This window comes from Vitis riparia, chromosome 4 (genome assembly GCF_004353265.1).
Source record: "Vitis riparia cultivar Riparia Gloire de Montpellier isolate 1030 chromosome 4, EGFV_Vit.rip_1.0, whole genome shotgun sequence".
Taxonomy (NCBI): domain Eukaryota; kingdom Viridiplantae; phylum Streptophyta; class Magnoliopsida; order Vitales; family Vitaceae; genus Vitis; species Vitis riparia.
Window position 1 is genome coordinate 21,299,840 of NC_048434.1, and position 286,063 is coordinate 21,585,902.

At 34.9% G+C, this 286,063-nt stretch overlaps 32 protein-coding genes, 2 long non-coding RNA genes, 2 other non-coding genes and 2 pseudogenes across 40 annotated transcripts; 11 read left to right on the plus strand and 27 right to left on the minus strand.

The window, feature by feature from the left end:
* Window positions 1-7,117: 7,117 nt before the first annotated feature.
* LOC117912425 (serine/threonine-protein kinase STY8-like) lies at window positions 7,118-38,827 on the plus strand. Of its 3 annotated transcripts, XM_034826999.1 has the most exons (16): window positions 7,122-7,600; window positions 7,975-8,089; window positions 8,722-8,822; window positions 8,988-9,107; window positions 9,745-9,799; window positions 11,018-11,128; window positions 12,302-12,352; window positions 14,302-14,483; window positions 14,853-14,960; window positions 32,856-32,929; window positions 33,261-33,436; window positions 34,880-34,975; window positions 37,861-37,941; window positions 38,055-38,108; window positions 38,198-38,332; window positions 38,415-38,827. In XM_034826999.1, the coding sequence occupies exons 1-16, from the start codon at window positions 7,407-7,409 to the stop codon at window positions 38,493-38,495; spliced, it is 1,734 nt and encodes a 577-aa protein (XP_034682890.1). In that variant the 5' UTR covers window positions 7,122-7,406; the 3' UTR covers window positions 38,496-38,827. The 3 variants fall into 3 exon arrangements, with proteins under 3 accessions (XP_034682892.1, XP_034682891.1, XP_034682890.1); XM_034827000.1 differs by lacking the exon at window positions 37,861-37,941 and having other exon boundaries at window positions 7,121-7,600; XM_034827001.1 differs by lacking the exons at window positions 37,861-37,941; window positions 38,055-38,108; window positions 38,198-38,332; window positions 38,415-38,827 and adding an exon at window positions 35,103-37,854 and having other exon boundaries at window positions 7,118-7,600.
* Window positions 38,828-39,494: 667 nt separating this feature from the next.
* On the minus strand, window positions 39,495-40,648 carry LOC117912428 (protein IQ-DOMAIN 14). The gene is made up of 3 exons (XM_034827003.1): window positions 40,278-40,648; window positions 39,917-40,190; window positions 39,495-39,821 (listed from the first exon to the last, which is right to left on the minus strand). Exons 1-3 carry the CDS (start codon window positions 40,307-40,309, stop codon window positions 39,657-39,659), a joined length of 471 nt encoding a protein of 156 aa, XP_034682894.1. The 5' UTR covers window positions 40,310-40,648; the 3' UTR covers window positions 39,495-39,656.
* A 115-nt stretch (window positions 40,649-40,763) lies between these two features.
* LOC117912427 (thiosulfate sulfurtransferase 16, chloroplastic) lies at window positions 40,764-43,466 on the minus strand. The gene is made up of 7 exons (XM_034827002.1): window positions 43,249-43,466; window positions 43,114-43,176; window positions 42,789-42,899; window positions 42,593-42,666; window positions 41,496-41,566; window positions 41,335-41,388; window positions 40,764-41,039 (listed from the first exon to the last, which is right to left on the minus strand). Exons 1-7 carry the CDS (start codon window positions 43,344-43,346, stop codon window positions 40,965-40,967), a joined length of 546 nt encoding a protein of 181 aa, XP_034682893.1. The 5' UTR covers window positions 43,347-43,466; the 3' UTR covers window positions 40,764-40,964.
* A 6,826-nt stretch (window positions 43,467-50,292) lies between these two features.
* Window positions 50,293-55,747, plus strand: LOC117913019 (thiol-disulfide oxidoreductase LTO1). The gene is made up of 6 exons (XM_034827866.1): window positions 50,293-50,742; window positions 51,869-52,125; window positions 52,213-52,322; window positions 52,449-52,596; window positions 54,639-54,776; window positions 55,309-55,747. The coding sequence occupies exons 1-6, from the start codon at window positions 50,388-50,390 to the stop codon at window positions 55,384-55,386; spliced, it is 1,086 nt and encodes a 361-aa protein (XP_034683757.1). The 5' UTR covers window positions 50,293-50,387; the 3' UTR covers window positions 55,387-55,747.
* Window positions 55,748-57,775: 2,028 nt separating this feature from the next.
* On the minus strand, window positions 57,776-57,926 carry LOC117913722. The gene has a single exon (XR_004651157.1). It is a non-coding gene; the product is annotated as a U4 spliceosomal RNA (small nuclear RNA).
* Window positions 57,927-58,420: 494 nt separating this feature from the next.
* LOC117913721 lies at window positions 58,421-58,571 on the minus strand. The gene has a single exon (XR_004651156.1). It is a non-coding gene; the product is annotated as a U4 spliceosomal RNA (small nuclear RNA).
* Window positions 58,572-62,585: 4,014 nt separating this feature from the next.
* On the plus strand, window positions 62,586-64,500 carry LOC117913317 (annotated as a pseudogene).
* Window positions 64,501-65,447: 947 nt separating this feature from the next.
* Window positions 65,448-66,307, plus strand: LOC117913318 (60S acidic ribosomal protein P0-like). Its single transcript, XM_034828258.1, has 2 exons — window positions 65,448-65,595; window positions 66,012-66,307. The coding sequence occupies exons 1-2, from the start codon at window positions 65,448-65,450 to the stop codon at window positions 66,305-66,307; spliced, it is 444 nt and encodes a 147-aa protein (XP_034684149.1).
* Window positions 66,308-67,910: 1,603 nt separating this feature from the next.
* LOC117913100 (ganglioside-induced differentiation-associated protein 2) lies at window positions 67,911-69,041 on the plus strand. The gene is made up of 3 exons (XM_034828019.1): window positions 67,911-68,201; window positions 68,311-68,575; window positions 68,664-69,041. Exons 1-3 carry the CDS (start codon window positions 68,078-68,080, stop codon window positions 68,881-68,883), a joined length of 609 nt encoding a protein of 202 aa, XP_034683910.1. The 5' UTR covers window positions 67,911-68,077; the 3' UTR covers window positions 68,884-69,041.
* Window positions 69,042-71,147: 2,106 nt separating this feature from the next.
* LOC117913099 (UPF0548 protein At2g17695) lies at window positions 71,148-74,123 on the minus strand. Of its 2 annotated transcripts, none has more exons than XM_034828017.1 (5): window positions 74,020-74,123; window positions 73,843-73,908; window positions 73,560-73,736; window positions 73,277-73,475; window positions 71,148-71,435 (listed from the first exon to the last, which is right to left on the minus strand). In XM_034828017.1, the coding sequence occupies exons 2-5, from the start codon at window positions 73,899-73,901 to the stop codon at window positions 71,256-71,258; spliced, it is 615 nt and encodes a 204-aa protein (XP_034683908.1). In that variant the 5' UTR covers window positions 73,902-73,908; window positions 74,020-74,123; the 3' UTR covers window positions 71,148-71,255. The 2 variants fall into 2 exon arrangements, with proteins under 2 accessions (XP_034683908.1, XP_034683909.1); XM_034828018.1 differs by having other exon boundaries at window positions 74,042-74,064.
* A 1,927-nt stretch (window positions 74,124-76,050) lies between these two features.
* Window positions 76,051-77,270, minus strand: LOC117912292 (F-box protein SKIP23-like). Its single transcript, XM_034826827.1, has one exon. The coding sequence runs from the start codon at window positions 77,256-77,258 to the stop codon at window positions 76,236-76,238; it is 1,023 nt and encodes a 340-aa protein (XP_034682718.1). The 5' UTR covers window positions 77,259-77,270; the 3' UTR covers window positions 76,051-76,235.
* A 1,858-nt stretch (window positions 77,271-79,128) lies between these two features.
* LOC117912291 (F-box protein SKIP23-like) lies at window positions 79,129-81,230 on the minus strand. Its single transcript, XM_034826826.1, has 3 exons — window positions 79,914-81,230; window positions 79,463-79,498; window positions 79,129-79,383 (listed from the first exon to the last, which is right to left on the minus strand). The coding sequence occupies exon 1, from the start codon at window positions 81,147-81,149 to the stop codon at window positions 79,920-79,922; it is 1,230 nt and encodes a 409-aa protein (XP_034682717.1). The 5' UTR covers window positions 81,150-81,230; the 3' UTR covers window positions 79,129-79,383; window positions 79,463-79,498; window positions 79,914-79,919.
* A 6,034-nt stretch (window positions 81,231-87,264) lies between these two features.
* LOC117912764 (porphobilinogen deaminase, chloroplastic) lies at window positions 87,265-96,661 on the plus strand. The gene is made up of 5 exons (XM_034827463.1): window positions 87,265-87,549; window positions 90,516-90,921; window positions 94,687-94,893; window positions 96,046-96,223; window positions 96,335-96,661. The coding sequence occupies exons 1-5, from the start codon at window positions 87,344-87,346 to the stop codon at window positions 96,445-96,447; spliced, it is 1,110 nt and encodes a 369-aa protein (XP_034683354.1). The 5' UTR covers window positions 87,265-87,343; the 3' UTR covers window positions 96,448-96,661.
* A 93-nt stretch (window positions 96,662-96,754) lies between these two features.
* Window positions 96,755-100,132, plus strand: LOC117912765. Its single transcript, XM_034827465.1, has 3 exons — window positions 96,755-96,983; window positions 97,080-97,133; window positions 97,411-100,132. The coding sequence occupies exon 3, from the start codon at window positions 98,854-98,856 to the stop codon at window positions 99,832-99,834; it is 981 nt and encodes a 326-aa protein (XP_034683356.1). The 5' UTR covers window positions 96,755-96,983; window positions 97,080-97,133; window positions 97,411-98,853; the 3' UTR covers window positions 99,835-100,132.
* Window positions 100,133-104,759: 4,627 nt separating this feature from the next.
* On the plus strand, window positions 104,760-120,914 carry LOC117912575 (protein S-acyltransferase 10). Of its 2 annotated transcripts, none has more exons than XM_034827216.1 (11): window positions 104,760-105,125; window positions 105,401-105,515; window positions 108,126-108,200; window positions 108,322-108,393; window positions 108,553-108,690; window positions 109,694-109,720; window positions 116,895-117,011; window positions 118,627-118,713; window positions 118,964-119,047; window positions 119,384-119,449; window positions 120,303-120,914. In XM_034827216.1, exons 1-11 carry the CDS (start codon window positions 105,032-105,034, stop codon window positions 120,475-120,477), a joined length of 1,050 nt encoding a protein of 349 aa, XP_034683107.1. In that variant the 5' UTR covers window positions 104,760-105,031; the 3' UTR covers window positions 120,478-120,914. The 2 variants fall into 2 exon arrangements, with proteins under 2 accessions (XP_034683107.1, XP_034683106.1); XM_034827215.1 differs by having other exon boundaries at window positions 104,761-105,125; window positions 109,694-109,727; window positions 116,902-117,011.
* On the minus strand, window positions 120,899-123,357 carry LOC117912576 (annotated as a pseudogene).
* A 762-nt stretch (window positions 123,358-124,119) lies between these two features.
* LOC117912394 (lysine histidine transporter-like 8) lies at window positions 124,120-127,793 on the minus strand. The gene is made up of 5 exons (XM_034826962.1): window positions 126,322-127,793; window positions 126,117-126,253; window positions 125,592-126,019; window positions 124,979-125,110; window positions 124,120-124,881 (listed from the first exon to the last, which is right to left on the minus strand). The coding sequence occupies exons 1-5, from the start codon at window positions 126,714-126,716 to the stop codon at window positions 124,393-124,395; spliced, it is 1,581 nt and encodes a 526-aa protein (XP_034682853.1). The 5' UTR covers window positions 126,717-127,793; the 3' UTR covers window positions 124,120-124,392.
* Window positions 127,794-128,598: 805 nt separating this feature from the next.
* On the minus strand, window positions 128,599-132,206 carry LOC117912125 (IST1-like protein). Its single transcript, XM_034826602.1, has 7 exons — window positions 131,968-132,206; window positions 131,476-131,608; window positions 130,316-130,419; window positions 130,069-130,240; window positions 129,656-129,796; window positions 129,488-129,576; window positions 128,599-129,385 (listed from the first exon to the last, which is right to left on the minus strand). Exons 1-7 carry the CDS (start codon window positions 132,057-132,059, stop codon window positions 128,806-128,808), a joined length of 1,311 nt encoding a protein of 436 aa, XP_034682493.1. The 5' UTR covers window positions 132,060-132,206; the 3' UTR covers window positions 128,599-128,805.
* Window positions 132,207-132,658: 452 nt separating this feature from the next.
* On the minus strand, window positions 132,659-133,827 carry LOC117913406. Its single transcript, XM_034828380.1, has one exon. It carries the CDS (start codon window positions 133,797-133,799, stop codon window positions 132,825-132,827), a length of 975 nt encoding a protein of 324 aa, XP_034684271.1. The 5' UTR covers window positions 133,800-133,827; the 3' UTR covers window positions 132,659-132,824.
* A 2,146-nt stretch (window positions 133,828-135,973) lies between these two features.
* Window positions 135,974-136,846, minus strand: LOC117913319. The gene has a single exon (XM_034828259.1). The coding sequence runs from the start codon at window positions 136,844-136,846 to the stop codon at window positions 135,974-135,976; it is 873 nt and encodes a 290-aa protein (XP_034684150.1).
* Window positions 136,847-140,209: 3,363 nt separating this feature from the next.
* Window positions 140,210-141,166, minus strand: LOC117913320. The gene has a single exon (XM_034828260.1). The coding sequence runs from the start codon at window positions 141,164-141,166 to the stop codon at window positions 140,294-140,296; it is 873 nt and encodes a 290-aa protein (XP_034684151.1). The 3' UTR covers window positions 140,210-140,293.
* Window positions 141,167-144,165: 2,999 nt separating this feature from the next.
* Window positions 144,166-145,038, minus strand: LOC117913321. The gene has a single exon (XM_034828262.1). The coding sequence runs from the start codon at window positions 145,036-145,038 to the stop codon at window positions 144,166-144,168; it is 873 nt and encodes a 290-aa protein (XP_034684153.1).
* Window positions 145,039-148,286: 3,248 nt separating this feature from the next.
* On the minus strand, window positions 148,287-149,159 carry LOC117913322. Its single transcript, XM_034828263.1, has one exon. The coding sequence runs from the start codon at window positions 149,157-149,159 to the stop codon at window positions 148,287-148,289; it is 873 nt and encodes a 290-aa protein (XP_034684154.1).
* A 2,565-nt stretch (window positions 149,160-151,724) lies between these two features.
* LOC117913323 lies at window positions 151,725-152,594 on the minus strand. Its single transcript, XM_034828264.1, has one exon. It carries the CDS (start codon window positions 152,592-152,594, stop codon window positions 151,725-151,727), a length of 870 nt encoding a protein of 289 aa, XP_034684155.1.
* Window positions 152,595-154,831: 2,237 nt separating this feature from the next.
* On the minus strand, window positions 154,832-155,852 carry LOC117913583. The gene has a single exon (XM_034828586.1). The coding sequence runs from the start codon at window positions 155,821-155,823 to the stop codon at window positions 154,963-154,965; it is 861 nt and encodes a 286-aa protein (XP_034684477.1). The 5' UTR covers window positions 155,824-155,852; the 3' UTR covers window positions 154,832-154,962.
* A 2,022-nt stretch (window positions 155,853-157,874) lies between these two features.
* On the plus strand, window positions 157,875-161,478 carry LOC117913588. Its single transcript, XR_004651115.1, has 4 exons — window positions 157,875-157,945; window positions 158,487-158,614; window positions 160,838-160,990; window positions 161,135-161,478. It is a non-coding gene; the product is annotated as an uncharacterized LOC117913588 (long non-coding RNA).
* A 1,919-nt stretch (window positions 161,479-163,397) lies between these two features.
* Window positions 163,398-164,255, minus strand: LOC117913324. Its single transcript, XM_034828265.1, has one exon. The coding sequence runs from the start codon at window positions 164,253-164,255 to the stop codon at window positions 163,398-163,400; it is 858 nt and encodes a 285-aa protein (XP_034684156.1).
* An 8,329-nt stretch (window positions 164,256-172,584) lies between these two features.
* Window positions 172,585-173,929, minus strand: LOC117913325. Its single transcript, XM_034828266.1, has 2 exons — window positions 173,903-173,929; window positions 172,585-173,491 (listed from the first exon to the last, which is right to left on the minus strand). Exons 1-2 carry the CDS (start codon window positions 173,927-173,929, stop codon window positions 172,784-172,786), a joined length of 735 nt encoding a protein of 244 aa, XP_034684157.1. The 3' UTR covers window positions 172,585-172,783.
* Window positions 173,930-174,403: 474 nt separating this feature from the next.
* LOC117913549 lies at window positions 174,404-175,483 on the minus strand. The gene has a single exon (XM_034828548.1). It carries the CDS (start codon window positions 175,472-175,474, stop codon window positions 174,566-174,568), a length of 909 nt encoding a protein of 302 aa, XP_034684439.1. The 5' UTR covers window positions 175,475-175,483; the 3' UTR covers window positions 174,404-174,565.
* Window positions 175,484-177,543: 2,060 nt separating this feature from the next.
* On the minus strand, window positions 177,544-179,461 carry LOC117913671. The gene has a single exon (XM_034828714.1). The coding sequence runs from the start codon at window positions 178,571-178,573 to the stop codon at window positions 177,644-177,646; it is 930 nt and encodes a 309-aa protein (XP_034684605.1). The 5' UTR covers window positions 178,574-179,461; the 3' UTR covers window positions 177,544-177,643.
* A 476-nt stretch (window positions 179,462-179,937) lies between these two features.
* LOC117913670 (pentatricopeptide repeat-containing protein At2g17670) lies at window positions 179,938-185,518 on the minus strand. The gene is made up of 2 exons (XM_034828712.1): window positions 184,068-185,518; window positions 179,938-180,706 (listed from the first exon to the last, which is right to left on the minus strand). The coding sequence occupies exon 1, from the start codon at window positions 185,487-185,489 to the stop codon at window positions 184,071-184,073; it is 1,419 nt and encodes a 472-aa protein (XP_034684603.1). The 5' UTR covers window positions 185,490-185,518; the 3' UTR covers window positions 179,938-180,706; window positions 184,068-184,070.
* A 16,746-nt stretch (window positions 185,519-202,264) lies between these two features.
* LOC117913106 (NAC domain-containing protein 22-like) lies at window positions 202,265-203,613 on the plus strand. The gene is made up of 3 exons (XM_034828029.1): window positions 202,265-202,515; window positions 202,613-202,881; window positions 202,992-203,613. The coding sequence occupies exons 1-3, from the start codon at window positions 202,350-202,352 to the stop codon at window positions 203,394-203,396; spliced, it is 840 nt and encodes a 279-aa protein (XP_034683920.1). The 5' UTR covers window positions 202,265-202,349; the 3' UTR covers window positions 203,397-203,613.
* Window positions 203,614-209,749: 6,136 nt separating this feature from the next.
* Window positions 209,750-211,296, minus strand: LOC117913146 (basic endochitinase-like). The gene is made up of 3 exons (XM_034828086.1): window positions 210,803-211,296; window positions 210,561-210,714; window positions 209,750-210,272 (listed from the first exon to the last, which is right to left on the minus strand). The coding sequence occupies exons 1-3, from the start codon at window positions 211,251-211,253 to the stop codon at window positions 209,903-209,905; spliced, it is 975 nt and encodes a 324-aa protein (XP_034683977.1). The 5' UTR covers window positions 211,254-211,296; the 3' UTR covers window positions 209,750-209,902.
* A 2,273-nt stretch (window positions 211,297-213,569) lies between these two features.
* LOC117912165 (basic endochitinase-like) lies at window positions 213,570-215,214 on the minus strand. Its single transcript, XM_034826656.1, has 3 exons — window positions 214,723-215,214; window positions 214,453-214,606; window positions 213,570-214,092 (listed from the first exon to the last, which is right to left on the minus strand). The coding sequence occupies exons 1-3, from the start codon at window positions 215,174-215,176 to the stop codon at window positions 213,723-213,725; spliced, it is 978 nt and encodes a 325-aa protein (XP_034682547.1). The 5' UTR covers window positions 215,177-215,214; the 3' UTR covers window positions 213,570-213,722.
* An 18,312-nt stretch (window positions 215,215-233,526) lies between these two features.
* On the minus strand, window positions 233,527-234,449 carry LOC117912166 (protein TIFY 5A-like). Its single transcript, XM_034826657.1, has 2 exons — window positions 234,332-234,449; window positions 233,527-233,897 (listed from the first exon to the last, which is right to left on the minus strand). The coding sequence occupies exons 1-2, from the start codon at window positions 234,431-234,433 to the stop codon at window positions 233,703-233,705; spliced, it is 297 nt and encodes a 98-aa protein (XP_034682548.1). The 5' UTR covers window positions 234,434-234,449; the 3' UTR covers window positions 233,527-233,702.
* Window positions 234,450-235,238: 789 nt separating this feature from the next.
* On the minus strand, window positions 235,239-236,012 carry LOC117913326 (endochitinase-like). Its single transcript, XM_034828267.1, has 3 exons — window positions 235,619-236,012; window positions 235,486-235,522; window positions 235,239-235,404 (listed from the first exon to the last, which is right to left on the minus strand). The coding sequence occupies exons 1-3, from the start codon at window positions 236,010-236,012 to the stop codon at window positions 235,239-235,241; spliced, it is 597 nt and encodes a 198-aa protein (XP_034684158.1).
* A 6,335-nt stretch (window positions 236,013-242,347) lies between these two features.
* Window positions 242,348-246,150, plus strand: LOC117912412 (probable acyl-activating enzyme 1, peroxisomal). Its single transcript, XM_034826980.1, has 2 exons — window positions 242,348-242,560; window positions 244,502-246,150. Exons 1-2 carry the CDS (start codon window positions 242,363-242,365, stop codon window positions 245,948-245,950), a joined length of 1,647 nt encoding a protein of 548 aa, XP_034682871.1. The 5' UTR covers window positions 242,348-242,362; the 3' UTR covers window positions 245,951-246,150.
* An 8,981-nt stretch (window positions 246,151-255,131) lies between these two features.
* LOC117911968 lies at window positions 255,132-258,939 on the minus strand. The gene is made up of 3 exons (XR_004650957.1): window positions 258,744-258,939; window positions 256,652-256,795; window positions 255,132-255,302 (listed from the first exon to the last, which is right to left on the minus strand). It is a non-coding gene; the product is annotated as an uncharacterized LOC117911968 (long non-coding RNA).
* Window positions 258,940-286,063: the final 27,124 nt, after the last annotated feature.

Consider the following 286,063-nt stretch of genomic DNA (forward strand, 5'->3'; position numbering starts at 1 on the left):
TAGCTCAATGATAGCTCAAATACAAATCAAAGATAGAATGAAACACAAAGGTGCACTAAAGGATATGCAAGTGTAGATTTAATGCATCAAGAAAGAAATGAGAGCTTTTAAGGCTAGAACAAGTGGGTAGACAATTGAATGCAAGTGTTCCCTGTATCATAAATGAAGTGGAGCTATCAATTTGTAGGTTTCTAACATCGGGAGCCAAGAAAAACAAAAAGCAGCCTCAATCGGTCGAGTTGGGAGTCGATCGGTTCACTAGTCGTTAGAGCATTTAATGCTTTGGTAGGTTACCGTTGCCTCAACCGAACCTCGACCGGCAATGGAAGGCTACTAGATGAGAGAGAGTGTTTTTGACACTCCTCGATCGGATCTCGATCGGACAAGGGCAACCGGTCGACCGGTTCCCTGGTCGGTTGAGCCGGTTGGCCTGTGCCTCGAATGATTAAGCTTTTTGGCCCCGAAAACCTATCTTTTTAATTCTTTTCTTTTCTAACACTTAGGCATGGTCTTTAGGTAAATTAATATGTCAATTTTAAAAAGTTTTGCCTAAGGTACATTTGATAAAACTCGGGTTTTAATGAAATTATAACTTTAAAGAATAAACCGAGTTTTCCAAAGATGCATGAAAAGATATGTAAAACCTAAGTGCACCCATGCATTCATCTTACATTTGTTTTCTATGATTAAAAGTCTTCCAAATGTCTCGATCTTATATCCATTTGGTCCTTTGATGAATTTCAAAATGTATACCTAAGATTCTTTACAATTCAAAGCAATTAGTCACTTAACCATGATTTGTTATCATCAAAACTTGATTAGGAGAACCCTTGGGCTAACAGTGTTGTCAGTGTAATCCTTTTGGGTTATTGAGTTTGGTCATCGAGTTATCTAAGTAGTGGATTGAAGGTGTAGGAATACATACATGAGTTCATGATAAAAAGGTTCAAGACTTCTTGTTGTGGATATCACCACTCTTTCTTCCAGATTGGAAATAGTTTATGGAATCAATTAATATGGTGTTACTTTGATTGGGATCCTCTCATCCCTGAAAAGCTCATATATGAGGGCTTCAGAACTATATTTATGAGAACTTCCATCAAATGCAACCTGGAGAGTCCATACAAATCCATTTAGTGGACATACTGCTAGTGTAGAAGGTCTACAATGGAGCCCTATGGAAGTTTGTGTGTTTGTCTCTTATTCTATGGATAGGAGTATTGAAAATTTGGGTATAATGACATGTTTGTCTGTCAGTGAGTAGAAGAGAATCTGAACCATGTTCAATTTCCTTTGGAAGACTTGGAGAGTAAAGTTGTTGAATTTGATTGGTTTGGTTACACGATATGCACTGCTCCCACCATTGGTCTTGGTTGAAAGTAGTTGATCCTTATGACGCTTGACAATCTGTCGAGAAAATTCCAGCATGCAGGTTGGTTAGAGGGTGGTACATCTAGATTCTACCATAGGGCTATGGCCGAAAGACGACGAACAAAAACCCCAGCTTCTACTGAATCTGCTATTGGCTCCTCCAGCATAATCTCAACGATCTTCATCACCTTCTCAACCTTCTGGAAAACGTGAAGTCTCAGATCTAAAGTTGTAGCTTCGGTAGCATGTTGGAAGTCGGACACCAGGTGCTGAAGATGCAAAAGCGGAAGTTGTTCAAGAAGGTGATCTCATACATGATAATTGGCATCGATGTGTCATCGTTCTTTGGCGAGATGGTGATGTGTTCAATGACATTTGACATCGTTTTGGAGAAGATGTGTTGTTTCTATGTCGGGAACTACGCTAAGGGAAATCCTAATCTTGCACTTCTAATGATCAATTCCCTTAAAAAGTATTGTAAATATAAGGATCCAATGATTTGTGGGCTTGCTCTAAGAAGTCTTTGTTTTTTGCGAGTGGCAAATTTGGTGGAATACTTGGTGGGTCTCTTAGGATCAGGGCTGATAGATAGTGATAGTTATGTAAGGATGGTGGCAACTAGTGGGGTTCTAAAATTATATCACATATCAGCTTCAACACGTGTTGATGCAGATTTTCCAGTAATGCTTAAGCATTTAATTCTTAACGATCCAAATACTCAAGTAGTTACAAATTGTTTATCATCTCTACAAGAGATCTGGAGCAAGCGAGTACCTTTGAGGAAACATCTAGGGAGAGAGAGGCAACACACATTCATCATAAAAAAAATGGAAGGAAGCAACCACCATTCTGACATGAATTCCCAATGGGTGTACCCTATTCATGGTTACCTTCCTACAAAATACATAAGATTTTGGTGGTATGGATGATACTTTGTCATCTCAGATGCAACTATAATATCAATTTACTTGTTGAGACCCCTTCTTACTAAGATTTCTTGGTTTAAAATTGGTTTGTTAGAAAAGAACTACCCATATTAGGTATTAAATGACTTGATCCTTGTTGCTAGTTTTCACTCAACCATTGACCCTTTAATTTTAAAATTTGTTTCAACAACTTCAAAATGCTTTTAAAAAAATTCCAAACCTTGTATGGTTTTCCTCATTTCTTGAACTCAAATTTAAAATTTCGTTTGAGTTAGAAAGCCATTCTGGAATAGAAGATATAAAGGGGCTCCGTTTTCACCTAGTTCTGGACATTCGAGAACCTTTTGCAAAAAATAAAATACCAGATGACCTTTTAAATTTAATTTAATATTTTTTTTCTCAATTTTAGGCTTCTTGAAATTGATATTAGACACATGGAATATTAAAAATATTCATTTTTGAGGGAGATATGATTTTTCAAAATCGTACCTACTGTGCATGATGGAATCTGGACATCTGATTAGTTGGACCATTTTAAAAATATTTTTGAGTACTACCTGACCCTGAATTTATTTTTCTTGTGATATAAACACCTTTAACGATATATGTGATTTTTTTGTATGAATTTATGTGATGTTTTTTTATTTTTTTAAAATTCGTTTATGCATGTCACTATTGTTTTACCTAATTTGGACCTTTTGGAATTTTTGGGTGTCTTTGCTGCAATTTGTCATTCGAATGAGTGTTGGGATTTTGGTATCTTGTTCTAGATGTGTAGGAGTTGCTTCCTAGAATTTTTTGTGGTTAAATTCCACTCCAAGGTATTTTTTTAGAAATTGTTTTATAATGCTCTTTTTACTATATGCATGCTGATGACTCAGTGCTTGCTTGAATTTGTTATCTGCTTTTGAAGTCATTTGACTTACCTTGGCTCACTTTTGGTTTTGGTATTGTATATTAGACATAATAGAGATGGTATATAATTTATACTTGTCCTAACCATTCTAACATTTTTGAAGGAATCTTATAAATTATGCATGCTATCCAGGTACACTCTTTATCACTCACTTTTTGGAATTCTATGAACATGTATACTATTGAAGACTATATTTATGTTTGATATAATCTTTTGATGCTTAGATGTATGTTTGATTCGCTATGATTAAATATATGTTGTGTGATATATTTCTATACTAACTCTGATGTTTTATGATAGCGCTTGAGAAACACTTTAGGTACATACTTTGACTTTCTTTTATGATCATGATTTGACTTTCTGGCTTGGCATGTTAATTCTGAAATCACCTTAGTTTACCTAGGTACATTCAATTAATTAATTAATTGTGATATTTCCTTCAACTTAGCCAGTAGAGATCTTCTTAGGGCTTAGAGGGGTGCTATCTCTTTGAGATACCTTCCCAATAAGTAACCTGATCCCCGGACCTAGACTCGATTTTTCAAAGACATGTTTTTCCAAAAACTATGGAGTCACTTCTTTAGGGTTTTCTTTCTTGTTTTATTTTCCCTTTTAAATAAAATAAAATGAGTGACGACTCCGACTTTTCCAAAACTAATATTTCACCAATAAAAATGAGTCTCATCGATTGAGTGGGAATGCACGTGAAAAATGTTGTTCCACAAATGGATAGCAGGTCACAGACTAGTGCACTTGGTGTCTCGTTATTATTTACATAGGATATTAGAGTTCAGTTAATTCTATGTAGTGGGATGTTGAATCAATTCTATAAATGGATTATGAGGGAACCAATATCTTTATGTGTCCCTATGGTCCCCGTTCGGAGCTCATATGATATACTCATTGGTTTATTTAGTGAAATGTTTTTTTTCTTATGAGATTGTGTTCCTTTTCTAACAAGGTATATGAGCTCCGAACGGGGACCATAGGGACACATAAAGATATTGGTTCCCTCATAATATAATATAAAAGAGTACTTAAGTAAGAAGATTGATCATTGTTATAGTTGACAAGGAACTCTAATTGTAATAGGTGACAATCTTTTGGAGTCTTCTAATGGTTAACCTTCTTGGATCAATCTTCTTATTTGTTTCTTGAAGTTAGGTTTTGAGCCTTTGCATTTAAATACACAACTTTTTGTTGAATTCTCTGCTAAAATAAATTCAGTTTACTTAAGTACTCTTTTATATTATATTTAAAAAAAAGTTATTTCTCAATCATTTTTTCGATTGAGCCTTTTATCAGATTTTTTTATAAGTCAATTTTCATATTGAAATTTAGATTTTCCTTCTAAATCAATAATGATGTAAATGTATTTAATATATATATATATATATATATATAGATGATCTTCCTTTCAAACTCTAAAGTCAACAATAAAATTTAAATATGACAAATAATAATGAGAGCAAAGATAGCATTTATGCCTTTAAATAAAAATTAAACACTATATTAGAAAATAAATGTAAATAAAAAAAAGTTAAAAAAGATAAATCCTTCCCCCTCACAATTGAGGTGGAGGTAGATTTTTTATTACTCTTTTGACTTTTCTTTCAAAAAATCTCAATTGTCATCCATCCACATCCACAAGTTGTTGAATAGAGAGTGGTTTCAATGATTTCATGAAAGTAGCATAGCTAATGGAATGGAAACTTTATCTTAGCACTCTTTCACTATTCTTGCAACTCGTACTTGCTACTTTCTACTATATTTGAACCTTGAGCTTGTTACGTGTTCTAACCTTACCCACATATGAAAGATTAAATAATAATTGTAATTAATAAAATTATAAATAAATGAAGACTAAAGTGGTATTTATTTTTTTTTTGACTTTTTACTTAAAATAATTTATTTTTAAAATTTAAGTTATTTGTTTTTCTATTTTTTCATGACTTATTATAAACTTTTACTAATGTGGTGTTTTTTTTTTCTTAATTCTAATTAGAACCTTAATGCTTAATAGTGTTAAATATTAGGTTTGTTGTTTTTACAGTATTTTATTTCTATTAATTATTAAAAAAAACTAATATATTATTTTTTTCTATTTAGAAAAAGCTACTTATTTTAGCTTTTTCTATTTAGTAAAAAGTTTATAATAAGTCATAAAAAAGTAGAAAAATAAACCACCTAAATTTTGAAAATAAATTATTGTCAACAAAAAGCCAAAAAAACAAACATCACCTAAATAAATAAAAAAAATCAAAATATAGAATTTTTTCTAAATAAAAAAAATAACATATTGATTTTTTTTTTTTACTTTTTAATACTTAATATAAATAAAATACTACAAAAACAAACGACCTAATATTTAATACTATTAAGTATTAAGGTTATAGAATTAAGTAAAAAAAAAACAAATACCAAAAAAAATTCTTCCTATATCATTGTCCAATAAAAGTTTTGAGTTCCACCCGTAGGTGATATTACTTGTCCAATCATTAGTACTTCTTAGCCAAGTTGGTAGCCATTATCACAATGGCCATCCACCTTATGCATAAACTAATGATATGTCCGATTTAAATTATTTTTTAAATATGCTTTTTTTCTTTTAAAATTTTCACATATAAAAAGTTGAAGTGTAAAGATTTGCTAATGGGCGGCCAAGCCAAGGGCTTTCCGCCTCAAACTTAGGCTTGAATGGGGTCCATATTTGTCTTCATGTAATATAATGAACATGGAGAAGCCCAAAACCATCACCATCAACTTTATTGTTCCTCCTATGAGCATATTAAACCTTAACAGCATCAATTTTAGTAATAATTCCGTTTATAATTAAGCCAAACTTCTCAAAGGAACAAAGCACGCCGTTTTGTTCTCTCTTTTGGAGACATTATAGCGATTTGTGGCCCATAAAATCTCTTTAGCCTTCACGCCCAAATATTTGCTTCACATTTGGGCCTGGCCCTCAAAGATCCTCCCACCTTCTCCCCCAAGGTCAAGCCAAGGCTCCGCTGCTGCTGTGCAAATATATATATACATATGGGTAAACCGACATGATTTTTAATTTTCCTTTTTATAATACTGTACTGTGGATAAGATTTTTTAAAGTCAAAATATTCAAGAGACGGCTACTTTGGAGCTGTACCCACTTGCCCTTGATGTAAAAATAATGGTTTTGAAAACCCATCTTTTCGCCACGTCAGACTATTCCACGTTGTTTTGATGTGGATTCCACCTCAGCTATTTGGATAATGTGGAAGTGCCCCAGTGGGGGAGGCCGCATAATCCAAGACACAAGATTCCATCCACTAAATGCAGATTGCATAATTTAAATATGAGTAATTAGATCCTTATGATGTCTTTTTCATTTATGGTTTGTTGGTTTGAATTTTGATTGTTTATTTCTTTTTGGCGCATCCTCTGAGCCATGGGTCCATGGCTGTGTCATTGGCTTGGTGCCCAAGTCATTCCGGGCCCACTTAAACGGTTTCGAGTACAATTACAAAAAAAACTAATTTTTTAATTAATAAATTTTATTAATCATGTAAAAACAACTAAAAAAAATAAAATATATATTTTAGAATGCCTTTAGAAAGAATAATTTTCATATTTATGTTCGTCTTTGAATTTTTATTTTAAAAAATTATATTTAAGGATTATTCTAATTTTCGAAAACCTTATGTGACGTCATCAGTAAAACTATGGAGATGGTTTTGGACACATGTTCGGTAATAAATTATAAATAAACAAAGCGAGAAAACCCTCCATTTCGGATATGTCACGTGAAAAGGACCCACTATAAACGGGGGGCCATTTAAAGAAATAAACCAAAAGTAGAACTCCTCCTCGCATATGAAGTGGACCCACTCTCCATGGGCCGGCTTGATAACTTGGGGGTCTTGGGCATCCTTCGTACTACACGTTCCGTACTGCACCGAGCCACGCAGACACAACCCTCCTCCACACTCACGCTCGCGCGCGCGCTCTCTCTCTCACAGTCAGCACTCGTCAGTCATCCGATGCCTTTTCTTCGCCTCCTTCACCCTCTCTCTTCAAAGCCACCGATTGTCATGACCTGTTATCGTCTCTTCGCCGCTTCGTCTCCGACTATACTTGCTGTTTCTGCAGCGGCGGTTTTTCTCAGTAATTCATATTAGTTTTTTTTCCATTTCGGTGGCAGTTTGTTTGTCTCAATGGCGATGGATGACACCGAGAGTTGCAGTAGTAGAGCCGTTGATTCGTCGCATGCGCAGCCTCGACATCATAGGCAAAAACTCGAGGTCTTCAACGAAGTGCTTCGCCGAATCCAGGAATCCGATTACGAAGAAGCCAAACTCCCTGATTTCGATGATCAGCTTTGGCTTCATTTCAATCGACTCCCTGCCAGGTGACCTAACCCTAGTTTTTTTACTTTTGATTAGGGAATTTTAAGTTTATTGATCTAGAAATGGTAGGACAAGGAAAACATTTTTTCAAAACTCGATCCCGAACCTGGTTTTTTTTTTTTTGTCCCCTCGAACTCTCTTTCATTTTCCTTCGAATTCGCGGCAACCAATTGGAGCGTTTCTTTATGTTTTTATGATTTGTTCAATTCTCAAGTTCTATTAGCAATAATAATTCTCTTCTTCTCCAGTGATCAAAGTTATGCACATATGCAAACATATATAATGGCATTTACAATTTTCGGTTTTAGTTTCAAGTTTCATGCTAGAATTGGATTATCTCCAATGTTGATAGGGTTAGTGCATTGCTTCTATGCAGATATGTATTGGATGTGAATGTGGAAAGGGCAGAAGATGTACTCACACATCAGAGACTACTTCATTTGGCAGAGGATCCTGCTAATAGACCAGTATTTGAAGTTCGCCTTGTGCAGGTACTTGATGATCTTATTTACATTTATCTTCTAATTGTATTTAACTGCTAATCCATACTGTGAAAAAGATCATATGATCGGTTTGGTTTATAATTAGGTATTCTTGCACCCACACTTGAATTGAAGTTGTAACAATCCCTGTCTAGCAGAGTAGAAGCACTGGGAGTATATTAGATTATGCCTTGGAACCTTGCACTAAGGCTCTTCAACCTATAGATCCATGCATATTGATATGAGGTTCCAAACTGGTTTTAAGGAGTTTGGTCACATTAAGTTAGTTAAGGGAACAAGGAATGTAAAAAGGGGAGGGAAAATTGTTTATTACTTTGTGAAATTTATATAAAATGTTTAAAGAACCTGAAAGAAGATCCCTATCTTTGCTTCAGGAAAATTGTGTGAATATTTATTCTTTATCCTTCTCATTATGATATTCTCTATTTATACTGGATTCTGTTGGATGCTTTTTTTTTTTTTTTCATTTTATAAAATATTTGTACTCTTGGTTTTTTTAAAAGGCTAGGCAGCTTTTGTGGAAGTTAAATATTTGTTTGCCGATTTTATCACAAACTGAATATTAATGGTTCAGAGCTTTAGTGCATGCATAATTGTTTATTTGTGACTTTTTTATTCAGGTTCATTCTGCCTCTTATGAAGATTCAGTTGATTCTGCTTATTCAAAGAGTCCAATGAAAGAAGATCCCCAAAGTTATTCTAATTACTCTAGCAGACAAGGGTATACTCTGTGTGTGTGTGTATGTATTGTATATATTCAATCTTGTTCAGTATTCACCCATGTTGTATGCTTTGATTTTGAATTTTTTTTTCCTTTTTTCTTGTCAACTTTTTTATACTTCATTTTCATTGATTTAACCATTCTCTCCCTCTCTCACTCTCCCAGAATCCATCCACCACCCACATTTGGTTCATCTCCGAATCTTGAAGTGCTTGCACTCCAAGCTAATAGAATTCGTGTTGAAGATGGTGATAGCACTGTGAATTCTACTTCAGCTTTGGTGAGGTAAAAACTTTTTAAAAGTTGAGCATTATCATGAGATTAATCACTATGTTAAGAAGCCTGAACACCTTTGTAGAATCCCAAGCAAAAATGCTCAAATACACCAATAGGGTGCAACCCAAGCGCATACAGAATATACAAGGATGTAACAGAGTAAAAGGAACTAAATGTGCTACCTAGGCAGCCTATCGTACACATGTCATCAAGTGAATCCAAGGAAAAATTCTGCCTGAATCTTTGGGACAAGGAACTGCCTTTCCAATGCATAGCCTCCTTGTTATTTAAGCATGTCTTTTCAATTTTTTTTACTCAATAGTTGTCATGTTTTCGTACTAATTTATACGTTTTCAAAGTTGCTCATGGTATATCCTCATTTTCAGAATCCTCAGTGTTTGTGAGCCTTGTGGGTATTTTTTTCTTGCCCATCAGTGTCCTTTTTGTACTACTTGTGTACATGGGCTGCACCCTTTTTTTTTTTATGTTAGGTGCTTTTCTGATAAATCTTTCTTTGCCTATTAAAAAAAAGAAGCAAAAAGACAGAAATCTCCTCATGTTCAGAAACTATTGATATTTTTATTATTGACTGCTGAAATTACTTTTGTTTCTACTTGGTGTTTTTTTGTAAACAAAAATCATGCAGGACTATGCACGAGATCACCTTTGCAACAGTTGATAAGCCAAAACTCCTTAGTCAGGTAGTTGACTAATTCATTTACCCAAGAACACAACATCTATATTCATATGTGCTTGTTGTATTCCATGAGGGGTTTTGAAGGATTTATGTTCTCCTATGGATAAGGCTGTATTGAAAGTGCTTTTTGTGGGTTTTTTGTTTTTGAGAAGTTAGGTTTCTTGAAGCAGCAATCCTGAGAATGTCCCATGAAGAATGGAATTCCAAAATGAATTTTAGAATGGGGGATAGGAGTGCTAGATGATTGGGCCTTTTGGTTTTGGGAAATCAGGGTTCTTGAAGCATCAGTCATGAGAGTCTTCTTTGAAGGATGGAACTCCAAAATAGATTTGAAAATGGAGGGTTGGGAGTGCTCTAGAACCATCAGTCGTGAGAATGTTCCTTGAAGGACATAATTCCAATACAGATTTGAGAGTCAGTGTTGAGATGTTTAGTATACATTTGGATACACTTCTGGTTTTTTGTTTTTAGAATTGGAAACTTCTATATAAAAGTATAACCTTTTTTATAAAAAGTATAGATTTATCTTGTATCTTTAAAAATCACTTCTAGAAATTTTAAAATTTGATATATTAAAATTTTTTTAATACCTCAATTTTTGTAAATAGTCTTTAAAATCATTACTTGTTCAATATAAGCCTGTTAGAGTTCTTGTATCTTATACAAAACTTGCAAATATTTTTTTATTTTAAAAATAGAAAATAGAAAGTGTATCCAAACAGGCACTTATTTATTTAATTTTTGTTTCAATTTTAGGTTTTTGATTTTGAGACATTAGGTTTCTTTAGCAGCCATGAGAGTATTCTCTGAAGGATGCAATTCCAAAATGGATGTGGAAGTGAGGGATCAAGACTGACTGGTGATGGGGTGTTGGTTTGGGTTTTTGGGCTTTTTGTTTCTTTTTCTAAGGGTGTTTGTTCTCATATAAGGTCAAGGAGCAAAATTGGAATATGGAATTTTGATGTGAAGGGCAACTTTTAAATACAACATTTGATACAGTGATTTTGTTACATTTATAAATTCCTAACTTTTAGTTCATTTCTTTGAGACATATATCTTTTTTAACTCTTCTACTTAAAAACTATTGTCATTCATATTTCTATGAAGATCCCTTGAAATTCTCTGGTGTTTCTGTTATACAAGAAACTATCCATTTATATCTGTTAATGCTTCTCACTTAATATTGTTGCTAAAATACAACTACTTTTATGTTATTTTCCAGTTGACTTCCATACTTGCTGAGGTTGGACTAAATATTCAAGAAGCTCATGCCTTTTCCACTGTTGATGGCTTCTCCTTAGATGTCTTTGTTGTTGATGGTTGGCCTTATGAGGTATGGTCTTGTCATTTGAAGCACATGGTTGTTTACTTTTATGTTTATTAGTCACCCAGAAAATTTACAGCATTCTTAATCCGTGGCAGAGCAAATGCTACCTTGATTAAAGTTTCAAAAATAGATTCCTTTTGACATGCATAACTTTTCCTATTTGTATAATTTGATGGATTCTGCATAATATGTTTGATTCACTATCTTGAGTGATATAACTATTTTTTTGTTTTTGATATTTTCTGTCTATCCTGCTTTTATTTGGTGTAGTTGTTGTGGGACTGTAGTTCATTCTCAATTTCCTTTATAGTCTTTGTGAACCAATAAAAGCACCTTCAATTAAGGTTCTCATATTCTTTTCATTATAAATAGGTCTTTTTCCCTTTCTCTCAGGATCTTGAGCACTGCACCCGGAAATAAATACTAATGACTACATATATAAGCATCCAGATATTCAAAGTATTCTTCAAAATAATCTGCAAAGTTTATGCGCTTTAAGGTAGCTTTGGAAGCAACAATTGGATAATTACTTGACTGCTTCATACTTATAACTATAGATTCCAGCATATCTATTTAAACAATGAGAGATTGGCAGTTACCTTTCAAATGAAGTATGCATCTGAATGGTTGTTCCTTAAGGAATATGCTTTCTAGATTGTCTTGCACATCATCTAAGTTCATTGAGAAGCAATATCAAATATGCATTGTCTTGTGAAACTGATTGTTAAATGCTTATGTTCATGGAAAGCAAATGATGATATGCATTATCTTGTGAAATAGATCATTAAATGTTCTTTGTTTGTGCTTTAGATGTGAACTGGTTGTATGACGTTCTTGGTCTTTTTACCTTTTCTGAGTGCAAAATCTTATTTTATTATGGGAAGTATTTGCTTTGAATTCAATTTAAAATCATATCAGTGACTCACAAACGGATCAGTTTTATGTTTATCTAATTCTTTTGCCTTCAGAGGTATGGTGGCTAGGCTTTAGAATCTTTTTATCGCTCTTTCACATCACTGTACACTTCTTGACATATCAGTAACTCACAAACAGATCAGTTTTATGCTTTATCTAATCCTTTTGCCTTTTGAGGCATGATGGCTAGGCTTTAGAATCTTTTTATCTCTCTTTCACATCACTGTACACTTCTTGACATAATGGTGTTTTGGAAACTTTTAGGAAACTGAGCAGCTTAGAATTGCTATGGAAAAGGAAATACTAAAGATCAAGGTAGTTCTTCTCCATCCTATTATAAAATGATGATGTTGATACTAAATAAAACTGGTGAATTGTTTGGTTGTTTCTTTTCATTGGTACTACCAGTACTGTAATTACCCATTTTATAATTGAATTCTGTATTGATGGCTGTGAAGGCCATAGGAACTGTCAATACTTATGTTGATAAAGTCGTTTCTTTACCATGCATTGCTTCAAGTACTGTCTATTAACACCTTTCATGTATCTGCATGTATCTGAACCACTACTTTGTTTTATTCGTGATGTGCTGTGTGATCATATAAATTAGCTTAGAAGGATAATGGAATTTTAGTATTATTTAACCACCATCACTCCTTACTTTCTAGGTCGCTGAACTCCAAAATGGCATGTTGGGTTTAATGATTTATTCTACTTAAAATTCTGTGAAAAAATATCAAACCTTAATGGAGGTTAGTGTTTGAGTCATATTAGAACTAAGACTTCTGCATCTCACTTAATAATTACCTTCAAATATTTGCTTGCTTTTGTAGTTTTTGCAGAGAAGATTTCACATCTTTCTATTGCCATCTATATTTGGTGGCCAAGTCATTGTTTTTAAAGGACACCATAAAATGTTTTCATGGACACTGAACTTAGGGGATTCTATTCTGTCACAACTTGGGTTGTGGGAAGAGGGGCAAGAGTCTTGTTCAGAAATATTGATGAATGATTTTTTAAATGGAAAATCATTGACCATTTGAGGATGGTTGCCAAGCACCCATTCTTAGGATTTCTGCTTGAAATAACTTAAATTTTATTGCCAGCTTTAGAAAACTCATGAGTTTAAAAAACAAAGTTTAGAGTGTCATGATAGAGTACATTGGGCACCCATCAATTTATATTTTTTTGCCATTATTATTTGGTAGAAGATATATTTGGAATTGCAAGACAGCTCAATATGTTTGGCCAATTTCATGATGGAACATGTTTTGCATGCTTTCACATTAGCGATCTCTTAAGAAATACCTCTAGAATGAACCTGAGCCTTTTGACGAGAGACAAACAAAGATGAATATTACCTTAAGGAAAACTTGGGCTTTCATGGTTGGATGCTCCATTTCTATTTCACCATTTGGCTCGCAAATCTATAAAGGCATATCACACATGAAAATTGTCCAAGCATGTTGTGCATGGTTTAATTACTGATTGAGTTTTGATATAATCAGCCATGGCCCAACTATTTTAGGTTGGCTGTGTAAACTTTCTGTTACTTTATGTCACTTAAAATTTGGTTTTTGCTCAATGCAGAATATTATGTTTGGAGAAAATTGTATCTAACTAAAAATCATATCACCATTTTGCACTGAAAAGATATGGATTTCAAGTCTATTAATTTTATGTTGCACACAAAAAAGTATTGTGCATGCTTTGCACTTTGAATTTTGATGGCTTGTTCTCTTCAATTATCAGGCTGATACATTTCCTGTGATGCTTATATAAGAAAGGTGGGAATTAGTCCAAATTGAGCTCAGCAAAACTTGCATTTCAAATATTGGAATTTTACTTTCAATGAAAAAAGCATTATGTCCCACAAAATTTTAGTTGATCACATTCTTGTTATCACAACCTGCATTTTTTAGCCTGTACATTGTCTTTCTAGTGTCTTCCAATTTGAACCAATCTCACCTTACTGGTGTATTTGTTGTTTATAGAAAATGATTGAATTGTAGCTTACTTTCTTGTCTTGTTATGAATTGATGCTATCCCCAACCTTGCAAAGCATGCATCCATTTCAGTTTATATTCTTTTTTATTCAATGTAGTTGTTGAATTTTCAAATAGGTACCAGTTGTGGTGTTTCCTCTTCTACAGATTCAGTTCACTTAACAGTACATACTTGTGTTGTTGGCCTGTCTTTTATATCTATACCTCTATTTTAACTTGTGCTTTGCATATGTTTGTATAAGATAATTTTCAACTCAGATGCAGGAGCAATCTTGGTTGAAACAACATTCACCATCTGCTGCTGCCAAGCCTAGCCACACAAGGATTGAATCCTTCAATGATTATGTAAAAATACCTACTGATGAAACTGATGTCTGGGAAATTGATGCCAATCTGCTGACTCTTGAAAACAAAGTTGCATCAGGGTCATATGGTGATCTGTAAGTTAGTAATTTTGGAAACCTATTGTGATATGTGATCTGTAAGCAATGGCAGAGCCAGGAAATGACTTGGGCAGGGGGCAAGATTTAGATATTTATTTTAGGGGGTGAAAATGAGAAAAAAAAAAACAAAAAAACAAAAATTGCTTACATAGCCTAGTGGTAACTATGAAGTTCATGTTTTGTCCTTGAGAAAGGGATAAAATCCCTGTGTGCAAAAAAATTTTTAAATTTCAAGGGTTGAAATGCCCACAAACCTCCCACCCCCCAGGCATGCCTTGGCTCTACCATTGTCTGTAAGTCGCAATTTTGGAAATCTCTCCTGATATTTGCTAATTCTCAGTTGATTTATCATTCTAACTTCTTCAGGTTCAAAGGCACTTATCGCAGTCAGGAAGTGGCTATTAAAATCCTAAAGCCGGAGTCTGTCAATACAGATATGCTGCGAGAATTTTCTCAGGAAGTCTATATTATGAGGTTTGCATATATTTGTTTTCAATAATGACACTGGTTTGCCATTACAGAATTCATTTTTTATTCTTTCTGATATTTTTTTCCTTCCCCAACTACAATCAATTCATTCTTTAGCACTTTCTCATCTTGAGCAGAGCATCATCTGCTTATGGAAATTGTGCCTCAATTTTGTCATGGCATTTTGATCTGGAGCTTTTCAGTTGTCTTTGTTTCTTTTGTTTTATTTTTAAATAAAAAAATATTTTAGAATATTAGGTTGGCACCAACCAAAGTTGCTGCTAGCCTGTCATGTAAAGAATTTACACAGACTAGTAATTTGATAAAAAAATCTGAGACAGATTTGACATTTCCTTAGATCTAGGTTATGCACAGAGACCAGGATCATTGTTGGGTTGCCTAAATTATTCTCTTGGAAAGAAAACATTCAAACTCAAACTCTTCAAAAGATTTTGGTGGGAAGCAAATATTTAGGTGAATAAAAAAGTCTTGATAATCATTCATCAACCTTAACCAAAGTTGTTTTCTATTTTACTACCAAAAGCTTGTGGTAATGGCAGACTTTATTTTGCTTCCGGGAGGGTTATTTTTCTTCTGAGTTACTCTCAGAAAATCAATCTTTAGAAGGACAGTTTTTAAATCTTAGCAAGCTTTAGGGTCCTTTGTCCTTTTAAAGTGGAGTAATTAGTAGCATTCATTTATAACTATGATTCAATGTTTGTGTGTATTGAGTTAGGGCAAGGGGCTTGCTATAGTAGCAATGACAAGGCATCTATCTTGATGTTTGGACCTGTCACTCTTGGGGAACTGCATTTTGTTTGGGGCTTGTTCTAAAGAATGCATGTCCTAAGGGAAAAGAATAGAGAAAATTGTGGGACTAATTTGCATATAATAGTGGAGATAACAGATCATTTCTTAGATTATTGGGAGCAATCAAAGTGTGCAAAAGCTGTCGATAGATAAGGTAGATAGTCTGTAATGAACAGTGTTTAATTTACACTTGTTTTAGGGTTAATACCTACAAATAGTTTTAGTAAGTTATTATCAGCAGCTTTCTGGCTTTTTTTTCCAGGAAAAATACTGCTCTTGGAGGCACTTTTCAAGCATAGAGTGGTGGCCTAGAGCTTTTGTAACATTAGTTTCTTCCATCTCCTTGCTTTTCTTTTTGTTTGGTCTCCTTTTTCTTTTTCCATTTATATTGTTTGGATTGATGTGATTTTCTGTCCATTTGAATATATATATTTTTTTGATAGATAAACACACAGATAGAAATAAATTAGAAAAAGGGCACCTTGAGGCTGACCCAAAAGCATACAAGGCACAAACAAAAGAAGAGGGGATACAAAAATATCAGCCCTCAACTAGCTCCTAGCCAATCAAAAAAACTGAATAAAGGAAGAGGACCTTCATTTACAACCGACTTAGTCCACATCCAAAGATTACATACAAAAGAATTTCTCAACCTATGAATCGAAAGCTCCTCATTATCAAATGCAATCCTATTTCTTTCCTTCCAAACAACCCAAAAAAGACACAAAAGGGCTGCCTTCCACACATTACTACGTTTCTTGCCCATATTAAAGCCGCGCCATCCAAGAAGGGTATCTCTAACCGAAAGAGAGAGGACCCAAGTAATGCCAAAAATAGCAAACAATAACTCCTATAAAACTCTTGCCCTGGTGCAATGAATAAGAATATGATCAATAGACTCTTCTTCCTCACAACAAAGGAAGCATCTATTAGCTAGAATCTGTCCCCTCTTTTTAAGTTGATCCAAAGTTAGCACCTTACCCCAAGAGGCTTCCCAGCAAAAAAAACCCACTTTGGTAGGAACACATGGACTCCAAATAACGCTATTAGGGAATTGAACAACTTTTCTTGAAACTAGAGCACTATAAAGAGATTTGACTGAGAAAATCCCATCTTTAGTCTCTTTCCACAACATTCTATCTTCCAAAAGAGGATTGAGCCTCCTTCCTCGGATTGTCAATAGTAATCTCTCCACCTCCCAGTCATTGAAGGGCCTAGAGAACTTAGGGCTCCAAACCCCTTCCTCTCCCAAAGGATCCCACAACTCCACTAACCAAGCCTCTTTATAAGATGCAAATGCATACAATGAAGGAAAAGAGTTACAAGGAACGAAGTTCTCACACCAATTATCTTTCCAAAACTTGACATTTCTACCATTCCCCACAGAAAAAACAACTTTGTTTTCAAAAGAGAGTCTTCCTTCCTTATTTCCTTCCATAAGCCTACTCCGAATCCCTCCCTAACTTCTCTAGTATACCAACCCCCTTCTTCCTCCCCAAACTTCCTACTAATGACATGCCTCCAAAGAGTCTCCCTTTCATTCGCAAAGCGCCAGTTCCACTTACATAAGAGGGCCCTATTGAGAGTAGAAAGACGTCTAACTCCTAAACCACCATTCCTTTTGTCCAAACAAACGGTATCCCACTTTACTAGATGAGGCTTCCTCTCCAAAGCTCCCCATCCCCACAAAAAATCCCTTTGAATTTTTTCCAATCTTAAACTAATCACTCTTGACATTCGCAATAAAGACATCAAATATATGGGCATACTTGACAATGTGCTACGAATTAGAGTGATTCTCCCTCCTTTGGAGATAAATTGTCTTTTCCACATGGCAAGCTTTTTCCGAAATTTCTCTTCCACCCCATTCCAAATGGCCACGGACTTATGATTCGCACCCAAAGGGAGCCCCAAGTAAGAAGTTGGCAGCCTTCCCACTTTACAACCAACCTCAAGAGCCAAAACCTCCAAATTCTTTACCCTCCCAACCGAAAATTTTTCACTCTTATCCAAATTGATTCTCAAACTTGATATGACTTCAAACCACATCAACAACCAACTTAAGTACGCCATCTGATCTTGGGAAGCTTCACAAAAAACTAGAGTATCATCAGCGAACAGCAAATGAGAGACCAAAACCTCATCTCCACTACTTCCTTTTATCCTATAGCCTGAAAGAAACACCCCCCCCCCCCCCCCCCCCCCCTCTCTGCTCTAAGGATGAGCCTATTAAGAGCCTCCATCCCGATCACAAAAAGGTAGGGAAAAAGTGGATCTCCCTGACGCCGCCCCCTTGAACTGTTGAAGAAACCTGTCGGGGTGCCATTGATCAATACCGAAAACGTTGCTGTGGAAATGCACCAGGAAATCCAACCAGTCCACTTCTCCCCAAAACCCATACTTTGCATCACGAACAACAAAAAATTCCAGTTTAAGTAATCATATCCCTTCTCTATATCCAGCTTGCACAACATCCCACTTTCATTCCGCTTTAACAAAGAGTCTATTGCCTCATTGGCAATTAGGGCAGCATCAAGAATTTGTCTTCCTTCAACAAATGCATTTTGAGTTGAAGACACCACCTTTCCCACTACCTTCTTAAGCCTATTAACTAACACTTTTGCCAACAATTTATACAATCCTCCCACCAAACTAATCGGTCTAAAATCTCTAAGATCCTCTGCGCCTGCTTTTTTTGGGATTAGGACCAGGAAAGTGGAATTCAGACTCTTAACAAATCTGTCATGCTCGTGGAACTCTTTCAAAAAACCCATAACCTCTTCTTTCACAAATTCCCAGCAAGACTGCCAGAAGCTTAGAGGGAATACATTTGGACCAGGCGCCTTGTCCCCGTTCAGATCTGAGAGAGCGAAGAGAACCTCTTCCTCTGTAAATACCTCCTCCAATCTAGCTACTTCATGAACATCAATTCTATTAAAGTCTAGACTTTCCATAGTTGGGTGCCAATCACTAGGATCTGCCAGAAGGTTCTTGAAAGTTCTAACCACACCCTCCTTAATTTCCTGCTCTTCTGTTAACCAGGTTCCATTTATTTTAATCTTAGACAAACAATTTCTCCTTCTATGGGAATTGGCCATCCTATGAAACAAGCTTGTATTTCTGTCACCCTCCCTCAACCACACTTCTCTTGATTTTTGTCTCCAAGAAATCTCCTCCATAAGAACCCATTTCTCAAAATCCCCCTTTGCTTCCTTTCTAGCTTCCAACTCCTCCAATGATAAAGAACACAACTTCTCTTGAGAATCCCAGAAATCCACTTTGTCCAAGGCCAATCTCTTATTCACTCCCACCTTCCTAAAAACATCCTTGTTCCAAGTTTTTAAGATAGCCTTCAAAGCCTTTAATTTCTCTACAAGGACAAAGCTAAAGGATCCACTGAAGCTTAAACCTTGCCACCATCCCTTCGGAGGATACTTAAAACTCTCCTCCTTTAGCCACATGTTTTCAAACCGAAAAGGGTCAGGCCCCCTCTTCACCCCTCCCCCATCCCCCATCCCCTATTCAACATGATGGGAAAGTGATCAGACGCTGGCCTAGGAAGAGTACACTGCACTTCCCCATTAAAATGACCCTCCTAGTCCTCCGACACCAAAAACCGATCTAGTCTTGACATGGCTTGGCTATTCAACCCTCCACTCCAGGTAAACGGGCCCCCCTGAATAGGAAGATCCCTCAAGTCCAGATCATCGATCACCTCCAAGAATCTTCTCATTGAAGAAGACACCCTCTCTCCTCTTCTACGCTTATTAGGAAATCTGATCATATTGAAATCTCCTCCAATACACCAAGGGTCATTCCAAAGCCCGCAGATGGCCCCTAACTCTTCCCAAAAAAATTATACGTATCTTTTCATAGTAGAACCATACACTCCTGAAAAAATCCATCCAAAACCATCTTCACAATTCCTGAACCAACAGGAAATGGAGAAAAGACCCACCTCCATCCCTACCAGCTCCAACACTCTGTTATCCCAGAAAATACCACCCCTCCAGCTACTCCCCTAGCATTCAAGGCTTCCCATTCTAAAAATCTCCCCACTCCTAGGCTTCACACCACCCCTAAAGACATCTCTGTCATTTTAGTCTCATGCAGACAAACCAAATCCACTTTGTGGGAACTTATTAAGGCTTTAATTATTTTCCTCTTATTTCTGTCATTTACCCCTCGAATATTCCAAGATAAAATCTTAACCTTCATTTAAAACACAAAGCTCTATCCCCTCTTCTTCTGTCCGAATCTTTCTTTCTGCTCATTCCATCATAATTAATCAAACATTCTAACTTTTTTACTTCCCCATCAAACCTAGTCAAACCTAAAGTTCCCCTCTTCTTGCCTTGATTTGTTTTTCAACCTTAGAAGCAATTTTAGGATTTCCCCTTCAACCCTTTCTGTCGTGAACCCCAAAGATTTACTAAACTTTACCAGGCTACTTTCATCCCAACTACTGCCAGAAACCTCCCTATCTTGCAGTGCCTTAACAACCTCAGGCTTATCACCCAACAACTTTTCCCTCTCTGTGTCCATCACCCACGGACTACCATCAGTCAACATTGCGCACAACGGAGTCTGAAACCCGACTCCTTCAACAATGTCCACTCCTTCCGATCTCGACACACCCCCCACCACTAAAGCCCGAGCACACCCAGATGAAGGAGTAGAAGAGAAGATGTCCTGATCCTCCCCAAAGATAGCGGGAAAGGAATCGTACCTAGATGCCTCAGCTGCCAACGCATCATCAGTCATCATCGCTCTATCATTCCTCGAGAAAGCCTCTAAATCCCTCAAATCCCCTCCGTGAAAGCAGACGACCTCCTCATCCTCACTAACTTTAGTGCGCGATGCCTCATTTATAGCCCTAACTTCCATCTCCGCGACCTCAGAATGGAAATGAGCCCTATCTCCTTTTATCCCCCCTAACCCAAGCCCAAAGCCCAAAGCCCATTCCAGACAAACCCTCGCAGCCTACTAACGAACCCTTAAGGTAAAAAGGCCTCTCATCACAGCCGCCCATTAGCCATCCTTTTAACTGAATGGGCCTTTACTCACTAACCAACCCTTGCAGCGGGATCTCCACTAAGGCAGTCTCGTGGCTATCCTCCCCAAGCCCGCATTTAATCTGGGCCTCCCAAAGAATAGGCCCAACGTTAGGACCTTCAGGCCCAAAACCATGGCCACCCACTTTAGCTACTTCCCCTACCCCTTGACCCCTATTCCTTAGGCTATTTTCTCCATTAGTCACCTCAGGACCATGCCCCCTTTTAGCGGAGTCAGAGGAGGAGCCTGTAACACTTTTTGAAGAGCTTCCACAGGACAGCACCACTTGTACTCTAGTCTGCTCCTTGTATTGAACCTCCTTTTCCAACACTCTTCCTTTGCACACGGCACATGATCCTCCCCCTACTTCTTCTTCGTCCATTGAAGCCCCTTTTCCGAAAAGACTTCCCGCCAGCACCACCTGAGAAAACCAAGGCGGGGTTTCCCACCATAGCTGGACTAAGAAACACCTCAATCGAACCACAATTTGGATAGAGGTAGGTAAGTCCTTACTGACCACCTTCACCAACATTCTAGCCCATTGCAAATCTACCATAGTATCCGTATTTTCGTCCACTGCAATGAAACCACCGTAACCATCTCCTATCAATTTAAACACCTCGCAGCTCCATAGGTGAAGAGGAAGACCCACCATTCTCACCCAAGCCTCGTTAACATTGGCTCCATTACAAAAACACCCCACCTCCGGGTGCCATTTTTCCAAAAATAAGACATTGTCTTTAACACTTCTCTTCCCTCTTGCAAGAACACACTCGGCCTCACTTAACAACTCAAACTCAAAGAGCAAAAGGCCTCTTCCCAACACAACTATATTCAACCATCCTTTGAGGAACCAAGCATGAAGAGCCCAATTTTTCAGAAAATCCAACTTAGGGAAAGGAGTTGAAACATTTTCCCATCTACCCACTATACAGTGATCCAACTATTCTAGTCTACCAAGCATCACCCTCCTTTCCAACTCCAACCAGACCTTATCTCCTAACCTACCCGTTTTCGATTTTGCTACATCTACATAGGTCCTTGGTTCAAGCTCCTTTTCCATTTTAAGCACCTCAATGTAAAGAGGGTCCTTCAATCCTCCAATGGGAACTACCCCAACCTCTCTCAACTTCTCTGCCAAAATATTCCAACCACCAGACAACCCCTTCCCTTCCGGAAAGATTAAGCAAAAGTTTTTTGCCTCTAGATCATGAACAGAGCAAAGGAGAAATCTTCCTGCCTCATTTCAACGACGCTCCAACCTGTACTTTCTTCCCTCCTCCTCCCAGACGAGGGACCGACTTCTATCATCTCTACCTCTACAGCAAGTCTCAACTCCAGTCAACAAACTTCTAAGGCTTGCATCCCCAAATCTGATCCAAGAGGTTATTCCTCTGCATCTCTCCCACATGCACCCTCTCAACTTACCTCCTACAACATCAATCAAAAGTTCAAAAGATTTGGACTCCACAGCAAATCATCTTCTTCCATCCCTTGGAACTTCCTTCATACTTGTTCCACTCCTTCAACTAAATCAGAGATCAAGTTGCTCAATGCACGAGTGGGAGAGGTTTCAATTCTTTCCATTTGACATATCAAGGATTTTAGACCAATCAATCTAGTAAGCAAGCTATATAAACTTCTAGCAAAAATTCGGGTAAGTAAATTGGAAAAGGTGGTGTCTGAGTATCATAATGCTTTTGTGAGGGGAGACATATCCTTGATGAGGGTTTCATTATGGGACCATTGACTCAAGGAAAAAAAAGCTCTAGAGTAGATTTAGTTTGCAAGTTGGTCATGGTGATCCTCTTCAAAGGGATTGTAAAGAAAGCTTTGGAATAGGTTAGTTGTAACATTTTTTATGTACAAAGTAGAAGAGGGAAGGTTTTTTTGTTTTGTTTGTTTTGTTTGTTTTTTTTGCTTGGAGCCCTTTGTATGGTTGCACTTTCACTGTAACACTGTTACAATGGCTAACACACTCCAAAAAATTACACAAAAAAAGATTTGAGCACTTGCTTCTATTACTTCACAATTTTGAGTTCCCTCTGACTTTTGTCCTTCAAAATGATCCAAAATAAACACTAAGGGAAAATCATCTAGGCTCTTTTTCACTTTTTCCCAACAAAGGACCCATTGTAGCTTAAAAACATCGGTCTTGTTAAAGAATGAATCAACCAAGCTATCCTAAACATGGAAAAGAGAAGCCACCACAATATTCTTGTTGTCGCACAGTATAAGAGAATGTGTTTATAAGGTCAAAATTTAACCTTTATAATCTATCATATACTTAAATTAAGTTAATTATGGACCAACAACAAAATCACATGTTGAAAGTTGTCACATGTCATAAATTTTCTACTAATGAAATAATGTCATCTATAGCATGAGCTATATAAAAAGAAAGGACAAGTTCTTTTCCATTTAAATAAGAAAAATATATATTCTAAAAATTAAAATATGATTGTTAGAATAAACAAAATGGTAAATTCGATAATTGAAAAAGTAATTATTGAGTTTTACTAAGAAATAAATTAAATACTACCAAATATGTTGTTTTAGATCTCCTTAAATATTATTTTAAATTAAAGAATAATATATTAAACGGTTAAGACTTCTAATTATGGTCTTTAAAATCTTAAATATGATTGTTAGAATAAACAAAATGGTAAATTCGATAATTGAAAAAGTAATTATCAAGTCTTACTAAGAAATAAATTATAGACTACCAAATATGTTGTTTTAGATCTCCTTAAATATTATTTTAAATTAAAGAATAATATATTAAACGGTTAAGACTTCTAATTATGGTCTTTAAAATCTTTCTAAATATTAATTTTAGTCCATCAATAAATTTGTAAGGAATTAGAAAACTAAATAAATTTGGTACTTCCAGTCTCTATAAATGAGACTCTTTCTAAAGCTCTCAAGGCAAGTCAGAAGATAAGACTTGAGACAAACTCTTCAAGGGAGATCCAAATCTTCAAAGGAGACACCTTGATGAATCTTCAATTTTTTCAAAGTTTCTTCAAATTGTCAAGATCTTCGAACACTCGAGTTACAAGTTTCAAGATTAAAATGTATAAAAGAAAACTCCTTCGATCTAGGATTGAGTTGCTCAAGCCCTCAATTGGCATTGTTCAAGTTATGTCAAGGCAATCAAGCCAAAGCTCAAGTCACACCAATACCTAATTCACGCCAAAGTCCAAGTCAAGCCAAAATCCAAATCACACCAAGGTCCAAGTCAAGACAAGGTGCAAATCATGCCAAGACTCAAGTCAAGTCAACTCTCAAAATTAAATCAAGTTAAGGCCCAAATTAAGTTGAAGCTATTTGATAACCAGGTTCCTCAAGCCCTTGATTAACAACTAGGAAAAATGAAGAATTAGAGTATAGAGATTATAACCACATCATTCTTCAAATCAATAAAAATATAATTTGACCACAAATAAGTTTTTCTTGAAAAGAAATTTGTGTGTATAATGCGATAAATGGATTTTTTTTCCTTTTTACACATGCAACATTTGTTCCTTAAAGACATGTCTCTCTTTTTCAACTGATCCAAGGTCAATGTTCTTTTGCACATTGCTTCCTAATGTAAAAGAAAAAAAAAAACCCACTCTTGTCGAAGTCCATAGACTCCAAACGACATCAACTAAAAATGGGGTTGATCCTAGTTGCACCAAAAAGGAGTAGAAAGTCTTAACTGAGAACTTTTCCACTCTTTAGATCCATTTGGGTCATCCTATCCTATGCATCTTGCCTCACTTTTGCTTTTGAAGTCTTCGTAGAAAAGCTCCACCATCTCTAACTCCCAATCATGGAACCATACCACCTATCCAACCAAAATTTACTCTTCTCTCATCCCCAATAACAAAGTGAATTCTACTTTTAAAACCTTCCCATTTGTTCCTAATTGTCTTTCACAATCGTACTGCATAACCTTCCCTTAGTACACTAAAGCAAACCCCCACCTCTAAAAAGAAAAACTCTCCTATAATTACCCTCTTCCATGAAGACTTTTTTATAGGCAAATCTACTTGCCTAGAAGAACAGTATTGAGAACATGAAGATTTTTTATCCAAGCTCCCTTTTTTAAAATGTAACATGCAAAGCATTAATAAAAAAAAAACCCTTATATAATGAATAATTCTTTGTACTCAACATGGACTTGATTAAAATGTGATTGTGGATTAAGAAATTTTTAGCTAAGTGAATTTTCTTATATTGTTATTTGTGCTTATGAGGTAGCTCATAAAATATTATATGACTGCAATCAACATTCTTTTACCCTGTATAACTTGATCATACGTCTCCTCTTTGAAACTGCCATTTGAGCTTTTTTTTTTTCTTTTTTTTTTTAATAAGAATTTTACTTATGAAGTAACCCATTCCCATTTTGTTCTAGTTAGTCAAAGCATATTAACTAGGTTTTAATCTTCGTCTATGTCATCCTTGCTATATAAGTTACAAGCCACTTCGCCTATTTACATGGTGTGGTGGCTTGAACTCTCGGTCAGCCTTGAGGCTTGACTACTTCTTAGTTTCTGATGAGTAGAAGGACTACTTTTTGGGTCTTTCTCTGTTTGTTCTTCCCAAGACTATTTCAGACCATTGTCCTATCATTCTTGAAGGAGGAAGGATAAAAAAAGGCAAAACCCCTTTCAAATTTGAGAATATGTGGTTTAAGGTTGATGGTTTCAAAGATCTCTTGAGAAATTGGTGGACGAGGTATAATGTTAGCGGAACTAGCAATCACTGCCTTGCATTGAAGTAAAAGGCCCTAAAAAAAGACCTTAAGGTGTGGAATAAAGTAGCTTTTGGTAATGTTTCCTTTAACAAGGCAAAAACTCTTTCCCTTATTAACTTTTGGGACTCTAAAGAGAGAGTTTCTCCTCTCTCCCTTGAGGAGACAAAGGCTAGAAGGATGGCCTTGGAGGAGTTTAAAAAGTGGGCTTTAATGGAAGAAACTTCATGGAGAGAAAGGTCTAGAGAAATCTAGTTAAGGGAGAGAGATAAGAACATTAGGGTTTTCCACAAAATGGCCAAGGCTTGTAGTAAAAAGAACTTGTTGACCAAAGTGAGTTAATGGTGCTCTTTTAATCGAGGTTGATGAAATTAAGGATGGGGTGTGTAGAGCTTTTCATGCTCTTCTTTCGGAGATGGGGGATTGGAGACCAATCATAAGGAGATTATGCTTTGAAGTTTTGGGGAGAGATCGTTCCAAGAGCTTAGAGGAGCCTTCCTTGGAGGAGGAAGTTTTTGAAGCTCTCAATAGCCTTTGCGGGGATAAAGCTCCAAGCACAAACAATTTCACTATGGCTTCTAGCAATTTTGTTGGGATTTCATTTAGTGTAAGATCATGGGTTTTTTTAGGGAGTTTTTCACTCAAGGCACTTTTCAAAGAAGCTTAAACACCACTTTCTTATTGTTGATCCCAACAAAGGGGGAACTGGAAATTTGAAAGACTTTAGACCCATTAGCGTTGTTGGGGGTTTGTTCAAGTTGCTAGCTCAAGTTTTGGCAAACAAACTCAAGTAGTGGGAGAGGTGGTTTCGGACTTTCAATGTGCTTTTATAAAAGGTAGATAGATTTTTGATGCAGTGCCCATTGCTAGTGAAGTCATTGACTCTAAGTTAAAGAGCAACACTCTTGGACTTATCTTAAAGATGGATATTGAGATGACTTATGATCATTTCAATTGAGGTTTCTTATTAACGGTCTTGTCTAAAATGGGGTTTGTGCAAAAGTGGATAAGATGGATAAAACGATGTATCTCCATGGCAAGCTTTTTTGTTCTCATTTACGAAACTCCTTCAGGATTTTTTCATAGTTTTGGGTTTGAGGCAAGGCAATCCTTTATCCCCCTAACCTTTCATTTTGGCCATGGAAGCTCTTAGTCAATTGTTAAGCAAAGCTAAGAGTGGAGACTTCATTTTAGGTTTTAATGTGGGAAGAAGAAGTGAAAAGGGGATGGATGTGTCTTGTCTCTTGTTTGTTGACGATACCTTGATTTTTTGCAAGGCCAACAATGATTAGTTGAGACATTTGAGTAGGGTGTTTATGTGGTTTAAGACAACCTCTCAACTAAAAATTAATTTGGATAAGAGTGAGGTTATTCTTGTTTGTGTGTGTGTGGGTGTTGGGGAGGGGGTGTAACTAATGTGGAGATTTTAGCATCGGTGTTGGGATGTAGAATAGGTAAGCTAGCCACATCTTATTTTGGTCTACCTTTGGGAGTCTCTTTTAAATCTTCCAGGATATGGAATGTAGTGGAAGAGAGATTTGGAAATAGATTAGCAATGTGGAAAAGATAATACCTTTCCAAGGGTGGGAGACTTACTTTGATAAAAAACACTTTATCAAGTCTCCTGATTTACTTCATGTCTTTATTTGTTATCCCAAGAAGGTTAGTTCAAGACTCAAAAATATCCAAAGAGATTTTTTATGGAGAGATGGTGCACTAGAGAAAAAACCTCATTTAGTGAATTGGAATCTATTTGGGTTAGGTAAAAAGGAGGGGGGCCTCGGAATTCTTAACCTTGTTTTCCTAAACAAAGCTTGGCTTGAGAGAAGTGGAGTTGGAGATTTGCTACATAAAGGGAGTCTTTATGGAAACTGACACGAAATATGGGATGAAAAATAATAAATTTTGTCTATTAGATTGATAATACACACCGTTTATATAGGAGATTACAAGAGACATAATACGAAACTAACTTATTCCTAAACTAACTTATTCCTAAATCATAAAACTATCTATTTACAAAAATAGGAAACTAACATAATAGGAAAATAATTCTCCTATTTTATTTATAGCTCAACACTTCCCCTCAAGCTGAGGAATAGATGTCTTCCATTCCCAGCTTGAATACAAGATCGTGAAACATTGAACTGTTCAGCCCGTTTGTTAGGATATCAGTTAATTGATGTTCTGATGGAACATAGGACATACACACTATTCCTTCCTCCAATTTCTTTGATGAAATGCCTATCAATCTCAATATGTTTGTCCTATCGTGTTGTATAGGGTTATGAGCAATATTGATAGCTGACTTGTTGTCACAATAGAGCTTCATAGGACCATCCCACTTGATTCTCAAATCATCTAGAATAATCTTCAGTCAAAGTAGTTCCCACAACCCTTGAGCAATGACCCTAAACTCTGATTCTACAGACGACCTTACTACCACATTTTGCTTTTTACTTCTCCATGTTACCAGATTACCTCAAAGAAAAGTACAATACCCTGTAATTGATCTTTGATCCACTAGGGAACCTGCATAGTCAACGTCGGTGTATGCTTCTAGAGCAAGAGTATTGTTCTTTTTTAACAAAATTCTTTTCCCGGGGTTGCCTTTCAAGTAATGTAGCACCCTGTAAGCAGCTTGAAGATGAGGTTCTCTTGGATCATGCATGAATTGACTGATCACGCTCACTGAGTAGGCGATGTCTAGCCGAGTGTGAGCAAGGTATATGAGCCTACCAACCAGCCTTTGGTACATTCTTTTATCCACCACTGGTTCTTCTTTAGCTTCTCCCAACTTGTGGTTTGGATCCATTGGGGTAGAGACTGGTTTACACCCAATCTTCCCTATTTCTGCCAATAAATCAGTCACATACTTTTGTTGAGAGATGAAGATCCCTTGTGTGGAATATGCCACCTCAATACCGAGGAAGTACTTCAGTTTCCCTAGTTCCTTTATCTCAAACTCTGTTGTTAATCTCTGTTTCAATTCATGTTTTTCTCTCTCATCATTTCCAATCATTATGATGTTGTCAACATAGACTAGAAGAGCAGTTACTCCTCCTGAAGCCGAGTGCTTAATGAAGAGAGTGTGGTCACCTTGGCTTTGTTTGTACCTAAACTCTTTCATGACTTTTGCAAATCTCCCAAACCAAGCCCTAGGAGATTGTTTTAGCCCATAAAGGGCCTTTTTCAACTTGCACACCTTGTTACCTGTGTTTCTCTCAAATCCCGGTGGGATGTTCATGTAAATCTCTTCATCTAAATCACCATGAAGAAATGCATTCTTAACATCATACTGTAGGAGTTGTCAATTGTAGTGGGCAACCAGTGACAGCAGGATTCTTACAGTATTCATTTTTGCAACTGGAGCAAAAGTCTTCTGATCATCAACTCCATAAGTTTGAGTGTACCCTTTGGCTACCAATCTTGCTTTATGTCTCTCAAGAGATCCATCAACTTTATATTTCAGTGTGAAAATCCACTTGCAATCAACAATGTTTTTCCCTTTCAGTCTTTCAACAATCTCTCATGTTTTATTTTTTTCTAATGCACTCATCTCCTCTCTCATAGCATCCTTCCATTCCCTTTTTGTCAATGCCTCAGAAACAGTGTTAGGGATGATAGTGGTGTTTAGACTCACAATAAAATTCTTATGGGCTAGTGATAGGTGTTTAAGATACACACTGTGATAGTAGATAGAGTGGTCGGTTAGTGCATTCTCTGGTGCCTTTTCTAACAGCAATAGGAAGGTCTAGGTCTAGGTTGTCTGTTGAGTCAGTGAAAGTTTCACCAATTTGTGTATGTAAAGGTGGGTCTGATCTTACCATGATTTCATTCCCAGGGTCTGAGTTGGATTCTTGGACCTGCTTTTGTTCTGGAATGGCCTTTTCCCTTGAATACACCTTAGGAACCTGTGGAAAATTGCGAGTGACACTGGCAGGAACAGGGGATGACACGGGTTCAGTGGTAAACTTGGGTGTCTCATGTGTGATTGACTCGAATAACTCAGGTTCGGATGACCCAGGTTTTTCATCACCATGGGTTGAGACATGAGGAAGGTCAAGAGGTTCAAAGGACTCATAAGGACTATCTTCCATCATTGAAATATCCCCCTGAAGAGAGGACTTGGGGAAAAAGGTTTATTTTCTGTGAAGGTGACATTTGCAGAGATGTAGAATTTTCTGGTTGAGGGATTGTAACACTTGTATCCTTTTTGAGTGGATGTGAGTAACCAAGGAAGACACATTTTATGGCTTGAGGGTCTAGCTTTTCTCTATGTTGGCTGTGGACATGAACAAATGCAGTGCACCCAAATACCCTAGGAGTGAGCCCATTTGAGGTTCTGAAGTGTGGATAGAAACTCTTAAGTATCTCTACGGGGCTTTTGTTGTCTAACACTCGTGAGGGAATTCTATTATTCATGTATGTAACAGTAAGAACAGCTTCCCCCCAATAGGACTTAGGAACATTCCCTTGCAAGAGTAAGACTCGGGTTGTGTTGAGTAAATGCCCATTTTTCCTCTCGGCTACCCCATTTTGTTGGGGTGTGTTAACACATGATGAGTCATGGAGAATGCTCTGTGATTGAAAATAGGGTGATAAAGTCTGGTTGAAGTAATCTCTAGCATTGTTTGTCCTAAAGCTTTTTATTTTAACCCCAAATTGGTTTTGAACCATTGAGTGGAAATTAGGTATAATAATGCTAACATCAGATTTTTATTTAAGAAGAAAGATTCATGTAACCCGAGTGTAGTCATCAATTAAGGATACAAACCAACGAGCCCCAGAAACATTAGGTATAGTCGAAGGACCCTATATGTCACTATGAATCAAATGAAAAGGATGAGAACTTCTTTTATTGCTAATAGGAAAAGATACACAAGTATGTTTTGCCAATTCACAAGTTTCACAATGAAACTCAGAAATATCTAATCCTTGGAACAAATGAAGAAACATGATCTTTAAAACCCTAAAAGATGGATGACCTAGACGTAGGTGATACAACCAAATGGTATCTTTATTTGAGGAACTGAGAAAAGACAATGACAAATTATTACTAGTTTTCTGAGATGATTCAACGTGGTGAAGACCGCTCCTTTCCTTAGCAAGTCTAATCCTCCTCCTCAAGCCTTGTTCTTGAAGAACACAATAAGAAGGGAAAAAAATAGCATAACATTTAAGATCATGGGTAAGCTTTTGAATGGAAACAGGGTTGGCTGACAATTTTGGTACATGGAGGACATTTTTAAGAATAAGGGTAGGTGTGATGTATATGTCTCCGAAACCTGCAATAGTAACTAAAGAGCCATTGACCACTACAATTTTCTTGTTACTTGGGCTTGGGGTATAGGTATTGAAAAGTCGAGATTTGGAGGTCATATGGTCTGTGGCACCGGAGTCTATTATCCAAGAGTCATCATAAACTCTATGTGAGGCATTTATGCAAAAAGAGAGTGAAGGTGTACCTGAATTTTCCAACATCTTCCATGAAAAAACCTGATCTCTTAGAATTAAGGCAGACCGCAAAACAAAAAAATCAGTAGCAATGGAGGCTAGTAAAAGAACACGTGAATAAAAAAAATCCAGCTATGAAGGCTAGAAAAATGGCGATGAAGGCTAGAATGATGCCCAAGTCTTAAAAACCTACAGCTCTGTTACCATGACACAAAATATGGGATGAAAAATAATAAATTTTGTCTATTAGATTGATTATACACAGTTTATATAGGAGATTACAAGAGAAGAAATAGGAAACAAGAGACATAATAGGAAACTAACTTATTTCTAAATCATAAAACTATCTATTTACAAAAATAGGAAACTAATAAAACTATCTATTTACAGAAATAGGAAACTAACAAAACTATCTATTTACAGAAATAGAAAACTAACATAATAGGAAAATAATTCTCCTATTTTATTTATAGCTCAACACAACTCATAATAAGGAAGTACAAAGAAGAGGAAGGGGAGTGGTGTTTGAGAGAAGTGAGAGAAGGTTATGGAGTTGGGGTGTGAAAGGCCATAAAAAATGAATGGGAGGGTAGAAGAAGTAGATCTCGCTTTTTTAGTTGTGAATGGGAGAAGGGCTAAATTTTGGAAAGACTTATGGTGTGAGAATCAAACTTTGGAAGAAGCATTCCCAAACTTATTTTCTTGTGTGGCCAACAAAAATGGATGGATGGCAGAAGCTTGGGAGGAGGATGGGGAAGGGGGCAGTTGGAGCCCTTGTTTTTCAAGACATTTTTAATGATTGGGAGCTAGGTGAAGTGAAAACTTTGTTTTAGAAACTACAACCTTTGGAAGTTAAAAGGGATGTGGAGGACAATCTAAGATGGAATGAAACCAAGAACGACAAGTTTTCTATTAGATCTCTTTATTGTTCCTCTTCTAAGGGACCTAGAGATCTTTTTTTGTTTAGTATAGTGTAGAGGACCTGGGCTCCAATGAAGGTCAGTTTTTTTTGCCTGGGAAGCGTCTTAGGGAAGAATTTTAACTCTTAACCGACTCAAAAAGAGGGGTTGGAATCTCTCGAATAGGTGCTATTTGTGCAAAAGAGAGGAGGAAACTACGAGTCACTTGCTTCTTTTTTGCTCCACAACAAGAATGTTGTGGAATTTGATTTACTCCTTTTTTGGAATGGAGTGGGTTTTACATTCCAGAGGGAATCTGTTGGGTTGGCATAACTCTTTCGTGGGTAAAAGATGGAAGAAAGCATGGAGGGTTGCTCCCTTGTGCTTGTGGTCGACTATTTGGAAGGAAAGGAACAAAAGGACTTTTAATGATGTTGAGCAATCAAACCAAGCGATTAAATCTACTTTTTATATACTTTTGTGAATTGGGTTATGGTGTATACAAAGGACCACATGCTATCTATGTTAGATTTTCTAGATTGGTTGAGTTCTTAGCAAGGAAAAAGTTCTTTTTGCTCCTTACCTTTTCGCCTATACTGGGCTTTGATTGTACCACTTAGTGTGTGCTTGCTTCATCTTCTCTAAGGTGCTTCGAATACATGCCCTCTTTTTGCCTATCAAAAAAAAAAAAAAAAAGTTTCAAGTCACTCATTAAAATTATAGTGCATTTTTCATTCACTGTATCTTTAGAAAGCTGTGGTGCAGTGTAGCAATATGTTTTGTTTTGTGCATGTAATAATTTGTATTGGAGTTTTTTCTGATGTCAACTAATGTTATTCCACTTGCCCATCCCTTTGGTAAGAAGGATAGATATCTCTTTCTGCATCTTTCTTAACATTCCCATCTTTTCTCATATGATTTTTATTGGCATTGTAGAAAAATTCGGCACAGGAATGTTGTACAATTCATAGGTGCATGTACCCGACCTCCAAATTTGTGCATTATAACCGGTAAATTCCAATGAATTTTCTATACCTATTTTAGTGTATGCTTGAGATACATTTGTTACTTCTATATTCAAGATTGGGCTGCTGCTTGGGTGCTGTTTTTCAACATGGTAACATATAATTCATTAGGTTAATAGAAGGGAACTACTGCCTATATAGCAGCTATATGTGGGATTTACAGAAAGTATAGGAACTTAGTTTTTATGGTAACTATCCTCTTATACAAATTTATCATTCTGTAAGATTACATGGCCCTTTGGGACGTTGTAATATCAATTTGCTCTCTTGTTAAGGAAGATAATTAATTCTGATGGTTATGTTTCTATTTTACCAGAGTTCATGTCTAGAGGAAGTGTCTACGACTTTCTGCATAAACAACGGGGTGCATTTAAGCTACCATCTCTACTCAAAGTAGCGATTGATGTTGCCAAAGGAATGAACTATTTGCACGAGAATAATATAATCCACAGGGATCTGAAAACTGCCAATCTTTTGATGGATGAAAATGATGTACGTGGTATTTCTTTTTAAAACCGTATGTGTCTGATCTTTTATCCTTTGTTAATTATATTTTCATTCAATATCCATGTGACTTTAAACCTTTTAACTTTTCTGGTTTAGTTTCTTAATTTTTTTGTCTCTGGAAAATTTCCCATAATATGCAAAACCACAATTCTATCCCTTTTGCGGATATGATGCTTTCTCATCTTGATAATTTCATTTTTAATATCTAACTGCCTATTGATGCTGTTTTATGTTTTTAATGTATTCTTTTCTAGTTTGTGGTACTTGCATGCTGTTTTGGTTTTTTTTCCCTTCCCTCTTTCCAATGTATTGGTGTTTGTTGAATTTCCATCTTTATATAACCACAATTCTTTGATTTGATAGTCTCTCATATTTCCACTTTGACTGCTTTTGATTTTCAAGCAATCTATTCAATGTTGTTTTCTTCCTAGTTAATTGATAATTTCATTTCTACTGTATTTGTCCAACATCCGTAATTATATCACAATCTGAATCCATGTTGGCATTTTCTTTTTGTTCAAATGCACAATAAAATAAATAACATTAAGATTATAAACCAGTCACTAATGGTGTGTATCTAATATAACTGAGTGTCAGATATAAGCTGTGGTAGGATACTCACATTTGTACAGATTTTTATAGCACTTGGAGGAAAAAAAACCAGGCTGCTTATTTGATTGTGATGACTGACTATCCCTACTAGTGTATTGGGCATAGTTTCATAAATAAGGCTGGGGCTAGTTGAGTCTGGCTTGGTCAGACATAGCTTGTTTCCCTTCCTAAAGTTCAGTTGCATTTTCCATTTTCAATGCCATTCATATCTATTTTCTTGCTTATTTGTTTTCTTAATCAAAATCCCGTCTTCTGTTGCTTGGGGTATGTTTGGTTGATTTTTATTTTTCAATTTCTGGTTTTAAAATGAAAAATTGGAAAGCAATTTTTAAAATCATGTTTGGTAATCTGTTTTTACCTTTTGTTTTCACATTTTGATAACAACAATTTTTAAAAACTAGATAAATAAATAGGGATATAAAAATTCTTTTAATTTGCAAAATTTTTTAATAAATTTTATAATGAAAAATTTAAAGCTACGACTTAAATCATCTAAAAAGATTTTTTTTTTTTTTTTTTTGACTTGTTATATGATTACCAAACACTTTTCCATTTATAAAATACATAAAATCAAAATTAGAATTATCACGAGTTTAATATTTATAAAAATCGAATCCATAACTGAAAAAATACTTATATTTTATGTCTAGAAATAGTAAATACAAAACTGTATCTAAATTGAGCCTTAGCTTTTGATGAAATCCTTTTTTTGAATTTATGCTGCCTAATTATAGATTCAACCCTCTTAGGAGTTAGGAGGATGCTGCTTGTAACAATATATAGTTTGTCTAAAAATTCTAAAACTTTCCTGGACAGGTTGTTAAGGTTGCTGATTTTGGAGTAGCAAGAGTGCAAACTCAATCTGGAGTAATGACTGCGGAAACTGGAACATACCGTTGGATGGCTCCTGAGGTGTGCATTTTTATGTATTTTCTAATTTCTTGGTTGTTCTCTTTACATAACAGTAATTTTCAATATAAACGTGGTACTAAATCTTCCTTTATAGAAATTTAATGCCAAGTTATTCCATGATATGTAGTTATGCCTCTCAGCAATCGTGCACCTTTAATTTTTATACGTGACATTTTCCTTTTGGTGATGATAGTATGTGTACTATTTTTGCACAAGTTCAGATCATAATTTTGAGGTATGCACCAATAGATGTATATATTATTGGCTTGCAGTCCTAGTTGACTCCAATTGTAACTTCTTTGGTTTGATCAGGTGTCATGTATGTTGCTATGCCTTTACCAAACTTTTTTTTTTTTTTTTTTTGCTGTATGTATCACACCTTACAGCCCCAGTTGTCAGCAATTATAACTTCTCTGATCTGATTGGGTGTCAGTTACTTTATTATTCCGCTTACCACTTTTTTTTTCTTTGGTTATGTCATGAATGCTGTCAAAACTCTTTAACATATTTAGCCTAAGATTTGGTATTCAGATCCAATCTGGTATTTTTTTCCAATCTGTTTTCATGTGCAGAAAGCTAATGTCTATTTGCATTCTACTCTCTCTGAACGCTGTTGTAGTGATATAGGGGAGAAAGAAACAAACAATCTTCCTTCACCTTATCTAGATCCCAACTGGTTAACTAAATCCAGAAGAGGCATGTCATTCAGATTGATGGACCTTTTAGTGCGCACAATAGGGGAGTACAAAAACAACATTTTGGGGCCTGGTTGGACTGTTCCCAATTTTCGAAGGACTAACTTCTCTTTCCATATGATCCAAATAAGCACAATGGGGCAGCCCTTCACAGCTCCCTCTGCATTGTCTCCACAAACCTCCCTTGCCAACTTAGTAGAGTTTCTTTCATTGAAGATGACAATATGCGTTCTGCTCCAAAAAGTAAAAATAGTTAGTGTCACAAAATCCTCTTTTAATGTAATGAAGGAGGATTTGATTAGTTGTTTCTTCTTCCATTTTGTAGAGACAGCAATGATTTGCCAAAGTCCATCACTCCTTTTTCAATGATTCAAGGTCAAAATCCTATCCCATACTGCCTCCCATGCAAAGAATTTCATTTTCGTAGGAATCCAAGAATTCCAAATCACTTTCATAGAGAAATCCCTTTCTCCCTCCAGCTTAAGAAAAGTATAGAAAGATTTAACTGAAAAGTTTCCTTCCTTTGAGTCCTTCCAAACCAGACTATCCTCTCTATTTTGCCTCATTGGATGCTTTTGGATCCTTGTAAGAAAATCCCCAACCACTTCCAATTCCCAATCATGGAACTATATGAAGAAGAGGTCCCCAATGACCGCCCCCTTCTAAGTCCTCCCATTCCTCCACCACCCAAGCATCCTTTGAACTGGCTAAGGCATCCAAAGCTGGGAATGCATCACTCAAGGCAAAATGCCCACACCAACAATCCTTTCAAAACTCTATTTTTTTTCCATAACCCACCGCTAAACTGGTCCAACTTTTTATAAATCCCAACCTCTAATAGCCTTCCACAACCTAGCCCGTAACCTTCCCTCACAATGCTGGAGCACATAACCTGCCTACTCCCTTTCAACAGGAAACCTTCCTTCCCATTTGCTAAGCAATGCCTTATTTAATGTAGATAAGTCTCTGATACCCATCCATCCTTCATTCTTTTTCATGCACACAATTGACTAATTCACCAAGTGAGACTTTTTGGCTCCACCTGGTTAGAGGAAGTCTTTTTGAATCTTCTCAAGTTTCCAACTCACCTTTTTTGGAATGACAAACATATACATGAGTAATTGGCAAACTTGACTAAGTGATTTTTTATCAATAGAAGCTGCTTGATGCTCCAACATTGTGAGCCTTTGTAGAAACATTTCTTCTATCACATCCCAAGCCACCACTGACTTCACAGAGGGCCCCAATGGTAGTCCAAGGTAGGTAGTAGGAGTGTCCATGCCCACTTCTCAAGAAAGTCGCCACCCCCTCCACATTAGGCACCCCCCTTACAGGAATTAACACACTCTTCAAATTAATCTTTAACCTAAATATTGCCTTAAACTACATGAGTGACCAGCTCAAGTACTTCAACTGCTCCTCACAAGTATCACAGAAAATGAGTGTCAGCTGCCAACAACAGGTTGGATTCTTCTATCCTCTCTCCCACCTTAAAGCCTGAACTGAAACCACCTTCCTCTGCCCTTTTTAAAATACGACTGAGTGCCTTCAATTGCTGGGACAAATAAGTAAGGAGACAGAAGCTCTCTCCTTGCCTCATGCCCCTGGCATTCTAAAAGAAGTCTTTAGGAGTGCCATTCACTAGCATCTAGAACCTAGCTGTAGAGATGCACCATTTAATATAACCTCCCACCTTAGGTTGAATCTCATTTTCTGACACTGCTAAAAGGGAATCCCAATTAATATGGTTGTAGGCCTTCTTGATATCTAGTTCATAGACTACTCCGCCTGGAGCTATTCAACCTTGAGTGTATTACCTTGTTTTCAAGAAGCACCACTTCCAGTATTTGCCTACCCTCTACAAAGGCATTTTGAGAATTAGAAACCACGCTACCCACCATCTCTCTCTCTCTCTCTCTCTCTCTCTCTCTCTCTCTCTCTCTGTGAACAATGTTGCAATGATAATAATTGCCATCTAAATTTTCACAGCCATAATATGATGCTTAATAATCAACTCTAAGGTTCATGCATTATTTAGTTTATTCATTAGCTTTACACTTCTCTCATTTTGTTATGAGAAACAATCATTCATCTCATTTCATAACATAGTTTGCATTTAACATGCCGTCTACAGTCTACTAGACTGTTATTCCCTAGCATTTTCTTACAGTAGTTTTTAATGCTCTGAAGGTCATTGAGCATAGACCATATAATCACAAGGCTGATGTTTTCAGTTTTGGAATAGTTCTATGGGAGCTTCTGACTGGAGAAGTAAGCTTGTTTTCTGTTAAGAATTTTTCTTTTTCTTTCTTCTGTCTCTTCTGTTTGGCCATAATGCATAAATGTAACTGCTCCAATCATCATGTTCATGGTTGATGTGCCAGCTTCCATACTCATTCTTAACCCCCTTACAAGCTGCAGTTGGTGTGGTCCAAAAGGTATTCCTTCTTTCCATTTTAACACAGGTTTTACCATGAAATTTTCTTCTCACAGTGAATGACTTAACTTCAACTCACATGACAAGCAGGGTCTACGTCCTACTGTTCCCAAGCATACTCATCCAAAGATTGCAGGACTTCTTGAGAGATGCTGGTGGCAAGACCCAACTCTGAGACCTGATTTCTCTACAATTCTAGAAATCCTGCATCAATTAGCCAATGAGGTATGACACTGCTTCAAACCAGAGTTTGTTCTCATTAAACAATTCTACAAGTTGGGTTTTAACTTTTGTGAATTTGAAACAGGTTGGGGGTGAGGGAGACAGTAGGCGCAAGGATAAATCATCTGGTAGATTCTTATCAGCACTTAGACTAGGTCATCACTGAGGTTGGGGAGGAGAGGATGCTGTTCATAATGTATGTAGATCTCAACGCGTGGGCCATTTCTCATCATACATATTGCCATGTACATTACTTTGTCCATGATTAGCGGAGTTCTAGTTTTTTTATTTTAACCCCATAGAAGATTTCTGGTTCAGGTGCACTGGGAACTTTCTTCTTCCTGTTTATTTTTCTTGGCCTTTTTTTTTCTTTTCTAATAATTGCCTCTGATGATTGCAATATGTGTGTTGGGCTAGGTTGGAGAACTGCTTCAACTTGGTACAAAATTCTTGTGGCCTTGCGTTTTGGTTAAATTACTGTTCTTTCTTTTTTTCTTTCTTTCTTTCTTTTTTTTTTGGGTGGGTGGGGGGTGGATGATTTTTTTAGTCTCAAACATCATGGCTATGAACAATTATCCCAGGCACCTGCTCTTTTAGCCCACAATTCCAAATAACACTGACACGGTGACAAGGGTGGATCACTGGGGGTACTTTTGTATCTCTGGTGAAAGTATAATTAGGAAATTGTGGATAAAGCGCGGAAGCAAGGCCAAGGAATATGCCCATTCTCTGCCTGGTGTTTTAAAATCTAAAATCCATACGGAGGGCTAGTTATCACTGATTCGATAGATCAGTATAAAGGAGATAGCTTTTACTCAAAACCTTGAAAGGAAAATTTTGTTACCAGATATTGGGCTTTCAGCTGCCACTGCAACTGGCAACCAGCAACTAGTTGTTTCAATATAGGGATACGGTTGCTGAAATCCATAAATGTGGTTGTGTGATAATAATTCCAGAAGGTGGAGACATAAGACAGAGCAACCTCTCCTTATTTGAAATGGTTTCTACCAACATTGGCTCCCATATACTCTGTATGAGTATGACTCGTCAAAGTCAGCTACAGGATGCATCATCGTTTTGGTGGAACTAAAGCTACCAATGGATTAGGTTCATTTCTCGTTATCTTTAAGACTTTAAGCCGCCAAATATCTCTAAATGGACGCAATTAAAGTGAATGTCATACCAGGTGAATATTTAAATTAGATTAGGCTGTTACTGGAAAGCCCAAATGTGTAACACAAACAGGAATTTGATGTTATACGTGAAGTAAAATATGGAAAATGAGAGCGAGCGTGGTTTAGTGAAGAGGTTAATGGCAATTGATGAATCATGAGTCCAGCTGGAGCAGCTGCCGTGTGCGAACCCTGACCTGTAACCGGACAAGTGCGTGCATGCAATGCAAGGCTATACGTGTCTGTCTCCTCACGCACACCCCACGAACCAACGCTTGTAGCTTCACAAGGCTCCTGAGCGCTCGATATGCCCGTCGTGCCTGTTAAAGTTGCAATTAAACCACTGCTAAAAGACATTGGCCATGCAGAGAATTGTTGAAAAAAGAGATTATGGGGAATGGGTTGGGATTATTACAAGATGACCCCTGAAAATTGCTTGGATTTTGATGGCCGCGATGTCCTCCTTGGTGAGATCTTTCTTTCGGGGTGATGGCAAGCATGGGGCTCCATCATTGGGTTCTTCAGAGTATATTGCTCCTCCTTCTGTAACGTCTGGTTCTTCGTTGTAGCTGGGGCTGGTGGCGATGTGGCGAACAGTGATGGTTTTGGATGATGTGAAGAACTTTGTTCGAACAATGCCGAACCAATTCCGAGACGTTCCCATGAATATTGCCGATCTCGCTTGTCTCCTGCTTCTTGTTTCAGATTTTAATGTGTTGCTTCACTCAAATAAAAAGGTCTGGAGAAGGTGGCGTAAAGGGAAGGTATGTGCGCACCATGTTTGCTTGGAGGTAGAGATTTTGTTCATCTCGTGTCTGTCAGGACTGCTATTGCTAACGTGGCAGCATGAATTCCTTTGCTATTTTGAAGCATTCCAACCCTTTCTCCAAATCAGACTCGGAAATAGATCTTTTTTTTCCTTAACAATAATATAATAATAAATCAAAGTGGTCCATCAACTTCTTGATTTTCTGCTCACTTTACCCTAGCCCTCACCAGATGGATGGAAGGGTGTACCCGTCTCACCCATTAACTCACCTCTAACCCTGAACAGATCTTTCCTCGATCGAAAGTTAAATAATTTACCTTCAAGAAAATGACAATTTATCTTAATTACTTACATTAAGGTTGATTGGCTACACAAATCACATTTTTCCTCTGCAAACAAATCACATATTTTCCACGTGGATGAAATAAAATAAATAAATAAAAATTGGTAAGAGATAATGACCAGGTAAAAAAATGGGAAATGAGAGGCAGCGTTGGCAAGGTAACCATCGATCTTTTATTGCGTGCTAGATACAGATACAGAGCTTACCCGCTTCTGCAACATTTTTATTCACAGATCCCTGTATACCTTGTCCTTGCTATTACTACATTTGTAATTCTGTTCTGCACATAACCTTACTATCTAGAACAGTTACGGTATCAGCAAGTATGGCGCCCATGTGCATACTTCAAGTTCAAGAGTCTGTCGGAAGTCCATTCTGTGACCAAGCATCATACCCACCAGCTATGTCAGTAATGGCTGTAAAACCCTGCAGAGAGAAATTGAACTACTATTATTATTAATGAATTACTACTATTTTTATTTTTAATCAAAAAAATATGGAGTGTATCCAAACAAGCACTAAGTTTGTTTATTTTGAAACCCTTTCAACAACCTTTAAACAAACTGACAGATTCAAGTTGAGGTGACGCACTACTACAATACTACCAAGCAAGCAGAAGAAAATAAATAATAAAATGGAAAAATTATCAGAGGCAGCCCTGAATGAGATTATACGAATAGGGGCTGTAAAACCAATTTGAAGGTTTAAAGAATGTGCTTACAGCAGCCAAAAGATCATTCACAGCCATGAGTGACCTTTTCCCTTTCTGGCATCCCTGTAAAAGGCAGGAAGTGGAATATGAGGAAGAGAACTCAAATGCCAAATCTCAAAGTTGATTTCAAGTCAATAAGAGCGCTAAGACTTTGGATAGTGAAGACATACAACAATGATTTCATCATCTTTCCGGAAATGTGATGAAACTTCCACCAGAAATTTAGGGTTCTTTGCCATCCCTAAGATCAAGAAACAAGAGATGAACAAGTGAAATAATAATGATAATTCGCTAAAAGCAATGCAAAACGCTGACACAATACCAACGCACATATCATATCATATTAACATATTAAGCAACAACTTAAGAATGAAATAAACTTCTTATCCACTGCAATACTATACCTAATCTTAGTTTCTGATTGGACTCGGATAAATTCTACATCCAGTTTCATTAGCAGTTAATTGCAGTTGAAATTGCTGATTTTACCTTCTACTCCTACTCAACCACTATTATTGAATCCATCCCAAAGAAGAAAGATTGAGGATACCATGTTTACACTAGCTGCTGCTATCAACATTTGGTTTACTAATGCAGTAGTTAACTCCATTGGGTAGCAAAGTTGAACTAAGGTCCAAGTTAAAAGATAATTTTTAGTAGAGGCTATTCATCCTGAAAAGAATGGTAAATTTGTTTTCCCAAATGGACAGATAATATAAATGCCAAAAGATTTTGGATATATTTGATTGACGGGATAACTTTTTTTTATTCTATTATTAACCAAGCATGAGATAGAATATGATGTTTCATCGCCGGATAGAATAGCTTGTTTCTCATGTTATCATTGCTCGAAATTTAATAATCCCATGGAAATTCCATAGATCATAAATTCTTCTTCTTATCAACTTTATCCCATTTGTACAAAAATTAATAAAAGATGGGAAACAACAAATTTTAATTAAAGAAAAATTGGTTCTCAAAAAGAGAAATTAATTGAAACAAGATTATAAAGAATCACATAGCAAAGCCTACTAAGGTATTGGAATACATCTTCCTCAAGTCTCTATACATCAATGGCGAGTAGCAATCATTGCTAAAGATCATTGAAATACTACCAATCAGAATTTGTCTCAAAAGGCACCCCTTCTATAATGATTCTTATCCAAACAAAACCATAAGCAGATTGAATAGCTGAATTTTTGCATATCTGAAAAGGCAATTGAGATCTCAATGAACTTTGTGAAACTCTGTAACTAATAAACCATACCAGATCCAAATCTGAGCATGTAAGGAACGTTAATAGCCCCAGAGGCATGTCCAGCACTGAACTCTTCAGGAGTCCTACAACAGCATACCAAAATCGAAATTATCAAATCGCTGAAACTAACTGCACTACCATCCACTTCTCTATGTGTAAAAATTAAATCTTAACAATAAAAAAAGCAATAGGAATCGATATATACCTGACGTCCAGATACCGATGTCCAGCTTGAAGAAGCTCGAGCGCCACGCGCACCGGCACCGACGTCGGCACACCCGTCGACTCCAAATTTCCTCTAGCAGCAACCACGCGACTTCGGAAACCAAACAACAACCAAAAAAAGTTCATCAGCGTACACAAAACACCAATTCAGACACTCCGTTTGGTTCCCGAGAAATCCGCAAAAAGAAAACACTAGAAACCTCACAACATCTGACTTTTACAAGGATTCCGTGTTTTCATCGTTCTTTTCCCCTGTTTCCTCGGTAACCAAACAGACATTAATTGTTCATCTGATATAGAAGTACCAAAGCCGCTTGGTGCTGCCGACGACACATCGCTGTGGATTCGCCTTCAACGGTGATAAACACCTGTAAAAAATAAATCTTACTTTACTTCTTCAAAAACTTCCAAAAAAAAAAAAAACAGACAAAAAAACCGACCTGAAATTGAGATTACGAGAGAGAGACAGCAGAGGAAGCAAGGAAGGAGCGTAGGCAGCGGAGGAGATGAGGGACTTCGCGATCATTTCCTTCTCCATCTTTACCAGTGGGTAGTGGATGAGTTGATGTTGCTGCTGCAATGGATTGGAGGAAGTTTGTAGGATGGAGGAGTCTAGAGAGATGGGAGAGAGTAGAGAGTAGTGAAGGAGTAGTATGCCAGATGTGTGGTGAGGTCCGCCTTAATAGAGTGTGGCAGTGACCATGGCTGCCACGTCATCAAAGGCTCACCACTCTAGATGCTGATGAGGATGCTCTGCTTCAGAATTGGGATAATGGGAATCATAAGCTGACACCGCCACACACGCCTTTCAAGGATAAGTTTGTAACCGCCTCTGTTTTCATTACATGGAAAGCGACTCCCCTTCAGTTTCTCTTCCATTGACTACAGTTACTCTTATTTATGTATTTGAATTTTGAACCCTGCCCTTTTCGATTTTACCTTTATACCCCTAGATTTTTAGACTCTGAGTATATGGTTGAACTATTAATCAACTGTTGTAACTTATAAGGCTATGCTATCTTAGAAAATCAAGTATTACAGGGAGATTTGATTCTCGATCAATACAAAGAAAACACAAATGTTAATGAAAATAATTTTATCGTATTCATTGTACTTAAAAATATATTAAAAAATCAAACATTATTGAAAATAGTTATAAATTTATAAAAATAATTTATTGATTTTAAATTCATTTTTTATTTTTACATTTTCTCTCTATTATTATTTTTTTTTTTTTACTATTTCTCTTTAAATTTTCTAGAACTAAACCTAACATAAAGAAACATATTCTCGAAAAAATTACAAAAAAATAAATTAATAACTACCAAACCTTTTTTTTTTCTTTCTATTTTAATTTGTATATCATTATTGTTAAAATAAAGTTCTTAAAAACAAGACATGATATAACAAAATTAGACTTGCTTTTCTACTATTCTATTCATTAATGGCATTAAATTTTATTTAAGCATTCAGGTCTATAATGGCTAATATTATACATGACTTGAGTGTATTAGGAACTAAATAAAATATTCAAGTTTTCCTTATAAGTTGATAAATTGTTTGCAATCAGTTCATAGACTTATGTATTTGAGGTAGTAGTACACTATCTCCAAATTGGATGGATGACTTGTCTTAGTCATCAAAATGGATTTCCCATGGTGAGTACAATATGTATAGTTAGACATTAGAAAGGATTACAATAAATCATGACATTAGCTATCAGATAGTTATGATTTTCCAAGTTATTATGTTGCATATACTCTCAACCTTTTGAGAATATTAAGTTAATGTTAAGGTTTTTAGTAGCTTTGAACTATGATGATACCACCTTAAGGTGGTCATGTGTTCCTTATGAATTGGGTCACTATTGATTAAGGTCGATGATAGTAGGTATTTCTAAGATAAGCACAATGATATTTCATTGATTTAAGACAGTGTGTCCCCTTGAGTGATCATAAGGACTTACAATCATTTTCTTCAATGGAATGATATATGTTTTTAATAAGTTAAAATATGTCAGATGATTACATAATAGGAATATCAGAGACTCAAGGATTATAAAGATAGTATTGAAATGTTAATAGCATTTACCTTATTAGATTATGAACACCAGATTATGAAAGTTTGCATGTAATAGATGTAGGTCACAAATAAAAAGAATTGATTAAATTCAATTTAATCAATTCTTATCTCGATACAATGATATAAGATAGTAGAATGCAATTGATTCTTTTTAATGGAATGTTGAGTTAATTTCAAAATTGGATTATGAGAAAGTTAGTATTTCCCTACAAGTCCTAATGGTTCCCGTTCAACTTCATATTCTTTGTTTGTACAAAGGTTTAAGGATTTATGGAAAATTAAGCATTTATGTGCATAAAAGTGTTTTAGTAAAAGTACAAGTTCTGCGTGACTTTATGATTTATTATTTTTGTTTATATAGGCTAAGGTGGTGTTTGTTTTTTTGGCTTTTTGCTGAAAGCAATTTAGTTTTAGAATTTAGGTTGTTTGTTTTTCTATTTTTTCATGACTTATTATAAACTTTTTACTAAATAGAAAAAGTCAAATGTGGTGTTTGTTTTTTTTCTTAATTCTAAATAGAACCTTAATGCTTAATAGTGTTAAATATTAAGTTGTTTGTTTTTGTAGTATTTTATTTCTATTAAGTATTAAAAAGTAAAAAAAAAAACAATATGTTATTTTTTCTATTTAGAAAAAACTACATATTTTGGTTTTTTCTATTTAGTAAAAAGTTTATAATAAGTCATGAAAAAATAGAAAAACAAACAACCTAAATTCTAAAACTAAATTGCTTTCAGCAAAAGCCAAAAAAAAACAAACACTACCAAAATATGTAGCTTTTTCTAAATAGAAAAAATAACATATTGATTTTTTTTTACTTTTTAATACTTAATAGAAATAAAATACTACAAAAACAAACAACATAATATTTAACACTATTAAGCATTAAGGTTCTATTTAGAATTAAGTAAAAAAACAAACACCACCTAAGTTAATTAATTAATTGAAGTTCATTAGAAGTAATTAACTAATTAATTAGTACCTAGTGGGTTACATTAAGTGACTCGGCCCAAGTTGGATAAAAGTCACTTAAGCCCAAAAGAGAGTTCATATAAACCCTATGGGTTTTAGGTTTAAGCTCTAACTTGATAGACCATTAGTCTTTCAAATATCTAGCCTCCTCCTCTTTCTCATCTCAAGATATGTAATCACTCTACACAAGTGTCATGAATCAAAGGAGTGATTAGGTAGAAGATCACTAGGTTTCAAGATCTCTTCTATAAAAGGATTCGGGTTTTAGAGCATTCAAACCTCAAGTATGGTTTCTAACATACCCTACCGGATCAAAGTTTAAATTTTTATTATTTTCATTATGCTTAGGATCTTAGATGCATGCGCCTTAAAGCCCCAAAACAGATATTAAATCGGCCAACCACTAGTACGAAAGCAAGATCTGATATCCATAGCATGTTATATCTAATATTACGTTGTACTAACTTTATTTTGTAGGGTTAAGATTTCATCCCATGACTCTATGAATGAATGGATGAAATTTATTCTTCTTCTTTTTTTTTCATATGAATGGACTGGTTGTTTTTCTTTTCTATATCGGGTTATAATCTGCATAAGAAGTATAAATTAAAAAATTTCATGGTAAAAATCTCTTCTTTTTACATAGATGGATTGTAAGCTCCGTTTTTTTAGGAGCATAGCATTTTTGTATTCCATTTAAAAATTTGTTCTTTATCCATATGCAGTGTCCTAAGAGGATAAAGCAAGACCTCATAAATTCTGCGACATTCATGCAGAAAACTAACTTGAAAAAAGTCAATTTTGGATTCAAATTCTAGTAAAACTTGTGGTGGCATGCAGAGATGTAGGCGACAACTATCGAGCACTAAGATTTGTGAGCGGCCTGCAACGCCAAGTAATCTTTTAAGCACCTTGGGCGCTCAAGTACTATTAGTGGCAATGTAGTGGCAACTTAGGAAATTTTGTAGTTGTAGTGTTTATATATATATATATATATATATATATATATATATATATATATATATATATATATAATTAAAATAAAGAACTCTCTTTAAAATTTTCAAGTTTACATTATCTTATTACACTAAGTTTTAGATTAGGAAATAAATGTTTTTGAAAATTCTCATGATAATTTATTCATCAAAATAATTACTACAACTTTTAAAAATATCTTAATTAACTCAAAAGATTAAGTGGAGGAGGGTCATAGGCAAGCCCATAACCTTCAAAATCAAACCCATCTTGATCTAGGTCATCACCACCCTAACGGTGGATTGGTCCAAAGAATCAAGGGAAATAGATTTTCATTATTATCTTTAGACCCATCTTGATTTTGAGTCATCACCACTTCAACATAGGGTTGGGTTAAGATATTAAGAAATATGAATTTTCTTAAGAATGAGATTAGATATTTTAGTTGTGGGAGAAACCATCCTAATGGAGAGGTTCTTTACTGGGTAACATTGATGTCAAAGATCTTAGTTATACATTTAGGTCATGTTTGGTTGGTCGTATATTAGAACGGATATGATAAGAGAATGAATATTATATCATATCTCATGTTTGATTGGTGATGGGATAAGAGAAATTATCTTATCACTTATCCAATATTCAACCAAACATAAAATAAGATAAGTGGTGATATATTATCTACATTCCTTTTTTTTTTATCTGTTTTATATGGAATATATTAATCATACGTTAAGATATGAGATATGCATATCCTATCTATCATAATTTTTTTTATCATTTTTTTATTTTTTTTATATACTCATTTTGTAAAATAAAATTTTTAATTATAAATTAAATTTATTGTTAAAATGAAAAACTAAAAAAAATAATAAAATAATATCAATGTATGATATATATAATTATTTTTATATATTGAATAACATAATATAAAAAAATATTTATAAAGTTTAAATTTTTAATCATAAATATTATTAAATATAAGAGAAATTTTATTTTTTTAATAAAAAAATATAAGAATGTGATATCATTCTTATTTTAAACATTGAAAATAATATATTTCATATTATTTTTTTATTCATTTCATAAATAATATAAACATAATATAACATAACATATCTCATTAAATATGTCATCTTAGAATATTATGCTTATAAGATATGTATATCTAAGGATATCATATCTCATTGGACATCATATCTTAGGATATGTATTTCATATCCAATGTGATATGATATATTAGGATACACATATTTTATCATAGCTTATCTCGTAAACTAAATGTAGCCTTAATTTGAATATGAAAGTGGCATGCCCAACATAGGAGCTTTCATAGACTAAGGGTTAAACTAAAAGGAATGTTGATCTTGCCTCCACAACATTTCGAGTGTTAACCCAAAGGTTCTCCTAATCAAGTTTTGATGATTACAAAACAAGGTTAAGCCCACTAACGTTTTTAAATCAAGTGAATTTAGCAGATTTCAATGAATAATTCTTAAGAAAGCTCAAGAAACCATGGAAGAAAATTAAATGACATGAAGATGTAGATCCCTTAAACACTTAAAGTGTCTAGGAAATTGGTGAGATGGTATTTTATAGTGCACTTAGGTCCAAAACTTTTTTTCATGCATTTCGAAGTTAACTCTTTCATACTATACTTAAGCTTAAAAAACTATTTTTTTAATCATAAAATTAGATGAATATTTGTTTTAATTCAAAACCTTGAGCCTAATCCTTTCTAAACCGACTTAAAATGATTTTTAAAGGGGTTACATAAGTTGCTAGAAGGTTGAAATCTAAAACCAAAACTTTTTATGAACTTTTGGGTGCAATCGGTTAAGGGTAACCTGAATTGGTCAAATCAATTCGTAAACCAGCTCAATCGGTTGGGCTCACACAATCAAGGACCAGTTGAGGATGCTAAAAAATCTTCTCTCTTCTAGTAACTAGTGTGTTGTCAATTGAGGTTTTTGGGTCGTCCGATTGAGTTCCAATCAAGAGTTAATCAAACCTTAAAAGCACGAACAATCACCTATAGAGCATTAAATGCACCAATGACTAATCAATTGGTCAAACCGAAGCTCAATCAATCTAAGCTATTTTTTGTTGTTTTATGAGTTTGAAGTTGTTTTCTATAAATTAAAGGGGCCTACTATATTGATTGAGAAAAGAACACTTGCATTGAATGAAAAAAAACTCATACTTTCTCACTTTCAAAACTCTTCATTTAAGTGTATTGATTTCAAACTTTCTTATTCCTTTAGTGCACCATAAAATCCGTCATAGTTTTTCTTGTATTGTGAACTAAGTTCTTTCTAGGATTGGTAGTATTGAATTCATATATCATCTATTCTTTTTGAGGAAAAATACTTCAAGTGTATGCAAACTTGAAGAGAGAGTAAAGGTCCATTAGAACATTGTAATCTAAGCGTAAGAAGGTTGAAAAATTTAACCTTAAAGTCTTTGAGATAGTGGAACTCCTGCTCAATTAAGAACTTGAGGAGAGTGGATGTAAGTGGATTATCAAACCACTATAAAAAAAGTTGACAATTTATTTCTCTCTTCTCTTAACTCTTTAAATTATCTGGGTTAATTTTACTTGTTTGTTTGTATTTGTTTAATATTTTTGAAAAAAATTTAACACTCAATTCACACCCCCTCCTACTGATTTACTTAACTTAATCAACCATCTTCATAATTGGTATCAAAGTTAGACATCTTATTATTTTTATTTTTTTAATAATCTAAAAGGATATGACTAATTTTTACAACTCATCTCACATGGAAGGGTTTTCAATTAATTAGCCTCCATTCTTTTGGGGAACCAATTATTTTTATTAGAAAACTAAAATGAACGGTTTTAAAATTCATTGACTATGATCTTTAGGATGTCATCAAAATGGTCCCTATGTTCTAACCAAAATAGAGAATGGGGTACTTATTTTAAAACCAAGTCAGAAATGCGATGATCTTGTTTAAAGGAAAGTTCAATTAAATGCAAAAGTTATTTATTATCTACATTATACAATAGATAGACATGAGTATAATCGTGTATGCCAATGTGAATCCACCAATGATATTTGGAGACTTCTTAAAATAACTCATACAAGAATTGATTAAATCAAAGAATCTATGATTGTACAAAAAAAAAATCCTCAAAAAATTGCTACCAAATTTAAGAGTATGAGTTTGAGTTGGGCCACTAGGACTCAGAAAAATATTGACTTCTTCAAATTAATGGGGACCACTAAGCAAGCTATAAGTTTTAATAACTAAGAATATAGCAATAATGAGAACATATTAAAAAAAAAATAAGTACACAAGTATTAAAAAAAAATTGAAGTAAAATCACGATAATATACTAAAATCGTGTATTACCACTTTTAAGACAAGATATTTAACCCTTTGAAACCAGCATTTTTCACGAAATAATTTTTAAGTACGCCGTAAATTTGTTAAAAATCCAAAGTAGGCAGCCAAACGGACGCTGAAACCGCCAAGCTTGGCGAAGAAGGCGAAGACCTGTGGGCTTGTGAGGCGAAATTGGGAGTTGATGGCTAGCTTCGTCGTATCGTATCATCCGTTCTTTTCACCCACTCCTCGTTTGTATTCTCCATCTCCTTCTCCATCGATTCCTTCTGTAACCCAATGCAAGGGTTGGGGTCGCGGGGTTCTGATGCTTCCCCTTAAGTGCTTGCCCAAGCAAACTCCGGATTCCGATACTGCGTCCTCGTCTTCTTCTTCTCCGAGCATTTCAGCATATAGTTGGTGTGCAGGACTTGGAGGTTTAGGGTTTCTGGAAACCACGTACTTGACTTACCTCAAGCTCACCAATTCCGATGCCTTTTGCCCCATTGGCGGTGGCACCTGCAGCGATGTCCTCAACAGTGACTATGCCGCCGTTTTTGGTGATTTTTGTTGTCACTATTGATACTATGTTGTTTCCTTAGGCTTTTTTTTTGGATTTACTAAAAAATTTCATTGATTTGAGGGTTTTTGCACCAGATTGCCGAGGATTGGTTTTATTTTTTTGGTTCGGAGTGTAAATTGAAAATGAAATGCTTTTCTAGGGCGGGGAATTGATTGTGACGGTGAGGAAAGCATGTAGATTTCTAGGTCACTTCAGTGGCATGTTTTATAATGTATTTTGAATTGGGGCAAATAAAGTAAACTTACAGTTTGGGATTGACCATTACATGAATGAAAGCACTGTTTTTACCTGTTACTCATCTGATATCTTGTAATGAATTGGGAGTTCTTATGAACATTTCTTCCTTCTGAAGTGTGCAATTGAGCTAAGTGGGTTTTGGTGATGGGAAAATGTTCAATTGTCTATGCTGTGATGATTTGTTTATGTATTGTTTTTCTTTTCAGGTTAGTACATATGGAAACCAACAGACATCCATGAAAAGAGTTAGCTCTTTTTTCTGATAATGGATTGCTGTTGTGATACATGTTTCTTGTGTGGAGATTAAACCTGCTATGGCCAGAATGATCATAACCTGTTGTTCCATCAAATGTTTTCAATATGCGATACCTTGTTATATGTTCTCTGACATTGTTCTTGGTGGCTTGCCTTAATTCCATGTAATCTGTCCTGTAGAGAAGTTGTTAGTCGGGTATGGATGTAAAAGTTTAATAACATACAACCTGCTTGTGGCAAATAAAGATGTAAGAGATGAGATGCTTTAATGGGAAAAAGCAAGTATGAACAATTTTTTGGTAAAGGGGGAATATTAATTGTATATGAATTCATTCATATATTCACTAGGTCTATGCCTGTTATCAAACCAAAGGTTGATTTTTTTCGTGCCCATCTATGATGATGCTGTTTGTCTTTGGGAAGACAGTAGTTCAGCTTGTTGAATCTCTTGATTTATTTTCTTAAATATCTTTCCTCATCTTATTCATTTTAGTGCCACATTATTGTTTACATCAGGAATTTTTAATTTGACTTGAAAATTATATACCGATTATATTGCAGGTAATATGTTTGAAAGAGGATTTCAATGATGATCCTTTTGCATTTGCCAGGTGTTCCTCTTCCATTAATTGGAATGGCTGCTTATGGGCTAGTTACAATACTTGGTTTACAGTTGGCTGGAAAGAATGTGCCTTTTGGAATTGGTGAAACCAATGGTCGTTTGCTTTTACTTGGGACCACTACCTCCATGTCTGCTGCAAGTGCATACTTCTTGTACATTCTAAGCACACAATTTCCAGGAGCATCATGCTCATATTGTTTAGTTTCAGCTCTATTGTCGTTCAGCTTATTTTTCACCTCTCTAAAGGTGAATTTTGTTTTTTGGCCAATTTGTGACTAATTGTTGTAGTGATTGGTACAAAACCATTAACCAGAAAAGATTTTTTTTCTGTAGGATTTTCAGTTGAAAGACATACAGAAAACGGTGGTGCTACAGCTATGTATTGCTAGCTTGGTGGTTGCTACTTTAAGCACTTCATATAATACTTTGCCTGTCTCAACAAGGTAATATTGTACCCGAAATGCTTCACAGCATCTAATTTTGTTGCACTCCATAAGCTAGTCTGTTGGCCTGCTATTATGTTAAGGGAAAACTTGTGTTAATTTTTTTCCCCAATTCTACTTGCACAGCTTGGCTGAAATTGACCTGCAGCCATTTACAGTTGAAATTACAACACAGTCAAGTCCTTTGGCTCTTTCTCTTGCAAAGCATTTGCGATCCATTGGAGCTAAAATGTATGGCGCTTTCTGGTGTTCACACTGTGTGGAACAAAAACAGGTACATCTTTCTTTATAACTCCTATATAAAACTTGTTTTGAAATTACAGTGCTTAACATAAAAAATTCTTAACTAGTCAGAAGACTGTAACACAGTTGATCATTTTCTGTTCATGTCTTTTGGGCAGTCTCAGACAGAGTGCTGAAGTGAATATCCAAGACATGAGACATAAATCAATATTACTGATTTTCAGAGTAAAATAAGGATTATTAATGATTTTTATAAATTCTACTGAACCTGCATAGATAGCTGCTTACGTGCTGAAATATTGGGCTCCTCAATTAAGGACAAATGTTATAAACATGGTTATTATTGTTTATTCTTTATTGCTGTCTTGTAGGCTGAAAGAAAATCCGTGGCTTGATTGCTGTCTTGAACAGAGTCCTCCCTTTGTCTATTTGAAATCATTGTTTGATTAATTAACGATCTCTTGACAATCGTCACACTGATATACCTCTGGCCTATGCTCATCCATTGAGCCCAAACAAATTACATCCATGAATAATGTGGATTCACATTCAATGAGAACTAATGTCTCCACAGCTTCATCAGTGGTATGGTCTGTTTTCTTCATGATATTCATCCCTCTCCTGCAACTGCCTCCATCATCTGTGGTAACTCATTAACTCTAATGTTGACATGTCCATTAACCCCACCCTTCTATACTGCTGCAGACCACATAGGTTTGATTTATCACTTAAGTGGAAGTAGCTGAATGGAGCTCATTTAGGTCAACCTGCAACATTTGATCCAATTGACGAACATTTTCAGAATGCTTAATACTTGAGATGCATTAATCAGTAGCAACTTACAAATGGAAGTTCTTGTTCCTCTTCCTGGTTTGGGGCTGGTTGTGTTTGCAACCTTTTCTTGTATTTTTGGTTGGGTTTAGGCTATCTGAAGAAAAATGAGGGAGAGAACAAAGGAATTCCTCTCAAATTAGATGCCCATATGTGGCAAAGCTAGGCTGGATTCAGAGGAACCCAAGGGGCATATTATTCACTCAGCAAACTTGTGTTTTTGATCCATTGTTCTTTTCCCTAGTCTTTTATAGGCAAATAAGAATTCAATAACAGATGATAGGAAAAGAAAAAAGGGGCAACCAAAATACACATGATGTATACAGAGAGCATGTTAGAGGTTGAAAAGAAAAACAAGCAAAATAAACCCTTACTCCCTAAATAGTTGATATCATCTATCACAGATCCAGTATCAAAGTCTAAGCAGTACTAGACCAAGATAACAAAGGTTTTGGGGAAGTATTTCACACAAGTTCTGAACTTCCTTTGCCTTAAAAATATCTTTTGTTCCAATCTCTCCAAATGCTCCAAATCAAGCAAAGAGGAGAGAGTCTCCAAAACCTCATATGACTCTGAATGATGCTTTTAGCCAACCTAACAATAACTCCTTGAAAGACTGGGGGAGTGCCCAAGAAATGCCAATTAAGAGAACACAAAACCTCACACCAAACCCACAATAAATAAGGATATGCTTATATGCAATTCATACTGACTAACAAAAAGAGCAGCCTCTTTTCATAAGCTGATTTATTGTAAGAATTTTCTCCTTAACAACCTCCAGAGTAATGAAACTGACTTTGGAAGGCTCCAATGGAAGCAAGCCTCCCTAGCTAGGAAAAGAACCAGATACCCTCTGGGTTGGAAAACTGCAAAAGTATTTGACACAGAAATTACTGTTCTTTGTAAACTACAAAACCAACTTATCAAGCATCCTTCACCAACTGAATACTTTTCCCAAGTTATTAATTCCTGTGGTTGAGATATAAATTAAAATTTTATAATCAGAAGATTATTTGTTTTCTTTCTTTTCAACCCACCTTCAATTAGTGTTTTACTTTCTTAAAGAACGGTTCGGAGTAAGGAATGTTTATAGAAAACATACTCTATCAGGCTTTTCTGCTTGCAGCTAAATAGCTAACAATCATTCTTGTATTTTCATTTTGAAAACAAGTTTTCCTTATTCCCTCTAATGAAATTTATTATTTCCATTACCTATATTTCTTTTTTCTTCTATTGATACAGATGTTCGGACGTGAGGCAGCAAAGCTATTGGACTATGTGGAATGCTTCCCTAATGGATATAGGAAGGGAATTAAAATGGACAAGGCTTGTTCAGCTGCTAGAATTGAGGGGTTCCCAACATGGGTAATAAATGGAGAGGTGAAGGAGCTCTTCTTCTGAAACTTATCTCTTTGTTTATTGTAGTTAAACCCTGCCCTCCAGCAAACATTTTTCTGAACTTTACACCAAAAAAGCTCTTTTCAAGTTGCCAGGGTGGTTCTAGTACTGGCTGATGATGGTTTTGCTCAATGCTCATCCTTAAATGGTTCCCTGTAGTTGTAGTTTCGAAAAATAATTTATTCGGATTGTCTCATCCTTGAGTTATCACCTCATGCCAGATTTTCAGAGTGCCTCCTTGGAAAAGGTTTATCAATGGCCTGTCAAGAAAACCCATATTTTGATTAGATTACTGTTGGATCATCCACGTCTCTTCTTTGCCATCCTTCACTAAATGGATGGCACTTGATCTTGGTTTCCAAGCTCCACCAACACCAACCCTATTTCTTCACTTTTGTCCAACCCCCAACACACAAACCAAATACAGCATTCGGTCTGAGGCCTGATGATGATCATATGATGTCCTCTTTTTGAAAGATTGATTCATTGTTAACAATGGACATTCTTCTTTCAGGTTTTGAGTGGAGAACAAGAATTTTCAGAGCTTGCTCGAGCATCTGGATTTGATTTTGACAGTTCTAGTCAAACCTAATTAAAATGAGCCATTGTGGTGGTAGCATTGCAGACATCTACAACTCTTGGATGACTTAGTTGTGGCCATTGCACATACCTGTTTCCCATGTTCTCTTGAACCTTCGAGAGCTCAGGTTGGGGCCCATGCCAGTGTTTTCCAGAAACTGTTATTTCTAACGAGTGTGGTGATGAGAAACAGGGAGAGGGATTGTACCGAGGGTAAATAAAAAATTCACGTCTATACCTTTTCTTATTGTAATCCGTGTTTTAAAAAAGTAGTGTTGAACTGGGCCATCAAACTGATAATTGACTGTATTGTTTAGTGTCATGAGTGGCATCTTGCAATGATCATCCTTAAAGAACAAGATATTTGAGTGGCATCTCTTTCTTTCTCATCGGCCATTGTTCACCAACTAGAAATATCAAGTGTAGGCAGTTTCTGAACACTTGGTAGAGAATGGGTCATTCCATGGTAGAGAATGTGTCTTTTGGTTAACTAAAACTTAGAAATAAGTTGAATGGTGTAGCATTGCTATATTAGAATGACGCAGCTTGGCCTTGCCAGTTGACAAAGTTGTGGGTTGCACATCTGATTGTTGTTGTTGGTCGTAGGCCAGAAGACAAATACTTATAAATAGTATTTCCCGATGCTGATCCTAGTGGCTAATTACCTAGTGAAAATGATGTTAGAAGTAGGCCGAATTTTCCGTACAAGTTGCTAGGAAAAACTGCCTTGATTCAGAAATAACACCACTAAAAAGAGAAACCTCCTCCATCTAAGAAGCCCCCCATTGCAAACTCAACCAATCAGCTAGAACCAGGGGAGAATCAGAGAAATGAAGGAAAAAAAAATTTTCTGGGTTTTTGAAGTGGAAATTTTTTATATAACAATAATTAATAAAACGACTGGAGGTTCTACCTTCGCATTTGGGTTCCCAAAAACTACATCATCTGGGAACCTTTCACCTAAATTTTTTGCCTGATAAGTAGCTTCACAGCTGATCTTATTTGAATGGCATCAGCAGAGAAGCGGGGCACGTTGTTCCCCATGGCGTCGGCCTCCGCCCCTTTGGCGGCCATACTGTATCAGACATTGGCATGATTTCTTTATGTATCTCCTTCTGCCAATGTTCTTTGCCTCTTTGATGCTAATTTGACATCTAATACTCTCAAAAAAGTTGGATCAGTTGGACAATTTTGTGATAATCACCAAAGCTATGCAATCTTTATTCTGAATTACTGTGTGCTGTCAATGATCAGCACAACCATGGCATTTTGCTAAGGTATTGGTCTAAAAATTTTTTACTCGTGTTTTCTTGGAGCAAACCGATTATGTGATCTAGTTGAGTAGTGTTTCCCCTTATTGATTTGTACTGTAAGGTATTGAATTTGTGGTTTTGGGGTTTATACATAGACAACATCTTAATGAATTAAGTGGCACCATAGAGACCGGACATGTATGGGATAAAGGTTTTGTTGAGCTGAATGATGGATAAAGTGAAAATCTAGCTTTGGATTGTTAACCAATTTAATTTCATGGCTTGATCTTATGATGTAGTACGAGTGGTTGCTGAATGATGTCACTTTGCCCTTTTTCCCTCACACCATAGACCGATATGTAACACATCCACAAGCATGAAAGCACATGGGTGATGGCGAATGCAAACTTTTCTCTACCCTTATACCATACTTCTGTTTTATCCATCATCATTCTACCTTGTTCATGGTTTATGTACAGTTCCATGTGCATATGTTTAAAACTAAAGCAATGGTGATGGGACAGCGATACCCCATGAATTGTTTGATGCAAACATTATGAAACTGATGTCATATTTCACATTCTGGATTTACATGTGGGCTTATTCATCCATACAATTTTGAATCTAGGTAAGGTGCCTGGGAACCTTGTGGACTTGTGCTCTAATGCAGGGTCTCGTAACTACTTAGAGTTTTCCTATGGGTCATTAGTCAATTTCATTTATAGGTCATCACGGACTTTGTATGGTTCTTCTGCTTGTGCCTCTGATACTACCATGGAGGAATGTGAAGCTTAAATGGAAAGGCTTGGCTTGTATTTTCTTCTGGGTGGGAGCTTGAACCCATTGGTTCAAGCAAGGTCTATTTGAATATACACATCATTTTCATTTTGCAAGTAAGGTCTATTTGAACTAAGCAATGTATTTGAAACATTTATCTCAAAAATCTCTTCTACTATTAAACACTTATCCTAAAGGTCACAAACATAACTTTATTAACTCATATCCCAAGTTGAAAATTCTAAAATGGTAATTTTTCTTCTTAGACTATAAATTGGTGGTACGTTTAAAGTGCTCCCATTTTCTAAGTGAGAACGAAATAAACTTAAAAGACTGGTACTAAATAAGGAAAATTGTAAACTTGTATTGTAGGGCTTTACCCCTTAGGGAGCCCTTCCAGAAATTCTCAATGGCCTGAGCCAAACCCAGGCCAAAGAGGGGGTTTGGAAATAGTTTTCAACCAGCAATTGACGCGCCTCGGTTAGAACCTCACTAGCTGCGTCATTGCCCCAAGCGCAAAGATAATTTTAATTGATCCTTTGCCTTCCATTTTATAGCCTATAGCTCCTCGATTAATTCCTATCTGGTTCCGATGTGGGACAACCCGCCTTCAAAGGTGCTCTCCCTGGTTTCTTATTGGTATAATAAGATCCTACGAAATCGGATCTATTTCAACTATGCAATGTATTTAATTAGATCATTTTCATCTCGGAACTTCCGGTCTGAAACCCTCATATAAGAGTCTCAAGGTCTCACATTTCTCTAATGAAGCAAGAAGATTCCAAACAGAAAATATTCTTATTTAATTAAAATAATAATAATCATAATTATTCTTATTTTTAATAAAAATACTTCTAAAATATAAATTTTAAGTATGAAACGTTTATCACAAACCATTAAACCCTTATCCCAAAGGTCATAAACTGAACATAGAAGTGAAAAGCAGTTGAACTTATAAACTGCTACTCATAGAAGCATATACAATAAAGGAAAATCTTAAAAACTTGTGTATTGTAGGGCTTTACCCCTTAGGGAGCCCTTCCAGAAATTCTCGATGGCCTGGGCGTAACCCAGGCCAAGGAGGGGGTTTGGAAATAGTTTTCAACCAGCAATTGACGCGCCTCGGTTAGAACCTCACTAGCTGCGTCATTGCCCCAAGCGCAAAGATAAATCTAAATGATTCTATGCCTTCCCTTTTATAGCCCATAGCTCCACGATTAATTCCTGTCTTGGTCCGATGTGGGACAACTCATCTTCAAACAGGTGCTCTCCCTCGGTCCCAATCCGAATTTGCGAACGCATCTAAACCATCAGTCCCTTCTCATCATTCCAGTCTTTCCAGATCCCGCAACTTGAGCGGCGTGCATTAATCCTCGCTCTAGCCATGTACCAGCAAATAAGACAAAAGAAATTTATAAATAGATTAATTATTTTGGCTTATTTTTAATAAAATTTAATAGTTATTATTTAATAACTTAAATTTTTTTAAATTATTTTTAAGTTATTCATTCAAAATTTATTACTTGATTTTCACTTTAAGGTATTAAGATTGTTTCTAAAATTTGGTTAAAAGTTATTTAAATAATCAAATTAACCTATTTACCCATGTGTAATTTTAAAAAATATTTATCATTATTAATCTTTAACAATGAATTTGATGTTAACATTTATAGTAAAGGTATTTGAGATTCAAAATAACTTATTTATTTTGATTTAATATTTAAATTTATTTTAAATTTTAAATTATGGTATTGTAGACTCCTCTATGGACCGGGGGACTTTGGTTTTTTATTATTCATTTTATTTTGGCTATTTCCTCTCATTCACTTGTTGGCCACCCGAGAGTGAGCTGGGCATTTCATTTAGGAGTGGGGGACGGCCTCTGCTTGGGACGTGTGGCAAAAGATACTACCACCTTGTCATGGTGGTGGTTATGGATGAAGACTTTTTTGCTGAACGGGGAACATTAGAGTAGCTGGGAGAGAGGGTGAAAACAGGGAGGAAAAATAGAGTAAAGAGATGTAGAGTGGGATTAGAGAAAAAACTGGAGCTAGGGTCACCCGAATTAGGGTAGAAGATACTTAGGTTGTTGGAACTCATGGATTGAAGCGGGATTTCGGATGAAGTGAGTTGTTTGGGAAGGCAAGGAGAATTTGAATGTATTAGTATTTTGAACTCAAAAGTTTTTATGAAAATAAGTATATGTTATATCTCTTATTGGCAAACATGATTGAAAATGTTTTATCCATGAAATTGTATTAATGTTCCCTATTGAGCTTTAAGCTTATGCTCATTCATTGATAATTTTTCAGGTGCTCTCAGTTCGGGCGAGGAGTGATGGTTAGGTTGGGGAATTTTTCTTTGTTAGGATTTTGGTTCAAACTTTATTTTGGACATTGTTTAGTTGTTAAAATTTAATTCTCGTTTAAATTATTTGAATTTGGAGTTATTTGAACAATAACACTCTAGTTGATATGTTAGTTTTTTTTAAAGTTGATACTTGGAGATTTTAGAATTTTGTCTTACTATTTTAAACATGAATTTGATAATTAGTAAATTTTCAGTTATAATATGAATGGTTGTATCGTTTCCACTTTGAGTCTTTGGGCTTGAGGTGTGAAATGATCGTCATGCCCTTGAAGTGGGTTTTGGGGCGTGATAGATTCAACATTCGAGATAAAAAAAAAAAAAAAAAAAAATCGCTTTATTTTATTTTATTTTTCAACAAATTTCCCAATATTTCAAGCAAGTAACACAACTTTGGTCATTTTAAATCTTTTTGTTACAGTGTAGGATTCGAACTAGGCCAAAAGGCTTGAAGGTTAGCCATCAAGGCAAGTCTCCCCTTTCTATATTAATATGTTAAAGTTGATTATTAAAAGAATATTTTAATATTGTTATATCATTTAAATGATAATTAAATATAAAAAATCTAAATATTTAAGAAAAATCATGCATGTATCATTATTTATTTGAATTAAATAAATTATAATTTTAATATTAAATGTATCATTATTTATCTCATTATTTCTATTTTAAGAAATACTATCATTTCACATTTAAATTTTTTTAGATTTATTATTTTAATTTCATTTAATTGTGAATATTTTTATTTTAAAATATTAAAAATATAAATTTATTCAAAATTTGATAAAATATAATAATAATAATAATAATAATAATAATAATGAGGTTCTAATATTTTATAAATTAATAATTGGATAAGATAAATTATTAATATAATTTTAATTATTTAAATAAATTAATATCAATAAAAAAAAGTTGTCACCATATGTAGTAAAATTTTAGAAATTAAAAATAAAATATTTTATATAAATCTTAAAAAGGATTTAATTTTTTTATTTAAAATGTAATAAAACATGTTTTAATAAAAATAGTTTTAAAATTTTAAAATAAATGAATATTAACATATTAAAGGAATTTAAGATAATTTTAATATATATATATATATATATATATATATATATATATATATATATATATATATATATATATATATATATTATCTTTGACCATAACTATATCAATTACACTTATAAAATAACTTTAATATGTATATTATAATTTATTTTATCATTTTTTGAAAATTTTCTAAGTATTTTCATGAATTTTGAATAATTTCCACAATATTTTTGTTAAAATATTTACCGATATATCTTATATATCCGTAAAATCAAGTATTGATATATCCATATTTATTAATATTTTCATCATTCCTTAACACTAATATTATACCCATTATTATAATTATTGCTTACTATAGACCCCCATTTTGGGGCATGTTTTGTGCGGTTCATTTTGCCAAGTGGAAGGCTCCTGGAAGACCACATGTCACCTTGTGGTTGGCTGCCAGGGAATCATATAGTGGGAGAAAGAAACGAATGAGGAATGGACACATGCATGGAAATATGCTGGGAGTGGTTTGAAAGAAATTAAAAAAGATGGCAGGTCGTTATGAGGGAGAACGTATTTTGTTGCCTGCAAGGAGAAGATATTTTTAGTTGCTTGGGGAGCAAGCAAGGGGAAGCAGGAGTAGAGATATTTTTCTGAGGTGAGATGGTTAAGGATGGAGGGGGGGGGGGAACTTTTTTTTTTGGGTTACAGAGAGGTTTTGGGGGGTAGCTTGGAATAAACCAAAAAAAGAAACTTGAGAAGATAACTGGGAATGGAAGAAGAGAAAGAGTTTTTTTGCAGAGAAGAGCCATAGAAGGAGAAGAGAGGAAAGGTATGACTGCCATGGATTCTTTGATTTTCTTTATCGACATATAATCTCTTTCTCTTTTCTCAATATTTTTGTGGATTGCTTGATTAGGTGTTTTAGTTTTACAATTCTCGTTTGGTTTATGGGTTTATTGTTGCTATCTCCATCATTTTTTTGGGGTGTGATTTGAGAGCAATACAATTCTGCTTTAACTTCACTATGCATCATGTGGGAGCCTTGTTTTTGTTCTTATTTCCATGGGATACATTCTAGTTCACTCACCTATAGCCAAGCCTATTGATCTAAACATGAAACATGGCTTTGGTTGTTTTATTTGCTTCGTTAGTTTGTGCTTTGTTTTGTTTTACCATTCCCCTATTCTTGGTATCTTGCCTTATTATACATTAGATTGTACATCTCTACCTGAGAAAGCTAGGTAATGCAGCCATAGAACATAGTTCGTGAGTGTTGAGGGTGAATGAAGTTTCTCCAGTTGATTTGGGTTTGTGCGAAGATCTTGGATAGGAAATGAGCAGGATACTGCTCAAGCTATATCTTGTGGAAATACTGTTATTATGGTTCATCTGGATCAGTTCGTTACTAAGAATGTTACACTAATCAATGAGAAAGAAGCTGATGCTCATCCAGTCATGGCAATAAAGCTCTCTGCCTCACCTATAGTTCACGCTGCAATGCAATGCAAGGTTAAATCCTACCCTCTTACACTTGTTGAAGATTTGGAGCATTATGTTAAGCATATTCTAGGCGGTTTATGCTATTGATGGATCTACTATTGCTCTAGTTGTTGTCCAAATATCTAAGGAAGCAGGTCGTTTGATTGATGAGGTGGTCACCTACCTTTTCAGCTTTGAAGGATGGAAAATATCACTACAAGCATTGGAGGCTACAAAAAAGCCGCAAAAAAAAAAAAAAAAAAAAAAAAAAAGGACCCTTGAACTTATGCCCTTGAGCTATGCTCTTGCTACCAAGCTTGGCACCCGCCCCACTGAGGTTAGGAAGAATGAAACTTGCTCATGGCTGAAGCCTGATGGTAAGACTCAAGTCATTATTGAGTATCACAATGAGTTGGTGTCAGGTGAACCAAACATGTCATATATTTGCTCAAGGTATTATAGGGCTCTAGAACTTATCTTTGGGGTTACAGAATATATAACTGCCATTGATACGTGGTCTGTAGGCTGAGTTGTGGTTGAGCTTCTTCTTGGCCAACCACTGTGAGAAAACAAAGGTTATGCTTAGTTAAGAAAAACACCCAAAAGGGGGGGGGGGGGGGGGGGGGGGGGTGAATTGGGTTTTTCAATTCTTTTCAATCACAACAAATTTAAACAAAATATAAGCAAAGTAAAGAGATAGAGTTTAGAAAATTCAAAGTCAGGTTTATAGTGGTTTGGCACTTCCTTACCTACGTCCACTCTCCTCAACCTCCTAACCGAGTGAGGGTTCCACTAACTTGAAGCTTCAACTAAGCTTCTAATCTTCTTACACTTGGATTCCGGCTCCAATGAGCTCTTACACAACCTCTTCAAGATTCAACCCTCTTAAAGGTTTTAACACTCAGATTGTTACAAGATATAATCACTCAACCTAGCTTAAGGATGGCTCAAATACAAGACAAAGGTAGGATGACAAACAAGAATGCACTAAAGGATATGCAAGTGGTGATTTAATGCACTATGAAATAAATGAGAGTTTTTTGACCAAGAACAGGTAGGTAGGCTTTGAATGCAAGTGTTCTCTCATCAATAAATGAAGTGGAACTTTCAATTTATAGGTTTCTAAGCTCGGGAGTCAAAAACAGCAAAAGCTAATCTCGTCCGGTCGAGTTAGGGGTCGATCGATTCACTAGCCGTTGGAGCAGTTAATGCATGACATGTTACCGTTGTCTCAATCGGTCCTCGACCAGACCTCGACCGGTAAGAGAAACACCTCGATCGGGAAAAGAAGACTACTGGGAGAAAGAGAGAAGGTTCTTGACCTCCCTCGACCGGTTGAGCCTTTTTTGCCCAAAAAACCTATTTTTTTTTATTGCTTTCTTTTCTAACACTTAGGCAAGGTCTTTAGGAAAATTATTAAGTCAATTATAAAACATTTTGCCTAAGGTACATTAGTTAAAAACTCAAGTTTTAATGAAATCGGCGTTTTAAAGAATAAACCGAGTTTTCAAAGATGCATAAAACGTGTGAAAATCCTAAGTACACTCATGCATTCATCTTACATTAGTTTCCTATGATCACAAGTCTTCCAAGCGTTTCGATCTTTTATCCATTTGGTCTTTTGATGAATTTTCGAGTTTATACCTGAGATTCTTAAACATTTAAACCAATTAGTCACTTAACCATGGTTTGTTATCATCAAAACCCGATTAGGAGAACCCTTAGACTAACACACTGTTTCCTGAGGAAAGTGGTGTTGATCAATTGGTGGAAATCATTAGGATTCTGGGTATACCCACTAGAGAAGAATTAAGTGCATGAATCCAAATTACAATGAGTTCAAGTTTTCACAAATCAAAGCTCACCCATGGCACAAGCTTTTCCATAAGCAAATGCTGCCAGAAGTTGTGTATCTTGTATTAAGGCTGCTCCAGTATTCGCCAAATTTGAGATGCACCACCCTAGAATCATGCACACATTACTTCTTTGATGATTTAAGAGAGCCAAATACCTGCTTGTCAAATGGTCAGCCTCTTCCTCATTTATTCAATTTCATACCTCAAGAGCTGGTACACTCAACTCCTGAACTGCGTCAACGTCTCATTCCTGAGCATGCAAGGAAATAAGTTCATGAGAATGCACTGGTTTCATCTGTAGGCAATACAAATGGGTTTTTGGATATGCTTAGTTGTCCCACAAGCCATGCTATCTTCGTCCAGTAATCTAGGCCCACCATCCTTTGGCCTTCACAGAATAGTCACAGGCAATATGAGGCCTAAGAGAGTTCAGAAATACTATGGCCAAGCTTATGGGAAAAGTGAGAGGAACAATGAAGTTCAGTTTGTTGTGAATACTCCTTGTTGTTTCCATTCCTACCATGTATGCAAGGAATCTCCATGAACACCACCCAAAACCTTCACACTTGTCAATCTCACTATCTCCTATCATCCTTCAACACCTCCTACCCTTCATACCCATCTTCCTTACACCACGCACCCTTCATACCCATTTCCCATACACCACGTATCCTTCATGCCCATCTTCAAACCCACTCCTCTCTTTAAATCTTCACACATACCCATTAAACTCATTTCCCCGATATCCTTCTCGCTCATTTTCCATACATTCCCTTGCATATTCCCTTTCTCATTTCTTTCCCAGACGCATGCATGGCCATGCATGGTCCCACGTAACTGTGCTACCCATAAATTCAGTAATAATGAGCTCTTCCAACGTCGCAGCGACCTTCCTACGATGGGTTCTTCCCTCCATAGGACACACGACACCGATGGGAGTCTTTCCATTGCCTTTGTGTCATCGTCGGCGGAGTTTGAGAGCTGGATTTCATGGGCTATAATCCCCACTAGAAGTGACAAGGTCGGAGTGCAGTCACTCATCTCATTCAAGCAGACCGACGGCTCCATGACTGTGAGATCCTACAGGTTAAGCCACTACCAATCAGTGGAGCAAAAGAACCTCACCTCGGGGGTTCTTGACATGAGCACTGAGAGATTCAACAAATAAATGGTGATCTTCGCCATATTCTAGCTGCCAGCAAGTTGGACAACGATGAATTAGGTGCAGCAAGTCAGGAGTACGGTCACCGATAGTAGACCCGTAATTTATGATGCTTAGTCGCCGAATCCGAATGCCAAAGGAACTCAAAGAGGTTTTCAAGGTCTTTGACAATGATCAAAATGGCTTTATTGCTGCTACAGAGCTTCAGTATGTAATGATAAACCTCGGTGAGAAGTTGATTGATGAAAATGTGGATGAGATTGATTCGAGAAGTGGATGTAGAAGGTGATAGGCAAGTGAGTTATGAGGAGTTTGTGAGGAAGACCCTTCATCAACTAGCATCTCGCCTTCAAGAGAATTCATCACAATCCCAGTGCATGCTATTGTCGTATTTCCCTTACATGAATCAATCCGGTGGCACGTTCATGACTTTAAATATCGATGCCCCACTTATAGGTGTTGCTCCATTGATGTGGGGTGATGTCTTTGGAGCACTGTTTCCTTGTCCAAGAATGCTAATGATGCCCGGTGGGATTAAAAAAACAATTTTGATGGTTCTGAAGATAGCGATTCGATAGCTTCTCAAATTTCAAGTAGTCTTAATCATACCAGAATGGTGGTAATGGTTCATTAAAGTGTCAATTCTCCTTGAAAGTCAACCTTGAAGTTCTTACTTTATGGAAAAACCAAGCAGTGGGGTCCAAAGGTGCAAAAGATCTTTCTAGTGCCAAAAGCAAAGCAAGTGACCAGTATCTTGCCAAGCTTGGAATAGGACCTCTCTCTTATGGTCTTACAATGCTATCAGTTTATGATAAGGGTCCGGTTTTCAGCTCTGAGGCATTTGATCCTACAGATGTGGACCTCATTGAGAAGTTTGTAGTTGATCTCTCTCTGGTTACCTCGCTTGCATTGGTTATCCCATACCCAACCTCAGTGCTCTCATTCCGAGTCCACTTGCATGATTTTGGTTTGCATGACCACTTTCTCTAGGCCCGTTTTCATTGCCCATACCTGCATGCATGACTTCAAAATTGATTTTTGGAAAATCTAGTTTTCAAATGATTTAATTCTCAACTCTTCATCCCTCTTTAATGTTTAGGTTCCTCAAAATTCTATTTTTAATAAAATTTTGTTGCCATTTTTCCTTCTGGCAAGCAATTTTCACATTTCCTCTGTTTTTTAAAATGTTTTAAAATTTAAATTTCATAATTTCAAGTGATGGAATTTATGAAATTGATTCATGCAAAAATAAATTGGGCTTTGGTGAGGGCCCAACATTGGTGATGTTTTCTTTAAAATAAAAATAAGTTTGAGTGAAGTATCATGTGTGTCATTAGTGGTTTCATATTCTGTTTAGTGATGCATATAACATATTTTATGCTCATTCTTGTGCACTGACCTCATTTTCTGATAATGCATTGTCGTTTGTTGCCAAGGTACGCACCCACTCTCACTCTGACCATTCTCCATGCATGCTCTAACTTTCAGTGTGTGATCATTTTGGCTTCCATCGATTTCCTTACCAATTATCATGATTGCTTCATCTTATTAGTAAAGACCCGTTTTTAGGGACTTAGAGGAGTGTTATTGTCTTTACCGTACCTTCCCGATAAGTAACCTGACTCTCGAGCTCATATTTGGTTTTTTACAGACCACATTTTCTAAATAAGGAGTCATACTTAGGGTTTTCTTTCTTATTTTGTTCACCCTTTAAAAATAAAAAAAAAATAAGTAACAACTCCAAATCATTTTCTTAATAAATAAATCATTTTTCAAATAAAAAAGTGAGTTTGCAATCAAGTAGAAGCGCATTGAACAAAAATGCGGGGTCCACATTTACATTATTATTCATATTTTGTTACAGTGATGTCATCTATTACTATAAAAGTATAACACATTAGGAAATAACCTAACATATTTAAGAATTATCTTCTTTTTCTTTTTTCTTTTTTCTCTCTTTTTTTGTTAATAATTATTTTTTATAAAAGAATAATTTTATGAAAATAAAGTGATATATATATATATATATATATATATATATATATATATATATATATATATATAATATTTTTAGTGGTTTTGATAATAAATCATAAATAATGTAGTTAAAAAAAAGTTATAAAGTATTAAATTAAATATAACCATGAAAAATCATATGTCATTCCGAAACTTTAATGGCATTCCCAACATGATTAATTAACATATCTATACCTCATTCCTAGGATTCAAGACAATTCATAGATGAAAAATAACTATGTGCCTTTTTATTTTTATAATAATAAATCCAAACATTACTCCTTAACCTTCACATTTTAAGTTGTAGCAAAACTTAATTTTAAAAGTCTAATCTCCCTCGTACATTCTCGCAACGCACACACAAGTTTTGGAAATTACCCTAATTACCCCAACTCCTTCCTCTCATTAATACCGACCCAAGATTGGAGGGTCCAGATGGTCTCTCCACCCTAGATGAATTCTCGAGGGGTCCCACTTCATACACGCGTCATTTGTCAAGAGCCTCCCGAGTCATTCGCCCTGGTCCAAAAAGGAACATGCTTTAGAATATTCTCCGAACCATGCTGCGATTTCTCCGATTTCTAAAATTTCTTCTCCCCGAAGGGATAAATGCGATCGTCATCATTCCATATTAACCCCAAACCAGTTCCTCTTCTCTTCTTTTTATTGCTGTTCCCATCCACGCCGCTTTGTTTATTTCATCCCCTTTCTTCTTCGGTGCGATCTTTTTGAAAGTCTGAAATCATGTGTGCTCAAGCTTCGCCATCCGAACAGGAGCAACTCATTGAGAAACTCGAAATTTTCAAGATCCGGGGGAGAGATAAACGTGGCCGGAAGATCCTTCGCATTATCGGAAAGTACTTCCCTGGTGAGATCTCTCTCCCTTTCTCTGTACATGTCTATGTGTTGTCTGTTTAAAAGGATTCTTGTTTTTTTTTTTTTCCTTATTTATTGTGTTTTGTGATTTTGGTGATCAGCGCGGACTCTGAGCGTTGATGTCGTGAAGAAATATTTGGAGGACAAGATTTTCCCTAAATTAGGGAAAAAACAGTTCTCTGTGCTGTACGTGCACACCGATGTGGAGAGGAGCGAGAATTTCCCCGGAATCTCAGCTCTCCGATCCATCTACGAGGCGATTCCAGTGAACGTGAAGGAGAATCTGGAGGCTGTTTACTTTGTTCACCCAGGCCTGCAGTCTAGGCTTTTCTTGGCAACCTTTGGCCGCCTTCTCCTCGGCGGAGGGTAAAGATTCTCTCCCTACCTTTCACTCGTATTTTTCCATTTGCTTATACAAATGAAATCGAAATCTGACCACCTACAGTGTTTGCAGGCTGTATGGGAAGCTGAGGTACGTCAACAGACTGGACCTCCTGTGGGAACACGTGAGGAGGAACGAGATTGAGATCCCCGATTTCGTGTACGATCATGATGAAGAGCTGGAGTACCGTCCGATGATGGACTATGGGTTGGAGAGCGATCATCCAAGGGTGTATGGTGCACCAGCGGTGGATTCTCCTGTGTCAATGTACTCTATGAGATGCATCTCGTAGAAATAATGGCGGGTGACTAGAGTACGCCGGGGTTGCAATGCTCCTAATCTCCAAACTGTAATCATTGTAAAGTGAGCCCCACAACCTCAGTAATCAGTGGATTGTGTATAGGCAGTTTTTTTTCTTTTGCCAGTAAAGAGGAACAAATTTTGGTTTCATGGCCTACATTTTCTTTCATTTATCATGTACCATACTACCATCTTGTTTTTTTCAATAATGTAGATGTGGATATAATATAAGAATAAAAGGGACAGATGTAGACGTGGCAAGATAGTATTATGGATACTATTTGCAAATAAAAAATGATTCTAATCTAGAAAGAAAGTTAAGATTAGGAATGGGATTGACGTGGACAGCAGATGGACAATGGTACACACAACTTGAGAGGCCTGTTTTGTAAGTTGAAACTTGAAAAGAGATCCATGGAAACAAACCTTGTTGATATGGGATCAACTTACATTGACTTAACCCTTGACGTGCCCAGGGGCCATGTTGGACATCATGAGATGAGATGAAAGGAGGTCTTCATGGAAGACCTAGAGAGAAATTAAAGGGGAAGGAAATTAAATAGAGTTTAAATAGTAAATTTTTTTCAATCAAATAGAGTTTAAAGGAAAAAGAGAGAGAGAACAAAAAAAGAACTGACAAGGAAAAATATAAACTAGCATAAAAAAAGGACTTACAAATTACATAAAAAAAAAAAAGAACCTAAATATATAATATTTATAATTCAATTCAAACTAGTTTCGGAACAAAACAAGGATAATAAATTTTAAAATAGTTTCTAAAAATTATTCTTTTATAGAACAGAAACCGATTTGAAAACTTGAAATGTTTTTTAAATATTTTTTTTAAAATAAATCTTTTCCTTAATTCTTTAATTTTAATTGATCTTCTGTTATTTTTTAAAATATTTCTCCGAAAATAAGTAAATGCAATTAAAAAATATTACCAGAAAACATAACTGTTTTGTTTTTGTTTTTTGTTTTTTTATTGTTAAACATGTTTTTTTTTTTTTTGTTTCTCTTAGAAATAGTTTCTTTTTTTTTTTTCTCTCAAAAACATAAAAAAAAAAAAAAAAAAAACTTTAGCAGAAAAGTTCATATTACTATCTATGTAATTGGTTCCTTTTATTTGTGCTTCCTTTTATTTGTGCACATGCATTTTAAAGCTATGACGATCTATTGGCTTTGGAGTTAAGAAATCTATAATGGAGGGAACAAGTCATCAGTCACACACAAAAACTTTAGCAATTTCATTTTAATTTCAAGAGCCACTCTCCATTTGCTTTCGACACTCTTTCCTTGCCTCTTTTGTTAAGCTACAGAATCAAGTAGTGTACCTTGTAAAATGCCCATTTAATGGATGCATAAAGGAGAGCCAAATTCCATTGTCATTATTTATGAATGCACAAAAGAGAGCTGATTCATTGTCATATCTCAATGTAGTAAAGCCAATTACCATGGATTTCCTCAGAAGCATGAGTGTAATTCGCATCCAAAATCATCGTCATCTCCTGGCTATGGGCGATTATTGCGTCCATTGTCCAAACAGGTCTCATCATCACCAAGCTTACCAAATAGGTAAATAACCATCCTGAGGCACCAAGACAAGAACTGGCTTGTACACGATTCTCTGCAGCTCATTCTTATACAGGGATTCTGAATTGTTCAAGCAGCTGCCAAACAAAGTCCTTTCATGATACTCATGGTAGAACAAGCTTTATACATTAACCTAAGGGTTTGAGACCGGTTCATGTAGTTATTCTTGCACAATGAAGGTTTCCCTCATTCCTTGGGGAAATACCAATTTACCAGGCACTCAGCTAGTTTTAAGCTAGTTTCAATAAGCTAGAAGCTTTTGGCTCTAACACATTTTGTGAGACCATAGTTTGAACATACAATTTTGTCTAAACAACGAAATCCTCGTAGTTAAATGCTGATGTTAATTAGACTAAAGGGGCCCTTAAGGCCCCTTTTTGCAGGGATCATTTCATCAATTTGTACAACCTTTGGCAGATGACCAATTTCAAGCAAAAATATTTCCTAAAACTAAGGTGCTTGCATTTGAAAATAGTAAAAAGAGAGCAGAGCCATTTTCTTGTAGATAAAAACAATTATAATAATAACCCCCTAGAAGGGGTGTTCAATCCAGGTATAATATAAGGAGACATTCCCCGATCTCCCAACAAAACAAAACATAAAATGAAGCGAAGGATATAGTACATCTTAAGGATAGGCTAGTCATGAATGAAACTTGCACCAAAAAAAAAAAAAATCCATTTTTTATTAGATCTTTCAGACCATCCAAATAAAGTGTTCATAAAAACAGGAAAAGAAACATGTGTAATATTTATAAATACCATGGAGTTCTTAGGCTGACAAATGTTTCAGAACTGCATTGGTAGAGAGAAGTGTAAACCGCTTTTGCATAGATTGTACATATGGGTACCCGAGAACTGATAGGATGTTGCCAGGCTTGGAGAAGGAAAGTACTTCATACCAGACCTGGTCGTTCTCATCCAGCTCAATTGAAAAACGCTCTTCCCCAGCCTGTTTTCAACAAAATCCCATGTAATATTAGCACACATCATGATTTAACCGTTTCAGGGAAGAAAAAACCATGCGCCAAAGTTGAAAAGACTAAACAAGCAGATAAAATGAATCCATGTGAAAGGAGAAGTTTGATTTTATCCTAAAAAGAGAAAGCATAGGAAACTCACTATTAAACTTCCTGCTGAAAGTTTGTGATTGACATGTCAGAATTATGCAGATATAAGGAAAAACTGTAACTGTATTATTGTGTTTAAGGTTATAATTAATTGATATTATATAAAAATTTTGGCAGATTTACGATTGCTCAACTATAGCAATGCCAGAAAAAGAAAAAAAAAAGGCTTTTAGCACCTAAGTCTTTCATGCCCTACTTGAATTGACAGAAGGGTGCAACCAAGTGAACCAATGCAACAGAATAAATCCATCCATCTAAGCTAAAAAGTTAAGTGCCATCAGGAGCCTCTGCATTTAGTACGCCATGAATGACTTTTATTCTCTTGCCAGAATCTAGCAACCAGCGCATATGAGAAATTGCATCCAACAGGGAACAATTACATAACCATATGTAAATGCATTGCATATGTAACATGACTGAACAGGCCTACTCCAGAAAGCAGGATTCAAATTTATCCTGCATAGTCAATAAGGATCAGGTTAGAAGATTCTAATCATTTTCTTTAATTTCATTGTTTTGGTTGAGGAAGCAAGAAGGTCATTGGTTTGGCTTCCTTTTCTAAGTTCAACTAGGGTTTCTACCCATTTTATATGGGCTAAGCAGATCAAACAATACAATCATGAAAGAGGTTATCTGGGCTCATCTTCCTCATGGATAATCTCTAATATCAAACAAATACACTCATCAGTGCCAGATTACAGAGTTTTGAATTTATAGACGTATGAGCTCAGAGCTGCATCAAACAATAAATAGAGATTTCTACTAACCAAGTTCCAAATTACGACAAGTCATTCAATAATAAGCAAGCTAACTTTGATTTGTTAAGGTCCAACAGAAAAAGGAAGTAAAGAGAAGGAATGAAATTGGAAAGAAACAGCTATGCCACAGAAAGCAGACTGCAAAAAATAATTAGCAAGTGGTTGACTATAATCTTACCGTCATGCCCAAGGAAATTAAAAAGCGGAAATCTATATGAGTTGATTTTATGGATCAAACTGAGATTTAATAAGTTCTGTGATTATTCTATGGCTAGCTCTTAATTGATGCCAACCGTTTATGAATAAGCACCGGCTTCTTAGAAGGTCGGTTGGTGCAAGGAAGGGGGCCTGCTAATTCTTAGCACAACACTGCTTGATGGAACCAAATCGAAAAACGGGTCAGAGATATGCATCCAGACATTTTCCACCAGTCTAACTAGAATTACCATAGGAACATAAACATAAAATGATACAAATAGCCACACATGTTCATAACAAAACATCCACAACACCAATCAATTACATAACAAAACCATTCATGTCGCATGAAAATATAACTACAGCATGAGATAGTCAACATTTAAGATGATGCCATTTTAACTCCTTGCTTTGCCAAAAAGATAAGAGAAAAAATAAGAAATGAGTATACTCATTTTGGTAAATAAACCCCTTGTTTTCGGGAATCAAACTTTGCCGTGTTTTGTTCTATTTCTGGTTTCTATTCCTTATAATAGAACAAAATACAGCAAAATTTGATTCCCAAAAAAAAAAAGGGGTTTATTCACCAAACAATAATATCAGAAGACATTTTGTTCTGGCAAATCAAGGGGGTCTAACCACGTCTGTGATTTCTATTTCAAAACAATGAAAACGGATAATATTTCAATCAGCAAGGAGGCACTAACCAGGAGGTGACCATGAAGGGTGCCACTGCCGAACCCAAATGAGGCAATGGCCTTGTTAGCATTTTTCTTTTCATCCACATACACTACCTCAAGAGGCATCATCGTCCATGGAAGGAACGTTTTGGTACAAACGCAAAACTTCACCCCTTTTCGAATCGGAGTTGTTGGGTCGACAAACGCCCAGTCAAATGCAAAATGCCTGCAAGTCAAAATCAACCTTACAATCAGAGTCTTCCTCTGAAAAAGAGCTTCTGGGTAACTAAGAAGATGTAAGGGTAGAAACCTCCAGTTCTCAAGAGCAACCTTGCCCTTCTCATAGGTATCAAGACCCGAACCCACTAAAATGCGAGCATGGTTGACAAAAAATCCAGCTTCTGAGAGCTCCTTGTCTTCTTTGAGCTGAGACGCTGGCTTGGTAGTAAATCCTTTGTACTTGGAATCATAGTTGATGCCACCAGACCTAATGATGTATATGCGTATCAGACATAAATATAATGATAACGGGTATTCATTCATTCAACCAACTGTGGAAGAAGAATCAAAGTTACAGAGAGAGTATGTTCTACTTTTCAAGGCAAGCCTTCTGTTTCTGAGGAGAAGGGCGAGACCAGAGCAAGAATACCATCTTCAAACTATCAATGATAATAATAACAAATTAAATTAAAGGTTGGGAGATTGGAAGAAGATGGGTTGCAGATAGAAAGGGAAAATCTAATTGAATGAAAATCAGCAGTCAACTTTACCTTTTGCACAGAAATACCTCACCCTTCACACTCGAATTCGACCTTGAAGATGAATTCAGTTCAGTTCATATCTTCGCTCTCCAGACCCAGACTTGGCTCTTTATATGCTGACTGGATCCTTATCATTTCATGAATAATGTTTTTTAAGGGTTGTTTTAAAAATAATTATACAAACATATGCTTAAACATAAAAATCATTTTTAAAATATATTTAAAAATAATAAAATTATTTTAATTTTTTAAATAAAATTTTATTTTATAAATTATTAAATAACAATTTTAAAAAAATATTCTAAAAAATAATTACCAAATAAAGCTAAATAATTAGAAAACAATTTTTAATCTCAAAAACATAAAATAAGGCATTTTTTTAATAAAATATATTGGCTAATTTTAGTTGACTTCACTTATAGTAAAAAATAATTATACATATATAAAAAATGATTGAAAATAAAATGCAAGGTTTATTTTTTTAAAATAAGAAATTGTAAAAAATCTTGTTTTACAAATATTATAATATAATTTTTAAAAACAATTATTAAAAACAATTTTCTAAAACACTTCCCAAACAAAATCTTTACTTCAATTTTCAATACCTTTTCTAACATGAAAATTATTTTAAAATTTTCAAAGATGAAAATTATTTTATTCTAAAATATATTCTTTTATCTTGATTAAATTTCACAATAGTGTTTCATAATGATTTTAAAAAATATTTTTAATTTTTATTAATAACAGTTCAAAATTTTAATATTTCAAATAATAAAAAAACTAAAAATACTTTCTAAAATTATTAACAAATATACTTTAAATATACTATCATTTTTTTAAAATAAACAAGTTAAATTATATTTATAATTTTCAAAATTAAAAACTATTTTAAAAAAATTATATTATCCCACAAATGTTCTTCTTACACTCAATTAGATTTTGTTTACATTTTTAGATTTACAAAAACCATTTAAATATATTATTATATTTTAAAATAAATAAAATTCTCATTTAAATTTAAAAAAAAAAAAAAAAATCTTCTCCATTTGAAACTAGTCATCCTAGCAATCCAACTTTTCTTATAAAAAGCTTGTTTCTTAAGACTTAAGATGCATTTAGAGGATATAACTTAATAAGCAAAAGCGTAACTTTTTCAAAAGGTGGCTATCAAAAAAGCTTTTGAAATTTTACTTTTACCTTTTCAGTTACGATGACAGGGAAACAAATTCATGTCATCTACTTCTCCATGTTCATTCTTTAGACCTTGTGTCTGCAACTCTTTGAGAGTTAAAAATCATAGGAAATTACAGTCTAATACTAAGAAACCAAGCATAATATCCCATGCCTTAAAGATTCAGAAGCACAATCCTTTCACCCAATATATATATGCTTAAAAGTTGAACCAAAGAAACCATTATAATATCCAAAAAAACTCCAGATCAGAAGCACCATCTAAGAACTAAAGCTTAATGCTACACACTGCATTCCATAACATCTGCGAAATACCCTTTTGACAACTTACCTGCAAAGATCATATCCAGACAAGAATGCTTAGTTATAGAATAAAAAAACAGTTCTTTCTTCAATATGAAGCTGCTTACCTTTTGATATAAACAGAAAATCTTTCAAAACCTCACCTGCAAGGATCAAAAAAAGAAAAAAGAAAAAGAGGAGATATTAGATCCTCTAAACCATGGCAACAAATGCATTCATGTCACAAGTGCTAGATCTTGATAATGTTCTGCATATCCATATTTAAATTTCATGCAAGCCTTGGTTCGATTACTTAGTGTCCAATTCAGGAAGACAAGTCAGGGGACATTTTGTATAAATATGCACAAAGAAACTGAAAAGCATACATGATTTCAATGAGATATTATGCTCTATATAGCAGATATATATAGATATATGACAAAATAAAAGGTCTACAAGCCACCCTGTTTAGGCTATTCTCAGTGCCAATGGAAAATCAACAACAGGAATCCTGTTAGAAATGGAGAAAACCAGTGAGATTTTAAAACTAGAATAGTCCATACTTGCATTGAGCTTCTTTGTGCCCTGAGCCAAGCTGGGGGTGGCCAAAAGATCTTAGAATACCCTGGGAAAGCCGATAGTGGCCTAGCAATGCGCTGCTCTAAATCGAATATGCCAGCATCGAACCCGGGACGATCATCATCTTCTTCACAGAAACAGTATTCGGTGAAATAAACGCAGTTCCCCTTGAATCAAGGGAAGTCAGTAGACGAGAGAGAAAAGGTGCGGTCATCATCCACAAACAACACTCGGTCGCCAATGTCGCTTACCCAATCCCACTTCTGCTCCTCCTCAATGAACTTAAAGACCTCAAAATGAACAGGATAATCCGGGACAACAGAAACTATGTCGCTATAATTATTACAAAAGGTTTCTACGTACTTATCAACCAAAAACAGTTCCCCAAATGACTCCACAAAATGCCTGTGATTACCCCTGCTCCCATGCACCGGAGACGCAAGCTCTGTGGCTTTCAGAGAGTCAGCATCAATCACCACGATTCTTCCTATATAATCAATAGCATAGAATCTCCCCTTATAGTATATAACATCGTCAAAATGAGATTTCTCTGCTCCATCATCTATCAAACTCCATTTCTTCTCCCCCAATCTCCATAGAGCCAGCCCCCCTCTAATATGAATCATCATCAAACCATACTCATCACCCTTCGAGAACATAATTACTTTCGTGATCAAAATAGATTTGAACTCAAACCTAGTAATAGGCTTACCCCGAACATCAAACAAACGAAGACCATAAGTTTTACCAACTTCACGGACTCGAAAGTCAAGCGTGTTGAGAACCTTGGGGAAATTTTTGGGCAGATGCTGGATGGGGCGTCTGGAGAGGGTGTCCATAAGACGGACTTTCCCTGGTTTAGGCTCCTTCAACTTAATCAACAGGGCCTCTTTGGAATCTGGGGTTTGGCGGAGTGGTTGAAGATAATAGAGAGTGGACTCGATGAGGGAAAAGGAGACGCGAGGGTTGCGGGTGTCGGGGTCACTGATGTTGAGGTTTGCAATGGAGTCAATGGGGTACGGGAGTTTCAGAGACAAGAGAGGGTTTTTGCTGGGAAAGGTAGGGGAAACGGACGACATCCATGAAGAGCAGACGCTGCGGAAACGGAGAAAATCGATGCGGGTGTCGAGGCGTCCGGCGATCTTCGCTAGCAGATCCTTCGGGAGATGGGACCACTGCCCTGCATCGCTCTCCATTTTCTGCCTTCTTTGCAAACCTTAGAACGGAGAGGTGACCGGCGAACAGAAGAAAAAGGCCGCCTGCATGGTGGCGTGGGGTGGATGGACACGTTTCGGCAGATTTAGGGGGACAGTGAGGCAGGCAAACAGTTGGATCATATATAAATACATTTTTATTTAATTTTTTTCATTAAAATACCAATTTGATGTTTCCACGTTTCCATTTTTGAATTCATTTTTCTAAAAATGAAAATGAAAAATATCATTCAAATATTAAATAAAAATACAAAACAATCTTAAAAAGCTTTTATAAAAATCTTTTTCAAATAAATTTGGTCACAGATAATTATATTAATAAATCTATTTTAAGAAAAAAAATAACTCTTAAATATAAATCTTTTATTTGAAAATTTTTAACGAACTTTAATCATATGTTTTTTTAGGAGGAATCAAGATGATTTATTTTTTTTAATCTTTTCTTTCTATTTGTGTTTTTAACGAAAACTTTTTTATATATATATTTTTTTCAAATTAATGTTATTTCAAATTAACAAGTCATAAGTCATAACATATATGTCAACTCGGAACTCACTATTTTCGAAGATATATATATAAATCGAAAAAACTTTCAAGTACAAACCCTTATGTCTTTTTTTTTCATGGAATCTAAATATTGGGGATGTTGATTGTGCTAATTAAAAATAAAATATTAAACATAAAATTTATTTTAAATTTTGAAATATTTTAAGTTTTTAAATAAATTTTTATTTTATAAAACATTGATTATCGGTTTTTAAAAACTGTTTTTTGAAATTATTTTTAAAAATAATTACAAAATAAATTTTTTATCTTAAAAATATAAAATAAGACATTTTTAATAAAATATATTAGTTAGTTTTTGTAGACTTCACTTATTTATTGTAAAAAATAATTATATAAATATAAAAAAATAATTAAAAAAGTACAACGATAATATTTATTTTAAAAAAATACTTAAAAATAAAATAAAAAATCAGTAAAAATACTTGTTTTACAAATATTATAAAATAGTTTTTAAAAACCATTATAGAAAACCATTTTCTAAAACACTTCCCCAACAATATCTTTGTTTTGATTTTTAATATGTTTTCTCATATGTAAAAAATTTCAAAGATGAAAATTATTTTATTCAAAAATATATTTCTTTACCATGATTAGATTTCAAAATCTCCATAAATGTCATATTAAATATACTGCCATTTTATAAAATAGACAAGTTAAATTATATTTGTAATTTTCAAAATTTAAATTTATTTTAAAAAAATTATATTATCCCACAAATGTTCTTACAATCTATTAGATTTTGTTTACATTTTACCTTATCCATTATTACCTATCATATTTCATTTTGTTATTTTTCTCCCTCACAATTTTTTTTGTTATAAAACTTTTTTTAATTTAAGAATGCATGCAATAGTGATTTTAAGAAGTGTTTCCGACTTTTCTAAAACAACCGCTATCAAATGCACTCTAAATTTTTTTTCACTCACTTATCTCTCCATATTTATGGTTTTGAAACTATTAACTCACACATTGATTAAAAGGGGTGAAATAACTCCCGATTTATAACATTTATTTCAAAAATGAGTTCCAATATCGAAAAAAATAGATTTACAAATTTGAAATCATTTCATCCCTTTTAATCAACTAATTTTTTTAGATGTCTCTTTGTTTTCAATTACTGGCACCCATAACGACAAAGCAACTCTTCTCCATGGAGAATAGATTAAAATCTGTTCCTTCACGACAATGGGACAGGAGAACTAGATGCCTGACAAAGTCATGTCATCTACTCCTCCATGTTCATTCTTTAGACCTTGTGTCTGCCACTCTTGAGAGTTCAAAATCATAGGAAATTTCAGTCTAATACTAAGAAACCAAGCATAACATCCCAGGCCTTAAAAGATTCAGAAGCACAATCCAGTCACCCAAGAAATAGATCCTTAAAAGTTGAACTAAAGAAATCATTATAGTATCCAAAAACTCCAGAAATTCAGAAGCACCATCTACTTAGCTGAAACCAAAGCCCAAAAAAGAACTAAAGCTTAATGCTACCCACTGCATTCCATATCTACAACTGCAAAATACCCTTTTGACAGCTTACCTGCAAAGATCATATCCAGACAAGAATGCTTAGTTATAGAATAAAAAAACAGTTGTTTCTTCAATATGGAGCTGCTTACCATTTCATATAAACAGAAAATCTTTCAAAACCTCACCTGCAAGGATCAAAAAAGAGAGAGGAGATATTATATCCTCTAAACCATGGCAACAAATGCATTCATATCACAAGTGCAAAATCTTGATAATGTTCTGCATATCCTTATTTAAATTTCATGCAAGCCTTGGTTCGATTACTTAGTGTCCAATTCAGGAAGACAAGTCAGGGGACATTTTGTATAAATATACACAAAGAAACTGAAAAGTATACATGATTTCAATGAGATATTATGCTCTATAGAGCAGATGTATAGATATATGACAAAATAAAAGGTCTACAAGTCACCCTTTACCAAATTGAATACAACTACAAACAGGTTTAGGCTATTCTCAGTGCCAGTGGAAAATCAACAACAAGAATCCTGTTAGAAATGGAGAAAACCAGTGAGATTTTAAAACTAGAATAGTCCATACTTGCATTTAGCTTCTTTGTGCAGGCGGGCGTGGCCTGAGCCAAGCTGGGGGTGGCCAAAAGATCTTAGAATACCCTGGGAAAGCTGATAGTGGCCCAGCAATGCGCTCCTCTAAATCGAATATGCCAGCATCAAACCCGGGACGATCATCATCTTCTTCACAGAAACAGTCTTCGGTGAAATAAACGCAGTTCCCCTTGAATCCAGGGAAGTCGGTAGACGAGAGAGAAAAGGTGCGGTCATCGCCCACAAACAACACTCTGTCGCCAATGTCGCTTACCCAATCCCACTTCTGCTCCTCCTCAATGAACTTAAAGACCTCGAAATGAACAGGATAATCCGGGACATCAGCAACTATGTCGCTATAATCATTACAAAAGATTTGAAGTTCATCATCTAGGTACTTATCAACCAAAAACAGTTCCCCAAATGACTCCACAAAATGCTTGTGAGTACCCCTGCTACCATGCACCGGAGACGCAAGCTCTGTGGCTTTCAGAGAGTCAGCATCAATCACCACGATTCTTCCTTTATAATCAATAGCATAGAATCTCCCCTTATAGTATATAACATCGTCAAAATGAGATTTCTCTGCCCCATCATCTATCAAACTCCATTTCTCCTCCCCCAATCTCCATAGAGCCAGCCTCCCTCTAATATGAATCATCATCAAACCATACTCATCACCCTTCGAGAACATAATTACTTTCTTGATCAAAATAGATTTGAACTCAAAGCTAGTAATAGGCTTACCCCGAACATCAAAGAAACGAAGACCATAAGCTTTACCAACTTCACGGACTCGAAAGTTGAGGGTATTGAGAACCTTGGGGAAATTTTTGGGCAGATGCTGGATGGCGCATCTGGAGAGGGTGTCCAGAAGACGGACTTTCCCTGGTTTAGGCTCCTCCAACTTAACCAACAGGGCCTCTTTGGAATCTGGGGTTTGGCGGAGTGGTTGAAGATAAAAGAGAGTGGACTCGATGAGGGAAAAGGAGCCGCGAGGGTTGCAGGTGTCGGGGTCACTGATGTTGAGGTTGGCATTGGAGGCAATGGGGTACGGGAGTTTCAGAGACAAAAGAGGGTTTTTGCTAGGAAAGGTAGGGGAAACGGACGACATCCATGGAGAGCAGACGCCGCGGAAATGGAGAAAATCGATGCGGGTGTCGAGGCGTTCGGCGATCTTCGCTAGCAGATCCTTCGGGAGATGGGACCACTGCCCTGCATCGCTCTCCATTTTCTGCCTTGCTTTGCAAACCCTAGAACGGAGAGGTGACCAGCAATCAGAAGAAAAAGGCCGCCTGCATGGCGGAGTGGGGTGGATGGACACGTTTCGCAGATTTAGCGGGACAGTTGGAGGCAAACAAACCGTGGGATCATATATAAATAATTTTTTTTTAAATGACAAAAAAAAAAAAAGTGAGATTATTTTCTTAAATTTCAAATGAATATTCTTTTGGAAATGGATCGCAAAAATATCAAATTTCGATCGTTAAGTGTTTATATCGCTTAATATTTGATTTCAAATAATATGAAATTGTTGTAAAATTATAAAGTGGAAGGAGAAGAAAATAAGAAAGAGAAATTAGAATGTAAGAAGATAATAGAATGCACGGGAAAACTCTATTAAAATTCATTAGAGGTATTTCCCTTTTATAGAAAGTTACACAATATATTTATGAATGATCATGCATAAGTTACCATAGTGGTATAGAATCTCATATTTTATAACACTCCTCGTTGGATGATTATAAGAATATGTCTCATTAAAACCTTATTAGGAAAAGCCCTAGTGAAGGAAAAAGAGTACAATATTCTTTTAAATTACTATAATTGCCTCGTTAAAAACCTTCCCAATGGAATAAAACTTGGACGAAGGGAAAAAGAGTGCAGTATATCCATATTATCATCCTCTCCCTCATGTAAACATGATTATGATTTCTTCAACATTTCAAATGGTAGATCTCTCAATCTTCACATTCCAAAGTCATACCTTAACTTTTTCAATGCGGTCGAAGGTAACGCCTTTGTGAATAGATCTGCTAGATTATTGCATGACCGAATCTGTTAAACGTCGGTCTCACCTTTCTTTTGGAGCTCATGAGTAGAAAAGAATTTATGAGAAATATGCTTAGTTTTGTCACCTTTTATGAATCCTCCTTTAATTTGTGCAATACAAGCAACATTATCTTCATGTAACTTGGTTACATTGCCTCTGATGGAAGGTAGTCCACATGTTTCTTGAATATGTTGGATCATTGACCTTAGTCATACATGACTTGCTTCATGAATTGCAAGAATTTATGAATGATTTGATGATGTGACTACCATTGTTTGTTTGATAGATCTCCATGAGATAGCAGTATCACTGTAATTAACACACATACCATGTTTGTGACTTACCTTTATATGGATCTGAAAAATATTATGCATCTGCATATCGAAGCAATTGTTATTTTGATTCTCTTGAGTAAAATAAACTCATACTAGTAGTTCTGCAAAGATAATACAATATATGTTTGATACCATTCCAATGTCTTCGAGTTGAAGCGGAACTATATCTTGCTAATAAATTGACAAAAAAAAAAGAATGTTTGGACGTATACAATTGGCAAGATATATAAGTGCACCAATAGCACTAAGATATGATACTTCAAGGCCAAGTAATTCTTCATCCTTTTTCGCAAGGACGAAATGGGTCCTTTTTCACATCAAGTGATTGGACAACCATTAGAGAACTTAAAGGATGCGCTTTATCCATATAAAAATACTTCAAAACTTTCTTAATGTATGTTGATTGATGTATTAAAACTCCATTTTGAAAATACTCGATCTACAAGTCGAGATGAAATTTTGTTTTTCCAAGATCTTTCATCTCAAATTGTTTTTTCAAGTAATTTGTTGTTCTTATGAGCTCTTCGGGAGTTCCAACAAGATTTAAGTCATCAACATACACTACAATAATTACAAATTCGATTTCTGATTTCTTAATGAAGATGCATTGATATATAAAGTTATTCACATACCCTTTTTTTAGCAAGTATTCGCTAAGTCGATTGTACCACATGCATCCAGATTGCTTTAATCCATGCAAAGATCGTTGTAACTTGATTGAGTACATGTTACAAGGCTTTGTACAATTTGCTTCAGGCAATTTAAATCTTTCAGGGATTTTCATGTATATATCATTATTCATGGATTCATATAAATATGTTGTAATAACATTCATGAGACGCATATCTAGTCCTTTTGGGACTACCAAATTAATTAAGAAACGAAATGTGATTACATCCATGATGGGAGAAAATGTTTCCTCATAATCAATACTAGGTTTCTGCGAGAAATCTTGTGCTACTAATCGCACTTTATATCTTATGATCTCATTATTCTCATTGCGTTTTCGTACAAATACCCATTTGTACCCAACAGGCTTTACATCTTCAGGTGTTTGGACTATAGGTCCAAAAACTTCTCATTTTGTTAATGAGTTTAACTTTGTCTATGTAACTTCTTTCCATTTTGGCCAATCATTTCTATGTCGGCATTCTTCCACATTTCGTGGTTTAAGATCTTCATCATTTCTTATGGAGACCACTTGGAAAGAGAAAATAATATTATTTTGATCCCATTTTTCTCCCATGTATGCATAACTTACTGAGATCTCACAATTTTCAGGTACCTATGCCTCTTTAAGGGCTTCTCATTCAATATGTGCCTCTTCAAGGGCTTCTTGTTCAATATATGTGTCTCTTCAAGGGCTTCTTGTATTATTTGTGTCTCTTCTAGGGCTATAGATTTATCAATTTTAAATTGATCAGTCATTTTGATGGTCTCTTATAGAGTGACAAGTTTTTCTTGGGTTCTCTTCTTCCGGGAAGTTACATCCTTTGAGCCGACAAGTCTACCACGCTTCAGGCGTATCTTAGATTAGTTTGTTAACTGTCCTATAGGGACATCAATCCGTGCTGGAGTATTTGCAGCCGAGATATATGACTTTGTCACTTTCTTTGTATCAATGAATGCATCTTGTAATTTATTTGCAAGATTTTGTAAATGAATGATCCTTTGAACTTCTAGTTCACATTGATTTGTATGAGGATCAAGATGAGTCAAAGTCAATGCATTCTAAATAATTTCACGTCGTTCTTCTGAAACTAACTCTTCTCCCCTTAACGGTGGGAAAATTGTCTTATTAAAATGATAATCTACACAACATGTCATTCTACCTTTTAAGTATATAGGTAGACTAGTCACTCAATAAAAACTTCTGGTTTTATAATGTACATTCATATGACCTTTTACCCTAGGGGACCAAGTTGGTCTTACAAGATTCTTCTAGATCTATCGTCGTATAAAGTGTCATTCACATGGAATCAAATACTACTAGTGACATAGTATAAGCTCTTCTGGAGCCTTTAATTAGGTTTCTATCACCTTATATAGTATTAACATGATTTGTCATCGATATTGTGCAATTAATAAGACAAGAGTTTCATCAAAGTAGCAAGTCATAAGACATTGTCATAAAGACTTCATCTTTATAGAGTTGAATAAATATTATCATAGAGAAAAAGTTAAGATCAATGGAAAAGTATTAGTCATCGATGATAACTTAACTTAATAAGTTGTGTAAAAGTAATGAGAGCATATATAACAGAATAAAACAAATATGAAAAGAAAATTTAAAGTTATATATTTCGTAAGTATCTCATACATTTGATTTTGTAAGTGTGGAGCAATTTATACATGAAATAACTAGGAAGTATTTCAATAATTAGACTAATTGTAGTAATGGATCAAGGTATGAGAGAGATCCATGTATCTTCAAGTATAAATAAAGAAAAGAATTTAAATCTTGTTTTTGGGACAATATTGCATTCACTTCAGGGAATGATTAAAATCTAGTTGGACGAGACTTGTGATTTCTCATCAAAAGCTCATTTTTGTTAAACCTTCATGGAGATGACGAAGGAAAATAAGTGTTTTTGCGCGATCCTGCAAAGATGCTTGATTTCCTTCTTTGATCATAGCTCCAAGATTCATTGACAATTTTGTTTTGAATAACTTCTGGTTATACAAGAGAATTAGAAATTGTATGCATAACTTCTAGTTATGAAACAATTGTTAATAAAAATTGTTTTCTATAATTTCTGTTGTGAAAAATAAATGAGTACGAAATAAAAATTAAATCTAATATTTTTCATAACTTTGAGTTATGATTATTTTGTCAATATAAGAAAATATTCAAATTTGTACATAGTTTTAGGCTATGAACTATTTATGTATAACTTCTAGTTACACAATATAATGAAAATAAATTAAAGAAATTAAAAGTTAATATCTTTCATAGCTTCAAGCCATGATTATTTTCTCAGAACAAGAAAATATTTAAATTTGTACATAGCTTCAGGCTATGAACTATTTTTTTATATAAATTTGTATATAGTTTCAGGCTATGAACTATTCATTAGCTAGATTTGTGCATAGCTTCGGGTTATGAACTTTCATTATGTAGATTTGTACATAATTTCAGGCTATGAACATTTATTTATTTATTTATTTATTTATTTATTTATTTTATAGTTTCTAGCTATAATATTGTTTGGTATAACTTCTAGTTATACCGTATAATTAAAAATAAATAATTAAAGATCATATACATAACTCCTGGTCATGTATTTGTAATTTTATAATTTTCCATATAACTTTTGGTTATAGGGATTGCACATATTTTTCATAACTTCTGATTATGAATTTACCTTATAATTTATAATTTATGATTATAGGGATTGTACATATTTTTCATAACTTCTGGTTATGAATTTACCCTATAATTTATAATTTATGATTATAGGGATTGTACATATTTTTCATAACTTCTGGTTATGAATATACACTATAATTTATAATTTACCCCATAACTTCTAGTTATAGGGATTATACATATTTATGTATTCAAATAAAATATATGAAAATAGAGATCAAAAGGTAATAAAATAGAAAATCATGATATAAGTTTATCACATACCTTTTTATGAGAAAGAAGAGAGAAAATTTTTCTATTTCTCTAAAGGGAAAAACGTCTTTCTATTTCTCTAAAGAGAAGAACGTTTTTCTTATTTCTTTTGTAGAGACTATTCATGCTTTCTTATTTCTTTTGTAGAGACTATTTGTGCTGATAACGTGTTATAAAATTATAAAGTAGAAGGATAAGAAAATAAGAAAGAGAAATTAGAATGCAAGAAGAAAATAGAATGTACAGGAAAACTCTATTAAATTCATTAGGGGTCTCTCCCTTTTATAGAGAGTTATACAAGATATTTATGGATGATCATCCATAAGTTATTATGGTGGTACAAAATCTCATATTTATAACATAAATAATGTTTTACTTTTATTAATATTTTTTTTTAATATTTGTGTTCTTTTGGTTTTATTTTCATTTTTATTTAATTCGTTTCATTAAAATACCAAGATGTTTTTACGTTTCCATTTTTGGATTCATTTTTCTAAAAATGAAAATGAAAAATATCATTCAAATATTAAATGAAAATACAAAACAATCTTAAAAAGCTTTTATAAAAATCATTTTCAAATAAATTTTGGTCACAGATAACAATATTAATAAATCTATTTTAAGAAAAAAAATCACTCTTAAATATAAATCTTTTATTTGAAATTTTTTAATGAACTTTAATTATATATTTGTAGGAGGAATCAAGATGACTTTTTTTTTTTTTAATATTTTCTTTTTATGTGTGTTTTTAATGAAAGTGATTTTTATATTTTTTTTCAAATTAATGTTATTTAAAATTACCTAGTCATAAATTACTGAGTCATAAATCATAACATACATGTTAATCCAAAACCAACTATTTTCAATTATATAATGAAAAATCTTTTATACACAAATCCTTATGATTTTGCATAGAATCCAAATATCGGGGTGTTGATTGCGCGAACAACAATGGGTAAATCAAGATATTTAACCAACGACAAAATTTACAACAACTAACAAATAATAAATATTTAATGAGTAGAATATCAATTAAAAAAGTTAAAATTATAAATTTACAAATATTAAACTTGAAATAGATTTTTAAAATGATTTATTTTAAAATTACATTTTGTGTCCAAAACAATTTAAGTTTTGAAATATGTATTTCAAAGATTTATTTTCTGCCAAATAAGAAAAATTCAAAGAAAGTAGGGGCAAGTGGAACCCAAAGTAAATATTTTAGGTTTTCATTTATTTATTTATAATTGGTACATGACAGAAGGTAATGGGTTCCCCCCTGGATGCTTTGTGATTGGTCAAAAATATAAAATGTTATCCATCAACCCCAACAGCTGAGTAATAATACTGTTCCCTTCCCTTCAAGCCAAAACCCTTGTGCTCTGCTTCTTCTTCCCTCCTCCTTCGTTTCAACAATGGAGGCCCTGCCTCTCTCCAGGTGCCCATCTTCTTCTACTGTAAATTTCTGTAGTGGGTCAGTCTCAGCTCTGGGTTTCTCTGTGCCTGCCTTCAGGACAACCCACCTCACAAGGAAGAAGATGGTCATAAGGGCCTCAATTGCGGTTGAACAAGAAACCCAGAAAACAAAAGTCGCTCTCGTACGGATAGGCACGAGAGGAAGGTGAATGTTATTGCTCTGTTTCCCGCTTTGCTCAATTCCTCTTTCTGGGTTTGCTTTTACATCTCAAAATGTCGCTTTAGTTTTGCTCAACTCCATCAATTATTCATGTTGTTTGTGTTTTAATTTTTATGATTTTTTTTTTTCTGCAAAAGATGGTTCCTCTTTCTGAGGTTATTAACCAACTGGGTTGGTGCAATTTGTTGTGATTTGGGCTTTATTTTCCATATCCAATCATGATTGGGCCAATTTCTAGTAGATTTTTTTCATTTGCATTGCCATTCTAGTTAGCAGATGAAAGGGAAACTATTATCTCATTCTTATTATGAAATATTGGATCTTATGGATCGAAGTCTAGGTGATTTGGTTCTTAATGTTTGACTCATAGTTTCTGTAAAATGATAGCTGCAATTTGGAAAGTAAAATGGAAGGTTGGAAATGACAAATGTGTATAATTTGAAGAAAATACATCCTTGTAAACTTCATATGACAAAGGAAAAAAGGAAGGTTGGTTGGGATGTTAAAACACTTGATAGTGGAAGTTTAGTTGCTATTGCTTTGTCTTATAAAATCTATGGTGCTGGTGATAATGAAAAATGTATAACTTGAATTATTAGGGTTTGGTAGAACTATAGTTTGGTTGTAAAAGCATATTTGAGAGTCTTATTATTAATTCATAATCCTTAGATGATAGAATTGGAACTTGGAAACTTATTCTTGCTACATTTTTATGTAAACTTCACGATAATAAGTAAAAGACTAGATACCAGATCGTTAAGTGTGAAGCCTCACAAAATATCAATACAGCATTTTTCTTAACATTTGAGCAAGTATGAGTCGATTAGTTACCACATCCATTATGTGTAGTGTCATTTCCTCTCTGTTGTCAGAGTTGTGTAGGATTGTAAGAGGGAATGAGGGTAGCATCCTAATAGGGGGAATTCCTACATCTGATTAAGATCTACTTGAACTTTAAAAGATTTACTGTATTCTAATACTTTTTGTCAATTTGGTGTAGACCTTTAGTACACAAGTGTACCATGTACCCTACACATTATGGTGCATGGCCATTTATTAGCTGTGACCTTGATATACAATCTTCCCAACATAGCTTCAGCCTAAATAGTTCTTAAACGTCTAAAATAACTTTCCAGGATGAATCTATGAAGATTTTTCATGTTATAGAACATGAAACATTTTAGATTAAGCAATTCATACATTTTTTAATGCTTCCTTTCTTTTTGAGATGGTCTCTAACTATTTTGTTGAATCATTTTTAGAATCTATCTCCATATTTTCTTTCATGTATTACCTATCAAAATAAAAAATAAAAAAATTCATGTATTATTTTCATATTGTTCTTCTCCCTTTAGGTTCCCTCCAATAGTTGCTTCTCAAATTGGTGACATAGGCTCATCTCTTAAATTATCCACTCATTGAAAGCACTGATTCATGCTTGTTCTGATCATGTGAAAGTGAAACCAAGAGGTCGATAATGCCACCTTGATTGTCACATAAACAGGACACCTAAATTGGGGCATGCATTGGAAGACAGAGCCTATCAAGAAGTTAATAAAAAGAGAACATAAAACAAGAAAATTTATGCTGCATCTTGTCTTATTTATGCTATTATATTGAAGGTTTCCTGTCATGGTCATTGTCAGAGTCTAAGAGACCCTCACGATCTTATCAAATATGTGGTTTTTTTTAAAAAAAATAGTTATATATGTAAGTAAATAGAGAAATGCTTGAGGTTACTTACAAAACTACTTCATTGGCATTTTTGTTTCCTTCCGTCTCAATAGAAAATATAGAACATAAATTGAATGCACTTGGTTACATAATTTATTCCTTAAGATATGAATCTCTCTAAAGAAATAATAATTTCAAACATGTAATGTGTTTCAAACCCTGTTAGTCTTATAGATGAAATGAACCAGTGGAATCTTTACCTTCTAACCTAGATGTAAGCTGAGATGGGAGTCCATCATTATGTATTTAAGTTGGGAGCTGGTGTATGTGATGAGTACGACATTTTAATACAGTTCTTACGAATTTGTAATACACTTTAGCTTAATAATGAGGAGAGATGCACACATATATCTTTATGTCATGTAAGGCTCAATACTGGTTACTGAGATAGCAACCTTAAAGAAAAATGAATTTGAAACAGGGTTATTGGTGCCTGATAAGGTATTTGCAAAAAATAATGCTAAACTAAATGTTTGTTTGGATATACTTCCTGTTTTTTGTTTTTAGAATTGGAAACTTATGTATAAAAGTAGAACATTTTGTACAAAGGATATACATATACCTTATGTTTTTAAAAATCACTTTTAGAAGTTTTAAAATTTGAGGTAGTAAAAATTTTTTATACCTTAATTTCTTTTAAACAGTTTTTAAAATAATTACTTTTTCAATCTAAGTGTCTAAGAGTTCTTGTATCTTATGTAAGCATTACTACTATTTTTTTATTTCAAAAACAGAAAATAAGAAGTGGATCCAAAAGAACACTAAGGGTTCCATTTCTGATATCTGGTCATGTACGTGGCATAGCTAGATTGCAATCTATCCATTGCCCTTTCTTTCCGTATTCATTTATTTTCCCTTTTTTTTTTTTTGGTATTTAAAAGAACTTGATGTGAAATAATGACGCCTGTGTATTTTTCACATGTATTATTATGTTTGATGTGACATTTATCAAGAGTTGCAAAATGAAAAGGCAGAAGACATAAAATTTTATATATATATATATATATATATATATATATATATATATATATATAAGCAGTAAAAGATTGTAGTTATACTTGAACTAGTCTGGAGGAATATTATGATAAGCCATGCCCTAGAAACTTCCTGTGTCCAAAATATTGGTAATCTTATATGAATTTTCTAATCTTGTGCCTGATGTTTTGGATCCCTCTACTTTCTTTTGGTTATTTATATCCTTTCTGTATGTAAGACAGCCCACTAGCACTTGCTCAAGCTTATGAGACTCGAGATAAACTCATGGCAGCACATTCAGAGTTAGCTGAAGAAGGGGCCATTCAGATCGTAGTGATAAAAACAACGGGTGATAAAATACTAACTCAACCACTTGCAGACATAGGTGGGAAGGGCTTGTTTACCAAAGAAATAGACGAGGCACTCTTAAATGGTGATATTGACATTGCTGTCCACTCAATGAAAGATGTTCCTACCTATTTACCAGATAAGACAATTTTACCTTGCAATCTTCCCCGGGAGGATGTCAGAGATGCATTTATTTCCTTAACTGCAGCTTCTCTATCAGAGCTCCCAGCTGGAAGCATTGTTGGCACTGCTTCACTCAGGAGAAAGTCACAACTACTCCATAGATATAAATCACTCAATGTAAGTATTTTGTGTTACGCATTAGGATACATTTTATGGCAGGATTGTGATCAAAGAATTTCTGTAGATATCTTTATGCAGATGTTTAACTAGAGTATGCATAATAATTGAGTGCAGGTTTTTTTCTATATTTTTTCTTGAATTTGTTTGAGAAGGATAGAATTATACACATGGTATCATCTTTGACACGCCTTTCCTGTCCATGATTTAAATAGATCTTGTTCATTAGCATACTAACTCTTCTATGGTGGGTTGCTTAGAATGTATGTGTATTGGTTTATCCACTGCTGTAAACACCAGCCACCACTGCTGCTACCAATGAGCAAGATGCTGGTCTTCCACCATCACCATCACCATCACTGTCATCCCTATTGTGTTTCTGCCACCTCTTCCAATAGCACCAGCAACACTGAATACGACTGCTTCCACCATCTACCACTGTCCCCTGTTACCACCAGAGCCACCACCACCACCATTGTTGTACACCACTATTGTTACCGTCACCACTGTTATGCTGCCTTCCTCACTATCATTGTTGCAATTGCAGCCTCTACATTGCACCACCACTACTTCTGTTTTCATGCCAATGCAACTTAGATGGTACCCTAGAGGTCCAAATCTCTCTGGCTGGAAAAAGAACAAGGCACTGCTTGGACACAAAGACTTACAGTAGGGTTAAGATGCCCTTTTTGGATGCCTTCTACGCCAGCTTATCTCCAAAATTAACACATTGGAACAGCTAACAGAAGCAGCAAAAACTCCACTCCCTTCAACTCCCAATCAAAAGGCTTCCACCTAAAGCCAAGGTTCCAAGAATTCGTCCCAGTCTCTACCTTCCACTAGTCTGTCACCATAGCATCTTTTTGTACCTCTAGATTAAATGAGAGTAGAAAATCCTTTAAATGACTCACTCCACACCATCCATCAGTCCAAAATCTTGGCCACAAAACATTACCTATGGAAAAGGGAGTTCTAGCACGAGAGTTGATCCACTCTCTACCTATGGCTTTGACAAGTATCTAAAGAAATGGTGGTGACAGAACTGAGAATAGGAGTCCTGATAGTAGTGATAGTGGCAACACTGCAACAGTGGTGATGATGGTATTAGTGGTATAGTGATGGATACAGTATAGGAAGTGGTGGTGGTTGCAATAAATATTGTCTTTGCAAATAAAAGATAGAACTGGCTGACCATATTTTTCTTAATTGTAAATGGTTATCCGATTTATGGTCTCTGGTGTTTTCCTTGTTTGGATTGACTGGGGTTCTTCCTTGGATGGGCTAATTGAGTGGCATGATAGTTTTGTGGGTCAAATTAGAAAGGCAGTTGGAAAATGACCCTCTCTATTTATTCTGGACCATTTGGACAGAGAAGAAAAGAAGAATTTTTGACAGAAATGATCGGACTTTGTCAGCCATGAATGATCTTTTCTTAAAGTTATTTCTCTTTTGGATTTTAATTGTTATATCTTGTTGATAATTTAAGCATCGGTTAGTCTATGGTAAATTAGTGGCAGTTTCCTCGTTCTTCTTTGAGCTAGATATGCCTTGTATGCTTCCTGTGCCTGTGCCTTATTAGGGGCCTTTTTAATAAGTTTATTTTTTATTGCCCATAAACCAAGGTCTTTAATCTGATAAATAAAATATAATTTTACTTACCAAGCATCGTTTTTGCAACTTGATTCATTGGATAGTGAGAGAGAAATTATCATGTGTTTGCCCAATGCCCAATAAAGTCCTTATTACTCATTTCGCGACAAGATAGTTCATTTTAAGTTGCATATATATATATATCAAACACTAACTTAGCTTTTTTCCTTGAATCTAACCTCTATACTTCGGCTAAGGGCTTGTCTGGCAGTATTTCTGTTTTTTTATTTATTTATTTATTTATTATTTATTTATCTCCTATTTGGGGCTTGCTTTTTTGGTTATTAATTATTTGATTTTAAAACAGGAAGCTGATCTGGAGTTTTCTGGAAACAGTAAAATGTTTGATAAATAACATTCAACCTATTTTTGTAAGGCCCAAAAAAAAAAAATAACCAAAGCAGATCCTATGATGGTAAGACAAAATCAAGAATTTTTCTTTTCTGTTTTTCCTATTCATCAAATTGCAATAATTTTTTTTTGTTTTAATTAATTCAAGACTAAATCTATGTTTGCTTTAAAGGCCCATTCATTTATCTGATGTTTTTTGTTGCTTTTCTTGCTTCTCCTAATGTAATTTAGTTTTTTGTTTGCATGAGATCATTTTTTTTTTTTTTATTGGCCTTGTTTTCATTTGTTTTGTGTAACATTGAGCATAAAAAACTTGTTTCATCAATATTTATGTTTCTTTACTCGAAAAAGAAAATACAAGAAAAGATGTGCCTTTAATAATTACTGTTTGTTTAGTTTATCTGGCACTCAGTGGTTTCTGCAAGTAATGCTATAGCCTGTAAAAATATGTGGCTAATCATGATCTTGGGAGGCTTTAACTGGTAATCAATAAAGGAAACATTTAAGAGAAAATATTTGATTCTTTTATTTTATGCATGGGTAACCTTTGCAATATGGTACTTCTTCTGGATGAAGAAGAATATGAAGTTGCACAATGCCTGTGTTAGTTCTACTGAGTCTGGTATTGTCTCTATTATTCATCCCAATTGACTTAGCTAAGAGGAAGTTTTTCTTTTTTTTTTTAATAGAGGCATCATGTGTAATGAGATTATTTCATTTCCTTCTGTATCAGAGAGGGCCCCTTAGGGAGTGGGGCTTAATGAAAAAGGCTGAGAGCAGCGAAGAAAGCCTCAGGTTTAGGGCTTCAGCAAAGCATATGGAGACAGCATAGACATGCATGCTTGCATTTAAAATCATCATTCTAAGAACTGTTACTGGAGATACTACCTCCAACGCTTGGTTTCTGTTTTCTGCTCTGCTGTTGCTGCCATGCTTAATTGCATTTTCAGCCATATATCTCCTTATTTTCAGCCATATATCTCCTTAATTGACAATTTATACTGAAGCTATACATTATGGATATTAGTATAGATTTTGATCAATACTTGGTCAACAGAGTCAAACTGAGTGGGTGTCAATGGATCTTTTAGGTACGTTATTCCCATTGGATGGAGTAAAAGTTGATGAACTACAAACTACTAGGTGTTTTCATACAAGTGCTGTTTAACCATTTTTAAGTCATGGTGGAATTGAGGAATTTTCTGTGTATGTACACATCTACCAACAGAGCATTGTATTTGGGGATTTTATTCACAGAAGAAAAAAAAATCCTCTAAATATAAAATTGTACAACACCAAATTTATGATGTATTTCTAATCTGTGTAACTGATGCATTAGTAATTCGGCAAGTCTGCAATCAATGTACAATGTACACCTTCTACTTGTTTGGATATTGTTGTTTTTTGAAGCCTTAGTGATGGCAAAGATCCGTTGCTTCAAGATGCAAAGAATCTGCTTTGTTTAGATTTCTGATAGAGGAATAGCAGGCTTAAAACAATTTTCCAGTACTTCTATATTTAGATTTTTGTTTGCAGGCAGTTAGGTTCATATAAAGAAACAAAGCTTAATTCTTGATATTCTTATAGTTTAGCAGGCGGCCGGCCATGCATGTAGATGACTTTGATTCTCCAAGCAGTCCTTATTGTTGGTTATTTTTATTTATCTTGTAGGCTATTTTTCCTTTGTCTTAGGTGGTTTGATGTTGGGATCAGTGACATCTTTCTGTTGCTTATTGTTCTTTCTTTTGGCATTTTGTTTGCCAGGTGCTGGAAAACTTCCGGGGCAATGTCCAGACACGGTTGAGGAAACTCAATGAAGGAGTGGTCCAAGCAACATTATTGGCATTAGCTGGCCTCAAGCGGCTAAATATGACAGAAAATGTGACTTCTATTCTTTCAATTGATGAGATGCTTCCAGCTGTTGCTCAGGGGGCAATAGGAATCGCCTGCCGAAGTAATGATGATAAGATGGTGAGTCTCACTTTGTCAGATGTGTGAGTTACATTCACCAACCTGCATGTCTAATCTCAAGATTGATCATGAGGTGTTGTCGGAATCCCATGACATTATGGCAGCTCTTGTTAGCTGCAACATAGATATCTGGTTTGTCTTTATTACTTTATTAACAGGGGTTTTGCTCTGGTAGCTTATTTGCAGTGTGTTTGCATATATGTTTTATATCCGTACATGATGTACATTATGGTGAGCTTTGATCCCAAATTGATTGGTTAGATTAAGTTATTGATCTTCTACATTAGGTTTTCTGTGTTAGTGAAAGGAATCCCTAATGGATTTGTGATGAGCTTAAGGGGTTTGAGGTTGGATGATCCTCTCTCCCTGTTTGTTTATTTTTGTAATAGAAGCCTCTAAGGGGTTTCATTTTTAACACTGTAGGTGAGTTTATTAGTGGTTGCAAGAGAGGGGGAGAGAGTGGAGGTTGGTCTCACTTTTTTTTTTTGCTGATGATCCCCTCCTATTTTATGAGATAGATTGTGATTTCTTGTTGTTCTTGGAGTGGGTTCTTCACTGTTTCGAGTTAGTGTCTGGTCCTTACAGTTAATTTGGAGAAAAGTGAGCCCATTTCAATAGGGGTAGTGGCAGATGCGGATTCTTTTGCTTCAATTCTTGCCAGTAGGTGGGGAGTTTGTCCGCCATTGGGTTTATTGTTGGGAACTCCATTTGTTTGAGTTAATTTTTTCTTTGTCCCTTGGTGCTTTTTGCATACTTCCTCTCTATACTTGAGTTGCACTCCCTTTTTGCTAGGTGCCTATTAACTATATAACTACTACTACTACTATTCTGCTTATCTTTATTTAGCACTCAATTTTTTCTCTTCTCGCAATTTAAAATGTGCACATGCATGGTGTTTTCCATTTAGTCCAGAAGAAACTTTTCACAAGATCCCAAGTACATTTTACAAATACTAGCATCAAAGGGAATCGAACTTGCTAACGCAAACATGCTTTTCACACTTCCATACCTTGCATTTTTTGAAAGTTGACCATCTAGAAAATCATATATCTTTATTATATGCTGGCAGCAATTGTTCTGCTGCTTCTGCAAGATCTTCTGAACTTTTAAGGCTTATGCTATTGTTATTTTTCTGGATTTTTTTGTTTACAGGCTAATTATTTGGCATCATTGAATCATGAGGTTACCAGATTAGCTGTTGCATGCGAGAGGGCCTTTCTTGAGACCTTGGATGGTTCTTGCCGGACTCCTATTGCAGGATATGCTTCTCACGATGAGGATGGGAATTGCATTTTTAAAGGGCTGGTGGCTTCCCCTGATGGAACCAAAGGTGAAAATATCCTCACTTAGAAAATATAACTTTCTTTGTTTATCTCTTATGCTCCATAATCGCAATAATTTGTCTTTAACATTGCTTTTGTTCCCTGTCTCCTTATTTCAGTACTTGAAACATCTAGGAAGGGCCCATATGCACTTGAAGATATGATTAAGATGGGAAAGGATGCTGGCGAGGAACTTCTTTCACGGGCGGGTCCTGGTTTTTTTGATTGTTGAGTAACATATTAATAGAGTTAGAGTCAAGAAAAAATGAGGCTTCATGCTCAAATCTTGGGGTTTGCATCCAATTAGTTCTGTCATCCTTGTGCTGTTGTTTGTGGTAGCTATAATGGGAATAATTGTGTCTTTCATTGTAAACTAAAACATTGATTATTTACATGAGGATTAGATTGTTGTCTTTCTGAGCAAATGAAAAAGCCAATTTTTGGTCTCTCTCTCTCTCTCTCTCTCCCCAATACTGCTTGTGGAAAAATGAAATCACACTCTAGATTGCATGTAGGAGGTTCAGGATGGAACACAGTTATAATGCAGATAAATTAACCATAGCAAATTTTGGAAAGAATTGGATGCATTTAATTGGAATGTAGTTGTTTCACATTGCTGGGTTTCATATCCTATGATCAGTAGCAAGTATCAATCTTTTGCCCTCCTGAACACAGCATGGATTGCACAGGTCAGATTCATCTTCTCCTATCCTGCATAAGATGGTTGGTCCTCTTCCTGTTCCTCACTATTTACAATGGAAACAGAAGGTATGCTACTTTCATTCTGATCATATTCTTGTTGTTTGAATTCTTCTGTCTGGATCGTGAATTGAGGTTGACTGTTCAGTGGTAAACCTATTTCAGATGGAACTGAGCAGCACTTTGATTCCTCTCTTGTGGTCGGCGTTCAGTGTTTGGGTATGTATTTTTTGCCCTCTGATTGCGCTACTGGCTGTATTGAAAGCATTATAAGCAATTGTTCATATTTATGAAGCCAAACCGTCATCTATTCATCTATTACTTTGAATTTCTAATAGCCGAGTTGCTTTGGAAAAGGAATGAAAAAAAGTTGAGTCATCATCATTGATAAAGCTGAATGCCTTGCTAAAGACACTGTTCTGATGTGACATCTAATTTCTTTCCTAATCATGTCAATTATTTCTTTATAGCTCACTCATTTTTTTCTTTGGATTAGGGGATGAAGAAGTTAGTTTGCTCGTAGAGAGAGAGAGGATGAAGATGTTAGTTTGCTGATTGAGAGAGTGAGAGAGAGGGGAGCGTGGGGGAGGAGAGGCTGTTGTGGTTTTCAAAATAAAACATTGCTGAAAAGTTCCAACTTGGTGGCGAAATCATGGAAACCTAGCAACAATTTGATACGATGAGAGATGAGAGGTGGCAGGTGCTGTTTTGCAGTGGGGTCCAAGTCGTTTGAAATCTTAGTAGAGGTGTTTGGAGGGAAACTGAAAGGGAAAATCTTGGAGAGATGCAGAGGTGTGTTATGGTGGATCAGGTTTGGGGAAAGGAGTTTGTGTTGTTTGTTGGAAGGTGTGGAAGCTTGTTGTAGGGGTGAGGATGAAAAGTTGTGCAACAAAGGTTGGGTGGAAGATGGGAGGGAGTTCAGGCTGGAACTACGCTCAAATGGGGCAGGGAGACTCATTCTTTGCTCGGTTTGCTCTGTGGGGACTAAAAGGTTCACTTTGAGTTTCCCTGAAGGAAGAAGTCTCCCTGGGGGATGGTCTATCCTGGCCGAGAAGCTTCGCTTTCTCGGAGCAGTTTCCTCAAAGGAAATGAAGCTTCCATCCCCAACTGCCTCAAGGTCTTTGGAGATAGGTAGTAGTTCTGTGAATCCACTGAAGGGGTCTATTGTAGACTTGGTTAAGAAAGAGCATGGTTTGGTGAATGAAGCAGTCTGGATTCAGATTGGGGAGGAGGAGGTTCAGCCCAGGATGGAGCATTTGAGTAGCTGTCTAGTAGGGAGATGGGGAGATTTTCTAGACCCAACTCCAGATTTGCTTGCGTTGAGGAGTTGGGTAGGTCCATAATTGGTCTCTGAGAGGGGGAGTAAGGATTTTCTTGCTAGGGGGTGCCCTACTCTTGTTCGAGTTTGAGGATGGCTCTGATGCAGAAATGGTGTTGTCAAGGGGTGTAAGAAGGTTTAAGGGAACGGTTTTGCATTTGGATAGGTGGACCCCGGAGGTAGGGTGTTGTCGGAAAGGTGAGCACGCCAAGGAAGTGTGGGTGAGAGTGGTGGGGCTTCCTCTGCACTTGTGGGGTCCGGAGGTGTTAAAAAAGATTGGGGATAGTTGCGGGGGTTTTGTTGCAGTGGATGAAGACACAGCTCATCTCCGACACTTGCCATGGGCAAGAGTTTTAGTGAGGTTGGATGGGAGAAGGATGCCTGGGATGTTGAAGGTGGTGGTGGGAAGTACCACCATGGTTTTCTACTGAGGTTTCGAGTTGTGGGTTTTCTGGTCTAGAGGTTAGGGGTGAAGTTACGGGAGAGACACGCGCTGTTGAGAGCGTGAGGGTGCAGGTTCCGCTGCAGCAGTTGAAGGCAGATGCCGTGTCGCCTTGTGATGGGGCCCATGGGGGGTCAGAGGGAAAAGGTTTGGTAGTAGTTGATGGTTCTGAAAAGGCTATGGTAGGCAGTGGGCTGCAGAAAGCTGTAGAGGGTAATGGTGATGGGAAGCAAGCTAATTGCAAAGGGCGCCGCGTGGGTGGGGTGTCTTGTAAGGGAACCCTAAGTGGGGCTGCTGGTGGGCTGAAAAAAGTGGGCTTTCAGGGTTTGAAAGAGGCCCAAGTGCAAGGATTCTCAGGTAAAGCGGCCCATCTTTGTAGTGGCCCATTGGAAGGGTCAAAAGTTTTAAAGTCTAAGGAGGCCTGTCGTGTGGGTCATCTTGCCATGAAGGCCCATAAACTTCCTGTTCTTTGTGTGGCCCAAGGTGGAGGTGAGGGCTCTGTTAACGTGCACTACAGTTCTGATTCTAAGAATAGCCCATCGGAGGAGCCGACTCTTTTGGGGGCTTCTTTCTCCTCTAGAGGGCACTATTTCCAGAATCGTAAGCTCTCCCCGCCGGTGGAACTTCACACAAGCACCGACATGGCCCTTATGGAAGAAGCGGCGAGACATCCTGGTTCTTTTTCTTTCTCTGTTTCTTCCTTGGGGACACGAGCAGCTTCTTCTCCTTCTTTTTGTGGGACTGGTCTTGGTTCGGAGGGATGTGGGGTGGTTTTTGCTGTTGATTCTCTGGGAGAGGATAACAGTCCCCTAAGGATGGTTTCGGAAAACGACTCTTCGTTGGAGTTTGAAGAGGCTGGGGTGATCCCGATTGAAGTTGCAGTGGGTGAGAAGGATAAGGAAGAGGGGTCATGTCTTGGCTTGGTTTCAAGGGAAAAGGTGCCTATGGAGAATTGGTCCTCAAGCAACCTGGAAGCTTTCAGCGACTGGTTGGGCATGCCGACAGTGGACTTCGAGGCTGAGATCTTGGCGCTCCTCAGGAAAATGGAGGCTAGGAAAGAGGTAAGGGAGCGAGAGGATGGGAAGAGAAAGAATTCTTCTTCAAAATCTGAAAGGGAATTAAAGAAACTGGGGTGTTTTATGCCAGGGATCAGAAGGTAAACGATGAGGGTTTGGATAGGGAGAGTGGGAAATCACAGCAGTGGGTGGGTAGAAGATGCATTTTTTTTCATCTTTTTGGATTTTTAGATGGGCTTCTGCTATGTTTGGGTCACAGCAACCAGTTTGATCGGCAGGCCTACAAGAAGGTCGCGTCTGGGGTATTTTTGTTTTTGGCTGACCGGAAGGCGCTCTTTGTATAATTTGATGCCCCTCTTTCAAGCGCTTTTAATTTAATCACTCTTTTTACCTATTAAAAAAAATGTAATTTTACTGTGCCTTCCCTTTTGGTGAGTTATTTAATTTGTCTAGTTTGTACGGATGGGCACATGTAGAAATAGGCATTGGCAGGAATTAATGTATGCAAAACTTTATTGTGCCTTTCGATTGCTTGACCTAAAAGGAAGAAAGAATGATCCGTGTGGGAAAGAACTTCCATAATTAGACTTACGAGATGGTTGAAAAATCATAACTTAATGACAACACGTGGATGAAAAGTGTGTTAATGTATAATAAGTTCACATCTAATTTAGTTGTATGAGGTTGAAAGTTGGCTAAAAAACAAATGTTTACCAAGTGTAGACTTACCTTATTTAGATTTTGTGACTGGTAGAGATGGGGATGACTTTAAGGTAGCAGCCAATAGTTTGTAAAGATGGTTGTCTGGATAGCAAGAAACCGTAAGGCTGGCAATTCATGTTGATGGGATGAACAGCGGGTTAAAGTTTTAAGCATTCTATTACATAACTCAATCTAAACCTAACACAAATAATGATGGTATCAAAAATATAAATTCAAGTACTATCTAATTATTAAAAGGGTAACATGTTATAGAACTCATTTAACACATTTAATAATTAGATCATCATATTTAACTATAAGATTGAGTTGGATCTTGCGAACATCGATATGATTATCGTCTCAATCAAACTTGTTTATAATAAATGAGTTAATTCGGGTTAAATTCATGTTATGTAGGTTGATAAAAAAAATTATTTATTTATTAAACGCATATTGATACGAAGTTGATTCAAATCTATTTATATTTAACTCAAACTCACGAACAATATGTTAGGTTTGTGTCATCTTGACGAATCATATTAAACTTTATCAGTTCTACTGCGAAAATCGTGTATATGTTGATTGAAATGTTTTTACGATAACTTGGGAAGGAAGGGATGTCCAGATTCATTTAGGTTTGACATGAAAGTGAGGCAGTGGATAAGCAAAACCTTGAAGATGAAAGATTGCTAAATAAGTGATGACTTGTGCAGTAGGACTATTGCAGACATAGTTGAGGAACAGAGGAAGATTTCATGAACCACTGTGAAAGTGAAACCCACATGCTTCTGAACCTTCGAATCATCGTCGCTGTTGTTGTTACTGCCGTGTCGCGACTGTCCCCGACTCGGCCCTCTCTGTTTTCATATTGGACTTAAAGAAGTAAGTCTTGTTGCCTTGTCTTAAGTTATAATTTCCTAGTTACAATACGAAGTATGATTTGATTACACCTAGCTTCGTGTTCAAAACTATACCTAAACATTACGAAAAGTTAAAAACTCATACGAGCACGTATAGTAACAACACATTTGATCCAAAACACCTACCCTTATGTTGTTCCCCCTCAACCCCACCCCCCATATACACTTACTAAAGGAATTGATACAAACCATGATTGGTTATCCTACGAAAAATTCCAAAGAAAAATAAATATAATTAAAATAATTTAAAAACTTGTATATTTTTAAATTATTTAATTTTTATATTGACGAATTAAAATAAATAAAATGAATTTGAAATTATAAATAAAAATAATTTATCAATTTTAACTTTATTTTTTATTTTTCTTCATTTTTTCTTTCCTTCTATCTTTCATCTTTATTTTCTTTCTTTTGCATTTTTCCTTAAATTTTTCGAAAACAAATTATAGCCTTAATGATATTATTAATTAAAATGTTAAAAAATACAATCTTTTATTTTAAATGATTCATTATTTATTTAAATAATTTTCTTTTACCATTTCTTTACACTTTTTTTTTTGTCATTTTTTTATACCATTAAGACTTAAATTTTACATTCCTCTTTGTAAAATATAAAAGAAAAAAAAAATTATGAATACATTTATTTGAATTAAATTAAAATAGAAAAATTAAAAATTTTAAAAACAAAAAATTAAATTAAAATAGTAATAGTTAAATTTTAAGTAATACAATTATTTATTTAATTAAATATTAAATTTCATTTCCCAATAAAAGAAAATAATTAAATTTTATGACTTTAAGTAACTTTTGAGAAGTTAAAAGCTTTTTTTTAAGTTTAATAACATCTTAAAGTTATGTCTTAAAAAAGAACTAATATGAAAGTTAAGAAAATATTACTTCTTGTAAAAGCTTTATTTTGACTTATGTAAGGAGTTATTTTATATTTAATAAATACTTTTATATGACATCAATATTATCTTTCAAAAATTGTTACCGTGACTTTAACTTCAACTTTTCATTAAAATGGTATTCAAATAGAGTTTTGAATTTTGTAAATCTAAATACTTAAAATTATTTTAACTTAAATTATTGAGTAATATTAAATCAATAAGTTGGTTTATCACAATTAATTTTAATTTTAAGTTATAATATGTAATTTATCAAATATATTTAATATGCTTAAAAACTTAATTTAAATAATTTTAATTTATAAAACATCCTCTAAATAATGCATCAATAATAAATACAAAATATGCTTACTCTACGAGATGGTGTAATAATGGTAAAAAACAACAAATTCTATAATTTAGAGATTGAACATTAGCTTAAAAATTAATCATAAGTTGTTAAAATAAGGACAATATTCCTAGGTTATCAAGGTTTATTTTGATTATGTTTGGTAGTTGAGAAATGCTACAAAAATAATTATTAATTTTAAATTTATTTTTTTATTTAATTTTCATTTTTTTTCTTGTATTTTTTTTTCCAAACCTTTTAGAAACTAGACAAAGCCTTTTGGATTTTTTTTTTCACAAATATAATAATTTATTTTCCCACAACCATTATTTTATAGAGTATTATTAAAAAAGGAAAAAAAACCCCACGATCCCGTAGGAATGAGTTTAAAGTTTTTAGGTGTAGTAGTCTAGCGTCGACCGCAAGGGTTAGGTTGGGCTGTTAGGTGGAAGGCAGTTGACCGCCGCATTAACTAAAAAATTGGTTGTAGCTGTTGGTATTCTGGGTCAGTTAACCAATCAGGACCCCCAATTACCCACAAGTTTTAAATTACATATCTCGCGAAACACCTGGTTGTAGCACTGGACACGTGGGCTTCTCTGTCTGTCCACGCCATTTGAGATCACTTATTTATTAATTCTCGAATTACCCAAAAATCCACATATTTTTTGGTGACGAGTTTGACCAAACTCGTAATGAATTAAACGTGCCCAAAATTTGGAGGGAGGAGTCGTAGTCTTATCAACACCCAATTAACATGGGTTGTTTTATTAGCCAATTGATCGGAGGTTGTTTGTTTGGTAATGGAATAATATTACTAACCCCTTAATAATTTAGTCTAATCAACCAATTATGTTGAAGAAGATTGTTATGAAATTGCTATTTGTTTTACAAAATTAAAGTTTTGTTTCAATTGTCTTTTAACTGTCAATTATCGAGCTTATAATTTTACTTGTTAGAAGTATATAGTGAATTTTAGATATTTGGATGATAGTATAAATATATGACATTTATTTGATGATGATTTTAAAAAATATTTTTAATTTTTTTAATATTTAAATTTTTATCAATAAGTAATAAAAAAAATTAAAATCGATTTTTAGAATCACGGATATCAATAAATGAGATAAAAATGCATAAAGAAATTAAAATATTAATGACTTAAATTGATTTAAGTGTTAAAAGTAGTTATTAAAAATAAAGATAATGTTATATATATATATATATATATATATATATATATATATATATATATATATATATATTTTTTTTTTTTTAAAAAAAAAAAAATTATTAAATAAAATTTATTTGGTAATAAAAATATTAAATCTTTGTATAAATTATGTTGAGAGGATTGGGAAGAGTCATACCATAAAATGAGAAATCTCTAGTCAACTTTTTGAACATCTAGCGTTAATGTATGAATAAGATGGATGTTTGTTATCCAGAAGTACCAATGACATGGATGTTTATTATCCCCAAGTATAAACAAGATGGATATTTGTTGTTTTGATAATTATATTTGATTTTAATCACAATTATTATCACATATTTTTGAGGATTTTTTTTTGGATTCTATGTATTATTCTCATTATGCACGTAATGGAGGAGTTGCATGAGATGAAAATCTCACGTCCAATTTTAAAACAGAGATTTTTTTAATCAAATACTAACAGTAACATATGTCGACTTATTTAAAAGGAAATTATACAAAAATTTTATAAAATTATTAAGAAGCTATGCGAATGGAAATTGATCCCTATAATCGAAGTTTTATATTTTATACGGTAGGACTTAGGAGTTATCCACACAAGTAATGGAGAACTCACAAAAGCTAAAGCTTAAAAAATTGGAAATTATACAAAAGCTATAGTTTAAAAAGATGTATACGAGTTTCATTTTTTTTTGTTTGAATCTAATTATTAAACCCTAGCTTGACTCACTCAAAAATACAAAACTGTTAATCAAATCTTAATCAAACTTAATCTGACGTGGAAAATAATGAATCAAATTGAAATGATGTAATAACTATAATCCATACATAGTTATTATTATGGTGATAAGATATAAATATATAGATAATATTATAATTATTTTACAACTCATTTATTTTGACATTAATTTCACTGTATGATGGAAAAAAAAAAATCAGAAATATAATATACTGGAAATTAAAACTGTAAAATGAAAAATACGCCGACATCTATTCACCTGCTGGCCAAACGAGGCATACAGCCGCGTGTTAAACTCTCTCTGTTTCTTTCTCCCCATTTCTCTCTGGCTTTTTCGTAGCTCTTTCATCCTGTTTTCTTCGTCCCAATTCAGCGGAGAGTGGTGTCTTTTCCTCAATTTCTGGGGGAGTTCACCGATTTTTTTTTTTTCATTTTTTTTTTCTGTCAATTTCTCGGGAAAGTTTGTTAGGATCTGTTGGACGGTTATCGGGCAAGAGTGGTGATTGGGATCCTAATGTTTTTGATGAATTGATGACCATCTTGGGTATGTGCCGGCCGTTCCGAGACCCATGGGATCGAGTGTCGGAGAGATGCTTTCGCTGCTTTCCCTGCCTCTCCGATCCCGGTACATTTTCTCGTTGTGATTCGAATTTTTTGTTTGTGTTTTAGCCCTATGTTTGGTGTCTGGGAAAGCGAGAGGAAATGAGGGAAAATGTTTTTGAAAGTCAGATGAGGGGAAAAGTGGTGCTTGGGTCAGTTGAAAATATGGGATTCCAGAGAATCTGATTTCTTTTAGTTTCCCATCTTTTTTCTCAGCTACCGAATGGAGCATTCACTATTTTTTTTTTGCCTCTGTGTTTCTTTCGTGTTGTTTTTTGTTTTTGGGTTTGTGAGTTTCAGCTCGGAGATCTTCGTTGGGGTTGAAGGTGGCTCTGGTGATTCTGCATCTCATTTACGTGGGCGTTCTCTTTCTGTTTGATAGCGACTTGATAGAAAAAACAAAGAAGGAACCATGGTATTGAAACAACTCCGGGGTTGTATAATATTCTTCTTTTCTATTGAGCTCAAATCTTGTTTTTCTTTCCTGCCAATTTTAAACATGGACTTTGTGCTGAAGGTGGTGTTAAGTTTTACGTCTGTGCCTCCAAATACTGTGTTGCCAGTTGATGACTGTCGTATTTAATTAGTGAAGGTTAGATTTTATACTGGATGAGTAGAGACCTAAGTATTTGAATTTTGATAATTATGGAGTTTAATTAGTGAAGGTTAGGTTTTATATTGGCGACTTAGAACCCTAAGCATTTGAATAGAATGGTTTTGGGTTGCATTGAGCCAGTAACTTTCTTGGTTGTGTTTTTTGAAGATTGGTCGATAATATGTCATGCTGCATCATGGAAGGGAAAGTGACATGCGAAATTATGAAATTTTGGTATTTAAAATGACTGCCGAGTCATTATTGAATATGCATTGCCTGGATTTGATTGCAGGGAAAATGTAATTGAATGTGAATTACCCAAGTTTGTTTGAAGGGAAAATTGTCGATCATTACTAGTAACATTTTGAAGATAATGAATTTCTAGTTATAAGTGAAAAGGAACTGCCCCTTGGTTGATTAAAGAGGGCAAATACTGAATTTTGGTTGACAATAAACAGTTTACCCAGTTCTTAAGTTTTTCCATACTCTTGCTAAGCACATTGGCAAAATCTCTGACATGTTTTTTATTAATTTTAATGGTTTCGGATCTTCTAAGAGAGGGGTTGTTGGCAAGACGCGTGCATCGCGTTAATGTGGGTGGTGTGGCGGGAAAGAAATGTAAGGATTTTTGAGGATAAAGCAAGGAATTCAGGGTATCTTTGGGATTCTATTCGTTTTTTGGCTTCTCTATGGGCTTTTTGTTCTAAGGTTTTTAAGGGGATACCTTAACGTGTTACAACTTGATTGGTTAGCGGTGTGTAAATAGACCGTTTGCTTATTCTCTCGTTGTATTTCTTATATTTGATTACTTGTAGTCTTGTTTTTCTTTGGTGGGAGGATTTCTCATCCTTCTAATTGTACCTTCTTTTTATCAATATATTCCGTTGTCGTTTCCTATCAAAAAAAAAAAAAAACATTGTCAGATCCACTAGAAGAACTTTCCTCTGGTTTGATAACTGGTGCCTTGTGGCCCTTTTGTTGATCAGGTTAGTCTATCTGTTACTCTGGACTCAGTTTTTAGAAGCTTAGTGAACAGTAAAATAGTAGATAACCAAAGAATTCATCCTTGAGAGAACTCAGTGGAGCTATAAAAGGTGAGTAGGCATCCATAGAGTTATTCCTTATTCACTGGCTAGGATTAGGGTGGTATGATCAACTACTAAATATGGGAGGCATGGAATTGCTTCTCCATGTAACACTTTTGAGGAGTTCTATATTGGAGGTCCCATGTCACTTCTTAATTTGGTTCCTTAAAGCCATTTTTTGTCATTCTGATATGGTTCATTTTTTTAAGGGAGGAAATATCTCCACCAAGGACAGATTGATTGAGTGGGAGTGTCATTTGAAATGGTAGTTGTGCATTCTGCAGAAGAACCATTGCAAGCCCTTTGCTTATCCTTCCATATTCTGGGCATGCATTGAGAATAAATATATGCTTGCTTGACCAATTGAAGTCTGGAAGGGAGAAACTGAATGGGCTTGCAATATGCTTAGAATGAAGTCTTTCACAGCCTTGATTAGAGTAGGTTGTAATTCTAATGTTATAAACATCTAGTGGGAGAGCTGGAGAAGAATAACTGGTTATTTATGAATGCTTATTTGCACACACACAAACACAAGATATATATTTTTTCTTTGATAAGCAAGCAAAAACATATATTAACAACCGCCTATCAAAAAACACACCAAAGTACATAGGACGTATACAAGGGCACCAAGGCAAGAACAAAAAGAATACAAGAGATAGGCAAGAGCAATAGCCTCTTCCCTTACATGACACCAAGCCAATCGACTAGTTCTACCATAGATATAGTCACATCATTTAAGCCCACCCTCACCCACTCCAAAAGTGAGCAAAAGGAGGAGGATTTTAACACTTGATCTGGTTTTTCCGCGTTGTCGAAGCACCTCCTGTTTCTTTCACTCCAAATAGTCCAACAAATGCATAAAGGGGCAGACTTTCAAGCTTTTTTCTTCTCTTCCCCACAAAGTTCCCTTGCCAACTTAAGAGGGGCCCCTTTAACTGAATCTGCCATCACCCATTCTACCCCAAACAAAGAGAAGAGAAGAGAAGCTGCCACAAGATTCCTTTCTTGGTGCAATGAGAAATATTATCTCTCCTTCAACTGATAGAGTTTGATATCAGATTTATTGCTTCCAAGAGTATATAAGAAAGACATCTAAATAGAGAATATGAACTATTCAAGTATCCTTTAAGTACTACTTAGTCAAATGTACCCATGGCTTAGTGTATTTTCATACTTTGCCGAGTTATCTAGCTTGCTCTTCAAAACGGTTATTTGTAAAGAAATTTGGGTTATTCGTATTCAGAAATTCTTTTTGCTAATCAGATAATTTTTTTTATATTATTTTTAGCACTTGGTGTTATTTCCTTGACTTTTCTCTCTTTCTTTTTTCCCCATTGTCAAGGTACACTGCAATATATTTGTTGCTGTTTGTTGCTACAGTGGCTCAATATTTCTTTACCTCAGGTTCTTCTCCAGGGTAAATGACAGTGCATTTTGTTAGTTCCTCAAGATTGAATTTAGAAAATGTGCACTCTATGGTAATTGTACTCCATTTTCAGTCTAACATGATGGTTTTATTCCCATTCTGAAATTTTTAGATATGTCCTTGATGCAATGAGGGCTGCTAATGAGACAGATGCTATCTTTAGGAAGACATCAACAACTTCAAAGTGAGCACTTATTCCATTTACTTGCACATTTGTAGTTTGATACCTGCGTCAACTGGTTAATCATGTGGAGATAATTTAATGAGATTGCTATGTGAGTTAAGTTAAATATTAGTTGCAATGTCTTACCGTTTACCTTATTTTTGCCATGATCAAGCAAAGACAACCTGCTTCAAGCAAAAATGGAAGCTATGTCATTACTGTGGAGGGAAGTCAGTCAGGAAAAAATCCTCTGGGAAGTAATGCAACTTCTTGGACAAAGCTGGTGATGGACATGTATCCTCCTGGTTCATCTGTTAGGTAAGCAATCCTTTCAGAGGTTGTCTAGATGTATTTCTCTTGGCAATGCTTTGCAGGAGCTGCTATTGACCATGTACACATAAAAACATGCATATAATCTTCCTCAATTCACATCCCTCATCTATCTCTTGAAAATTGACATTCACTTTGGAATGCTATTTGTTAGGTTATTTTGTATGTGTTTTGTTCCAGGCATAGAAATCACAAACCTTTATCATTTATCTGATGCTATGATTATCAATGAGCTGAGAAAAACTGTCATTAGATCTTCTGGTAATTGCCTGGACTAAAGTTCGCTGTAGCCACAGAGATTAAAAAAAAATAGAGATTGGTAGAGAAGGGCATAAGGATGTACTTCCTGAAGCCAATTCAAGATGTAAGATCTGCTTACTTGTGGATATATTTTGGAGAACGAAGGCTTTTGCGCTCCCAAATCCTGAGAGAAATTAGTTTAATTGAAGCTGAAAATGAAGACCTTGGTAAAATTAAATGTTTTCTCACTCAGTACACCTAATCTAGTTTTGAATCCAATAACATGTGTAAACTCTTTAACAATGGCAAATAAAGAGATACTTAGTAAATTATCTTGTTGTAGCCCTCAAAGCTTATCAGTTTGTCATAAGTTGTCAATGACCATAAATGTCAGGTTTCAATGTATTGGTAGTCCTACATCATAAGGGAGAGTTCAAGCCATCATCATAGGGCTCAGTAGGATACTTGATTGTTCTAAACATAGTTCTAGCAGTATAATCATTGATGGAAAATATTCTAAATATATTTATAGCAGTGTACTCATTGATGAAGATCAGTCTAAATATACCTCTTGCAAAGGGATTTCCCTTCCCTAATATCTGATATGATTAATGTTCCTCTCCACTATTTGCCTAAGTTATACTTTTAAATAAATGATTCATCAACGAGTGTAGAAGGGCGGTGGGAGACCGAGTCTGTGTACTTGAGAATTCCCAAAGATCATACTGATTACTTCCTCCTGGTTTTGCAGATCTTGGACTTGCACAAATTGTAATGTTTTGCAGGTAGTACTATTTCTTATGTATTCATCTTTTGTATGATACACCTGAATGCATGAATCAATATCTGCAATGATCTTTGGAATGCATAATTGTGTGATATTACTGCAATCATATCATTCTGTCTCTTGCCCACTAATGAAGATTTTCATAATTGCTGTTGGGGTCACCTTATGTTCTTTGATTTATGATTCAACCAAAAGAGTACCAGAATTCTGATGATGTTTGTGAAAATCTGTATTATATTAAACTGGTAAGGAGCTGTTATGGGCCTCTGTTGCCAATTTAGTTGGTTTGTCATGAAAGTTAGAAAGGCACTAGGAAGAACGAGTAGTCCATTAGCTTCTTTGACCAATCCTTGGATTGAATGAGGTCCCACTTCATTCTTTTAATAAAAAGACATGAAGAAGGGGATGGCTGGGATGCAAACCAGAAAGGGAACAAAATCATTGAATGATTAGGTGGAGAAAATATGCCTTTTTGGGCAAGATAGTAACCCAATTAGAAGGCCACTCCTTGATCTTCTCCAGGACCTCTACTCAATTTGCACATCCAAGTTCACACATGAAATTCTGTAGAAGAGAGCCAAGAAAAGATCTTTTGTGTATTATCTTGCATAATCTTGAATTTTATCAGTTCTGGTATGCAGATCAAATGATACAACAGTCCCTACAAGAGTGTATGATATGAAATTAGTTGAATAACAATAAGCAAGAAATTGTGGATATCATACACAATATTTTAAAAACTGGATTGGACTAGCCAGTTTGACTGGTCTGACCGTTGACTGGTTTTATAAGAGATTCGGTTCGATTATCAAACCATTTTTGGCATTGAACTATTGTTGAATCGGTGGAACCATTGGTCCAACCGGTGAACCGGCCGGTCTTTTACCTCCTATGGCCACCTAAACGCCTACTATTTTTGACTTTTCCCTCCCTTAGGTAACCAACACAGATTTCCACCTTACTTTCTAAAAGTTTTTAATTATTTTTTCATCCTCTATGTGAGGAGGCTCAGCACACTCCCCTATGTCACTGCACCCTACTTTTTAATTTTTTTTAATGTTTTTTAGTCTTCTCATCTCACCTTATCTTTTTTTTTTTTTCCCTTTCTTTTTTCAAAAAGGGAAGACACCTGACCTTTTAAATTTTTTTTTTTAATCTTCCCATCTTCACTTTTTTTTTTTTTTTTCTGAGAGCCTAAAAGAGATGAGGGAAATTATACTACATTATTAGAGTTTCACACATGTTTAATTTTTTTTTCTTAATACCAAAATCAAATAAGAATATAACATCATAAAATTATAAAATTATTGAAATACAAATAAAAATGATAAAATATAAAATTAAATAAATAATAAAACTGTATTTCACTTATGATACAAGGCATGGGGCTATTGATAGTGAGCAAGTGTTTGAACATCATGCTTAATTGACATTTTCAGGATAAGTTACTTCATTTAGAGAGATGGGGACCGGAAGCAGGTTGCTTTCGTTCTGGAGTTCATACAAACCAATGCTGGGTGAGGGTGGTGGGACTTCCCCTTAATTTCTGGAACCAGGAAGTGTTTAGAAAATTGGGGGATAGCTGTGGAGGTTTGGTTGCAGTGGATGACGACACAACCAACTTCTCTCAGCTTCAGTGGGCTAGGTTTTTAGTGAAGACGGATGGTAATTTACCGGGGACGTTAAATCTGGTGGTGGGCTCGATGTGCTTCGCAATTCAACTTTGGTGGGAGGTGCCGCCTTGGGTGTCGGTGACAGTGCCGGTGCAAGGAAGGGAAAGGCCACAGGGTAGAGACGAAGGGTCCTTGGCTTCACACGTGGGAAGTAGTGTGGGGCCATCGTGGGTACAAGGAACTATGGAAGCAGGTGAGAAGGGCAGTGATGAGCAGGTGGGAGCTGATACTGTGGGGCATGGCCCGGGATATGGCGAGGGGTACCGAAGCAAGTGAGGAATTTGATGGGAAGGGAAAGGGAGTAGTTGAGAACACGAGTGTTGTCTCAAAAGGAGTGGTTTGAAGGGGAAAAGGTAGTGGGCCTAGTGTGTGTTGGGCTGAGTCAAGTAAGGGGAGAAGCTTTAAGAAGATGGGAGCCCAGGGGGGTTGCATGCAACCTGTGGGCTTGGGGAAGCCCGAGGCCCATGAAGGATTTGGAGTGGGCCTTAGTCAAGAGGGTCGTTACTCGTCTTTGGGAATGTTAAAGGAAGGCGGGCTCAGGGGTTTGGGCCAGCCCATTCAAGAGGATGTGGCCCAGATGGGTTACGATGGAGGTTTAAAGAAAGCTAGGGCTCCTGTGGCTCAGTCTTCGTGCGTGGAGTCAAGGCTCGTCGAGGCCATCTTCGGCACTGTGCTGTGGATTGAAGGAGGGACGACTGGAGCAGATGAGGCTCTTTTGGAGGAAGGTTCCAGGTACCCCCATCCCGTAACCTGTTCTTTTATTAGCTTGGGGGATCGGGGACTTCCTTCTTCTTCTTCTTCTTTCTGTGGGGGGAAAAAAAAGGGATTTTGTGGCTGATCGGGACTTGGTGGCGTTCGAGGGGCCACCTTTGGTGAACGGAGAAGGGAGGGTTAACCCGTTGAGGATTATTGGGGCTGATGGGAGGAGGAGAGAAATTTCGTATGACATGGAGAAGGATTTTAAGGAGAGTGAGAGGGGAGAAATGCCAACAGAAGTTGTGGGAAGAGCCTCGGAGGAAGAGAACAGAAGTGGGCTGGGATTGTGGATGAACGGAGATTTTGTGAATCTTTGCCGGTGTCTGGGAATGCCTACGGAGGGTTTTGAGGGGGAAATTCTACTGTTATTAAGAAGAATGGAAGAGTGAAAAAATTGTAAGGGCGGTGTGGCAGGAAAAAGAAGGAAGGTTCAAAAGGTATCCAAATCAGAGAGAGAATTGAAAAAGCTTGAGTGCTCAGTGAATTATTGTGGTAATGGAAAGAGTGCGGGGTTACTTCAGATTGCTAACTGAAGTTGGAGTTTTGTCGGTTTTGTGAGGGGTGAGGGGATTTTCAAGGTTGGTGTCATGAAATTAAGAGTTTTGTCGTGGAATGTTAGAGGGGCTAATGATAGAGAGAAAAGAAAGGTGATTAAGGCGTTGATCAAGGGTCAAAAGGTGGATTTGGTGTGTTTACAGGAGACCAAGATGCAGGAAATGTTAGGGATGATAATTAGAAGCCTCGGAGTGGGAAGATGTCTGGACTGGAAGGTGTTAAATTCAAGGGGAGCTTTTGGTGGTGTGCTGGTGTTCTGGGAAAGAGGGTGCTTCAATTATTGGAAGCGGAAGTGGGGAACTTTTTAGTATCCTGCAAATTCAAAAGCTGTGAGGACGATTTCTGCTGGATTTTCTCTGGGGTTTATGGGCCTTCGTTGAAGAAAGAAAGGGAGGATTTTTGGGCTGAATTAGGGGCGGTGAGGGGTCTTTGGAGTGATCCTTGGCGTGTGGCAGGGGATTTCAATGTTGTGAGGTTTCCTGTGGAAAGCAGTAGGGGAGGCAGATTATCTTTTTCAATGAGGAGATTTTCGGAGATTATTGAGGATTTAGAGTTGAGGGACCTGCCTTTGCAAGGAGGTTCCTTCACTTGGAAGGGAGGTTTGAACAATCAATCCCATTCAAGGCTCGATCGGTTTTTGGTCTCGAATGAGTGGGAGGATCATTTCTCTGGGACTGTGTAGTGTGTCCTTCCTAAGCCGGTATCAGATCATTTTCCAATTCTTTTAGATGGGGGAGGAGTTAGGAGTGGTCCGATGCCTTTCAGGTTTGAGAATATGTGGTTGAAGGAAGAAGAGTTCAAAGAAAAAGTGTAGGAGTGGTGGGTGGGCCTCAATTTTAGTGGGTTTGCGGGCTTTGTGCTGGCTTCTAAATTGAAAGCTTTGAAGCCTTTGTTGAGAAATTGGAATAAACTGGAGTTTGGTAAAGTGGAGGTCAATAAGGTTTTGGCTTTGAATAAGGTGGATTTCTGGGACAAAGTGGAATTAACTCGACCTCTCTCTGTTCAAGAGGTGGACGCAAGGAGAGAAGCAAAGGAGGATTTTAAAAAGTGGGCGTTGTTGGAAGAGATTTCGTGGAGATAGAAATCAAGGGAAGTTTGGCTGAGAGAGGGGGACAAGAACACTAGTTTCTTCCATAGGATGGCCAATGCTCACAAAAGGAGGAACATGTTATACCGGGTCAAAATAAATGGAGTTTGGTTAACAGAGGAGAATGAAGTTAGAGATGGGGTGGTGAATGAGTTTAAATTTATGCTGTCTGCTGTGGGAGGTTGGAGACCTAGCATAAGAGGGATGTCCTTTGAGAGGTTGGAGGCTTTGGATGCAGCTAATCTGGAGGAGCCGTTCTCGGAGCAAGAGGTGCTGGCGGCTCTTAAAGGTTTTTGTGGGGATAAAGCGCCTGGGCCTGATGGATTTACCATGGCTTTTTTACAATCTTCTTGGGAGTTTGTGAAAGAGGAGGTCATAGGGTTTTTTAGGGATTTCCATAACCATGGCCGTTTTGTTAAAAGTCTTAACGCTACTTTTATTGTTTTGATCCCAAAGAAAGGAGGGGCAGAAGACTTAAGGGATTTTAGGCCTATCAACTTGGTGGGAGGTCTGTATAAGTGGTTGGCTAAAGTTCTAGCTAATAGGTTAAAGACGGTGGTGGGGAAGGTGGTCTCCAAGGCTCAAAATGCTTTCGTGGAAGGAAGGCAAATTCTGGATGCTGTTCTTGTGGCTAATGAAGTTTTAGACTCGGTTTTAAAAAGTAAGGAAGGGGCAGTGATGTGCAAGTTGGACATTGAGAAGGCGTATGACCATGTGGAATGGCCTTTTTTTGTTTTTAGTCATGAGTAAGATGGGGTTTTGGGAAAAATGGATTAGGTGGATGAAGTGGTGTATCTCCACTATCAGCTTTTCCGTTTTGTGTCAACTTGTAAGGTGAGGAGTAGGGGTGGCAAGAGAGTTAAAGTGTCACACCTTTTGTTTGCTGATGACACTTTGGTTTTTTCTGGAGCTTCCAAGGATCAAATGCTGTATTTAAGTTGGATTTTAATGTGGTTTGAGGCCATGTCGGGTTTGAGGATTAATCTTGATAAAAATGAGCTTATTCCGGTGGGTTGTGTGGATGATACAGAGGAGTTGGCTGCAACTATTGGTTGTAAGGTTGGAAGTCTTTCAACCACTTATTTGGGGTTGCCTTTAGGTGCGTCGCACAGATCGCTGGCTGTTTGGGACAGTGTGGAGGAGAGAATGAGGAAAAAATTGGATAGATGGAAGAGCCAATACATATCCAAAGGAGGTAGGATCACTTTGATTCGGAGTACTCTAGCTAGTATGCCCATTTACTTTATGTCCATGCTCTCTATGCCAAGAAAAGTCAGACTGAGGTTAGAGCGAATTCAGAGGGATTTCTTATGGGGAGGTGGAGCTCTTGAGAGGAAGCTTCATCTGGTTAGGTGGGATCTGGTTTGCCTTGAGAAGTGTAATGGGGGGTTGGGGGTTAAGAGCCTTTCTATCCTCAATAAGGCTCTTTTGTGTAAATGGAGTTGGAGATTTGCTATTGAGAGAGAGGCTTTTTGGAACCAAGTGATTAGGGGAAAGTATGGGGAGGAGCAAGGGGGATGGAGTTCAAAGGAAGCAAAGGGGGAGTATGGTGTGGGGTTGTGGAAAACTCTTAGGAAGGATTGGGAAGTTGTAAAAAGTAGGCTATTTTTTGTTATGGGGAATGGGCAAAGGGTAAAGTTTTGGAAAGATATTTGGTGTGGGGATGAACCTCTTTGTGTTTCTTTTCCTTCATTATTTGCTTTGGCGGTTTTTAAGGATGCTTGGGTTAAGGATGTTTGGAGGTGCAATGAGAGTGGGGGAAGTTGGAGCCCGTTGTTTTCTAGACCGTTGAATGATTGGGAGTTGGACGAGGTGTACAGTTTTTTTGTGGCCTTAAATGGGAAAAGAATTCAGCAAGGTGTGGATGATAGGGTGATTTGGAGAGAGACTAAATGTGGGAAGTTTTCAGTTAAGTCTCTTTACAAATCATTAGTATCAGGCTATCTAGCCTCCTTCCCTTTGTCGGCTATTTGGAAAGTCTCGGTGCAGCCTAGAGTGAGTTTTTTTGGGTGGGAAGCAACGTGGGGGAAGGCGCTCACCCTAGATCAGCTTCAAAGGAGAGGTTGGGCACTAGCGAACAGATGTTACCTTTGCCAAAGGAACGAAGAATCAATTGATCACATTCTACTCCATTGTGAAAAGGCAAGGACTCTTTGGGTGTTTCTTTTCTCTTTGTTTGGGATGCAGTGGGTGCTGCCAGCCACGGTGAAGGAGATGTTTTTGGGGTGGAATGAGACCTTTGTGGGTAAGAAGAGGAAGGGTGTTTGGAAAGCAAGTCCGTTGTGCCTATTTTGGACAGTTTGGAAGACAAGGAGCAAAGTGGCTTTTGAGGAAATAGAGCTGTCAATTCAAAGGCTTAAGTCTTCTTTTGTTTATCGTCTTTGGTTGGAGACAAAAATGTCTATAAAAGATGGTCCCTCGACCTTAGTTGATTTTGTTGATTGGGTGGTCTCCTGTTAAGGGTGGTTTTTGGGTTGCTCCTAGGGCCTTGGCGTTCAGCTAGGGTGTGAGGGGCGTTTTTTTTCTTTCTTGTAATTCTAGCCACTGCTTTGGTGGCTTTTTAATACAATCTCTTTATTTATCAAAAAAAAAAAAAATTATTGGTGACATGTGAATTTATTTTGGGGCTACCTCAACTTTGGATGAATTCACACAACTTGGGTTTGAATGGACTATATCAATCTTATTGTTGGTGACATGAATTTATTAAAAGATTGTATAAATACAATAATAGTACTCTTGAAAAAATAAAATAAGTCTGATTGATTTCCTTGGGTAATCCTTTTTAACATATGAATTTTCTTCCTCGGCCATAGGATATTCTTTTAATAATATATGAATTATATATTTATTATGTTACTGGTTCAATCGTGGTTCAATCATTGGTCTGACTATTGAACCTAGAAAAGGTGACTTTTTCTGTTCAATGATTGGTCTGGTTATGAAAACATTGATTATACATTCATATATATATATATATATATTTTTTTTTTTTTGTGATCAGAAATCATACATTCATTTGAGATTGTAAATTTAATGATCTCTTGTGTTTCTTTAATATTAATTAACTATTTTTTATTCTTCACTCACCATATTTGCAGCCTCCACGAGCAAAGCATTGCCATGATTGTGACAAATGCGTTCTTCAGTTTGATCATCATTGTGTTTGGCTTGGAACATGCATAGGCCAGGGCAACCATTGTCGATTTTGGTGAGTTTATGTCTTTCTGATGTGTTATTCACCAATTGCTCCAAAATTTTCCTATATGTAAATATCTCTTGATGTGGATTTTGAAAGTTTTCTAAGCAACATTGAAACTGGTAAACTATTTGTTAAAAACTTAATTTGAATGTGAATGGCTGAATTTTTTTGTTCATCTGTATTGTACCCTGTATTTTATATTGTTGAACCAATTGAGTTTATCTCTTGTTCATCATCAATGGAGTGTTATCCTCGGTTATTTACTAAGTGCTTAGTCCATTTTATCATGTCTCTTATGTACCTCTTTTAAGTTGTGTGCAAGTTGTCAACTTATTTCCATAGTCATTGAGTTCTGATTTGATTTGGATCTTCTCGAATTTGTTATATAATTCGATTCCAATAAACTAACCATGATTAGGAAATGCATACTTATGCTACTGGCTATAGAAATGTGCACACTAGAGGCAGCTATGTAGCTGTTAGCACAAAATAAAAATTTCTTTCCATTTAGTTGTGGACCACGTAAGGGGCTGGTGGGGCACAAGGCACACCCACCCCCCCCCCCCCCCCCCCCTCTCTCCTGCTTTTTTTTTTTTTTTTCTTTTTTCACTTTTTGAACTTTGTATGATTATTTTGAACAAAATAAAATGGAAAATGGCAGCTTTGTCTTGCCTAAAAAAATATAAATTTTATTTTGAAATTTCAGAAGGCAAATTGGCAAAAAAAGAAAAAGAAAAAAGGCTAGCCGTCGCCCCTGCCACCCCCCTTCTCTCTCTCTCTCTCTCTTTTTGGATAGGTAAATAAGCAGACCTCTCTCTGTTTTTAATCCCATCTTCATCATTTTTTTCTCTTGCAACTATTATCCTAATTTATTTTTCTTTCTTTCATATGCTAACTATTTTATTTTATTAAATAATTTTTTTAGTGTCGTGTTCTCTTTAGTTTCAATTTGAAAATTTTATTTTATTTAAAACTTTTTGAGATTTAATTAAATGACGGCTAATTTACAACTGAACTATATGATTATATTGGATTATATGCTAGTTAATTATTCAACTTAAGAGAGTTTATGTTTATTTTTAACCATACGCTATAATATGGCTGAATAGGATACTTTAAATCATAGACAATAAGAATTGTTTATGTTTTAGTGATAGTGCTACTCTCATGTTACCATATGCTAGGTAATTCTTAAATAAAAGACCGGATTACTTTCAATTGATTTGTATTTAGTTTATTGGAAAAGCTCTTAAAATTTATTAGAGAGATTATTGAATTCTTTGAAATTTTTTTAAATATGTGCTTTTTTTGTTACAAAAAATTAATAGAATTGTTGAAAATTTTGTAGTCATCTTTCTCTAATAAATTACTTAGTTTGTTGAATGATAATGAGGGTACTGTCATCTACTTTTCAAATTTATTGATGGTTATTATAATGCATATTATCACCATTGCCCCCTTTACTGAAAGTTTCTGGCTCCACCACTTTTCTCATTGAATGGTTATGAAGGGTTAGCTGTTTAAAATACTATAGGCACTTGTCAAAACACCTCTTCCTTTCTTTTCTTTTTTTTTTTCATACGTTGCTATATTTTCCTAACTAAGGCCTATTTTGTTATACCAGGTGGTACATTTGTGAAGAGACAGCATTATGCCTCTGGACTGGCATCTTGTATATCTCATACTTGAAAGCTAACATATCAAGGGCTTGGTAATGTTTCAACTTCTCATGTTATGTTTGAAATTTAACACAGCTGATACATGCAATGTCTAATGGTCTTGGTGCTCTTTCACAATTACACTGCCAAGCATTTTTTATTTAAAAAACAAGGGTGGTGTCTTGTAATTATTTGGTTGTTGTGGTTTGTTATGGTATTTTAGTTAGCCATCTATGGAGGGTTTTTAATCCTCTTGCTTTAATTGAAATTTATAATTGGATTCTGCTCTGGGATTGTTGGCAGGTGGATGGATGCAATTATGATAGTGCTGTTGGTTACCTTGTCAATTTCCTTGATTTTTCTGCTTCTCCTGTTACTTTTCCATAGGTAAGTTTTTCTCAGTTATGAACTAATTTAATTTTTTTTCTTAGTATCATAATGTTTATGATATGATTTATTATCTGTAGCTTTATATGCTGTGTAATATAGAAGTCAAACTGTACTACTACTAATTGCTTTCTTCTTGTTTGCTATCCTTGAATCTTTCTATGATCTGCTTCTATTGTTCCTATTTTAGTCAAATGTTTTAATGTTATGCTTCACTAGTTTACTTCCATAAGTTGTTTGGTGAATATATATATTGATTTATTATAGCTTTAGCCAGTATGTTGCTATAAAGGGCATGACTCTTAAGTGTTCTAGTCCTGATTGTCTTTTCTACAGCTATCTTGTTGCAACAAACCAAACTACTTATGAGCTTGTAAGGCGTAGACGCATTCCATATCTAAGGTTTGCTAATTCTTTCATGCTCTTGTGATTATGCTTAGAACACATTTAACATTTTAGTTCTTATGAATTGATGACTTCAAGCCACTAAGGCTATTTTGGTTCTTAGAAAGTACCAAAGAAAGAAAAAAAATGTCCAGACAAATGATTTTTTCACGTTTGATTGTAATATACAAAATATAAAAGAAAATCAAATATAATTAAAAATTGTTAAAAACTTATACATTTTCAAATTATTTAATTCTTATATAGAAAAGTTAAAATAAATGAAATGAGTTTGAGCCTTTGAGGTAGTGTATAAAAATAATTTATTGACTTAAAATTTTTTTTTATTTCCCTTCATTTTTTCTTTCCCTCTACTATTCCTCTCTATTTTCTTTCCATTGCATTTTTCCTCCAAATTTCCGAGAACCAAACGTAGCCTAATTCATCACTTGGTGCATTATGAAAATATGATGTCATGCTGTGTGTTGATTTATTGAATGGTAACTTCTATAAAAGGAGTAATTTTCTGAAATATATTTCTTTATTCAACAAAATTGGTGATGATTTACTGTCATTGAGCAATTGTTCATGGTTTACTGTAACATATTTATGTATCGAACAATTGGTGATGATATTTAAAGCAAAGATAATTTGCTAGATTAAAAAGGAATGGAACTCTCTTTGCCTTGTTCTGGTCAAAGATGGGGAACCTCACCTTAGATGGAAGGACAACTAGTTTTGCAATAATGCATTGATACAAACACCTTGGGGGTGGTGTAATAAAATGACCCAATGGAACAGTTAACAATTATGCATGTGTTGATTGTATTAGTTCAATTGTAATTCACTAAATTCTTTATGTCAATTGCAGAGGGATTCCTGAAAGAGTGTATCCTTTCAGTAAAGGAGTTTGCACAAATCTGTACGAGTTTTGTTTTGCCCGCAGCAGCATATACAGGATGGAACCACTTCCATCTGCACAGGAACTTGAAATTAAGTCAAGACCCTACACATGCTTGGATGTTTTAACCTGTCGATGCTGCTGACATTGTTAGCATTGTTCCTTTTACATGATTTTTCATTTTTTTGTTTTTTGCTTGCAATTCTTCCCCACAAATTGTTTCAGGTTTTTTTGTAGAAGTAGAAGTAGAAGATCTCCTTGCGGTGTGGGCTTACAGGGTTTGCCTTGCGATGGTCTGTGGTCCTATGGATTTTTTGCCACATGAAAAAGGAGGATTGTTTTGTGAGTTCTTGTTCTTATGACTGAACCTTGAAAATTTGTTACGATCCTATTGTTATATGTGGGTATGCACAGCCTGTTTCATTGTTTTTGTGAAACAAGTGCACCAACCAATCAAAGATTGACATGTGATGGGGAAAAAAAAATCTCTGAATCAGTACATTTCTGCAATACTTCTTGATCCGATTGGGCTAGGCTACGCTTTCCAATTGAATGGATGCCGTCTCTACTCTCTACTTGCTATAGAAATCTTTATGAAATTTGTGATGCTTCTCTTGGTATGCCAATTTGAGTTGGTGATGTCTGAATGAAAGCAATCGGAATATCAGATAGAGGAGAGAGACTTTTAGGTGATACTATGAACTGAATGACAGATATCGTATACAAACAATACACACAAATCAGAAATCAGAAAAGACCAACAACAAATGTGGGTTTATCAAGGGTGGAAGAACTTGGCTTCAATGCCAGTGTCAATTATAACATAAATTCCGGCTACAATCGATGCACCACTCAGAAGCATGCCCACCACGCCTAACACCCAGTTCAGCAACCAGGCTACGCTCATCATTTTGGGCTTCTTGATCTTAAGCCACAGGAAGCATGGATACGCCATTGTCGCAGGCAGTGCTAATCCCCCTATCAACCCAGCCAGACTTCCCAAGAACGGAATCGCCACTGCCACAAAGAACCACACATATCCGAACGTAGCCCTGAACAATGAGCGCAGCCACCATGGACACGCCCTCTTCATTCTGCTCGTATATTTGGAAGGTCGAACATTGGCATACCATAAATTTGGAATGAGCTTACTGCATTGACTATCACAAACAAACTTGTGAGTCCTCGCAATGCGACACATCCCGCCCATGGAATGCATGCATACAGGGCTGTTAGCATTCCCCCATTTGCTGGTATCTGTCAAATTGTAACACCATACATTCTCCTTTAGTGTCCATTACAAGGCAATAACCTCAAATTCAATGAATACACATCGTATGGAATAATTTTTGGTTTTGGCTTTAAGCAGAAAAATAAAAAGTTTATTCAAGAAGCATAAGCAGAGAAAAAAAAGCTTATTCAAGAAGCAATATTTTCCTAATTTTCTTAATACTAAATATTTAAGATCCTGAGTTCACACTTCATTATTTGACTGTTTCTTTTAATAATTGCCTATTAAAGTAAGAAATTAATTGTAACACCCAAATGCTCTGCTAACGTAACACTATCAATGTAGACTTCTAAAAGAAAATGGCCTAGTTAACAGAGCAATCCCCATGGAACCTTACTTCAAGTGGGGCAATAACACATCCAGTTCATCTTAGAAAGTAAAATTTGCAGTAGCAAGCAAAGACAATGGATTTTCAAGGAATAATAGAGTACCTGAATCTCGAGTATAAGGTCGTGGCCTCTAAAAGCAAAAGAAATAATCTCAAGGGCATTAAGCACATCAAAAACATATTTAATGTCGGAATCGCCTCTTACTGGATCATAAGACACTCCTGGAAGCCTACCCTTTGAGATTGACACCACCCATATTGAGGTGCAATACCCTATGGCTGTAATGTCTCCGATCAAGGACACTCCTGCTATGGAGTTCAAGTTTGGTAGCTGTGGTAGTAACACAGCGGCACACGTAAATAACAAGTACCATTCCACAGGCGTCAGTGGCTGCTTGGTGCATATGGTTCCACATACTAATTGGTAGAAGACTTTTGATGTTGACCCACCAATGATGATCAATGTGATACAAGTCCCAGCAGATAGATACAGTATTGGAAATACTGCCAGTAAGTTCCCAAGCCTTACACCTGAGATATGCAATTACACCAAAGTTATTTGGATGGTTTTCTATAAATTTTGTGTAGCAATGATTAGTGGGTGAATGATACCAAAAGTAGCATTGAAGAGTTGAAGATATCTGCTGTAGCGCATCCCAGTTTCTTTGGATTCATGGAGCTTGACGAGTAGCCATAGAGTGTACAACTGCCATATGCTAGAGCCAAACAGATTATCCCCCACGTCCTGCAATCAATCACAAAAGAGAAGCCAAAAAGAATAAAATCTTTGAGTAGTTGACCACTGGATTTTTATATTTTAATGTTAAGATTTGACATGAATATTCTTGAAATATACGTGGTTAACAAATGTTTGTTTTTGGAAATGGTAGTTAGATGAGCATGGAGGTGAAAGTGAAATGAGGCTCAGGTGGGGTTACCAGCCAAGAATGGTGAAGGCGACAGGGAGGACCAGAGCTTGAATTCCGATGCCGGAGCAGAGAGTATGGAAAGAAGCGTAGTAGGCGTTGCCGTTTCTTGACTCAGTGATGGGAAGCCAAGCGTCCTGAGGATCAAGCTTGGTGAGGTGAAGAGCCTTCCTCACTGGACTCCCCAAAGGAGTTGTGAAGCGAGGTGTCAAAAACAGTCCGGGAGTTTTTGGAGTCTAGGGAGTTTTGGGAGTCTTGGGAGTTTTGGGGGTCTTGGTTTGAGGAGCTTCCACCATACGGCCTGTGGGAACAATTGGTGGCGGTCTAGAGTCTCTATTCATAGACCGAGACCGATACTGGGTGGGTGGACAGGAGACAGGCGGCCCAGTTGGCACGTCCGTGGCCAATGGCTCAGCTGATGCAGGTTTTGGATTTACGGGTGAAGAACTTATTTCTGTCATCTCGCTCATTTTTATGATATTCAATGGAGCTTCACTAGTTGAAGCTCTCTCTCTTACCTCCTTAATTTGGTGCAGTTGCCTAGTTACTACATATTTCTCACACCTTATATATAGACTGGATGTGAATTAACTAAAGTCAATTAAGAAGTGACAATGATAATGCAAGTTGCTTTGGTAATAAACAGACCCATTGATTTATGTTAATTTGTTAGAATAACGGAGGCCGTTGCTTGACCGAAGACTTCAGCACCAAGCTTCTCTTTATCTGATTCACTATGTCATATATATCTATATATATTTATAAACTGAAGAAATTTGACTGTGACCTTAATTAAAAAGGTTTATTCTATAGCACATATACTTGATTAAGATTCGGTCAATTGGACACTCCTTGATTAAAAATGTGGAATCTGCTGACTTGAGATGGTGGGATCATAGCTTGTTCAATAATTGACTTCAATTAATTTATAGGTTTGAAGCCTTGGCCATTGTCATGAAATAATCATCCATGTAAATCGGTGGGTGGTTGTTTTAGAAAAATATGAACATATGTCATTGGGCTCTCATTAGACAGCCAGTAGATGTGGTTATTTGAGTTGAGTTTGGATGAGGAACTGTTGGTATGTGAGGGTAATATCTGGATGGGGCCTGTAGTGGACCTTTCAGCAATCCATGCTCCCACATAGCCGCCTAATGCGAATATTTTTACCCATCCGGCTCTAACCGCTACACTAGGATGCTCTTGTCATTAGTAGCTTGAATCACAAGCCAAATCAATGTATTTCGTCCATAAACATTCATTCTTAGCTATATATGTCACTGTAAATGATAGAGAAAGTGAGATTTTTAGGTGAAATGGTGAGTTCAGTTGATATCACATACAAGTAATACATCATGGATTCTATAATCTCCACCTTGCAACTCCCCACCCTAAAAAAAAAAAACCTTTAAGATGTTGTGATGCTTTAGCAGGGCAAACCCAACAACAAAGACATCTATAGCAGAAAAAGGAAAAAGAAAGAAACCCTTCCTTCCCTCTGGATTTTCAGTTGGCTTATTCAGGGTGGAAGAATTTGGCTTCAATGCCAGTGTCAATCACAACATAAATCCCGGCTGCAATTAGTACGCTACTCAGACCCATGCCCAACACCCCTAGTCCCCAGTTGAGCCACCATGTTGGGCTGTACGTTTTGGGCTTCTTGATCTTAAGCCACATGAAGCATGGATAAGCCAACGTCACAGGCAGTGCTATTCCTCCTATCAACCCTGCCAAGCTTCCCAAGAATGGAATGGCCACCGCTACAAAGAAGCACCCGTATCCGAACATGGCCCTGAACAAGGAACGTAGCCACCAGGGGCATGGCTTCTTCATTCTAGTAGTGTATTTGGACTCCATGAAGTCGAACATTGGCATACCATATATTTGGAAAGAGCTCACTGCATTAACTATGATGAATAAACTTGTGAGTCCCAACACAAACTGTGACACGTCTTGCGAATGGAACGCGTACAAGGCTGTCAGAATTCCTCCATTTGAAGGTATCTGTCAATTATACAAGACAGATTAATAATCAACTTCTCATGAATTTTTATCCTGAATTATGAGGTCTTGGTAATGGTGACTTAATTAGAGTTGTTACCATTTGGCCATAAGCCCAGTAGCCTCCAATTGCAAGGGGAAATAAGCCCAAAGCAATGATGGTGTATGAAAACTTTACTCCTTTCCACATGGGCACGCGAGATGGGTGCTTCTCGCTGGAAGGCATCGTGGCCTGCAACATATTATTAACAAGAAAAGATCCTGAGCAAACGTAAACTGTGGGGGGAAGAGGTCTGCAGAATTGCTTTAAAAATTGGAACGTGTTGAAGGGGTTTTGAGGTGATCTGAAAGGTCAAAAGTCAATTTTCTGTTTTCCTTTTTTAATACATGCAATGAATAAGAACGAGTAAAAAAAGTCTTTAACTTTTAAATTTCCACTTCATTTATATACGGGACTTTCATTTTCATCTACTAAGTTAAGAAAGGAATCCAACCAAGCAGTCCACAATGACTAAACATTTTCCACATACCCATTTGCTTTGTCACACACAATTACTTGCTGAAAACCCCCGAAATATTACAGCATTTCATACAGACCATGATATTGTTTTCTTCCCAAACTATCCAAGGAATAATTATCTAAGAGGGTATCATGAATCTTATTTAGAAAACTAGATTAAAATCTGATGCATTTGGAAGGAGAGAACAGGTACCTGAATCTCGAGGATAAGATTGTGGCCTCTGAAAGCAAAAGCAATGATCCCAAGTGCGTTAAGTACACTAAAAATATGTTCAATATCGGTGCCTTCCTTAACTGGATTGTAAGACACTCCTGGGAGCCTACCCTCTGCCACTGACACCACCCATATTGAGGTGCAGTACCCTATTGCTGTAACGGCTCCGATCAGTGACACCCCTGCTATGGAATTCAAGTTTGGTAGCTGTGAAAGTAACACTGCGGCACATGTAAACACCAGGTACCATTCCACTGTGGTTAACGGCACTTTTGTGCATGTGGCTCCACACACAATTTGGTAGAAGGTTTTTGATGTGGAACCACCGATGATGATCAAGGCAACGCAGGTACCACCCGAGAGGTACATGATGGGGAAGAGAGCCAGCAAATTCCCTAACCTTTCACCTGTAAAAGAACATTTGAACCCAGAATAAGCCTTTTTTTTTCTTTGAAAGGAAAACCATAATATCAAGATAGAGTAGAGGCGTGTGGTTGATGATACCAAAGGTTGCGTTGAAGAGTTGGAGGTATCTGCTGTAGCGCATCCCAGTTTCTGTTGATTCGTGGAGCTGGACGAGTAACCATAGGGTGTATAGCTGCCATATGAATGCTAAAGTCAAATTGATTATTCCCCATGTCCTGCAACCAGTCACATAATTGATTAGAGGTTATGGAATGAGTTGAATTCTGGGTTTTGGGGGGCTTACCATCCAAGGATAGTGAAGGCCACAGGAAGTACAAGAGCTTGAGCTCCAATGCCAGAGCAGAGTGTATGGAAAGCCGCATAATAGGCGTTTCCATTTCTTGACTCAGTGATAGGAAGCCAAGCGTCCTGAGGATCAAGCTTTGTGAGGCGAAGAACCCTCCTCATAGGACTTCCCAGTGGAGTAATGAAGCGTGGAGTGAGTGAGAGTCTTGGGGTTCTTGAAGTCTTTGGGGTCTTGCTTTGAGGAGCTTCTTCATTGTCTGTGTGAAGAAGTGGTGATCTACTCAAAGATGGGGAATGAAACTGAGATGGTGGGCAAGACACTGGCGGTGTTGGCTCAGTTGTGGCTGGCCTGGGTGTAATAGGAGCTGAACTTATTTCTTGAGCCTCCCTCATTTTTATCTCCGATGGTGTTTGAATCCAATCTCTTTCTCTCTCTCTCTGTGTCTCCTTGGGTGCTTGCTTTCCTTCTCTTACACAAGACCCCTTTAATTATATATACACTTGGTTACATGGAAATGTTGTGTTGGACATGGGATATTTCAAGGCAAATACAAGTGGGATCAGTGGGTTTAACGCAGGGAGGTGTGTATGGAGACTAGGTTCGTCATTGAACAGCTTTTGATGACCTGGGAGGAATTAATACTTTGGAAAAATAAGGCAGTGATTTTGAAGACAATTTTGGCGGCTATCCCTTCGTCATATTCACACTCTTACTGTTGAAGTGGAAGAGATTTGACTATTGATTTAAAAGCTTTGTAGTTATGTTGCCTGGGTTTTCTACGCTTACAAACTATATTCATGGTTGACTAGCACAAAGTCAGCATAACGATCAGCTGAACAGAGTGGGGATAGGAGTCTATACGGCTTGAAATTCTTAGTAGTATTCATCTACTGCAATGGTTTAGCAAACATACAATAAAAATTAGGAAAACCAACAAAAGACGCTCCCAGTTTTTTCTTTAAAAAAAATGGAAAAAGGGTCCTTGGTCAACACCGGAGTTGCTGACAACAAGGGAGAGTGTGGAAACCGGCCGGCAGCTGTTATGTTGCAATAGTTAGTGTTTCTAATCCTTTGCATGGGCAAAAGGCATTTTACCTGCAAATATGCGACACAGCAGAAGTGGAAGAATAGCATCATTAATGTAGGACCATTAATACTGTTCAGCAGGTTATGTGGAACTCAGAAATGGACATAACTTCCCTCTGGCCTCGGCTTTATTATGAAGGGGGAAAAGGGGCTGAAGTTGGAGAGGAAAAACAAATTCACCAGGGACTTTTAACTGTTTTCTCTCCAAACAAACAGACCAAAAGCCCATGAACTGCATGATAAAAGATCATTGCTGTATAGAATTAGGTCTATTATTAATTGGGAGGATTTTAAGAAACATCAGAAGGGCATCTTTGAAAAGCAAGCACCCTAACAAGTAGGAATCAAGCAGCGGGCTTTCAAGGGAGATGATTTGTCAATTTGTCTACGGATAGAATAAGCAAAAAAAAAAAAAAAAAAAAAAAAAAAAATCATCTAGACGTCCCTATTTCCAAAAGTCAATTACCCAGTTTCCATGGCGCATTAAATGTTCTAAACTGAAGGTTACTTGAGCTTAAATAAAAGTGAGAGTGAGAGAGGGTGCCAAGATGGGATGCCCAAAGAAAATACAGCCCAAGATAAAGTTGATTGCCTCTGCCCAGAAGTGAATGGATATGTGTCACAGGCATGAACTCACGCCATCTCTTTGAAAGAGATGATTGTTTCTTTCAATGACCTAATTTTGTTGTAGAGTCAATGGGAGAAAACTCATGTTTTGTATCTTAATCAAATTCCTATCCCTGTCACTCCTAATCCTAATTCAATCTGAACCCTAGCACAAGTCTGTCTTTTGAGTGATCTGTTTCCGACATCTCTTTTAAAAAGGATTTAAAAGTAAATCTAAAGAAGTCATTTATAATGATAAAGACATACTTCTTGCCATCTTCACACCTAGTGAGCTATAAGGTTCATGTGTAAAAGATCTATTGGTCTAGAGGCATTAGTGTCCTTAATTCTTTTGTGTGACCTCATGATCGACTTACTTCCGTTTCATACGGTCATAACATTTAGTGTTAATAAATGCATTGACCTTAGACAATGCTCAATTCTAGACATACATGTTACATGAGTCTTATAAGATAGTGTAAATAATAGGAAAATATGCAAGTCCTTCGAAGTTAGAATAAATGAAATAAATTTGCCAACTTAATCTAAATAGTCTAATGTGCGAGCACGGCGAATGAGCAATACCACGTATAAAAATAATTTATTCATTCAACCCTGTTTTATGATAAGAACAATACCAAAAATGAATAAATTAAAAACCGAAAGAAAGAAAAGAAAAGAATATGGAAAACTTAGTTCAAGAAACCAATTATCTTGTGTCCATGCAGAATTTACGAATTGAAAATTATCTAAAACGAGCAATACACATTAGCAATATGATTTTAAGGTTTAAGATTTGCGATACTTGAGAGCTTCAAAGCGAGCAGTCAGTGCATCATAATCTGGCAATTTGGGATGCACACTGGGGACTGGACTCTGTTGAAAATGAGATGGTGGTATCGGAGGTGGATCCCGTCCTGGTGGTGGCTGGATACCAGCATAAGTATCTTGAGTCTCAATTTCTTCATCACTGTCCGATTCATCAAATTTTATGTTTGGATGTGCAGAAGGAGCATTGTAGCTGTGTCTTCTGTAAGCCTGTCTATCATCCCCATTGTTTGGTCTTCTCTCTTCGGTGTTTAGATGGTGAGATCTGTCAAAGCTCTGTGATTCGTGCATCCTCCCTGGGATTTTAGCTTCATAGCCCATATTGTTCTGAGAGTAGGATCGTAAACCATGATCGGTGCTTGAGACATTCAAATTATTATTAAAACCGGGTGATTGAGTAACCAGATTGGGGCCTTTGTTGGCCAGATAGGCAGCAGCTTGTGCAGCTGCGATTGCTTTGTTTGCAGACTCTGCAGCAGCTTCAGCGGCTGATTCCATGTCTTTGAAATGCATGGGGGGCCTCTCTTCAGTACCTGTTGATCTGGGTAAAAAGCCAGAAGTTAGCAAAGAATGATGGGTGGATTCATTATCCCCCCATATCTTTTTGGCGGGCGATTGAGTTTGAATATAATAGCTAAATTACCTAGCAGTTGGCTTATTTAGGTCACTAGGTTGTGATGGTTTGGGCTTCACGGGCATGCTACTTGCACTGACAAATGTGCATGGTCCATTCTGATCAAAAGAAAGATCGCAGGTCAGTAATAGAATAGTAAGTTGATTTCACATGAGACATAGAGAAAGCAGAACAAACTATAAGCTCTTCTGGAGGCTTGAGAAGCTCATTCTCTGATTCAGTTGTATCCCATTCGATCTGGTATTCCTTTGCTATTTCCTTCATGACTTTCAACTTTACTTCACCCATGGGGGTTCTAACAGACAGCTTGTCTATCAGCTATAAAAATAAATAAGGCCTTATTATTGGATTGCGGTATACAAAAGTATCATGTAAATAAAGACCAAGGTGTTTGTTCAGTGATGTATCAAGTGTTATACAAGTTAAAACAATAATAGTCCTACAAGTAAAAAAATAATATCTGCAAAACTACTGGAAGCCTCCAATTAAGCAGGTGAAAACTACTAAGAGCTTGAAATAAGAAGGCCACTTGTGAAAGAATCAATTTATCGTACAAGCAATGTTTGCAATGGTAGGCTGAGGAGTCTTACCATGCGATTTACACCACAGCTAGGTCGTAAATCAGTAGCTGCAGACACAAAATCTTTCCCATATTTCTTCTCAAAATTATCCCGAATCGCCAATAGCTCTGGAATATCTGAGCACCTTGGGGCTGCAAATATTAAGCTAGATATCCCTTCTTTCAGATCTGCTGGGCAATCCCTGGAAGAGTATGGGGTCTATATCAGTAACTAATGCTTGCGAGTTCATAAATAGAGATTCAGCATTTATAAGCACCTTTGCTTTGAAATGATTGTAAGTCTTGCTATGATTAATTCACAGAAGAGCTCGAGGAACTCATTTGCAGCCAAAATATTCTGTTCTCTGATCACATGTTCAACCTACAAAACCCGCAAAACCTTCATCCATGAATCATATCAATCTGAGTTTCATCCAGGATTTGTTATGGAAATTAGTACAAATCCTTGAATGTTTTAGTGGCGTGGAAATCTTTGGATTACTAACCTAGCTTTGAAGTTCTTTAGATATTAGAAAATCTTATTGAATTAAAATTGTAACAGCTTCGGGACACGCACCAAAAGTTGCATATATTGAATAAATCAAGCAAAACATTCAGGAGCAGGAGATTATGAACTCCACCCCATAATTAGGATTATTATCATTAGTAACTGTGCTTGTATAGTGTAATGGAGATCAAACATATCATAAAAATGGAAATTAAGTTGTTGATATAATCCTAGAATCAAAATATAGATGCACAATTTTTGTAGGAACTCCAAAAGGGGCACAAATGATTTTGTAGTTCAATACTAAACAAGGGGCTTGAAGAAGAAGCCTCAAGTCTCTCATCAACAAGGACTTACTGAGAGAGCACCCAGGCGTGCAACTTGGGTGGGGGTTGGCTCAACTCAATTTGAATCCAACTCGAAGTTTGGGTGAGATTGGATAATTATTTTAACCTGAACTCAATTTGGGTTGGGGTTAAGCTAATAAGTTTTTAGACAACCCAAACCTAATTTAATTTTTTTTATAATATTTATAATTTATATCATCCTATATAATAATATTTATTTTACTTCTAATTTTTAAGAAAAAATATCAAATTATATTATATATATTTTTTAAATGTATAAATTTATTTTTCTTTTTTGTATCACTATCTTGAAATTTTATTCTATTTATTATTTAAATTTTCACACAAACATATAGAAAATGCTTTTAAAAAACATTATAGATAAATTTGGAATTATTCAAAGCAAGTTGCAGGCCTAAGAGCTCCACAAGCAACTAGAAAGATCAAAGCTTGTAGAAATTCAATTCACAATGGCAACCAACCCAATTCTGTTCCATATAATCGATTTCTGAAATAAATTGGGAGGTTAGAGATGGAAACGGGGTGTGGGGCTAGGGTGGAATGATAAAAATAGAAAATTTACCCGGATTCGAGCAGTGGCATCCTGTCCAGACTGGAGAAGCAGAGCAATGTCTCTTCGCATCTGCCTCACTACCGCCTCCCTCTTATTCCTCAACAGCTTTATCCTCGCCATTGCCATTTTTGCCATTGTTTTGCTGTTCAATCGATTTAACCCAAAAGAAAAAGAAAAACGAAACGAAGAAGAATTAGAACAGAGAGAAACAAAGAAAGGCACAATTAATTTAACCCTGTTCCCGTTTGGCTTATCAGAAAACTCAAGGAAAATGGAAGAGAATAGGACATTGAGACTCAGAACCCTGTATGTTGTTTTGCCATCCAAGAACACGAAAAAAACAAAACAAAAACAAAAACAAAAACAAAAACAAAATCAAAAACAAAAACAAAAACTATAATAAAAGAAAGAGCTGGTATTAGGTAGTCTCAGTTAAGTGGAGGGAGTCCAAGATTTTCTCAGCAACCAAACAGAGGATTAGCCACCAAGAGGAGAGATTACCATTTGGAGGAGCTGAAGCCTCTGCGGAAGATGGAGAGTCCCAACTTCATGAGTTTCTTACAGCTAGACGTGGCCTCACCGGAAATGGTCATGAAGATTTAGACAGCCAACGAGGGTTTTAAGTCCTCCGCAACGGCCTCCTTAGTTGGAAATATGTAATTTAATAAATGATGAAAGGGATTTTTTTCTTTCTTGATTCTTCGATCCTACAGCCAGCGCTCCACCCAGCTTTTCCAAATCTCATCTAGGAGGATCCAATAAAAATAGCCGTTATGTGATTTGACACGCGGAGAAAGAGTGTTAAGTGGTAAACGTATCCGATGTGACCATGGCTATTGTGGAAACTGCACCTACTGCCACGTTGTAACAGTCATTTAAATCATTTCTCACAGCTCTACTTGTATTGGGCCCAAGGCCCATTAGAGAGTTTCCAGCTCGACCCATCTCTACGCTCAGCTTGAATCCTAAAATCAATCTGGGCCTGACCCATTAGTCAGAATTCGAGCTCGACCCAAATATTGAAGCCCAGACCAAGCTTGATTTAGGAAATGTGTAAGATGCTGTCATCTCTGAGACCAAATCAATTCGGGTATGTACAAGGAATTAGGAGCCTATTTGAGAATGTTTTTGGAAAACAATTTTTAAAAATCTGTTTTTATTTTCAAAAACAAAATTTTGTTTTGGAACCTAATATGAAAAGATTGAAGTCGAATTCATGGTTATTGTAATACGCCACTCTACATTTCATTTCATGTACACACTTTACATAGAAAAAAAGGGCGAAAACGCCAAAGAGGATCCTCTAAAATGCGGATGCCGAGAATGGACTAATCACAAAAATGTTTGTTCAAATCTCCCTAGTGAGAAAGTATATTGAGGAGGGAGACTCTTGTTTGGATCAACCGCCTAAACAAGCACCCCAATCCATTTTCAAGGCCTTCAATGCTCATATCCAAAGCCTCCAAACTTTTGTGTGCAGACTGAATCTTCTCTGCCTCAGGATCCTTGCTTGGATTCTGCACTAGTAGGTTGCTAACTGCAATATCCACACTTTCCAATTCATTGATCTTCTTCCCTTGGTCTTCACATACTATTACTCCTTTGTGCACCAGTCTTGAGACCAATGACCATTTGGTAGGCTTTGGTTTCAACACAGGCGCAGAGAGGAATAGCAACAACTGTTGAAAGATGGAAGTGGTGATCAGACTTGCTTCCCTGAGAACTCTAACCACTGCAGAGAGGTGCTGATCGAGATCCAAGATAGGCGATGTCCCGGATTTGTTTTCCATTTGATTCAATGATGAAAGGGACTTTGCAACCTCCTTCTTCATCTTCTTTCTGCAGCAAGTGTAACCAGCAACATTGCCTTCAATGCTGAACTCCCCTCCCTTCCTTCGCCTAAGGGCAGATTGGAGTTCCCTGACACTTTCTTTCATCAATAACACAGTGTCGCTTGCTTTGCTGCATATATCCAAGTATTTTACTGATCCATCTAGCAGCTCGTTCACCCATTTCTCATGTTGGTACTGGGCTAGAGCTTGTTGGGTCAGTGGCAAATTTAGGAGTTCCTCTACGCATCTATACAACTCCACAAGGCCAAATAGACCCCTGCAAATTTTTTCTGCCTGTGATGAAGACGAAGCCTCACAAGCTTTAAGCTTGTTCAGCTGTTCTTCAACCTTGACCGTACTGGGATGTGATCTAGTAGGCAGGCTAATGGATCGAACATGGTAGCGGCTATCAGTCTTTGGCAAAAATGCAGCCATGGTTGCTCTTTTCATCAGAGAAAAGTTCAAATTTGAGGTGGGTTCAATGGTTTTTTGATCCACCATAGCTTGCTTATTATACCAAAACAATCAGAGAAATTGGGAGGAGACCAGAAGAATATTTTGGTTTGAATATCAATGTGATCACATGTGAAGGTAGTGTGGGTCTTCCTCTCAAATGGGCTATCTTGTCACATTCTCCACCAACAAAACTATATATAAAAAAAAACCCCTTATTATATCGTCCTCGTGGCTCTCCTCCAGGTTCTCTCTCGTTGTCTCTCCCCCATGCATCACCTCCACCGCCCACCGCCATCTGTGGTTCAATCAATAGAAGTGGATGACATAGACAAATGGTGTTCGGATAAGAAGAACCTTGAGTTGCAAACAAAGGTAAAATAATAAAAAGCCGGCAATCTTTCAGAGATTGAGATCTTGGGAGATCAAGTAAGCATATTGTTAAATGATTTCAAATGCATATGGAGAAGTAATTAAAGGAAATATGAGATGAAGAGATAGTATTTATATATGTATGCCCGAGTGGCATGTTGTCACCATGTTTCCTCCACCTGCCAAGGCAAGAGACATTGGTTAAGTGCTGGGACTATATTCTAATGATGCACAGATCATATGTTTGTACTTGAGACTTGGATCCTACTGCAACAATGGCACTTTGTTCTACCACACAGCCACGTGGCGATCTATGGATAATAACAGATGAGGATGCGTGCGCATATGATGATAGATTCTGTTTTTGTTACTCTCTCTAATTATTTTATTGTGCTCCAATTTTGCTTTTGTTGTTGCTGCTGTTGTTGTTGTTGTTACTAAGCTATTACATTTTTCCAGAAAGAATTTTTAATTTAATTTATATTTTGGCCTTGAGAAATGAATATGTGATGACCTTGAGGTAGAAGTTGATTGAAGGAGTTGGTTGTTGTTCAAACCTGCATTTGCATCCGGGTGTTCTAAACTTACCATTTCTTTTAGTTATAGGGTGAAAATGGGCTTAAAATGGTTTAAATCCCTGGTTTTAGGCCTTCAATTTAATTGAGGTCAAGCTTCTGAGAATCTGAACTATTAAACTGTAAATTGAAAACCTTAAGGCTATGTTTGGTTCCCAGAAAATTTGAGGGAAAATGTAAGGGAAAGAAAATACAAAGGAAAAGTAGAAGGAAAGAAAATGTGAAGGAAAATAAAAAATAGATTAAAAATCGATAAACTATTTTTTTTGTTACTTCAAACTCATTTTATTTATTTTAACTCATCAATATAAAGATTAAATAATTTAAAAATATATAAGTTTTTAATTAGTTTTAATTATATTTTATTTTCTTTTATATTTTTCATAGGATAACCAAACATGAAAAAATCATTTTCCTTTGCATTTTTTTTCTTTCCTTAGTATTTTCCGGGAACCAAACACAATCTAAGGGAATCAATTGAAATGAATGAAAGATTCTCATGCCCGGTGATAAATGAGAAACGGGTTCGAGTTGGGGCACAAGTCACCTTTGGTGACCTCTGTCAATCTTAAAAGAGTGTCTGTGTTGGAAGCAGGTGGAGAACCTATTTGAGTTGCAATTCAAAATCCTCCAAATAAGACTTTTGGCATCTTCAACCCCTTACATATTAAAGGCCAGAGTCCAGAGGAGACATCTGGATATTCATTCAAGGTCCAATTTCTAATGCCTCCATGTTATTTAGAAAGTTTTCTCCCTGTAGTCTTCCCGGCCAACTGTCAAGGGTCCTTGAAAACAAACAAGATTGAACCAAAACAGCTCTGAAATCAAAGATTTGTATAGAGGAGGAACAGTCTTTGTGAAAAGTAACCTATTCATTTATGAAGCTCATTGAAATAATTTTGAGGGGATTTTTTTTTTTCCCAATTTTTATTTGCCAAAAACTGAAATTTGTTTCTTCAGCTTCTTATATGTATATATGTAGACACACACATACGATTTGTTTATGCATCAAGGATTAAGGCTTCTTGGTACTTAGACCTGATTTTTTGCACGAGTAATATCACATTTGTAGTATTATTTTGGATATGGAAAAGAAAAAAGGGAAAACCAAATGAAGTCAAAATGTTCAAATTCTAATAGCATTTCATTGTATAAATATGTTTCTATACATTCGTATACATTGACTTTGGATTGAAAAACTAAACCCTTTTGCAGATCCTCTAAAATTCGAATCCTGTGCAGGATTTGGAGGTAGAGAAGGCTGTTGACATTACTCTAGTGAGAGATGATGTTGAGGATAGAGGCTCTTGTTTTGATCAAGTGCCTAAACATGCACTCCAAACCATTGTCAAAGCCTTTAATGCTGACCTCCAAAGCCCCCAGTCCTTTTTGAGCAATTTGCATCTTCTCCAAGTCTGCTCTTTCGCCTGAAATGGTGCTTAGTGCAAAATCTATAGTCTCCAACTCTTTAACATTCTCATGCTTTTCTTCGCAAGATACCACTCCCTTTTGCATAAGTTTTGAAACCAGTGACCATCTACTTGGTTTTGACTTCAACACTGGTGTGGACAAGAACACCACAAGTGACTGGAAGATAGAAATACTCATTGCATTAACATCTCTGAGCACTTTGATCACTGTGGAGAGCTGGTGATCTTGATCTAAGAGTGGAGAGGCCCCAGCTTTGTTATCCATCTTCTTCATTGCTGCTAGCAACTTTTTGGCATCCTTGTTCATCTTCTTTCTTGAACAAATGTAATTGTTGATGCTGCTTTCAATGCACACATCTCCTTTTCTCCTCCTGAGAGCGGATTGAAGATCTCCAACATTTTCCGTAAATTCTGATATAACATCCCTTGTTGCGCCACAAATATCTAAAAGGCTTACAGATCCATCCAACAATTCTTCAACCCATTTCTCATGTTGATGGTGGGAGATGGCTTGTTGGGTGGACTGCAAACTAAGTAGCTCATCCAAGCATTTGTACAATTCTTCCATTCCAGAGAGGCCATTGCAGATTGTCCCCAATGTTGATGTGGATGATGCCTCCCATTTTCTGAGCTTGTTAAGCTCCTCTTGGATTTTGAGAGTGGTAGAATGGGATCTGGAAGGCAAGCTAATTGATCTAACGTGGCACCTGTTAGCCATTGTTCCTGTTCTTTCACAGAAAGCTCAAATTTGAGATGGTTGCTACAATGTCTACAATTCTCTATATATAATAACCACACACACAGATTAAAACAAGACAGGACGAATAATGTAATGTGAGTGGCATGTGGTGCCAGCTTGGGTTTCCCTTTTATTTTTTTTTTGTCATAGTTTTGGCCTGCAAAGATCTCACAAGTTGCCAATTTTTAATCTGAAAAAGGTTTTAGGTGTCCTACCATTTTGGTGAGTCATGCAGAAAGCTAAGATGGTCATTTCCCTTTTGCCTCCCTAACTGCCACATTAGCTGCATCCAATAATGTAGCCTATCAATATTGTATCCGCAGAGGAAGAACCTCGAGTCATTAGAAAACCCATAAAAATATATATGGACAGATCTCCAACTCTCGATCCCCATCCCAATCTTGAACCTAACATATTAAATTTTAAATGGTAATGAGAAATGAAAATGATGATCAAAGGTCAATGAACAAAGGCAAAATTATTATATGTGTGCACGAGTGGCTTTCTGCTTTCGTGTCTCCACTGTACTCCCTAAAAGTTTCATTTGGTTTGCTTGTCAGAAACAGGACTAAAATTTTTATTTCTTAATCTTTCCTCAATCAAACCACCAAAATGGTAATAACCATTTGAATATTCACTACTAGTCTCAAATGTTCAATCATATCCTTTTGGTTTTTATGGAGTCCACCCACCCAATCTCAGCGAGAGAAAGAAAGGAAGACTGAAACAACCAGACAAGAATTTATTCTTCAATAGGAACCCAGAACATAGAAAAAAGAGAATGAACAACAACCAACAAGAATTTCAGGGCCATGCTAGTCTAAATTCAAAGAAACAGGAGGCAACCAACCACAGTGAGGTTGTTGAGAGGAATCCAAATGCATGAAAGAGAATGGGTGGTGATGCATTTAGCAAGAGGCTGACTGTTGCTCTGTCTCTTTGTGTACCAATGGACCTTAGGTAGTCCACCAATTCCCTTCGACTGAGAGAACAGTAACTTTCAGCGCATTATGAGATGTCTGTACAACCTGAGGTACTCCCAATTAATCGATGAGTTGAATATGGATCAATCATTCACCACTAATCATAATCATTATAAATTCATTACATGTTTTATCATCTTTGTAGATTATATACATACTTTATAACATTGTTTGTTTGTGTGTCTACAAAGTCTTACTGTTGAGATCCGTGCAACGATTTATGGTGAAAAATAATGGAAAAACGAAAAAGAAGAACACGCAGATTTAACGTGGTTCGGCTAATTGCCTACGTCCACGGGAACAGGGAAGATGATTTTCACTATGTATCAAATTAGTATACTTAATTGATTTCAAAATGAACGTGGGGATAACATTAAAGCAAAATGAGATAAGTGTATCATTTATATAGGCATGCACAGGCGGCATGCGGTCACCATAATTCCTCAAAAGGGCTTAATATGCCAATATAAGAGGCATTTGTTCACTGCTTGATTATACTTCTATGATAGACTGATAATATGTTTTCACACATGAATCCCTGAGTCATACTGCAATTTCTCTATTTTAACACAGTCAAGGAGGAGTGATGAACACATATGATGAAAGATTCTGTTACTTTCACTGTTTTTTACTGTTTTAAAATTCTTCAAATTTGTTTTTGTTGTTGTTATGTTTTATCTTTTTCCAGGTAAATTCCTTTTTCTTCTGGTTTTCAGCAAGGAAACCAGGATGATCTCTAGCATGTAGGTAGCAAATTCCCTCAAGAGGCTTGTTGACAGTAAAAGGTGTACTTTCTGATTAATTACAGGATCAAAGTGTCTGGGCTCTGAATAGTTTAAATCATAATTAGCCTTAGACCTTGGGAAGAATCAAGAGAATTGAATAGTGTCGATAGAAATAAATGTGTCCTTGTTTATGACAGTAAGGTGTATGTAATAGATTAAATAAAGGGCAAGTATGGTGTGCTCTCCCAAGCATCACCTCCACAATAGGTGTCTGGGGTTCAATTGTTAGAGGTAGGTTACCATAGAAAAATGATGGCTTCCCCAAGTTGTCGGGGTGGGAAGAACCTCGACTCAGCAAACGAAAATAAAATAATATAAAGCCGGCAAATTTGGAGATTGAGATCTTAAGAGATGAAGTAAGCATATTATTAATCGTCTCAAATGCATTTGGAGATGCGATAATAAGAAAATAGGAGATGAAGATATTACTCATATATGTATGCACGAGTGGCATGCAGCCACCATGTTTCCTCCAAGGTTTGTTACATGCCAATATAAGAGACTTAGTACTTGGTTATATTATAATGATGTACAGATCCTATATTGTATTTCATCCTTGAATCCCACGGCAATGGGGACCTTCTCTTGGTGTCTTTTGGATGATCACAGATGAGCAATACACTGCTTATATAATGATTGATTATGTTATGCTTTTACACTTTTCCAGGAAAATTCTATTATTGTTATTATTTTGGTCATTAGCAAGGTACCCAGGATGACCTTTAGGTAGAGTTCATTGGAGCAAATGGTTGTTCACCCCTGCATTTTCATCTTGGCCTCTTAAGCACACCTTTTTTAGTAACTGGGAGGAAATGGGCTTGAAATGGTTTAAATCATCATTAGCCTCAGGGTTTGTGACTATCAACAGAATTGAAGATGGAACTAAATGTGTGGTTGTTTCTGAAAGACAGAATTGAAGAAATTTAGAAAGGTAGAATAAATCAAAATAAAGGGCAAGTATGATGGTTCTCTTTGAAGTTGAAAGGAGTTTTCTGCCTTCCATTGATAACATAAAAAAACTTTGTATGAAATTTAATCGAGATCAAGCTTCTGAGAATCTGAAATGCTAAACTGTAAATTGAAAAACTTTGAGAATCCATTGACATGAAACTTTCTAAAATCCTCTGTTCTGAAAGAAATGGTTGTAATTTGGAATACAGATTGTAATGTCTGTTGATCAATGAGAAACATGCTCTTGAAAGGGGGCAAAGAAATGCTCTTGAAAAAAAAAAAGATTGAACCAAAAACAGCTCTGAGATTAAATATCTGTATAGAGGAGGGAACAATCTTTATGCAATCAAAACTATAGATACTCAGAATCCAATTCATTTATTAAGTTCAACGAAATAACCTGAGTTGTTTCTCATTTTTAAGTGTCAAAAGACTGAATTTTGTTTCTTCAGATTCTTATAGATACACACTCCTTGTTTATGCATCAAGCATTAAGGCTTCTCAGTACTGAGACCTGACATTTTTGCATGCAATATCATATTATGGTGTTGAGTTGAAATGTTCAAATTCTAATCGTATTTTATTGTGTAACTGTGTTTTTACACTCATATACATTGCTTTTGGATTGAAAACTGAAACCCTTTTGCAGATCCTCTAAAACTCTAGATCACTGTGCAGGGTTTTCAGATTGAGAAAAGCTGTTGACATTAGTGAGAGATGATGTTGAGGAGAGAGGCTCTTGTTTTGATCAAGTGCCTAAATATGCATTCCAAACCATTGTCAAGGCCTTCAATGCTGAACTCCAAAGCCTTCAGTCCTTTATGAGCGATTTGCATTGTCTCCAAGTCTGCTCTTTCACTTGAAACAGCCCTTAGTGCAAAATCCATATTCTCCAGCTCCTTCACATTGTCATGCTTCTCTTCACAAGAATCTATCCCCTTGTGCATATATTTTGAAACCAGTGACCACTTACTTGGTTTTGACTTCAACACTGGTGTGGACAAGAACAACACAAGCGACTGGAAGATATAAATGCTCATTGCATTAACTTCTGTGAGCACTCTGATCACTGTGGAGAGCTGCTGATCTTGATCCAAGAGTGGAGAGGCCCCAGCTCTTGTATCCATCTTCTTCATTGCTGCTAGCAACTTTTTGGCATCCTTGTTCATCTTCTTTTTTGAATAAATGTAATTGCTGATGCTGCTTTCACGACACAAATCTCCTTTTTTCCTCCTGAGAGCAGATTGAAGATCTCGAACATTTTCCTCAAATTTTGATACTACATCCCTTACAGTGCCACAAATATCCAAAAGCCTTACAGGTCCATCCAACAATTCATTGAGCCATTTATCATTTCTATAGTGGGAGAGGGCTTGTTGGGTGGATGGTAAACTAAGAAGTTCATCCAAGCATTTGTACAACTCTTCCAGTCCGGATAGACCATTGCAGATTGCCCCCAAGGTTGATGTCGAGGATGCCTCCAATGTTTTGAGCTTGTTAAGCACTTCTTGGATTTTGAGAGTGGTAGGATGGGATCTGGAAGGCAAGCTAATTGATCTAACATGGCATGGGTTAGCCATTGTTCCTGTTCTTTCACAGAAAGCTCAACTTTGAGATGGTTGCTACAATGTCTACAATTCTCTATATATAAGCACTCATAGAAATCAAAACAAAGACAAGACGAATAATGTAATGTGAGTGGCATGTCGTGCCAGCATAGGCCCCCCTTCAAATTTGGTTATATTGTCACATATTTGGCCGGCAATGCTCTCATAATTTGCTTATTTTTAAAATGCAAAGGTACCATTTTGCTGTGTCATACAGAAAGCCTAAACAGTCAATTATCTCCCTTTTGCCTCCCTAACTGTCACATTAGGCTGAATTTTCAAGTATAAAAATCCAGTTGCATCCAAAAATGAGCCCTGCCAATATTGTATCTGATGTGGAAGAACCTTGAGTCATTAGAAAAACCCAGACAAATATATTTAAGAATTTTATAGACACATCTTGAGTCCTTGATCCAGACTCAAATCTCGAACCTAACATATTAAATGTTAGAAGCTAATGAGAAATGAAAAATGGTGATCAAAGGTCAATGAACAAAGGCAATATCAATATATGTGTGCATGAGTGGCCTCTTGTTTTCATATCACCACTTTACTCCCTAAAAGTTTCATTTGATTTACTTGCCAGAAACAGGACTAAAATTTTCATTTCTTAATCTTTCCTCAGTCAAATGAGTAAATAACTATTTGTATATTCACAACAAGTCTCCAACCTTCAGTCATATCCTTTTGGTTTTGAGAGAAAGAAGGAAAGAAAAACTGAAACAACCAGACAATAATTTATTCTTCAATAGGCAGCCAGAACATAGAAAAACGAAAATGAACAAGAAGATGTTTAAGGGCCATGCTAGTCTAAATTCAAAGAAACAGGAGGCAACCAACCGAAGTGAAGTTGTTGAGAGGAATCTAAATGCATGGAAGAGAATGAGTACTGATACATTTTGCAAGAGGCAGACTGTTGTCCTGTCTCTTTGTGCACTATGTGACCTCCTCTACCATTTACCTTGGACTGTGAGAATATGAGGATGGTATTAAAGAAAAATGCGATAAACAAGTTATTCATTTATGTATGCATGGTCACCATAATTCCTCGAAAGGTCTTAATATTCCAATATAAGAGACACTGGTTCACTGCTTGATTATATTATTATGATTGATTGATAATATGTTTTGCACATGATCCATGAGTCCTAATGCAAAATATGGCTGCATTGGAGACATTAGTTGTGCCTATTTATACATTAGAAACATTCCCAACCATGAACTATGTGAGAATCACCTTTGATGAATTCTAACTTTAGTGTCAGTGGTGGAGGTTGCTGGAAAACTTAGTTGAGGTTACACAATAAAAGTTTTTCCACATTAAAGAGCCTAGAGGGGGATCCTCTCCACATATGTTTGAGACCCAGTATCTGGTGCCTTGAAAATATTGAAAATTTTCCTCTCACAGCATCCCCAGCTGCTCAAATGGGTAAAGAATGCCCTTGAAAACAAACAAAATGAAAACCAATAACAGTCCTCAAACCAAGGATTTGTCCTCATGGCTTTCCTCTAGGTGAGGTTCATTTTACAATATGTATTTGCTTTATACTGCCACTAGATTCGTTAGGTCTCTCTCTCCCCCATGCACCACCCATAGTTGTCTGTAGTTCAATTGATAGAGGTAGGTACCATAGAGAAATGGTGGCATCCCCAAGTTGTTTGGGTGGGAAGAACCTTGAGTCAGCAAACGAAAGTAAAATAATATAAAACCAAGAAATTCGGAGATTGAGATCTTGAGAGATGAAGTAAGCATATTGTTAATTGATCTCAAATGCATTTGGAGAAGCTATTAAAGGAAATATGAGCTGAAGATAATATTTATGTGTGTATGCACGAGTGACATGCTCTCACCATGCTTCCTCCAAGATTCTTAACCTGACACTAAAAGAGACATTGGTTTACTACTGGATCATATCATGATGATGTACAGATAATATAGTGTACTTCACCTTTGAATCCTAATGCAACAGGGACTTCGCTTGACGTCTTATGGATGATCACAGACACCTTTGTTTACTCTTTCTCATTATTTTGTTGTTCTCCAAATTTTCTTTGGTCCTTGTTATGCTTTTACCCTTTTTCAGGTAAATTCTATTATTATTATTCTGGCCTTGGCCAAGGTATCCAGGATGACCTTTAGATAGAAAGGATCATTGGGGCAAATGGTTGTTCAACCCTGCACTTGCATCTTGGCATTTTAAGCACACTTTAATATTTTAGTTACTTGAAGAAAATGGGCTTTAAATGGTTTAAATCAACATTAGCCTTAGGGCTTGGGACTGTGAACAGAATTGAAGATGGAAAGAAATGTGTAGTTGTTTCTGAAAGATAAAAATAGAAGAAATTTAGAAAGGTAAAATAAATCAAAATAAAGGGCAACTATGATGATTTTCTTTGAAGTCAAAAGGAGTTCTCTGCATTCAATTGATAACATCAAAAAGGCCTTCTATGAAATTTAATTGAGATCAAGCTTATTGAAAAACTTAAGAGAATCAATTGAATGGAACTCCTAAAATCCTCTGTTCTGAAAGAAATGGTTGTAGATTTGAATATAGATTGTTATGCCTGATGATCAATGAGAAATAGGCTGAAGTGTGCCCAAAGTCACCTTTGATGACCTATAAAGGGTGTCCATGGTGGAATCTGGTGACCTATTTTGGTTTCCGTTTAAAATCCCTGAATAAGAGTTTTTGCATCTAATACCTTCCCATATTAGAAGAGTTCAGAGGAGAGCTCTATGGATCGATTCAATCCCCACTTTGTAATGCTTCCTAATATTTCCAAAATTGAAAAGGAAAAAATGTAAAACAATATGAACTCTGAATGTTCAAATTCTAATAGCATTTCATTGTGTAACTATGTTCCTTTACACTCATATACATTGACTTTGGATTGAAAACTTCAACCCTTTTGCAGATCCTCTAAAATTCGGATGCCTGTGCAGGATTTGCAGATAGAGAAGGCTGTTGACATTAGTGAGAGATGATGTTGAGGAGAGAGGCTCTTGTTTTGATCAAGTCCCTAAACATGCACTCCAAACCATTGTCAAGGCCTTCAATGCTGACCTCCAATGCCCCCAGTCCTTTATGAGCAATTTGCATTGTCTCCAAGTCTGCTCTTTCGCTTGATATTTTGCTTAGTGCAAAATCTATATTCTCAAACTCTTTCACATTCTCATGCTCTTCTTCACAAAAAACCACTCCCTTTTGCACAAATTTTGAAACCAGTGACCATCTACTTGGTTTTGACTTTAACACTGGTGTGGACAAGAACAACACAAGTGACTGGAAGATAGAAATGCTCATTGCATTAAAATCTCTGAGCACTCTGATCACTGTGGAGAGCTGGTGATCTTGATCTAAGAGTGGAGAGGCCCCAGCTTTGTTATCCATCTTCTTCATTGCTGCTAGCAACTTTTTGGCATCCTTGTTCATCTTCTTTCTTGAACAAATGTAATTGTTGATGCTGCTTTCAATGCACAAATCTCCTTTTCTCCTCCTGAGAGCAGATTGAAGATCTCCAACATTTTCCTTAAATTGTGATATTACATCCCTTGTATTGCAACAAACATCTAAAAGGCTTACAGATTCATCCAACAATTCTTCGACCCATTTCTCATGTTGATGGTGGGAGATGGCTTGTTGGGTGGACTGCAAACTAAGAAGCTCATCCAGGCATTTGTACAACTCTTCCATTCCAGAGAGGCCATTGCATATTGTCCCCAGTGTTGATGTGGATGATGCCTCCCATTTTCTGAGCTTGTAAAGCTCCTCTTGGATTTTGAGAGTGGTAGGATGGGATCTGGAAGGTAAGCTAATTGATCTGACATGGCATGGGTTAGCCATTGTTCCTGTTCTTTCACAGAAAGCTCAACTTTGAGATGGTTGCTACAATGTCTACAATTCTCTATATATAATCACTCATAGAAATTAAAACAAAGACAAGACGAATACTGTAATGTGAGTGGCATGTGGTGCCAGCATGGGGTCCCCTTCGAATTTGGTTATATTGTCACATATTTGGCCGGCAAAACTCTCATAATTTGCCAATTTTTAAAATGAAGAGGTATAAGGTGTCCTACCATTTTGGTGCGTCATACAGAAAGCGTAAATAGTTATCTCCCTTTTGCCTCCCTAACTGCCACATTAGCCAGCATTTTGAATTATAAAAATCAAGTTGCATCCAAAATGAGGCCTGTCAATATTGTATCTGCTATGGAAGAACCTTGAGTCATTAGAAAAACCCAGAAAAATAAACTCAAGATTGTTATGGACACATCTCGAATCCTCTTTCCAGATCCAAATCTTGAACCTAACATACTAAACGTTAGATGCTAATGGGAAGTGAAAATAATGATCAAAGGCAAAATTAATAAATGCATGCATGAGCGGCTTCTTGTTTCCATGTCTCCACTGTACTCCCCAAAAGTTTCATTTGGTTTACCTGTCAGAAACAGGACTAAAATTTTTATTTCTTAATCTTTCCTCAATCAAATGAGTGAATTGGTAATATCTATTTGAATATTCAGTACTAGTCTCAGAACCTTCAGTCATATCCTTTTGGTTTTTATGGAGCCCACCACCCAAATCCCATCCAGAGAAAGAAAGAAGGAAAAACTCAAACAACCAGACAAGAATTTATTCTGCAGTAGGAACCCAGAACATAGAAACAAAAAAAAGAAGAAAAGAATGAACAACAAGATGTTTCAGGGCCATGCTAGTCTAAATTCAAAGAACAGGAGATAACCAACCACAGTGAGGTTGTTGAGAGGAATCAAAATGAATAAAAGAGAGTGAGTAGTGATCAGCATTTTGCAAGAGGCAGACTGTTGCCCTGTCTCTCTCTGTACTATGTGACCTTAGGTAGCCTACCACCAATTCCCTTCAACAGCGAGAACAACAGTAATTCACCGTGTTTTATGGGGTCCCCTTCGAGCCAAGGTACTTCCAATTGATCCATGAGTTGAATATGGATCAACCGTTTACCACTAATCATAATAGTTATAAATTCATTACATGTTTTATCATCTTTGCAGATTGTACAAATACTTTATAAAATTGTTTGTTTTTATGTATACAAAATCTGACTTTATGAGACAAGAATATGATATTGTATAAACAATTTATATGAGGTGAAGATGATCTGCAACACTGAAATGTTATTTTTACTTCATGTTCATAGAAGGTTGAACATATGGGTCAATTATTTTTATGGGGTTGATGCAGACAGATCTACATCAGGTGTCAAGTCACCCTGCAAATGGTGATATATTAATCCAATGTTCCAACTCTTTTTTACAGATTAGATCTTAAGAGATCAAGCAATAGTATTATTCATTGATTTCAAAATGTATATGGGGAAGGTATTGAAGCAAAATGAGATAAACATATTATTTATATATGAATGCACGAGTGGCAGGCTGTCATCATGTTTCCTCCAAGGTTCTTAACCTGCCATCAGAAGAGACATTGGTTAAACAGTTGATTATATTATAATGACGTACAGATCATAAGTTGTACTTGATCCTTGAATCCTACTGCTACAGACGCTTGGCATCTTATTGGTGACCTTTAGGTGGAGGTTGAGGTTCATTGGAGCAAATGGTTGTTCTACCCTGCATTTGCATCCTGGCATTTTGAGAACCCTTTTTTTTTTTTCAAGTCACTGCAGGAAATGGGCTAAAAATGGTTTAAACCATTTTTAGCCTTAGACCTTGGGACTATCAACAGAATTGAAGATGGAAATAAATATGTAGATCTTTCTGAAAGATAAAAAATGAAGAAGTTTAGAAAGGTAAAATAAATCAAAATAAAGGGGAAGTGTGATGGTTTTCTTTGAAGTCAAAAAAAGGAGTTCCCTGCATTCCACTGATAACATCAAAAAGCCTTCTGTGAAATTTAAATGAGATCAACCTTTTGAGAATATATTATAAATCGTAAATTGAAAAACTTAACATTATGTTTGGGTCCCGACAAAACGATGTTAAGGAAAATGACTTTCTCATATTTGGTTTCATTATGAAAAATACCAAAGAAAAAAAATATCATTAAAATTAGTTAAAATTTTATATATTTTAAAATCGCTTAATCTTTATATAATGGAGGAAAGTAAGTGAAATGAGTTTGAAAAAGAATATAAAAATTATTTATTGACTTTGAATTTATTTTTTATTTTCCTTCTCTTTTTCTTTCTTCACACTTTTCCTCCCTATTTTCTTTCCCTCAAATTTTCCAGAACCAAACACGATTTAAGAGAATCATTTGCATGGAACTTCGAAATTCCTCTGTTCTGAAAAAAATTGCTGTAATTTAGACTATAGATTGTTATGCCTGGTGATCAATGAGAAACAGACTCAAGTGTGCCCTAAGTCACATGTGATAACCCATCAAGGGTGTCCATGGTGGGAGCAGCTGGAAAACTTATTTCAGTTGCAGTTTAAAATCCTTGAATAAGAGTGTTTCATCTACCTCCTTTCCAAAATGAAGGAGTCCAGAGGAGAACTCCAGAGATTCATTCAAGGTCTACTTTCTAATGCCCCCCCAAATATTCAGAAGTTTTCATCTGCATAGCCTTCCCAACTGCCAAGGGGGCAAAGAAGTGGAAGTGCTCTTGAAAACAAACAAGATTGGACTAAAAATAGCTCTGAGATCAAATATTTGTATAGAGGAGGGAACAATCTTTATGAAATTAAAACTGTAGATATGCAGAATCCTATTCATTTATCAAGTTCAATGAAATAACTTGAGTTTATTTTTTCCCATTTCTATGTGTCAAAAGACTGAATCTACAACTCTTCAGTTTCTTATATATATGCATTCCTTGTTTATGCATCAAGCATTAAGGCTTCTCAGTACTGATACCTGATATTTTTGAATGTGATATCACATTATGGTATTATTTTCAAATTTGAAAAGGAATAAGAGAAAACAAAATTGAGTACAAATGCTCAAATCTAAATGCATTTCATTGTGTAACTATGTTTTTACACTCATATACATTGCTTTTGGATTGAAAAACTGAAACCCTTTTGCAGATCCTCTAAAGTTCGGATGCCTCTGCAGGATTTGGAGGTAGAGAAGGCTGTTACATAACTCTAGTGAGAGATGATGTTGAGGAGAGAGGCTCTTGTTTTGATCAAGTGTCTAAACATGCACTCCAAACCATTGTCAAGGCTTTCGATGCTGACCTCCAAAGCCCCCAGTCCTTTATGAGTGATTTGCATCTTCTCCAAGTCTGCTCTTCCATTTGAAAGGGCGCTTACTGCAAAGTCTATATTCTCCAACTCTTTCACATTGTCATGTTTGTCTTCACAAGAAACTACCCCCTTGTGCATATATTTTGAAGCCAGTGACCACTTACTTGGTTTTGACTTCAACACTGGTGTGGACAAGAACAACACAAGTGACTGGAAGATAGAAATGCTCATTGCATTAACTTCTGTGAGCACTCTGATCACTGTGGAGAGCTGGTGATCTTGATTGAAGAGTGGAGAGGCCTCAGTTTTGCTATTCATCTTCTTCATTGCTGCCAGCAACTTTTTGGAATCCTTGTTCATCTTCTTTCTTGAACAAATGTAATTGCTGATGCTGCTTTCAACACACAAATCTCCTTTTCTCCTCCTGAGAGCAGATTGAAGATCTCGGATTTTTTCCTTAAATTGTGCCATAACATCCCTTACAGAGCCACAAACATCTAAAATTCTCACTGGTCCATCCAACAAGTCATTGACCCATTTCTCATGTTGATGGTGGGAGAGGGCTTGTTGGGTGGATGGCAAACCAAGAAGCTCATCCAAGCATTTGTACAACTCTTGCAGTCCAGATAGGCCATTGCAGATTGTCTCCAATGTTGATGTAGATGATGCCTCCAATGTTCTGAGCTTGTTAAGCTCTTCTTGGATTTTGAGAGTGGTAGGATGTGATCTGGAAGGCAAGCTAATTGATCTAACATGGCATCGGTTAGCCATTGTTCCTCTTCTTTCACAGAAAGCTCAAATTTGAGATGGTTGCTACAATGTGCACAATTCTCTATATATACACAATCACAGAGATTAGAACAAGACAAGATGAATAACGTAATAGGAGTGGCATGTGGTGCCAGCATGGGCTCCCCTTGGAGTTTGGTTACATTGTCACAGTTTTGGCCTGCAAAGCTCTCAAAATTTGCCAATTTAAATCTGAAAAGGTGTTAGGTGTCCTACCATTTTCATATGTCATACAAAAGGCCAAAATAGTTATCTGCCTTTTGCCTCCCCAACTGCCACAGACCCTGCATTTTCACGTATAAAAATGCAGCTGCAGCCCACCTCACATCCAAAAATGTGGCACGTCAATATTGTATCCACAGTGGAAGAATCTTGAGTCATTGAAAACCCAGAAAAATATATTTAAGAATTTTATGGACAGATCTTGAATCTTCGACCCAGATCCATATCTGGAACCTAACATATTAAATGTTAGAAGTAAAGAGAAATGAAGATGATGTTCAAAGGTCAATGAACAGAGGCAGAGCACGAATGGCTTCTTGTTTTCATTCAACGAACACCTTCTGAAAACAGATAAAATGAAGTAGAGCTTTTCTTTTGTGCTTACTAACAGAAACACCAGGAATGAACCTTGGTGGTGCCGTATGGGTGGGTGAGAGAGCCCTGTGAGGCATGGAATTACATCACTGGATTCACTCGAAGGGAACATGACAAAGAACTTGAGTAGTCTCAAACCTTCATTCATTTCCTTTTGGTTCTTATGGCGCCCACCCCACCCAACAATCCGGGCAAGAGAAAGAAAGAAGAGTGCAACAAATAGACAAGAATTTATTCTTCAAGGCCATGCTAGTCTAAATTCACAGACACATGAGAAATCAACCACATTGAGGTTGTTGAGAGGAATCTAAATGCACGAGTAGTGATGCATTTTGCTAGAGGCACACTATGTTGCCCTGTCTCTTTGTGCACCATGTGACCGATTCCTTTCAAATGGGAGGAAAACAATAACTCGCAATATGTCGTGGTATGTCCGTACAAGCCAAGGTACTCCCAATTAATCCATGAGTTGAACATACATCAATAATTCACCAAAAAAATCATAATTGTTATAAACTCATTGCATGTTTCATCATCTTTGCAGATTGTTTGTATATTTTATATCATTGTCGGTCTGTATGTATACAAAGTTTTACTTTAGGAGACTAAGAATAAATATGAGGTGAAGTTATAAACTGAAAGGTCATTTTTATTTCATGTTTATAGAGGGTTGTAACTATGGTTCAATTGGGTTTTAAAGAGGTGTTGCAAAGAGATGATCAATATTAGGTGTTGTCGGCTGGAAAATCTCTTTAATATATTTTTGTTAGATGTTGCAAAGAGGTGTTGCATGAGATACATATTATTTATATATGTATGCACGAGTGGCATGTTATCGCCTTAATGACTGTTTTAGTATTTGATTAGTTTATAATGATGCCCAGATCATAGATCCGTGAATCCTGCAACAACACTGCAGCATGGATGATCACTGAGAGATTATGCTTTTGTTACTCTTTCTAATTATTTTAAGCTTTTTCAGGTAAATTCTGTTTTTCTTTTCTTTCCTTCAGGCCTTGAGTAAGGAACCAGGATGATCTCTAGGTAGAGGTTCATTGGAGAAGTATGTTGTCCCACCCCTGCCTTTGCATCTTGGCGTTTTAAAACACTATGTTTAGTTGCAGGAGAAAATGGAATAAAAGTTGTTTGTCTTCATTGACCTTAGGCCTTAGGAACTATAAGCAGAATTGAAGATGGAAACAAATTTGTAGCTGTTTAAAGATAAAATTGAAGAAATATAGAAAGCTGGATAAGGTAAATGGAAATAAAGGGCAAGTATGATGGATGCGTTTGAAATTAAAGGGAGTTTCTGCTTTCAATTGATAAAACCAGAAGGTCTCCAAGAGAATTTAATTGAGATTAAGCTTCTGAGAGTCTGAAATACTAAACTGTAGATTGAAAAAGTTGAGAGAATCAATTGAAATGAAACTTCTTAAATCCTCTGTTCTGAAAGTCATGGCTGCAGATTAGAATAGAAGATTGATTTGCCTTGTCATACAAGAGAAACAGGTTCAAGTGTGCCTAGACCCACCTTTGATGACCTGACTCTAGATAAGCAGAACCTTATTCATTTGCTCAGATCATTGGAATAACTTAAGTTGATTTTTCCAATTTTTATGTGCCTAGAGACTGAAATTCATGTCTCCAGTTTCTTATATTTATATGCTCCATGTTTATGCAGCAAACCTCAAGGCTTATCAGTACTTAGACCCGACATATTTTCATGTAATATCATACTGATAGTATTGTTTTGGACATTCAAAAGATAAAAGAGAAAACATGAAGCAGAAATGTTCAATTTCTAATTGTATTTCATATTGCAACTATGTTTTTTTTACACTCATATACATTGCTTTTGAATTGAAAACTGAAATCCTGGTGTAGATCCTCTAAAATTTCGATGCCTATGCAAGATTGGGGGGGGGGGCAAAAAGGACTATTAACATCATGCTAATGGGAGATTGTGTTTAGGAGAGAGGCTCTTGTTTTGATCAAGCGCCTAAACATTGACTCCAGACCATTGTCAAGATCTTCAATGCTGATCTCCAAAGCCTTCAGTACTTGATGAGCGATTTGCATCTTCTCCAAGTCAGCTTCTTCACTTGAAATTGCACTTATGGTAATATCCACATTCTCCAACTCCATATTCTGATGTTTTTCTTGGCAAGCTACTACCCCCTTGTGCATAAATTTGGAAACCAGTGACCACCTAGATGGTCTTGACTTCAACACTGGTGTGGACAAGAGCAACAGCAGTGACTGAAAGATTGAAATGCTCATTATATTAACTTCCCTGAGCACACTGATCATCGAGGAGAGCTGGTGATCTTTATCTAAGAGTGGAGAGGCCCCACCCTTGTTAACCATCTTCTTAATTGCTGCTAGCAACTTTTTGGCATCCTTGTTCATCTTCTTTCTTGAACAAATATAATTGTTGATGCTGCTTTCAATGCACAGACCTCCTTTTCTCCTCCTGAGAGCAGATTGAAGGTCTCCAACATTTTCCTTAAATTGTGAAATAACATCCCTTGTTGCCCCACAAATATCTAAAAGGCTTACAGATCCATCCAGCAATTCATTGACCCATTTCTCATGTTGATGGAGGGAAAGGGCTTGTTGGGTGGATGGCAAACTAAGAAGCTCATCCATGCAATTGTACAGCTCTTCCAGTCCGGATAGGCCATTGGAGATTTTCACCAATGCTGATGTAGATGATGCCTCCAATGTTCTGAGCTTGTTAAGCTCTTCTTGGATTTTGAGAGTGGCAGGATGAGATCTGGAAGGCAGGCTAATTGATCTAACATGGCACCGGTTAGCCATTATTCTTCTTCTTTCACTGAAAGCTCAAATTTGAGATGGTTGCTACAATGTGCATGATTCTCTTTATATAAGCGCACACAGACTAAACGCGACAAGATGAATTATGGACTGTCCATGCCAATGTATGTAGCATGTGGTGCCAGCAATGGGTCTCTTTGGAATTCGGTTACATTGTCACATCTTTGGCCTGCAAGCTTCTTATGATTAGCCAATTTTTAATCTGAGCAGGATGAGGTGTCCTACCAATATTGTGTCATAGAAAGAGCCAAAACAGTCATCACCCTTTTTGCTTCCCCAACTCCCACATTAGCCTGCATTTTCAAGTATAAAAATGTAGCTGCAGCCTGCTCTCACATCCAAAACACTGTCCTGTCCATATTGAATCACTAGTGGAAGAACCTTGAGTCATTAGAAAACCCAGAAAAATGTATATAAGAACTTTATGGACAGATCTCGAATCTTCAATCCTGATCCAAATCTCAAACACAACATATTAAACATTGGATGGTAATGAGAAATGAAAATGATGATCAAAGGCAAAATTAATATTTTTGTGCACGAGTGGCTTCTTGTTTCCATGTCTCCATTGTTGTCCCAATATATAACGGTTTTATCTGGTTTATTTGTCACAGATAAGACCAAGTTTTTAATTTCTCAATCTTTCAGCAATAAAACAAGCACAATGGTAATAAATTAATGTTCATTACTCTTTTATTTATTTCTGGCTATCTTCCTTGATGGAAAAGTTAGAGAATGGAAATACAACTTACTGCCCTTTAAATCTTTCACAGAGGATTGTCATTTTGGTTTCCCTCTAAATATACCATCTTGACATTGTTAGGATTAAAGCAATAAAGCCCAATATTTTGGAACCAACTTTTGACATATAAATTACATTCTATGTGGGAATATGATGGAGAACTTCAATACACTGAACATTAATCATTTGCTTCTGGTTTTTATGGAGCCCACTCCACCCAATCTTAACGACAGAAAGAAAGAAAGAGTGCAACAACCAGACAAGAATTTATTCCTCAAGTGCAACCCAGAACATAGAAAGAGAAGGAACAGTAAGATGTTTCAAGGCCATGCTAGTCTACATTCAAAGAAACGGGAGGCAGTCAATTCCACCTAATGTTATGGAGAAAATCTCAAATGCATGAGAGGGAATGAGTGGTGACGCATTTAGCAAGAGGCACACCATGTTGTCCTGTCTCTTTCTGCACCAGACTACTGATTCCCATGTGGGTGTAAGAAAACAGTACCTCGCAATGTGTCATGAAGTGTCAGTACGAATTTCATTAGTTGCTTGTTTCATCAACTTAATTTATATAAAGCATTGTTTGTTTGTATGCATACAAAGTCTCTGACTTTATGTGACAAGATTATGCTATTATGTAAACAATTTATTTGAGGCGAAATTGGTAAATGTTATTAGTTTCAAGTTCGTAGAAGGTTGCAAATATGGTTAATCTTGTTCTAATTTAGTGGTGATGCACACAGATCTACATCAGCTGTCTAGTCACCCTGGAAACAGAAATGGTGGTATGGTAATCCAATCCTCTGTTCTTCCGAAAAGGATTGGGTAGAATGAGTGTCCTTTGTAAACCACCCAAACTATAGGTAAGCGTAATCCTGCTTATTTTCTAAGTTCATTGAAATCACTGATTTTTTTTTTCTTTAACAACCATATATTTGTTGTGTATATAGAAAATTAAATAAAATGTCATACTTTATTTATTTGATGTTCTCCTGGACCAAGGACTTGCAGTTACTAGTCTCCCTGGTCACTGTTCTCCCTTTGTTACTCCTTGTACACCAATTGCTACCAAAGTCACTGTGGATTCTCCACACTCCAAGATCAAAGGCTCAGATGGTTGTCTTTGAAAAATAGAAGAGAGGATTTAGTGACTGGGATCTTTTAAAACTTCAAAAACTGAAGGATAGTTCACCAATGGTTACTGCATTTATCAAAATGCTCATCAGGGAAGGGATAAGATAAATTTGGAAACATTATCCATCAACATTCAATTCAAATGTGAATGCTATTTGTGATTCGATCAAATCCATTCAAAAAATTCCAACGTGCTGCTTTCTAAGCATCAGGGCTTCTCAGTATGGAATATAACATCTGCAATATGACATTTATGGTTCTACTTTGGAAATTGAAAAGAAACAAAATGGGAAAAACTGCATTGGGTGGAGTGGATTAATGTTCAAATTGAGTTTGTATTTCATTGTGCAACTATGACTTTGATTCATATACATTGCTTTGCTTTCTGATTGAAAACATAAATGCTTTTACAGATCATCTAAAATTTGGATGCCTGTGCAGGATTTGAGGGTAAGAGAATTAATTAATATCACCCTAGTGAGAGACTATGTTTAGGAGAGAGGCTCTTGTTTTGATCAAGCGCCTAAACATGCACTCCAAACCATTCTCAAGGCCTTCAATGCTGGCCTCCAAAGTCTCCAGTTCCTTATGAGCAATTTGCATCTTCTCCAAGTCTGCTCTTCCACCTGAAATGGCACTTAGTATAAAATCCACACTCTCCAACTCCTTGATATTTTCATGCTTTACTATTCCCTTATGCACAAATTTGGAAACCAGTGACCACCTCGTTGGTTTTGGCTTTGAAACTGGTGCGGACAAAAACAACAAAAGTGCCTGGAAGATGGAAATGCTTATTACATTTACTTCTCCGAGTACTTCAATTACTGCCGAGAGCTGGTGATGTTGATCTAGGAGTGGAGAGGCCCCAGTCTCTTTATCCATCTTCTTCATTGCTGCTAGCAACTTCTTGGCATCCTTGTTCATCTTCTTTCTTGAACAAATATAACCGCCGATGCTGCTTTCTATGCACACATCTCCCTTTCTCCTCCTGAGAGCAGATTGGAGATCTCGAGCATTTTGCTTTAATTGCGATATTGCATCCCTTGTTGATCCACAAATGTCTAAAAGCCTCACAGATCCATCCAACAACTCACCGACCCATTTCTCATTTAGATGATGGGAGAGGGCTTGCTGGGAGGATGGCAAACTAAGAAGCTCATCCAAGGATTTCTGCAACTCTTCCAGTCCAGATAGGCCAGTGCAGATTGTCTCAGACATTGACCTAGATGATGTCTCCCATGATCTGAGCTTGTTAAGCTCTTTTTGGATTTTGAGAATGGTAGGATGTGATCTGGTAGGCAAGCTAATTGATCTAACATGGCACCTGTTAGCCATTGTTTCTGTTTTTGTACAGAGAGCTTAAAACTGAGATGGTAGCTAGTAGCTACAATGTGAAGGAGTCTTTATATATAACCACATAAATAGATTAAAGCAAGACGATGAATAATGTAATGTAAGTGGCATGAGGTGCCGGCATGGATCTTCTTTGAAATATTTTGTTATCTTCTCGGATCTGTAGCCTGCAAAGCTCTCACAATTTTGCCAGTTCTTAATTTGAAAAGGGCATGAGGTGTCCTACCAAATTGGTGTGTCATAGAGAGAACCAGTTTAGTCATCTCCCTTTTTCCCTCCCCAACTGCCACTTAGCCTGTGTTTTCAAATACTAAAATGCAGCTGCATCCTGCCTCATATCCAAAAATGTGGCCTGTCGATACGGTGCCCGCAGTGGAAGAGCCTAGAATCATTAGAGAATCCAGAAAGATATATTCGATAACTTTATGGACACATCTAGAATCCTCGTTTCAGATCTAAATCTTGAACCTAACATATTAATAACATTAGATGGCAATCAGAAACCAAAATGATAACCAAGAGTTAATGAACGAAGGCAAGATTAATATATGTGTGCACGAGTGGCTTCTTGTTTTCATATCTTCCCGGTAGTCCCACGAGATTTCATTTGGCTTATTTGTTAAAACAAAGGCAATACCAGATCTTTTATTTCTTTATCTTTCCTCCAGCATGCGAGCACGATGTATTTATTATTATTATTATATTTCGGTATGTGGGTTCTAAAAGAGATTACAATTCATCTTATAATGTGTAACGCTTAATTAAACAGTAACACTAAAATAATCGTACCGTTGCAATGACTTTAGCCCCGTGAGGCATGGAATCACGCTACTTGATTTACTATACATGATAAGAAGTTTCAGTAGCTACAAACATTCATTCATTTCCTTTTGGTTTTTTCTGAGCTATCCCACCCCACCCAATCCCAACGAAACAATTTGTTCTTCAATGGCAACCCTCATTATAGAAAATAAATGAACATGAACACAATGTTTCAGGGTCATGCTGGTCTAAATTCAAACAGGAGCCAATCAAGCATAGGACAGGTTGTTGAGAGGAATCTAAATGCATGAGAGTGAAAAAGTCATACATTATGGAAGAGGAGCACTACTTTGTTTCCTTGCCCCTTTTTGCACCATGTGACCCTAGTTAGTCCTCTCTCAATTCCCTTCTGATTCTCAGGAAAGCAGTAATTGGCAATGTGACATGATGTGCCCACACAAACCTCGTGCTTCTGACCAATCCCCATGGGTTGGATATAGATCAACCATTCCCCAATAAATCAGAGTCAGTCAGACGTATCATGGCCATACTAAGGATTCATTACATGTTTCATCATCGAAAACATTGTTTATTTGTATGTTTACAGTGTCCAACTTTATGAGAGAAGAATATGCTGATAAACAAAAATTATGAGGGGAAGTTAATGTTATTTTTGTTTGTTTTAAGGGGAGTGGTGGAAACAGATGATCAACATTACGTGTCAAGTCCCCCTGCAAATGGTGATATATAGAACAAATGCTCTATAACTTTCTTTTAGAGATTAGATCGTGTGAGAGATCAAGCAAATGATATGCTTAAGTGATTTCAAAATATATGAGGGGATAGTATTAAAGGAAATATGAGATGAAGATGGTATTTATATATGAACGCACGGGTGGCATGCTGTCACCATGTTTCCTCCAAGATTCTCAACCTGCACTACTACAAAAATAATTTATGGTGTCACTATTTATGGTGTCACTTTTAAAATAATGACACCATAGGGTTTATAATTAATAAAGGTGACACATCATATAAAAAATCTTCCATTGAGGTAATTAGATGATGTTAGTTTTATATTTATAGTGTCAGTTTTTGGGAAGTGACATCATATAAAATAAAAAATTTTAAGTATTACAACTCAATGAGCCTACTTGAGCCCACTTTTAAAATTAATAATGAGGGACAATATATAAAAAGCCCATTGTTTCCACATGCCACCCATAATCCAAAAAATCTCACTATAGAAACCCTATATATAAAACCATAATCTTCTTCTACCTTTTCTCTCACCCATAGTCAACACGCTCACAACCGACATTCTTCACTTTGTGGACCTCAGGTAACCCAAAATCTCTTAGATCTATCATCTTTTTTCTTTTATTAACGTCATTATATTTATTGTTTCAACATCTTTGTATTATGGTTTTTGTGAACTGGGTTTTCTTGAGTTGTAGGGAAGAAAAATTTAGGTTTAAGCTTCTAGAATAGAAGAAGAAACCTGTAGATTAATTGATTTTTTTAATTTGAACCAAACACATGGTCGTCTCCTTAAAAACAAGTGAAAAACAAGAAAAAAGGAATGATTTTTAATATGTATTTGTGTGAGAATGACCAGTTTTCGGTATCAGGATGCCTTGTTCACGCTATGTTTTGTTCATCTAAAAACCCAACTCTCCAAAACCCTATGCTCTGTTCGCGCTGCCTCTATCTCACTCTTCAGTTTCCCCTCTCCCACTCTCCTCTCTTGCTATCGGATTGATTAGAGATTCCGAAAATATCTTGGATAAATTCTGAAATTTATTTTAGGTGGAGATTCATTAAGATTTTGTTCCATTTGTATATAATATAATTGATACATGGTGGCTCTATTGAATTTTTAGATATGGTATAGGTCGTAGCAGCAGTTTTTCATTCTGGTCGGTTCAAACAGCTAGGGTTTGTTTCACATTTTTCTTAGAGGGAGAGATGACGGAGATACAAGAAACAATTGCCCCTATTCATCCCAGAGGTAATCCTGACCCTTAATATTATTTTTCATCTTCTTCTTCAATATGATTATCGTTTCAGCAATATAGAAATCTCCATTTAAATTCCTATATCTTGATGAAACAATTCCAATTTGATAATTTGGGCAGATATCCATTTAAATTCCTATATCTTGATGAAACAATCCCAATTCGATAATCTGGGCAGATATCCATTTAAATTCCTATATCTTGATGAAACAATTCCAATTTGAAAATTAAATAATTGCTAGAATTCAGTTTGTCCTGATATTTTATCATATGGTTCAGTGAGTAGCTCGGTGTCACCGAAGTCAATTTCAAACCCAGAATAGAAAATAAAAAATACCCCAGTTCAATTGTTTTCGTAGTGTATAATTTTATTTTTATTTTATTTTTATGAATTTAAGTACTTTATATATTATAATAATAATTTTTATTTTTATTTTTTTTGCATAAAATTTCTTAAAGATGAACTTTTGTTTTTGAGTCATAAATTCAAAAACTAGGTCTAATCAGAATCTTCAATTTAATCCCAATTTTTGGAATGGAAATATTTGATATGATGCTTGAAATATAATTTAAAATAAATAATATAGAAGGAAAAGAAAATTAATATTATTTGTAAAGTGGTTGGCAAAAGAGAAAAGGCCATAAAGTATAGAAAAAAAGTATTATCTGTAACCTGCCATTAACATATTATTGCATGTGCATAAGCTGAGTTTTTTTTTTTTTTTTTTTTGTGGTAATTAATGGGCAGTCCTTGCTTGGACTGGTTTTGCTTAGTGGTATGATTTTAGTGTTAACTATAGGTCTTGCTAGAATTTAAGGTTTTTTTGTGACCATTTGAGCGAATCAGTTTTTTATATTTATGCATTAATAATTAAGTTTTTTTATATTTAAGATCTTACTTAACTTTATAAAATTGAAGTTGTGTCTTCCTAAATTAAATTCCTAAAAAGTTGTTTTTACTTTCCTCATTATTGTTGAATCAAAAAACTTTATTTTCAAAGCTTTATTCACTTCTTAATATTCTCCTTAGTATTAAATTTAATAGTTTCTCACAAATTTTCTATTTTTTGGAAGCCTTTGTTTTAGGGACTTGGCTTTATCCATTATTGTGTGCTAAGTCACCTCCCATGTTATTTATTATTTAGTTATTTATTTATTTATTTAGGTGGAAGTGTTTTTTAAGGAGAGAATCACTAATTGGTGTGGGTATCTGCAAAAGAGATCATGTAGTGTGCTGCAATTTGTTATGTAGGTCATACATTTTAGAAGTTTTTTTTTTCCTTATTAATCTTATTGCAAAGATGAATGAAAACTTCAACCGATTTAGACAAAAATAAACAACAATGAAATTATTACAATAATGTATCCATTAACTTACTATATTTACTATTTTGAAAATGTTATTTTTATTAACAAAAAAGGTAAATACTTTCAACTTTGAAGTTCACAGGGTAAGAATATAGTTTATAGATTAATGTATAAAAATAGACTAATAAGTCTTCTGGTAGGTTGCTATAACTATTATTTAATCTTGTTATTTTACATGTTATTTTCACTAGATCTTTTTATTAGTTTGATTTTAGAGTTCATAGATAACGTCATCATAAGCCCAAGTTTAGTACTATTTTATTTCATCATCTCTATAGCTTTTATTAAGAAGTAAAATGTGGTTGTTGGGATAGAGTCCTTAAAAGTGTTACATGACATAAAAATAAATGGATTATTCTGATTATCTTTTCATTATCCTATATTTATGCATTATCTATGTTAAGCATTCATGCTTGGCATCTCTTACGTGGTACATAACTTGGGAAATATGTTAGAGGTTGTAGTGAATATGTTTTCATGCCAAGATGCCGAATATGTTTTCATGCCCTACAACCCCGAGTAAGTGACGAATATTATACTTTAATTTGAGGTTTTATGATTGATTTATATTTCTAATTATATGCTATTTTTGTTTTTAATGTTTTAGCTTTCATTGGATCTTGGTAGTGATTGAGCCAAGGAAAATGATAGTCCACTATCTTGACCCTATGCATCATAAATCATGTGAGGACTTAAAGGATATCGTAAACATGTAGGATCTTCCTATTATTTTTTTTAAAAAAAAAATTACGTTCACCTCAAACACATTTTTTTTTTAATTTCTATATATTAAAACATATAACATTTAATGTTATGCATTCTAATGTTATTTTCTTATTTGATTTCAGTTTGGTGATAAAAAAACATATTCTCAAGTAGAATTCGATGAAATTAGAGGAGAATGAGCTACTTTTGTGCTACAACTAATCATTAATCATGTTGATGCATCATGATCACCATGCATGGTGAGTCCATTAGCTACTACATGAATTTTTCCACAGGTATTGTATAGTATTGCTTATTCTTTGAACAATGTTTCTATTTGAAAAAAAAATAGTTATTAGATTTGTTCATTTATGATAACGTTGATCCATATTTATTTTCTTCAATAAAATCTATAAAACTCATTAAATTATGAAATGCAGGTATACAATATTCGGAGGGTGGAATGGAGAATAAAAAGAAAGAAAAAGGCAACAAGATTTTGGGTTTTTAAGTGCAACTCTTATGTCATACGTTGTAGGACATAAACATTAATTTAATTGGTACTGAGAATTTTAGATTTTTAGATGCGACTTTTATGTCATTTTATAGTGAGTCGGTTTTATGCTTATGAAATAGAGGTATACATGAATCTTGGGATCTTTAACATTTCTAAATCATCTTTTGGTATGTAGGCACTCTTCTTTTTTAGTTTTGATGGGTTTGATATGTTGGACGTACTATCTTTTTGTAAACATTTGATATACAAATATTATTAGATGCTCAATGTATTACGAGTTATTCTATAAACATTATAGAAAAACGAGTTAAATGTAATATAATTGTTATATTTATGGACAAAATATACACATGTTAATCTTACTTGTTAATTCATAGCATTACAAAAATCTACAACTAAAAGCAATCATATCTTCCACAGTAATTTACAATGATATGACACCATAACTCAAAGGTGATGCATTTAATGTGACATCATAACTCAAAGATGATGCATTTAATGTGACACCCTATCATCACTAGAAATATATGGTGTCACTTTTGAATGCGTCACCATTTATCTGCTTTGGTGTCACTTCCAAATACGTCACCAATTGGTACCTTCTATGGTGTCAGTGGAGAAGGTGACGCTATGTTGTAGTGACACCCTATGTTTATGGTGACTCGTTATAAATGTCACCATATATCTTTTTCCTTGTAGTGCTGCTACCATAAGAGACATTGGTTTACTACTTGATTAAGTTATTATGATGGACAGCTAATTTGTTCTGCCTACGTGACTCACGAGTCCTACTGCAACAGCAACCTTCATTGTTCTAATTAAATAGTAGTGGAGGTCTGTGGATGGTCACCCATGAGTGATGCGCACTTATATGATGAAAGATTCTGTTATTCTCACTGTTTGTAATTGTTAAAATTCCCAATTTTTTTTTTGGGTTATTATGTTCTCATCTTTTTTCCAGTTCAAGTTCCTTCTTGTTCTGGTGATCTTGAGGAAGGAACCCGGTATGATCTCTAGCCTGTAGATAGCAATTCCCTCAAGAGGCTAGTTAACAATACAACCTTTGCATTTTCCTCACTTCAGTATTGAAATACAACCTTTGCAATATGACATCTATGGTTCTACAATGTCAGTGACCCTCTACATATAACCACAGGAAGAGATTAAAACAAGACAAGATGAATAATTTATCCAGCATGAGATCCCCTTGGAATTTGGTTATATTGTAACATCTTTGGTCTGCAAACCCCACACAATTTTCCAATTTTTAATCTGAACAAAGGTATGAAGTGCCTCCCCCACTGCCATTAGCCTGCCTCACACCCAAAAATCACGTGGGCTGTCAATTTTGTATCCACAGTGGGAAGAACCTTGGAGTCATTATAAAAACCAGAAAAATATATTTAAGAACTTTATAGAAAGATCTCTAATCCTTGATTCAGATATGTAGGGATAAAAAATGACCTAACATATGTATGAATGTTGGATAGAAATGAAAGATGAAAATGATGATCAAAGGTCAATGAACAAAGGCAAAATTGATATATGTGTGCACGAGTGTTAGCCTAACTAAAATTTAAAATTTTAAAAACCAGCTTAATTTGATTCTTTCTTTTTTGTTCATTAGCTTTTTTTCCCTACTTTTGTGTCCACTCCTAGTATAAGAAGAAGGCATTTGATAGAAATTCCGAAAATTGTAAGTAATTATTAGAATCAATGGTCGTCATCGTATTTTGTTTGGAAAATGAAGGCAGTTTTTTATGCTGTTTATGTTATCATCAAATCCTACAACTGAAGCTTGAAGGGATTCTAAACAATAGATAAGCAGAATCCCCTGGAATTTTTCCCACCTTTATGCATGTGTCAAGAAACTGAAACTTTTTTCTTCAGTTTCTTGAACAGCCATATTTGCTCCTTCTTCCCATGTCAAGCATTAAGGCTATCTCCATGTTAAGATATATACAACACATTTGCAATACCACTGATATGGCTATATTTCGGAAATTGAAAAGTAAGAAACACACCGTGGAGAGGAATATTGTTGAGATTCATGATGTATTTCATTGTGTAACTATAATCTTTGATTTATATACATTGCTTTCCCATAGGAAAGAATAAAAATCCTTTTGCAGATCCTCTAAAAGTCGGATGCCTGTGAAGGAGACTACTAATTAATTAGCGTGGCCCTAGTGGGAGATGATGTTGAGGAGAGAGGCTCTTGTTTTCACCAATCGCCTAAACATGCGCTCCAAACCCTTTTCAAGGCCTTCAATGCTCACCTCCAAAGCCTCCACTCCTTTAAGAGCAATTTGCATCGTCTCCAACTTGGCTTCTTCACTTGAAAGGACACCTAGTGCCAAATCCACGCTCTCCAACTCCGTGTTCTCAGCGCTTTCTTCGCAAGAGACTGCCCCCTTGTGCATAAATTTGGAAACCAGTGACCACCTAGATGGTCTTGACTTCAACACTGGTGTGGACAAGAGCAACAGCAGTGACTGAAAGATTGAAATGCTCATTATATTAACTTCCCTGAACACTCTAATCATTGTGGAGAGCTGGTGCTCTTGATCTAAGAGTGGAGACTTGTTATCCTTCTTCATTGCTGCTAGAAACTTTTTGGCGTCCTTGTTCATCTTCTTTCTTGAACAAATGTAATTGTTGATGCTGATTTCAATGCACACATCTCCTTTTCTCCTCCTGAGGGCAGATTGAAGATCTCCAACATTTTCCTTAAATTGTGATATAACATCCCTTGCAGTGCCGCAAATATCTAAAAGGCTTACAGGTCCATCCAACAATTCATTGACCCATTTCTCATGTTGATGGAGGGAAAGGGCTTGTTGGGTGGACGGCAAACTAAGAAGCTCATCCATGCAATTGTACAACTCTTCCAGTCCAGATAGGCCATTGGAGGTTTTCCCCAACGCTGATGTAGATGATGCCTCCAATGTTGTGAGCTTGTTAAGCTGTTGTTGGATTTTGAGAGTGGTAGGATGGGATCTGGAAGGCAGGCTAATTGATCTAACATGGGATCGGTTAGCCATTGTTCCCCTTTATTTTCACAGAAAGCTCAAATTTGAGATGGTTGCTGCAATGCCAATGGTTCTCTATATACAACCACACACAGGCTAAACTAGCGAATGGACTGCCCATGGCAATGTGAGCGGCATGTGGTGCCAGCATGGGATCTCCCTGGAATTCGGTTACATTGTCACATCTTTGGCCTGCAAGCTTCTTACGATCAACCTATTTTTAATCTGAGAAGGTATGAGGTGTCTTGCCAACAATGTGTGTCATAGATAGAGCCAAAACAGTCATCTCTTTTTTGCCCCCCCCCCCCAACTGCCACATTAGCCTGCATTTTCAAGTATAAAAATGCAGCTGTATCCTGCCTCACATCCAAAAATGTGGCCTGTCAATATTGAATCAGTAGTGGAAGAACCTTGAGTCATTAGAAAACCGAGAAAAATGTAATAAGAACTTTATGGACAGATCCCGAATCCTCAATCTTGATCCAAATCTCGAACATAACATATTAAATGTTGGATGGTAATGAGAAATGAAAATGATATCAAAGTCAGTGAACAAAGCCAAAATTAATATATGTGTGCACGAGTGCCTCTTATTTCCATGTCTCCATTGTAGTCCCTTTATATAAGGGTTTTATTTGGTTTATTTGTCTAAAACAAGTCCAATCAAGTTTCTTGTCTCTCAATCTTTCAGCAATCAAACAAGTACAATGGTAATAGATTAATATTCATTACTTTTTATTTATTTATATTTTTGTTTATCAATACTAAAAAAATTGATGACAATTCATCTTATGATGTGTGGCATTTAATTGAAGAATTACATTAAAAAAGATCATATCTATTGTTACGATGTATTCATCGCTTACCTTCTTTTTATTTTATTTGTTGTTACTTTTTACTTTTTAATTTTTATTTATTTTTTTATGGAAAAATTGGAGAATGAAAATAAAGCTCAATATTTTGGGACCAACTTTAGACATAAATTACAATGAAGTAGTTTTTATCCTTTGTGCTTGTTAACAAAAACCCCAGTCCCACCATCAATATAGCTAATGTATATAGCTGGGTGATGTTATAGAGTGGGTGACTTAGCCCGGTGAGGCATGAAATTACTTTCTATATGGGAAATGATGAACTTCAATAGTTTTTATGGAGCCCACCCCACCCAATCACAACGACAGAAAGAAAAAAAGAGTGCAACAACCAGACAAGAATTTATTCTTCAAGTGCAACCCCCGGGACATAGAGAAAGAATGAACAGTAAGATGTTTCTAGGCCAGGCCATGCTAGTCTACATTCAAAGAAACAGGAGGCAATCAATTTCACCTAAGGTTGTTGACAAGAATATATCTAAACGCATGAGAGAGAATGAGTGATGATGCATTTAGCAAGAGGCACACTATGTTGCCTTGAATGTCTCTTCTGCACCAGACTACTGATTCCCTTGGGCTGTGAGAAAACAGTACCTTGCAATGTGTCATGAAGTGCCCGTACAAATTTCATTACATGCATGTTTCATCAACTTTGCAGCTTACATGCATACTTAATTTATATTAAACTTTGTTTGTTTGTATGAATGCAAAGTCTGACTTTATGTGACACCGATCTTTGTTTGAGGTGAAGTTGATAAATGTTCTTTGTTTCAAGTTTATGGAGGCTGCAACTTAATCTTGTTCTAATTAAGTTGTGATGCACACTGACCTACCTCAGCTGCCAAGTCACCCCGGAAACGAAAATTATGATATAGTTATCCTATGCTCTAACTATTATCATCATCCTTAGAAGTTTGGATCAGTAAACTATTCTCTTAGAAGCTTATTGGGGCAGTTGGTTGTTCACCATATGCATTGGTTTCTTGATGATGAATGGACATTTCTATTCCAGGACGAAAATGTGTGGGCACAAAATGGTTTAAATCATAAATTGGCCTTGGGCCTTTGGAAGAATCTAGAGAACTCAAGGTATTTAGATCGAAATAAATGTATCCTTGTTTGTGAACAAATTATAGAAGTTCAGAATGTTGTATGCAATAGATTAAATAAAGGCCTAGTATTGTGTTCTGTTTAGAAAATAATAAGAGATGGTTGAGATTAGGCTTCTGAAACACCAAACAATAGATCCAAAAGTTCATAGCTATTCTGTCGAAAAGATTGCAGCTTCTCTATATATTGGATCATTATGCCTGTTCATACATTAGAAACATTCCCAACCATGCGAGGATCACCTTAAGACTTCTATCAAACTCTATAGTGTCAGGTCATGTGGAGGTTGCAGGAAAACTTATTTGAGATTGCACTCTAGGAATTATGAGACGAGTTTTTCCATTGACCTTTAGAGATTCATTGGAAACTCGGTTTCTAGTGCGTTCAAAATATTGAACACCTTCCTCTATGTATCCTTCCCAACTGTCGAGAGCATATAGACGAAAACATTTTTTCTTTAACAACCATATATTTTGCTGCGATAGAAAAATTTCAGAAACTGGGAAATAATTCATTGATGGGTGCTGCATTTATCAAAATAACTGGAAGGGGGTAAGATAAACATTTTGAATTCAAATGGAGTTTTATTTTCATTCAACCAACAGGATTTCAATAGCGTATTTTGATTCTCATTTAGAAACATTTTTGCCATCCACATTCAATTCAAATGTAGATGTTTGTTATTGATAGAATTCTAAGAAGGAATGTTCTAGAGAAAAAATAGAGGAAAAGATTTTAGAGGACTCTGAAAGAAGTGTCTTCTTGATTGAAGAAAGAGTCTTTGATTCTCTTCTGTATATTTCTACAGCTTAAATACTGTTACAATCTGTTAAGCATAAGCTATCAAAACTAATTTTTAACTAATCCTAACTAATTCTCTGTAACATCCCCCATCAAACTCAGGGTAGAAAGATTTTCTATCTTGAGTTCGTGTCTGAATTCAATAAACTGAGTTGAGGAAATTATCTTTGTGAACACATTTGCTAGTTGATGAGCTGAAGGGACATGGCGAACCTCTACCTCCCTCCAAATGACCTTTCATGCACAAAATAGAGATCAAGCTCTATGTGCTTTGTTCTTGCATGAAGAATAGGATTTGCAGAAAACAAAACCATGCTTAGGTCATCACACCAAACTAGGGGAGGCTTAGCTAGTGGAATTTGCAACTCACTCAAAAATGGCCTCAACCATGTGATTTCAACTACCAAACTTGCAAGACTTTGATATTCAGCTTCAGTACTAGACCTTGAAACAATATGTTGCTTCTTGGATTGCCAAGATATCAAATTTGGTCGCAAAAATACACAATGGCGTGAGGTTGCACGTCTATCATCCAAATCAGATGCCCAGTCAACATTACAAAATTCAACCAAATCAAGGCTGAATGATCTCTTTAAGAGCAAACCATGCTGAAAGTGCCATGTAAATATCTTAAGATTTGTTTCACAACCTTCCAATGCTCCTCTATAGGATTCAACATAAACTAACATACTTTATTCACACTAAAGGAGATCTTAGGCCTTGTGATAATCACATATTGAAGAGCCCAACCCCCACTGTACTCTGATAACCATGTAAATCCTCCATAGGACCACCATCTCTGGCTCTCAATTTTAGACCATTGGGTAGGAGAGTTCTTTGTAGGTTTGCAATGTAACATTTTTGTCTTTTGTAATAAGTCTCGAATATATTTAGTCTGCAATAAATGTAGACCATCATTGGTATGAGAAACTTGTATACCTAGGAAATAATGCACTTTCCCGAGGTCTTTTAAATAAAATTCGGATTCATAATCACTGGGTAAACCATCAAGAATGACTTCAACATGATCTTTGGTTGATAAAGAAACACTGACAAACGCAAATTAATGAATGAACACAAACCTTGATCTATGCAAGGTATTCATCAATTGTTGAACCTCCCTTCTTGGTATGCTGAAATTGAGTCTTGAACTGCTTCACCTTGGCTCGAGTCTGAGATGCAAAATATTGCTCTAATCATCCCCAAAGAAGAAATGATGTATCATAACCAACTAGTTGAGGAAGAATTGACTCAGAAATAGATGAGAGAATCCAAGAGAGCAGTAGTTGATCTTGTTGTTCCCACTCAAGGAATTCCTTAGTTGCTTTTTTAGATCTCGCATATTCTATAGTGAGAAATTGAACTGGTACTTCATTGTTACTGCACACAAATTTTTGTAGCCTATAGCCTCGAATCGTAGATATAATATGTTGTTTCCAGATCAAGAAATTCTTGTTGTCAAGCTTTATAGATAATGAGTAATTAAAGCTAATTGGAACAAAACGAGTGGAAGACAAAGGATTAGGGTTTGCTATTGGAGGATTGATATTGACCTCCATTGAAGAAGATTCATGCTCTGATACCATGATAGAATTCTAAGGAATGTTCTAGAGAAAAGATAGAAGAAAATATTTTAGAGGATTGTGAAAGACGTGTCTTCTTGAATGAAGAAAGAGTCTTTGAGAGTGGATTCTTCTCCTCAACTAGTTGTATACAGATTCGTCTCAGGCATTGAACTAGATGATGTCTCCTATGATCTGAGCTTGTTAAGCTCTTACTGGATTTTGAGAGTGGTAGGATGCGATTTGGAAGGCAAGCTAATTGATCTAACATGGCACATGTTAGCCATTATTTTTGTTTTTGTACAGAAAGCTCAAAACTGAGATGGTAGCTGGTAGCTACAATGTGAAGGAGTCTTTATATATAACCACATAAATAGATTAAAACAAGATGATGAATAATGTAATGTAAGTGACGTGAGGTGCTAGTTTTTAATCTGAAAAAGGCATGAGGTGTCTTGCCAAAATGGTGTGTAGGGTTCAAAATATCGGTCAATACCGGTACGACTCGGCCGAGTTGTATCCGCCTCGACCATGGCCAATATCGGACCGATACCTGAGTTGGATATTTTTTCAGCTTGTGAACAAACTCGGTTGAATTGAAGATAAATGAACAATCTCGAAGTGAATCCCATGGAAACGTTGAGACAACTCCAAGATCATGTTGAGACTAAGCTATTTGGGTAATTGGTAATGGAAAAAAAAGAAGATAATATTGGAGTAGAAGTGGTAGAAAAGATGAGAGGATTAAAACCCACGAAAATGAAAAATACAAATTACGGAGAGTTAGGACCCTGCATCTTGGAGTCGTCGGTGAGGTTGAAGAAGCACGCCTGCTTGTTCGGATCCCCTAAGTTCCTGTAGGAGATGGAACTAAGCGACATGAGGAGGAGACAGAGTCGTCGGACTCTGACACCGTTGTTATCGACTGAGAATGACGGTGAGGTGGCTGATGGAAGTGGGAGAAAAGAGAAAGTGAGCCTGTGGAGGAACTGGTTGAGAGAAGAAATGAATATATTGAGAGAGAGATAGGTGTTTGACTGGTCAATGATGGTTATGGGTATTTAACAGAGATGAAGATTTGAGTTTTAAATAATATGTATTTGTTTTTTAAGTAGATAATGAGTATTTAGTGGGGGTTTGGGTTTTAAATAATTTGATGAAAATTATAATGATAAAAAATGAATAATGAATATTAGACTTACATCAAATAAATATGAAATGAATATTTATATAAAAATTAAAATTAATGAATATATTTTATAAGAAAAATTATATTTATTTTTTTAAAGATGAATCATGGTTTTATTTTTTTAATAATTAAAAATATTTTAAAAAATTCAAAATATTTAATTAAAACAGTTTTTTTATAAAAAAAATTACTTTTTATTATTTTCATCTTCAATAAGAAACATTTATTATCAAGTGATTAAATTAAAATATTTTTAGAGATTTTTAATATTATTATAAATCATCCAAAAAATATGTTTTTATTATAATTTGAATAATTTTAATATAATAGAAGTTTATTTTATTAATTTTTCACTCTACTTATTTGTATTTCATTTTTTTTAATAATTTTAATAATTTTTAAAAATGATTTTGAGTTTTTAAATTAGAATTTTTTGTGTATCACCCGATATCGATCCGAGATATCGAGACCGATGTGCCTCAGGACCACCCGAGTCAATGACCAATATCACGACTTTAAATTATGGGTGTGATAGAGAGAGCTATATCAGTGATCTCCCTTTTTGCCTCCCCAACTGCCATTTGGGCTCTTGCCCCGTGTTTTCAAATACTAAAATGCAGCTGCAACCTGCCTCACATCCAAAAATGTGGCCTGTCAGTACGGTATCCGCAGTGGAAGAACCTAGAATCATTAGAGAACCCCAAAAAATATATTTAATAACTTTGTGGACACATCTCGAATCCTCGTTTCATATCCAAATACTGAACCTAGCATACTACTAATATCAAGATGGCAACCAGAAATGAAAATGATGGCCAAAAGTCGATGAATAAAGGCAAAATTAATGTGTGCACAGTGGCTTCTTGTTTTCATGTCTCCGCTGTAGTCCCAAGGGTTTATTTGCCAAATGATAATTCTAGATTTTTCATTTCATTCAGGTGTCTAAGTCACCCTGAAAATGGTGATATATAGAACAAATGCTCTATAACATTCGTTTAGAGATTTCGAATGTGGATATTGATTTTGGGAAGGGTTTTTAACCTTTCTAAAGCTTGAAATTTTTATTGTTCTTCCAAATGTACTATAGACCGCGTGAGAGATCAAACTATAATATTCATCAGTGATTTCAAAATGTATATGGGAATAGTATTAAAAGGAAATATGAGATGAAGATAGTATTTATACATGAATGCACGAGTGGCATGCTGTCACCATGTTTGCTCCAAGATTCTCAACCTGCCACTACAAGAGACAATGGTTTACTACTCGATTATATTATTGTGATGGACAGCTAATATATATGTTCTGCACATGACCCACGAATCCTACTGTAATAGCAACCTTCATTTTATTCTAAAATAGTAATGGAGGTCTGTGGATGGTCGTCACCCATGAGTAATGCGCACATATATGATGAAAGATTATGTTATTCTCACTGTTTGTAATTGTTAAAATTCTCAATTTTTTGGGTTATTATTATGTTTTTATCTTTTTTTTTTCCCAGTTAAAGTTCCTTCTTGTTCTTTTTGAACCACACGAAGAGATTAAATCAAGACAAGATGAATAATTTGCCTTTGCGCCCGAGGTCTCTTTTAATTAACATCTTTGGCCTGCAAACCTCTAACATTAATTTCCCAATTTTTAATCTGATCAAAGGTATGAAGTGTCCTACCATTTTTGTGTGTGTCAACATACAAAGAGCCAAAACAGTCATCTCCACTTTTGCCTTCCCAACTGCTATTAGCCTGCCTCACACCCAAAAGATGTGGGCTGTCAATTTTGTATCCACAGTGGCAGAACCTTGAGTCCTTATAAAAACCAGAAAAAACTATATGCAAGAACTTTGTGGAAAGATCTCTAATCTTCGATTCAGACATGTAGGGATCAATAAAATAACCTAACATATATATGTTAATGTTAGATAGAAATGAAAGACGAACATGATGATCAAAGGTCAATAAACAAACACAAAATTAATATATGTTTGCATAGTGTCTTTTTGTTTCTCTCATGTCTCACCTGTACTCTACGAGCCTGTAGTTTACGAGGGTTTCATTTGGTTTATTTGTAAAAAAAAAAAATCAATTTAAAGTAATATATAAAAATAATTTATTGATTTTAAATTAATTTTTTATTCAATATATTTATTTTTTTATTTTTTTTTCATCACATTTTCTCTCAATTTTTTTTAAAATCAAATATGACCATAAAACCATGAATGAAAACCAAAAACTCTACTCTTAGTCTCTATTAAAATTCAATATATTTCTGTTTTTAATGTACTCACATTCATATTATTTTTTTATATTTTATTATAATCTTAATATTTATGTTTTACTATAAAAATATTTATCTTTAATTTCCTCTTTATTATTAAACTATTTTTTATTCCTAATAAGACTACATTTAATTTAATAACAAGATACGTACATTGAACTTATAAAATTTTAAAATATACATATATAGATATGTGTGGGAATGTATATATATTCAATTAGGTTTTCATCCCTTTAATGTTTATAGTGTATAAAACAAATTGAAAATTCCCTTTTTATCTTTTTTAAAATCAGCCTAATTAAAATTTAAAAAAAGCCAGCTTAATTTGATTTGATTCAGTTGGGGTTTTTCTGGTTCATCAGTTTCTTTTCTACTTTTGTGTCCAGTCCTGGGATCAAGAGAAGTGAAGGTATTTGATAGAAAATCCGAAAATTGTATGTTAAGATATGTACAACACATTTGCAATACACAGATATGGGTATAGTTTGGAAATTGAGAAGTAAGAAAGAAAGACTCCATGGAGTGGAATATTGTTGAGATTCATATTGTATTTCATTGTGTAACTATGATCTTTGATTCATATACATTGCTTGATCCCATAGGAAATAACAAAAATCCTTTTGCAGATCCTCTAAAAGTCGGATGCCTGTGAAGGAGACTAGTAATTAATTAGCATGGCCCTAGTGGGAGATGATGTTGAGGAGAGAGGCTTTTGTTTTCACCAATCGCCTATACATGCACTCCAAACCCTTTGTCAAGGCCTTCAATGCTCACCTCCAAACCCTCCAGTCTTTTGCGTGCAATTTCCATCGTCTCCAACTTGGCTTCTTCACTTGAAATGGCACCTAGTGAGAATTCCACGCTCTCCAACTCCTTCATGTTCTCAGCATTTTCTTCGCAAGAGACTGCCCCCTTCTGCATAAATTTGGAAACCAGTGGCCACCTACTTAGTTTTGGCATCAACACTGGTGTGGACAACAACAAGACAAGTGACTGGAAGATGGAAATGCTCATTATATTAACTTCCCTGAGCTCTCTCATCATTGTGGAGAGATGGTGATCTTGATCTAAGAGTGGAGAGGCCCCACCCTTGTTATCCATCTTCTTCATTGCTGCTAGCAACCTTTTGGCATCCTTGTTCATCTTCTTTCTCCAATAAATGTAATTGTTGATGCTGCTTTCAATGCACACATCTCCTTTTCTCCTCCTGAGAGCTGATTGAAGATCTCCAACATTTTCCTTAACTTGTGATATTACATCCCTTGTTGCGCCACAAATATCTAAAAGCTTTACAGATCCATCCAACAATTCATCGACCCATTTCTTATTTTGATGGTGGGAGAGGGCTTGTTGGGTGGAGTACAAATTAAGGAGCTCATCCAAGCACTGGTGCAATTCTTGCAGTCCAGATAGACCATTGGAGATTTTTTCCCAATGCTAATGTAGATGATGCCTCCAATGCTCTGAGGTTGTTAAGCTCTTGTTGAATTTTGAGAGTGGTAGGATGGGATCCGGAAGGCAAGCTAATTGATCTAACATGGCACCGGTTAGCCATTTTTCCTCTTGTTTTTCAAAGAAAGCTCAAATTTGAGATGGTGGCTACAATGCCAATGATTATATATAACTACACATAGCTAGAGATTGAAACAGAATAAGATGATTGATGATGTGAATAGCATGTGGTGCCAGCAAGGGCTCTCCTTCAAATTTGGTTATATTGTCACATCTTTGGCCTGCAAACCTCTCATGATTTGCCAATTTTTAATCTGAAATGCTAGAAAGTGTTCTACCCTTTGTACCCTTTGTCTGTGTCATACAGAGCGCAAAAATAGTCATCTCCATAGTTGCCTTCTCTGCTGCCACGTTATCCTGCATTTTCAAGTATAAAAAAGGCAGCTGCATACAGTCCCACATCCAAAACAACAACAATAATAAGAATGTGGGCCTGTCCATGTTGTCACCCCTGTGGAAGAACCTTGAATAATGAAAAAACTTATGAACAGATCTCAAATCCTGGATCCGGATCTGTAGGGATGAAGAAATAACCTAATGTATGATTGTCAGATGGAAATGAGAAATCAAGACCATGAACAATGAAAAATTAAGGAATGTGCGCACGAGTGACTTCTTGTTTCCTTGTCTCCACTGTAGTCTCTAAACATTTCATTTGGTTTATTCGTGAAAAGCAAGGCTAGATTTTTTGTTTCTCAATCTTTCAGCAACAAGGGACAGGTAATTCCACCTATACAATATTCCAGTTCCACATCCATGCAGTGATCTACAGCATGTTAATTATTGAAGAACATAGTGCATATACTCTTAAAATGTGGAAATGGGGTCTGGAAATGCTTGAAGAAATTCAGTCGCATTGCATTAATAAACTAATACAATTGCATGCCACTAGAATTCTCATACAAACATGGGGTTTTGGGACATCAGCAAATCCTTCTAAAATACGGATGCCATGAGTCCATGACCAGTTGGGAGATGTGCAAAATTTGGTAGCTAGCTTCATTGATTGAGGACGTTGAGGAGGGAGACTCTATTTTGGATTAGACACCTATACATGCAATTCACTCCGGCTTCAAGACCTTCAATGCTAACATTGAGTGCCTCTAACCTCCTCTGGGTAACTTGCAATTCTACCTTGGCATCACTGTTGTGTAGTTGTTCTTGAAGAGTGTGGATGGCAACATCAACACTCCCCACCTCATTCACAATCTTCTGCCCTTTCCCTGAAGCCATGGGCATCAATTTCGTAATCAATGACCACCCCCCAAACATTTTCCTCACTGCTGGCATGGAGAAGAATAACAAGAGGGACCGAAAGGTGGATATGGTGATGCCGCTTACCTCTCTTAGCAGTCTAACCACCACTGCAAGATGGTGGTCAAGATGTAAGAGAGGAGAGGATCCAAGTCTGCTTTCCATTCGCTGCAATGCCCCAAGACACTTGGAGATATCCTTCTTCACCTTCTTCCTGAAGCAAATGTAAGAAGCGATATTACTCTCATTGCTTGAGTCTCCACCCCTTCTACGTAAAGCAGACTGAAGGTCTTGCACATGTTCGTTTGTCATCAGCAATATGTCTTTGGCTGTGCCACATGCGTCTAGTAACGTGACTGATCCGTCTAGAGCCTCTTCCACTAGTTTTCGGTGTTGATGGCGAAGAAGAGCTTGCCGGGTAAGGGGAGAGTGAATGAGTTCCTCAACATAGTTGTACAACTCCATGACCCCAGCCAAACCAATTTGAATGGTCTCGGCCCCTGGGGAAACTAGTACTGAAGCGCATGACACTTCCCAGGCTTTTAGCTTGTTCAACTCTGCTTCAATTATAAGGGAATGGGGGTGTAACCTGGTGGGTAAGCTAATGGACCTTACGGTACATTTTGAACCATGCGTTGCAGATGGGGCTGCCATCGCTATTTTCTTTGCAATGCTCAACTGACTGGACATTCAACAGAGGCCTTCAATCTACTTATAAGAACAAAATGAGGAGAACCTTGGTCCCTGTTCCCATGTGATTGCAATGTGGGTCACCCTATTTTCTCGATAATATTTTAACATTTTTGGCAAACAATTGCCAGAGCTTATTCTTTCTTTAGTTTTATGGGCCACCGATGACTTTGCTTACATGATGCTGATTACCCTGCAAGTACCATAAACAATGGGTACAGGCCATTGGTGCTGTATGCCTCCTTGCCTCCCCCAATTATCATTCAGCCCACCCTCTCAGCCATCACTCAATCATATTCATTGAATAATTCAAGACCATCTATGTGATGCTCAACACCAAAGGATGGCATCTCATGATTCTAGCTCTTATTTAAAAGAACCATGGAGGGGTAATGATTGACTAATTAAGATTAAGAAATATAGAAACAACGACAAGCCCGAGACAAGTTGCAGCATGAAAATTCAATATAGGGCATGAATCTAGGGGTATAGGGTGAAAAAAAAGAGTAATTGGGACACAAAAATGATGTTTATTCAGTCATTAGAAGACCATGGAATGAGTGATTGATGTTAAGAATGAATAGAGAATGAGAAAAGCCCAAGAGAAGTTTTAGCATGAAGAATCTATCATGGGCCATGAATCTAGGAGGATGGGTTGTGATACAAAGTAATAGGGCACAGAAATGTTGTTTATTCAAAATCAATAGCACCAGTGTCTCAAAATGGTACTGAATATTAGTAGTGAGTTCTATAATATAGCATTAAGGTAGAAGAAAACTGATCAGTGTCCTGGGGAGACAGGGAGACAGTTGATAGTATATCTCTCTCTTGGGAATTGAAGCAAGCCTCAAATGAATAATGGGTGAAAACAACACTGGCGCAGGGGCTGGAGAGCAGCGCCATACACAAGGGAATCAAAGCCATGATTCTCCTTGTCTCCTCTGGTTTCTCCATATGTTAATTTGATTTATAATAAACAACCAGTACATTGCACTTGTAATGTACATTACAATCAATTTCTCAAAGACAGTTACCGAGCCCGGCCTTTTGGAATTTTACTGCCAAATGAACAACATCGATATCTTCTGCTGAGGATTGAACTAACAAAGGTTAACATTTTGGAAGCACTTTCTACATATTAAATGCACCTTTCAACAATAGAGACAAAGGAGTAAATGTTCTCCATTTGGGCTACTCATCAAAAACCCCAGGCTGACCCTCAATTTAGTTAATGGTACTTGTTGGTGCTATATTGGTGGTTCAGATCACCCTGTGAGGCATGGAATTCAATTGCTGTTTTTTTTCTTCTTTTTTTAACCGGAACCCAGAACACAGAAAAAGAAAACAAAATGTTCCCTGCCATGGTAGTCTAAATTCAAAGAAACAGGAGGCAATGACCCACAGTAAGGTTGATGAGAGGAATCTGAAAGCATGTGAGAGAATGAGCATTGATGCATTATGCAAGAGGCATACTGGTGCCCTCCCCTTCTGTGCACCATGTGACCCTGGTCCTGTTTCAATTCCTATTAGGATTGGGACAGGAACAATAATGAGTAACGTGTGCTTTTGCCAATCGGTTCTTTTAATGTGTCCTGAAAGAGAGAGCATTTTTTAATTCAATTTGGCTCTTTTGATGTGCCCGTACAAATCAAGGTACTCCCAATCAATCCATGAGTTGAGTGTGGATCAACCATTCGCCACTAAAAAAATTAGCTTCAGACTCATCATGGTCATTAATAAATTCATTACATGTTTTCTGTCCTCAGAGAATCAAAATCATTGGGCCTCACTTTGGGACAAGAATATGCTGCATGTATAAACAATTTGCGGGAGGAGAAGTTGCTTTCTATGCTTTATTTCAAGTTTACTTTATTCAGCAAAATAACCAAATCAGCCTTAGCATACTGATACCTCAGCCTCACGTCATATCCTGTAGTTGAAACATGAACCTAAAATCTAATCATATGCATAAGTTGGCTTTACTTCACGTACTGGTGAGAATATGGTGAATGATCTTTTTACTGTATCCCTAAAGAATTTGCTATACAATTCTGCAACTGACGTGGGAAATTTCCCTTTCCTATTAGAAGAAAATGACCATCACTGCTCGTTAAAATTAGAGTTATAGCAGTTCTATGTCTTTACAGTGAGGATGTTTAGGAGGGAAACCCTATGCTGGATTAGGCGTCTATACAAGCAAGCTAATCCAGCTTCAATATCTTGAATCCTAATATCAAGTGTCTGTAATTTCCTTTGTGTCATTTGCAGATCAACCATATTGTTGCTGCCCCGGCTATGCCTATTGAGGGAGACCAGTGCAAAATCAACACATGCTACCTCATTGGTGCTCTCCTGGCTTCTCCCAGAAGCCAGTGACCCCGCTTGCATCAACTTTGAAACCAATGACCACCCACTAGCCTTTGTCTTCATTGCTGGCAAAGACAGATATAGCAAGAGGGACCGAAGGATAGAGATGGAGCTGGCGCTTAATTCGCTAAGCACCTGAACCACCACTGAAAGATGGTGATGTACATCCATCAGAGGAAAAGAACCAATTTTGCTCGCCATTTGCTTCAGTGTTCTAAGGCACTTGGCTACATCCCTCTTCACCTTCTTTCTGAAGCAAATGTATGCATTGACGTTACTAACAGTGCTTGAATCTCCACCCTTTCTCCGTAAGGCTGACTGAAGGTCCTGAACATGTTCCTTCATCATACCGAATAAGTCCCTCACAGTGCCACACATGTCTAGCAATACAACAGACATGTCCAGCGCCCCTTCCACTAGTTTTCCATGTCGGTTGTAGAAAAGAGTTTGTTGGACGAGGGGATAGTGAATGAGTTCCTCCACACAACTGTACAATTCTGCAAGACCAGCCAGACCAGCCAGACCAGTTTGAAGAGTCTCAGCTCCCAAAGGAACTATTGTGGAAAGTGATGATGCTTCCCAGGTTTTCAGTTTGTGTACCCTGGCTTCAACTTTAAGGGAACCGGGCTGTAACCTGAAGGGCAAGCTTATGGACCTGCTACGGTGCTGGGCAACAGGTGAAGATAAGCCTGCCATCTTTAGTGTTTGCTTTCTGCAAATGTTGAAGTCAGCCAATGGTGTATCCTATTTATAAGAAGAATGAGAGAAATCATGACCATTCATTCCAGTATGCATGTGAGGGCAATGTGAATCGACCTGATTTCTTTATGATAATCTTGTAACGTTTTCAGACAACCAACTGTGATTTCTTTAAATTTATGGTCATGAGAGCGGCGACATGCACTTTACCTACCATTTTGGTGAGGAACCCAAAATCGAAAACGAAGACAGAGCATGAGAGCTGTACACCTATTGCCTCCCCACTCCCCTATAATCCAGTTGGTATCCTCTATCAACCATAACTCTTAGATCTTATGTAGCTATCTAATATTTTGTGTTTAGAAAACAACTGCATTTCAACATCAATGTGGGCAATGCATGCTAATCTATTGGCATAAATCTAGAGGCTAAGCAGCAAGTAAAGAAAAACAAATGGCAAGAAAAAACATCATTCCAGGAATCTAGAGTTGGAAATTTCAGTGATTGGTGCTAATTCCCAAATGCTACTTCTTTAATCTCAAAACAGCAAGGGAGACAAGGATGCTCCTGATGCCATATTCTTTTGTGTCTATTGAATTGAAACAGGAATAAACATATAAACCAAGTAAATAAATCTGGAGAGGGAAAAGAGAGGTCAATTCTCATGCTCATTACATACCCCATGGAAGCCATGATTCTCTTTATTACGATTTTCTCGCCTTGTTGAGTTCACTGTCAAACATGCTTGTAAATGTTCATCAAGAAAATTAAAACAGACACAATTGTGTGGCCAATTTTTATATGGCGATCATGAATACAACAACCAAATATGATGCCACATGGGTTGGTAAATGGCCTAATATTTGCTTACGTCCCCTTGATGCATTTCTATGGAAATAGCATAATATGAGAATGAGAATGAAGATAAATCATGATAATAAAGAAAAAAGACGATCAAAATTCTAATAACAATCAAATTTGGTAACCAAGAGATTTGCTTTTCCATTCTCATTCTCCATTTCAATATTCCAAATATTGCTTTGATGGCTAGAACCCAATTAGAAAGGATGGTTTTTCTCTTGGAATTGATGCACAAGGGGCTTTTAGAATGCAAATAGCAATCCGAAAACCAAATTATGGAGAAATTTGAATTGGAAAAACAATTCAAATATAATTTAAGTTACATAATATTAACAATATTTGAGTAAACTGCACACATCCCTTCCATATCTTCACAACTATGCAATTTTTAAAATTGATTAATAATCTTTCCAAGCATAACATATATCACTATTGTTCTTCCCCAAATTATAGTCAAATGAACTTCTAAATACCACGTCTGCAAGTTCTCCATTGATACATAAGGTGCAAGAAAATCTGAAAGCAGAATTTACTAAAGGACAGGTCATACATCTACTCAAAATTAAACAAAATTCTGTGGAGGTCAACTGTCCATACAGTAAATCAATAAGAAATATGGAAGACTCCTGCAAAACTAGAAGTCTACAAGGCCATCAAAGACTCAGGAGCTAAGTGATTTTAAAACAAAAAGGGAAAAAAATGCCACAGTTCCTACCGTGGCCAAATCTATCAGTACAAAATAGTAGTAATAGAATCTCGATGGCATTCCATGCTTATGCTTGCAGTTCGTTACCAGGCTTCACCACCTTGAAAGTGGCTAATTTTATTTTCTCATATCAGCTTAGCATAAACTTACAAGCTTTATTAGTACCAGGATGTAGTTTATCAAATCAAATATGGTTTGTAGTCCAGATAATCATCCAAAGCAAACATGTTATCCCTTGTATTCACTGTGGTTTCTCCGGACCACAGCTAGATTTTTGGTGTTCAGAGTCTGAGAACCGCCATTGGATGTGTAAGTACCACATATACAAGCATTTATCTCATTTGAGGGAAGGTCAATGAAGAGTTGAAAATTCCAACCCATAGAACCCACAATAGCTTTCCCACATTTAGAACCTTGGAGAAAGAAGACCATTTAAGACTTCTTTGCAAGAAAAGGAACAAAAGCCTCAACCATGTATCCAGCCTCAGCCATGTATCTAGCCTCAGTGTAGCAAAATGCAATAGCAGTTGATGGCATAGAAACAAACAGTTGTCTTCACATCCCTGACAATAAAACACGATTCAATTACATCAAATATATTCATGTGTGGTAGAAAATCTTTAGCCTTCTAAAGCCAAATAAAACTTTCAACATCAGGTTATCCAGGAGAAGACCATGGAACTACTAAATCAAATAGAAAGTTACCTTACAAATGATGGACTTCCCACCCAAGCTACCTTTTAACACAACTAATGAACACTTCTATCCATGTGTCATTTTCAGGTCCCAATCATTTGGTTTTAACCTCATCTGTGCTCATAATTGTTAAAAGGCAAACCTTAGATGTGCCTAGGCCAACATGTAGTGACTCCCCAGTTGAAGAACCTTGCTTGTCAAGGTATGTGCCTTGTTGGAGAGGCATGCCTCATTTATTTTCTTTCTTTTTTTCCAAGAACTTTTCTTGAAATTTCTGGTTATATATCTCAATTTTACATAATTGCATTAGTTTTTTGTTGGATTTTCTTTTAAATGCTTGGAATCTTGGATTTCTTTGCTACTTGAATTGAAATTTTGGATCGTATTCAATAGTATCATTAAATGATAAATGTTTGCAGGACAAAATTTATGATATTATTTTAGGCAATGATATACATAGTAGGTCGCACCTCAATTTGCTCAAGTTTTTGTGCCTCATGTTGCACCTTGCGCATAGGCCTAAGATTTAGGCGCACTTTGTGCCTTTCAGAATTAAGTTTGCGCCAAGGGCTGTCCCAAAACTCCTACCTGATCGAATCTATTGATCTATTTAAATTCCCAGCCATGGCCTCAATTTTTCATACTTCTACTTTTACAAGCATTGTCCATGATATATTTTATAACCAATAAGATTGTATTGAGAAGTGCCAAGAAGAAAAGGGAGACAATTCAAGCATTGTTTCTGATTTTTCTATATGATAAAGAGCACGATTTCAACTGATACAAACAAAAGAGAAAACTATTGGGAGTGATTGATCCAATGAAGAAAACTCATCCAAGTCAATCATATGTGTAGAAAGCTCAATCAGATCAAATGATCTATATGGCTTGGGTTCTGCTTTGGTTTGAGGTTTCTTAGGGCTAACAGTTAACATGAACAAAAGCAAACCAAGTCCGGTAGGGAAGGTCCCTAATGTGGAGGAGCTAGCATTGATGATGGGTTGTAGAGTAGGAAATGTCTGTCAGTTACTTGAGCTTGCCTTTGTGGGCTCCTTTCAAGACATCAACCATTTGGGATGTGCTAGAGGAGAGGTTTTCCAAAAGACCAACAATTTGGAAGAGGCAATGTCTCTCAAAGGTGGGAGACTAATTTGATTAAAAAGTGCTCTTAGTAGCCTATCCTAATTTATCTATGGTCCTTTTTGTTATTCCTAAATTGGTAGCTTTAAAACTGAAAAAACTTCAAAGAGATTTCCCATGAGGAGGGGCTGTTGAGAAGAAGCCTCATCTCATAAAATGCATTAATCTGTAACGATAAAAAGAAAGAGGCTTAGGCATTAAGGACTTGTCCACTCTCCATAAAGCCTTATCAGGAATATCGTGTTTAAGATTCGCTTTGGGGACGAATATGCTTTGGAAAATAGTCATAGTGGGAAAGTTTGGTTCCTGTATGCTTTGGGTTAGCCTTTGGGCACCCTTTATTCTTTATATATAATATTTTTCAGTGCTATTACCTATCAAAAATAAAAATAAAAATAAAAATAAATAGTGGGAAAGTTTGGAGAAGAGCCCATTGGTGCTCTCGAATAGGAAGGGAAGGCTATGGTAGTGTTGGCTTGTGGAAGATGATAAGAAAAAGATGAGGAGTCGTTAAGGCCAAGACAAGGTTTGTAGTGGGTAACAGGAGAAGAATCAACTCTTGGCACGATGAATAGTGTGGTGATGTTCCTTTGACTCTTTTTTTATCTCTATTCTCCTTTGTAGCTTCTAAAGAGACTTGAGTGAATGATTTTCAGGTGGTAGAGGGCAGATTGATCTTGTGCAACCCATCCTTCTTAAGACATTTCCAAGTTGCTTCAAAAGCTACATGTGTTAGGAAGGAGCAGCAGGAGTAGGAGAGAGGAGAACAAGGACAAAATAATATGGAAGGCTAGTAAAAGTGGGGCTTTCTTTGTTAAGCTTTCCCTGTTAAGTCCTTCTACTCTACCTTGGAGTTCGAATGAGAAGTGTCTTTCCCCTCAAAGATAGTGTGGGGCTCTTAGACTCCCATGAAAGCAGATCTCTTCGCATGGGAAGTGGCTTAAGGAGCATTCAAGCCATGGACCGACTTAGGAGAAGAGGTTGGGTTTTAGCGAGTTATTGTTGTATGTGTAAAAATGCAGAAGAATCAAGAGACTGTCTCGTCCATTGTGGCGAAGTTAGGGGGCTATGACACTTCTTGTTATCTTAATTTAGCATTTTGTGGGTTCTCCATTTTTTGGTGAAAACTTGTTAATGTGTTAGAATGAGAGTTTTTATGTGCAAGAAGAGAAGAAAGGCTTAGAGACAAGTCCTCTTTGCCTATTCTGGATAATTTGGAAGGAACATAATCAAAGAATTTTGAAGGGGAGCAACACACAAACCAATCTCTTATATTTCTAATCTGTGCATGTGATCTTGTGGGTCTCTTTAGGATCATGTTCAAGTTGATTCCCCATCCTCAATGGATTTCTTCTAGTAGTTGTATGTTGAGTAATACATTGGGATTGTATTCATTGGTTGTTTCTTTTTTCTTTGTAGATGTGTAAGTATGCCTATTTTTGTTTGACCCTTTTAATATATTATCATTTTCTTTTATCTACATATATATATAATCCAAATAAAAAATGTGATCACTGGATTTAAGTTAAAAAGTGTGACCAAAGTGGCTATTTCCCTCCAATGTGGTAATCCTAAGATTTCCAAGGGAGTTTGTATCTATGCCAACAAAAAGCTTCAAAGATCTCTAGGTATGGAAGGACATAACATGAACTTCAATTTATCAAGCATGAAAAATACCTCAACACAAACATCTCCTTATGATGTTCAATAACAAAAATCACCAATGCCATTGGATCAGAGAGACTACATTGGTGACCAACAAAAAATTGAAAGTCTTTGCTCCAAAATCCTATTCCATTGAACCATTTTGCATTAGTTTGCTAAAATTAAGAAATTACAATTTGTGGAATCCCATTTTCATATCCTAAATGCTTTTGATTCGTATCATAGTTGTTTTACCCATCAAAAAACAATTGGTGGAATCACATTCTTGTTGATCATAGTAATAATTATCATGCAACAAGCACAATACTACTTGAGCAGTCTAGAAAAGAAAGGACAAAAAGAAAAGAACTTCATTTGAATGCTAGTAAAAGGATTAACAATAAATGCCTATGACAGACTAAATAACATGAATAAGAATCATACCATTTAGGAAGCAAGGCCTTGTTCTCTAGCTTTCCTCAACCACTTAAGTGAATTTTCCAACGTTGAGTAAGCAGTAACATCGTCAAAACTCTTACTCTGCACCACATAATCAAATGCTTCATAAGCCTCTGCAACTCGACCTTCCTTACAAAGGGCCCTCACAAAAGTAGCATAAGAAGCTTTCTCAAGCTTCATACCACCAGACTTCATTACTCCATACAATTCAATCCCTCTTTCCAGCATTCTTAACTTACACAAACCATGAAGCAATGTATTATATGTGCATGAATTTGGACTGCAACCCTTGGCTTCCATCTCCTCCAATAATGCCAATGCACCCAATGCATTTCCCTCCCGACACAATCCATTCATCAATGATGTGTATGTAACTGCATCTGGAAAATGACCCATTTCTGCCATGATATCCAAAAACTTCCTAGCTTCTTTAACCCTCCCTGACTTCGACAACCCAAAAATCAAAGTATTATATGTGACAAGGTCAGGCTCTACTCCTTCCTCCTTCATTTTCTTATAAACACCAATTGCCTCACTGCCCTTATCCAATATACAATAACCTTTCATAATTGTATTGTAAACATAACAATCTGGCTTAAATCCGGCCTCTCCTAATACTTCTAACAACCGTGTTGCCTCCCGGAGATTCCTTCCATTACATACATTATCAATCAAAATTGTGTAAGTAACAAGGTCAGGTTTCAATTGAAAAGAGTTTTGCAACTCATCTATGAAATTGTAGACAGTACTCAAAGCCCTAGTCTTGCAAAGATGCCTGATGATAAAATTGTAGGTAAAAGAATCAGGCGGCGAGTGTTTGAGTGATAATTCTTTTACCAATTCAATTGCGTGCTCTTCTCGGCCCGCTGAACAGAGCGATCGGACAGCGATGTCGGTGGTGACGCGGTCCGGTGGAAAGCCATGGGTGACCATTAAATTGAGGGTTTGATGGACAGCGGATAGGTCTGAATTGGGTGATTTGCAGGACTGGGAGAGCAGGATGTGGTAAGTGGACCGTTCGGGAGAGAAGGAAGGTTGAGATTTGATCATGTGGCGCAGAAAAGAAATGGAGTCATTGACGGTGGAGATTGAAGAGTACGATTGGAGGAGAGCGTTGTGGAATCGGAGGTCAAGTGGGGTTGTGGAGGTGGTGGTGATGGATGCAAATAATTTCTTGGCATCTAAGAGATTGGGGGAGTTGAAGATTACTGGGGATTTAGGGTCTTCGATAGGAGTTCTAGTTTTCTTGGTTTTACCTGAAGGTTGAGGTCTTTTCTTGGGAAAATGATGGGGCTTCTGGGGGGTTTCTAGGACAGTGGACTGTTTAGGAAGAACTGCAGGAGGGTTTTTGAGGAGAGTAGTCACTGGAACTGTTGACGTACGGAATGACGGTGGAATCTTTCCCATCTTCTTCTTCTTCTTCTTCCTCTTCCTTCTTCTCTGGTTTTGGGTTTTTAGGGTTTTGCAGGGTTTTAGCAGGCAGGGGCGAAGGAAGGCTTGGGCCTGTCCAATCCAGACCAGCTGGATGATTTTCTTTGGTACAGCCCAAGCCCAAAATTTTAAAAGCAATCTATTGAGCAAGAAATAAATTGTTACCCAAAACATACGCACAATTGAACTCCTGTAAAATAATATTCTCAGATAAATTATTTAACACGAATTATTAATTTGTGGATAAATAAATAATTTATTGATTTATTGATAAATAAATTTTTATTATTATATATATATGACTTATAAATTAAAAAATAATATAAGTAATTATATTTTTTTGTAAAATGGATATAATTTATAAAAATATATATATATATATATATTTTTAAAAAAGACAAACTTTAATATTATATTTATTTAAAATTTTCTATTTATAGGAATAAAATATTTAAAGATAATTATTTTTAGGCAAAAGCAAAAAATCACGGATTTTGCACTAAAAACAAAGCCATTCACATTTACATTTTCTCTTATAAGAAGAATTTTTTATTTATAATACTGATGTATTAAAATTTTGATAACATTACTTTTCTATTTTTATTTTTATTTTAATGCACATATTTTTTTTTATATATTTACAAGGATATATATATATATTGGTTTCTAACTTAAATTGTTATGATTTTCTAAGAATTTATGTTACATATATATAAATATATATTTATTTTATAATAAATATTATACAATTAAAAATTTAAGATTAATATATATTTTACTTGAAAATAGTAATTGAAAATACTTCTGAAATACTTTCTATTCTACATGTAAACTTTTCATAAAATTTGTTAAACTCAAAACATTTATTAACTAAACACGTATAGTGGGAATACAAAAATATAACCTATCCCATACCTCCACGAGGAGAAAATCTATATATAATTGAAATTTTTGTCCTCTTTTGTCGCTCCTTAATCATTGTTATTGAAGGATCCACCACACACCCTTATGAACATTAGGAACTTGAATTGCCACATCCGCTTGTGATTGGATCAAAACTATAGGCCATGAAGGTATCAATATATGTGAAGGTGTTGTATGCCTATACCTTGGAATGTGGAGGGCTACATTTGGATGAGTAACCTTTGACATCTCTTGTATAGGAAAAGGATGTCATAAGTGGAGGCATACTTGATGATATGAATGACTTAGTAAGGATAATGTTAATGCCTTTAATGGGGGTGGAGGGATGAGTAAGTTTATTATTAGTTTCCTACATCATTAGTTTCTATTTTAGGTTAGTTTCTATTTTCTATATCATTAATTTTTATTTTAGGTTCATCATTAGTTTCTTATTTTAGGTATTTCCTTTATTTTTCGCATTACAACTAGAAGAAATTCAATATGATTTTTCAAAATTATTCCTTAATTTTAAGATCTTATTGTGATCTTTGTGTTTGTTCTTGAATGTTTTTTTTTTTTTTTTTGTTTCATTTCAAAACAAACCTTTTGTTGCACCCAAGAGTGGGGGAAATGACGTAGAAAACTCAGATAGGAATGGAGAGGTTGATGTGTATGGCTTAGGTAAGTATGGGGACGACGACATAAATGCCCTAAATGGTGGAACAACTTATATGGATGGGTGAAGTGGATGTGTAGCTAAAATAAAGGTCTTCTCAAGTGGACACACAGGTAGTTAAGGTCGTCACCTACCATTTCTCTCTTTACCTTGAATAGGATGCAACCTAGTGATAGTAGTTGATACAAGTGGTCTCTAAGGTGATCCTAATGATGTAAATGGCTTCTCTGCTAGACATATATGATAACCCTCTCAAATAATGTGTAAAACATTAGTAGACATTCAATGAATGTCTCCTAAAATATTTGAAGTGGCTTTAACAAATTGACTCGTAATTTGTGTCATAGTAGTAATCCATAAACAAACTCAAATGTCAAGAACAAATATGTTTTATTAATTATAATTTAAAATAAGAGATTTGTTGGTCAAAATATATTACCAACAACTCACTAGAGGTTGCTATGCAATGATACTTAAATGGATCCTTGTGAATTGGGTGTGTAATCAATCAACATTTAATGTAATACCTAGTATTAATAAATTAAATAAGTAATAATGATTATCTTAGTACTTAACCTTAAACGTGTTTAATTAGAGGCTAAAATTAGTTTAATGTTAATCTTGTTTAATTATGAATTAAACTTTGATTAAGGTTAAGTGTGATTAGTTAATAACTTGAGCATGTGTATTAGCTTTTTGGGGGTTAATCAAAATTAAGAAAACTTAAGGGATTGATGGGTAGCTACAAACATAAAATATCACAAGCAGAAGGACTAGGTTGCAATATGGGGAATTAGTGGTTATAGTGCCAGCCTTAGGGCTTGTCACCTCATGCATGCTAGCTTAAGAATCACTTTACAAGGGCTGCCAACCCTCATTTTCAACCCATTCTATGCAACAATTTGGTAGATTAGAGAGAGAAGTTAGAGAGAAAAAGTAGAGGAATCCAGATGAGAAGAAGGCAAGGTTAGTAATTTTGGTAGTTTTGGATTCTAAATGATCTTTTGAAGCAAATTAATGGTAAAGTTTGTTTAAAGACTGAATCGAATTAGTTATAAACATGTTTTAATTATAAATCAAAGTTAATTAGAGTTTTAAGTATTTTAATTTAAGTATCTTTTGATAGAAGAACTGATATGTTTGTTTGTTTAGTTTGCTTTAATTGAAAAATAGATTAATGAATCATGTGATTGATTATGTTTATTTGAACACTTGGAGCTTGCTAATGGAATAAGTTTAAGGAAAATTAGAATAATTAATGCATATTAATTAATTAAAGATTATTAGTATGTATAACAAAGATTATTCAATTCACCTTAAATTTGATTTGAAAAACTACAGACTTGAAGATCAGAGAATATGAAAATTAAAGTTATTAGTATTAAATTGTTAAAATTAGCAATAAAGAATTCATTGGGTGATAGTCCTAGAATAGTGATTACTACCCAAAAAGTGCTATTTTGCGTCTTTAATTCATTATGTTTTAAGCACTTTTGTGTAGTAGTTCTCCATTTTTATTCCAATTGGCATGTTAAGGACCTAGCAATGACTTCTAATCATATTTGTGGCTAGTTTTAGTGTTTTGACGGCTTTTTGGATCATTAAGACAAGCCAAGTAAAGGAGGGAAGGAAAGAGGAAAAACAGAGGAAAGAAGCAGTTTTTGTAGCCGTGCACTGTCACTTTGGGAGGCTCTATTTTGTTCATCGTGCAAAATCACCTTTCAAGAATCCCATATTCGGAACCGGCTTGGAATTGATGACAAATCAAGTACCTATAGTGGTATATTGCCATTCGTATAAGGAGCTCAAAATGGCAATTTTCGCACCAGCCCATGCAAGTGCGAATTTCGCACCAGCTGCCCATGCAAGTGCGAATTTCACACCAACCCATGCGACTTTGGTGCAAAATCTCCTCTGTTCTACCGACTCCACATGAGATCTTTTCTTTTGTATTTTTTGATGTAAATTCATTTCTTATCCTTGTAATTAGCCAATCACAGGCTTTGCTTTGTAAAGACTATAAGAGGGGTGGAAATCATCTCTCGAAAAAACTTATGTATATTTTACACTTAGTGAAATTTTCCTCTCGGGAAAAATATCTAGCTCTCTTTGCTTTTCTTTTCTCTATTCTACTTTCTTTTTCTTGGAAGCCAAACAACCTTTGAGGATGTTTTTCCAGAGGATGAGAGGTTAAACCTTTGGTTTCTTGGAGTGAAGGAAGCTAGGTGAAAAGTCCAGATGCAAAAGTGGAAAACTCTCGTGCATTAAATACAGGTAGTTGGAGTTCATAAATGGCTTTTAAATCTAAAGTTTTGCTTTAAATCCCTTAGAATCACTTTGAATGCCCAATACATGATAAGCTTTAGGTCTCTATGGATACTTATTGCTAGATCCACATCAGACCATTAGTTATCATGTACGAGCCATTGGAAAGTGGCTCAAGGTGAAGACCCATAGTGTCTAAAGCCATTAATGGAACTTGACTACCATTTCTATTGACTTTTTATGGATTAAATCTTCATTGTTAAACCTATACCGGTTCGGGAAACAACCATCCTTTATGTTGTTGTCCCCAATACGAGGAGAAAAATCTGGAATTTCCCACTTTGCATTCTGAACTTGATCCTAGCAACCTTTAGCTCCGGGAGACTTTCTTTCTTCCATTTTTACCTAGTTCTATGTTAGTTTAGTTCCAAACACCACTTTCAAAACAAATTTTATTTTCTTTTAAACTTTAAGTTTTTGACAAAAGAAATCATCAGATTCAATTTCTAATCTTGAGTCTATCACTGGTAGAATGAAAACCCATCCCAGAGTTCGACCCTAGAGCTGCTATACTATAGTAGCTTTGCTACGCTAGTATGAGGTCATAGGATTTATAAATATTTTTTATTAAAATACCCAATTGGGCACGAATCAAATAGTTATTATTTATGGCCGAGTATCTGTTGTAGTATTGATGGTTGATATGTATATTGCTAGGGGTTAGCAGCTTATCAAGTGTGAGAGGACAAATAAGGCAAAACAAAGATGAAATCATTAACAACATGCATACATATTTGATGTTATTGTTTATTTGTTAATGGTTATAAAGTGTTTATCATACATATTAATATATGATTAATTCAAGGTTTTCAAGGGTATGCATGAAATGATTATAAACTTTCTTACTGAGTTGTGAACTTACCCTATCCCTTCCACTTTTATATGTAGGTTGGAAAACATCTGTTGGGGTTAATGTTTGAGTTTTGCATTTTTGTTGATTGAATGTTGTTTTGCTCATGTTGAAAGTGTTTTGAGACTTTTGTTTTTGTATCATATGAAGACTAAATCATTTTTGAAGAAATGATGTAATTCATATTTGTTTTTATACACTTGTAGTATGGGTCACCCTTAGTGAATCATGGGGTTTTGTTATGTACAAAGTAATATTGTATACGTTTTCTTTATGTGAAACTAATTATATTTTGTTAATTAATGGTTTCAAATATTATCATAGGATACATACTTCTTTATAACAAGTTTCCATATCCTCATTTTTCACAAAATCTACTTGAAACTCAGCACCTATTTTTGCCTCATAGGTTTTGGGGGCTTTAATTTTATATTTAAATATTGATAAGTTTGAAATTCAGGGTGTGACGTGTAATATGTTGATATGGATCATGAAAGCCCATAGCACCAACTATAGGTGGTTCTATAGCAATATACTTGGCACGACTAGCCCATGGAGTGGCATACTTTGCATGAAGAGCATCTTAATCATACTGATGTTAGCCTTGCCTATCCATTGAATGTAGGTTTGTATCCATCAAACAAGATGGATGTATTCCTTGATGTCATTCTACTATTCAATTGATTAATCAAATGTAACAAATGTTCAAAACTAAATAAAAGTCCAATAAATGTAATAATATATATAAATTTTCACTATCAAATTAAATAAATATTATGTAATAATATAATAACATTATGTAATAAATATAATAATATGAAAGACATTGTTTCATTACAAATCACTTGATTAATCAAGTATTATCAATGAAACCCAATAAATATAATAATATAAAGTTTCATATAACAAATATAAGTGAGAATATAATGTTAATTACATAGATGCATCATAAACCACCATTACCCCTATTCTTATTTGGACAAGAACAATGATTATGACTACTTTATTTACATAGACCACATATAATAAGGGTTTTGCCTTCTCTAATATTCATTTCATTGATCAATAAGTTGATTTAAGTCATTCATCTAACACATGTTTCATCAAATCTAAAGAGACTGATCATCAATTGCAACCATGATAGCTTAATGTCGGTCTAAAATAACACAAAGACCACTTCTTTGACTTACTTCGTTTCTAATATATGTCAAAAACCATCCCTAATTATCAATATTTTTACCCATTATTGCAAAAACTAGTGGGAATAATTTATTATTCTTATTACAATCCATGACAATCATTGTCTTTATATTTTTCATACAAATGTATATTATCGATGCTCATAATAGACGACAATGCTTATTGAAACATTCTATAGATGAATGAAATGCCTAAAAAACTCATTAAAATATTTCCTCATTTACCATATTTTTAGGTAATATTTTCTAAACTACAACACATCTTGGATTTGTTTGCTCCAAGACACTAAAAATAAGGTAACCTTTGTATCTAACTTGTAAAAATTACCTTATAAAGCAATCAATGTTTTCAATTTGACTTTGAAAGCCTTTTTATACAAAATATGGTACCTAAATTTGTTGATAACACTAGCTTGAATAACATCCACTGAAAGTGTAAATTGTGTCTTAATCGTTCCTTTGGTATAACTTGCAACCAAGTTTGAGTATAATTAACAATGGTCTTGATTCATACAAGGATTGACACATGTGTGTAAGTCATTGTATTTCTTTAGAGCCTAATGCATTAAAATTAGTATCCTTGGCTATGAATTAACCTTAAGCTAAATAAGTTGTAAATTAAAAAAATAATGAAAATAAACTTTTTAGGAACTAGAATCTCTTTATATGATACAATGAACCTATCATTCACATTGGTTTCTAAACTCAGAGTTGTACATAACGGATTGAGCAAATAGTTCATATGTCGAACCTGGATATTTAAGAGAACTGTAGAGAATCTGTCTAAGTTCTTATAGAAAGCAACTCTACCTTTACCACATAGGTGATTTGAAGGAAATGATTATTCACCACAACTTTCATCTTTAAGCAAGGCTCAACATCCTTTGTCATCTCCTCTTTTAATGTTTCCTAGATTTCTTTTATATTCATCTCTACTAATCATACTCAACTATGATTGGGGTATAGGTGTTAATAAACTACACAACCTTGAGTTAGGGTTATCGAAAATTTGGTTTTGAATTCTCTCAAAAAAAAAAAAAAAAAAAAAAAAAAACGCACACACACACACACACACACCTACTTTCTTTCTCCTTTAAGGAAAACTTATTCACTACTACTAATTTAGATACACTTCCTATTTTCTATTTTTTTTTTAAATGAAGAATAATAATAACTTTTATGTAAATTTTTTTTATTTAAAATCATTTAAAAGAATTGAGGTATAAAAAAAAAAATTACTATCTCAAATTTTAAAGTTTTTTAAAGATATAAAACAAATCCAATTTGTGGACCCGCATTTTTCGCGTGCGTCCCCACTCCATCGGCGAGACTCGCTTTTTTATTTGTGAAAAAATATTTAGTTTTGGAAAAGTTGGAGCCGCCACTTATTTTATTTTTATTTTAAAGGGAAAATAAAACAAGAAAGAAAAACCCTAAAATGTGACTCCATAATTTTTGGAAAAGCATGTCTTTGAAAAACCCAAGTCTAGGTCCGGGGATCAGGTTACTTATTGGGAAGGTACCTCTAGGAGATAGCACCCCTCTAAGCCCTAAAGAGGTCTCTACTAACTAAGTTAAGGGAAGCGTGCCAATTAAATGGTTGATTATGGATACCTAAATAGATTAAGGTGATTTCAAAAAATAATATGCTAAATAGGATCGAATTAACATAAAAGAGAGTTAGGGTGCATACCTGGACGGCTTTTCAAGCGCTATCATAAAACATGAAAGTTAGTATTGAGATACATCACACAACATATATTTTATCCTAGTCTATTTGTCAAACATGGCAAACTAAACAAACAATAAAAAATAATTAAAAAAAAAATATGCTGAACAAGTTGAGAATCGCATACGAAGTAATACATAATGATCATATATAAAGCAATACATAATTTATGGAATTAAGATACGAAGGTAAGAAGCATACCTGAATAGCATGGGTAACTCGTAATGTGCTTCCACAAGACATGAGGGGTTAGATAATAAATAATAAGATAAATCCTAGCATGCTTATCTAATTAATTAGCAAAAATTGTCAGAATTCGGAATGATTAATTATCATGCATATCTTGTATACAATTCCTAAAAAGAAAAATATAAATATAATTACAATAAATAGCAGGGTGGTAGCAAAAATAAATTTTGAAAAAGATTTTCTTATGTAGGGGTTTCACCAATTCCCCAATTGATATACACAAATCTAGCCTGGAATTATCCCATTTGTTTGGGACCACAAGCTTGGATTCATGTTTTACTCAAAACTGTAATTTTATTTGAAATTTAAGAAAGATGCAAACCGATCAAAACATGGTTGCACATTATTTGAGAAAATGAGATTTCGATTCTAAGAACTCTAAATGAATTTTTGAAATGGATTCCTAAAGGGAATGAGATTTTGATTCTAAGAACTCTAAATGAATTTTTGAAATGGATTTTTAAAGGGATTTTTTTTTAGAATAGTGTTATGTTTTAAAAATAAAAGAAATTAATTTGAAAACAATAAAACGTATGAATCAAATACCAAAAACAAAAGAGAACAAAATCACAAAGTAGAATTTTTGACAACCGAGAAAATTGAAGTGGTGAGAATGGAGGCCAATCTTCACTATTTTTCGATGGTCTCCGAAAAGTAAATTTTACTAGAGACTACCAAAGCAATAAACTATTCAAAATTAAATCAAATAAGCTAACGAGATACCCTTCAAGAATTAATGACGAATATTCAAGAAACACATCTATTAAGAATAACAATCAAGAATTAGCATGAGATCAATTAAACACACAAACACATCTAAATTGATTAAAATGAGCCAAATTAAATCAAAGCAAACAATAAATTGTCAATCATAGATTTAATTTTATTAGTGAGCTAATATTATAGAAAATACCTAAACTGAATAGATGAGTGAAATTAAATCAGAGTATACTAAGCATAGGCACCTTCTAAATGTGGAATTGATTTTATTGATAACTTCGAATTATAAATATAAAAAAAAACACCAAAAATAATTAAAATGAATCAAATAAAATGAAAGCAAACTAAAAACAAAATATGAATTCATGGAATCAACTTCCTTTTAAAATCAATTTACATTATTAAAATGAAATTTGAACTCAAAAAAAATAAAAATAAATAAATAAATAAATAAATAAATAAAAAATAAAAAATAAAAAATTAAACGCTAATTTAGGCAAATCTAAAAATCATATATTTAACACATGAGGTCAATTATCTTAACAAACTAAAATTTTACTTAAACCTAAAATTAAATTGAAAAAAACTATCCAAAACAAATTTTAAAACTAAACTATAAAATCAATCTCATTAACAAATGCATAAATAGATAACATAATAAATAAGTATGACTAAAACGAAATATGAACTCATGGGATCAACAGTTTCAAATAAATTTACATTACTAAAATGAAATCTAAGTTTAAAAATATTTTTAACACCAATTATGGCAATCCTAAAATCAAATATTTACCACTTAATATTAACTATTTTAACGAACACAAATCTCGCGTAAATAAAAAATTATCTAAGACAAGTTTTAAAACTGTCTCTAACCTATAACATAAATCTTATTAATAAATGGATAAATAGTTAGCCTATAGATATAAATATCTCAAGTTTAACAATGACTCTTAATGGCATAACAGTGAATTCATAATGAACTTTTAACATGTTGTATTGATGGATAAAAAAAATAAGAGATAAACTCACCCAACCGGATAGGTGTACTGTGCTTGGTGCTAGCCGGCTGTGAAGTTATAGGAGCAAGTCTGGATGGGTGTGGCTGATTCTTCTCTCGTCTCCCAATGATGCGGCTGTTGAGGAAAGTTCCTCAAATATGCAGCTGTTCCAGAAGTTCTCAAGGTGCGGGTGATGCTGAAAGTTCCTCAAAGATGCAGCTGTTCCAAAAGTTCTCTCAAAGGTGCGGGTGACCCTGAAAGTTCCTCAAAGATGGGGCTGTTCCAGAAGTTCTCTCAAAGGGGCCGGTGATGCTGGAAGTTCCTCAAAGATGCGGCTGTTCCAGAAGTTCTCTCAAAGGGGCGGGTGATGCTGGAAGTTCCTCAAAGATGGGGTTGTCCCAAAAGTTCTCTCAAAGGGGTCGGTGATGCTAGAAGTTCCTCAAAGATGCGGCTGTTCCAGAAGTTCTCTCAAAGGTGCGGCTTTACCTTGCACCTCCAATAGTGCGGTTGTACTAGAAAAATCTCTCAATGGTGCGGCTGCACCCTCTCCTCTTCCAGAAAATCCATCTTGCTCCTTTCACCCGGATTCTCTTTAGTGCGGCTGCTGATCTCCTTCTCGTTTGGTGTGACTCTTTCTTCTGATGCATGCTGAAAACATCCCAAGAATGGTGCAGCTGGTGGTTCTTCTTCTCCAAAGGCATTAGACTCTCTTATGCGTGCTGAAAGTGTCCTAAGAATGGTGCAGTTGGTCCTCTTTCTTCTCCAAAGGTGTCAGACTTTCTTATGCGTGTTGAAAGCGTTCCCTGTATCCTGCGGCTGGTCGTTCTCCTCCTTCCTAAAAAACTCACCCTCTCTTATCTAACCTTCCTCTCTAGTACTCTGCCAACATGGGAAGACAAATCACCAGCCCGGAGAGCCTCAATCATCCACGTTAGTCCAGCATCATCAGGACTCTCCTTCCTGAACATAGTCTTTATTCCGTCCAAATACCCACTGAACCTTTCCTTTTTCCATGCCAAAACAACTTTGGTAATTTTCTTTCTTCATTCATTTCCTTCAGAAGCACAATCAGCACATGCATGGGTGCGTACTTGCTTTCCTTCTTAGTTCATTTCCTTCCATACGTCCTCTCCTCTTCCAACCACCTTGAATCCATCCTTCAACACATGAATATCCTTGCCAACACACGTTTTCAACCTTCTTTTTTCTCTCTAGTGATGATTCCTTTGGTGAGTTTCTCTACAAAAACATAAAGAAAATTAGACTTAATGAATGAATCCCAAGGTGTTTTAGAAAATTATAAAATAAAGAAACAAATTAAATTAACAAAATAATTAAGTAAATAATGATAATAATAATAATAATAATAATAATAATAGTAAAGTGTCATGCAATCTATGTAACCATGCAATCATGTGAGCAACTCAAGTCATGCAAAAAATGTCTAATGGGCATCGAGTGCATCTAATGGACCTAAAGGGTCTAAGTGGACCAAAGACGGTGCCTAATGGGCCTAAGTGTGCCTAAGTGGTCTTAGGGTGGTGCCTAATGGACCTAAAGGGTCTAGGATGGCTAAGTGAGCCTAGAGGGCCTTAATGGGCCTAGGGTGCCTAAGTGGGCCTAGGGTGCCTAAGTGAACCTAAGTCTAAATTAGGGCTGCCAAGAGTCACAATGGGGTTAAATAAACCCCTCAACCTAAGTCCCTGAGGTGGCTTAAAAAAATATAGGTCACGCAAGTAGTAATGGGCCACCAGGGAATTGCTATAAAGGACATGTGCTGGGAGGACAAAATGGAGGGTCTACACAATGTTTTCAAAATTGAATTGATTATTGAATTGAAAAAGTTACTAAATCATGATTCAATGGTTAGTTAGATAGTTGTTGAACTACGATTGAATATTATTTTGATATTTAAGTTTAAAATCATTATAAGAAATTAAAATTATATATAACTAATTAGAAAACATAAACCATCTCATTCTTTTGTCTTTAATATTGTTATATTAGATTGTGATAAGGATAAAATGTTAATGTATTAATATTTTGTATTTCATTAAATTACAATACTAAATTATTAAGAGGATAAATTAAAATTTGAAATAAAATTATTTATTTATTTATTATTAATTTGAGTTTGATAAGAATTATAATTTGATGAAATAATCATTATAAGAAAAAAAGTGAAACAATGACACTTTTTAAGTGTTAAGAAAGGTGAAAGATGACGCTTCCCTCAAAGTGTCATTTTTTGTTATGTTCTCATATGTTATAAGGAATAATGACATTTCTAGGAAATGTCATCCTTTATTAATGTTGCCAATGATGCTTTAAGAAGTGTCATCCTTAAATAATGTTAACAATGACACCTGTAGAAGTATTATCTTTGAACATAAATGTTCAAATTTATATTTAATGTAAACAAATTATATAACAAAGAAAGGATTAGCATGGTGGTATCCGAGTCGAGCCTTGCCTTTCCTTTTAAATTTTGGGCAGACAAAACATGACTAGTGGTGGGCCAAGATCTTATTGATGCAAGGAGGGTTGAGAGTTGACCCCACAAAAAAAAAAAAAAAAAAGCCAATATAATACAAATTTGAAATCATAGATAAATTTATACTTTTTATACTAGATATTTTATTTTTAGAGGCAAAAGACGAATCATTGGTGGTAGGGCTTCGGAGTTGACACTACACAACTCATTCGTCTTATTCGATCCAAGTTTTTAAACCTAGAGGTAAATCTACATTTTTTTTTCGTAAGATGTTTTATTTTTAGAGGTAAAAGGTTAGCCATTGGTGGTGGGGTTGGAAGTCGACACCACATAGGAAAAATAAATAGTATGTGAAATAGGAAGAGAAAATGAAGAGCCAAAAACCGAATAATTTGGTATGACAAAAACCAACTAGTCCATTGATTCAAATTGGTAATATGATTGATGAGATTTTAGATAAACCAATCTATTCTAATTTTTAAAATCATAGGTAAATTTATACTTTTTGTACAAGATGTTTTATTTTTATATGAAAGTTTCTAATTTTGAAAAAAAAAAAATGCATCTAGATGAACACTTATTTTTTGATTTGCAATTGATTGAGGTTGAAAGAGTGGATTCATAGAAATCTCGAGCTAATAACAGTTTGATACAAAAGATTAAGAAAAATTGGAACAAAAATTTATGATAATTTATCTTCTATAGTTATAAAGAGATGAAGTTACTTTTTTTAAAAAAATCATGATAATAATAATACTTTTGTAATGTGAGATATAAGTGTTGTACCTACAAAAACTTTTATAAAAATAATGTTAGTTCAAAAACATAAAGATAAAATAATTCGTATAAATGTATAATTATTGGGTTTCTAAAACATTTCGTATTTCTCCATTGCTTATATCTACATCATAAACTATTAGCCCTCTCATTCAATTGGGTTTTTGTTATTCTTCCTCACATTTTTATCCATCTTCTATAATCTTTATAGGCTTGTCTCTATTTCATAACTTTTTCTTCTCATAACTTAGAATATTTATAGAGATATTCCTAATTTCTTTATTATATAAGAAAATCTAATATTAAAATAACATATTAACTTACAAAATATTCTATACAATATTCTTTATAAAAAGAAATCTCCTACTAATTAGGAATCTATTACACTTCCTAACATAAGTATTAAGAGTACTCTCATCATTTGAATTATAACAAAACTATTAGGATAGGAAAGGTCGATGTTGATGTCTTTAAAAATTGTTCTAGTCAATTCACCTTTGTATGAGTTTCCAACAACCATATCTCATAGGTACCAAAAACTTACAAAAATTCTCAAGCATGGTCCTACATAATCCAAACATTAAAAAAAAAAAAAAAGGAAAAAAAAAGAAGAATAAAAATCCAACATCCAACACTTGTCCCAACTTTCTAAACCAAGATCCAAGCGTTGGAAAATATTAATAGTCTTATTTAAGACTATTGTTTAATTGGTGTTTAGAAGCTTCTTTTTAAATCGAATAAAAACTTCAAGCATAATATGATACAACATTAATACTCTTATAAAGAATAATTTTCTTAATTGATTTCAATTTTGCTAAAATTGATCGTCTTTGAACTATATAATAATGTGGAGCTTAAAAGGGAAAACATTTTTTTTTAATATTAATTCAACATTAATTGATTCCCTGTACTATTCTAATATCTTTCTCAATCATAATTATTTGTTAGTAGGAGTGAAGCTTCTAACGAGTTTGAAAAACTTCGATCAAACGAGTATCTTGAAAGGAGCTAACAAAGATTTTTTGAGTAATGTATTATTTTGTCTTGATAATGGAAAAATTAAATATATTTCTCCCTTTAAAAAGAATTAAACACATGCATTTTGTTGAGGAAGTTTCTTTTAAAAAAATTATATAAAAATTAATTTATATTTGACCAAAATTTTAATATTTCTAAAATTATTCTTTGGAGATGACCATGATTTCAACTTTTCATGGAGCATAAGATTAGAGAGCTATTCCGAATGAAAGAATAAATCATGCCTGCTAGCCTTCAAACTTATTTTGGTTCTTTATTTTTGAAAATAAATTTGCTTGAGCCACCTTAAAATATGGATGACATGGCAGATAATGATGATGTGGCAGATGAACAAGTGAACAAATGAAAGAGAAAATGACACGTGGCTAGAAAAGACTCATGCAAGGACTAACTGGATATGATATGGAATTTGGGAAGCATGACCCTCACTGTGTGAAAATGTGACAAAAGGGAAGATGCGAAATTGGTGGTCAATGCATATCAAGGATATAAAGACAAATTCTTCAAACTTCCGCGGAAGGGAATAAAAGGACCGTTTAAGGCATATAAATATTTGAGACATTTCCCCTACCAAGAATTATACATACAAATATGTACGAAATATGTACGAGGCTTGTAAATACTTGTTTTGAGTAGCGGCTCAATTATCTCCTCTAATATTTTTACAATTTCATTTTCACTAAATTTTATTTTAATTTTTTGTACCTTATATTTCAATAATATTGAATGGTTCTTCCCAATCCAAAATTTCGCATTGCAAGTGAAATTGTTCGGATATTCTTCAATTTATATACATCCAATTAATCGACTAACAATCATGTAAGTTAAATTGTACATTCAAATCATCATATCCAATTAATCAAGATCTCATTCGACCTGTGATTATATATGTTAAATTGCATATTTGAGTTATTCGATTTTAACGCGCTTTTCCACAATCAACATGAAGTCGGCTTACGGAGCCTTGACATATATTGAGGTGTTCAAGAACAAAATTACGCGTATATTTCTTAAAATTTTTGTCACACATTATAATGCATTATAATACATGTGTATACTTCAAGACATCAATGAAGTAAATAAGAGAATTAATTCCGAGAGAAACAACTTAGACAAGCATAGGATGCTTCCGAGAAATTACAAAGAAAGTTACTCCCCCACAACTGATTGTGAGAAGAGGAAACAGCTGTTCTTTGTAGTTCATGTTCTTCTCCCTATTAAAGTCGGACCAAACAGAAGACATGGAAGGGAATAGGAAAGAAATAAAAGAAATGGAATTCTCCCAATGGTGTCATTGGGGGTTGACTCGAGGTCAAAACCTCTAAGACCCAACCATTGAAACTTTCAAAAACCTTTATTCTCATTATTCAATTTTCCATGAAGAAAACAAAACATAGAAAATACACTTTGAATTTCAGTACCCTTGAACAATGACTCTTTAGTCTTATGCTTTTGTTGGCTATAGGTGACTGCAACTCTTTCAACCTTACCAGATTTCTCCTCCACGAACCTGCGCTAGTAAACATGGTTGGTACATTTGTCAGCATGACCTTTTCTCCATAAGGGTTTTACTGGGGATTAAAGAAATGATATTAGCATATGATTGGATACGTGTTCTAATAATCTCCGTAATTTCCATGTTCAAACCCACAAGAAGAAGAAAAAATCAAAAGAGAAATAATTGTTTGGTTATTGAATTCTTATGGTTCATCATGAGGGAATATTATTTTTCTCAGTGTGAAGAGGGTGCAAGTGAAGTATTGTCCTGGATTATTCTCAAAAACCCTTCATAATTAATCATGACCAAATGGTCGTTATCATACCAGGCCAAGATTGATTCATAAGATGGATCAACTCTGCTGTTTATAGAGACCGGAGACTAATTTCTAAATCATAAGTTTGGTAGTAATATTAACGCTGGAAACACACAAGAAACTTCCACAAGTAATCAAGTTAAAACTACTTACACTATTAGAACATTCAAAGTCATCTCAACTACTGTTTTCCAAATTCATGCCCTATTAAGAGGTTGGGCTGGTGGGAATAAGAAATATAGGACTTCATTGAAATGTAGACAGCTCAGGTCAAAGTCCTTCTGGAAAGGGAAAGAGAGATACTTATGACATTTTCCACTCAAAATTAATCCAATCAGACCAATCTTGTTTACACCGTGCATTCTCTCTTTCTGTATGATAACATAAAAGTGACTAAATTTAAATTAGGATTCATAATTCGACTCTTAAGAGGAGCTTAATCCTTACTTTTGAAGATTCTCCCATGTACTAAAAGATCATCTTTTGCAGCTAAGTAATAGGTGGACGTGCCCCCCTATATATTGCCATAAACAAAATATTCTTGACAATAAACCATTACTTTTGCTTTTAGGGTGGATTTAAAATTCTGATGAGGGTGATGAGAATAGATTATTTAACCAAATAGAGAGATTGAAAACTTATATGCAATTTGTTTTGTAAATTTAAAGAGCACAGATGATCTAATTGACGAGTCTTGATAACAAAGTTTGTTGCAGGAAGGAAACATGGAGGAAGAAAGGAGAATGGTTTCCCACTGAATTAAGGAAAAATCAAATGGGAGGAAGAAGTAAAGTCATATAATTGGACCGTTGTCTAGTCTCGAGAGTGTGGGCCATCACATAAGCGTGTGGGACCTGTCACTGGGGGTGACCGCAATTTCCACTTCCATGATGACCTTACCTTCCTCTCTCTTGTCATGAGCCTGTAGCTTCTTCCTAACTCTTCAAACCTATAAACCGCATCATGCAAAATGCTTTTATATACGCCTTGAGTGGTATGAGTGCCACAAGCTACCTGCAAAGACCAATAGTACTACTCATCACTGCAAGCACCGACACAAAATGGACAAAACGACATCGGAGCTGGGGCTGCCCGGTTTCAGATTCCACCCTACTGAAGAAGAGCTGCTTGATTTTTATCTTAGAAAGATGGTGCTGGGCAAAAAGCAGTGTTTGAGTATCATTGGTTTTCTCAACATTTATCATCATGAACCTTGGGATTTGCCTGGTAATAATATATGCTATGCTGTTAAAATTGTGGTTCTTTTTTTCACAAATTTGTAGGCTAATTAATTATAAGGGCTAATATGTTCGATTCATTGCAGGGCTGTCTAAGGTTGGGGAGAGAGAGTGGTACTTCTTTGTGCCTAGAGACAGGAAAAATGGTCACGGCGGGAGACCCAACAGAACAACTGAGAAAGGGTTCTGGAAGGCAACTGGTTCTGACCGGTTGATCCGATGCTTGAGAGATCCTAAAAAGATATTGGGTCTGAGAAAAACTTTGGTTTTCTACAAGGGCAGAGCTCCACGAGGGTCCAAGACTGATTGGATCATGAATGAATACAGACTTCCCAACACCTCTTCCTCACTTAAGGTACTTTTTTGGGTTACACCCATAGAGAATTCGAGTCAATTATAAAGGGAAAAGGGGATTTTTATTCTTGAGAATTGTTTCTAATACATGATTTTCTGATATGGATGCAGGAGGATATAGTGCTTTGCAAGATCTATAGGAAGGCAACTTCATTGAAGGTAATGGAGCAAAGGGCAGCTATGGAAGAGGAATCGAGGATGTCCCATCTCACACATTCATATTCCTCTCCTCCAATACAAGAAAGCTTCTCCTCTCACGACACACATCAAAACTTTGGGTCAGCAATGCCTCCGCATGACATTGTTCTCAAGGCAGAAGAAGAAGAAGATGTGGTGTTGACTGAAGAAGAGCAGGAAAATAGAACAGCTTGTTCGTCTTTAGGAGTGGCAACTGCGAAGGAGAACTTGACGGAGCTTCAATTGCCCAAGCTCCATATGGATTGGACAGCTGACCCGCTCTGGACTCTGCTAAGAAGCCCGTTGTTAGACAACTCGAGTCCATACCCAATGTGGTGAAGCGGCCAGCATACACAAATGTGCCTAGGGTGCCCGATTGGAATTTTGGAAGGTGAGAGAAAAGAGAAGTAATTTTGAAATAAATCAACTTCTAAAATTCCTTTCCTTCATCTTTGTTCTAATCATGAAATAAATGTTGAAATTAACTTTATGAAGTGTAAACGAAAATGGATTTATTTCCATAGTACTAATTTTTATATACTTCTATGCACAAGAAGAAGATGGTTGTCCATTAATTTCAAACCTCTTTCTTAAGGTTCTGTTAATTATTACTTCTTTTAAATATACTTATGAAGCAGGAAGGCTATAAATCACGGGTCCTAAACTAAATCAACTAACATCTGAGTGGCTCCCTCTTTGCCCATGATTATAATATCCTGTTCCAAAGTTTTGGTCCCTCTTATGCAGTTTCTTTCAATAGTTTTTAGTACTTTGCCGCATTACTGGTTTAAAAATTAATTAATGCGGAGGCTGGTGCACACATATGAGATGATCAGTGGCCCATTTTAAATGCTATGAAATTTTCTTCCTAAATCATGTGGGACTATACATTTACTCCCCATATAAGCGTAATGTCCTTGTTCTTAATATATAGGGCTTATAGGAAGATCCGAACTCTAGTATGGTTATCGCAGTTGTAGTATGAGTCATTGAATACTCACTAGGGTCTAAGATGAATGGGTTGAGACATGTTAATTAAATCAATATATATCCAAGTGATATGCATAACATTATAGTTAAAAAGTATATAGAAAAAAATCTAAAAAATATAATGAAACTATTTAGGAAAATATGTATAATTAGGTGGATTCATCAAATTAAAAAGAAACACTTACTAAATTTAATAGTATATTTAAATAATCATAAAAATACATATTCAAATTGGTTCATAATAAACGAACAATGAAATTTTAGAACTCTATTAATTGATTCAAGTAGAATTAGCGTTTTTCAACTAAAAATGCTTAATTTTGTAGTATAATTATTTTTCTATAATTTCATAATCAATCCCCATTGAATAATGTTGAGCCAATAAGGGCGTTGCTATTTTTGCGAGGTAAATATTGATACAATTTGATTGAGAGTTAGTCATATCAGTTATCTTGATTATGATTCAATTGAATTGGTCGTAACTATATTGTAATGACTAAAATTGAAAATCTTGGATAAAATTTGAAATGGTCTTCTCAATGGGCATTCTAATAATGACTTGACTGAACATATTTTGAATCTTGAACTCCGTATGTTTCAATTGTCTCCACGATAGGCATTCTAAATATGACTTGATTGAACTATATTAAATTGTTTCATATTTTGAATCTTAAACTCCACACATTTTCTATTAATATTGGATTTGATACCACTTTTCTCTGATTTGGAATTAGAACCAATTTTTAAAAGTATGAAGAATTTGACATCTCATAAGTTAATTCGAAGTCACTACAAGGATATCATGCGTACATGGGATGGTGAATTTAATGTCTCATATTGCCTAGGTGGGAGAATCTCTTACAATTTATAAGTGACTCATCCGATATATGTAAATGTGCTCTAAAACCATAAGGGACAATATATGGATTTAAGATGTCTACATTAATTATGATAGAAAGTATAAGGTCATAATTGGAAATGTGCCGGCATTGTCACTTGTGATCCATTAGCTAAAATATGGATATCATGAATATATAAAAGGTAAATTTCATGTTTCATATCTATGAGATGGCTAGAGAAGTCCTTAACACTAATAAAGTATGACTAACTTGTTAATTGTATGATGTGTTCTAAAATCGTCAAGAGTTATTGGACCATGAGTAGAGAGTATCTTTAAAAGTCATACGAGATGGTATCAAGACCAATTCCTAGTACAAAATATGTGTATCATAGGCCATGACAAGTGTATGGTGGTTATTTATGAGGGCAATTCTGATTTCATATCACCTAAATGAAGGATTTTTTTAGTACTTTGATGATGGTACTTATAGAGATCAAATAAAAATAAGGAAGGTGTAATACTATTCATTCAACTCATGACAATAATAATTGAAGAATGATTATTAGCATCTCTTCCAAATGTTATCATCATGATATTTATATTCATGTGTTAAAAGGTTTTTTCTTTATATCATTGGTCACTCGAGGTACTATTGATGGTTATGTATAGACTATGGAGGAAAATGTCGAGATATTTTGTTGAAATACCGAATATCAAAAGAGGTCAATATGAAATCGACCATTAATTATTAATCGAGAAAAATATCACAGAAAAATCAATAAAATCGTTAAAATATTAGTGATTTATTCATTAAAAAAAACCATTTTTTAAAATATTTATTTGTGCTTTTTTTATTATTTTAAATTTATCTTTATTTTAAATTTATATTACCCTTTTATTTTTAATTATTTTTCATATTTATCTCATTAATTCTATTTTAAAAAATTACTTCCACTTCACTTTAATTTTTTTTATATTTATCCCTTTAATTTTATTTAATTTTAAATGTTTTTATTTTAAAATATCAAAAATATAAATTTATTCAAAAATTGATAAAATGTAAAAAAAAAAAATTAATGAAGTTCTATTATAATATTTTATAAATTAAAATTGATTTGATAAAATAAACTATTAATATAATTTTTAATAATTTTAGTTATTTAAATAAATTAATGTTAATAGAAAAAAATTGTCTCCACAAATTTGTAATAAAATTTTAAAAATTAAATCTCAAATAAAATATTATTTTATACTTGCACAATAATTTTAATATATGTATTCTTACTTATTTTATTATATTTTAAAGTTTTACTATATTTTTTTTTTTATAAATTTTGAAAAATTTCTCTCACACTGATTTTTTTTTTTTTTTTTTAATATCAATTGATATTTCATTGATATTTTTGTATTTATCAATATTTTCACCCTTTGATAAGAACAAAAGAAATATTAGCTCTGCTTTGTCAAATTTAAACATACGAGTAGAACAATATAATTAATAATGAAATCTCTATATTCATAATAATTCTTGTACTTGGATAAAGTGGGGCTTTTAGCTGGTCTTTCTCAATTAGCCTTTCCCCCCATCATAGCATGATAGATGAAAATTATTGCAAAAGGCACACCCTAGTGGGAAGTGATGAGGGCTCTTCAACCAAGGGATTGGAAGTAATTTCGAGGAGGAAATTTGTTGGGGAAAACCCCGTTTTCATTTAATATTTGCTGCCGAGATTACGCCTTGCTGGCAGCAGCTTATTCCAATTTCCAAGGGAAGACTGGCGCAATTTAAGGCCTCAATCAAGCAGAAGGCCTTTGGTTGCCATAGCCTATTCGCATCACAGAATCTCTTGTAGAATCCAATCCGATTCTCCACTTGGGCGTTAGAGCCTTTAACGCATTCGATTCCTCCATTAATGATGTTGGTGATGAATCTACAGCGAGGAACACGACCCGCCGCTGTGAGAGCACTTGATAGCGTCCACCGGCCTGTGGTGACATCGTGGCATGATGGCTTTGGTGATTGAGGTGTCATCCACAATCATAGAGCTGTCTGGAAGGAAATGGTTGGCCAGTTGCAAAGGCGCCCAGATTGTCTAGGTGAGCATAGAGCTCATGGCTCTTCCTGCTGGACAGGAGTTGTGGTTGCTGTCCAAGTCATGGCACAATCCTTATCTTTGTCACCATCATGGTCATCGCCATCTTTTTGAGAAGACTTATTCACCATTTGCGGGGGGCAAGGAAAATCAAGAGACATGCTACATTTTCTTTTCGTTCCCATCTGTTGAAACGTCAAGCACAAAAACTTGCTTCTGGTCCAATTTTTGCCATTTTTCAAGGTTGATTTTTATTATTGCTTTTTTCTTTTTTCACAAAGTAAAATTCTTTGGAGTGGCATATATGGCAATACTTGAATCTAAGCCAAATATCTTTGGAATCGTGCTTTTGTCGATTTAGAGGTCAGGGAAAGAGAGGAAACTACCTACCTTTGTCCATTCCAAGGGAAAGAGAGCAGTAAGCAGTACTGCTGCCACAGTAACCATATTGGCTACAACGCCACCCCGTCTGGACATAATGCTCCACCGGCTTGCCTTCCACATTAAGCTCGTGTCAAGCCTCCTCCTATACTATTAACTTATTAGGAGTATCAACAAGAACAAAAGCAGTGCCCAAGTCTTCATTTTTGCTTGTTGAACCTGTTCTCTGCGAATTCGGTGACACAAGAGGTCTGTATAAATTGATTCAGAATGATGATTTGAAACTAGTGACATTTATTTAACTAGAATTTTAAAACCTTAATCATAGGCTCCAAATAAAATAAAAATAAAAAATAAAAACAAAATAAAACAACAAACCATCATATAATATTAAATATCATGTTCAAGAAATTTCTAAGTAAATAATTAAATCAAAAGTAAAAATCCTACTTTCTCCGTAAATCAACATGAAATTTCAATTCATAATCAATCATTCGAATGACCCGTCATAATTAGAAAAAATAGTAATTCCTTTAATGCATTTCTTAAAGTAACTTAAAGTTTACGAATGCTAAACTTTCACGTGATATCACAAAAGTACATTTAAAAGTAAAGCGAATAAAAAAAAATTAATTGTTTAAGATATCAAAATAATCAAAATCTTTATGGATGTATTATTAAATAAGCCTAAACTCTTTATCATTTCCCTAACACATAAAATTATAAATATACCTTAACATAAATGAAATGAATAATTGGGTTCATGCTAGGCTGAGGGTTTGGGACCCTTAACCAGCCCAACCCAAATTTAATTAAGTTACAATTTTTCTCATGTCTAACCCAAATTTTAAATTCAGTTTGCCACAGCCTATAAAAAATTGGGTGGAGTTGAATTGGGAATCTGCCCAAATTGCACTCTTACACAAAATAAAGCATGTGAAGACGAGGAAAATGTTAAATGAATATGGTTCAATTGTGTGACACCATACTCTAGTTAGCCCCCAAAGCCTAACCGGGTGTCATCCTTTACTATGACCATTTAAATTTAACATGAACAGGATAGGTTTCAACTATAGATAAAAGATTCAAGAAGTGAGTTACATTGAAAGTGAAATATTTGATATCTTTTTTTACCAAGTAGATCAAATTATACCAAAAAATCTTAATTGTTGAATTTATTATCATCATATTATAAAGTATTCTTAGGGAAGGATTCAAGTATGGGGAGAAACAAATACTACAAAAGAAAGTGATCACTAAACCCGATCTTGGCTTTAGATATTTTTTTCGCCCTAAAATTAATTTTCACTTTCTCCACCCTGAATTCAATTTTTGGCTCCATCCTTAAAAATAGATCATGTTTGATTATTTATCAAATATGGTTAATTAAACTACTTTGTAAATGTTAGAAATTTAAAGCTTGTAACTATTGAGGGGAACTTTTGGTTCAAGAAAGAAAGTCATGTTACTTAGCTTGTTGCAATGGCTAAGGAGAAGGAGATTTGAGCCACTAAGCAGAGACCAAATCAGTCAGGATTTTCTCTAGGTTAGGGTTGAGGGTCCAGAGGATGTGGTTGAGGTCGTTCACTTGGTTGATCTACTTCTCTTTCTCTTCTAGTTCCAGGATAGGTTAGTTAGACAAATTCTATAGCAGTTGGTCCAAGCAGTAGGCGTGCCGCAACATAGATTCCATATTAGGGGCAATGGACACACGACTCCAAAGCATAAACGAGAAACATATAGTAGCATAGTCTTAGGTCCCTTCATAGTCGGGTCCTAACACGCATGCATTCTTGCCTCCTGATAAGTATTATGACTTTATTGTTTAAGTATGTGCAAGTGAGATATTTGTCGACGAGAGTGCTGCAGTTGAGTGCATGATGGTTCAAACGGCTTTAGATTTGGATTCAATAAGGTTATGTTTTGAGAGTTTGGGGTGGGGGTGCTTATTGTGATATTTGCTTTATCACAAAATTGTCAAAGGTTGACAATTTAGTTCCATTATTGTAGTGAATCTAACACCATACATTTCAAGGGTCTCATTGGTTATATTCAATTTGGAGTTGCTTCATATTCTATTGAAATTTGAGATATATATGTATTGAACATACTAGAATATGTGAAATTTTAAGAAATTGGATATTTAAAGGAAATATCGATCAATAAAGTTGTTGAGTGCATGATGTAACTAATAATTTGTAAATAATGCATATTTACATAATCCCCTAAAATTAATAATAAAATGGTTACGTAATTAATAATTTTTTTAAAAAAATTATTTTAAAAGTTATACAAACAAAAAGGAAAGAAAAACGATTTATGGTAAAGGGCCAGAATATTTGGTGCAATGGGGGAAATCCAAAGTAAAGAGAGGATGGCACTGAGTATTTGTTTATTTGGGTTGGATAAACCCACTTTTATTGATTATTTATTTCTTCAGGTTACACGTAGTTGGCAGCAGCTCAGTCTCAGAGAGAGAGAGAGAGAGAGAGAGAGAGAGAGAGAGAGAGAGAACTAGAGCAATTTAAGGCCCTAATTAATCAAGCAAAAGGGCTTTGGTTATAGCAATCCAGGTTATTGCCATAGCCGATTCCCATTATATCGCAGTATCGCTTATAGAAACCAATACGGTCCTCAACCTGCGCGTTAGAGCCTTTCCCACATTCAATTCCACCATTGATGATGTTTGTGATGACTCCATAACCAGGAACACGACCCGCGGCTGTGTCAGCACTTGATGGCGTCCACTGGCCTGTGATGACATCGTGGCATGAGGGTTTTGGTGATTGTGGGGTCATCCAGAACCATAAAGCAGTCTTGAACGAAATGGTTGCGTCAGTTGCCACAGCGTCCGGGTTGTTTAGGAGATCGTAGTTAATGGCTCTTCCTGCTGGACCATAGTTGTAGTTGCTGTCCAGGTCATCGGCACAATCCATATTTTAGTCAAAATCAAACTCATCGCTCTCTTTTTGGACTTACTCGTCATTGGTGTGTGCAAGGAACAATTTCTTTCCATTCCCAAGGATAGGCATAAAACTTTATTAATTCTGGCCTGACTTTTGCCACTTTGACGTTGATTTTTTATTGTTTAATTTCTCCAGAAGAGATCATGTTATGTATGGACCAAATTTTTGTTCGAATCAATGACTCTGTTGATTCAGAGGTGAGCACAGAGAAGAAATTAAATGAGTTACTTACTATGAAATTTGGATGGGACCCCGGCCGTAGTATTTTTTCCCAGCAGCGCATGGCCATTGTTGATTGGCAACACAGTAGTCTCCAGGGTTCCCTTGTTCCTGAACGAAGCAGTATCCCCATGCATATGGGCCATCCGGAGCAGTTGCCCAACCACCTATACACAGTTAATACCATTTGATATCCAATATCAATTAGCTTTCTCCATTCATTTCTATCAATAAGGCATCACTGGAAATATATACCTGTGGTTTCATGCGAAGTTTGAGCCAGAAAGGCAGCAATCTCTCTTTTACGGGTGTCTGTGTCACCAGTCGTTCCGAAACCTCCAAAGGACTTGGCAGCAGAAATGAAAGCTTCGTAAGTGTAGAAGCCTTTGCCCGGGCAAGCAGCATCATTTCGGTGCTTCAACATTTGCTCAAATAGAGAGTTGCTAATGAGAGAACTTATATCCCCACCGCCTCCACTGGGAGTAGGGGTTGGAGTGGAGGGAGTAGAAGGGGAACCACCAGAAGTACATTGGCTCTGGCAGCCAGTGGAGCAGTAGGCAGGAGTGCTGCCACAGTAACCATATTGGCTACAGCACAGCCCTCCTGAACATAATGCTCCACCAGCTTGGCTTCCACATTGCTCTTGTCCGAAGCTGGCTCCAACTAGTAACAGAAATGAGAACAAAAGCAAGCCCCAAATCCTCATTTTTGGCCTAGTGAATTTGAACCTCAGCTCTCTATGGACTTAGTGAATGCAGATGTGGCTATAAATTGACCAAGGTTGGAGACAACATGGTCGTTTTTTGAAAATTCAAAGTCATTTATCATTTATTTTACCCAAAGAAAGTAAAGTTCGCCGGCTTTATCATTCTTGTGCCGTGGAAACTGAACTTTAAACTTGTCAAACACGTCTTTGTTTCTTTCTTTATGAGATGGAAAGAGAAGCCATCAATACCCATCTGCCTGAGCTTCTTCTCATCTGTCTTGTTATGGAGAAAATTGCGGAGTAATTTGCACGCCTTAGGCCTGGAAGAAGATGGCGGTCATTGTACTTAAATCCTTGTACTTGACGAAGAAAACAAAAGCCGAAGACCGGAAGACGTGTTGATCCACACCATGGAAATTCACCTAGCAAATTATGTTGTATAGGAAGATATTTATACAGATTTTGAACATTAGTTGTAAATTGGAAATCATTACTTGACTAAAACGTCCAAAAGCTACTTCTATCACATTGTATAGTTGTTTTAGAAATTTTCAAACCATTTAATAAAAAGGTAATTCTTATAAATCAATTAAATAAAATTTATTTAAAATTTTATTTTATTTTTTAATTTTACATAAGTTCGGTTTTAATCTAGAATGGATAATTCTTATAAATAAATAAAAATATAGTTTTTTTTCTTCTAAATTTTAAGTTTTGTTGTATTAAAGAACTAAAAATTAATTTTACTTAGTATATTTTTAAATGATATGATATTTACTACTTAATTTGGAGACACTTTTTCTCTAGTAAGGCTGATGGAGAGGGAAATTTAGGTTATATGTAGTTCTAGAGAGAGAAAAGGTTAAAGAGGAAAATCATAAAAAAAATTATAATAATTGGATGTGATGAAAAAGATATAGGATAAAAACTAAATTAGTATAAAATGCACTTTTTTCACTTTTATTTAAAAAAACAAGGAAGGGAATATTTTAGAATCTATTTAATAATTATTTTTTAGAATAGTTTTCTATTTTTCAAAACAAAAAAATTGAAAAACATGTTTCACAAATCGAAAATCCGTTTTCTCTTAATAATAGAAAATATGATATTTTTAAAGAACATTTTTTAAGCTGTTTTAAATTGTTTTTTTAGAGTTATTTTAAAAAATAATTACATAAACATGTTAATGTTTAAAAATAAAGCTCTAAGTATAAAAATTATTTTTAAAACATATTTAAAAATATTAAAAACAAGTTAAAAACCTTTTAAATTCCCAAACAAAACTTTTAATTTTGAAAAACGTTATAAAACATTTTTAAAAAATTATTCTTAAAAACTATATTTTAGAACTATTTTTAAAAACAATTAGCAAATAAGACCTTAACATCTCTTCTTTTCTTTTCTTTTTTAATTAAGCATTTTTTTATAGGTTTGAATAATTCAATTCACTTGTATACATCCACTCTTTAGGGCTGGTTGATTGCTGATCACACCAAGTTGCACAAAAATTTGTAGACATTCTAAATAGATAAGCAATTAATTAAAATAAATTACGGGCACTTATTTGATAAGATGAATCTTGTTTCAGAAACTGCAGGCCAGATCATTTGGACCATTGATTGAGACTAAGTTAGAATAAAATCCTTAGCTCTTAAGGGTTGGTCTCAGAACTGATTGACCAGGTTGTACAATTCACAAGCCGGTTGAAATGATCTGGCTTATGAACAATTTATTAATATTTTTTCATGCAAATTTCTTATTTCCCTAATTCAAAAAAATAAAAATAAAATATATCTATAAAATTTGAACTCAATAAAGAAAAAAAAATATTGTCATTGCATTTGCAAAACAATTTCCTCTTGTAAGGGCAGCAATACATGTCACATAGTAGAATGTATAAGAAATTCTTTTCTAACTTGTCTTGTTTCCTCTCACAATATAATAAGCCACGTCTTACAAATAATATTAAGTTTATGTGAAGACTAGTCTCCTCTACCTTTTCACTTACGCAATAAGGCACATATACACAACTCAAAAGCTATCATATACTCCAATCAAATGCTACATTTTAGAGACCTCGCCCATGTTCTATTGCCTATCTTGGTAGTTTTTAAATGTCCTTAGTTTCCCCTCAAGTTTCACTAGGTTTACCACATACTTTAGCCTTATCTTCGGTGTTGCCAAGTGGTTGATACACATCTACAACAGTACCTCATACTACTAATGAATATAGAGCTAGCCACATATCCATGCATTAGTTGCCCTTATGTTCCTTGATGCTAGAAAATGAATCATTTTCTGAAATTTTTCTTAGAATTGTCAAAAACTAAATTCAGAGGCGATGTACTACACGCTTGTTAATTTAGTTTTCGGAGGAACCCATTTTTATTGATTATTTATTGTCTTAGGTTACATGCAGTTGGTAGTAGATCATTCCCAATTAGATACTAAAACGACCGAAGGATCTAATCAAGAAAAAGGCCTTTGGTTATTGCAATCCAAGTTACTGCCATAGCCTATTCCCATTAGATCACAGTATCTCTTATAGAACCCAATCCGGTCCTCCATCTGAGGATTGGAGCCTTTACCACATTCGATTCCACCATTGATGATGTTGGTGATGAGCCCATAGCCGGGAACACGACCTGCTGATGTGTCTGAACTTGATGGCGTCCACTGTCCGGTGATAACACTGTGGCATGAAGGCTTTGGTGATTGAGGGGTCATCCAGAACCACAAAGCCGTCTTGAAGGAAATAGTTGGGTCTGTTGCAACAGCATCTGGGTTGTTTAGAAGGTCATAGTTTATGGCTTTTCCTGCTGGACCGTAGTTGTAGTTGCTGTCAAGTCATGGGCCAAGTTCACATATTAGAAAAGATAAATCTCTTTACACAGATTGATTTCTTCCTTACAATTATTGAATTGGAATTCCCATTGAAGGGAAAGACTCCAATATATTTTATTCAAGGTAATTCACTTAATTTGGTCCTACTGTTGCCACTTTCAACCTCTGTTGAATTTTTTTTCATATAGGAGAACCCAGAAAAGAAAATTCTTCAAGATTGGCAACATATAAATATGTATTTCGAATCATTGTTCCAGTTAAATTTTCTCTATGTTAATGAATATTCTGGAAAAATAATATGAATCATTCTTTCAGTAATCCAAAGTGCAGGAGAAGGAGAGATAGTAGTACTCACTATGAAATTTGGATGGGACCTCGGCCATAATATTTTTTACCAGGAGCGCATGGCCATTGTTGATTGGCAACACAGTAGTCTCCAGGGTTGCCCTGTTCCCGAAGGAAGCAATATCCCCATGCATATGGTCCATCTGGAGCAGTTGCCCAACCACCTATGCACCAGTTATCCCATTTCATATCAATTTGTGTTTACCTTTATCCTTTAATATGTAAATCATTAATGCATCATGTGTAACAAAGTTCAAATAAATCTTTATATTGGGAGAACCTGTGGTTTCATGTGAAGTTTGAGCCAGAAAGGCAGCAATCTCTCTTTTCCGAGTGTTGGTGTCACCAGTTGTTCCAAAACCTCGAAAGGACTTAACAGCAGAAATGAAAGCTTCGTAAGTGTAGAAGCCCTTGCCGGGGCAAGCAGCATCATTGCGGTGCTTCAACATTTGATCAAATAGTGATTTGCTAATGAGAGAACTAATATCCCCACCGCCTCCACTGGGAGTTGGGGTTGGAGTGGAGGGAGTAGAAGGGGAACCACCAGAAGGACATTGGCTCTGACAGCCAGTGGAGCAGTAGGCAGAAGTGCTGCCACAGTAACCATATTGGCTACAACACAGCCCTCCTGAACATAATGCTCCACCGGCTTGCCTTCCACATTGCTCTTGTGCAAAGGCGCCACCTATAGCTAAGAGCATTAAAGGGAAGAAACGCAGTCCCCATATCTTCATTTTTGCTTATTATGCCTGTGCTCCGTGGAATTGGCGATAGAAGATCTGGCTATAAATAGACTTAAGGATGAAGATGAAAAAGAGTATGTGATGGTGCTTGGAAAATTCAAAGGTCCGTGGCTGCTTTATCATTTCGTACATTTCTATTTCTTCCGACCTACCCATTTAGAGCGTATAAAGAGCGTTGCCATGTGCCCGGCTTCCATTTGTTTGGATCACTAACAAGTCTGAGATGAGGGAAAAAATCTTCAGATAAGACATATCCTCAAGCTGTCATGAAGCTGACTTTCCACGATCAGCAATCTCCTCCCATGTGGGGGTACTATATCTATGCACGCCTTAAAAGGCCAGCGTGAAGATGAGGGTAAATGCATGTACTAAAGGAAAAAAGACACAAACATAAACGTGGAATTTCGTCTCGAAAGCACCCAACAAAAATTCCAATGGGATCGACAAAAATTCCCCCTTGCTGCCTTTTTTCTATCATGCTTGATGACGTTGCTAGCTTGGTGCATGCCACACTTCATCCATTTTATCTGCACATTTTTAGTGGAAGAAATCCTAAACAATCTTATGGAGCCAAATGATCTCAACTTAAATTTTCTACGATATTTGTTTGTGGTCCACCCTTCCATATATATATATATATATACATGGCAAATGGAGTAGGGGAGTGGGGCTTAGCGGTGAAAACCTAGTGTTTAGAAGCTGCATCAGCTCTAGAGGGCGAATGTGTCCATATCTATTGTTAGCTTTAAATGGTAAACTTCACTTTTCCTTTATGATGTTAGTAAATAAATGCACCCAACACAACGTTGGAAATAAGGTAATTAACTGGCCGAGTTTTGGGTCAAAATGGCCCATTTTTTAAACTTAATGTTGAAAATGGGCATATTTTCAAACAATTGTTCAAAATGGCCTCTTTGATGCCACGTAGGCGCCACATCATTAAAAAATATTTTTTTTCGTCATTAAAGTGAAAGCCGCAGTTGGGAAACGCGGCTTCATTTTTGCACTAAAGCCGCAATTGGCAAATACAGCTTCATTTTTGCAGTAAAGCCGCAGTTGGCAAACGCGGCTTCATTTTTGTACTAAAGCCGCAGTTGCCAAACGCGGCTTCATTTTTTAACTAAAGCCGCGGTTGGCAACTACGGCTTTAGTTAATTTTTATTTAAATTTAAAATTTAATTAAAAAATTATTAAATTATAATTTATGAATGAAATTTAAAAATATACTTAAATAATAAATTATTTATATTTAAATTTAAAATTCTAGTATTACTTCAACAAACATAAATTGATAAATAAAAGATATTATAAATGAATGTTTTATTTATTAATAAATTAATAATCTTAAAATAATAAATTTATATAACATATAAATAATATATAAAATTGTATAATTTATTAATTTAAGATATTTAATTTGTTAATTTTTAAGATATTAATTTATTTATATTATGATAAATTTATCTTTATCGAAATAATATTATAGTAGTTAATAATTGAGATTTCAATTATAATATATTTTTTTTTACTTTCCAATTTAATTAAAAACTATTAAATCACAATTTATGATTGAAATTTAAAAAATATACTTAAATAAAAAATTATTTATATTTAAACTTAAAAATCTAATATTACTTCAACAAACATAAATTAATAAATAGAAGATATTATAAATGAATGTTTTATTTATTAATAAATTAATAATCTTAAAATAATAAATTTATATAACATATAAATAATATATCAAATTGTATAATTTATTAATTTAAGATATTTAATCTGTTAATTTTTAAGATATTAATTTATTTGTATTATGACAAATTTATCTTTAACAAAATAATAACATACTCTTAAACCGTAGGTGTCATATATAGATTTTTTTACAAAATTAGTTAATGAAATTAATTACAAAAAGTCTACTACAAAATGTAATTTTTAATAGTTTAATTAAAGTCACAAAAAATATCCACTAAACATTAATATAGTGGAAAATAAAAAATATATATAATCTCATATGTCTCCACAAGGAGAGAACCTATGTGTAACTGGTACTCTCTTCCTTTTTGGACAAGAACGCCGATTGTGACCCGATTGCTTGCAAAGTCCACATGTTTGTGGAGTCCTAGTTTCCCTTGCATCCATCTCATTATGCAAACGACTTGATTTTGGTCGACCAGAAGTTAGCCGTTTCATTGAGTCTGAAGGCACAATTATCGGTACATTATATTGAGGCCACTCCAACTCATCAAATATGAGATAAAACAAGGGAGCCCATGTTGATAGGTAAGCACGTGTGGTGTAATAACCTTGTACAAATTGTTGAAAATCAATTGCTCGACAATGACAAACAGCAAGAATGTGCGAACATGGAAATCCTAACAGAAGTGTTTTGTTACATGTGTAAGACCCCGTTTGAAGGGTAACATGATATGTGCAAGGTTTCCTATTACTACTTCCAACATAGTGTCTAGTTTTAACATGAAAACGTCCCGCCACATGATCATACAAAAGAACCTCATGTGCACCCGCCTTAACAACTTTAGCCTTTATCTTGGCATCAATATGTGGAGTGAATTCTTCACATGAAGTGAGCCGATTGGCACCATGCTCCCGCCTGACTGTGAAGTAACTGTTAACCTGATAGAAAGTTAACTGGACTAAAGCTGTTATTGGTAAGTTACGAGCACCCTTAAGGACACCATTAAAAACTTCAGACATATTAGTTGTCATAATCTCATATCTCCGCCCACCATCATATGAGAGTGCCATTTTTCAAGAGGAATTTGCTCCAACCAATTTCTAGCCTCGACATTTATCCGGCCAATTGTATCCATGTGAGAAATAAATTTTATCATGTGTGATTATATATAGGTTCTTATCCAAAAAGGAAGAGAGTATCAGTTACACATAGGTTCTCTCCTTGTGGAGACATATGAGATTATATATGTTTTTTATTTTCCACTATATTAATGTTTAGTGGATATTTTTTGTGACTTTAATTAAACTATTAAAAATTACATTTTGTAGTAGACTTTTTGTAATTAATTTCATTAACTAATTTTGTAAAAAAATCTATATATGACAACTACGGCTTAAGAGTATGTTATTATTTTGTTAAAGATAAATTTGTCATAATACAAATAAATTAATATCTTAAAAATTAATAGATTAAATATCTTAAATTAATAAATTATACAATTTGATATATTATTTATATGTTATATAAATTTATTATTTTAAGATTATTAATTTATTAATAAATAAAACATTCATTTATAATATCTTCTATTTATTAATTTATGTTTGTTGAAGTAATATTAGATTTTTAAGTTTAAATATAAATAATTTTTTATTTAAGTATATTTTTTAAATTTCAATCATAAATTGTGATTTAATAGTTTTTAATTAAATTGGAAAGTAAAAAAAAAAAAATATTATAATTGAAATCTCAGTTATTAACTACTATATTATTATTTCGATAAAGATAAATTTATCATAATATAAATAAATTAATATCTTAAAAATTAAAAAATTAAATATCTTAAATTAATAAATTATACAATTTTATATATTATTTATATGTTATATAAATTTATTATTTTAAGATTATTAATTTATTAATAAATAAAACATTCATTTATAATATCTTTTATTTATCAATTTATGTTTGTTGAAGTGATACTAGAATTTTAAATTTAAATATAAATAATTTATTATTTAAGTATATTTTTAAATTTCATTCATAAATTGTAATTTAATAATTTTTAATTAAATTTTAAATTTAAATAAAAATTAACTAAAGCCGCAGTTGCCAACCGCGGCTTTAGTTAAAAAATGAAGCCGCGTTTGACAACTGCGGCTTTAGTACAAAAATGAAGCTGCGTTTGCCAACTGCGGCTTTAGTACAAAAATGAAGCCGCGTTTGCCAACTGCTGCTTTAATGCAAAAATGAAGCCGCATTTGCCAACTGCGGCTTTAGTGCAAAAATGAAGTCGCGTTTCCCAACTGCGGCTTTCATTTTAATGATGAAAAAAAATATTTTTTAATGATGTGGCGCCTACGTGGCATCAAAGAGGCCATTTTGAACAATAGTTTGAAAATGTGCCCATTTTCAACATTAAGTTTCAAAAATGGGCCATTTTGACCCAAAACTCTAACTGGCCTATCAAAGTGTCTTACAGAGTGTGTATTGCCGTCGCCGTATACGCACTTATGAGTTATTTTGGGACAGACTTCAAATTAACGAGGACTGTGTGACTTTAAATATTGCTACGGCTCATAGTTGCAGAGTACTCTCCAGTCTTTACTCTCTGATGTCAGTTTTGTTGGAGGCCCAGCCATTAATTACCATAATCACTGCAGACAGAGGCATACAGGTAAGCTCATTTAAGCTGGAATGTCATGCAGGACAAGTCATTTAGATTGACATGAAGTCGATTTTTTTCTACCTCAAGCAATTTCAAACTTCAAATCATAGATATTCTCTATGAGAGTGGAAGTGAACCCGCTTAATCATCACTGCGCGCATTGTCTTGATGGCATGTGAGATGTGATGACACTCGAAAGGTCTAACAAATGAGTGATCCAAACAAAATTATCAGTTGTTTACCAACATCTCCAAAGCTATTTTTCAAAATAGTTTTTGAGAGTAGTACTCAAAATAAGTTTTTGTTGTGTTTTTAGAACAAAGATAATTTGGAATATTTTCAATCTATTTTATATATTTTTAAATATATGTTTCTTAAAAATAATTTTTATATGTTAGTAGAGTTTTATTTTGAATCATTCCTTAGTATTAATATAATTACTTTTTACAACAATCCTAAAAATTAATTGAAAATGATTAAAATGTGTTCTAAAAAAACACCAATTTTCAAAACAAGTGTTTAATAAAAAAATTTATATAAAAAAATTACTAAGCATATTCTTTAATTTCAAAAACATTTTTTCTATTTTTAAGAATAAAACACAATTTCCAAATAAAATCAATAATAATAATAATAATACTAATAATAAATCAACTTCTATTTACTAGATAAAGGAATCAATGTCTTACAATAATTTGCAATTTACACATTTTGGCAAAGGTTTTAAATCCAATTGAAATAAAGTGGGTCATGGGTCATCAATCAACAATATTTCAAACAAATTCATCAACCTCAAGCCTCATGCATGAAATAAATTTAATTTCTAATGGAAACGACCTAGAGGGGTGAATAGGTAGTATTAGAATTAAATCCTAAATTAATATTTTTATTACCTATTTTAGGTTTCTTCCTTTATATTAATTCCTTAGTGAGAGCAAAAATCTAAGCATTGATACAAAATTAATTTCATACCGTACATAGGGGATCACACGGAAAAACCACCTAGTAACTTAATAGATGTAAAAAACAATGAGTAGTTTCTCAATTGCTAAATAATATACTAATTATGAGAAAATGTTAAGAGTTTTACTTGAGTGGATGTAACTACTTTCTAAGGTCTTATACAATGAGTAGTATCTTTATTTATATTTATAAAACATTTTATTTTTTAGAATTATGGAGAGTTTCCTAATTCTAAAAAAAATTCCAAAAATCTTTCTCAATTAGAATTAAATACCAATTTAGAGATAGATATAATTTTAAAACTTACCAAAAAACATTTAAAATATTCTTTTTACAATCCAACAAGATAAAAAATAATTTTAAAACTTATCAAAAATAATTTTTGGAATTAAAAATATAGTAGAAACCAAATAAGGAAATATAAAGTACTTCAAGGACTTCTACATTTTTACAATTTGAATAATTTGACTTGAATTTGAAGAAGTTGAAGTTGTTTTGAGACAAATAAGACCCAAAAAAGTAAGTTGTATATAATTAATAAGAAATGAACAAAGCGTAATCTAATTTAAATAGTAAAATTTTTTGGTCTCCACTGGGGCGAATCTATTAAATTAATGAATTTGCTAATGCATAAGATTATTATTTTTTTTAAGAAATTCTTAAGGCCCAAGGAAATATAAATTAATAATGATGAAGTCTATAAAAAAATAATAACAAACAAAATTAATAATTTAAGATCGAGTAGCTTTTTTTAACTTCTATTTTTCTTGATTCAACTCTTTTAACAGAATCATTGTATATTTTAAATTTCTTTATCTTCTAGGGTATGTTTTGATACCAAATCTATTACTTTTAGGAATTTTTTTATCTTTCTGGGGGAAGCAGTACCATGTGCCATTTTACCAGCCTCAGAAATGGTTACTTTGCAACCCATCTTCCATTAGCAGGTCATTAGATCCAGCACTAGTAGTATCCCACAGAGACCCATTTTCATTTGAAAGTGAAAGCTTATCAAAATCTTTGTCCCCAGCTCCCGAATGTGGTGTGATATATGCTACATATTTATCAGCTAAGACGTAAAGAGCATTTTCAGCAGCTTGTCATTGAGCATCTTTAAAGATGCTTACAACAAACTTGGACACAACCTTTGAGTTGCATCTCCGTCCAAATTCTTGCAGAACTCCAATAGATAAATATGATGGCATCATATTCACCTGCCCAGCTTCAGTTCATTCCCTACTAGTGGTAGATGCTTTGCTTCTATCATTTGCTGGAAATAAAGAGAATACAATCTCCTTGATTTGTTTTCTCTGGATCAGTATTTCTAAATGGTTCTGATGGTAAGAAGCCTTCACAAAACCAGTAAGAGCTTCAGCAGCCTGGGTGAAGCTGCTCTCTCATGTACTCATAGGTTCAGGAATAGATTCCATGAGAAGGCGCATCTCTGAGTATCAATCGATGCTGAATCACCATGCCACTGAAAGTCTACTGACAGAAACTGCTATGTTGGAAATGCCTGGGCCAATCTCCGAACAAAGGTACCCCAAAAGAACAGACATCAACCTTTTCTGTGATTTGGCCACTTTAAGCCTATTCTGGAACTAAATACCCAAGTGTTCCAATTACTCTTGTTCCCACACCTGTGTCTCCATCAAGCTGCTGTAAGCTGAATACACGTTCACACGTTCAGCACTTCATGATGTGGTCCAGCACTTTGACCACGTCCTCCACCATCTTTCTTCCGCTGCGGTTAAGGAGCTTCCAGCAACTGCTCAATGTGGTGGCAAGAACAACGTGGTATGATGGAAGTCACGGTTATAAAGATTTTAAAAGAAAAATGGTCCCAAACTCATCTACTATTTTTATCTTCAGAAACACCATCTAAAAAAAGGGAGATCAGAGTTTGGAAATCAAGTTTTGAAACCTACTACAATGGCTGGAGGTAAGTAGACTATTCTTAGTCTTTTTCAGTTTTGATTCATGTTGCAAATTCATTGGAATCATATATATATATATATATATATATATATATATATATATATATATATATATATATATATATATATAGCATGTAAACAACTTACATTTGGTATCAGAGCACGTTAAATCTTACCTCTGTTTTGTATTAATTCTGAATGAAAATTCTTGTTATTATGATCTCTCTAAATTATTTAAACAATGGCTGCTTGAGGCGATCCAAAGGGTTGGCGTAATTCTTTCAGAAAACACCATTACAGGCATTCAACAGGCAGCCATTCAGGCGCCATTTTCGGGTGCTTCAGTGGCGCTGTTAAGGCGCCATTGGAGACACCATTGGGAGTGCATTTTTGGGGCTACAACTAGGGCCATTTCAGGTGCCATACCAGCCCCATTGAGGCACCACATGCAGCACCATTGAAAGTCCATTTTTTGGGGCTGCAACCAGTCCATTTCAGGTGCCATACCAGCCCCGTTTAGACACCACATGCAGCACCATTGAAAGTCCATTTTTTGGGGCTGCAACCAGTCCATTTCAAGTGCCATACCAGCGCCGTTTCAGGCGTCTTTTCGTGCCGGCAAGAGGCACCCTTTGGGATCGCCGTTCAGGCGCTATTCGCAGTGGCTGAAAGTCACCAGTGAGGACTTACTTGCTGGTGATGTTGGTAGCCGGAAGGCACCCGTGAGGCTCTTTATGCCTCTGATGCAGGCGGCCCCATGGCTAGCTGGTGATGAAGCAGTCCATAGGGGTGGTCGTAAATTAGAACCTAGAGAGAGAATGGGTTCTATTAAGTGTTGGGCCATGTATTAAATGGGAAATTTGGGGCTTGGTATAAAAGGCTATTGGGCCCTTTGGGCTTAATGCATAAACAATGGCCCATTATGAATACTAAGGGTTGGGTTTCTTATGAAGCCCGCTAAAGTTTGGGTTTAAATATGGATTGACCGGTAATGGCCTAGAAATAAAATTTGTTGGGCCATGGGGCTCAATGTGGGCATGTGGTTGAATTTTATATTTTAATTAATTAGGCATGGAATTGATTGTGTTTTATTTAGATTTAGGCATTCATTCATAATCTGAAACCTTTAAATTATTTTTTAAAATTATCATGTAAATTTTATATATGCAAAATAAATAATTATATATTGTTTTATATGTTTGTAGCCTAAATTAAAGTTGTAGCTCTTAATGCATGCAATTATTGCCTGAATTTTGAGTTAGATATATTAAAATTATATCATATAGTTTTAATGTCTAGTGAAACCATATGATTTTTTTAAATAATTAAGAAATAGCCACAACATCCTTAATTATATAAAAATTATATATTAAGTAAATAAGGATCACATTATGGACATTAATTGTAATTAATTATATAAATATGATGATTTTACCTCACAGGGTTTTCATTATGTTTATATAATTAATTAGGATAAAATATTAAAATTAATTTTTCCTAATTTGCTCACAAGAGTTAGGAAGAATTAATTTAATAGGTTTATCATAAAGATTATAGACAGAAAATATCAAACTATATTCATAATTCAATAAAATAGTTTGATAAAGTCTATCATAAAGATAATTAATTTGATTGAATTAAAGATTTAGCCCACAGACAATTTTTAATAAAATTAGATTAAATTTTAAGCATGTTCTACATTGGTAAAGCATGAATTTATATTAAAGCCTCAAAAAAAAAAATTTTAATAAGTTTGTAATCCTTTTGTGCAGTTTTACCTAGCATATCTGATATTCGTTGTGAGGTTCCCAAACTTAGAGGAGATAACTTTAAGATATGGAAGGGGAGAATTCTTCTTCAATTAGGGTGCATGGACATAGACTATGCCATAAGGAAAGATGAACCACATAAGATCACTAATACCAGCACACCTGAAGAAATACTATTGTACGAACGCTGGGAGAAATCTAATCGGCTCAGCGTGATGTACATAAAGACAAAAATTAGTGCTGGTATACGTGGTTCGATCGAGTAACATGAGAATGTCTGCGAATTGATCAAGGCTATTGACGAGCAATTCGTCACTTCAAACAAAGCCTTGGAAAGCACCCTGATTATGAAGTTCACATCCCTGAAGGTCACAGGTATAAGAGGTGTACGCGAACACATCATGGAAATGAGGGACATAGTGGCTCAATTGAAGAAGCTCGAAGTAGAAATGTCTGAATCCTTCTTGGTGCACTTTATCCTTAACACTCTTCCGCCTCAGTATGGACCTTTCAAAATCTCTTACAACACATAAGGATAAGTGGTTTATCAATGAATTGATGACCATGTGTGTTCAAGAGGAAGGAAGGTTATTGATGGAATAGGAAGAAAGTGCCATGCTGGTGACGCAAAGGAAAGGAAAAAAAGGAAAATCTCAAGCTAGTCAGAAAGGGAAGCAACAAATTCCTCCCAAATCTGACATTAAGAAAGACGAAAAGTGTTTTTTCTGTAAAAAGAAAGGACACATGAAGAAAAAATGTCTGAAATTTCAGAAATGGCTTGAGAAGAAAGGTAACCCTACCTCATTTGTTTGTTATGAATCTAATATGGTTAATGTAAATACCAACACATGGTGGATTGATTCTGGATCTACAATCCACATTTCAAATTCCTTGCAGGGTATGCAAAACCTAAGGAAACCAATGACAAGTGAGCAATTCATCTTATCTGGAAACAAGATGGGCTCACATGTGGAAGCAATAGGAACATGTTATTTAACTTTAAATAGTGGTTTTGTTTTAGAATTGCAAAAGACCTTTTATGTACCAAGTTTCTCACGAAACTTGATTTCAGTTTCTAAACTTGTACCGTTTGGATATTCCTTTCATTTTTTAGAAACATCTTTCAGTTTGATTTATAAATCTGATTGTGTTGGGAATAGTATTTTATCTGATGGTCTTTATTGCATATTCTTACAAAATGATACCACTCATAATTCATTGCATGTCCAAACTGGCATTAAAAGATGTGTTGTTAATGAAGATTCCTCTATATTGTGGCACCGGAGATTAGGTCATATCTCCATAGATAGAATCAAAAGATTGGTGAATGATGGGGTACTTAGTACTCTACATTTTATTGACTTTGAGACTTGTGTGGACTGCATTAAGGGAAAGCAGACCAACAAGTCAAAGAGAGGTGCTACTAGGAGTTCTACCATACTAGAGATCATACATACTGATATATGTAGTCTTGACATGGACTCTCATGGTCAGAAATACTTCATCTCTTTCATAGATGATCTCTCACGATACATGTATCTCTACATACTTCATAATAAAAATGAAGCTTTAGAAGCCTTTAAAGTTTTCAAGGCAGAAGTAGATAAACAATATGGTAAACAAATTAAGATCGTGAGATCAGATAGAGGTGGAGAATATTATGGTAGATACTTGGAAGATGGACAATCACCTGGGCCATTTGCAAAGTTTCTTCAAGAACATGGGATTGTTGCCCAATACACCATGCCTGGTTCTCCAGACCAAAATGGTGTAGCAGAAAGAAGAAACCGAACTTTATTGGACATGGTGAGGAGTATGCTTAGCAGCTCAAAACTTCCTAAATTCTTGTGGACTGAAGTACTTAAGACATCAGTGTATGTATTAAACCGAGTTCCAACCAAGGCTGTCCCAAAGACGCCATTTGAGTTATTGAAAGGTTGGAAACCGAGTTTGCGACATATGCGCGTTTGGGGATGCTCGTCTGGAGTGAGAATTTATAATCCACAGGAGAAGAAACTGGACCCAAGGACTATTAGTGGGTATTTCATTGGATATGATGAAAAGTCTAAGGGGTACAGATTTTACTGTCCATCTCACAACACTAGGATTGTGGAATCGAGAAATGCTAAATTTCTTGAATATGACTTGGTCAGTGGGAGCGATCAATTCAGAAACATAGTTTCTGATATTGATCATACAAAGTCTCAACCTTCCACTTCAAGTGATAGATTGTTTATTGTTCATAACACCCTCAAGTACAATCGGGTGTAGAACGAACAATTGCTGAAGTTCAACCAATTGTTGAAGTTCCACAAGCTGTTGACAACATTCCAGTAGATCAAGTTGATCAAGAGTTTCCTGATACTTCTGAACAACAAGTTGAACCTCATACTTCCTTAGAAGATATTGGTGCAACCTTAAGAAGGTCTACTCGAACTAAGAGGTCAGCAATTCCTAATGATTATGTAGTGTATCTACAGGAATGTGACTACAATATAGGAGCCGAAAATGATCCCGAATCTTTTTCACAAGCCATGGGTTGTAAAGAATCAGAATTGTGGTACAATGCCATGAAGGATGAGATGAGTTCCATGAAGTGCAACGATGTTTGGGACCTTGTTGAGTTGCCTAATGGTGCAAAAACCATTGGTTGTAAATGGGTTTTTAAGACAAAGAAAGACTCATTAGGCAACATTGAGAGATACAAGGCCAGACTTGTTGCAAAGGGGTTCACTCAAAAAGAAGGAATCGATTACACGGAAACCTTTTCTCCTGTATCTAAGAAAGATTCCTTACGCATTATATTGGCATTAGTAGCCCACTTTGATTTGGAATTGCAACAAATGGATGTGAAAACAACATTTCTTAATGGAGAGCTAGAGGAGGAGGTTTACATGAAACAACTTGAAGGATTCCCCTCTAGTGATGGTGAGCAATTGGTTTGTAAGCTTAAGAAATCCATATACGGTTTAAAACAAGCATCCCGCCAATGGTATTTAAAATTCCATAACATAATTTCTTCATTTGGTTTTGAAGAAAATGTTATGGATCAATGCATATACCTTAAGGTCAGTGGGAGTAAAGTTTGTTTTCTTGTTTTATACATGGATGACATCTTACTTGCAACCAATGATAAGGGTTTACTTCATGAGGTAAAACAATTCCTCTCTAAAAATTTCGACATGAAGGATATGGGTGAGGCATCTTATGTCATTGGCATTAAGATCCATAGAAACAAATTTCAAGGTATCTTAGGTTTGTCTCAAGAGACCTATATCAATAAAGTTTTAGAGAGATTTCAGATGAAGAATTGTTCACCTAGTGTTTCTCCTATAGTGAAGGGTGATAGGTTCAATCTGAACCAATGCTCGAAAAACGATCTTGAGAGGGAACAAATGAAGAACATTCCATATGCTTCTGCAGTTGGAAGTCTGATGTATGCTCAGGTTTGCACAAGGCCTGACATTGCATTTGTTGTTGGAATGTTAGGACGATATTAGAGTAACCCAGGTAAAGACCACTGGAAAGCTGCAAAGAAAGTGATGAGATATCTTCAAGGAACCAAAGATTACAAGCTTATGTATAAACAGACAAGCAATTTAGAGGTTGTTGGCTACTCAGATTCAGACTTTGCTGGTTATGTTGATTCACGTAAATCAACATCTAGATACATTTTTATATTGGCCAGTGGAGCTATATCTTGGAGGAGCTTTAAGCAGACCATGACTGCTACTTCTACTATGGAAGCTGAGTTCATATCTTGTTTTGAGGCTACTTCACATGGTGTATGACTTAAGAGTTTCATTTCCGGGCTTAGAGTTATGGATTCAATATCTATGCCATTGAGTATATATTGCGACAATTCGACTGCAGTCTTTATGGCGAAGAACAATAAAAGTGGAAGTCGAAGCAAACACATCGACATTAAGTATCTAGCCATAAAAGAACGTGTTAAAGAAAAGAAAGTGGTTATTAAGCACATTAGCACTGAATTGATGATCGCTGATCCTTTGACTAAGGGCATGCCACCATTGAAATTCAAGGATCATGTAGTGAACATGGGACTTAGTTTCCTTATGTAGTTTCTATTGTACAAACTCTTATTATGATGTTTTCTCATATTGATGTGCACTTTTATTTAATTTTGAGAAAATTCAACTTCATTGGACCAAGAATGAACATAGGGTTTATTCATTAAGTAATATTGTCACATAAAGTATAATGTTAAGAAATGAGTACATTGTAACACATGGAAGGTAACACTCGTTAAATAGAGGACTTATCGCTATGATTCATGTATTTGTTACTTAATGGGACAATTGATGGACTGAATTAGGACATTAGGTTAAAGGTGTGGACCAAGTGGGAGAATGTAAGCTGAATACACGTTCACACGTTCAGCACTTCATGATGTGGTCCAACACTTTGACCACGTCCTCCACCATCTTTCTTCCGTTGCGGTTAAGGAGCTTCTAGCAACTGCTCAATGTGGTGGCAAGAACATCGTGGTATGATGGAAGCCACGGTTATAAAGATTTTAAAAGAAAAATGGTCCCGAACTCGTCTACTGTTTTTATCTTCAGAAACACCATCTAAAAAAAGGGAGATTAGAGTTTGGAAATCAAGTTTTGAAACCGACTACAATGGCTGGAGGTAAGTAGACTATTCTTAGTCTTTTTCAGTTTTGATTCATGTTGCAAATTCATTGGAATCATATATATATATATATATATATATAGCATGTAAACATCTTACAGCTGCCACCTAGCCAGGCCGAAATGCCCAACCAGCGGCTCAAAATCATGGGTAATGAAGGTGTTGCGCAGGAAGTTCCTGGTAGAATCAACTTGGCATGCTGTTGGAACAGGACAAGAGGCCATGCTGACGAGTGTATCTCCAGGTGCTTACTGTCTTCAGTCCTTGTCTCTGTTGTTGGATCATAAACCGGGTGGCATCTGAATGGTCTGATTCTTTAGAGCAAGATGATCAAAAGCGGGCTGCTTGTGAATGTCAGTGCAATCACTGATATCCTCATCTTCTCAAACTGGATGATAATGGGCATATGGAGAAAACTGAAGCATGTTCATTCAGAAAACCGCATCAATCCTCTGTTCCAACTTCCACCTTCATGCCTATATCAACATTACCAAAATGCCTCCTTCAACGAATGTACTTAATTGTAGCTTTTATCAACTGAAGGACTTCAACACCTGGAAGCTGTCCAGATAATAATCAGTCCCCTCGATGTAGCTTCAATAACCTCTTTCTGGGTTTATAACTTCCTCACCTTAATTCACAAACAACCCATTGACAGGTTTGTGCATGGCTTTGCTCTTAACTCGATTCCTCTGCCTAAGGTTCGAACAGTTTCTTCAGAGCAAAAGAATTCCCAACTTTCTTAGGAGAATGCCGCAGACCATTAAGGAGTCCAAACAGAATCTGGTGCATCTTTTCTGGGTCTACCGAGGGTTCAGTAGAGGTACATTTTCCGGATCTTAAGATGATCATCCTTCTTCAACCTTCTTTTGATTAGCCCACGTACACCAAAATAGGTGATCACCATATACTGAAGTCATCACTGTCTGCAAGCCTAAATTCACACAACTCCTTCAAGGAACAAGCATCGGTCAAGACAGCCAAATGACCACCCCCAGCTGCAAGTTGCCTTACTTCTCCAACACGCCAAGCAAATGGTGATGGATGCCAGGTATATGTAGACTTCTCATTGGTTGCTTGACCATAGCTATTGTATCCTCACTCAGAGATACCAGAAACAGAGGAATACAGGAAAGAAACGAAAACAGGGGCACAGTACAAACGAACAAATAAACCAAACATCAATGAATCTTAGCTCTATTTCATAGACTGCCAATGAGCTAGTTCAATTTCAGTTTTGGCTAAATTTTAAAATCTTAATATAAATAATTAAATAAGACTAAATTTTATCAAAAATTAAGTAATATATAGTTTAGTATAATTATATAATTTAGTTGCAAATTAGTTATTATCCAATTAAATCTCCAAAGTTAAAAAAATTAAAATTTTCAAATTGAAAGCAAAAGGAATCTACTATATATGAAACTTATTTAATAAGATAAAGAATTACAAAATATTCATTTTTATTATGAACATTTTATAATAAAACAAAATAGAAAATTCACACATATTTTTGATAAGTGAAAAAAAAATTCAACATTAATTGCATGAAAAAAATAAAGATAAATTTTAAAAAGATAAAAAGATAAATAAAAGTGAAAATTAAATAGATTTTATAATATTTTTTTATTTTTGTAATTTTATTGAAATCTTAATATTTATATTTAGTACTAAGGGTAAATGCTATCTTTTTCTAATAACATTTAATTATGAATATTTTTATTTTATTTTTGAAGGTCAAATTTGTAATGGGTAAAAGTTTTTCATTTTTTTAATTTTTTTTAAATAATTACCCAAGTTATATCTATATATATATATATATATATATATATATATATATATATATATATATATATTCAAAATAAGGAAAAACATATTTGGTATATATATATAACTTAAATTTGTATGGAGAAATGACTCTAGTGCTTAGAGGTCCATGGTTGGTTATTCTTATCTTTGGTGAGAAATTTGAGAGAAAATGTGAGGAAAAGAAAATAGAAAAAATAAAAGTAAAAAGAAATAAGCAATAAAGCAAAATAAAAATTAGATTTAAAATAAATAAATTATTTTTATATACTTATTTAAATTCATTTAATTTATTTTCTTTTATTATAAAAAGATTAAATAATTTTAAAATTTATAAATTTTTAACTAATTTTAATAATATTTATTTATTTTTTATTTTTCATGATAAAATCAAATATGAGAAATCATTTTTTGAATAATTTTTTTCTTTTCTTAATACTTACCAAAAACTAAACATAATCTAAATGTCCATTATTGACAAAGGACGTTTTTGCTTGTGGTGTATATATTGCCCATTTTGAAATTCAAGAGCTCTATAATTTGAAAATATGACTTCACAATGAAAAGAAGTTGAGTATACGTAAAGTTTTTTAATTTAAAATAACAAATGAATTAGGTATTTAGATGTCCATTGAAAGTGTGTTGTATATTAACCATTTTAGGATTCAATAAGACCACAATTTAAAAATGTGTTTATATAAGAAGGGAAGACTTCACAATGAAAAGAAGTTGAGTACACGTAAAGTTTTTTAATGTATAATAACAAATGAATTAGGTATTTAGATGTCCATTGAAAGTGTGTTATATATTAACCATTTTAGGATTCAATAAGACCACAATTTAAAAATGTATTTATATAAGAAGGGAATCATGATATATGAAGTCTCAGATAGTTATCTGAGTTCTCTCTACGAAAGAAACTCACATCTTACTTGCTATGGATAAAACTTTACCACATCCTTAATCAAGCGTCGTGGGTTCGTGAGGAGGACCAATAAGAAATAAACAAACACCAGACCGAAAGCAAGGAAACCATTGAAGAAAGCTTAGTTTACACTCTGTTTTCAATAATCATATCGTGCTACATTTTCAACTGCGAATTAAACTTTTAACACGTTACTTCGCCTTGAAAGTGTCTTTTTCCAGACCTAATCACCTACAAAAATTTTCCAGATTCACGTTCTTTATCATTGGGTTTTGTGGGCTGTTGGTTGGAGGGGTGAGGGGGTGGAGGAGGAAGTCAGCCATCACCATCATGCAAATAACAATAATATATAGTATTGCTTCCAATAAGAACAATGGATCCATTTAATTCATGTAACATGTTGTTTCTAACTGTTTTCTATTTAGAAATTTTGTTGTCAATTTTTAAAATTAAATAACAAAAATCCCACTTAAACATTTGGTCATATTTTGCTTTCAAAAGTAAAAAGAAGTTTAAAATGAATATCCATGTACCAAAAGCGATCCCCAAGTGATTTTGTTTTCTTTTATCTTTGTTGGCGTGATAATCTTATCAAACCATGTGAGGGAAAGGTGGGAGACATGAGGAAGGAATTACCCACAACTAGTTTCTAGATTTCCGAGAAAATCTTTACTTATAAAAGTAGTTACCTCTGCCTTAGATTATAATTTTTTTCATTGGCAAACAGAACAGATTTTTCAACATACCTACTACCTATTTTAATCAAATAATTCATATTCAATACTTAATTGGCCCAGTGCTTGATCGGATGGAAGTATGTCACAATCTCATTTGATACTACTATTCACTTCTCTCTGTGATCCCAAAAGTCTTCTAAGATCTGCACAAACTGTTGAGATATTAAGAATGCTTTCCTTATATCATTCTTTCCTTATATCATTTAGTGTTGAGATATTAGGAATGTTTAGATATTAGGAAAGTTAAGATATTATGAATATTGAAATATTAGAAATATTGAGATATTAGGATATTAGTTGTTATTTCCTTATATTATTCTTTCCTTGTATCATCCTTTCCCATTCTTAGAATGGTGATTACCCTCTATATATACTTTGTACATGAACGAAAGAAAGTATGAATGAAAAACTATCATTCATCAATTTGAAGATGGTATCAGAGCCAAGGAACTGAAATCCTGGATATTTTGCCGTAAGGCTAACAATTGTCCCTCCTTTGTGAGAGAGAAAAAAAAAATGAGTGAAAAAAAGTACTATTGTTTTTCAATCTGAAGGTACTTTCAATCCAGGAATTATTTTGACTGAATCAAACTATGACGTTTGGTCACAACTCGTGGAGATGCATATTGTCGAACGGGAAAAAACTTTCCTACATCCAAGTGTGCAGGAAGCCTTAGTTGATCCAAGGTGGAAAGCAAGATTGGTTAGCCGATATCCTCACCAAAGCTGTCTCAAGTCAAGTATTCTCAAAATTTTTAGACAAGTTGGGCATGTGTGACATCTATGCACCAACTTGAGGGGGAGTGTTGAGATATTAGGAATGCTTTCCTTATATCATTCTTTCCTTATATCATTTAGTGTTGAGATATTAGGAATGTTTAGATATTAGGAAAGTTGAGATATTATGAATATTGAAATATTAGAAATATTGAGATATTAGGAATATTGAGATATTAGGAAATTTGAGATATTAGGATATTAGTTGTTATTTCCTTATATTATTCTTTCCTTGTATCATCCTTTCCCATTCTTAGAATGGTGATTACCCTCTATATATACTCTGTACATGAACGAAAGAAAGTATGAATGAAAAACTATCATTCATCAATTTGAAGACAAACCGTCAAAAACTTTGACCAATGGTTTCTAGCTGAAATCTCTATAAATTGATGTAACAAATCAAAGGCAATTTAATGAACACGAGTGTAAATTTTTCTTAATTTACAAGTCTCATATGGCATCAGGGATGAATAGCAAGAAAATTTACAAGATGGGTTTTCTCAACTGGATCAAAATCAGGAATCGCGTTGGATTATATTAAAAGGACAAACCAAAAAAAGGTGGTCATGATTCATGACTAGCGATGGTATGGGGAGGTTGCTTCCATCCTATTCTTCCGCTTCTGGAGGAAGCGTTGCAGCGATCTCTTCATGGAAAGGGCAGTAGGGCTATATAGCTGAGAATGCAGAGATGGCGAGATCGCGTCTGAGGCAGTCGGGGTTCTTGTTTTTTCCTCCATTTCACTACTTGCAAGCAGTAAGATGGCTCTAGCCTGCAATATGCCAACAAACTTATTAATTCACTGTCATCTTGCTAGATTTATGGTTTCAACACAATCAGAAACTAGTCAAATGATATGCTCACAAAAATTTCAGAATCAACAACTTATATGTGTGATGAAATTGGCAAATAACAAAGGCTTTGGAATTTTGAATACAAGTGGGGGGCCGGCATGAGTTGGCTGCAAACACATTCATGGAACCTGTGAAATACTTGTTTTTGCAGAGATAGATTGTATTTGGACTGCCTTTATACAAAAGGTACAACAGACCCCAAAAGAAGATTTAATTTACAGGACAAGAGGCTGGGGAGGCGACTGTCACTTCACCCATTTTACCCACAGCAACAGACCCATGAGAGAATCAACATTTCAAGTAATAATTTCATTGAAAGGGGAAAAAAAAGACCAGGCCGAAACACACATACCTGAAGCTCTGTAACACCACAAACGCAGATCCTTCCGTTATAGAAAATGGTAAGCTGCTGCTGTTGCTGTTGCTCCTGTGGGCTTCCTCTTCCCGTCTCCATCCTTCAATCACCAACACAAAAACAAAATATAAATAATAAAAATAAAATAAAACTACAAAATTTAAAAGTCTATTTAATTTTCAAAATAATTTCATTTATATTTCATCTTTTATATAAAAATTAAATAATTTATAAATAATTTCATCACATGTTTCTCCTATCATTCTAATTTGATATTTTTCTCACCTCCTCTCTAATTCAAAATAAGGAAAGTATGAGACAAATTTTTTAATCAATGACAATTAATTATATTTAGTTAAAACCTCAAGGAAGGTAAGTGAAATTAACTCGTATTTTTATTTTTCCTCTCTAACACGCGAAGTTGGACTAGTAAAACTTAAAAATGGGTATACTTATAGTGCTGTAGCGTGTATCAAAGACCCTGCATGTCAAAAATGCTTTAAGAAAAGAAGAAGCGAACATGATAGCAGAGTCATAATGCGATAGGTTCATTCATTCAAGAGTTGATTTTAATCAGCCTTGCAATTATTTTAACTTTTGCTTGAAGGACAAGGTGTTGCCATAACTTGTCACGATCGAGCAGTGGAAAAATGATTAGTTCGATCCTATGCTCTAAGGTAATTCGTAGATGCTTCCTCTCAAAAACTACAGTGGAATTCATTGGAAAGAAACTGAAAGCATTTTCTCATTCATATATCAGAAGATCTTATTTTTGCACAAAAACCAATTTTCCAGTACATAGGAAAATTGCGTCCGGTTATTTATTAGTAGCTAGACACTGGTAGTATACGTAGTATACTCGCTAAGAGTACTTAGCACTTTTCCACGCCAGCAGGAAGGCTTCTTAGTTGCCGGTGGTAAGATCATGGCTTGATGGCTTGTCACCTTGTGGGGTCATCCAGTACCAGATAGCCGTCTGAAAAGATGCAGTTGGGTCTTTGGTTACCAGCTCTGGATTGTTTACAAGATCTGCTCCGATGGCCTTACCCGCTGCCTCATAATTGTAGTTGCTGGTGGAAACAATGGCCAAAGTCAGAAATGAAGCAATGTCTCTGAATTATTAATCTAGTGGAAAGGACTGAGACACTTACTGAGCGAGTTTGATGGGTCCACATGCATTTTTGTCATCTGGGGTATTAAAAAATGGTCATTTTAGAGTTAGTTCACAAAATAAGAATAATACTTACATGACCAGCAGTTAAGAAGCTAAGTGATTGAACTAACCTGCGGTCTGCGCAAAGAAAGCTGCAACCTCCTTCTTGCGAGTGTCCATGTCCCCAGTGGTGCCAAAGCCGCTGAAAGACCGAGCGGCATTGATGAAAGCATCGTAATTGAAGAGTTCACGATTGGCACATTTTGAAAGCATTTGGTTGAAATCGGAAGGGGTGATGACAGTGCTAATGTCATCGACTGTATTTGCTTCAACGGCTGAAGCACCACCCCTACACTGGCTCTGGCAACCCACTCCACAGTATGGCCTAGTACTGCCGCAGTACCCATATTGGCTGCAACATAGGCCCCCTGCGCATCTCTTACCGCTAGCCTGTCTCCCACATTGTTGTGCGGAGATTCCTGAAAGGTAAACTAAAGCAAGGAGAACCACAGCCAAGAGCTTCATCTTTTCTCACTCTTAGTATGTGTCTAGTGTGTGGTGCATGCATGATACTGAGAGCATATATTTATAGTGTAACCCGTCGGTTCTCCTTGGCTGTGTTCAATTCAAAGATGGTGGTCAAGAAACGCTCGCGACTTTTAGGTGGTGTTCTTTTGTGGAAAAATGCACAAAAGAACAATGGTTTCAGCTGATGCTGAGGTAATACCTTTGATTTTCTCTAATGGTTTCAATGCAGTTTTAGGTCTTTACAAATTAAGGGCTACGAAACGTGGCAGAAATGTTTCCCTTGCATCATTATCTTTTGTATCATGCCGATTCAGTTTTGAATCAGACAAACAATGTGAAGACTTCATTGAAGTGCAAAATTATATTTCCACAATGCAAAGCCTTTCAATCTTCATAGTGAGCCAGGTGTTAGAAGGTAAAGACAGGCACATGAAAGCAGGAGCCAGATGCCACATAAATAGGAAAGGGTAATGCATGGACTGCAAATTTTGGTTCATGTTAAAGAGAAAAGAAGATAAGAATGGTGAAACCAGGCTATCAGTAGAGCCAACCTCCAGAGATTTCAGAGCTTTCCAGAGTGATTAACCTAGAGATCTCACAATTATGTTCTACCAGTGGGAACCTACACCCAAACTGGAAATTAGTTCATGTTTGTAGGATTGGCTGGACTGGTTCACATTCTCCCACCTCTAACCTTGCTTTCTGTTCTATCAGTAATTAGGATTATTAGATCAGTAGATTAATTTGCATCTTAAATGGAAGCATAATCAATTTTATGAAAAACTACATCACATATGATTGATCAGATCGATCCAAGAAGCACGGGGCACAGCAGTTTGACAAAATGAGACATTTTATATATGAAATTCAGATCTATCTGCCAAGGCTACCCTGATTCATTCTAGAACAGGACTCCACTCTAATGGAAAATAAATGGATGGTATGCAATATCGACTGCTTCATTGCAAACTTACGGGATGATCATTTGGACTGTAGAACATCAACGGCCAACAAATACTTAAGTTGCAAATATATAAACCAAAATGAATGGGCTTTTACTTTAATTTTCAAGTAAGCTAGCTCTTTCACCATGAATGCCATACAAATTAAGTTGATTAGGCAGTGATACAAGATTAAAATACGAATGGGACGACATCTATAAAGAACGATTTATAAAAGTAAAAAAAAAAAAAAAGCACACACATGCACATACATCCGGGATGCACGTATGTGCATTTAAAGAATACAGTTATCGGGGCAATTCATTTAAGGTAAAATTATCAAATAAGGGGGGCTAAATATGATAATAACCAAATTTGATAATTGGACAAAATAAAATAGGAGAGACTCCCTCAAAGGCCATTTAGAAAGATAATAGGCCAAAATTCCATTACTATCCTTTACCTAAAGTGACTAAATTTTTTTGGAGCATTTAAATTGCCCTAAAGAGCTGAATTTTTATTTTTAGGGCACTTAAAGCTTGTGGCCCCACATTAACTCTAATTAATAAACACTTAATTTTAAAATCAAAATTTTGGTTTTTAACCCTTATAAATTAAAATTATGATAACATTATAATTTGGTATCTAAAACATACCAAAATACTTCTAATATATATTTTCAAACATTGAATGTGTTTTCTAAAATATTTCTTTTTTTTTACTATAATTTTTACTTTTACTTAAAAAAAAGACTAGTTCCATAATTATGTAATAAGAATGATGATTTTTTTCACAATTTTAATTTGATAAATCGTGTTTTAAAATTAAGGAAGAAGAAATATCTAATTTTTTTTATTTGGGTTATCTAAAAGAATTAGAAAAGAATGTAGAATGTTTAATCGTGTTTAGTTTTTTATAATTAGATACTTTTAAAAAATATATGATTTTTTTTTCCTTTTTTCCTTTGCAAAATGTTCTTATCTTAATTTTATATTTTTTCTTTCAATGTATCAAGTTAGATGTCAATACACTAGAAATAAGTATGGATCTAATACTCGTTCATAAAGATTTAACTCTTATAGAATTGATGAAAAGAGGTATATTTATTATCAAACCAATTTGTTTGTTTATAAAAAATGATGGACAACTTATCATGTACCAAACTATAGGTATTTCATTGGTTCATAAGAGTAAATATCAAACTAATCAAAGATACCAAAAAGAAAAATATGTTGATAATAAGAATTTTGATTATTCAGTGCAATAATCAATGAGGTGTAAAAAAGTATCTCTAATACTATTATTTTGACTTTTTCATTTCCAAAATTTTCTTCATTGTCCTTTAATGTAAGTTTTGTTTTCAAAACTTGTTTTAATTTTTCTTGATTCTTGCTCTTTAATCTCTCTTCATAGACTTGCAATAATCTCATAGCATTTTGATCAATGATCATAAAATCTAAATTTTCAATAGTCAAAACAATATAATCTGACTTCAAATTTAAAAATCAAAGTATTTCTTTCAATCATAAGAGTTTTAGTCAAATTTGTATCATTTTTTTAATCAATTCACAATAGCCAATACTCTACAAAAATAATTCGAAATTGATCTCAATTCTTTTATGTTCAAATTTTCATATTCTCCTCTAAAACTTTGCAGATGAACTTTTTGTTCCTTGTCTACCAATTTTGTTTGTGTTTTGTATTATCTTTGATACGTCCTTGGAAGTGGTTTCAATTGAAATCTTATCAAAAGTACCTTCCTCCATTGCTTAATAGAAAGTTACAAGTAACTCTCCAATAATCCTATTATATGCTATATTTAAATTTCATTTTTAAAGATACTTGTAATTAAACTTGTTATCATATGCTATATATTTTTAAGTTTCTTTTTCATCCCTTCATAGGGTTACAATTTCGGCTATTTGTTTGACTACAAAGTCATCAATTAATATTGTTGGATTATGAAATCTTACTCAATTTTATTACGTTACACAATGAATGTTGGGGATCAATTAAGCTCTTCATCGAGCTTGCAATGGTCAAACTATCTTATAAGCTCTCTACGATTGAAGGGTGTGACACTTTGAGGAGAAGTTTTTTATTTGTTGAATGATAAGATTCCTCTCTTGTTGTATTTAACCGTCGTATGATTTAGTGATTTCGTTATCAAGTAAAAAATATACACAACTACAATTAAGGAGAAGAAAAACCTCCATCATTATTACAACTTTTTTATCTTTATTTGATTAGTGTGAGGAGTGAAGGCAAATCCAATTTGGGTTTCAGTTCTATGGCCCTAGTCAGCCTCTGTCCAATCATGACTAGGCGTTCTTCGCTTTAAAAAAGATAAATAAATTGGGTGGGGTGTTGTTGTGTGATGGTTATCCAGACCGTGAAATATCAATGGCCATCCAATAACCTGCAACTAGACCTCCGGGAAAACAAAAAAAAAAAGAGGAATAAAAAGGTTTCTGATGCAATGGGCCTCAAATTACGTTGATGCCTTCGATCTTTGTCTCTTACCAGCACGTACACATATTCTTTTGGTTTTTATATTAAGGTTTATGGTCTGACTCAGAATTCATATAACTATTCCAGTTCGAAGAATCCAGATCAATGCTCTGCAAATCACATGCCATGCACTTTCTACCATAAGATTCTTAGAGATAAAGAATCTCCGATCGATCCACACTTTATGGCACAGTGATGTGCTCATCGTACCAACTTGAATATCATTTTAAATTGCTTCTGTCGTCTCATTTTTAGATCTCACATGGCAATTAATTTGCAGAGGCAATTAATTTGCAATGTACCAAATAAGCACTAAGCAACCCATGGTGCCAATTAAAATTACCGGTGACTTAATGATATGGTTTTTAAAATATATAATAAAGCTTAAAGTCTGTTTAGTAATAATTTTAGAAAGTATTTCTAGTTTTTATAATACTTAGAAAATAAAAAATTTTAAATGTTACAAGGATTTTAAATATTTTTTAAAATCATTATCAAATGCATTTTTAAAGTATTTTAATAGTAATTTTGATAAATATTTTTAATCTTTTTAACACTTGAATTATAATTTTTTTTAAAAGGCTATAAATACTTCCTATAATCACGGTCAAATGAGCTCTAATTACCAAGAATTAATGGAGCACAGGTTCTCATCCATATGATACAATATCAATGTGATTGATAGAACAAATTTAATTTTCCATTGCACAGGAAAATTTGGTCTCATTATTTATATTCTTAGTTGAACATGTTGGTGCATTAGCTATTCAATCCCTCTAGGTAGTTTCATCACTGAGATCACAAACTTTCAGTACATTTGGTAGCATAACTTCACACAGCATTGAGAATAGGCAAAAGGCCTTTGATTGTAGCAATCCAAGTTGTCGCCATAGCCAATCTGCAACATGTCTCAGCACCTCTTATAGAACCCAATCCAATCATAAGAAACATGAGTTGCATGGATCCTTGACTCCTCGCCCATAATATTGTTTACCAGCAGGGCATGGCCAGGATGGGGACGTCCAGTAGCTTGTTCTCTTCCCTTAAGAATATATATATATATATATATATATAGAGAGAGAGAGAGAGAGAGAGAGAGAGAGAGAGCTAAAAAAGCTGTTAGGTTTGCAGAAAAGAAGGAAAAATGAGAGCATGTTATTTCCTTTGCCATTCACTGTATTATATACAGGTTATAAGAAATATGTGTAAGCTGTATACAAGAGATATAGGTGAGCTACATGTGTATAATTGAGGGAGAGAACATGGATATAAGAGATTGGCAGAGAAAATGGGTAGCGATTGCTACCAAAAATGGATATATGATGATCATTTATCATGAAGAGAAAGGAAGTAAACATTTAAATAAGCAGAATGTCAGACAGCTTAGGAATGACAATCAATTGTCCGAGTGTAAACATGTAGCATAAAAGAAGGAAAGCAAGGCCAACATGTGATGGCGATAATAATGATGATTGACGATCCTAAAAAGTCCTCTAATCATCTTACAGTGTTGTAATGAACAATCATTCACCTCATACATTGAAGCCTTAATATTCCTAGGAAGCTAGCTTTAAATGTCCTACCTCAGTGAAAATGGTCACCATTCACGATTACTCATCCCATGTACTAAAGATGTGATCGTCCTTGTACATTGAGGAACAATTAAGCAGCACACCGCGAAGATAATTGATTATTCTTACCAATCTTTGATCACCCTTGTGGAAATTCTTAATCTTGATTAGAGCTCAATTCCTATGGATAAACCTATTATCCATAAAATTATTTTATCCTCTTCTTTAAACATGACCCTGAATTGCAATAGTTGTGAAATAAATCGGTGAAAGTATTCAAGAATTATAGTAGATGTGCATTTTTGTCATAAGTAGACTATACTACTTCTTCACATATAACTTCTTTGACAAGGTTTTCATCATGCACAATCACTCTAAACCATTACAAATATCTTCTACCATGGCTTTATCGAGTTCATATTATATATTGCCTCATTAAAAAGATTTAAATGGATCACACTAGCAACCTTATCAATTATTATTTATCTCTTAAATATCTCATCTGTCATATATAGTCTTACACACTTTTTGTTGAATGAATAGATTTTTAATTTGTTGTTGCATTGGGAAAATTTATTTCCATAAAATTTTGCTATTTTATACTTAGCCCCAAAGATTATATATCAATTACGATATTATTTGATATAGAGAATCAAATGAGAAATAAATTAATAATAATAATAATAATAAACAACTAAACAATCACATGAGAACACATGATAAAACATGGTTGCAAAATATATCTACATTCATATGACGAAAGGAAGTAAATTCATTATAGTAATTAAAGTCCTAAAAACTTTTAAATCCTAAGTTTTTTTTACAAAAAATGAATCATCATTTCAATCAAAATGTCTTCATCATTTAATTGTATAACAAAATCTTAAGAACAACATATTTTCTAATAAAAAATTATGTAAATAAAAATATTAAAAATAGACTCAAAATTGCTAGCTTTTGAGATTCTTTTCAACAGTCACTTCAAAGAATTTTAAGTAAACAACTCTAGTGGGCTCATTTAGTGGATAGCAATGAGGCCATTAAGAGGACGATAGAGTATCAGTCGGTTGTATCCTAATCCCACGATGCCACTCTCATCCCTGTAAAGGCCAGAATTTATGAATTAATTTGCACAAAAAGGAGCGTCATGCAACTATAGCCAAAATACGTGCGTTCTCATCTTGATCACCCACCACCGTACATTTTTTTTCCCTTTTATATTGGGTTTTATGGGCTGAGTCAGAAATCACACGAATGCCCTTCTTATACCGTCATTCTTGTTCTTCTCCTGATCAAGGGGAAGAACAATACTTGGACTGCATTCATGGAGGGTCTGGTTCAATGTTCTGCGAATTACGTGCCCTTGTCTCCTATATGCTTCTTAGAGAGAGCAGCTGTTGTTTATGGATATAAAGACTCCATCATTTATGGCACAGTGAGGTATACCTGGAAAGAAACTCTTCAACGATGTGTCAACCTGGCTTCTGCTCTGTCACGTCTGGAGATTTTCCCTGGTGATGTGGTAAAGTTTGCTCAGCCTTCCTTGGAATACTTGATTAATACCTTGTCCTTATTGAATCAATGGGCTGTAGTACTCAGCTCTTCTTTTTGCTTAATTATTATTATTATTATTTAACTTTGAAAAGAATTTCACCCCCTCAAAATTAATTTAAACTCAGAAGAAGTTTAACGTTCAAAATTTGTAGAATCAAAATTAAGAAGCTTTTGTAGAGGAACCTTCTGAATAGCTGACTGTAAGTAAACGATGGAAGCCAGGGTCAACTGCGTAGTACAAAGTGAAGTAACATGGAAGTACTAATCTCTTATCAATTGTTTAATTTCTCAATTATTTTTCATTGGCAAAGATTATGGAGATGGAGACATTAGTACGCATGTTATTTAAGTATAATGGTCATTTAAATAAGCACCTGGTAGTGGGAGCACAAACTAGTGTCCTACACCGATTAGTCACGTCTTTCTTTGTTCCGTCCTTTCTAATTATGGTGAGAACATGTAGATATAATATGCTTGCGTGAGTGGATTTGTTCATTCAAAGTCTTCTTATTTTTTTCTATAAGGACAATATTATATATGTCAAGGTTGAGAATCTTGTAGTTATGTCATGTCATAAAATTTAGCCAAGTTATGTCACATCAACATGATGTAATTTTAATTTTGATTTAGATGATTTTTTTTCTTTTTATTGGCTTTTACGTGCTAAATTGACATGTATCATGTGATACGATCATGTTATGTATTTAGATGTTATTATATTTTATTAGACTCAATCATTTTGTATCTTATTTCTTATTGTTTATACTCAATCTTATTTTTAAAATTTTCCTATTTTATTTACTCTTTAATTATTTTTATGATAATTTTTATATCAAATACTATTAACAATTTATACTATTGTTTAATCCTTCCTCAAATTAATTAAATAAATATTTAAAAAGTTATAGGATAATTCTTAAATCACAAAAATAAATTCACTTTTAAAAAAATATTATAATCATTTAAGTAGTGTTTTTTATTTAATTTTAAATAGAATTAGAAACTAAATATTGTTTAATAGTGTTAAGTATCAAATTATTTATTTTTATAATATTTTATTTTTATTAAATATTAAAAAATAAAGAAAAAACTAAATACATTGACTTTTTCTATTTTAAAAAAAAAATCTAAAAATAAATTACTTTTAATAAAAAAAAACAAACACCTTCCAAAACAAAAATTATCATCAATTGATTTTTTTTCTTACTATAACATTTCATTTCTATCTTTATCTTTTTTTTAAAACTCCCTATCAATATCTTTTTTTAATTTTTTTTTATTCTCTTCTTTATTCTTCGTATGATATATTTCCATCCTTGGTTCTCCCTTTCAATAATAAATTACACTCCAGTTCTCCCTTTGAGTATTAAATTCTTGTTGCTTTTATTTCAATATGGGTTTAAAGTAGGCATGAAGAACAAAAATGATACTTTGGTGCGCTCCATGAATCTACTTATAATTAAAAGAAGAATTACACATTGATTTTTTATATATTTTTAATTCATTACATAGAACATTAACTTTTTGAATTCAACCAAACTTACGCGGTAGTTCTATAATACAATTCTATTCATGGCCACTATCATTAAGGATTAATTTAGAAGTATCTCTGCGGAATCCCAAATGAAAGAACAAATTTCTTTCCGAAGCCACAATGGAAGGCACAAATTTTTAATCAAGGCGCACTGAGATGAAGTCTAAATGCTTAAAGTAGATTCTCTATCCTTGAATTCATTCTTAGATGGTTGTTGCACTTAATAAATTGATTTCCATGGTTTCCCAGTATACCCTGATATTCAAATCATTGAAACACCAAATGCTTCCTGAATCTTGAATTATGTCACCTATTTGAAAATAGTTTGTTCTATGGGAAGTTGAAGCTTTGAAACCTTGCTTTTGTCCATGGCAGGTCGCAGCTTTGGCCCCAAACGTACCAGCCCTCTACGAATTGCATTTTGGTGTTCCAATGGCTGGGGCAATTCTATCTGCTCTTAACCCAAGGCTGGACTCAACCATGTTGGCATTGATACTACAGCAGTTAGAGGCCAAAATCATTTTTGTAGACTACCAATTCCTTCAAGTCTTCCTACAAGCATTAGACATTCTCTCAGAGGCCAAAATTAAGCCACCCATCCTTGTCCTGATATTGGAGTGTTGTCATCCAGCAACATTCTCCAGTACTATTGAAAAAATCCCAGCTGGTAACTTGGATTATGATGGCCTTCTTGATATGGGACAGCCTGATTTTGAGATAATACGACCCAGCAATGAGTGTACTCCCATCTCTGTGAATTACACTTCAGGCTCTACGGGGAATCCGAAAGGGGTAGTATACAGTCATAGAGCAGCCTATCTCAATTCCCTGGCCGTAATATTTCGCAGTGATTTGAAACAAATGCCTGTGTTTCTATGGACAGTTGACATGTTTCGCTGCAATGGCTGGTGCTTGCCCTGGACAGTGGCTGCTCTTGGTGGAACCAATATCTGCCTTAGAAAAGTATCTGCCAAAGTCATTTACGATGCTATATTTCTTCACAATGTAACTCACTTTTGTGGTGCGCCATTCCTTTTGAACTTAATTGCAGATGCAGCAGTCACTGACCAGAGGCCACTTCCCCACAAGGTTGATATAGTGATTGCTGGTGCCTTGCCACCACCTCAAGTTCTCATGAAGGTTGTAGAATTGGGATTCAATGTGACGCATTCATATGGGATGACAGAAGCCCTTGGTCCTGTGACAGCCAGACTGTGGCACCCCGAGACAAATTCTTACCAACACGCAAAGATAAAGTGTTGCCAAGGGCTTCACAACCTGATAATGGAAGGGGTTGATGTAAAAGATCCAAGTACCATGAAAAGTGTACCACGTGATAGGAAAACTATCGGCGAGGTGATGTTTAGGGGGAATACTATGATGATGGGGTACCATAAAAATTTGAAAGCCACTCAAGAAGCTTTTAGAGGCGGGTGGTATCGGACTGGGGACCTCGCAGTCATGCATCCCGACGGTTACATACAGATGAAGGACCGCTCCAAGGATGTGATCATTTCTGGGGTAAAGACTATAAGCACCATCGAGATAGAGGCAGTGCTAGTTGGTCATCCAATGATTATGGAAGTCGCTGTTGTTGGAAGACCTGATGATTGTTTGGGAGAGACGCCATGTGCGTTTCTAAAGTTGAAGGAAGGGTGTGCTACAAGTGCTGAGGAGATCACTAATTTTTGTGCAGAGCGATTGCCGGCTAATATGGTTCCCCAAACCATAATTTTTGGAGATTTACCAGTCAATTCCACCGGAAAGATACAAAAATTTGTTCTCAGGGAAAAGGCTAAGGCGGTAGGCGAACTTCCACCCTGATGATCTAAAAATTGCAGTTGTCTTTTGATAAAAGGCATATGGTGTTTTATGGTTGATACATATATATATATATATATATATATATGTGTGTGTGTGTGTGTGTGTGTGTGTGAGATAAAAGATATCTTGTGTGTTTATGGTTTTGTAAGGAGTATGCACAAAAGAGTGAAGTATATATATATTGGTACTAATCCGATTCTGAAAGCCCATAGATGCACCCACGTGTGGGAATGAAATCTTAATTGGGCCTAAGCTTAACCTATAAGAATAAGGTGACTCTAAACATAAGAGAGTGGGTTAAAGGGATCTCTAACAAAAGCGATTGTACCATCCAATGGTACGCAACCCTCTGTATGCCTTCGAAGAGACGGGGTGCTTCCATGTAAGGTGGTCATCACCTCTACACATGCACTACCTCGCTTCCCAGGGGGTTTCCTAATGGCAAAGGTTCTCACATCTCTCAACACTCAAGGGTAATCTATTGTGCACAATGATGTGTGTGGGTGCATCCGAAAACCTATGATCTAAAATAAACAAAGGAAACACACTGGACACACAAGTATCCATGAAATCTAGCTTTAGGTTATACAAGTTTTCAAAGATCGGACTCCAAGCAAGATCAATATGTTGACCACCTCCATAGTGATCCCAAACATAGATATAGTACATTGCTAGACCCTACTCCTAACCACTAGCTTGGTCAAAACACAATCAGAAAGTAACAAGTCTCAAATGAAGTATGAGAACAAGGGAAAGAAGGTTAACCAAGACTAAGGATTTGGAAATAAGGGGATACAAGTGTGTCCCACATAATCAAGCAGCATGCAGTCATACAAAAGAAAAAGGAATCATACAACAACTAGTCATGCAAAAGACAAATGTAAAATAGCAAACCATCGACGTCCTAACTAAACAAAAGTGATAGTGAATCATGCTAAAGTGAATAGACAATTAGATAATCATGTAAGACAAGCAAGTATAAAGACATGTTAAGATATCAAATCAAGCAAGCAAGCAAATTAAATCACCTGGCCTAAAAGGAAGGTACCCTCTAATCGACCAATTAAACGTCATATTTTTTTCAATCAGTGTTCAAGCTTGATCTTCTATGAAACCAGAGATTATGGGTTTGATCCTTAGTAGAGTCACTAATTTGTGGACCCGCATTTTTCACAATATGTCCTCACTCGATTGGTGAGACTCACTTTTGTTTAAGGAAAAATTGTATTTTATAAAATATTGGAGTCACCACTTACTTTTATTTATTTTTAAAGGGAAAAGCAAGTAATAACAAAACCCCTAAAAATGACTCCTAACTTTTGGAAAAGTTGTCTACGAAAAAATCAAGTCTCAGTCTAGGGATTAGTTTACCTACTGGGAAAGTACTTTCAAAGAGTAGCACCCCTCTAAGTCTTAACGAGGTCTTTACTAGCTAAGTTGAGGGAAATATAGAAATTAGTCAGCTGATTATGGATATTTAGAGTCCATTTGGTAATGATTCTAGAAAACATTTCTAATATTTCTAACACTTGAATGGTAAAAAATTTTAAATGCTAAAAATGTTAGAAGTGTTTTCTAAAATCACCGCCAAACAAGCTCTTAGATGAACTAAGGTGATTTTTTAAATTCTATTAACACTAGCAAGCCAAACAAGAATTCAAAATACAATCATAAAGAAAGGATTATATTGCATACCTGAACCGTAACTTAAGCACTATCACAAGACATCAATGGTTAGTTTAGAAAATAAAACACACATCATGCATGTTACCCTAGTCTCTTAGTCAAAACATGGCAAGTCAAACAAACAAACAATATATATATATATATATATATATATATATGCTAAACATAACAATCACATACGAAGCAATACATAATGATCATATATAAAGCAATACATAATTTATGGAATTAAAATGCAAAGGTAAAATGAGTACCTGAATAACATAGATAACTCAGAATGTGTTTTCACAAGACATGGAAGGTTAGATCAAAATTATAGTAATAAATAATAAAAGAAGAAATCCTAGCTAAATAGCATAACAAAAATGATCAGAGTATACAAAGTCATCAATTATCACATACATCTTGCATATTATTCTTAACAAATTTATGGTTATGATTATAACAAGTAGCAAAAGTGGCAACTAAAATAAATTTTGAAAAAATTCATTTATGTTGGGGTCCATCAAATCCCCAATTAGTTTTCATTAGATTCACCTGTGTATTCTCATTAGCTTGGGAGCACAAGTTCAAATCTATGTTAAGAAAATAAAGTTTTAGAAAACTAAGAAAAATGAATGCAACCTGGATAAAACTAAGTTACATATTTAAAAAAAAAAAACAAAGTTAGATCTTGGCCTTAAAAACCTAGAATGGATTTTTAAAAAAAAAAAAATATTTAAATTCCTTTGAGAATTATTTTAGGAAAGCAAAAGGAACCATGCGATTTGATACATCCAAAACACTGAACACAAAAATGGAGTTTTTTTTATTTATTTATTTCTAATTTAAAAGGGGTTCGAAAACAAAAGAATTATCAAGATAAATCCTCTTATTGGCTACCTTTCATTTAGGATCAAGGAGCCACATCATTTATAGAGAAAAATTCATTTTTTGAAAGAAAAGAAGTGATTTTGACTTAATTCAAAATGTCAATTTCTAAAAATCAATCTTTCAAAGATAAACAACTAACATCATGAATTTTAACTAAATCACAAACAAATAACATGCTTTCAAATATAAAAGATCAAACATGAATTTTAACAAGGAGATTTGAGTCCCAATCAAGCCAATATGCTTTCAAAATAAATAAACACCATGAGTGGTAACAAGAAACTATGCCTTAAAAGAAAAACGAGCTTTAAAAGATGAGCAACTATATTTCTAAATAGCATGAATATAAATAAAAAACATTAATCTAAAATAAGAATGAGGCTAGGTCCTAAGAACTTCTAAACCTTCCAAGATAAATTTTTAATTCAATAACACAAACAAATTGCATGAATAATAAATGGAAGATCTAAATCTTAAGACTACCAAGTTTCCAAAAAAGACAACTTTTAATATGATAACACAATCAAAATACATGAATAATAACACGAGGATCTAAAACCTCATAACTACTAAATTTTCAAAGATGAGAACTTTCAATATCATGGAAAATAATTGAATGACATGAAACTAAAAACAAGAAGATCAAATATTAAAATTATCAAACTTGCATTACAAGACTTTTAATAGCATGGGAAATAATCTAATGATATGAAGCTAAAACACGAAGATTAAAACCTAAGAATTAATAAACTATAAGGGATAAGACTTTTCATGTCATGTGAAAATGATCTAATAATACTCAAATGACATGGGTTATCAATACCTAAGATTAAAAGGTCAAAGGACAAAAAAAAAAAAAAATTCAATATGGGTTAATAATGATAATAACAACTTTAAACTAACATGAATTAATTGCATCAAGGGTCAAGGAAACTAAACCTAAAAAAAAAATAAAAATAAAAATATATACTAACATCTAGTTTATAAAACTAACATCAAACTACCAATAATAAATTTTAAGAATCATGGAATAGCAAGATCAATGGCATCCAAGCCTAGAGATGTTAAGAACATACACTAACAATAAAATATCGAAAACTAATAACTAGGAAATATTGAAACACGAGATATTAAATCAGTGAAAACTACTTCTTAAAATATTAAGAACATGTACTAACATGAAATATTGAAAACCGACAACTCGAATATCAAAACATGAGAAAATAAATTAATGGAAACTAACCCTAAAATCATTAAGAACATATATTAACATGAAACATCAAAAAAAAAAAAAAAATATCTACAACTAGGGATATTAAAAACCTAAATTAATGGGAAACAACCAAACTAATGCTAGAGATAATAAAAGCATGAACTAATTTAGGTTCAAGAAGAATGAATAATTGGAAAATAATAAAAACTAACATCTAAGGATATTTAAATCACAAACTAATAAGAGGTAAATAACTAAAACCCTATGATTTAAAGAAAACTATTGAACAACATGGATCAACCAAAATATTAATTAATAATTCAAAGAGCAATATAAATCAACATGGATCAACCAAAACCAAAAAATAAAAATTCAAGAAGTGATATATACTAACATAGGTAATTAAAATCAACAATTAAAAGCTCAAAGGTATATAAAAATTAACATAGGCCCTCAAATTAAAAATTCAAAGGACCACAAAAAATTAACATGGATCAACCAAAATAATGATTAATAATTTTAAGGACAACACAAATTAACATTGATAGACCAAAACTACAAATTAAAAGTTCAAGGAGCAATATAAATTAACATAGATATTTAAAATTAACAACAAATGATTTTATGAAAAGTATAAACTAACATGGATATTCAAAATTTGCAACAAACAACTTTATGAAAATGAATAAATAAACAAACAAATTTTTATGAATATTATAAAGCTACATGGATATATTAGTTTTCATTTGTTTCATTTTAAATTTATAACAATGTAAACCAATAACAATATGACCCACCACATTCACTTTAATTTTTAATTCAATGAAACAAACCACTAGCATCCAAACATTCTTGACTCTATATTATATTTTTTTAAAAAAAACCTCAATCTTCCACTACATATATGGCACTCATGGATTCAAATACCAAAGTTTCCTAAAAATAATTTTAAAAAAAAAAATAGTGTGTTCCCATGAAGCGGTGCATGTCGAAGCTCCTTTGTGATGGAAAGATGCCAACAATGGTTTCAAAGTGGTAGCCCCTCAACATGGCAACCTTCTTTCATGTGAAGATGACGGCTAGTTCTGTTGGTTTTTCCATAGAGAGTGTGTCCCCAGTGGTCGAGTGATCAACCCGTACATGAAGATGGAGAGAGGTTGTCGATGGTGAGTTGGTTCTACAATTCTGGTGGGGTGCACTAGGATGATGGCTCCTTTGCTACATCTTCCTCTCCAAAAATTATGATTGTTGTCCTCAGAAAAATTCTAATCGTTGTCCCATATAAAAAAATTAAAAAAATTTTTTTAAAAAAAATTGAACATCCACTACTCTAGAAATTCTTATTATTGTCTCTTAAAATTTCTGTTCATCATTCTCTCAAATGGAGAGAGAACCACCCTTTGTGTGCGATCTCTTTTCAGAAAAATCCTCCCAGTACTTTGAATCTCTTCCCCAACACGCTCAAACCTGCTTCTCAACCCTCACCTTGAAAACTCCACCAAAACGTTGAACGACATGAGCCATCAAGCTGTTAGAAGAAGCATCATGGTCATCGGTGTAGATGATGCAGTCCAGGTCGGAGATTTCTTTTTGGATGGCTTTGACGGCACGCCACAAGACCCTCTCACCATCACTGCCATCATTGGTAAATGGATGGAAGAATCTGAACCCCTGTCATCTATTACTCCTACGTTTGATGATCGAATGTCATATATAACTCAAAATTAAGGCTATTGCACCTAAAAATTAGGCACCATACCACATCCTCATTCACCAATGATCTCTGATTTTCTTGCTTTCAGTTGGATTAAATGATCGAATATGTTGAAAATTTGGAAAATTTTCTCTCAAGTATCAATAAGCCCCCAGATGTCGTGGCTTCCAAAATTTGATGTGGATTATTTCCTCTCAACTTACTAGAATGTGGTTTGGAACTCACAAAATGGTGCATGATACAGCTTCATGCATCCTTCTATGGTGCAAATAGCAAGCAAGCATCCTTGCTTTCACACGCCAAATTCTGGGCAACCCATAACTCGACTCGTGACCCCAAGTCAAGGGTTTGACCCTAAGGGTTACTCATATCTTATCCACGCTGGCAATCAATTAAAACACCTTGATTTTTTTCTTTCTTTTTCAATAAAGCGTCTCATCCTAAATAAATTTATTAAACTAAGATTTACTATAACATATTGTTTTACTTTTCCAAAACCAATCATCACACTATCTCTTGTTCACAAGTATAATAAATTCACTAGTCATCTTCCTAGCCAAAAGCTCAAATATTTACAATAATCTTTAAGTCCAAAAAAAATATTTCCAAAAATATTTTACAAACTAATAAATTATAATTTAACTTACAAAAGTTCATTATACATGTCAAAAAGGTAATATACATTTAAAAACAACCATTATTATGGTTCTTTTGCTTTCTGGAATACTTTTTGATCTTCCTGTGGTCCCTCAAAGACTATATCTACATCTAAAAAATTTTTAAAAATAAAGGGGTGAGCATTTTCATATTGCTCAATAGAGTGTTTTACACCCAAATGGTTTAGAAATTCTAAGTCAATAAAACATAATCATGTCAAAATATAATATTACATTTACTTTATACACACTAAAAGAAACTTCAACCATACAAATTTAAACCAATCAAAATTATCATTTTTCTTATTAAATCATATGTCTAGCATGTCAACAATTCTAAATTTACAAAATAAACAAGTCATTTTAGTCTTTAATAATATATTCAAATATACCCTTAATAAATAATACAAACCCTTCTTCCAAATGCAACCATGATACAAATACTTACACACAATCACGCAATGCACTGTCGTTCTCGGGCTTTCACCGAAGGATACGCATCTGTACCCAAATACACTCCCCATTCGGAGTCTTCTCGGAGTAAACTTTTGGGTCTTTCACCCTAAGGATCTCACTTCCTTCTTAATTCGCCCTCCCTAGGATCATTCCATTTCTTATTTTTCTTTTCTTTTCATTTTTGTTCTCTTTGGGGTCTTTTCATTCTCATTTCCATTTCACGCAACCATTTCTTTAATTTTTCTTTTTCTTCACACAATCATGATGCATATGAAATGCAATTAAATCATATTTTAGTGTCCGTAATTTTCCAAGACATAATTTTATTTACTTCCATTATATTTCATAATTTTCAATAATCCACACAATGATTTTTCTTCACTTTAATCACCACAAACATCAAAGAAAATTCACAATTAATTTGTATAGCATCAAAACATAGTTTTAAACCTTGACCACATAAATTCTATTTATTCTCGACATGCTTAATAATTTTCAACAACCAATATAACCATTTTTTTTTCTTCAATTAAATAACCACACATCCAAAAAAACATTCTCAATACAGATATCAACAAAAACACAATTTATGTCATAATTTATCTGTCTCCAATAATCTCTAAAATTCTAACACCCAATACAATAATTTTCCACAACTAAGCCATTCCAACATTTGGGGAAAATTTTTCAATAATTCAAATATTAACAAAAACCCGATTTATATCATTATTTTATTTATTTCTAAAAATATTAATAATTTTAATAACCAATACAATAATTTCCTACAATTAAGTCACCACAAAATTCCGGGAAAATTTTCCAATAATTCAAATCTTAACAAAACACAATTATACCTTAATTTTTCTTATCTCAAACAACATCAATAATTCTTAGTACTCAATACAACAATTTTTATTTTATTTTTTCATATTTAATCTTCTCAAACATTACCAAAATTCTAAGAAAAAAATCCGTAAATCATGAAATAAAATTATTCCCAACAATAATCACACTTCAAATATTACAAATAACATCTATTATCTTTCAACAACACAATATATAAATTTTTTTCAAAGAAAATATTAAATCAAAGTTTTAGGGTTAAACCACCCTACCTTAAATTTGAAAAATCTAACCATTGAAACTAAAATCAGACACCATAAGAGTATTCCTCGCATTGAATAAAATATCATTTCAGAATTTTACGTGAAACAGACGTTATTTGGTAGGTCCACCAATGTTCCAAAGCTGGTGACCCATTTTTTCCCGCTCTCTGCGGATGACGACTCCTTGCATCTCTCCCTCTACTTTTTTTTTTCTTTATTCACCTTTTAAACTCCCGCACCATTTTCACTTTATATATATTATAATATTATTAAAACAAATCCTAAAATACCATGCACATTCATTTCTTAATAAATTAAAACCATTATTCTTAAATTCACCTTCCAAAAATCATTTTTTTACTCTAAAATTCACTTAAAATATGATATAATTAACTATTAACAAAATTCAATTTCATGAAAATATTAAAAACATAAAATAATTTTTCAGCAACTAAGAAGTTAAAATTTGTAATAACCTTTAACTCTTTAATTTTACTAATATTTATTTACCAACAAAAACTTAAGTAATATTCTAAAAATTAATTCCATAAATTAATTACTCATCCAATTATAAAAATCAAACAAAAACTTCGTTTTCTTTTTACACCTTTTTTTTATCAAACTCAAACAAGAACTTCGTCATTGCATGATTTCAACCATTGCGCAGTTCTATTTCTGTCTGAACTAGGATTCTGCTATGTTCCGCTTCTTCTCTCCGTCCTTAACGATCTTCATAACAGTTGAAAAGGGGCCAGACTAGTTTTCACTTCCGTTCACCTTTTCTGCTGATGGATTTTCTGCAATGACTTCCAATTTCTGTGAGTTTGGACTATGAAAATTACCCATGAACTTTCTGGGAAAAGTTAATCCACTACAACAGTGGAATATAACTGCGACCCCCTGACTGCAATTAAAGATAAAAATATTGCAACTATAGTCTGTAGTTGCAAGCAGAAGAGACCGCGACCGAGCGTCGCCACAGGTGGCGCAGATAAAACCTATGGCAGCAGCCAATATATGTCCTGCAGCTATATAATGCTCAACATTTGAGCCTTATATAGCTGCAGCCAGGAAGTCTCCACTAACAAAAATAAGATATGGTAGCAACCTCAACGGTGTCGGCGACCATAGTTTGCTTATAGCTCAAGAATCATGTAGGGTGCAACTATTTTTTAAATTGCATTTATATAGTGTCTATTGCTGTAGAATATTATATTCCACAACAATGAGTGCAAAAAATTTTCCGTTGTGGGTTTTGCTCTGATTGCAATAAAGGCACTTCAAGGTGGTAATTAAGCATTTGTCCTTTGACCATTGACTTTGTTTGGTGGTAGATTTTGTTTATGACCATAGGTTTTTTTGTTTCTTGAGTGCTCAAATGAAAATTGCAGGTTGAGAGCATCTTATAATTCAAATATTACATTCAAATGTAAATGCTAATATACCCATTTGAGACAACTAAGAAAGACATCCAACTTAGACAACAAATTTTATTAATAATGTTGGGTTCTATATTTGCATACAAACAACCAACACATCTTTCCCTTGCTTGTCTCATAGCAATACCTTCAAGTGTTTCCAGGTTTCCAATCGACTCTATGACAGTTGGTGAGGTTGCATCCTTAGAATTTCCATTGACAAATTTAACCTACATATATGAATAACAATGAATTATTAAATGGTAAAAGGAAAATATAATAAAAAATTTCTAATAATTAATGAAAATGAGCCATAAGTCCAACGAATTAAGAACTAAAACTCATTGGAATTTTTCTTCCTTATATCCTAGATAAGTTTTCATTAGACTTTAATTTGTGTGTAACCCTAAGGGGTAGCTCAGTTGGTCTGGCCTTGGGTTTACTTTCCAATGGTCACCAATTTGAGTCCTCTCAGGGCCACTAGAGATTTATCCGATCATTAACTTCAAGGCCCCATGAGATTAGTCGAGGTGCATGCAAGCTGGTTCGGACATCCACGTTTATCAAAAAAAAAAAAAAGACTTTAATTTGTGTGATGAAGAATATTAATTAGAAATCAAGGTAGCTACTAGAACCATGAAGAGTAGATTCTCTTAACCAAAATGATTCTCATTTTTAAGCCACATAATCATGTTATAAATAAGTCCAAAGAATATGGATTCAAACTTATGGGGATTTTTCTTCCTTACATCCTAGAGACGTTTCTATTAGATTTTAATTAATTTGATTCAAGAATATTAACTATAAATCAAGGTAGCTACTAGAACCATGAAGAGTGGGTTCTCTCACTCAAAACGATTTTCATTTTCAAGCCATGTAATCATGTGATTAATCAGAACCTTGCTTCCATGAGTATTCATATATACTATATCATTTACCAATGAAGCATTATGCAAATATAGTCATTTTATGATAAAGGAAATGCAAACTTTGTCAACTAAATTGAGATGAAATTCAAAAGCAGAGGATAGGCTAGAAAAATTAGCATGCCATGAGTTTTTATTTCATTTGTTTAGAAATATGAAGAAGTAAAACACGAGGATACAAACATTTTTGAAGTAGAAAAAGGAATTAATGAAAAGACAAGGAAAGGTTTTGCTTCATCAATCTTAAGTAATTTATTTGGCTCCTAATGTATTTTTACATGATTGTGGAAGCCCTTAAGCATTGTCACTATCAAATTTCCATGTATTTGCCTACCCATGGCAACCATAGCATTCTATAATGGTAGATACGCAAGCACGTGCAGTAACTTACATGCACTCCCTTTTGAGAATAATCATAAAGGATAATGGACAAAAGTATGACATTACAACTCCAAACTACAAAATTTAAGATAAAAAAAATCCTAAAAGCAAATATATAGTAGAGATAAACAAATAAGCTATGAGACCAAGATCATGGCCTGCTAGTCCTTCAATATGGATACTTTTTGTACAAATTCCTTAAACAATAACCCTTCTTTTATTAGTGTAGAAATCACAAAAATGGACTACATGTAGTAAAATGAAAGTCTAACCTTTGAATAAAATCTTGGTTCATGATAGCGTGTGGGGCTGTTTTTCTTTTGAAAATCAACTGATTGATTAAAAGAATACTCTCCAAGGAAGAGAAAACCACCACCTTTCAACCATTTAACCATCCTGTCAGCCATATTCTCAACCTGCTAGTCCATCAAAGAAAAGGGACATCACTCTGAATTAATAAACTGCTAGTCCAAAACAGCAATTTACAAGGATGGAGGCTCTCTCTATATGCCAATGTACTGCTGTCAATATATGTACGTATAACAAAGTAGAACTGGGAAATTACACAAAAAGAAGAGAACCAAGAAAGAACCCATAAATAAATTTTACAACAATACTGAATCATTCCTTACTTCAAGTTTTAATTAATCACTTAAAAAATCAGAGGGTACTTTGGCAGATATGAAGGCAAGTTTGCTGGATAAAGAGACAAATTTTCAAAGGATCAAATACCCTTCCCATTGAATAATGACTAGGTTTAAAACATTTCTTGAAATTAAGGGAAAACAAGTAATACATACATGAAGGCAGATGATTGCCAAAAGTACACTATTTGGTTATTCCAATGGGCTGCAATTCATTAACTAGTATTCAGTGGGTTCAAAATCTGATTATTTGTCTATTTAATGACTACATGGATATTTTGTAGACATATCATTATACTAAGCTAGATTGTCCCATATAACAACTAGAATCTATTCTGCAACAGTAGTAAATGACACAACCAACAAGACTTCTTTTTCTCCTCATCTTTAGACCTTTATTTTCTTTGTCGTATAAGTTTGTCAGCAAATTCACTGATTTCAGATGAAGTTAACTACTACCAAAACATTTGGTAATTAACTTATAAATTAAAATAAATCCTCACATATAATTTGGGCAACAAAGGAAAATTTCGTGTATCCACCTCTGTGTCATCAATTGATCACATTTCCACATGGATTTTCTTCACATCTTGTAAACCGAATACATAAACTTGTATTAATTTGAGCAAGACCAACTCAAAACCAACCTTAAAAGGCCAAGTTTTTACTCCTCATACTGGTTGTTATTCTTTAGTTCTACAAGTAAACGCCAGTTTTCCCATTAGAATCATGCCAGCTTAGAATGGTCCTGTACTATCAACACCCACTTTAATCCATCTCCAGCTATAATTGACCTTCTAGTTGGCAGTGAGTTCTTCAATAGAGTACTAATAATGTTTCTATTTGTTGTTGTTATTATACTCGTCAAGAAACATCATCCAATTCGGTCTTCTCACTAAGTTTGAAATTACCAAATATTCATACCACTTATAAGTAACTAATCCAAAACTAAATTAAGAAGCAAGAAGATTCACTAAATTTCCATAGCATCAAATACCTTTCCAATCATCAGTGTTTCAAAGAATTATAATTTTAACTGTAATTGATATTAACAAAAGGAAAACCCACTATAAGTAGATATTGTAAAAAGGTATACTGATCTCCATCATAAACTTTAAGAGTTAATGTCAGAAAAGAAGGCCCACAGGAACTGGAAATGGAACTTAAGAAGTTAGATATTTTGGCAGATTTGAAGGCAAGTTTGCTAGATAAAGAGACAGAACTGCAGATCATAGCAAAGGAGAATGAAATGCTAAAATGCTGATATTGGAAATCAAGAAAAAGGAATATATATATGGTTCTTAGGGTCTGATGTATATATTGTATTAAAAAATAATCATGTATCCACACAACTGCTCTTTCCTTAGACAATTAGCAGACAAGTTAGGGCAAGTATCTAAGTTCTATATACCACTTCTCTTTCTTGGTGCTGATGGATGCGAAATCCATCAAAAGAAAACCCAAAGAAAACAGAGCAAACATAATCATAGAAGGTGAAGAGAAATAAAACAAAAAGATGGAGAAGAATAGCTGAAAAACCTCTGAATCCTCTGATAACTCAAAACCCTAACAAATGAAACCCTAGAAAACAATATGGTAGGCGAGAAAATCAGACAATGAAATCATAAAAAATAAAATAAAATAAAATAAAATGACAGCTAGTTGAAAGAATAACAAGTGAATCAAAGAAAAATACCAAGCCTCTACGCTTCAGCATTACCTGCCATAAGCAAAGAAGCTGCCTCTACTCCAAACTCCAGTTATCTCCATTATTGTCCACTGCAATGTTACTTCTCACAGCTCCTTCGAAAAGAACCGTTCTTGATGAATGATGCCAAGGCGAGACCTTAGATCATTGAGGAAAAATAGAGAAATCCCGCATTGGCAAGCAGAAATGGGTTTCGCGATGAGGGTGAACAAAAATGGGTTTGGCGGTGGCGAAGAATGGGATAGAAATATGGGGTGGCTTATATAGTGATTTTATATGGTAGCGGCCACTAAGCTATTTATGGTAGTGGCCACTAGGCCATATATGGTAGCGACCATCTTTTTTCGCGGAAAAATGGGATTTTATTGTTGCGGTCTAATTAAACCCTCAACCATAGGCTTGCCGAGAAATATATTTCCCCGTGGCTCAACTAGTTCTGGAACTATAGGCTTGGGATACATACTCTTTAGCTAAGGATTTTGTTGACCCCTCGTAAAACTATCCGACTATATCTTATTTTTCTTGTAGTGATTGGAGAGAAAGAGAGCTCTTTCCAGAAGAAACCGTAGCAATCCGCAAGCTAGGTTTCAGAAATTCTTGAGGCTCATATTTTGACCTAATGAATCCCATTCTCTCTCCATGACTAGAACTAGGTCCAAGCTTTGTCACTACTGCAGATGATTGGGAAACTCAACCATACATTTCCCAAACTTCAATCGAGTCACACCAGTTGGCTTACCAATTGCAAGCCTTGCCTCTTCATGCATTTGCGGTTTGACGTGAATTGATGTTATCTCCTACTTCGGAAATGTGCTATGACATCAAATTTTCTGTTCTTAAGTGAACCCATTTGTTAATGAAGTCTCCATTGGGTAATCTGTCTCACCAACTTGGGTCAGAGTTCCCGAGATCAAATCTTGTAGGTCTACTAGAACAGGTGGAGGAGAAGACTGTCTGATAATCTTTGAAAGAGGAATTTCTATCATTTCAAAAGAAGTCAAGGAATCTGGTTTCTCAGCATGATGAATCTGGTTGCTCTCATTCGGTGTAAAGACTGGTTCCAAACTAGATACTCATGCACTGAGCTGCTAACTTCATTTTTTTACTCTTAAGTCCATCCTCCACATGCTGCAGACTTAGAATTTGAACTGAAGTCAACTCTAAATTGCTTAGGTATGGGACCCGAAATCTGCAGTACTCCTTGACTGTCATCATTCGTGAGAAATACAAGCTTTGGATCACTTGGATACCTACCACACAAGGGCATCTTAGAATTATTAAGTTCAGCTTTTAACGCCTTAATCTTCTCCTTTATATCAGCACGATCCTTAACCTCTTTGAGTCTCTTATTGATTCCCTGTTTCAAGGTTATTGTCTTGCTCCTTTCTATCTCGGAAGTGCCAAGATCCATGAGATCCTTCTGATCATCCTCTGTCCACTCTGCAGCCTTGTACCCATATTCTTGTCCTTCTTCATCTCCATCTTCTGCTTCTCCTGCACTTTCAGCTTCTAGTTCATTGCCACCACCATCGATAAGCTTGTGACAACGATCATCAAAATTCATTACCCGATTCGGAAACATGCTATCATCAAGCCTCTAGACTTCGTCTGCATCATGCCCACTGAGAGAAGCTTCCTTTTCCATCCAGACTAGAACAGTTTTCTTCCTCTCAACGCTCTTGATGTCGCCGACGGCAACAATTTAACGCATTGTTCCGAATGGAAAAGCACCCAAATGGAGGATATTAGGAGAAAGTCTCTACTACTGTGGGTTCAATGAGAATCATCTTGATAAAATCAGTATCGCCATTTTTCAAAAACTCGGGCTCCTTCTCGAGTTCCTAGCCAGAACACCTGTAAACTGGAACATCCAAGTCTGGGACTTCTTTTCCCAAAGCCGAACTGATTGTACTTCTGACTGAAAGTATGACCAACTGTATCAAGAAACAAGCTGCCGATTCCTCCATGAAAAGAAACCAAGTCCATCAATGCTCTTGATGCAAGAACACGAAGATATAAATTGCTTTGAGTCCCGGCACCTCCTGATGAAAGGAATGACCAGAAATGGGTCCAGAGTATTTTCGGACTGTCCATACAAGCGAGTCAGCAGCCTATGGATTTCAGAGATGGAAACACCCTGAGGATCTTGTCTTCGGGTAGCAAACCAGAATTACCCCAGGTGAAAATGCACCACTTGGTGGGCGCCAAAGATAGTCAGCAGGAACAGAGGGAAACCTCAGCAAAATACAAACACGTAAACGTAGCATATAAAAAAAAAAAAAAAAATTGAAACACTGAGACATCAAATGAAGCTTTACTTCATGTTGCTAACGAGTGGTAGAGACCATGTTAAATATGAACTGAGACATGATTTCTCAAGCATTTCACAACAAGTATAAAACAAGGTGAGATTCATCTTCCATTAAAACTAGGGAATAGCAGAGAAAGCAGTAACAACAAGTTCATATTCATCCCAAGGATTAGAAAGATCGAGAGTATAGCATATTACGCACAATAACCAAATCTAAACAAAATGAAGGAACCAACAAGGAGGAAATCTAAACATGGAGAAAACAGAGATAAAGAGTTCTCATTAGCATTACCTTTTTGGCTTCAAGATATGCGAACCTCAATCGACACGATTTGAGACCAAACAAATAGTATTGGAATAATTGCCCAAGAAAACTAAAATACAGATTTTTGATAGAACCCTGACTCAACATTTGTAAGTGAAATGCGAACCAAAAGTATAAGTAACAGACCTTGACCCAATGATTACAATGGAATCACAAACCGAAGGTATAAAGTTTGAACGCCACAAGGAAGAATCCCTGATAAGTTCATAGTTCTTGAAGAACCAAAAGAAGAGCAAAGCCTCACCTTTTCTGATTGTTTTATTTTATAAAAATTATCCCCTATTACAATGACTGCATGCTATTTATATGTCATGAAAAAAACTTACTAAATATTAAAACCCTAAATAAAAGTTGATTTGGTCTGAAATTAGCAAATCCAAAATAGGAAAATAGCTAAAAAAACGTACTAAATATTAAAATCCTAAATAAATGTTGATTTGGTCTAAATTTAGAAGCTTTAGAATAGGAAATAACTTATATGAATCTGGAAAGTCAATCAGTCATTAATCCACGCCATAAATCATGCCCAATCAAGCCAGATTAGCCCTCAATAGCTTAGATTAAATTTATTACACCTTCATCTTCCTTTGGGCCAAGCTTGGAATGTCCTGCGTTAGAATCAACCAAAATCTCTTGAATTAGCCCATTAAGTGCTTTTTTGATCTTATTGGATCTTGCTTTAGTAATAGGCCCAACTGGAACATGCAATGGATCCTTGAATGCTTGTTGATTCTCATCATTCCCCCTCTCTTCAAAAGGATTCGTCCTCGAAATCGTCACATTTTTCTCCTCGGAGTAGTTATAGCACTTAAAGATGAACTCCACCTTCTTCTCCCACTCCAAGTACACTTCTGGATCATTTTTCCCTTGGAACAATGGTACCATCCGATCCTGAATATCATTAAACACCACATTCATGCGTTCAAACTGTTGTTGCATATCCTGTAAAACAAGGGATGACTCCTCCCCTCCTTCCTTATTTGATGTTTCGCCCCTGGAAGACATATTTTTAAAACTACAAAAAAATGTTAGAAATAATTCCTCACAACACTCTCTCATGTGTTTGCACTCACACTCATGTTTCACTCTTAAATTGGCTTTTTCCTGATATTAGTCTCACACTCTCTTGCCTTTATCCACTTGTAGATTCCATTTTTCAGTTTTGCTTAAACTAATAAACTTGATCAAGAAATTCAACTTGTAGTATTTAAACTAATACCAATGGCAAGAAAATATGACAAAAACACTAAATCAAAGGAAGAGGACAAAAGAATATAATATTTTGATTTGAAAGAATTGAAACTACACAGTTTTTTTTTCTTTTGTTGTTTTCTATTTCTTTTCTAAAGTCTTTTTTTTTTTTTTTTTTTTTTTTAGCTTGGTGCACGATTTTAACCTAGTGCACGTCAAAAAAATAAGAATGAGGAATAAAGAACACAAAAGGAACAAGATAGGATGATAATAGGAAACAAAAGATAAAGGGAACCTATGCTCTGATGCCAAATGATGTGAAACTCAATCGACACGATTTGAGACCCAACAAACAGTATTGGAATAATTGCCCAAGAAAGCTAAAATACATATTTTTGATAGAACCCTGACCCAACATTTATAAGTGAAACGCTAAGCAAAAGTATAACTAACAGACCTTGACCCAATGATTACAATGGAATCACAAACCGAATGGTATAAAGTTTAACGCCACAAGGAAGAATCCCTGATAAGTTCACAGTTCTTGAAGAACCAAAAGAAAAGCAAAGCCTCACCTTTTCTGATTGTTTTATTCTATAAAAATTCCCCTATTACAATGAGTGCATGCTATGTATATGTCATGAAAAAAACTTACTAAATATTAAAACCCTAAATAAAAGTTGATTTGGTCTAAAATTAGCAAATCCAAAATAGGAAAATAGCTAAAAAAATGTACTAAATATTAAAACCCTAAATAAAGGTTGATTTGGTCTGAATTTAGAAGCTCTAGAATAGGAAATAACTGATATGAATCTGGAAAGTCAATCAGTCATTAATCCACGCCATAAATCACGCCCAATCAAGCCAGATTAGCCCTCAATAGCTTGGATTAAATTTATTACACCTTCATCTTCCTTTGGGTCAAGCTTGGAATTTCCTGCATTAGAATCAACCCAAATATCTTGAATTAGCCCATTAAGTGCTTCTTTGATCTTCTTGGATCTTGCTTTAGTAATAGGCCCAACTGGAACATGTAATGAATCCTTGAATGCTTGTTAATTCTCATAAGATAACCCTCCTCCTTCAGCTGAAAGAACCTCGAGCTCTGTATACTTTGCTTGCTTAACTCAAAACTCCCTTGCACCCTCCAAGAAATCAACCCCAAGAAAAGAATGATCCCCTCTACTCTCTCTCACCGCTTCAACTCACTGCCCAGAAACCTCCTCTGCACCTTACTCTCTCTTTCTTAGACTTCCAAAACTCCTCAAAACTGTCCAAAAGAAAAGAAGCAATCTCCCTACTAACAACTCCCAAAAAACCATCAACAACAAAATGTTTTTCTCCCATAGCTCAGAATCATCACCCTCTATTTTTTTTTTTTCACTCTTCCCCCTCAAATATTTTCTGAAACTCACATCTCTAAGAACCCAGAAAATCAGTAGGCTCCAATAAGCTCTCCCCTTATATTTCATAACTCTCTCACCAACCTCTACAACCCACAGTTTTTCTTGCTTCTTATCTCAAACCGACATCCCCTACTCTAGCTTCCACCTACAGCAACAGTTTGTCTATCTTCTAGCACTTTTTTCTTCCTTCTCCGATCAACTCCTCCTTCTTGAAAACAATTCTGGCTTCTCTCCAAGAACTCTCTCAAACCGCTCACTCTTCTGCTCTCTAAACTTTCCCTCTTCTTAGTTTTCTTCTTCTGCTCTACCTAGATCACCCTCTCTAGACAAACCTCATCAGCTAAAAATGTCCCCCTTTTTTCTCTACTCTTCTTTTTTTCTCAGAGTCCAAAATGAGAATCCTCTCATTCTCTCTCTCTCTCTGCTCATATCTTTTTCTCGCAACCTCCTCCTCTACGATTCTTGCCCCGCCAGAGAATCTTTTTTTCCTCAAACAAAACATCACCCCCCTCCCCCTCAAAATCCATATCCTTCCTGCTGAAGGCTTTTCGTCCCCCACTCCCAACTCACCCTCTCAGAATAGGGGAATTTATGTAACCATACACCAAGGGGGAAAATTTTGCCTTTTAGAAACTTTACTTTTTACTTTTCAAATTCAGTAGATTTTGTGGAAAATAAATGACCTTTCATACATAGGGGGTGTTTGGTACACGGGAATGGGGAATGGAAATGAATATTTTGTTTCCATTCCTATTTCTTAGTGGATAGAAATGAATTTGATGATTCCATTTCTAGCATTTGGATGAACTTAGGAATGCAAGATTGGAATGATTATTTTTTTCCATTCCAATGTTTGATAATAATAGGAATGGAAATGAAAAAAAAATTACAATAATATCCTTACATATAATTTAAAATATATTTTTATTTTTATTTTTATTTAAAAATAAATAAATTTTGAGAGTTTTTTTTCTTATTAAATAATAAGACTAAAAATATATATATATACTCAATAAATAAAAAATTAACCATAAAAAATCATATAACCCTAATGTACAAATATTCAATTATTATATTTATTAAAAATTTGAATAATTTGTCATGCTTAAGTAGTTATAAAATTATAATTTTACCACAAAAAAAAATATTTATTATAATATTTAAATTCTCAAAGCTAGCAAACGTTTTTCCTATTTCCAAAAGAGGAAATAAAAGAATTCTAATTTCATTCTAATTTTCAACAAGTATCATATTCGATAAAATCTGTAACCTTAAAAAATTTTAAATATTCGTTTTTTTTATCAAAATTTTAAATAATTTTTCATGCAAAAAAAGCTATAGAATTATATTTTACAAAGAAAAAAAAAAGAGAAAAAAAAAATAAGAACATATAAATTGTCAAAGCTACCAAATACTTATTTCTTATTTGCAAAAAAGGAAATTAAAAAAAAAAAACATAAACTTCATTCTAGTTCTCAATATAAGTACCATATCTACTAAAATCTACAACTAGTATATCCTCCAAAATTAAGCCATCAAATCAATAAAAAAGTTCATGGGAAATTGATGAAACAAAATCCAACCTAAAGACAATAAATTAACAAGGATGCAACATGGAGATTCATGGGGTTTGAAGAAGTTGTTTCACCCATTCGACCTTGAGATCTTCATCTAAATTGAACAAAAGGTTGCCTTTCATTAGGTCATTCATAATAATTTAACCTAACTTCAATATGTCCAACCTATTAAGATTAGGAAGTTTCTCCAATTCACCAACCACTCTATTTTCTCTTTCCGTTTATTGGTTAAAGTTACCAACAAGGCTCTCTAATGCATTGCATGTTCTTGTCATCACATTAATTAAAGTTGTGTCATCATTCTTTGCTCTTTTCCTACAAGATTGTGATGAACATTCCATTCTACTTGGAGTGGATGCAACTGTATTAGTATGAGAGACATCAACTTCAGCTTCTAAGTCATCAACTCCAATGTCATTGCTTGCTTCATCTTTATCTAACTCTTCCAAAATATCAACAGCTGACATTGCTCCTTTTCCATTTGCACGATCTTTACCAAAAACAAGACTTAGATCACCAAAATGTGGAAATGGTTTGAGTCTCAAACCATTAGCATCTTTCTGCCCCTGTACAATATACAAAAAATAATTAGCATCTTTAAAATAAAAGTTACTAACTTAAAGAAATATTAATCTCATGCCACATTGGTTTGAAGACAAGATAAATGATTAAGAATATATATCATTTCTTTCCTTTGATGAAATGAATTATAGAATAGGGTCTATTTGAATTTTTATGATCACTTCCAACTATAACTCCTAATTATTTTCTTAAAAGCATCAATGGTAGATACTCAAAAAGAAAGAATATATCATGCATTAAAATGTAATTCATATAAAATACATAATATATTGAAAGCAAAAGAATATACCAATGTATCAAAGAAATTAACAAGATGTTGTGGAATAAAAATACAAGATAAGAAGTATTGTAAATATATTTAACTTGACCGAACCTTCAAATACATCTTGATCACAAAAAACCATTTTCTTTGCATTGTCCCAAGAAAACCCACTACCATGGGTTAACATATCCATTATGGCATTGAATTGTTTTTTTAAGTCTTCACACGTGATTCAATATGTGGACTTGCTTTAAGTCCACTGTTTGGAAGCTTTTCCTCTAACATCTTCTCCACTTGTAAAAATGCTCCTGGTTTAAACCCATTATCACATTTTACCTTCCCTGAAACACACAACTCAACAAGACACTCAACCAATTTTTCATCCTCACTGGGAGTCCACACTCGTTTGTTTCTTCCACGCCCCCTTATTTGACCACTTGATGTAGAATCCATCCTATGTTTCAAAAATATCAAATTATATAACTATATTTTAAGAAGAAATATAATATGAAGACAATTATAATAAACACATGTCTAACTATATCTCAAATTTAACAATAGAAAAACATTATCAAATTCAATTCAAACTAGTTCATCATATAATAATCCATACAAACCATTCAAAATTTGCAAATGATAAGTCTAAAACATCAAACATAATTTTTCTCCTAAAATAAACAACATACTATAATGTCCTCCATTCATTAAACATTTGAATTGCTAAATTTCTTCACCAAGCGCTTCATTGATCTGACGGTTCAATTATAGTTATTGGTTCACCTACAACTTGGTGGTCTTGTACATCCAACTCTTATTCCAATGGGTCCACAGGCATCTCTCTTTTAATGAGATTATGAAGAAGACAACAAGCAAGAATAATTTTGCATTGTGTCTTTATTGGATAGAAATAAGGGCTCCTAAGTATAGCCCAACGTAGTTTAAGCAAACCAAAACATCTCTCGATAACATTTCTTGCTGCAGAATGCTTCATGTTGAAAAACTCTTCATGGGTTCTTGGCATGTGTCCCTCTCTCTGATCATTGAGATGATATCTTTGCCCTCTATATGGGGCAAGAAACCCTTTTCCATTTGTATAGCCAGCATCAACAAGATAGTAATAACCTAAAATGAATATTCCAAAACATATTTTAAAAAATATATCATATATTAAAAAGAAATCAATTGTTTCTAAAAACCACATATTTACCATGTGGAACTGTCAATCCATTTCTCCTACTAACTGCATCTCGAAACACTCGAGAATCAGAGGTCGATCCCTCCCAACTTGGTAATACATAAATAAACTGCATGTCTTGAGAACAAACTCCTAAGACATTTGTTGTAATTTCATTCTTCCTTGTTCAATATCTAGGCTTGTCTCCCTTAAGTCCATTCACTCTAATGTAAGTTTCATCTAAAGCTCCTAGACAATTCTATTTAAATAAAAGCATTAGTATTGCTATAATATGAATTAATTAAACTTATATAAACTTAATTTATAATTTATATACCTTAAACCATTTCCATCTCTCATATGTGGAGTTCTCATAGATTGGTTCCCATTTTTTTAGTAATACTCCTTGTAGGCGAATGACTGCATTCAATACTACATTGAAATGTCTATTAATAGTTTCTCCAGACCTTAAGGATCAAAATTTTATAACTCGATTCTTTACATGATGTGCAAGAATATGCAAGAATAATGCAACCATTTCTTCTACATCAACATATTTTGAATCCTTTAGTTTACTAATAGTACGAAGCATAGAACATAACATGGTGAAAGTATGTCTATCCATCCTAAGTTGCTCCACACATGCTATATCACTCCCATAAATCAATCGATTAAGATTTTCAACTCGCAAAAATTCTCTATGTGCATGTCTTTCCATCAATGTTCGTCTCTGATAACGTTTCCTTGTAGTCGTACAAAGTGCAGTAAGCATATTAAGTATGTTCACTATAATATATAGAATCAGGATAAGTTGTTCTCTTCTTTCCATCTCAATGAGGTCCATGGTTGTGCAAGAGTCCCAATCATAAAGGAGGAAAGAAAAAAAAAACATTCTGTGTTTTTAATAAGAACAAAAAAAGTTTAAATATTCTATGTTTGACCTCATTATTAATTTTCTATAAGCAAAGAAAAATTAACATATGCAAATTCATTTGTACCAAACTAATACTAATTTTCATACCTTTTAATAAAGTTAGTAGCTTAACAAAATCAAAAAAATAATTTAAATATAAAAAGGCACTAGGTTCAAGGTAAGGATGTGATGCTATAGCAATATCCTTCTAGTGCAAGTAGGGCACATACAAATAGGTAAAATTTATCATTATAATACTCTTGCATGGGAAATCTAGAAAAAATTAAATTAATCTGTTTAACATAACCATATGTTATGTTGACATTTTTGTACATGGTCAGAATCATGGTAGTCCTCACAATCATGGTAGGCATTACTTTTAAATTTATTGTTACTTGAATCATTAATCCCACATTTTGGTCCGTTTATTCTGGCTATTGTTTCAATGTAAGCAAATATGTCATTCATACTGGTGGGCTTAGGTGCATTCTGTAGCAGATTGTTGTAAGTGTTTGCAGTTATTGGGTTAACATTGTCATTTTTTTTCTATAAAGATTAACATGTCTTAAATGGTTATGAAGCATGATGGCAACCCTTTAATTTATAAAGGTTATGAGATTAACATTTCCTAATTATTTTATGTTGTATCTTAATATGACTGTTGTATCAGTGTAGTTCTATTACATGATCTTTAATAGGCTTGTGAGATTGGCATCTCTTGATTTATTTTATGATGTATCTTAATGTGACTCTGCTTCACCAGTGTAGCTCTGTTACATGATCTTTAATGTTGTTGGTTCAGATAATTTTGCCATTGCTACTAGATTCAGTGTTATGTTTTCCTTCCCTCAACTTGGGAACCAGTTGCTGCTATTTTTCGCAATATCAGTTAGTGTAGTAGGTGCAGTGTGCATTAAGGAGGTTGGGTCTGAACATCTATGAGTATATTATGTTAGCAAGGTGTCTTTTTTATTTTATTTTATTTTTATTTTTATTTTCCCCCGGAAAAATGGTTGAAGAGAATGCACCCATGAGCCCTCTTGCAGGTTCCACAATAGGGTTCAAAGACCTTTTTTGTTTTTAAAATTTTTTCCCCCTAAAAATAGATTTCTTCTTGACGCCCTGGTTCGCTTCTTGGAGTTTCGGACCACGCTGATTTGATCAAAGGGTAGTGAAGCAGACGAAGCACGTCCACCATTTTCATGGACTGACATCATCCTCGTGGAAGATGAACTTGGGAATTGGCCCTGACTAGGTCCTTGAACCACTAACATAGATTGGCCTAATGATGATATTGAGGAAGAAGACAAGCCCGTGAGGTATCTAAAGTCAGTACAATTTGGCTCAGATCTTAGGCTTCTAGACCAAACCGTGTCAAGATTTAACAAGGAATTTGCATTTGGGTTTGCTGATGATTGAGAGAAAGCATCCACATAATTTGATCGAGGATCAAACAAAGTGGGTGGGTGGTTTTGGTGGTGAGGAAAATGTGGTGGTTGTGGGTTTGATGAGACTAAACCAAAGTGGCCACAAGGATTCAAGAAAGTTGGGATCGACTCGAGCCTTGAATCATACTCTTCATCCCCACCACTCGAAGATTGCATGCTACTACTATTGCCAGAATCCATAGCTTTAACTAGGAAAGGAGGACGTCGATAATAATAAACAAAAGGGAAAAAGAAAGGGTTAAAGAGAGGGTGAAACAAAAAATTCCAATATCACAAACACGTGAAATCCAAAAGTTTGTTTCTGTTTGTATTTTTTTTTCTTTTTTTTTTAACAATTTCAATTTTCCTCAATAGTCTCCATTCATGTTTGAAACAAAAATTTTCAATATCACAAACACGTGAAATCAAAAAATCTTTTTCCAACCATTTCAATTTTTCTCTCCGGTTTCCATTAATACAAGATAAAGAAACATCAAATACAAGATTCCAAACACAAATTACTAAAAAAAAAAAAAAAAAAGACGGATAAAGAAATAGAAAAAGAAAGAGATAAGAAGGTAAACCTGATCGGAGACGTAGAAGGGAGTTTTTAGAACCTAGTTGCAGCGAACAATGACGAATCTTGGATCTAACAATCAAAATGAATATCCAAAACCCTATAAATTAGAAATTGAAAATTTTTTTTTCTAAATGTCGTGGAAAGTTTGATTGATTTAGTTTGGAAGAATCACTTGTTGCAGAGAAGTGGATGATGAATGGGTCTCTAGCTTTGTAAAGAAGATAAGAAGTGGATGATGAATGAATCTCTAGCTTGACAAAGAAGATAAGCATCGGGCTTAAAGAATGAGATAAGAGGGTAAAATAGTAAATTTAAGTTATTTTATATTATCAGATGGGTTTAATGAATCAGAATACCACCTACTTTTGACAAATCCAAATCCAACTTATAAGCTGGATTTGATTTCTGCTTGAATAATTTTTTATTCCATTTTTTCTTTCTTAACATTTATCCAAACATAAGAATAAAGGAGAAAATGAATTAGATGTCTATTCCCACTCCCCATTCCCGTGTACCAAACACCCCCTAATAGTGATGTTGAGGCCCTTCCAAAAATACCTTCCTATAGTTTGATATCTCTCCTAGTTGGATAAGTTGCTTGGAAAAGCCACATAAGCAAGGTTCAAATCAGTTGTCCACTTAAGCCAATGACATGGCTCATTTACATGTCACCGGCCAACTAGACACTCCACATGGATTGATTTTGTTTTAAATATTTACCCCCAAATGTCTTATTTTTTCTTCAACCAAACCCTAACACCAAAAACTCATGTTCTTTCTTGTTCGTTCACAGGCACAACCCATCACAAAGCGAAAGGATCCATAAAAAATCTGGTAGGTTCTCAAATCGCGATAACCCATCAACCCCAAACGAACCTCCAAACTTGATATATTATTTTGTTTCTCCTCCATCACCATAAGAAAAACGACATCTTCGTTTTCCTACCAAACATCAATCTGAAAACAAAAGTCTAAGTGTGAACCCCCTAACAAAGGCCAGGTAGACAAAAAAAACCCATTTCCTTCTTCTTATTTCAAGACCAACAGTCATTTTTCTCCTTGTTGTACTTCATATTTTGCTTTTACATCGAAGAAGGAAAAAGAAAGCAATTGAGAGAACGAGAGAACGAAGAATAAAAATATTGTAGTTGCATTTAACTTTTAAAGCAAGGGTTTTTCTAGGTGATATATATATATATATATATATATATATATATATATATGTTATTAAATTTTGTAATAACTTTATATTTTGATTTGTCATTTTGATTCTTTGAGATTTGAATAATGTCATAGTTATGTGATTTGTGTAATTTTGTGATTTAAACTTGATTACATTGCATATTTCTACATGTTCAATGTCCATTAATATTGTATCTAAATTTATATTTTAATTTATTTAGGGTTTATTTGAAATAAAATATGGCTTAAAATTTGATAAATGATGGGAAAATGAGATGGTGGTAAGCTATATTGATTTTGTTTTATTTTCTGAATTGTTGTGTTTGTGTTGTATGTGGTTGTTGGGAAGAATATGGAAAAGAGAAGAAAAATATGACTATTGCATGTGAAGAGAATACAATTTTTAGGAATGTTTAAACAATTTGTTGTTTAATGTTGTTTATATAGGATTCGTGATGTTTTGTTGTTTAATGTTGTTTATATGGGATTCCAAAATGAGTAATTTGAGTGATTTTTTATAGTTGTTAATTGGTGAATCTAATACATGGGAAAAAAATTCATGTTTAGTCATGAGTAGATGAATATAAATTTTTAAAATGATTGGGATTAAAGTTTGAATAAATTTCTTAATAAAAGTTTTGAATTTGTAATGAATGAAAGTTGAATTGAAGAAGAAAATAAAACAAATTTAGTAAAACGGGCATGAATTTATGTGGGAATTAGGGGAAATAGTAGTGGAGCCTTAGGTTCAAAATTGATGGTGACAACCACAAATATGAAATTTGTTTTGTTTATGTGTGTAGTGGTCATAGTAAGGGTCTACCCTTGGATGAAAGGGCTGACCGTAATTCAGTTAATGACATTTGGATGAAATTATTGTTTTCGTAAGAGGTTGCAGTAAGTGAATTAAAGGTTGACCCATTTGTTTGGAGGTAGGCCCTTAGTTGTAAACATTGTTTTGGTTTAATCTAGGCAATGGGCAAAATAAAGGCTGACCCAATTGTTTTGAGGTTAGCCCTTGGTTGTAAACATTGTTGTAGTTTAATCTGGGCAGTGGGCAAAATAAAGGCTGACCCATTTGTTTGGAGGTCGGCCCTTGGTTGTAAACATTGTTGTGGTTTAATTTGGGAAGTGGACAAAATAAAGGCTAACCCATTTGTTTGGAGGTCGGCCTTTGGTTGTAAACATTGTTATGGTTTAATCTGGACAATGGGCAAAATAAAGGTTGACCCATTTGTTTAGAGGTCGGCCCTTTGTTGTAAACATTGTTGTGGTTTAATCTAGGCAGTGGGCAAAATAAAGGTTGGCCCAATTGTTTGGAGGTCGGCCCTTGGTTGTAAACATTGTTGTGGTTTAATCTGGGCAGTGGGCAAAATAAAGGTTGACCCATTGTTTGAGGGGTGATCCGAAGAGAGTGACATTAGCACAATTTGGCTTGAAGAGTTACCAAAACAATGATTAGCCCATGAATTGAAAGGTTCACTCCCTAACTTATATAACATAGCAAATTACTACTAAGTAAAATAGAATAATTGCATTGCTTAATGTTAAGTATACACTATGCATGTCTATATTTACACCATTAATTATAGACCATGAAATGTAAATGAAGCTCGCTTCTAAGGTTTCAAAGATAAACGATGTATTAATATATGATGGTCATAGGCGTGATAATCAGTTTTGTTATAAGTAAGTTGGTTTAGGCAGTATTATTAATAAATTAGTTCATTGTTTCAGCTTGACTAAAGGTTCATGCTTCTAAACAAGGGCTGCACATGATCGAGTAGCATTTAAATGGATCCAAGTAATACAATTTATTGTTATATGCACATTGGAGGAGAACTAGTAAAGGATGAACATGGCAATGTGGAATATATGGGTGGGAGACGAGATGGTCTAAGTTTAGAACGATCAATGACATATAATGATTTTGTTTCAAGGATTTGTGGGAAAATGAACATCAATATAGTGGGACCAACATTTTCATATACTCTCCTGTTTGATTTATATGCACTTCAACCATTGAAAAATGATGAAGACTTGACAAACATGTTTCAATTTAGTGACTAATTTGCACATGTATATATATGTTTAGCATCAACAGTTGAAGACGATGAAATGATTGAGAATGGAGGACAAGAGTAAGTTATATAAAAGAAATATCTAATCTTAAATGATTTCTTGTATTTATTTATTTTTTTAATATTTATGTTTATTCATTAGATGTTATAATGCAGCTTGAACGAAACAATCGTAGGGTCTAACTCACCGGTCCCATATTCAACAAGAGATATTGATATTAGAATGCAATCACGAGGATTTCATCAAAGATGTGCTGAATCACATGTTGGTCCACTAGAGTCAAGTCATTTTGAGAGTGCAATATTGGGTAGTGGGCATACCTTCTCAACTGCAAATGACTTTCGGGATGCAATATATCCCATGTCAGTAGGAGGCCGTTTTAGATATAAGTTTAAGAAGAATTGTCTTAAGCATATGACTGTAATATGTGTTGTTGAAGGATGCCCTTGGAAAGTAACTGTTTGTGTTGTTGGGAGAACAAAAATAGTTCAAGTGCATACATTTAGAAATGAACATAACCACTCTTTAGAAGATGTGTCAATTTCCGAACCAGCAGTTCGTTGTAATCGAGCCACAACTATGATTGATGATGTTATTCATTCAAATCCAGATTACTTGCCCCATCAAATATGTAAAGACTTTCGTCGACAATATGGAATGCAATTGAATTATTGTCAAGCATGGAACTTGAAAGAGAAGGCTAAAGAAAGAATTCACGGTGTGTCGCAATGTTCATATAAGTTGTTACCTTGGTTATGTACAAGGTTTATTGAAACAAATCCAAGGACGATTGCTAAATATAGATGTTCAGATGATGCTCATTTTATGCAATTGTTTGTTGCCTTTTCAGTGCCAATACATGGGTTTCAAATGAGATGTTGGCCTATTATATCAATAGATTCATCCCACATGAGTGGGCCATACAAGGGTGCTTTATTTTCAACTTCTTCGTATGATGTTGACGATGGCATGTTTCCACTTGCTTATGCCTTATTTAGCTCTAAGAATTATGAGGATTGGCTTTGGTTCTTAAAGAAATTAAGATAGTCATAGGTGAAAGAGATGTTATAATAATATCTGATAGGCACCAAGGGATTATCCATAGTGTTTCAGAGGTATTTGGTAATGAAAACCATGCACATTGCTATCGTCACATTAAAGAAAACTTCAATAGCTTTCTAACAAAGCTGAACACTAAAGAGAGGAAATGGAAGGAAAATGCTTTGCAAATGCTTGATTCTATCGCCTATGCTAGATTAGATTGTGATTATGAGGTTGCAATGGATACTTTAAGGACATTTAATCATGATTTGGCGAAATGGGTTGAAGAAAATAACCTTCAACATTGGGCAATCTCTAAATTTAAGAAGATGCGTTGGGATAAGATGACAAGTAATTTGGCTGAGTCTTTCAATTCTTGGTTAAGACATGAATGACACCATAACATTTGTGTTTTCTTCATCTAGCATATGGATAAGTTAAGATATCTTTTAGTCGAGCACAAAAATGGGTTTGTAAAATGGAATGAGTGTATTGGTCCTCAAATAGAAGAAAAGATTGCATTGAACATTGGAAAATGTGAAAATTATATCACTTATTTACACTTGGGTAGTTCGATGAAAGTATCCAATGGAAAAACATTCCTGGAAGTGGACTTAATGGAGCGAAACTTGCACATGTAAAGCATGGCAAATGTGTGGAATCCCATGTGATCACGCTTGTGCAACTATACGGCGAATGGGGTTTGATGTATCTGATTATGTTGATGAATGGTATAAGTACAATTTGCAAGAGAAGATATACTCTGGAAGCATACGTACTTTGGTAACACATGACATGCCAATGATTGATGAAAATGGAACCACTCGTGATGCATTGGGTCACACTTATCCCTTTCTTAATCCTCCAACCACAAAGCGACCTTCTGGAAGACCTAGAAAACATTGAATCGAATCTCAATTCATGTTAAAAAAAAAAAAAAAAAAAACGGTTCATTACTCTCATTGTAATTAGCCTGGGCATAATCGTGCGACATGTAACAACCCATTCTGTAAGTTTTTTTATTAAACTTCATAATGTAAGATCGACTTTATATTAGTATGAAATAGTTTGGTAATCTTCGTTGTTGTTTCCTTTATTATAAGCAATGAGTAATTTTTTGGATTTGAAGTGTTTGGTGTACATATATTGTGATTGTATGTTGTTCTTCAATATTATGGGATATGTTACATGATAATGTAATTGTAATAGCAAAACTTGTACCTTGGTCATGATTGTTCAAAGATGGCATTGAAGTGACATAGATTCACATGACGTCCTTGGCAAAAAAAAAAAAAAAAAAAATTGTTAACTAGTGGGCATAATCGTGGCCAACCTTTATATGTAAGGGCTGCCGTTTTTTGGCTAATGACCCTTAAGCATATTATTTAGTTTTGTGTGAAATGGGTAGTAGCCAAAATAAGGGTGTGCCTGTTAGATCATAGGCAACCCTATCGTTTTTATTCTTTAAAATTGATTTCGTGTTATGTGAGGAGTCTGTAAAAGGAAGGTTGATCCATTAACACCATGGGAAGGCATTCGAACATTAGTTTAGTATGTTATGTGCAGAAGGCAATCTAGGGGTACACCTTCCATTTGAAAGGCATGCCTATGTGTTAATGACATTATATAACTATGCTACATGCAAAAGGCAAAGCAGGGGTGCACCATTCGTTGCATAGGTATGCCCATGGGTATGATAATATTATTGGGAAATTCTATATGCAGTATGCAAACTAGGAGCACACCCTTGATTTTAGGGGCATGTCTATTGCTAAAACCATTATATTGGTGGGCTATGTGTAGTAGTCAACCTAAGAGCACAACTTTGATGGAAGACGCATGAATGTGGGTGAAAAACTTCTTTTTGTTAACTTACTTGCAATAGGAAAAAGAAAAGCATGATTCTCTGTCAAAGGCATGCCTTTAGGATGACTAGAGTTGAGGTGTGGGTTGGGCAGTAAGGCAAATGGAGGCATGTTGATAGCTTGAAAGGTTGGCCCTTGACGTTCGTATGAAATAAACGATTGATTACTACTCAAAAGTGCTCTTTTATAGCTTCTTATAAACTCTTTTAAACACTTTTGAGTAGTATTTATTACCTTTTAACTCAATTGGCACATTAAGGACCCTTGCAAGTGTTACTAATCAGTTTTTTGCAAGTTTTGATGTTTTTGATAGCTTTTTTATCATTAAAACAAGCCAAGAATGAGGGAGAACTTGGTATAATCCATGGTAAAGCAAGATTGAAGCTAAATTACATGAAGAATCCAAGTTTTGGAGAGCTTCAAAGCCTTTGCCAAATCAATCAAGTGTGCAAGGAAGAGAATCAGAGAAGGAATCTAACACTGAAGAATTTTGCAACCACCATTTAATATATTTAAGAGATTTATTTTAAAATTAAAAAAAAATACTTACATTAAAACATATTTTATATCATTTTAAATACTTAAAAATTTTTATCATTAAATTATTAAAAAGGCTAAAAAGCTTTCTAGAATCACTCTCAAACATACACTTAATTCCCTTTTGAAAATAAATTTAATCTATCATTTGGAACTATATATGTCAATCTAAAGCCATGTGTGGTAGAGTTTCTCAAACGTTAAAAGCAGGTGGACAACTTCTCAAACACTAAAAGTAACATTTGAAAGTTGAAAGCAAATTCAATAAGTGTCACATGCATCAGATTTTCTTATGTGATTTATTCGGATTTACGCTTGATATTCAGAATTTACAAAAATGCACATGGACTCTAAATTTTTTCCACAAAAACAATAGTAGAAGTTTATTTAATTCAATTTGAAAAAAAAAAAATTACCCATATCATTAAAAATAATTATTTAAAAAAATCATTCCTAAATATAAAATTCTATGGCTTTATTACTCTAATAGCTACACATAGAAGCTAATCACCTTGCTAAACAAAGATTTATTACCACTATGATATTTTCCATCATGCCAAACGCTGCACAAGTATGCAATTTTGTTTTGTAAATGCTTATATCATCCATAATCATTTAAACCTCCATAAATGATCAATAACTATTTGTATTTCATGGCATTGGCAGAATTGAACCTTTTGGGAATACAAGAAATAATGTTGAAGGAACAAATTAGAACTTCTAACAAAGTACATAAATTGGAAAGCTAAGACAAACTTGAGAAACCGAGAAATTTCAGTCTTTCCAGAAATGCTCAAGAAATATCATTCCCATGACGAGAGGCTTAACAACATTTCCTACAATTTCATCCGATGGTAACAAAAGCACCTAGTTCTGTTTTCTACAAATTTTGGAACTACTAGTTGACATCTTTTCCTTGTAATCCCTCGAGACCGAGAAAGAACCACCAGATTCAGCACATATTTAGGGTTCCATTTTGAACTTTCATCATGAAACATATCCTGGAATCAGTAGCTAGCTATAGTCCCCAATGCAAACCAATTGGCATCTCTTGTAGTAGAAATATTGGTGGTTGATGAGCCCAATCACAGAACTTCAAGAGCTTTCCCATAATACTTGTTTATAAACGATGCCTAAAAGGCATTCCAAACAACAATAATTACTATTTAAAGATTAATGAGTCATAGTTATTTCCTGAAAAATATGTAGAGAGGGCACAAATAAGATAAGTCATTTCATATACAATTGGCCTATCTCTTCCAGTCCGGGCAAATTCATTGATATGCTACAACCAATCAACTATTTTTTGTACTTATTCATAGAATGGATGGCAAAACATACCCTCGATAAACCATGTCCAGGTGAAAACTAATTGACTCAACAGAAAATACTAAACTTAATTAGCTAAGTAAAAGTCAAACCATTTAGAACTAGTGTCATATTGATCCATTTGGATACCAAGGAAAAAAAATGGCTACATAATGACAAAGCTTTTGGGCGATCAGTTAGTTGATATTCAAAATAGCAGATAGGTTTTGTTAGCATGCAACAAATAAATAAATTAAACATATATTCCATCAAGAGATTAATTTTTGACTATTTATATAGGGAATGACTTATAGTAATACACCATGATCTTGAATGTCGCATCAAGGCCAGTTTCAAAATGCACAAGATTCATAAGCTATCAATAGTCTCATATGGAGAAACAAAAATAATGGTGTTGAAGATATTCTGTTCTTTCAATAGAAGGGATGTTCAAAATTGTACCTTAACATTTTAGATTTTTTTTCAATGAAGAATAATCATAACAAACACTCACAAATTCTTTCATATGCCCTCTCTGTCTTTTAACATGACTGTACATATTAGATTGTGTTGATTGGTTGGCTCTTGATGATTATAGAGAGGTGTTTTTGTTAATCTCTCAAGATGTTTGAGTCTGAACCACTTGTTGAAGAGCCTCAATCGCAATTGGACCCGCTATAAATGTTGCATCTATTTACAAATGAAGCTGAGATGACAAAGATAACTGACTTGTAGGGTGCCTATATGTATTATCCATTGGTCTGCCAATACAGAAGATTGAAAGGGTTTTAAATATTGTCAATTGAGCTTTTCATATAAGTCTTGTATGGAAGTTTCAATTATAAAGAATGAGTACGATACAACTATACTCCTAATAAACACTAATTTATGGAAGAATAAAGAAATTGTCAATAATACAACCTTAAAAAATAAAAATGTCATTTACTATAGTTATAAATATATATAGGGAGGAGATAGCAGCTAACCTGGTAGTCAAATGAATCATGCATGCACTGGAAGCAGTATTGATAACTTATCCCTTCTATTGTACCATAAATAAGACATGACATAGCCTCAAAATCTATTATTCACTACCAATGACCAAGTTAGAGTTTAAATTAGAATGTATAGTTAAAGAATTGAATGAAATAAAACAAAAGAAATTAATTGTGAAGGTTACCCAATACTATTATGCATCGTTGGTTGACCAAATATTAGTTGTAACCATTTCACCAATTTCATTTTCGCTATCAAGAACCATATGAATTGCAAATTTCAATCTTTCAAGGCTCATGCGTTCCTACACATTAACCTTATGATAGACCCTACATCCCGGTAACATTTAACATGTATATTTGAAAATAAAAACATAACATCATATTTAACAACTTACAGAATTAATGGTTCTATTAAGACCACTTCCATCCCAATGTTGCATATAGAGAATAACATACATCCTAATATGACATCTGCAATAACAAGTATGATTTGTGACATGTTATTAACATAGGACCCAATTAGGATTGAAAATGAATACATGAAAAAAAAATGTAACTTACTATTTTGGATTGACTACGATGTCTACATACTATGGATGTATATTATTTATATTCACATCATTCCGTTTGAAGTAATTTTTTAATAACTGCGACATAAATCCAACAACTTTGGAAGCTTCATTAACAAAGTGAATCCGCTGAATGCTACCATATGATGAAAGTATATCCACCATTTTAGCCTCCAAATTTATTACCATGATCACCCATTCATTAAATTGGAATAAGGGGATATAAAACTACAAAACACACAATCATCATAACAACAATGAAGGCTTAAATATTTGAAATTACAAAAAAGTTGTCATCAATCTATGTAATCAATACAATAGCCAAGCATTACCTGGTTGCAACATTCAAGATTAACACAATAGCTACCTAATCTTTTCTTTAGTGTTGATTTTGAGGTAGACTTGTTCATTGAACCACATATTTCCTATAAAAAGTTGTTGAGATTATAGTAACAATGTATGACTAAAACTATACATGCATCTTATATTAGGGACAAGATTTGGTGTACTCGGGGAAAAAACCTCACCCCAAAGTATGGAGAAAAAAGTGTCTGCGAGAAGGATTCTCTTTTTTTGCATTCATGTATCAACAGAACATGGAAATCACCTACATAATGCCTCTTCATTAGTTAAAATGATAAATGGAAATATGAGGGTATTTTTTCTTATTTATCATAAACCTTACCGGAATATCAATGAAGCTCTCCCCTACTAAGCATTGAAATTGTTCCCGTGTCACGCCATGGCCACCATATGCACAAAGCATCTCACTATTAATCACATGAAACACAAGACATGAGTAATTTTTTTTTTTTTTTAGACAAATCCATAATCATAGTCTTTTAAGAACAATACTTGCTAAACTTGTGATTTGGGACTAACCTAGGATCTTTTAACTCGTCAAACACATAGTCAACAACATGTGTCTCTTCCTCCGTCAACCTTTTGTATTTTGATACACATAATTGTACAAAAGGTGACTTGCATGTAGCTGCTCATTGCCTATGACGACGTGATTTCATTTTTACTCTTCGTGGTCGTATTTCTTCTGAGGCTTGTGGTGCTACATCCGCATTGTTGTCCATGCACGATTGCACTAACACCAACATATTGTGTGGCCCAGGGTGAAAGGGATCCTCGTTTGCAAAGAACACACCCTCTTCTACGTTGGGTTTTTCTGATACCCCTTCATTTGTACATCCAAGGTCATCTTCAAAAGATCTTCTTTGACCACCAGAATGAACAGGTGAATGTTGTGGATTATTTGTATAAAATGGTGGACCACTTTTATTAACATGTTCATGACAATTCGACAATTAGCCTTCATCTATGCAATAGTGTGAAGAGGTGAAACGAGTCCTCAACACTTTCATGTCACGGTTGTATGATGCAATAAGACTATTAAGATGACTTTGTGCATCAGTGATTTGACGTTGTGTTGCCTCCATGCGAGCACAAATAACCTAAGTCAAACATAATGAAAGAACATTAAATGACATATTTAAACTAAGCCTTAATATAAGTTACTATTCATAGTCATTAGGTATGAAGGATTACATCAAAGTCTTCATTCTCATTTGGGTCAACTGCAGGAACCTTATTTTTTTCTGTTTCATCTTGCTCCGCCGATATGCTAACCAACTATCATTGCAAAACATGTAACTTGTCATCCCAATAATCTAATTACAATGGTAATCAACTATCTTAATATAACTAAAAGCTAATTATACCTCAACTTTGCTAAATCCTCCAAGCATTTCCAACTCCAACTTTATACATTGCTTGACCAAAAAATCATTCCATGCAACAATGTGAGGAATGGTAAGTTTCACATACATGGCTGGAAAATTAGATATTGAAAAGTAGAATATCTGTTGCATTATATAAAACATAATTAGTGATAACATCATGGCCAACATAGTGTATAACCATTATTAAATATCTAATACTTGAACATATACTTATAAATAAGACAAAAAGTTACATGTAGAAACATCAAACACCCTTTAATCCAAACACTTTCCTTTCTCCTATGTTCATGTATAGCTTGAATAAAAAATTCTAAGACACATTCTCCCCAATTTATGTTCCCAAGTAACTGCTCTCGAGGTGTATACCATAACGAGTGACTACCTTCCAAACGAGATGTGGGTGCCAATAAGGTTGCACAAGTGAAAATAAAAAAGACCAGCTTAAATTCCTCAATATCATTGATGTCAACCATCATTGACTCTATATCTTGTAAACTCGGCATTTGACTAGCTTTAACAGTTCCCTTGTCAACAATTAACTTTCTTTCACTATGTGGAATGCCCATCGTCATCCCAACATCATGACATGTCAAAGAGACCTTCTTACCCCCAAATAACTCAAGTTGGGAATAAGCAATGTTTGTGTTTTTTATCAACCAAAAACATAAATCTAAATTAACCTCCCTACAGCCTAATTGCAATAGCCCACCAAAACCAAGTTCTCTTATTACATCCTTCTTCACTTCTGAGAGCAAATGGATTCCAGAGAGAAATCTACGGCTAGAACAACAACACCATATGTTCATATTATCACTGCATTAAACAACCATAATTCATTAATAAATTAATCAAATATTAAAGACATGTGAACATGAATATAGTGTTCCTATATACACTCATCATAATTATTACACAAATATAACATATATTAACAAAGAAATGGGAAACATTTTGTTACATTATGTAAATGAAAATCATTGAGATCGGTTTCCCCCAGCCTCTCAATAATATGGTTATCAATAAGGGTGAAATTGTTATATATAGGGTCACCCACTATGATACCCACTGCCCAAAAAAAAAAAAAAAAAAACACAATGTGCATTTCAATGGGTCAGCCAATTAAACAAATGGTATGCCTCAAATTTACGTACTCATCTAACCAAATCAATATAGTTTAGGGAAAAGTGGGATTTGATTCACTAATAAGAAAATATATGGTAAAAAGAATCTCAAATATTTTAAATTAGTATTATTTTCATCTATTTGAAAATAATTTGAAATACATGCACTAAGTTATCCAATTATTCCAAAAAATGCCATTTTATTTGTCATGTTATTCAAATCAATTGACAACTAGATTCCTCCATATAAATGTTTCCTTTTTTTTATATAGATTTTTTTTATTATTTTATTATTTTATTCTTTAAGATTTTTTTTTCCTCTAGAAACAAACACCTTATAGGATTCTTATTTTAGTTTTCTAAAAGTTTAGGAAATATTGTCAAACAAATCATATTTAATCATAATTACCAATTCAAAAAGTAATAAGGTTGTTTATTAAATAATAAATAATAAACTTCGTAATATATAATTATTTTAATATTATAACAAATTTATTATTGAAAAACTCTTATAACAAATTTTATTCATTATTATATTAAACAATTAGTAATATTATATAATAAATACAAATTTATTATTGGTTTATTTATTATCAAGAATATGAATTTATTTTTAACTTATTAATACTATAATAAATTCTGTTTTTTTTTTCAAATTCTTACTTTATAATGTTTCTAGAGAAAAAAAAAATCCCAAATAATAAAATAATAAAGTAATAATAATAATAATAATAATAAAATATCTAAAAAGAATGGAAATATCTATATGAAGGATTCTAATTGTCAATGGATTAAGATGACATGACAAGTAAAGGGCTATTTTTGGGGATAATTAAATCACAAATTAAAAAGCGCATGCATTTTAAATTATTTTTAAATAGATGTAGATAATACTAATTTCAAATATTTGAGGTTCTTTTTTCTATATATTTTCATATTAGTGAATCAAATCTCACTTTTTCCTATAGTTTATAGTATTACAATTTAGAAATAATAGTTAAAAGTAAAAACTAATGAGTATTAATGTGGAAACCAAATCAATACAAAGATTCTTTTTATTCATTATTTAGTGTCTTGGATATAATTTCTTAAATTTATTATTAAAATTATAAAATACTAGGAAATTTTGTATAGCATTGAAAATGTTATATTATATATATATATATATATATATAGATAACAATTCATGTAAATTTTGATTTTTTTGTAAATTAAAATACAATGTTTTTTTATATTGATAAATAAAAGTCATATTGTTTTAAATGTTTAAAACAATGTTTGAAAAACAAAGTCCCTGAAATGGGAACAACTTAAAAGGTTAATTCTCAATTTAGACCAATGAACAAATTAATTTATATAAAATATTTTATTTGAGATTTAATTTCTACATTTGTATTAAAAATATGTGGTAACAAAATTTTATATTAACATTAATTTATTTAAATAATTAATATTATTAATAATTTATCTTATCAAATTAATTTTAATTTATAAGATATCACTGATAAAAACTGAAATTTTGATTTAACCAAAATAAAGATGGATAATTAATAATTAATAATTTTGATTTATAATATTGTTCTTATGATTTGTTTCCTTTTTATTTATCTCTACTAAATCTAAAAAACAAAACGGCCACCACTTCTCTCACTCGGGCATCAAGAAGCCTTTTTCTGAATTTGCTTTCCAGGCGAGCATCCGGAAAAATGCCCTATTTTCCTCTGCCACTCTCAATCCTCGCAGGTACTAATCTAATCATTTTATTATTATTTCTTTTCAACCCCCGTTTGCTTCCCTAGAAAATCCATTCCCCATTTGATTTTCGGGAAAATTCATCCTCGTTTGATTTCCGAGAAAATCCATGCAAAACTCCCAAGGAAAACAAAAAAAAAATGTTTTTATTTTTTTTGCTCCCTGTGTTTTCTGGATCTGTTCTAGGGGTATATTTGCTTTTGTGCCATTGGATTTAAATTTCACAAACCCTAAATCCACGATTTTTGAGCCAGGCTGAAAAACACAACCTTTGCCTGCAAATCATGTTCAAATTACCAAATAACATCGGTAAATTTCCAGGATTTTGTAGCTAGTGTGCGGGCTGGACTGGTAGGAAATATTGGGAAATTTTCAAAAAATGGGTAAAAATACCCATTAATACCAAAATCTCAACGATATTTTTAAAAATTTACCCAAATTTCTGTCAACCGATAATCGGTGACGAATATTGTGTCGAAGTCGACCAATAAGCGATCGCCAAAAAATTTCGACATTTCAATCTTTCGTCTCAAGTACTAAGCTGACAGTTACAGAAATGAGGGAGGAAGGCTAGATCCAATCTCAACAAGCAACGATAACAACCTAAATTAACTCATAAATCCATTACATTTGTACTTGGGAAAGCTCCTCTCAGCTCGGGACACCTCTCTCTGTTTTCACTGCAAGCTCCCCACGCGAATTGTGGTTGTGAAAAAAGGTGAAAAAATATGGGTTTTTGGAGTTAGGGTTTGGTTCAAGAGAGAAAAAGGGATTTGGGGTTTGGTTCAAGAGAGAATAAGGGATTTGGGGTTTGGTTCAAGAGAGAATAAGGGATTTGAGGGGTTTGGTTCAAAGAGAGAAGAAGAAATTTAGGGTTTTGGTTCAACACAGAAGAAAGGATTTCAGGTAAATCTCACTGTTATATTTTAGTAAATATTTTTTAAAAAATATTGCCACATGGAGTGTTTAGATGGTCGATGACATGTAAATGAGTCATGTCATTGGCTTAAGTGGAACATGACTTTTCTGAGCAATTGATTATGTTTAGGAATGACAACGGGGCGGGTTTGGGATGGGTCGCCCCGATCCCAACCCCGCCCCGTTTATTAAAAGCAATTCTCATCCCCGTCTCGTATAAAAAATTAAACGGGGGCGGGGCGTTCCCATACCCGCCCGGCCCCGTTTAGTTTTTTTTTTTTTTTTTTTTTTAATTTTTTTTTAAAATTACTTTTAAAATTTTTAATTACATTTAAATAAATATATTTATATAACTTATTTTATTTTATTTTTATTATTTATATATTAAAAATAGTAAAATAAAATTTTAAATTGAATTAATTTTAAATTTTAAATTAAATTAAAATTTAAAATTAATTTT

Bases quoted from the DNA above. Each gene is read 5' to 3' on its own strand.
- LOC117912292 (XM_034826827.1), bottom strand. From the start codon at position 77,258: ATGGAGAGCGATGCAGGGCAGTGGTCCCATCTCCCGAAGGATCTGCTA.
- LOC117912394 (XM_034826962.1), bottom strand. From the start codon at position 126,716: ATGAGGGAGGCTCAAGAAATAAGTTCAGCTCCTATTACACCCAGGCCA. The intron at 126,020-126,116 runs GTATCATCAACC...GTTCTTTTACAG, and splicing joins ACTCTTCAACGCAACCTTTG to GTGAAAGGTTAGGGAATTTG. The intron at 125,111-125,591 runs GTACCTGTTCTC...AATATGTTGCAG, and splicing joins ATCTTATCCTCGAGATTCAG to GCCACGATGCCTTCCAGCGA.
- LOC117913318 (XM_034828258.1), top strand. From the start codon at position 65,448: ATGCCAAAGGAACTCAAAGAGGTTTTCAAGGTCTTTGACAATGATCAA. The intron at 65,596-66,011 runs GTAGAAGGTGAT...AAAACCAAGCAG, and splicing joins GATTGATTCGAGAAGTGGAT to TGGGGTCCAAAGGTGCAAAA.
- LOC117913019 (XM_034827866.1), top strand. From the start codon at position 50,388: ATGGCTAGCTTCGTCGTATCGTATCATCCGTTCTTTTCACCCACTCCT. The intron at 50,743-51,868 runs GTGATTTTTGTT...TGCATTTGCCAG, and splicing joins TGACTATGCCGCCGTTTTTG to GTGTTCCTCTTCCATTAATT. The intron at 52,597-54,638 runs GTACATCTTTCT...CTATTGATACAG, and splicing joins ACTGTGTGGAACAAAAACAG to ATGTTCGGACGTGAGGCAGC.
- LOC117913549 (XM_034828548.1), bottom strand. From the start codon at position 175,474: ATGGCAGCCCCATCTGCAACGCATGGTTCAAAATGTACCGTAAGGTCC.
- LOC117913323 (XM_034828264.1), bottom strand. From the start codon at position 152,594: ATGGCTAACCGGTGCCATGTTAGATCAATTAGCCTGCCTTCCAGATCT.
- LOC117913106 (XM_034828029.1), top strand. From the start codon at position 202,350: ATGGACAAAACGACATCGGAGCTGGGGCTGCCCGGTTTCAGATTCCAC. The intron at 202,516-202,612 runs GTAATAATATAT...GATTCATTGCAG, and splicing joins TGAACCTTGGGATTTGCCTG to GGCTGTCTAAGGTTGGGGAG. The intron at 202,882-202,991 runs GTACTTTTTTGG...ATATGGATGCAG, and splicing joins ACACCTCTTCCTCACTTAAG to GAGGATATAGTGCTTTGCAA.
- LOC117913326 (XM_034828267.1), bottom strand. From the start codon at position 236,012: ATGAAGCTCTTGGCTGTGGTTCTCCTTGCTTTAGTTTACCTTTCAGGA. The intron at 235,523-235,618 runs GTTAGTTCAATC...TTAATACCCCAG, and splicing joins TTTCTTTGCGCAGACCGCAG to ATGACAAAAATGCATGTGGA. The intron at 235,405-235,485 runs GTAAGTGTCTCA...TGTTTCCACCAG, and splicing joins GGACCCATCAAACTCGCTCA to CAACTACAATTATGAGGCAG.
- LOC117913100 (XM_034828019.1), top strand. From the start codon at position 68,078: ATGTGTGCTCAAGCTTCGCCATCCGAACAGGAGCAACTCATTGAGAAA. The intron at 68,202-68,310 runs GTGAGATCTCTC...TTTGGTGATCAG, and splicing joins TATCGGAAAGTACTTCCCTG to CGCGGACTCTGAGCGTTGAT. The intron at 68,576-68,663 runs GTAAAGATTCTC...CAGTGTTTGCAG, and splicing joins CGCCTTCTCCTCGGCGGAGG to GCTGTATGGGAAGCTGAGGT.
- LOC117913325 (XM_034828266.1), bottom strand. From the start codon at position 173,929: ATGCAGGATAACGTGGCAGCAGAGAAG. The intron at 173,492-173,902 runs GCAACTATGGAG...CATCTACATTAG, and splicing joins ATAACGTGGCAGCAGAGAAG to CATTGGGAAAAAATCTCCAA.
- LOC117913319 (XM_034828259.1), bottom strand. From the start codon at position 136,846: ATGGCTAACAGGTGCCACGTTAGATCAATTAGCTTGCCTTCCAGATCC.
- LOC117913320 (XM_034828260.1), bottom strand. From the start codon at position 141,166: ATGGCTAACCCATGCCATGTTAGATCAATTAGCTTGCCTTCCAGATCC.
- LOC117912427 (XM_034827002.1), bottom strand. From the start codon at position 43,346: ATGGAGAAGGAAATGATCGCGAAGTCCCTCATCTCCTCCGCTGCCTAC. The intron at 43,177-43,248 runs GTCGGTTTTTTT...TATTTTTTACAG, and splicing joins TCTCGTAATCTCAATTTCAG to GTGTTTATCACCGTTGAAGG. The intron at 42,667-42,788 runs GTATATATCGAT...ATGCTGTTGTAG, and splicing joins CATCGGTATCTGGACGTCAG to GACTCCTGAAGAGTTCAGTG.
- LOC117913324 (XM_034828265.1), bottom strand. From the start codon at position 164,255: ATGGCTAACCGATCCCATGTTAGATCAATTAGCCTGCCTTCCAGATCC.
- LOC117912764 (XM_034827463.1), top strand. From the start codon at position 87,344: ATGGAGGCCCTGCCTCTCTCCAGGTGCCCATCTTCTTCTACTGTAAAT. The intron at 94,894-96,045 runs GTGAGTCTCACT...TTTTGTTTACAG, and splicing joins GAAGTAATGATGATAAGATG to GCTAATTATTTGGCATCATT. The intron at 96,224-96,334 runs GTGAAAATATCC...TCCTTATTTCAG, and splicing joins TTCCCCTGATGGAACCAAAG to TACTTGAAACATCTAGGAAG.
- LOC117913146 (XM_034828086.1), bottom strand. From the start codon at position 211,253: ATGAGGATTTGGGGCTTGCTTTTGTTCTCATTTCTGTTACTAGTTGGA. The intron at 210,715-210,802 runs GTATATATTTCC...AACTGTGTATAG, and splicing joins AACTTCGCATGAAACCACAG to GTGGTTGGGCAACTGCTCCG. The intron at 210,273-210,560 runs GTAAGTAACTCA...TGACCTGGACAG, and splicing joins GGTCCCATCCAAATTTCATA to CAACTACAACTATGGTCCAG.
- LOC117913406 (XM_034828380.1), bottom strand. From the start codon at position 133,799: ATGGTGGATCAAAAAACCATTGAACCCACCTCAAATTTGAACTTTTCT.
- LOC117913670 (XM_034828712.1), bottom strand. From the start codon at position 185,489: ATGGGAAAGATTCCACCGTCATTCCGTACGTCAACAGTTCCAGTGACT.
- LOC117912575 (XM_034827216.1), top strand. From the start codon at position 105,032: ATGACCATCTTGGGTATGTGCCGGCCGTTCCGAGACCCATGGGATCGA. The intron at 105,516-108,125 runs GTATTGAAACAA...CCCATTGTCAAG, and splicing joins AAAACAAAGAAGGAACCATG to GTACACTGCAATATATTTGT. The intron at 108,201-108,321 runs GTAAATGACAGT...TGAAATTTTTAG, and splicing joins ACCTCAGGTTCTTCTCCAGG to ATATGTCCTTGATGCAATGA.
- LOC117913583 (XM_034828586.1), bottom strand. From the start codon at position 155,823: ATGGCTAACAGGTGCCATGTTAGATCAATTAGCTTGCCTACCAGATCA.
- LOC117912125 (XM_034826602.1), bottom strand. From the start codon at position 132,059: ATGACCATTTCCGGTGAGGCCACGTCTAGCTGTAAGAAACTCATGAAG. The intron at 130,241-130,315 runs GTGCTTATAAAT...ATACTCTTCCAG, and splicing joins ACAATCATTTCAAAGCAAAG to GGATTGCCCAGCAGATCTGA. The intron at 129,386-129,487 runs GTAATTTAGCTA...CTTTTTACCCAG, and splicing joins CTAAATAAGCCAACTGCTAG to ATCAACAGGTACTGAAGAGA.
- LOC117912291 (XM_034826826.1), bottom strand. From the start codon at position 81,149: ATGGAGAGCGATGCAGGGCAGTGGTCCCATCTCCCGAAGGATCTGCTA.
- LOC117912412 (XM_034826980.1), top strand. From the start codon at position 242,363: ATGGAGGGTCTGGTTCAATGTTCTGCGAATTACGTGCCCTTGTCTCCT. The intron at 242,561-244,501 runs GTAAAGTTTGCT...TGTCCATGGCAG, and splicing joins AGATTTTCCCTGGTGATGTG to GTCGCAGCTTTGGCCCCAAA.
- LOC117913671 (XM_034828714.1), bottom strand. From the start codon at position 178,573: ATGGCAGGCTTATCTTCACCTGTTGCCCAGCACCGTAGCAGGTCCATA.
- LOC117912166 (XM_034826657.1), bottom strand. From the start codon at position 234,433: ATGGAGACGGGAAGAGGAAGCCCACAGGAGCAACAGCAACAGCAGCAG. The intron at 233,898-234,331 runs GTATGTGTGTTT...GGCATATTGCAG, and splicing joins GTGGTGTTACAGAGCTTCAG to GCTAGAGCCATCTTACTGCT.
- LOC117913099 (XM_034828017.1), bottom strand. From the start codon at position 73,901: ATGGTATTCTTGCTCTGGTCTCGCCCTTCTCCTCAGAAACAGAAGGCT. The intron at 73,476-73,559 runs GTTTCTACCCTT...TTTGACTTGCAG, and splicing joins GTTGCTCTTGAGAACTGGAG to GCATTTTGCATTTGACTGGG. The intron at 71,436-73,276 runs GTTAGTGCCTCC...TGTTGAAAACAG, and splicing joins CCCTTCATGGTCACCTCCTG to GCTGGGGAAGAGCGTTTTTC.
- LOC117912165 (XM_034826656.1), bottom strand. From the start codon at position 215,176: ATGAAGATATGGGGACTGCGTTTCTTCCCTTTAATGCTCTTAGCTATA. The intron at 214,607-214,722 runs GTTCTCCCAATA...ACTGGTGCATAG, and splicing joins AACTTCACATGAAACCACAG to GTGGTTGGGCAACTGCTCCA. The intron at 214,093-214,452 runs GTGAGTACTACT...ATGACTTGACAG, and splicing joins GGTCCCATCCAAATTTCATA to CAACTACAACTACGGTCCAG.
- LOC117912765 (XM_034827465.1), top strand. From the start codon at position 98,854: ATGGTAGGCAGTGGGCTGCAGAAAGCTGTAGAGGGTAATGGTGATGGG.
- LOC117912425 (XM_034826999.1), top strand. From the start codon at position 7,407: ATGGCGATGGATGACACCGAGAGTTGCAGTAGTAGAGCCGTTGATTCG. The intron at 14,961-32,855 runs GTTTGCATATAT...TTGGCATTGTAG, and splicing joins CAGGAAGTCTATATTATGAG to AAAAATTCGGCACAGGAATG. The intron at 38,109-38,197 runs GTATTCCTTCTT...CATGACAAGCAG, and splicing joins CAGTTGGTGTGGTCCAAAAG to GGTCTACGTCCTACTGTTCC.
- LOC117912428 (XM_034827003.1), bottom strand. From the start codon at position 40,309: ATGAACAAAATCTCTACCTCCAAGCAAACATG. The intron at 40,191-40,277 runs GTGCGCACATAC...AACAAGAAGCAG, and splicing joins TCTACCTCCAAGCAAACATG to GAGACAAGCGAGATCGGCAA. The intron at 39,822-39,916 runs GTAATAATCCCA...CAACTTTAACAG, and splicing joins CAATTTTCAGGGGTCATCTT to GCACGACGGGCATATCGAGC.
- LOC117913321 (XM_034828262.1), bottom strand. From the start codon at position 145,038: ATGGCTAACCCATGCCATGTCAGATCAATTAGCTTACCTTCCAGATCC.
- LOC117913322 (XM_034828263.1), bottom strand. From the start codon at position 149,159: ATGGCTAACCGATGCCATGTTAGATCAATTAGCTTGCCTTCCAGATCA.